The sequence below is a fragment of the Symphalangus syndactylus genome, chromosome 5 (genome assembly GCF_028878055.3).
Source record: "Symphalangus syndactylus isolate Jambi chromosome 5, NHGRI_mSymSyn1-v2.1_pri, whole genome shotgun sequence".
NCBI classification, from domain to species: Eukaryota; Metazoa; Chordata; class Mammalia; order Primates; family Hylobatidae; genus Symphalangus; species Symphalangus syndactylus.
In genome coordinates, this window is record NC_072427.2 from 150,169,895 (window position 1) to 150,391,461 (window position 221,567).

The 221,567-nt window shown below is 41.1% G+C and overlaps 5 protein-coding genes and 1 pseudogene across 30 annotated transcripts; 3 read left to right on the plus strand and 3 right to left on the minus strand.

Annotated features, from left to right (window-relative positions):
• Positions 1-4,466: 4,466 nt before the first annotated feature.
• On the minus strand, positions 4,467-83,179 carry GALNT8 (polypeptide N-acetylgalactosaminyltransferase 8). 6 transcript variants are annotated; one of them, XM_055281023.2, is made up of 12 exons: positions 80,640-80,837; positions 80,310-80,403; positions 78,343-78,640; positions 68,931-69,097; positions 63,676-63,859; positions 62,747-62,944; positions 62,115-62,229; positions 46,876-47,061; positions 44,622-44,759; positions 43,666-43,761; positions 42,185-42,352; positions 4,467-5,029 (listed from the first exon to the last, which is right to left on the minus strand). In XM_055281023.2, exons 3-12 carry the CDS (start codon positions 78,630-78,632, stop codon positions 4,859-4,861), a joined length of 1,713 nt encoding a protein of 570 aa, XP_055136998.2. In that variant the 5' UTR covers positions 78,633-78,640; positions 80,310-80,403; positions 80,640-80,837; the 3' UTR covers positions 4,467-4,858. The 6 variants fall into 6 exon arrangements, 5 of the variants coding, with proteins under 5 accessions (XP_055136998.2, XP_063495879.1, XP_055136999.2 ...); XM_063639809.1 differs by lacking the exons at positions 80,310-80,403; positions 80,640-80,837 and adding exons at positions 78,971-79,031; positions 79,546-79,568; XM_055281024.2 differs by lacking the exons at positions 80,310-80,403; positions 80,640-80,837 and adding an exon at positions 79,541-79,623.
• Positions 83,180-103,910: 20,731 nt separating this feature from the next.
• Positions 103,911-141,854, minus strand: NDUFA9 (NADH:ubiquinone oxidoreductase subunit A9). Of its 2 annotated transcripts, none has more exons than XM_055281044.2 (11): positions 141,738-141,854; positions 136,484-136,654; positions 136,025-136,122; positions 133,112-133,203; positions 131,762-131,903; positions 128,306-128,408; positions 122,432-122,499; positions 121,143-121,219; positions 108,792-108,887; positions 105,815-105,881; positions 103,911-104,206 (listed from the first exon to the last, which is right to left on the minus strand). In XM_055281044.2, exons 1-11 carry the CDS (start codon positions 141,784-141,786, stop codon positions 104,036-104,038), a joined length of 1,134 nt encoding a protein of 377 aa, XP_055137019.2. In that variant the 5' UTR covers positions 141,787-141,854; the 3' UTR covers positions 103,911-104,035. The 2 variants fall into 2 exon arrangements, with proteins under 2 accessions (XP_055137019.2, XP_055137020.2); XM_055281045.2 differs by having other exon boundaries at positions 103,911-104,247.
• Positions 141,855-141,857: 3 nt separating this feature from the next.
• Positions 141,858-177,223, plus strand: AKAP3 (A-kinase anchoring protein 3). 5 transcript variants are annotated; one of them, XR_010120914.1, is made up of 6 exons: positions 141,867-142,169; positions 142,342-142,463; positions 152,673-152,765; positions 162,584-164,908; positions 175,450-176,253; positions 177,047-177,223. XR_010120914.1 is itself a non-coding variant. In XM_055281030.2 (5 exons), exons 3-5 carry the CDS (start codon positions 152,673-152,675, stop codon positions 175,603-175,605), a joined length of 2,574 nt encoding a protein of 857 aa, XP_055137005.1. In that variant the 5' UTR covers positions 141,858-142,463; positions 146,008-146,139; the 3' UTR covers positions 175,606-175,829. The 5 variants fall into 5 exon arrangements, 3 of the variants coding, with proteins under 3 accessions (XP_055137005.1, XP_055137004.1, XP_063495942.1); XR_010120913.1 differs by having other exon boundaries at positions 141,858-142,463; XM_055281030.2 differs by lacking the exon at positions 177,047-177,223 and adding an exon at positions 146,008-146,139 and having other exon boundaries at positions 141,858-142,463; positions 175,450-175,829.
• LOC129483510 (ras-related protein Rab-5A-like) lies at positions 154,649-155,571 on the plus strand (annotated as a pseudogene).
• A 233-nt stretch (positions 177,224-177,456) lies between the features above and the next one.
• Positions 177,457-219,721, minus strand: DYRK4 (dual specificity tyrosine phosphorylation regulated kinase 4). Of its 16 annotated transcripts, none has more exons than XM_055281039.2 (17): positions 219,611-219,721; positions 217,391-217,508; positions 213,879-213,972; positions 209,400-209,426; positions 202,700-202,780; positions 201,386-201,439; positions 200,466-200,604; positions 198,598-198,761; positions 195,464-195,600; positions 195,019-195,159; positions 192,564-192,702; positions 191,947-192,028; positions 186,382-186,554; positions 183,945-184,005; positions 181,043-181,172; positions 178,611-178,786; positions 177,457-177,820 (listed from the first exon to the last, which is right to left on the minus strand). In XM_055281039.2, the coding sequence occupies exons 3-17, from the start codon at positions 213,963-213,965 to the stop codon at positions 177,579-177,581; spliced, it is 1,833 nt and encodes a 610-aa protein (XP_055137014.1). In that variant the 5' UTR covers positions 213,966-213,972; positions 217,391-217,508; positions 219,611-219,721; the 3' UTR covers positions 177,457-177,578. The 16 variants fall into 16 exon arrangements, with proteins under 16 accessions (XP_055137014.1, XP_055137011.1, XP_055137010.1 ...); XM_055281036.2 differs by having other exon boundaries at positions 177,457-177,817; positions 201,329-201,439; XM_055281035.2 differs by having other exon boundaries at positions 201,329-201,439.
• Positions 186,542-192,568, plus strand: LOC129483508 (coiled-coil domain-containing protein 181). The gene is given in 5 exon segments (XM_055281043.2): positions 186,542-188,055; positions 188,057-188,568; positions 188,571-188,725; positions 188,727-188,982; positions 188,985-192,568. Coding segments are annotated over 5 exon segments (1,302 nt in total). The 5' UTR covers positions 186,542-188,014; the 3' UTR covers positions 189,323-192,568.
• Positions 219,722-221,567: the final 1,846 nt, after the last annotated feature.

A 221,567-nucleotide genomic window follows, 5' to 3' on the forward strand; every position in this document is an offset into this window, starting at 1 on the left:
TTAAATCATACATTCTTCTGTCTTTAGGAAGACCCGTTTGCCAACCTCTCCAATATCTACAGGAAAAAAAAAAAAATAGAGAAAGTATTTTTGAGATGCCTTGAGAGCTTCCAATTTGAATTCCAATATAATTCTCCCTCTACCTTTGCAAGCCTGGGAGGGCGAGGCTGCAACTCTCCTAGAATTGCAAAAGGATGGGAGAGAAAGGGTGGCAAGTCCATCAATGCCTTTCCCATCAGAAGACTTCCAGGGGAGTCCTGAGAGCCTGAGGCAACAACCCCAGTGAGGAAGGACCCAGAAGATGCAAGCACCTCAGAGATACCTCAGCCCAGGGCGCACTGCACCCTGGGGATCCTTTGCTCCCAGCCACCCCGGAGGATGCATCTGGAATTTCTGCTTATTGGGTGGCCAAAGAAAAGGGAGAAGAGGGTGAGTGGAAAAGGGGTATGTAAGAGTGTTGATTGAAAAAATAATAGCTACATTTACTGGGCATTGAATATGTGCCAGCCACATTCTAGGTGCTTTCCCAGAAAGATGTCCTCTCCTTGTAGGCCATGTTACAACAAAGACCCCTTTGGCAGTATTTGAGTGGGGCAAAGTTTGTTGTGAGGGACCAGTTGACTCTTCCTAACTCTCCAGCACGAAGGCGATAAGAATTTCCATCCATTTCTGTCTTTCTTCACGAGACCAGACAAGTTGGGGTCTGGTAGAGGAAGACTCAACTGATCTTTTCAGATGGACACTTCCAGGTAGGGTTGACATTTGCTTCTCTGTGCCTCGATTTCCTCTTTTCTGGCTGGCTGTAGCCAAAATGAATTGGCTAACAACTATAAAGTGTTTTTGTGTAGCTTCTGGTGCATATTAGATCATTAGTATGCATTCATTGAGGTTAATGATGAGCATGACACACAAAGTTGCTCTCAACCACACGATGCATCTGAGAGTTCTTTGTATAGCACGGAGTATTTTAAAACCACAGTGGTTCTCAGCAGCATTCACTCTCAGAGAGTTGGAGGAAGGAGAGAACCAAGGCTCCTGGATGTGTCGGGAAGGGGTCAGGTGTTGAGTGGGTAAGAAAGATGCTAGTATTAGAACTCACCGCATGCTCATTCTCCAGTCTTGCTCCTCACCAGTTGAGCCAGGCAACAGCCTCTGCTCCCTTTCTGTGCTTGCACAGCTGATTTCTGGCACCAATACCCTGTGGGCTTTTTTGATCCCCCAGGGTAGAAATCAAAAGAGATCACAGCAGACAGTAGCAAAGAGAAAGACTTTTATGAAAGCTTATGGACATAAGGGACCAAACACCAAGAAAGGAAGTGGGTTGCTCTCCAAAGTCAAGGTGTGGGTTCCCTTTGTGGGGGTCTGCAGTAAGGGGAGTCAGGACACGTAGAGGTGAGGTTTTTCTGGCACATGTACAATGGCTTAAGATGCTGCTTCATACAACATATGTCTCATTAACATCTTAAATCTCCACCTGTGGGCATGATTTTTAGTACTAAAATAAGGAAAAGTTCACGATGAGGTGAAAGTTAAGCCTAGCTAGGCACCTAGGGCCTCGGGAAGGTCCTTAGTTCTCTAAAGCAAGGGGTTAATTAATTTGTGGTTAATAGCTTCTTGGGCCTTTGATGCAGACTGGCTGGGAGTTACAGCTTGAGTAAGGGGCTTTTGTTCTTTTTTCTCCAAACCACATGACAACAGGAAAGCAGCCAGCTTGCCCATCTCATGCTTGCCTGTCCATTTCCACTCCCTTCTCTCACCTTGCATGTCTCAGTGAAAGGAGAGAAAGCAAGTACACGGAGTCATCCAGTGGAGTTTTCTCACTTACAGGCTATGTAATTAAGCCATTTAGACTCCACACAAAAGTTGCTCTGTTTAAAAAACTTTTTGAAAGAAAAGAAAAGGAAACCAACAGCAAATACAGTATAGAAGATACTCTTTACCCTCATCCAGTTATCTGTCACTTTACCCTCATCCAGTTATCTGTCATTATTTTCTGAGTCATAAATTGACTAACCCATGATTCTTTTTGTTTTTGTTTTCCAATTTACAATGAATAATTCATTTGCAGGTTTGTTTTCATCGTTGCCATTTTTATTCACGAGACTATCAATTAGGTCAGTAATTCTTCAAAACCAATCCTGGCAAAGCATGGGAAGGAAGCTTCATTCTGCAGAAGCGTACACACCCTGATAAGGTGTCAAGAACCTCCATTTGAGTACCCCTCGGGTTAAGCCTGGCTGGGCTGCCGGCCACCCTACGGGCGGAGCTGATGTTCCGTGATTACCTTCACATCAAGCATGAGGTTGTGCCCCAAGAGGGGTTTCACTGTGCCCGGGGAGGTTCCCCAAGAAGGAAAAGCCATTGGCAAATTCATGAATCAGAGTTCTGTTTTTAGTTCTTTTGCGAAATAGACAACTCATTTCTTAGCTTAAGAAAAACCCTACGCCTAGATCATTCCCCCAAAGTGTTATGTTAAGGATGAGTACAATCACACCTTCAGAAGTGCCAGTTCCCAGGTGAAGGAAGACACAACTCCATCCACAGACACTGCCAAGTGGCTTCCAGTGGCAGGGGATTGTCTCCCCAGCATTCACCAAGCACCAATTTTACGCCAGCACAGCTTTTGTTGTTATTTTGTGTTGTTGTATCCAGATTCAGATGTTTGCCATGGTCATAGCGATCACTCATTTATTTAAAAAGTATTTATTGAGCACCTACTGGATGCCAGCATCGTGCCAGGTGCTGAGGATTTAGCAGTGATCTATACAAAATATCTGCTTTGATAAGCATATATTTTCATATAATAAATAAATTATATTATAGACAGAAAATTTTAACAGTAGACAATAAGGAAGATATTTCCATACTGCAGTAAATGCCTTGAGGAGGATAAATGGGATGCTACGTCAGAAATGAACTTGGGGACTCGACTTTGCAAGGGTAGCTGGAAAAGTTCCCTGTGAAGAGGTAGTATTTCAACTGACAATCCAAAGAGGAGAATGGAGCCTGGCATGGTGGCTCACGCCTGTAATCCCAGCACTTTGGGAGGCTGAGGCAGGTGGATCACCTGAGGTTAGGAATTCAAGACCAGCCTGACCAACATGATGAAACTCTGTCTCTACTAAAAATACAAAAATTATCTGGGCGTGGTGGAGGGTGCCTGTAGTCCCAGCTACTCGGGAGGTTGAGGCAGGAGAATCACTTTAACCTGGGAGTGGAGGTTGCAGTGAACCGAGATGGCACCACTGCACTCCAGCCTGGATGACAGAGGGAGACTCTGTCTCAAAAATAAATAAATAAGAGAATGGGGCCACAGTGCCAAAAGCAGGGAAGAGCATTCTGGACCGACAAGTGCAAAAGCCCTGAGCTAGAAAGGTCACGAGTGTTCAAGGTCAAAAAGAAGGCCGTGTGTTGGGAGGAGAATGGGCAAGGGAAAGGGAGGTGCAAGATAAGATTGAAGAATTAGCAAGGGTACCATCTTATAGGGTGAGGTATTCAGGTTTTATCTTAAGGGCGGTATGAAGCCAATGATGGTTTTCAAGCAGAGGAGAGACGTGATGTGATTTACTTAGAGGCTGTGAGGGGAATGAATTATGAAGAGGTAGAAGAAGAAATAGAAAGACCAGGAAATTGCAGTCATCTGGGGAAAAGATGATGGTGACTTGGGCCACAGAAAGGTAGAGTCGGTAGAGATAGAGTGGGGAGGAGGTAAGGGGAACTGAGGAGGTATGTTTAGATGATAGAATCAGCAGGAATTGGTCATCAATAAAACATGAGAAATAAGCAGCCAATGCCAAGCTCAAGCAACTAGGCAGGTAGGTGCCACCCTTTACTGAGAAAGAGAAGACAAGGGGTTAAACAAGTTGGGATGCGTCAAGACCTCACCTTTAGATGTATTAAATTGGAGAGGGAAATTATACATGCAAATGAAGACACCAAGGAGGCGGTTATTTATTTAGGTCTGGAATATGAAAAAGAAACTTACGATTTATGAATTTAAAACATCTAGAAATATATAAATTCATGGCACTAAGGTCTTCTGCAGAAACAGAATATGGACAATGAAGAGAAATGACCAGGACCAAGTCCTTCACAGCAGTCTTCAATCTACCGGTCAAGGTCAGGAGGAAGGGCAGCCAGCAAAGGAGGCTGAGGGGTTGTCAGTGAGGTCAAAGGAAAGCCAAGAGATGGAGAGGTCCCAGAAACCAACAACCGGGACTAGACCCCAGGGGCCCCGTCCTCCTGGGCCCACACTGGCCTTCCAGTGGAACACATGATCTGCAACAGGTCAGGAGTACGTGGGGGGCATCCATGGGAAGAACCACCTAAGAATGGATGTATGTGCCCACAAGACGAGCACAGATAATGTGAAGCATCGTGTGATAACCATTTATATTCTGACCTCTGCCCTAGGTTCTAAAATGTACCTATTCCAGGTATATAAATGACATAAATGATCTGTCTTCCAGGCTTCCTTACATTTTTATTTTGCTGTGTGTGTGTGTGTGTGTGTGTGTGTGCACTTGTCATCACTCTGGTAATAGGATCCCTGAAGTTTTCCTCTTTCTCTGTGTAACCTCTGAGAATGGTTCTCCTCATGGTCCTGTCACCCACAGGCCCCTGCTGTGAGGACAGGGTGGCGAGTCATCAGCTCCCTTACCTCTTACTGAGAGAACACAACACTTGTGCACAAGCACAGACACATCCTCCCTAGAATGACCCACCCCACTCTTGAGCTTTCCACTGTGGAATCCAAACCACTCAGAGCCAGCAAGAAGCAGGGGTGATGAGTCTGAGCCCGTGTCCCTCGTCTCACCATCTCACTCTGGGCAAGGCTCTGCCCTCAAGCTTCGGTTCTTCAGGGTGTTCTAAGTGGAAGCTCCTCTGTCCAAACACAGCATTCTGCCTGGCCTAACCCCCTTCTTCTGGTTCCCTCATTCACCCCTTTCCCCAGGGCCTGGGTCATGTTTACTCCTTCTCTTAACCTTCTCCTACTTTTTCTGCTGGAAAGAGAAGACAGCATTGAATCCTGGGGAAGAAAGGGAGAAAAATGGATGACTGGGTAATTCTATACTTTGCAGTCAATTTTTGCTATTTTCCTTTTATTCCCCTGTTTCTACACACACACACACACACACACACACACACACACACACACACGCACCAAAAATCTGGTCATCTGAGAGTTACATTAAAAAGAAGTCAGAGATCTTGAACTTCGAGGGTTAATTTCCTGCAGTAGCACCCACTGGTTCCACAAACTAATTGATGTGCCCTGCCAACACTTGATAGCACAATGCTTTGACCTGAAGTTCCCTTCTATTCGTTCAGTCTCTGGATGCACTGTGGCCATTTCCCTCCTCCTGGGCTTCCCCTGTGGCCAAGTGGATGGAGTCAGGGGGACAAATGAAAACACATGTGCTATACAAAAGCACTATTTATAATTAGCTGCTTAGTCCAATTTTTAATGAGGATGATGATGTCAATTACAAAGTAGTGATGGTGATGATGATGTTCCATAATTCAGTAGAGAAAAATCTAACAGCTTTCACTTGAGTGAAACTGTATATTAGAAAAGAAATGCATTAGACATCTGTGCCACACCAATCAACAGCCTCAGGAAATTACTGTCCATGCAAGAAATAAATCTATAATGAACTCCTTATCCTTCAGGGAGGATCCCAAGAGAGCTTGTTAGTATCCTAAGTTTGCAGCCTGCATCTTCATCCAATTCTCCTCCTGTGATAGTCATTAATGCTCTTTTCCAAATGTCTCCAGCTCTCCACTTTTCAGGAACATGGAGAATTTTACTGTCTCATTCACTTGTGGCTGTGTGGTACCAGGCAAGTAGTTTTGGACAGTGAGTTATAAGCAGAAGTGATGTGTGTCACTTCTGAACCAAAATATTTAATTCCTCATGGGAAAGCCCCCAGAGCTTTCTTCATGCCAGCCACAATGACCAGCTTTGTTCAAGATGGTGGCTGCTCTGTCAGAGTGAGCTGCATTACAGGGTGAGGTGGCAGGAAGCTTGGCCCCCAGCTGAAGCAATAGTAGCATGAGTGAGAAACAAAGCCTTATTGCTCTAATCCTCTGGTATTCAGGGATTGATTTGTTCCCATAACAGAATCAAGTCTATCCAAACTGAAGTAAGAAGCTGCCAAAAGTAAAAAGTTAAAACCTGTGACATGGCCAGGCGTGGTGGCTCACACCTGTAATCCCAGCACTTTGGGAGGCTGTGGTGGGCGGATCACAAGGTCAAGAGATCAAGACCATCCCAGCCAACATGGTGAAACCCCATTTCTAAAAATACAAAAATGAGCTGGGTGTGGTGGTACACACTTGTAGTCCCAGCTACTCGGGAGGCTGAGGCAGGAGAATCGCTTGAACCTGGGAGGCGGAGGTTGCAGTGAGCCGAGATTGTACCACTGCACTCCAGCCTAGCAACAGAGTGAGACTCCGTCTCAAAAAAATAAATAAATAAAATTTTAAAAATTAAAAAAAAAAATTTGTGACATTGGTTCTGTGGCCGGATGACAGGTATTGAAGAAACTTTATAGGAGGCCATTGCAGGCAATCCATGTTACAAATGGAAAAATATTCTGAAAACTGTCACCTGTGATAACTTAGAAAGCAGATTATATCCCTAAAAACCCGTGTATCTAGGAAGATGGTTGAAAAACAGCTTGTTATATTGTATGGTGGCCACTGTTGGCTGCGTCTGACAATGTAGTGCAAGATATTGATGAGTTCAGAAAAGATTTGGCTAGTTAGTGAGCAGAGATGAAATGGACAGGAGAGAGTCCAGAAATGTGGGGATTTTCAGTGTAGACAGAGACAGCTGCTTCTCATTCCCCAAAGAAGTAAACAAAACTTAAAAGACCTTTATACAAGAAAGACTGATGAGTACTTCAGCTCGTGCCATGGAACAAATCAAGCACAGGGCAGTCATGTCCATTGTCAGTTCCTCTGAATGGAATAAGTCATTTTAGGGCAAAAGTTTAATTGAAGTTATGGCTTCAAAAAATCATTCAAATTGGGCAAACTGGCTCAGGTAAGAGCGAGAGGAAAAACAAGACTAAAGCTGTGACATCCCACAAATAATATATATACCCAAATTATTGCTGTTAGGTTCACGTTGAGAAGAACCATGGCTCCCGCAGGCAAAATACACTTACCTATTCCCTAAGGAAGATAACCCCAAAGTCCTATCCAGTCCTGGTATCAAGCTGAAAGGCTAGGTTCTCTAGCAGTGCGTAGTAGTTTGTACATTAAGGAGTGACATGTGCTAGTCTCTACATCAGTTTTGAATATGGATTTCTGCAATTCGGAGACTTAGAAACCCAAAAGACAAATTATCTGCCTCTATCCCATAGCACGACATACAATGTCTCATTTAGAATAGGATAACAACTGTAACCATAGGTGTGGTTAGTGGCTCTCGGTACCTAGATCTGCCTGAAACACATAGGAAAAAGCCTAAGAAGATTTTCAGACAGTCATCCTGCCAAAGGAACCATGACCTGAACAAAACCATTCATGACTCTTCAAAATGTAAAGTACCGTTGGGCTCCTAAATTATCATGGACAAGAAGCCGGCCAAGAAAGCTGCTCAATATCATCTGCAATTCCCATCTCTGATAGGAGCAAGGAGGGCAACAGAAAGAAGACCCTCCAGAGGGAGAATCCATAGGCAGAGAACAGTGGGCTGGGATCTCCTCCCAGGCAGCTAAGTGAGGGTCGAATTCTGTTTCACAGGATTTCAGAGTTGTTATGGACCAGTGACTGCTGTGCTTCCCCAGCCTTCCCCCTTTCTGAATGGGAATATCGACTGCAGTTATCCTACTTCAAATGAATCATTGCTTGTCTTGTGGGAAAGAAACGATTACTTATCTTTTTGGAGCCTAAGTCTCAGAAAGGAAAGGATCCACATTCACAACTGATGTGGAGACTAGAACATGCCACTCCCTGATGTGAAAACTGCCCTGTTACACACCACAAGAGACCCTAGCATCTCAGGTTGATACCAGGACTGGGTAGGACTTTTAGGCTGTCTTCCTTAGGTAGTAAGTAAGTGTATTTTGCCTGGGGGAGACAAACATTTTGTGACCCTAATGGCAGGCAATGGTAGTCATTGCTGCTATTTGACAAACATTTCCAGCTTGTTCACCTCCTGGGTACATGGTAAGATTGTGTCTTTCTTGGTTTTCATGTGGTTGGGTGAGAGTCACATGACTAGTTCTAGCTGATGAGTTGTGCCATGTGTCACATCTGGCCTGCAGCACTTAATTGCCAATGCTCTCTTCCTCTGCCATAATGATCCATAGCACTTGAGAAGGTAGCAACCCTATCAGCCTACAACCCAGACTGAAAGACAGAGCAGAACCCTAGGAATGCCAGGGATGGCTATGTAGTCTGAGCAATAAATAGTCCTTTGCTGTAACCCACTAAGCTTTGTGGGCTGTTTGTTACTGCAGCATAACCCTGTCTCTCCTGACCAATATGCCTACTTGGCATTCCTGCTTGGAAGATAAATACAATACAGAGATCATTAATATTCTATTTTCTATGCCCATAAGAGGAGAATTGAACATGGATCATGAAATTAATTTCAAAAGCCTAACTTTGACCAACTTTTTCATTCTTACTACTGCTTACTTCTCCTCCTACCACAGCTTTCTATAGAGATCATCACTTTGTTTATATTAAACTGGTCTGAATTTTTGCTCTTCCTTGTCCATTTTCTGACCTAACTCTACCACTGAAATGATAGCAACCTGTTGTCTAACTCTGGTGTCCTATCTGCATCTCCAATGGGGTCATGGACAGTAGCTAAGTCTTTATGATAAAATGTTGTAACTTTCTTCTGTTTACTAACTTTCCAATAAATATTGACTAAAGATAGTAATAGCTAATGATAAGCATTTTGTGAATGCATACTGCATTCCAAGCACTTTACTAAGAGGTATGAGGTAGAAGCTTTTCCTAGCCTCCTTTTAAAAATGAAAAAACAGAAGGACAGGAAGTTTAATTTACCAGCTCACAGAGCCAGGGGGTACCTGAGGAGGCTTCAAATGCAGCCATTCTACAAAAAAAAAAAATTGTTTTAAGTTATCCAGGCATGGTGGCACATGCCTGTAGTCCCACCCTGGGAAACTGAGGCAGGAGGATGACTTGAACAGAGAAGTTGGAAGCTGCAGTGGGGCTATGATCATGCCACTATACTCTAGCCTGGGTGATACAGTAAGACCCTTCAAAAAATGCGCTCAGTCTTGAGTCCAGAGCCCATGTGGGGAGCTCTCTTTCTTCATGTTCCCAAACTGTGTTCTACATAATTCTAGTTCTCACCATGTTAATAGATATTTACACAGACAAGGCACTCCACCCTGTAGCCTTGTGGTTAGGATACCAAACTGCCACGATCTGGGTTCCACTCCCGATCAAAGAACCAGCCACCTAGAGATGTAAATTCTTTAACTCAGAAGAAAAAGAAATTAGTCTGATAAAAAATTGATTTGATATTTATAAACACCCACCCCAATTAAAGGAGTTTAGGAATCTTACACTTTGTCTCAGAGAGCCTCACAATAGACATTAGAATAGTAAAGCCTCTGATACATCCCTTAACATTATTTAACCCGATGTTTCCCAAATGTATTTAACCACAAAACCCTATTTCTCACCAAGCCTCACATTGGGAGGCACTTGTGTATTATAGAACATAAGAACATAAAATCATAGAAATCAAGCACTAGGAGGGATGGTGAACATCATCTCAAACAACTGCATGATTTTGCTGATGCCAGAATCAGAGTATAAAGTGAGCAAATGACTTTTCCATAGTCTTAACGGCTACAATGACTGAAATCTAGACCTCTTAATTCTCTATTCAGCAGGATTACTCTACCCCAAAAGGTTATAAATAGCAAATTCTCCCAGGACAAAGCGGCAGGTCAGAGAGAATCACAAGTTTCTCATAGACTCCAAGGATTCTGAGGACAAAGACCCTGTTATTATACCTTCTCCCCCTGGCCTAGCCCAATGTCCTTCACAAAGCAGGTGCTCCATAAATGTAAGTTAATGAGTAACAATGCGGGACAGAAGGAGGATCAAGCAACCAAGAAGAAGAGGCAAAGGACCAGGTGGCTTATGTGCAGAGAGCACTTGTTAATAAGCAGGTGATATAAGGAATGACACAGGTCCAAAAGGCTCTCTCTTCAGCTGCAACACCGTCCCTCTCAAGGCACTGGTGGAGTAACAGCAAATTCTATGCAGCTGCGCATGTGTGCACGAGAGAGAGAGGGGAAAGAGGGAGGAAGAACGAGAGAGAGAGAATGTGTGTGTGTGTGTGTGTGTGTGTGTGTGTGTGTAGAGGGGAGGAGTGGGGTAACGGAAGGAGAGCTGGACAAGACACACAAAGCCACGTTCAATTGCAGGAATTGCCCCAAATAGCAGGCACAAAGGGAAGGAATACCAAATGCCAGTCCATGGAAGAATTAAAAAGCCATGACTTTCAGGGCATGTTCTGTAAAAATGGGGAAAATATTTTCCTGCCTCTTCTACCACTAGAAGGAAGCATAAGTTCTTTGAATATGATCCCCAAGAGATTGATCTTAAACCTTTGGCACAGTTAACGAAATTATAGTTTTAAAGTTCATATCTATTGCTTATTTTGGTAGATGTGGAATCCATGGGGTAAAAAGGTATTTTTAGTTCTGAAAACAAACTAAAGGACTTTATGGTGAAGAATGGTCAAGACTAGGATATGGTTTGTGATGGAGACCTTAAGGCAAAGGAAGTTAAATTGCTTTGCCTCAAAAAAAAAGATTCTCAGTTTTCTCCCAGAGTCAGAAATTTGGAAAAGCCTATGGTTGAAAAAGAGAAGAAATTAGAGAAGACTAAATATCTGTTGAATAGGACAGGTCCCCAAAAGAAGATGGGAAGGCAAGGTCTCAAAGACATTACTTGTAAGGCACTATTCCTGGTGGGATGCAGAGACTGGAACAGGGATGTCTGATGTCCACTTTTAGGCTGTTCTCTATTCTGGACTCAAATTCCCCTTCCAGTCTGGGAGAAGGAAAGGAAAATGCTTCAGGAAAGGAGGAAAGGGGAGGTTAGGGAAGATCCTAACAGAAAAAGAAGACCCCGCTAGGTCCACTAGCTCACCGTTCCCCCTTTGATGCAATTAGATGGGAGCAGTGTGGTGAGCTGGACAGGCTGGTTGCCTGTTTTCATCCAAAGCATTCGCGTCACCCCTGTGAGCACATTCCAGGCAGGGAGCCGCTGCTCCTTGCCTAGTGAGTCTATGTTGTATGTATTTGGGCCTCTAAGATTCTGTTTCCCTTCCTGAGGAGCAAAGGGTGTGATTTTAATGTTCTGGTTCTCCTGCTTTACAGATGTAATGAAATAGCTGGAGCTAAATAATGCAAAACTCCTGGTCCACTCATGGTAACTTCTCTCTTTTTTTAACTACAGTCTCTAATTCACTCAAAGGAACAAATTATGTTTTATGGCCTTTTATAAAATATTCATCCCCTCCTCTTCCAGCATTCTCAGTGGTTCAGGAAGCCTGGAAATGGCCCTGTGTAAGGAGGATCTCATTTCCTCCCAGACACAATTTACAGAGGCTGCCAGGCTCCTGATAACAGAGAGGGGTGATGCTGCTACAATGGGCTGAGAGCAAGGACTCTGCATAGACCTCCCGGGACGTTTGGGGATCGGGGCCAGGAGCGATGCGAGGCAAGTAAGCAAGTGAAGGGGACCTGTCTTGCCCTTTTTTGGAGCATGTCCATTTCATCCATTTCTTCTTGCAGGTGAAAGCCTGGCCCAAGCTCTTCACAGTCCACCTTCTCCCATGCATCCTCCTCTCTGATATTTGGGTGTTGCTTCCAGCCAAACCCAGGTTTAGGCAACAGCGCAATAGCCAGAGTCCAGGGAAGGGGAGGATCAGTTTGTGGAGGCTGAGGTGGGAGAGGTTTCAGGGAGAAGAGGATGAGGTGATGGCTGTTCTGAAGAGAAGGGAGATTCTCAAGTGTACTCCCACTTCCTGTTCATTTACATTTCCCATCCAAATGACCAAGGGACACATGAATAATGATCTTCCTTTTTGGGTGTTTTACAGTTTACAAGGAATGTCCACATCTGGAGCCTTGAACACTAACGTTGGAGTCAAAAGCCTGACTTGCGGGCCTGGCCAGGCTGCTGATTCACCTGTGTCACCTTGTTTTCCTGGGCCTCAGTTTCCCCTCTTGCACAGAGAGGGGCTTAGACCAGAGGACTGAGGTCCAATGTAAGTTTTAATCCTAGTTCTATAAGCCTCAGAGCCTGGATGTGTGCTGCAAATTCTAGGCTTATACCATTTCTGAAGGTCTCTGGGCATCTGCCTACTGATTGGTAGAAAGAACCACATTTTACGAAGGACAACAGTGGCAGCAACTCCCTGATGACAGCAGTTTTCCCCTAATTCCTGTCTGGCCTGATACTGCAACAGCAGACCTCACAACCAGGCTCTTCCTCCGGGCAGGAGTGGGCTTTATGCACCCCTCCCCGCTGAGCCGGGCCTGATTCTCAGAGGGGACGCGGGGGAGGAAAAGTGCTACCAGCTGCATTCTACACAGCACAGAGGCATAGAGAGGGAGGACGCAAACACACTCATCATTTCGGTGCTATTTCCCCTCATTTCCCTCTATTCTAAAGTATTCCTGTACCATTCTATATTGGGAAGTGCCATTTCTGAGGATAAGATGAAGGATGGCAGAAGCTGAAGGATCTTATACTAACAGCCAAAATATGGAGAGGTAAAAATTACAGTGAGGACATTTCCAACTGATTTGTCATCGAAAAATCTCAAAGTACTCTGTATCTACCATTTATTCCCGGAACCTATTAATCAGAAAAGCCTGTATCAATTCATGCAGGCCTTTTATATTATCCTAGTATGCAGGTAAGAATCTGGGAGCCCTGAGCACCTCAGGCTTTATTAACTGCAAAATACACAGAATTCTCTGCCCATTTCAGAGACGACTTGAGCAATATTTACGCATGTGGAGAGAATAAAAAGAAGGCTCCTTGAGAGGACTGCCTCCCCTACCCTCACTCTTTCTTGTCATAATTGCCTTCTTTCTTTTGACCATACATATGGCAGACTTGAGAACAACCTGTTCATTTATTTGATAAATATGTATTAAGCATCTTCTGTGTACCAGGTACAGCATTAGGCACTGGGTATAGAGTGGGGAACAAAAGAGTCATGGCCTCTGCCCTCAAGGATTGTCTATCTAGTCATATGTACACACACACACACACATTCCTATCACTCCTTCCACGTTGTGATGGTTAATACCAAGTGTCAACTTGATTGGACTGAAGGATGCAAAGTATTGATCCTGGGTGTGTCTGTGAGGATGTTGCCAAAGGGGATTAACATTTGAGTCAGTAAACTGGGAAAGGCAGACCCACCCTCAATCTGGGTGGGCACCATCCAATCAGCTGCCAGCGCAGCTAGAATATAAAGCAGGCAGAAAAAAAATGTGAAAAGACTAGAGTGGCTTAGCCTCCCAGCCTACATCTTTCTTCCATGCTGGATGCTTCCTGCCCTCGAATATTGGACTCCAGGTTCTTTAGCTTTGGGATTCGGACTGGCTTCCTTGTTCCTCAGCTTGCAGACAGCTTATTGTGCGACGTAGTGATCATGTGAGTTAATACTACTTAATAAACTCATATATATATATATATATATATATATATATATATATATATATAAACTATTATTTCTGTCCCTCTAGAGAACTCCAACTGATATACAGGTACATATATATATGGAGAGAGAGAGAGAGAGAGAGTCCCCAAACACCCCCCAGCTGTTTCAGTGTTCAGCCATTCAAGCCATCCCAGCTGAGGCTTCAGACATCATAAAGCGATACAGAACGTTCCCACTATGACTTAATTCCTGAATCACAGATTTGTGAATATAATAATAATAAATTGTTGTTTTAAGCCACTATGTGTTGGGTATCTTGTTACACGGCAATAGATAACTGGTCCCCTCAGAGAAGTCAAGAACTTGCAGAAAGTCATTCAAATAATAAGTTACGGAGTGGAGATTCAAACCCAGCCGAGCAGCTATAACGAGCAGCCTCCCAGGGAGTGAATACAATGTGAGAGCTCAGAGCAGCCCAATGCTCATCCTATCCATCTGCTTTCCTGAATGCAGAACTAACCTTCTGTGGCTTCCTTTTTCTTTAAACACACACACACACACACACAAATGTACACACACATACATGCATACACACATACATGTGCATGCACATACACACACATATTCATGCAGATGTACATGGGCATTGTATTACACTATCTCCTCACCCGATGGGCGTCCTCACAGGAAAAGGATGTGCATGCAGCCTCTCCCTTGGGGGAGAAAGCATGTGCTTGTCAACTCAAAGGGTCAGCAGACCTTCAAGAGGCCAGGTCTGGTGCATGTAGGTCATGCTATAGCCGTGCTCTGAAGCCCAGAGAACCAACATAAGGTTCCAATTCAAATTCCATTTTCATGATAAAAAAACTTCCAGCCTAATCCTCTGGTCCTTCCCAAAGCCAAGAAGGGGCCCTGCTCTAGGGAAGTGCTCACATCCCAGTAAGACGGGTGCTTACTCTCTGGTCAGAAACAGGGAGACCAGGAATGGATGAGTGAGTGCAAGTGGAGGGCTGACCCAGTGCTGTCCAGAAATTCTGCAGTTGGCAGTCCCAAATTTGTCAGCTCAGAGACAGGCAGAAGAAGGAGCAAAGCTACATTTTGGGCACAGGAAAGGGAAGTTGCCATTTTTGATCCCTTCTGTGTGTCCAGATTCCATTTCCCACAGCTGCTTAGGGAAAGGTCAAACCACGTGAGCATCCTGGATTCCCTTCAAGCCATGGATAGACTGGGAGCGAGCAAAGGGGACTTGAGCCCAGATTGTAAAAGGAAACACAAAGAGGAATGTTGAGTAATTTATAAGGTCAGAGACAATGTCATATTCATCACAACAGCCCCATTACCTAACTGGGGTGCCTGGTAGATAATAGATGATCTATGTTTGTTGAATTAATGAAAAAAATTACTCCCATACAACCACCTCGATGTCAAGTTCCTGAAATATTTCAGGAAGTGGCCGGATTGCTCCCAGAATCATGACCACGATCTTCTGAGGAGAGTGGACACTAAAGGAGTGGGGCTCCCTTGCCCATCAGTAGAGCTCAAGCTGCTGGAAGATTATGTGGAAACAGCATAGGCTATTGCCCCAGATGCCACCTATCAGCGCGTTACCCTGAGCATGCTCCTTAACCTCTCTGAGCCTCATTTTAAAATGAAGTTAATTTTTTTCCAAATTAACGTGAAAATATTTGAAATATTTCTCACTAAGCATGTACTTCAAAAGTGTTTTGTTCCTTTCTCTTCATCTTGGCTTGCCGCCTCTCCAGGTATAAAAGTCTTTGACTCTACATCTCTCCGGTCCTTCTCTTCCTTTCCACCCTCTTGCCCTTGCAGTCTGGCATACTTGACGGCTCAGGCTTGCAGATATACTTTGGGACCTGAGCCTCCACTGGAGTGCATCTGAGGTACTGACCAGAAATACCTCAAAGGGGTTGTAAGGAAAACTATCAAAGACTTTGAGATAGAGCAGCTTGGGTTTAAATCATATCTCCTTCACTATAGACAGGTTACTTAACTAATATGGGCTTCCAATTTCTCATCCATTAAAAAAGGGAGTTACAGTAGCATCTTCACCAGCATCATTACAGGGCTGCCAACTTAGGATCTGCCAGGCTGTGCCCTGCAAGGGCAGCTGGTGAGCATGAGGCTGCAATGGGGCCCATGCTGCATACCCTACACCGTTGTGTCCCAGTTCAAGGCTCTTTGCTCCCGGAGGAAGGGGTGCTTTGTTCTGATTTGCATGAAGGTATTCTATAGGCAAAAGGTGGCTCTGGAATAGTATGAGAATGAAGTGGGATAAAGCAAGAACATCACTTACCCTCATGCATAATAGGAAGAAGCTTTAAAAATATACCCCAAATCTGATTACTTTTTCTCACCATGTTACTGCCGCTCTGGAAGTCTCTTCATTAGTCTCCTGCCAGCAGTGTGCTGCAGCTGACTCATGGTGGCTCACAAGAGCTGACTGCTTATATTTTCAGGGCTTTGAAGAGTCCATTGTCGAATTGTTGGTAGTTTGAAATTGGCCATAGTGGGAGCATTTACACCACAGGAACTTGCAGGCGTTACAAACCAAGGCCTTTTTCCCCACCTAGAGAGCTGGTTTACCTGCATACCACTCACTTTGCCCCCAGCAGACAATTCTTCATGCACAGGCAGAGTGATTTAAACAACAACAACAACAAAAAAAAAAACACATAAATCCACGTGTGTCATTTGCCTGCGTCAAAGACACCTCATTGTACTAAGTAAGTATCAAGTCTAAACTCCCAGCCTGGGTCCATACCAGCCCCATGGAATTGGGCTAGTACCTCCCTCTGAGTCCTCATTGGCTGACACTTCTCTCCCCTCCTCAGCTTCAGCCATGCTGACCTTTGGGGAGTTCCTGGACATGAAAAGCTCTCTATGGCTTCAACCCCTTTTATACTTGTGTCTTAGCCTGGAGCACTCTTCCCCCAACATACTTGCATCACTTGCTCCCTCACTTCTTTCTGGTCTCCACTTACATGTCGTGTCTTTGGAGAAACCCTCCCTGATCACTCTATCTAAATAGCATACCCCACCTATCCTCTGCTGCTGTTTTATTCTTCCTCACAGCACTTATCACCATGCTATAATGTATATTTATTTGCTAACAGCTTTACTGAGATGCAATTCACATACCATACAATTTGCCCATTTAAAGTATGAAGTTCAATGTTTTTCAATGTATGTGAAGAGTTGTGCAACCACCACCACAGTCTTAGAACATTTTCATCACCTCCAAAAGAAATCCCTTTAGCCCTCACCCCCAAATGCTCCCCCAAACCACCCTCCCCATTTCCCACCAGCCCTAAGCAATAACTACTTTCTGTCTCTATAGATTTGCCTATTCTGGATGTTTCATATAAATAGAATCACACCATATGTGGTCTTTTGTGACTGGCTTTTTTCACTTACTATGATGTTTTCAAGTGTCGTGCCTACTATAGCATGTATCAATATTTCATTCCTTTTCACTGTCAAATAATACTCCATTGTATGGATATGCCACATTTTATTTACCTTTTCATCACTTGATAGAAAGTTGAATTGTTTCTACCATTTGGCCTTTATGAATAATGTTGCTATGAGCATTCACGTACAAGTTTTTGTGTGGACATGTTCTTATATCACTTGGGTATCTACCTAGGAGTGGAATTTCTCAGTCGTATGGTAACCCTGTCTTTAACTTTCTGAAGAACTGTTTTTACATTCCCACCAGCAATGTATTAGGATTCTAATTTCTCTAAATCCTCACCAATAATTGTTATTTTACTTTTCAAAAAAATTACTACATAGCCATCCTAGTGAGTCTGAAGTGGTATCCTATTGTGGTTTTGACTTGCATTTCCCTGATGATTAATGAATGTTGAGCATTTTTTCATATCTCTGTTGGCCATTTTGATATCTTCTTTTGAAAAATGTCTATTGAGATCCTTTGCTCATTTTTAAAGAGTTATTTATACATTCTAGATATGAGTCCCTAATCAGGTATATGATTTGCTGTATTTTCTCCCATTTGTGGTTTTTTTTTTTTAATTAATAGACCTTATTTTTTAGAGCAATTTTGGGTTTACAGAAAAATTGTGAGTTGTCTTTTTACTTTCTTGATAGTGTCATTTGAAGCACAAAAGTTTTTAATTTGATGAAGTCTAATTTATCTATTTTTTCTGGTGTCATAGATAAGAATCCATTGCCAAGTCCAAGGTCCCAAAGATAATGCCTATGTTTATTTCGTTTGTTTGTTTTTGTTTGTTGTATTGTTTTGTTTTGTTTTGTTTTTGAGATGGAGTCTCACTCTGTTGCCCATGCTGGAGTGTAGTGGCACAATCTCATCTCATGGCAATCTCCACCTCCTAGATTCAAGTGATTCCCCTGCCTCAGCCTCCCAAGTAGCTGGGACTACAGGCATGTGCCACTACACCTGGCTAATTTTTGTATTTATTTTTAGTAGAGATGGGGTTTCATCATGTTGGCCAGGCTGCTCTTGAGCTCCTGACCTCAAGTGATCCCCCTGCCTCGGCCTCCCAAAGTGCTGGGATTACAGGCGTGAGCCACCTTGCCCAGTCATGCCTATGTTTCTTTTAAGAGTTTTATAGTTTCAGCCTTTACACCTAGGTGTTGGTTTAGCTTGAGTTTATTTTTATATATGGTATGATGTATGGGTCTAACTGTGGCTATCCTGTTGCCCCAGCATATGTATTTATTTTTTAATGTACATATTTTCCTGCTTAGGCCGTAAGCTCCATGAGGACAGAAATTCTTTTCCGTTTTATTCACTGACGTATCTATCCTTAGCACCTAAAACATTGGCACATGGGGGCACTCCATATTTGTTGAATAAAGGAGGAATAATTAACTCAATAAATGTTATTTATTACGATTATCATTAGTTTACCCTTGCTTTCTTTTCTTTCTTTCTTTCTTTCTTTATTTTTTTTGAGACAGAGTCTCTATCTGTTGTCCAGGCTGGAGTGCAGTGGTGCAATCTCGGATCACTGCAGCCTCAGCCTCCCAGGCTCAGGCAATCCTCCTGAGTAGCTGGGACTACAGGCGTGCACAACACATGTGGCTAATTTTTGCATTTTTTTGTAGAGACGGAGTTTTGCCGTGTTGCCCACTGGTCTTGCACTCTGGGCTCAAGTGATTCTCCCACCTCGGCCTCTCAAAATGCTGGGATTACTATAGGCATGAGCCACCATGCCCGGCTCATTATTTTACTCTTTCAACCCCTCTGGGCTTCAACCCTGCAGCTTACAATTCCTATGACTAGGCCTGGTGTGGCGGCTCACGCCTATAATCCCAGCACTTTGGGAGGCCGAAGCAGGCAGATCACCTGAGGTCAGGAGTTCAAGAGTAGCCTGGCCAACATGGTGAAACTCCATCTCTACTAAAAATACAAAAAAATTAGCCAACTGTGGTGGCACGTGCCTATAATCCAAGCTACTCGGGAGGCTGAGGCAGGAGAATCGCTTGAACCCAGGAGGCGAAGGTTGCAGTGAGCCAAGATCATGCCACTGCATTGCAGCCTGGGCAACAGAGCGAGACTCCATCTCAAAAAAAAAAAAAAACAAATTCCTAGGACTAACCATTCTCTCCAATGCCTCCTACTGCCACCCTTGGTCCTGGCGTTTGGTTCTTTCTGGTTCTAACTCTGATCCTCCAACCAACCAAAAGGTCCACTCAGTCCTCCCACCTCCTATGTGAGCCTTCCAAGCTCTCTGTTCCCTCCCGGTTTCCTCTTCTCTTTCTGGAGCTTCTCACTCCCTAGCCATTCTAGCCTCTGCCCTCCAGGGACCACCCATCCTGCTCAATGAGCAGTCACTCTTCTTAGTAAGCCCTTAGTGTTTGCCTAGAGTCTCACTTCCACAAGGTGTTCTGAGGTTTGCCTCAGAGAGCCCCGTGAGACCCCTATGAGGCAATCAAGCAGTCAGTGTTCTCCCTATCTTACAAATGAGAGCCTGAGTCCCGAAGGGCTTGCTCAGGCTTCTTGCAGGTCCCACAGTTTGTTAGAGGTAGCATTATGCCTAGGACCCAGGTCTTCTGACTCCAGGACGGGACAACTCCTATGAGCAAAGGGATTTTTGCTTGCATGAGGACAACTCTACCAGACTCTCTGAAATGCCTTCCCAAATTTCTAGTCATCTCCTTGGTCAAAATAAGCATTTTTTTTTTTACAACACCAGTTAACTTTTAACAAATGATTGCTGTGTGTGGATCCTGTGCTGTTTTACATACATTATTCTTCTAATCCTCACTGATCTCCGAAGTTCAGAGAAGCTAATGAACTTCTAAAAAGTCATGCAGCTAGCAAATGGCAAAGTTGGAATTCAAGCCCAGGTTTTTAACAACCAAACATTACAACTCCCTCCCATAAGGAGATTCACCTTAATAGGTTCCATTTTACACAAGGAAAAGCAAAACTAGGTAAAAGAAAAAAACATCTACAGAGTTCTTCTTTGCCCCTAATGGTGAAGATGGCTCTGCACTGGTCCTTATCCTCCTCTTTCTGAAACAGGGACCCTAAGCAGCTCCAGGTACTGAGTCTTGAGTCCTGAGTCTTCTGCACTCACCTGCATGCCTCCCTTCTTCAACCTATTCCTCCTCCCGCTTTCCTCTAGCTCCTGCACCAGGCCCCAATCTCCAACCTCCCCTTCCCCTCCCACCCACCCCAAGACCAGGCCCCTTTTTGTTTTTATGTTCTCTTTCTGAATCAGAGAAAATCTGCAGCCTTCCCTTCCCCAAGTAGAGCCAGACTAGCCTGTGGCTGGATAAAAGCTCTGAGTCGTGAGCCGCAGTCATTATTTTACTTAAACTTGTCATGTCCCTTCTTCCAAATGATCCCTATTCATCACTCTCTGCAGCCTGCCCCTCAGCCTGCACACATGTGGGAGCGGCTCTCCTCTGAACCATTCTTGGACATCTTCAGAGAAGGACCTGCCTCCTAGGCCACCATTAGAGCCCCCTCCCCGCCAGCCCCCAGCCTTCTAATCGCAGAGTTCATTACAAAGCCTATTGCAGCTCTCAACAACTGGGCACTTAATGGAGATGGATCTGTCCCCCGGGATGACTCTAAAAGCAGCACACATCAGTTAATAGTTTCTTCCTGCTGTTTTTTCCAAGGCAGGGATTGAACTGGTGAAAGGGAAAAGAAATCATATCCTTAATATGTCTTTGGAAAGTAAATACTTGTTCAAATAAAATAAAATCATCAACCCTGGAACATGCAGGAAGGGAGGCGGAATTTCCTCCATTCCTATTTATGATCTCATCACCTGGGGTATGGGTGGGGACAGGGAAGGCCAAGTAGATTGAGAAGCCTGAGGACCCAAACATTTGGGGTAGGCAAAAACTTACTTGATTATAAAACATTGGCATTAGCAGTCCCCCTACTCTCTGTTCTATTGATTTGCATACTCAGTTGCACAAGCATGTGAATTAGTCTGGGCCTTTCTCTAAGGCCAAATTCTACTTAATGCTCTTTTAGGGGACCTATCTTGCCCTACTTATTTCTCTAAATTATCTTGTCTGATTTAATTCACCCCTCTTCTCCTTTTATCAGTCTTGATTCCACTCCCATTATAATCCTCAATGCAAGGGGGAATTAGTGTGCACAAGTTGGGGATGGCAGAGGGAGGAGGGAAGCAATTAGGAAAAGCAGCAGCAGAGGAGGATAAGCAAGGCAGAGGACCTGCCGGCAGGGCTAGGAGGCCGCGATGCATCTGTCAGACAGAGCTTTTTCCAAGGGTGCCAAGGGCTGATGGACTATATTTTCTTTTGAAGTATTTTTTACTGATACTAATGGGCTATTTCTTACTGAGTACTTTTTCCTGATACACTCTAAAAGAAAACATTGAAGAGAACTGCTCTCACAACCCACAATTTCCGTTTCCTCCCTGAAGCATTTGTTGTTCTCTGAGGCACTCTTTGCAAAGCGCACACACACAACACATGGAATACTTACGGCATACTAGGTGCTGCTCTAAGTTAGCACCAACTTATCTAATTTAATTCTAAAAACAATTTTATTTTTATAGTTGGAGAGTTGGCCAGACTGACCAGTTTTTCTGTAAACCATTTCCTTTTCTTCCTGGACACATAGCTGGACTACATTTCCCAGCTGCCCTTGCAATTAATTAGGTGCAGTCATGTGAGTGAGTTCTGCACAGTGGATTGAGAGCAAAAGGGATGTGGGTCATTCTTGAGCTGGCCCATAAAACTACACAAACTTTAATATTTTCTCTCCATTCCTCATCATTTGGCCAAACGAGGAGGGCTCTGGGGACTGCGTCGGGTGAGGGGTTGAGAGAGCCACAGGTGGAGGGATCCCGAGTCTCTGAGCCATAGTTGGAGAAGAGCTATGCAGAAGAGCCACCTGACCAGGGACACCCACCTTGGATTGTCACATCAGCAAGACATACATTTTTATTTTGTTAAACTCCTAAAATTTTGGTTACAGTAGTCAGCCTACCTTGACTTTTACAACCCCCATTCTATAGACTATGAAATTGAGACTCAAAGAATTTCTATGACTGCCCCTAAGGTCAAATAGCTATTAAATGGCAGAGCTGGGATTCACAGCCAGATTTTCTGGACAAAACCATTGCTTTTGCCACCATACCACAGCTGCTTCATAATCGCTTCTGCTATTGCTTTCAAGGAAGCAAAAAATCTGCAGAGACGTGCAGTCATTTTATACAAATGCATTTACAGTTCATTGAGGCTGTCCTAATTAGTACCTTAATGAAGATGGCCCTGGGGGAAAAGAGACCTAAAGCAGGGAGGTAATCAGGGCCAGATCCTGGACATAATATGGGAAGAGATGCTGCAAAGTCACCTTGAAGGACCTGAAAGCAGCCTTAGCCAACAGGCGCAATACAGGCTTAGGGAGATTGGCAGCAAGGGTAAAAAATGGGTACACTGTGTTCACATTAGAAAAAGGAGACTGAGTATCTCTTCTGGCAGGAAGAAAGTCATGAAAATGCAATAAAGAATCTTTGGAAAGCCATTACGCACAGCCAGCACGCTAGCCCACCATCACTCCTCTGTTAGAAATCCTTGTCATTTCCCAGTGGCTACAGCATAAAATCCACCTCCTTAACTTGCAAACAAGGTTAATCATGATCTTCTACTCTTACCTATCGAGTTTCAACTCCTTGTTAAGGAGGGCAGAGGTAGAGTGTGAAAAGAGTACATTATGCTCCAGCAATTTGAACTATCTTAAGTCCCAGAGCACACCATGCTGTCCAGGTCTTTGCAAATGCTGTTCCCTCTGCATAGCCCTCCATCCCCAGTCCCAGCCTCCATCAAGATGAGGTCAGGTGCCATCCCATTCTCTGGTCTGGGTTTGATGCCCCTCCTCAGTACCCCCATGGTCTCCTCTGCACATCTACATTATATTGCTGGGCAAACACATTGCAATTGTTCATTCTCGCCTCCTACCAGACTACGTACTGTGCATCCTTCATATCCCAGCACTTCACAAGCACATGGAACACAGTAGGAGCTCAATAAATGCTATATGGGTGTGTGGCTAGATGGTTGAATAAACAGAATCCTGAAGAAAAATTCCTTAGCACTGTGATAGGTAACGGGCTCCCGCAAAAACGTCCATATATTACTCCCTGGAACTAGATCGTATTAAATGTAAAAAAGGAATTAAGGTTGCTGACCAGCTGATCTTAAGACAGGGAGATGACCCTGGATTATCCAGATGGCCACAATGTACTCACAGTAATTCATAAAAGACGGAAAAGGGAGGCCAAACAGTCAGTGTCAGAATGATACATGTAAGAAAGATTTGACAAGCCACTGCTGACTTTCAAGATGGAAGAAGGCCGCAAGCACAGGAAGGCAGGCAGCCTGTATAGGCGGGAAAAGGCAAGAACAAACAAAATGAAACAATGCAAATTCTCTCCTAGGCCTTCCAGAAAGGTGTCAGCCCTGCATGCCAAGAAGTTTCAAAAGAGAAAACCACTAGTCATTCATCCACATTAATTGGACATCTATGTGCAGAGAGCTGTGCTAGGGCCTGGAGGGATACAGAGCTGTATCAGAACAAATCCTGACCTTGAGGTCTATCCTTCCAGGAAATCTGGGGTCTGGAGGGGTGCAGCAGGTAATGACCTGAAACTAAAAGATATTAGAAAGCACTGAAAGAGAGAGGGAGGGAAATGTAGGAAAGAGCTGTAACTTGAACATGTGGCTGAGCAGGTGTGTCTCTTGACAAACACAAGCACAGGGAAATGCTGAAGTAGGCCACTTGCCACGTGACAGCAACAGGGGCCTCTGAAGGCAACTGTCCTGTGTGGGCTCCAGATCAGGCTGTCCCAGGAAACCAGAACTCACTACATATGGAAAAGAGCTTCCCAGTGACAAATCTACAGAAGACAAGGGAATGAGACTTAGAGCATGCTAAATCCAGAAGTCACTCTTGTCATTACACAGATGAAAGAATCAACACACGGAGAGAGGAAACTACCTTTGTTTTGAAGCCATAGTCTTCACACAACCGCAAATCCTCAGCCCCTGATGCAATCTCTATGGGAGTAGTCATTACAGGTGTCATAGCTAGTGTGTGTGGCCGCCTAATTCCCATTGTACTGTCTATTTCTTGAGGCAGGGGATAATCTCACCTATTTTTTAAAATTCTCCTGAACAATGATTAATACATGGTAATTAAAAAATAAATATTTGTTGAATAAATCAATGTAAGATCCAGGGAGGGAAAATCAAATAACAAGAGAGTTTTCAAATCGTGGTACCAGGTGAGGCTGGAGAATAGGGAATTAGGGTAACCAAGAGTTAAGGCAGAAGCAAAAGAACAGCAGGTGCAGCCAGTTCTAAGCAAGATTAGGCAACACACAGGCCACATCCTCACTCCTGTGATATCAAGGCAGATGTCTCCATTTCAGCCTCTGATTGGTCGGGGGCCAATCCTTCATAGGGTGTAACCGATTTGGAAGCCTCTAAAGGGCACCTGGGGTGTTACCCAAATCCTTTAGCTTAATAAAAACCCTACACAACATTGTAATCAGCGCTCTTGAGCCACTTTCTTGAGCCTGCTCCCACTCTGTGGAGTGTACTTTCACTTCAATAAATCTGTGCTTTTGTTGCTTCTTTCATTGCTTTGTTCTTTTGATGCTTTGTTCGTGCATTTTATTCAATTCTTTGCTCAATGTACCAAGAACCTAGAAAACTCACAATCAAGACTTTCCATCCAGTAACATAGGAAAAAGGGATTAGTAGTGATTTTTCTTGAATAAATATTACTTTATCATCTAAGATAAAGTTATGGGTTTTTTTTTTTTATGTTTTTAAAGACAGGGTCTTGTCATGTTGCCCAGGCTGGTCTTGAACTGCTGGGCTCAAGCAATCCACTGGCTTCAGCCTCCCAAAGTGCTGGGATTACAGGTGTAAGCCACCATGCCCAGCGAAGAAAGGTATGTTTTAATGAAAGTGATTGAAAGGCATGTTTTTCTGTTTCTTTCAAAGCACATGTTTTTCTATTCTGCAACACTCCTGGAAAACCTACATTGTAGTCCTCATTTAGGTGCTTACCAGTTGTGTGACCTTGGACTGGTAAATTAATCACTGAGAGCCTTAGTTTCCTCATCAGGTAAGTGCAAACAATGAGGCTTATTTTGTTAGATTGTCTGAGGGATGAAAAATAACATTTGCGGGCCGGGCGCGGTGGCTCACGCTTGTAATCCCAGCACTTTGGGAGGCCGAGGCGGGCGGATCATGAGGTCAGGAGATCGAGACCATAGCGAAACCCCGTCTCTACTAAAAATACAAAAAAAATTAGTCGGGCGTGGTGGCGGGCGCCTGTAGTCCCAGCTACTCGGAGAGGCTGAGGCAGGAGAATGGCGTGAACCCAGGAGGCGGAGCTTGCAGTGAGCCGAGATTGTGCCACTGCACTCCAGCCTGGGCGACAGAGCGAGACTCCGTCTCAAAAAAAAAAAAAAAAAAAAAAAAAGAAAAAGAAAAATAACATTTGCATAGCCCCCCAATGCCCAGCAGATAGTAGATGTTCAATAAATGATAACTCTTATGAGCCTCCCCCTAGGCCAGGATACTTCCCTTTGTACTCAGCTGGGAAACTTTGATTCCATAATAACAGAGCACCTCCAGCCTTTCAGGTTCCCTCCCATTCTACCCTACATGAGCAGAACTCTTTTCTTCTAATATGCTTCCATCTACCTTCTTTCTTATCAGATCAGCTGATCCTCTGCCATGCTGAGAAGCTGAGGGCAAGCTCTGCTCCACACAGAACCCGGCCTAAAAGATATTCACCCACACCATTGCTCTGCAGAGTTATCCTCTAAATTCTGTACTAGAAACTTTTATCTTTCAGCAGGTGACTTGTCTATATCCATAAATACGGACTAGTGAATAATGTCGGATTTCTAAAAAAAATACTAAATTGAAAAATCAGACTGGGCATGAGTCATGCCTATAATCCCAGCACTTTGGAAGGCCAGTGTGGGAAAATTGCTTGAGGCCGGAAGTTTGAGATCAGCCTGGGCAACACAGCAAGACCCTGCCTCAACGAAAATTAAAAAAAATTTAAAAATTAGCTGAATGTGGTGGCACATGTCTGTAGTCCCAGCTACTCAGGAGGCTGAGGCAGGAGTTTGAGGTTACAGTGAGCCAGTGAGCTATGATTGTGTCACTGCACTCCACGCTGGGTGGCAGACTGAGACCCTGTCTCTAAGAAAAAAAAAAAAAATCCGCCAAGGCAGGCGGATCACGAGGTCAGGAGATTGAGACCATCCTGGCTAACACGGTGAAACCCCGTCTCTACCAAAAACAATACAAAAAATTAACCAGGCATAGTGGCAGGCACCTGTGGTCCCAGCTATTCGGGAGGCTGAGGCAGGAGAATGGCGTGAACCAGGGAGGCGGAGCTTGCAGTGAGCTGAGATGACGCCACTGCACTCCAGCCTGGGCCACAGAGCGAGACTCCGTCTCAAAAAAAAAAATTAGCTATAACTGCATATATAAAGGATGGTCCTAATTTCATGAAATATGTAAATATGTTCAGACACATAGGTTCAAATAAAAAATATGAAAGTGAACAGAATTTAGTATTATTACGTCCAAGCAGTAAGATTATGCATGGTTTTACTTATTTATTTTGTGTTTATGTGTTTTGGAAATTTCTACAATACGATATGGGGTTACTTTTACAGTGAGAAATAAAACAAGTATTATTCATTCATTTGTTTCTCTACGCACTCCTTAGGGAGAAGGCAGAATGCAAAACACTTCCGCTGGCTGCGGTGTTTACCCGTATGCCCCACAGGGTCTCTGCCCCAGGATTCACCCTCTGTCTTCTTTGCTCTTTCATTCCATCCGGGCAAATTCATTTTGGGCTCCCTATGCTCCCAGTTCGACATCTCTATTTGCTCATCTCTATTTCCACATCCCTGGAACAGCTCAGACCTCTCGAACAGGCAGTGTCCACCTTTCACTCACCTCCTTAAACCCCCTCAATGGGAGCCTTCTCCACACCTCCTGCCACCCCTTCCAGCCCCATCCTTGATTCCCAGGGGTCCTGCTTTCTTTTATGTATCATTCAACTTGATTCTGCCAAGTGTGAGATGAGAAAGAATGAAAATTAGGACTGTAGGTGGGAAGAAGGGAAAAAAAGAAAGAAACCCATAAAATTCAAAGGAAGCACGACTAAATTGGCGGAACTTCGGTATATTTAGGCCAGGCATCCAGCAGCTATAAAGTCTCGAAAGACAACAGAAAGGCGTTCACAGCGTCTTTTTTTTTTTTTCTCTTTTCTTTGACCCTAGTAGTAGGAGGCAGGTGACTGTGTGTCTGAAAGAGAGTAAACAGGATGCTCCTTGTGTGAGGACACCTACTTTCCAAGGACAAACATCATCACAAAGTCCCCTCCAGACAGGAGGGAGGAGACCTAGCCTCCCGGCAAGCAAAAATGCCTCTTTCCTGTCTCCAAAGCCACACCTGCGGAGAGCGTATTTACCTTGGTCTTTCATATTATCTGACTCATGGGTTTAATTAAACTTTCTATCTGGCTATGTGTCTTTTACTACACTTGAAAAAATAAAAATCCCAGCTGTGGCTTTAAAACTGACTTGCACACCCAGTCTAGAGGCTCATTTATAATCACAAATATCAGGGGTCTGATGACAGAGTTAAAGGTATTATTGATTAGAATAATGTTATAAGAGAATCTCTGTTTCTCTATAAAGTTTTCTTTTTTTAAACGTGGGATGTTTGTCTCTCTTCTTGTTGCTATTTCAGGGAAAAGAACTGCCAAATGGAGTTTTTCCATCTTTGACTTAAAAAGGGGTGTGGGGGGGTAGAAGCTCGTCCTTGTTATAACACGAGTGCCAACAGTTGGCCTGGAATCAGTGTTCACAGCCAGATTTTCAAATTCCAGTAACCAGGAGTCCGTAATGAAAAGACACCCACAAATTCTCTCTGAGGCCTCTGGCCAGGAGGCGTGGGGACCTTTGATCTCGTCTGGAGCCAAGAGACCCTAAGGATGGAATGGAGACAGGCAGAATGCTGCCAAGAACTCGGCTGGGTGTGCTTTCCCAAAGCGCGTCTGAGGTAAAGTCTGTCTGTCCCTGGATTTGCCAGACCACTCCACACCAGGGCCAAAGGCGAGCTGGATTGCAGAACAGGGACCTGTTTGTTGTACCACATTGCTTTCAGGGAGCAACTGGCCAGCAGGTCTATTTGCCCAACCTCAGCCACCCTGCCACAGGCATCTTGGCTGCTCTCTGAAGAACCTCCCTTCCTTGCCTTTTGGGTCGAAGTGGCCCTGAATTGCTGTTACTTTTCCAAACTCCTCTGTGCATAAACAAGATGTTTGGAAAAGCTCAGGTGGCCACAGATCTGCTGTGTTGGCCACCGACTGTCACTTGCAGGGCAGCACTGGAGAGCATCAGCAGATGTGCTTCTGCCTGGCTCTAGACCTTGCCTCAATCACCAAATCCCACCCCTACCTCCACCCCACCACCTCTCCCTCTCTTTTTAAGAGAACTTGGCTACAGGGACTTCAGATTGGTAGGGGTGAGGTAGATGAGATGCCTTCAGTAATTTTAAGGGTGTTTCTTATCAGAGTTGTAAGGAATCCTCCCTGTTCCCAAAGGGTTCAAGGAAGAAAGGGGGAATCCCATAGGTGGGAATCTGACTCTCCTGACAGAGCTTTTCTCAAGATCCTAAGAGCTGGGGTAGGGCTCCAAAGAAGAACCCTATGTAGACAATTGTCTGTCCATGATTAAAGGTCCCCTGGGCAAAGTATTTCTGAGTAAAGACCCCCTGTTGCTTCCCTCTGGCTGAACAGAAAGATGAACACAAGCAGATTAGCGCACAAATCAGTGGGCAGCCAGGGCCGGCTCTGCAGGAGCTAGGTGCATCCTGCACACAAAAGCCCTCCCATCTGAGGGTGAGCAGAGGCGAGGAGAGCCTCCAGAACCCTGCTGCAGGGAGGAGAATGAGAGTAGCAGCAGCCACAGGCTCTTTTCCTGCCTCACTCTGCCACCGCTGCCCTGCCAATCCCCAAGTTTAGCTACAGACATGTTTACACTGATCCACTGCCTGCCATCGCCAGAGGTTCCCACGGCTGTCCAGGGCTCCTGAGCCCACTGCAGCGGCTACTGGAGGTAAGTGTGGCTCCTGCCTGCACTATCCCTTTCCTCACTCGTAAGCCCTGCTGTCCACTGACGCTGTGGCAGCTGCACTCCAGCCACATCCATCCCATAGTGTCCTTCATCCCCCGAACTGTCTTTGCAGTTGCCACCCCTGTGGCCCCAAGCCAGTGCTTTCCTGCCCCCTCAGTCCACCTCCACTGTTCCCTATGCCATGCTGGGGAACTCATGAGCGAGCATTCTAGGCCAGGAAGGCAAACAAGGCCAGGTAGGTAGCCAGTCCCCAAGACAGCAGCCTGCCCAGGACCAGAGTTCCAGCCCTCTCTTTTGTGTGTGACCTAGTGTCTGGCTCCAGCTGGACAAGAGCAGCCCCTATGAAACTGACAGAGCCCCAGGTTTTAAAAAGCAGAGCACAACAGAGCATTTGTGCCTAGAGCATCTGCACCACAGGATCCATGGCACCTATCCCGTATCTGGGACCAAACTCTAGGGAAAGAGTTCCAGTAGACAGGGAAGGGACCCCACGTAAAGGTTGGGGTTGGGGGCTCCAGGAAGAAAGGGGTTCCACAGGTTATGATGCTAGAGTTGGAGCTACTCTTGGATTCCTTTTGTTGTCATTGTTACTGCAATCTGCCTTCTTAGATTTTCCCCTTTCCCCAGGGATCAGAGGAAGCTGGGAGGTACATGTTGCTCAACTCCATCTTTAACAGAACTCTCCTGCCCTGGGGAGAAGCTCTTGAAGATTATAAACTCACTGGACTAATTGTTGGAGATTGTCACTGTGATGACTCTGACCCAGTGAGGGCCCACTAGACACTGCGCCTGGGCTGCTGTCTACCCAGCCCTGCCTCTCACAGCCAAGCACCGCACATACACAGGCATGAGAAGGTCACAAAGGCTGTGGGGAAACTAATTGTTTCAAAAGCATTTTGAAACACTTGGTTTATTAAGAAATGTTTTCCATTTTTTATTAAAATATCTAAAAGCACCACATACCACATTTTTATTAAAAAATACCTGAAAGATTCATGTTTGATTGTTTAATGGTGAACCCAGAGCAGTAAATTGAAGGAGACCACCTGGTAGGTTTAAGCAATGTTAGGGTAGGATTTTCAACAATTCCCAACAGATATTATCTTTGGGGCTCAGGAGTAAAAAAATCAAAACTCTCAGGAATTCTCCAAATCACATGTTACTCTTTCAGTATTTCTAAAATTAATTATACTCTTTACTCATTGTTTTGGATATCTAAAAGTTATTTCATAAATAAGAAATATTAAGTTCAATAACACTTATAAAAACTATGGTCTGTAGCATTTATTCAAACTCTGGGACATTCCAGCAAACATTATTCTGTATATTCAGATAATGTAACATTCAGGTACCCTAGTAAGGCTAGCAGCCCTAGATAGAATCACAGGTTGAAACTGCCAGTTTAAGAACATATTTTGCTTCCAAAACCTGATATTTCTTACAATATCCTTCGTAAGATTTGTATGAATATTTGCATAAAATATACCATGCATAAAAAATACTAATATGTATTTTATTTGCAACAATTACTCAACATTACAAGCAGACAAATCACAAACACACATTTATAACATGGCTATTGCTACATATAAGGATGCTAAACTGATTAGATCATGACTGCTTTTTTGTTTTCTTTGCACTCCTGCCCTGGTTTTCGAAAATATCAACCTTAATCTTGGACTGTGTCTGTGTTTTCTGCTCTTGCATTCCATTGGACATCAATGGTTTCATCAAACCAGTAACAGCTCTATGTCACTTGCAAAACTTTAATTCTCACAGGAGAATTATAAAGCTCTTTTCTGTTTTCCCCATTTTTCAACTGATTTTTCTTTGAATTTGGGATTTGGAAAAACCAGAATTTCCTGAGCAATGCTAGGAAGGGATTCCCATATGGAAAACCTGGTCAAGATCCGCTGCAGACCCATCAGGAAGGCCCACAAGCAGGCTTTCTGGAAAGCAGAGTAGAGAGCTTGATGAGGGGGGAATAGCTGGGACTCAGGGGCTCCAGGACAAAGTCCTTGTGACAACAGTAAAGCACAAGCCCATTTTCATCAATTTAGTCTCAGCTAGAAAATGCCCTGGAAGCAGAACCACCAGCCTCACTCAGCAGTTGATGAAGAACCTTCAAAGAGTGAAAGAAGATTGACAACTTACTTTGAAAGGACAAGTCCTGACTTAGCCTTTGTGACTTGTAAGACAGAGAAGGAAAATACTAATATTAGGGAATGTTGACATATCTGGTTTTATTAGTTAAAGTTAAAACTATACCTACTTCTTATTTTGTTATATAAAGTTGAGTTTCTTCCTAGTTTTTGTTGTTGTTGTTTTGTTGTTGTTGTTTTTTTTTTTTTTTTTTTTGCTACAGAAGCCAAAGAACTTTCTGGTGATATTCACAGATTTGGTTTTTATAGTTCCAAGGAGATGGTAGATTTGGAATCTTGAGACATAAAATGTTTGAGGGAAAAAATTGTGTTTGTTAAAATTATAACTTAAAGTCATGAGCAGTTGATTTTACCCTTTAATCCTAGTGATAATTAACTCAACCTGACATTACAGACCTCACTCTATTTCATTTAATCTTTATAAAAGGACTTCACAAATTTCTTTAAATTTAGAAAATTAGCTAAAAGGACATTTCCTATTGTTAAAATGTATCACATGTAAAATGAGGGAACTCTGTAAGAGATTAAAATTCTAGAATGTCAATGCATTATGGCATGGCTTACAGCTCTGTACCCTTTAGGTCTTACACAGATGAGGAAGTTGCTCCCTCTGAAGAGAGAATCGGGATGCTCAAGCCTCATGTAGGTGACGCTTAGGGCCTGGAGAAGAGAAACAACCAGGCACATGATGGCAGTGATCCCTGAGTCTCCAGGCCCTGCTTCTTTGGAAAAGTGCCAGAATCCTAGGGAAGTAGAGGCTGCAATAAAGAGCAGGACAGATCCAAGTTGCATCCCTGGGATTTCTGTTTGAAGTTTGGCGTTGTAGGGAGAAAAGCAAAGCTGCCTTGTAATTTTAGTTCTGGATAGGTGGAATGACAAAAGGAACAAGCCTGTTACTTTAGGGCCAACAAGAGAGGAGCATTTTGTAACAGTCAACTGTGGTTCTTTAAGGCTGGCATAGCATGGCTTATTCCCATAAGGGGATAAATTGGGTACGGCCATCTGGAAATTGAGAGGTAATGTGGGATGGGGAGAAAATGGCCATTTGCAAGATGCCCCAGGGATTTTCACTTTCTGAGCCAAAGAAAGGGAATGAATGACGGGTCCACAGTTTCCGATATCCAACTGCTGGAATCAAACACACAAACTTCTCTGTTGGAGTTTTGGTGACCTTTCATACTCCAGGGTCATTGACTAGTTTACTTGTCGAATTTACTGTTGTTTACAAGGTAATACTGACTTACAGTAGAGCTCCAATGTTCCCAAAAATCAGAGAGAGAGGGGTCAATAAATAATTAACTTGGTTGCCAAGGGAACAGTTTCCTTTGAGTGGACTGAAGACAGTCATTGAGACAACCTTCACATGTCCTGGCCAATGAAGGTTAGAAGTAGACAGTGAGCAGATAAGCATAATTCCATGTAGATCTTGGGACAAGGAATGAATAGGTGGTTTTAGAGCCGAGGAAGCAAATCAATACCTTCTTTGTCATAACTAACAGGCGACCCTCAAGAACAGAGCTGCTGGCGGAAGCTCAGGACCTCTGGGAAGCTGGGGAGCCTAAGCAACTTTCTGTATCTTCACTGTAAGTGTGAGAGAATCACAGATTTCCCTCAAAGAATAAAGTACACCAAACTTGAATTAAGCTGCTATTGCTTATCATTGCAGTTAAAAGGGAAGAGATTTGTAGTGTCTATCTAGACAGGCGTTCTTTGAGTTTAATTTTTCTTTTATTTTTAAACAATTCCAGATGTACAGAAAAGTTACAAACATAGTACAAAGAATTCTTGTAAACAAACCCTTTACCATTCATCCAGATTCAATTTTCCACATTTGCTTGATCATTCCCAGTTCCATCTGTCTATCTATCTATCTATCTGCATCCATCCACTCCTCCATCGAATCTGTCTACTGCTCCATCCATCCATCCATCCATCATCTATCTATATAAAATCTCAGAGATAATGTCCCTTCCCCTCAACTCCATTCAGTGACTATTTTGTAAAATAAAGAGCATTCTCTTATATAGCCAGAGTACAATGATCAAAATCAGGATACAATACTATTATCTAATCAATAAACCTTCTTCAACTTTCACCTGTTGTCTACTGCTGTCCTTTGCAATCAAAGGGGGAAAAAGCCCTCAGGTCCAGGATCTAATCCAGGATCACACATGACATTTAGTTATCTCATTAGTCTCCTTGAATCTGGAATACTTCCTCAGTCTTTGTCTTCCCTGAGTTGACGTTTTTGAAGCATACAGACCATTTCTTTTGAAGAACGTCCCTCAGTTTGGGTTTGATTGATGTTTCCTCAAGACTATAGGTTCAGGTTCTATATTTTGGCAGGAAAACCATACAAGTGATATTGTGCTCTTCTTGCATTATATCAGGAGGCCCATGATATCCGTTTGTCCAACAACTGATGATGTTAATGCCACTCAGTTAAAATTACCGTTATTTATCTTAATACTCAAATTGTCCCAGATTTGGCCAGTGGAAGCCGCTTCTACCTGACCATTGTGGTTTGTGACAGGTCCCTATAATTTTCTGAGCAGTTTATAACTTTCTAAAATAGAAAGATATCCCAGCCCCAGCCCTAAAATTAGCTATTTCTCCAAAGGCTTGTAATTCCTTTCACTGGAAAATATTTAGAAACAAGATCTGCATGCTGCATGCTGCGTGTGATCAATGTGTGTGTGCATGAGTGAGTGTGTATGTGTTCATCTACAATATGGAAATATAGTTAGGTTCACTTACTTTTGTTTATACTCCATTTTGGGTTTCTATTTTATCGATTTTATATATTTATATTTTAAGCATTTGAAACATAACACGGTTCTAGAAGTCAAAACTATAGAAAATATATAGTTAGAGAAATGTCACTCTCCCCACATCCCTTCTATCCCGTTCCTATTCCCAATTTTTTCTGCCCTATTTCCAACCACCACCACCCATTGTAACCAATCTCAGTATTTTCTTATTTATTCTTCTTATGTTTTACTTTGCAGAAATGAACAGATACAGGTATATTTTTCCCTTATTTCTTACCTAAAAGGTACATAGTATGGATACTTTTTTTCTTTTTCCACTTAACAAAAGATACTGGAAATCACCCCATATCAGTTCAGAGAAAGAGTCTTTGTCCTTTATCATAGCTGCACAGTACTCCATTATATGGAGGTATTCAACTATTCTCTGATGTTCAGCCACATCGTTTTTTTTTTTTCAACATTTCTCAGTTACAATGAATACTGCAAAGAGTCACTTTGTGTGTAAGTATTTTCTTATTTTTAAGGTAAATCTCTAGAGGTGGAATTACTGGCATGAATAGAAAATGTATATACAGTTTCTTTAGATATTGCTAAATATCCCAGTTTGCCTTATGTATAAGATTGCCTGTTTCCCACAGCCCTTCCAAAAGAATGTGCTGTCCTACTTCTTAATTTTTACCAATTTAAGTGAAAAGTATCTCAATACAGTTTTAATTTGCATTTCTCTAACTACGAATGAGGTGAAACATCTTTTCATATGTTTAAGGGTATTGTGTCTTTTATCCAACTTTCTATTGGGTACATGCTTTTTCAAAACTTTGCTGTGAACTGCATTTTCCCTTCAATTTGCCAGGCAGAAGCTGGAAGTTATACATTTGCTTAACATTCATCTTGTCCCTTGATTTTTTCATAATAAAATCGTATCTGCAGTAGTTTTAGTTCTTGATATGGCAGTGTTCATAGTGAAATTTTAATCAAGCTATTTATAACCTGTACACTTTTAAAAGTTCATTTTTATAAGTTTTAATTGATTAAATTCTGTACCTTCACTGTCCTGCTTGCCTAATGCCTAAAGAAAACCTAATGATTCCCCAAATCATTTCCAGGCAGCCCTGACATGGGACTAAGAGAGAAAAGTGGCCCTCTGAAGAAGGGGTTCTGGGAGCACATGCTTGGAGGGTAATCCCACAACACACCACACACACAGGACCATCCTACCTCCTCTCCCACCATGGTGCCCAGTCCCACCAGCCTCCAAGACCTTGCCAAAAATTGGCAGGCTGAGATATATCTTCCCAACTCACTAACTAGTAGAAAATAGTTATCCAGTGGGCAGCCATAGAATCCCTAGTTTTAAGATTTTGCCGCAATCTCTTCTTTGCCCCCAACAAGCGATGTCCCTCTGATTCAAGCCTCATCTTCTCCATAATTTGCAAGACTAGGAGGAGGGAATAGGTAATTAAGTCATTAAATGTTATGACCTACTAAGAGAAAGGCTCCGATGGCCCTGGGTTTTCTTACCCTTCTCAACACACGGTCCCCTGGACAGCTGTGATGAGTCAAAGTGCCTTCTCTCCTCCCCTCAGCCTCCAGAATCTCTTTGGTGTGGGAGAGATTGATAATCCAAATAAAACTGCCATGGGAGGATGAATGGAGGAATGTTTAAAAGTCACTTATCTATTTTCTGCATCTCAGGACAGTCCAGGCAGGAGGGAGAATTAGTGCCACCTGAAGAGCTGTCATGCTGCCGGCCTGAGGAGGGCCCAGCCTCTCACGTGGAATGGCCCCCGGCAGCCTGGGGAGTCCCCAAGCAGATGAGCTGGGGAGGAGGTGTGGGGCAGATGGCGACAGTAGCTGTCGGGAAGGAAGGCTAAACATCGTGGGCAGAAGTCAAAGATAAACTTCCATCGTCCTCCTTCTCTCCCCACGTAACAGCCAAAAGATGCTGGTTATTTCAAGGAGTTTCCAAGAATGGCATTTGATATATATCACGACCTTCCCAGGGAAGCTGGGGACGAGGCATCAGAGTTTCCTCTCCTCTCTCCAACAGAGACACCCCGGCACACGCATAGGTCCCACCTGAAGTCGCCATAAACAGACATACACATGCTTTCTTTCTCATTGAGAAACAAGCTGGGAGTGTTAGGAGTAGAAGCCATTCCACTTGCAAGAGTTGATGACCCAGATCCAGCGCCGTCTGAGGATCACTGGCTGTTGGTCTGACCCCAGTCTCTGATGGTGTGCTGGATTTCCCACACTTGCGTGGTACAGGTCTGGAGCACAAGCATGTGGCTACCCCAAAGATCCTTCTCCATCTCCAGACACCGCTTGGTGTCCCTGTTTATGACAGCTCCTCCCTGGAGGGGAAGAGAGACAGAGCCAAGGTGCTGCAATGCCTCAGTAATTCATCAACTCTTCTAGCCCTGCTCTCCCTGCTGCGCTCAGCCACATTCTTGAGGGACCCCTCAGTGCTCCACAAGTCATTCAGGGGAGAAAGGGAAGCAGAGTGTAGGATGAGATCACCCCGTGATTCCTCTACCAGCCCCATGGCAAACTGACCAACCAGGCGAAGTTGCGCTGGCTTCGTGTGATGCCCTCAGCCCCTCCTGAGATGGAAGCGTTGGGTCAGTACTGACTACCATGGAACGAAGGCATCTGTGAGAACCGCGGGCCTTCTCAACTTGGCCCTCCTCTCCACGTCCTCACCCCTGATCCCATGAGACCCATCAGGGTCACCTCCACCTTGTGCTTCTCTCCCTCTTCAGGGAAACTGTGTTGTGGGCCTGGAGCAGAAGCTACATTCAGGAATCTCAGCTTCTGAGGCAGCTTCCTGCCTCTCCCGTTGAGGGGACTTCGCCAAAGTTTATAACTGGGAACATGATCGGCTTCAGTGCTACAGAGTCAGGCTTGAATCCTTGCTCTACCACATATGAACCATGTGGACTTGGGCAAATTACCTAATCCCTCCAAGTCTCAATGTCAATCTCATCTATAAAATGGGTTTAGAGTTAATATTAAGGTTAAAATTAGGGTTAATATTGATGGACAATCTTGGGCCTGACACATGAAACACGTAACAAATCTTAGTTCATCTCTGCCATTTGCATGGCGCAAATATATATTCAATAACTCTTGGTTATTATAATTTATTGTGACCTTTTAGACAAAGTCAGCGGTCTATTTTCTATTTCCACTCAAATTCCACGTGACATGAGCTTTGACAGTGTTCCATACATCCTCCAGTTTCTTTCAAATTGTGTTCATCTGGATCTTACACATTTTGGTTTTGGGTTTGTTTCTTTTGTTGTTTGTTTTGTTTTGCTTTCTTTTTCTTTTGAGACAGAGTCTCACTCTGCTGCCCAGGATAGAGTGCAGTGGCATGATCTTGGCTCATTGCAACCTCCGCCTCCCAGGTTCAAGTAATTTTCCTGCCTCAGCCTCCCAGGTGGCTGGGATTACAGGCACCCACCACCATGCCCAGCTAATTTTTGTATTTTTAGTAGAGACGGGATTTCACCATGTTGGCCAGGCTGGTCTCAAACTCCTGACCTCAGCCTGTGATCTGCCCGCCTCGGCTTCCCAAAGTGCTGGGATTATAGGCATGAGCCACCGCACCTGGCTGTTTTGGTTTTTATTTTGGGGTGCTGCCTGTCAGAGTTTTTAAAGGATTTTTGTTTTTGTTTCTTTTTCACTTTTACAAAAGTAATAGATGCTTCTTTTTTAACTTGGAAAATATATTTTACAAATACATAAAATACTTTAAAATAAATGGCCAGGGCTCAGGGCACATGGGCTGCTGGCAGGTGAGGTGGGCATGGAGCAGCTCCTTTGAGATCAGCCATGAGGTCATGTCCTCAGGATCGCTGATGGCTTTAGGGGAGGGGATGATGGACTAGAACTGTATTTATAAAAAACATATTTTAAAATATTTTATATATAAAGTATATAAAAGCACTCATCAAGACAACATTGTATATGTGGTCTTTACATCGTGCTTCTTTTTATAAATTTAACATTCTATATATATCTTTTCCAATTTTATTAATTTTTTGAAATAGATTTCTTCAGAACATCATTTGAATGGCTATATAATATTCAGTTCAAGAGATGAGCAAAACCCCCCCTACTGTTGGACATTTAATTTTTTCTTGTGTTTCACTGTGATAAGTATTAAGATATTTTCTAAATTAATCCTGGCCTATGTTCTGTACTATTCTTTAAGTAAAGATATTGTCCTAAAAGAGAATCAGTGCCTTAAAAAAGGTTGTAGTTGGTTTGGGTTCTGAGGAGTGTCTGGTTTTCCTACACGTGGGCAAGTTGCTTCTGGAGCTGTGCCAGTCTCCATGCTCACCAGCGGTGTGTGGGAGCACTCCTTCCCCACTTCCTCTTTCACCACATTTCCAACCCCTCACCATGAGTGCTCTCCTTCTCCTCACTACTCACAGAGACCCTCTTTGTATCGTGAGCTGTTGCTTCACCCCGAAGATGGATGACCTTCTCCAAATGCCCCCTTATTTCAGTGGCATCACTATCTCAATGCTGTGCTCCTCAATTTAAAGTCCATGTGTCTGGCTAGGCTTTCTCTTCCTGAACCGGGTCCCTGCCCTATCACTGGCTCTCTTGTAAGTCACAGGGGTCACAGCCTCCTCTGGTACACCCAAAACACAGAATCATGAAATCAAAGAAAACAAAAGGATGATCTAGTCCCATCTCCCTCTCAATTTTGGAAAATTTCTTTGGTAACTTTTTAGTAAATTAATTTGTAAGTTGTGTCTACAAAGTAAAATGAGAACCAGAAGAGCCCAACATTCAATCAAGTATCATTTTTCATATCTGAAAGAACTGTAGTCCTAAGAGGTAAGATGGATGGAAAAGGATTGGATGGAGTGAACCCACTCAACACTAACTTAATATTAGGTAACACACCAGAAATTACATGATCACCTCCCTTTTCAATTTTTGTGGTTCTTGACATAGTGGCCATAGAAATGGACCCAGCCTGTATGTTAGAATGGTTGGCAATTTCCCTGGATGTCCTGCCTTCCAGATCTCACAGCCAACTCAAATCTCTTTTCTGTCAGTAGCATCAGTCAGCTGAAAAGGCGATCATCCAAAATTTTCTTGGCAAGCCAACCTTCAAAATGTTTGGAATGCATAATTATTTATTTAGTAATGGTAGGCTGTTATCATGAAAAGAAAAAACAGCAAAAAAAGATATGAAAAAATGAGAATAAAATTTTATCTAAAAATATTATTTCTTTAGAATACATTGTATCTTCAATTCATAGGAGGTCTAGGATAAAGTATAGCTATTAAGGGAATCAAATACATAGTACTTGCCAAAGATTCTGTATATATTTACTATTTTTAAGTACTTGTATCTAAGAAAATTGGCATCTTACAGATTAATCTTGTGATAGCAATTTTAAAATGTGTATTTGAGTAATTAAATTGGTGACTCGATGGTGAAATTTTACTGACTTTATAAACACTTCTGAAACATTTAAGAGAACTTAAGAACTGAAAAATTTAAAGTCAGGTAATTGAAGTTCTTAAGAAAGGAAATTTAACGTATTAAATTTGTAAATACAGCTCATCATGTTTAATGGAATTTAATTTATTAAATTAAAAAATCTTCTTTAAAAGGGATTGTCAAAACTTGTTAGGCTTATAGATAAAATAACAAAATGTGTAAGCTGAACTTAAAAGCTTAAAGAAAAATCATGATTCTTTGAACGCTCCTTTGCACCGAGTACCATGCTAAATGCTTTACACACACTCTCATTAAATGTTTTCATTTATAACTTGAATACAGTGAATATTAATTTTTAAACACAAAGTAAACTTGTGGTAGTTTTCTTCACACGAACTAAGGACATCAAAACCTCATTTGGCACCCTAGGCTTGCCAGATGCTCAGACATGCTGTGCTTGGTGACTGCCATTGACGGAGAACTCACCACTACGCTCAGCAGCCTATTCTTCCGTAGCAAACCTGAAGCTGTGAGGCCTTTAGTAAGTCCTCCCCTTGCTCCTACATTAAGTCGAAATCTGCCTCCTTAATCTTTATCTGTTGGTCTCAGTTCTGCCCTCCTGCGACATTAAACAAATCTGCTCCCTTTTCCTCACGAAGACAGCATCACCTTTCTCTATCCATAAGCCTAACAAGCCTTTCAAGCTAATATCTCCAGCCTGCCAATCTTCCGTTTGCTCTGCAACCATTTGTTGAGTGCCTGCCATGTTCTAGGGGTTGTGCCAGATGCTAGAGAACAAACAGCAAACCCCAGGCCCTGCCCTCCAGCTCATAGCCAAATGATGAAAAGAAGCAAGTGAGCAGACAATTGCAAGAGACGGGGAGACCAGGGCTACAAAAGCGCCCCTGAGAGCACTTACAGGAACCACCCGACCGACTCCTCTGGGGTCATAGAAGGCTTCCCAAGGGAGACGACGTCTAAGGCCAGGGGAACACTTTGTAGTTGGCCTGCTGAAGAAGCGGGAGGAGAGGGAATGATACCTGCAGAAAGGCCTAAGGTCAGAGGAAACCTGGATTTTCATTGAATTACATGTAGTTCCATAGAACTGGAGCTTAAAGTGAGACATCAGAGACTGAGAAGACATTACCCTCCTCCTTCTAATCAATATTGTCTAGTTCAGGGAAGCTTAATCCAGGATGCAAAAAACCTCTGAAACTGTAAGCAAATCTTGCACACAGGTTCATATGTATGTTTTCCTGGAGAGAGACTCCATAGCTAGCAATGAATTCTCAGAGGGGTCATTAACTTTGAAAAGTTAGAAACTGTTGAACTAGATTGTCCGTGTGGCACCTGAACCAAGCATAGTACCGCATTCAGAGACACAGTCAGAGACAGAGCAGTAGCTCCCTCCAGGAGGTACTGCCTCTTCCTAACGAACTGGCCCTAAAGTGCAGAAGCTTTTGGAGCAACCCCATCCATTATGCATTCCCCATAGACTGTTGTCAGCCAAGACCCTCGAGTCATCGTCACATGAATTCTGCCAGATTCCCTCCACCCTGTCCTTGGTCATTTGATGTTGAAGTTAAAGGCAGAGCTTCTACATTAGCCTCTGTCAGATTTCAGCCTAGTATTCCACACCCTCTGATAATCATTAATAATAAATGGATCACAATGGCTAATGCGTATTGAACACTCTTCTGCTCCAGGCACCATGTGAAATGCTTTACACACGCTATCTCATTTAATCCTCCCAAAAGTCGCATACAGAAGGTATTATCATCTCCATCATTTGATAATGAGGAAACTGAGCTTCAGAGAGGGCAAGGAAATTGCTATACTGAGCTAGGACTTGCGCCCAAACTCTCAACTGTTCAGCTACAACAGACTCCAATCTTTCTTCTCCTTAACCATCCCTGCCTTAGTCAAGAGACTCAGTGTTTCATACCCAGTTCCCTGTTTCCAATCTTTTCCCTACATGGGGCCGCAAGAAGTAATTCTCCTAAAACACCATCAAATCAAATCTGAACCTTTCACATACCTATCCTTTAAAAAACACGTAACTCGCCGGGCGCGGTGGCTCACGCCTGTAATCCCGGCGCTTTGGGAGGCTGAGTTGGGCAGATCACGAGGTCAGGAATTCAAGACCAGCCTGGCCAACGTGGTGAAACCCCATCTCTACCAAAAACACAAAAATTAACTGGGCATGATGGCATGTGCCTGTAATCCCAGCTACTAGGGAGGCTGAGGCAGGAGAACTGCTTGAACCAGGACCTGGGAGGCAGAGGTTGCAGTGAGCCGAGACTGCACCACTGCACTCTAGCCTGGGCTACAGAGCAAGACTCAGTCTCAAAAAACAAACAAACAAACAACAATAACAAAAAAAAAAACACATCACTCACCGGTTTAAAATCCCAATGTATATGCAGTCCATTCTTAGCTGCCTTGGAGCAGGGTTCTAAGGTGGGCTTCTCCCCCTTGCCAGGGTCCGTCAGGCAGCGATCACTAGCACTGGCCTCTGCAATCAGCTGTCCCACATAGAACTCCCCAGTTAGGTGATAGTAGACATTCTAAAAAAAGAAAAAAAAAGCAGAGGACTCACCATAGGCATCTTCAGCCAGCAGGAGACCCTAGCCAGAGGGAGAGCAGGAAGACTGATCTTGGGGCCCCCAGACACCCAGTCACACCAGGAGCACTGAACCTTCCTGGACAACATGAAGCCACCTCTGCTTCCTTCTCCTTAGTCTCCCCTTGAATCCAGGGAGAAGGCCAGGTCTAGGAGGGTTCCAACAGAATCATAGCTTACGTGGATGAAGAAGCTTGTCTTTGAAGAGAAAACAAAACTGAACTCCAGAATCTGTCACTGTAGGCCTCAGCTATGGGTTTGTTGTCAGAAAACCCTTTAAATTCCCGGTCTGACACTATCTTGTTCAGTGAGCTTGGACAAGTAGGTTATTAATGTGTCTCCATTTTTTCAACTAAGTGGAAATGATATCTATTGTGCATGCCTCAAAAGGTTGCTATGAGGGCAGCATGCAAAGTAAGAAGATAGATGTGAATATTGTCTCTTAAAAAAAAAAAAAAAAAAAAGTCCCGGCCGGGCGCAATGGCTCCCGCTTGTAATCCCAGCACTTCGGAAGGCCAAGGCAGGCAGATCACGAGATCAGGAAATCGAGACCATCCTGGCTAACACGGTGAAACCCTGTCTCTACTAAAAAAAAAAAAAAAACACAAAAAATTAGCCGGGCATGGTGGCAGGTGCCTGTAGTCCCAGCTACTAGGGAGGCTGAGGCGGGAGAATGCCGTGAACCCGGAAGGCGGAGCTTGCAGTGAGCCGAGATCGCGTCACTGCACTCCAGCCTGGGCGACAGATAGAGGCTCCGTCTCAAAAAAACAAAAACGTCCCCTGACTGCACTTTCCACATGGTGCCAGGGCCCTTCCATCCCTTGGAGGAGCATCTGCTCAGCCTCCATCCTCTCTAGCTGTTTCCTTCTCTACGGGAGAAGCACAGGTGGCTTCGCCTGTCCACTTTCCCAGGCTTTCCAGTAGCAGTGAGAAGATGGCGGAAGCAGCGTGAGGAGGGGAAAAGGAAGGGACCAGAGGTGACTGTCAATGCAAATATCACCATGGAGAATGAATGTGACAGAGCATAGCCTTTCTACCTGTTCTCCCTGTAACTGAAATGGAACTACGTCGCCATGGCTTTCTGAAGAAGCTAAGACGTGCTCAGTTACAAGTGCCGGTCAGGGTTTCGCCCTTACCCAGGATGCTCCTCTCCTGCCTCCCCATCACCTATCAGGGAGTTCAGACCCAGCAAATGTTACCAGGGGCTGAGCCACGACAGACTTGCCCCGGCAGGGCCAGGAAGATTGTGGAAGATACCTGTGAACTGAATTCATGGCAGTAGTGCATGATGGGGGTGTTGCCTGCGACGGGTCCCTGATCCAAGCAGACATTTTCATCCAACAGGTTTTTCATCTGAAGGGACAAAACACACGGCAACACTGTTAGAAAGGGCAGAGAATGAGGCCCCATCCCTCCCAGGGCCTACATTTTCCCCAACACACCGAGGACACCAGGAACGACCAGCCACAAGGAGCAGAGGGCTGGAATCCTGGCAGGCATTTTCTAAGCACTGGGAAACAGACCAATGCCGAAGGGAGGCGCTGCTGCGCTGCCCACATCCTGGAAACACCCATCACCTCAGACCATCACCACACACACAGGGAGGGGCGCCTCTGCAGAGTTCAGGTGGGCAAGATCAATGGCTGCAGCTGGTGGAGAAATGGGAGAGGGGGGAGGGGTCCAGGCAAGAGCTACGGTTTTCTTTTCTTTTTTTTTTTTGAGACGGAGTCTCGCTCTGTCGCCCAGGCTGGAGTGCAGTGGCGCGATCTCGGCTCACCGCAAGCTCCGCCTCCCAGGTTCACGCCATTCTCCTGCCTCAGCCTCTCTGAGTAGCTGGGACTACAGGCGCCCGCCACCACGCCTGGCTAATTTTTTTGTATTTTTAGTAGAGACGGGGTTTCACCGTGGTCTCGATCTCCTGACCTCGTGATCCGCCCGCCTCGGCCTCCCAAAGTGCTGGGATTACAAGCGTGAGCCACCGCGCACCGCCAGAGCTACAGTTTTAAAGGGGTGTAGAAGCAGAGAGAAGGAAAAGAGATGGGGATTGGGGAGCAAGGGACAAAAGGAAACTGAGAGGGTTAAGGGCAAAGAGCTGAGGAAAAAGCGGAGGTAGGAAGGGCGTCTTGGGCAGGACAGGCAATCACAGGATTCAGGCTGCACTGTCTTTCACAGTCAAACATTTAAAATCCAAAGTGCAATTTCATAATACATACTCTTCCATAGCCCACGATGGTGTGGATTGGCTTCAAGAGTGGATAAACATTTTTCAGGTACCAGTCAAAAGTTTTACATTTCAGTTTTTCCCGGAGTGCCATTCTGGAAGAAATGTCTCCAAAATCTATTCCAGAGTTCTGTAAATAAAACATCAAGTGTTTCTGTGCTTTGATTCATGAAAGCTCTGTTAAAGCGAACTAAATATGGCCTGAGAAGGACTCCATATTTCTATATGTGAGTCCTTGTGGACGAACTGCAACCCATCTTAATAGATAGACAAGATGGAAACCCTAACTTAGGACTATGCATCTGTAACAACAGCTGGGTCTTGGCCAATCCCAGCAACCATACTTCAGCCATTCATCCATTGTCCACTGTTCAAACTGTGTTCAAATAAGGCAAACACGGAGCTGTAACCAATCCAATCCAGCTGTTTCTGTACCTCACTTCCGATGTCTGTACGTTACTTCCCTTTTTTTGGTCTATAAATCTTCTTCCACCACATGGCTGCACTGGAGTCTCTGAATCTGCTGTGATTCTGGGTGTTGCCCCATTTGCGAATCATTCATTGCTCAGTTAAACTCCTTTAAATTTAATTTGGCTGAAGTTTTTCTTTTAACAGCTCCTTCACTCCACCAGTGGGTATGGACCACGCATGATGGAACTGAGTATTTTTCTGATAGCCTGTGAAGTAACCTTGATATTTTATATTTCCAGAGAAAGTGGAAAAACCTTAAACCCTAGAAAATTCTGCTCTTTCAAATTCTGCTCCTTCAAGGCCTGCATAGTGGGGCCACTCAGGTTTCTCTCTCCTCATAAGCTTACACAGATTGCTCCTGTTTGAGATGATATTTACATCAACACAACCCAACATACTTCTCATGATATGGCCAGAAAAGGCTTTTGGAAGGAATACTCTAATACCAAGATTTGGAGATTAAAAGAGACTTTTTTAGAAGTGATATTTGTGGTGAATCAATGTAAAATAATACTAAAGAGGCAAATTAGAAAAAGCAGAAACCACTTGTGTATCTGCCCTCTTCCCAGAATCTTCCTTTGGGGCTCATTTTGGATCATCCCATGTAAAAATTTAGATCATCCTTTGATGGTTCAGTATTTTACAGACAACTCTTTGTATAGCTTGGGACAGTCACAATATGACTGTGTGGAAATAAAAAAGCTAGGGATGTCCTGGAGGGTACTTGTTTTCCTATCATACCTTCGTATACTGGGACATCAGAATCAACCCTTACCCATCTCTCTTCAAACAATGATCCAACTGTAAGAGGTTATTGGCAGCTTGGATTATGAAAGGAAGCATTTTGGTATCTTTAAATTATAAAGAAGGCTCAGGCATTTCTGCACATTTTTACAATCTCCAGACCTAGTGATCCCAGTGTTAACCTGGCTCCTGACCCTAGGAGTCCTTCCAGAATTTCTCTTCTAGGTCCACCCACAGTTATCCACCATCCTGACTCCCTGGCTTTCTGGGGGCTACATTAGAACCCACTATGATGGAAGGATGAGTTTGTCAATGAGATGACTCCTCCCTGTGGGCCAACACAGCTCCACATGCTCTAGCCCGGAGCCAGAACTCAGGGACATGAGATAGCACAGCATGACCTTAAGCAGCCAGTGTATAAGATGTGGGCTTAGCTAAGAAGGCCATCCTTGGCTGGGTGCAGGGGCTAACACTTTCAAACTCAAGATTTTGGGAGGCTAGGAGTTCCAGACCAGCCTGGGCAATATAGCAAGACGCTATCTCTACCAAAAAAAAAACTTAAAAAAGAGTGCTATCCTCATTCTTGGGCATCCAACAAGATTACAGTGCCTTCTCCCACCACCCCACATCATACTTGTTATGTTTATATCTCCCATTTTAAAAGAGAGATGAAGAACATGGAACTTAGAGGCCAGATTTCCTTGGTTTGAATCTTACTCCCTGCATTATCTTAAACAAGTTTCTTCCAACTCTCTGTGCCTCAGCTTCCTCATCTGTAAAATTTAGAATAATAAAAATAAAACCTATCCCCTACATATGTTGTGATGGCTAATAAGTTAATATATAGAAGGGTCCAGAATACAGTACTATACTGTTACATAAATGTTAAGAGCCATTATTATCACACCATCAGGACCTTACCCTAATTCTTTAGGGCTGCGATGCCACTTTTGCTTTATCCCCCCCCATTACATAACCACCACCTCCTCCTCTTTCATTCTTCCGTGCTGCTGTTCAATTCCATGGCTCACCTGGAGAGGTATGTTCCAGGCCAAGTAGACCATGTGTTTGTGCTCATCCATCCAGATTTCGGCCACTCGCAGAGCATTGCGCTTCAAGGCAGGCGTGAGATCCAAGGCATAGGGCTTGTGGTGTCTCTCTAGGTGAGCAATCCGGGAGCAGGGCAAAATCTCGATCTTCCCTCCACACTGCCACACCTGCAGAAGAGATAAAAAATCACCTGTGCTTCACAGCCAATGAATTGCATAGCTTATTGACACAAGAAGACTACATTTTAGAACTGCTTTTAAAGAATGTAAGCTCAGTTCTCCCACTCCTGCCTTTATATTGCCTCCTAACCTTCTTATCTAAATAATCTTTCCTTAGAAGTCTACTGAACTGCTTCTCTCCTGTCATTCAAACAACTCCTGAAATCATACTTCTTTCAGGAAGTCCTCCTACATGGACCAAAGGAGGGGCTGCCTCTGCTCCTTTATCCCCAAGGAAAATGCCCATGTCCTGAGAGGTGCCATGCCCTGATCCATTCTCACTGCACTAAGTTCCCTCATGCCCCTTCTCTGCCTGCGTGCTAGACAAAGGGCAATGTGGCAGACAGATGCCAAAGTGACCCCATGACCCCTCCTCCTGGTGTCTACAGCCTCGCCTGATCCCTTCCCCTTGAGTGTGGGCCTGTGACCTGCTTCTAACCAACAGAATATGGCAAAGATAGCAGGATGTGCTTGATCACATGGATCATGAATACACTGCATAAGACTGTAGAGTCCATTTTGCCAAGAGATGCTCTCTCTTGTTGGCTTTGAAGAAGGAAGCTGCCATGTTGTCAGCTAACACACGAAAAGGGAAGACATTAAGAGTGCCTTCCAACCGATACCCAGCATAAAGTGAATGCTTCCTCAGCCTGGAAGACTTCAAAGAACTGAATATTGCCAATAATAATGTGAGCTTGAAAGTAGATCTTGCCCCAGTGGAGCCCAGATGAGAATCTAACTCTGGCTGACACCTTGATGGCGGCCTTATAGAAGACCCAGCTAAACTGTGCATGGACCGCTGACCCACAGAAACTGTGAAATAATGAATGCATCTTGCTTTAAAACACTAAGCTGGTGATAACATTGTTATACAGCAATAGATAACTTATTTGTGGAACTTGACCAAATGGCTTATGACCCAATTACAAATATTCATTTTTACCATCCTGATGGGTACAAAACACACTTGTCAAAACACACATTCTAATATTGAGCTTAGAAAATATGATGTTCATCTCAGTAGCTAATAGGACTATTTAATCATGTTGGATCGATGTGATGTCTCCTGCGTCTTCTCTTCACGGTTGCCTAAGTGAGCTGCAGTTTCGGGGAGGTAATTAGCCCATAGCAGTGGCTAGCAACCTACCACACTCATGCCAATGGGAGTGCCTGAGATAACAGTGTGTAGCTTAGGCCCCGCTGGTTCAGTTAACTTACCAAAAGAGTACCCAACTGAGTAGTCAGTCTCATTATCTGACTTCCAAATTGTTTTCATCCTTTTCTCCACTTCTTAAAACCCTAGATTCCCCTTCCTTTGCACCCAATTTCCCAGAACAATGGAGTAAAAAAAAAAAAAAAAAAAAAAAAAAAAGCAAGGCTTTGAAATCAGACTGACCTATGTTCAAATTCTGGTTCCATCATTGCACACCTGGCAGCTAGAGTGTTTTGCCTCTAGCTACCAGGTGTGCAATGATGGAATAAGTTGACCCTTAATTTAATCATCTGCTATAAGGGCACAGCCACTATTTGAGTTTTCACCGGGATTAAATGATGTAACAAGGAATCAGTTATGGCAGCCTCTGAGAAAACTTGAAGGACACATTTTCTTTCATTATCCTTCTCTGGCTCTCCTCATTGGCCCCCAGAATCATGTGGAGGTTATATCCAGGTTGCACTCAGATATTATTATTCTCTCTAGCCAAACATTCAAAAATCCAAATATAACCTTACTCCAATTTTCCTAGCTGATGGAGGTTTTCAACTCACATGAATTCAGGGAGAAAAATTGATTGTTCTCATAAGAAATCTTAAATTCAAGTTAAAAGTCAAGATTGCTGAGGCCAGGTGTGGTGGTTCATGCCTGTAATCCCAGCAATTTGGGAGGCCGAGGCAGGCAGATCACTTGAGGTCAGGAATTTCAGACCAGCCTGGCCAACCTGGTGAAACGCTATCTCTACTAAAAATACAAAAATTAGCTGGGTGTGGTGGTGTGCACCTGTAATTCCAGCTACTCAGGAGGCTGAGGCAGGAGAATCACTTGAACCTGGGAGGTGGAGGTTGCAATGAGCCTAGATTGTGCCACCACACTCCAGCCTGGCAAACAGAGCAAGACTCTGTCTCAAAAGAAAAAAAAAGGTTGCCATTTATGAAGTAATGCCCATAATTAGCTTTGCCCAAAAGTTTTCAAACTCTGCTCTCCAAATTTATTCCCACTTGCCAAATTCCTTCCATCATCTCTCTCTCTCTCTCTCTCTCTCACACACACACACACACACACACACACACAGACACACACAGAGATATTAAGCTTCTGCTGATAATAATATATTACTTTGTGCTATATACTGTCCTAATACTTTCCATAAATTTAATCCTCACCATACAGGTATCTCCCTTTAAGTAACCTGCCCATGTTTACCAGCTAGTAAATGACAAGAGCTGCATTGTGAACCCAGGAAGTTACATGTTCAGTTCTGGCACAGTGCGTGAAATATACGAGGTGTTCAACAAGTGCTGTTTTTTCTTTCCTACCCATCATCTCACTTCTTAACCTTTCCTACGCAATCATCTCCATTTACACACATTGATGAGCACCATCCCTGCCATGGCCACTAGATGTCAGAATAAAGCACTCCATGCAGCTCTGACGTTCAAGGATTTGCTACTGGAGAAAGATCCTAGTAAATGCTTAGAAGTTTTAAAAGGCAAATAGTCACACACAAACCAAGAAGCTGGATATGGGTAGAACTGCTCGATCCATAAAAAAAAGGAAAAGGATGACCCTATATTTTAAGCAAAGTCCATTTTAAAAATCACAAAATATTAAAAGAAATAGAATGGCGTAGAAACTGAAATGGCAGTGTTCTATGTGTGTTTGGGAGAATGAAAACAGAGAGACTCAGCCTAGGTGCAGAAGGAGAGAACAAAGCATAAGGAACTCAGAAATAATGAGGACTTTGGGTCTGAAGTTGAAGAATCGGGGAATTCACCTAAAGCGCTGGTAGGTAGGAAAACCCAGCCACAGTGTAACTAGGGTCATTCTCAAGACTTCGCTAAGTACCATAAATACAGTAATTATTTTTGCATTTATATTTTTTGTGTTAGAGAGCACTTGTACTCCCAGTGTCTATTCTGCTCTACATCTACAGTGATAGAGGAAACATCTGGGTACATAACCCAGTAACTAAAGTCTGTATTTCCCAGACTCCTTCACACACAGCTGTGGCCATGTAACTAGGTAATGGCCAACAGAATGTGAAAAGAAACAATATACACAACTTTCAGGTAGTGCTCTTAAAAAGAAAGAGCTTGCTCTCTCTCTTTCCCCCTTTTCTCTTCCTACTGGCTAGAATACAAATATGGTGTTGAGTGTGGCAGGACCACCAAATAAAAGTCTTGGTCCCTATCACCCTAGAGCTGCCGTATCAATCCTGAACTGCTTATGTTCAAACTGTTATAGGAAAGAGAAATCAATTTCTATCATGTTGAAGCTTCTGTTATTTTAGCCTCTGTCAGAGAAGCTGAATGAGCATTCTAATTAATATCTTTATAAAATTATATAAAATTCATTATTACATCGTGACTATACCATCATTCTTATGAGGTACATTAAACAAAATGCTCTTCATTTCACAAATGGGAAAACTGATCAGACTACTGTATTTGTCTGTTTTCACACTGCCGTAGAGAACTGCCTGAGACTGGGTAATTTATATAGGAAAGAGGTTTCATTGACTCACAATTCAGCATGGCTAGGGAAGCCTCAGGAAAATTACAATCACGGCAGAAGGCAAAGGGGAAGCAAGGCACCTTCTTCACAAGGCGGCAGGAAGGAGAATGAATGCAGGAGGAACTACCAACACTTACAAAACCATCAGATCTTGTGAAAACTCACTCACCATCAGGAGAACAACCTGGGGGAAACCCTCTCAACATGATCCAGTGACCTCCACCTGGTCTCTTCCTTTGACACTTGGGGATTATGGGGATATAATTTGAGATTTGAGTGGGGACACAAAGCCTAACCATATCAACCACCATCCAAAAAAAGTTAGTTTTCTCTGCCAAAGAATGATTATGGCTTAAGGTATAACCCCGACAAGACTCAAAATTCATTTGTTAACATTAAATGTGGAGTCCTGAGTGGGTCCTTACTGGGTACAGTACATGGCTATGGGGTCATTAGTTTCAGTTAGAAAGAAATTAAAGAGAGTGGAATGAAATAAACTCTAGATGGGAAATTACTTTGTTCCTCCAGACACCACAGTGGACCAGAGATCACCTTGTCACAAGCACAGAATTTCAGGGCTTGGGGGGGGAATAAAGGTCATCATATAGAAGCTTAGTCCACAGTGAGTTAGCAGAGGCAGCATTACAACTCAGGGTCAGTGTTTGTTACAATGCCACCCTGACATTCTTATTATTGTCATTTTTACCGTTAAACATTTATTGAGTGTAAACCGTGTGTCACTCACCATACTAGGTGCTTAATGCAGCAGGTATGGCTTAGAGGGCTTGTATGTTACACAAAAACTCTTAAGAGGCAAAGCAGGATTTTGACTTAAGTCTGTCTGTCTCCAACACCTGTGTAATTTCCACTACTTTCCATTGCCTCTTTTAAGAGTTTGGCCTGAGGCTGGAAGACGAAAGAAGATGAGCTACCAAGAACAATCACAAACCCCTGGGCCAGCCCCTTCTAATGAGGCCCTGTAGATTATACCAAAAAGATAAAAGAGATACCGTGGAAATGATATTTTATCCACAAAACCTCTTCTAAATTGATTCTGATGCATGAAATTTATTGGCCCTAATTCTTCACACCATTTTAGGGTTGGCCATGTGACTTACTCTGAAATCGTTTGCTGCTTCTAAACCTAGGCCTTACGAGACTTCACATGGTCGCATTTGCCCTCTTACACACCATAAGAAGAGCTTTCTGTCCTAGGTAGCTGCTATCCCACATTTGCCTCAGTCCCAGAGTGAACACGTGTGGAACACAGCCACTCCATCCAAGCCAGCTGGATCTGCAAATCTGTGAGAATTGATTATTGCTGCTTTAAGGCACTGAGTTTGGGTTGATTTATTGCATGACATTTTTTGGCAAGAGTTAACCAATACACTGACACATTTTGAATCTGCTCTTGTAATTTCTCTATTTTTCTTGGTTTGTATCCTGAATTCCCTTATAGAGCACAAAAATTCAGGTTGGGAGAGGTGATGGAGCAAGATGGTGGAATAGAAGGCTCCACCAATCATCCCCCTGACAAGGATACAAATTTCACAACTATCTACACAAGCAAAGCACCTTCATAAGAACCAAAAATCAGGTGGGCACTCACAGCACTCATATTTTAACTTCATAGTGCTGAAAGAGGCACTGAAGAGGGAGAAAGGAAGGAGTGAATCACTGATGCTACCCGTCCCCCATCCCCAGTAGCTGCAGCATGGTGTAGACAGCATTTCTGTGTGTTGGGGGAGGAAGAGCACAGCCACTGTGAGGCGCTGAACTCAGTGCTGTCCTGTTAGAGCAGAAAGGAAAACTGAACCAAACTCAGCTGATGCCCACCCAAAGAGGGAGCATTTAAACCAGCCCTAGCTAGAGGGAAATCACTAATCCCAGAAGTAGGACCATGAGTTCCCACAAACCTTGCCACCAGGCTAAAGTACTCTGAGTCTCTAAGTAAGCCTGAAACGCAGTCCAGGCAACTATTAGGGGAATCCTAGTGCTGAACTGGGCCCAGAGACAGTGGATTGGGGGTGGGGAGGCAGGTCACACAACCTACTGAAACATCAATTGGGGCCACTAAGGCAGTACCGGCATTACCCGTCCCCTAACCCCAGGATGCACAACTTGCAGCTCCAAAACAGACCCCTTCCTTCCACTTGAGGAGACAGGAGGGAGAAGTGAGAAGGACTTTGACTGCATCTTGGATACCAGCTCAGCTACAGCAGGCTAGGGAATCAGTCAGAGTTGTGTGGTCCCTGGTCCAGGCCCTAGCTCCCAGATGACATTTCTAAACACACCCTGGGCCAGAAGGGAGCTCACTTCCTTGAAGGGAAGGACCCAGTCCTGGCAGCATTTATCACCTGCCAGGTGAAGAGCCCTGGGACCTTGAACAACTAGCAGCAATACCCAATACTACCTTGAGGGCCTTGGGTGAGTCTCTGAGACTTGCTGGCTTTAGGTACCAGCTCGGCCACAGGTGGGTAGTACACCAAGCAGTCTCTTGGGGGTCCCCGATTCCAGGACTTGACTCTTAGATGGCATTTCTGGACCTGCTCTAGGCCAGAAGGGAGCCCACTTCCCTGATGGGTGAGTCCTAAGCCAGGCAGCATACATCATACGCTAACTTGGGAGTCCTTGGGCCCTAAGGGAACATGAGTGGTAGTCTGGCAGTACTCCCTGTGGGCCTGTGGTGGCACTGGCCTCTAACTTTGGAAAGAAGAGGGAAGAGTGGGAAGGAGTGTGTCTTGTGGTTTGAGTGCCAGCTCAGTCTAGCTCAGTCACAATATAATAAAACATGAGGTAGACTTTTAAGGTATTTTACTTTAGTGTCTGACTGCCAGACAGCACCTCTGGACCTACTTGGGACCTGGAGGAACACACGGCCCCAAAAGGAAGGACACAGGCCTTTGTCCTGTGTCCTGTGTCCTGGCTTTGCCACCTACCGATTGTAGAGCACCAGGGTCTCAAGGGAACATAGGAGGTATACAGTGAGTGGTTACAGCAGGACTTGAGTGAGACCCAGTTCTGTGCTAGCTTCAGGTCTGACCCAGAGCAGTCATAGTGGTGGTAGTCACGGGGTTGCTTGTGTCACTCTACCCCCAGCTTTAGGTAGCTCAGAACAGAGAGAGAGAGAGATTCCATTTGTTTGGGAGAAAGTAAGGGAAGAGAACAAGGGTCTCTGCCTGGTAATCCAGAGAATTCTCCCGGATCTCGTCCAAGACCGTCAAGGTGGTACTTCTATGAGTCTGGAAGAACCACAGCATTACTGGGCTTGGGGTGCCCCCTAAAGCAGGTATAGCTTAGATCATAACAACCATGTCTTTTTGAATATCTGGAAAGCCTTCCCAAGAAGGATGGGTACAAACAAGCCTAGACAGTAAAGACTACAATAAGTAGTCTTTACTTAGAATAAGTAGACTAACTCTTCAACGCTCAGACACAGAAGAACATCTACAAGTATCAAGATAATTCAGGAAAACATGATCTCACCAAATGAACTAAGGGACCAATCCTAGAAAAACAGAGACAAGGGACCTTTCAGACAGAAAATTCAAAATAGCTGTTTTGAGGAAACTCAAAGAAATTCAAGATAATTAGAGAAGGAATTCAGAATTCTATCAGATAAATTTAACAATGAGATGGAAATAATAAAAAACAATCAAGCAGAAATTCTGGAGCTGATAAATGCAATTGGCATACTGAAGAATGCGTCAGTGTCTTTTAATAGCAGAATTGGTCAAACAGAAGGGAGAATCAGTAAGCTTGAGGACAGGCTATTTGTAAAATACATAGAGGAGATAAAAGAAAAAAGAATACAAAACGATGAAGCAGCTTACAGGATCTAGAAAATAGCCTCAAAAGGACAAATGTAAGAGTTATAGGCCTTAAAGAGGTAGTAAAGAAAGAGATAGGGGAAGAAACTTTATTCAAAGGGATAACAACACAGAACTTCCCAAACCTAGAGGAAGATATCAATGTCCAAGTACAAGAATGTTACAGAACGCTAAGCAGATTTAACCCAAAGAAAACTACCTCAAGGCATTTAATAATCAAACTCCCAAAGATCAAGGATAAAGAAACGATTCTAAAAGCAGCAAGAGAACAGCATACAATGCAGCTCCTATACTTTCTGGCAGCAGACTTTTCCGTGGAAACCTTACAGGCCAGCAGAGAGTGACATGACATATGTAAAGTGTTGAAGGGAAAACTTTTACCCTAGAACAATATATACAGTGAAAATATCCTTCAGACATGAAGGAGAAATAAAGACTTTCCCACACAAACAAAAGCTGAAGGATTTCAGCAACACCAGACCTATCCTACAAGAAATGCTAAAGGGAGTACTTCAATCAGAAAGAAAAGGATGTTAACGAGCCATAAGTAATCATCTATAAGGATAAAATTCACTGGTAATAGTCAGTACACAGAAAAACACAGAATGTTATAACACTGGCTGGGCGCAGTGGCTCACGCTTGTAATCCCAGCACTTTGGGAGGCCGAGGCGGGCGGATCACGAGGTCAGGAGATTGAGACCACGGTGAAACCCCGTCTCTACTAAAAATACAAAAAAAATTAGCCGGGCGTGGTGGCAGGCACCTGTAGTCCCAGCTACTCGGGAGGCTGAGGCAGGAGAATGGCGTGAACCTGGGAGGCGGAACTTGCAGTGAGCCAAGATCGCGCCACTGCACTCCAGCCTGGGCGACAGAGCGAGACTCCGTCTCAAAAAAAAAAAAAAAAAAAAAAAGAATATTATAACACTGTAACTGTGGTATATAAACTACTCTTATCCTAAATAGAAAGTCTAAATAATGAATCAATCAACAATAATACTACAAAACCTTTTCAAGACATAGTACAGTAAGATATAAATAGAAACAATGAAAAGTTAAAAAGCAGGGGGACAGTCAAGGTGTAGAGTTTTTATTAGTTTTTTTTTTCAATTGTTTGGTTGTCTGTTTATGCAAATAGTGTTAAGCTGTCATCATCTTAAAATAATGGGTGATAAGATAGTATTGCAAGCCTCATGAAAACCCCAAACCAAAAAACATACAACAGATAAACAAAAAAATAAAAAGCAAGAAACTAAATCATATCAACAGAGAAAATCACCTTCACTAGAGGAAGACAGGAAAAAAAAGAAACAAGAAAGAAAAGACCACAAAACAATCAGAAAACAGATAACAAAATAGCAGAAGTAAGTCCTTTCTTATCAGTAATAACATTGAATGTAAATGGACTTAACTCTCCAATCAAGACATAGAGTGGCTGAATGAATGAAAAAACAAGACCCACTGATCTGTTGCCTATAAGAAACATGTTTCACCTATAAAAACACACATAAACTGAAAATAAAGGGATGGAAAAAGATATTCCATGCCAATGGAAACCAAAACAAAGTAGAGTAGCTATATTTATATCAGGCAAAATAGATTTCAAGACAAAAACTATAAAAAGAGACAAAGAAGGACACTATCTAATAACAAAGGGGTCAATTTAGCAAGAGGCTATAAGAATTTTAAATATATATGCACCCAACACTGGAGCATCCAGATATATAAAGCAAATATTATTAGAGCTAAATACAGAGATAGGCCCCAATACAATAATAGCTGAAGACTTTAACATCCTATTTTCAGCACTGGACAGATCTTCCAGACAGAAAAATCAACAAAGAAACATCAGACTTAATCTGTACTATAGACAAAATGTATCTAATAGATATTTCTAGACATTTCATCCAGTGGTTGCAGAATACACATTCTTCTCCTCAGCAAATGGATCATTCTCAAGGACAGACCATATGTTAGGTCACAAAATAAGTCTTAAAACATTCGAAAAATAAAAATAATAGCATGCATCTTCTCTGACCACAGTGGAATAAAACTAGAAATCAATAACAAGAGAAATTTGGGAAACTATACAGACAAATGGAAATTAAATAATATTCTCCTGAATGACCAGTGAGTCAATGAAGAAATTGAGAAGGAAATTGGAAAATTTCTTGAAACAAATGATAATGGAAACACAACATACCAAAACCTATGGAATGTAGCAAAAAACAGTACTAAGAGGGATGTTTATAGCTCTAAGTGCCTATATCAAAAAGAGTAAAAACTTCAAACAATCTAATGATGCATCTTAAAGAACTAGAAAAGCAAGAGGAAACCAAACCCAAAATTGTAATAGAAAATAACTAATAGATCTCATTTGTCAATTTTTCCTTTTGTTGCTATTGCTTTTGGCATCTTTGTCATGAAATCTTTGCCCGTCCCTATGTCCTGAATGGTACTGCCTAGGTTGTCTTCCAGGGTTTTTATAGTTTTGGGTTTTACATTTAAGTTTTTAATCCATCTTGGGTTAATTTTTGTATATGGTATAAGGAAGAGGTCCAGTTTCAATCTTCTGCATATGGCTAGCCAGTTATCCCAGCACCATTTATTGAATAGGGAATCCTTTCCTCATGCTTGTTTTTGTCAGGTTTGTTGAAGATCAGATAGTTATAGGTGTGTGGTCTTTTTTCTGGGTTCTCTGTCCTGTTCCATTGGTCTATTTGTCTGTTTTTGTACCAGTACCACGATGTTTTGGTTGTTGTAGCCCTGTAGTATAGTTTGAAGTCAGGTAGTTATTATTAAAAAGAAAAAAATAACAGATGCTGGCAAGGTTGTGAAGAAAAAGGAATGCTTGTACACTGTTGATGGGAGTGTAAATTAGTTCAGCCATTGTAGAAGGCAGTGTGATGATTCCTCAAAGATCTAAAGACAGAGATACCATTCAACCCAGCAATCCCTTTACTAGGTATATACCCAAGGGATTATAAATCATACACATGTATGTTCATTGTAGAACTATTCACAATAGCAAGGACATGAAATCAACCTAAATGCCCATCAATGATAGACTGGATAAAGAAAATGTGGTACATATACACCAAGGAATACTATGCAGCCATAAAAAATGAAATCATGCCCTTTGCAAGGACGTGGATGGAGCTGGAGGCCATTATCCTTAGCAAACTAACACAGGAACAGAAAACCAAATACCACATGTTCTCACTTTTAAGTGGAAGTTAAATGATGAGAACACATGGACACAAAGAGGGGAACAACTCATGCTGAAGCCTTTCAGAGAGTGGGGGGTGGGAGGAGGGAGAAGACCAGGAAAAATAACTAATGGAGACTAGGCTTAATATCTAAGTGATTAAATAATCTGTACAATAAGCTACCATGACACAAGTTTACTGATATAACAAACCTGCACTAGTACCCCTGAACTTAAAATGAAAGTTAAAAAATAAAAAAGAAATAATAAAGATCAGAGTAGAAATAAATGAAATTGAAATAAAAAATACAAAAAATCAATGAAACAAAAAATTGGTTTTTTGAAAAGTTAAACAAAATTGACAAACCTTTATCCAGACTAAGAAAAAAAGACAGAATATCTAAATAAATATAATCAGAATTGAAAAAGACATTACAACTGATACTGCATAAATTTAAAGGAACATTAACGGCTCCTATAAGCAACTGTATGCCAATAAATTGGAAAATCTAGAAGAAATGGACAAATTCCTAGATATATTGAACCTGGTTCAAGATTGAACCAGGAAAAATATTCCAAACCTGAACAGAACAATAACAAGTAATGAGATCAAAGCTGTAATAAAAAGTCTCCCAGTAAAGGAAAACCTGGGACTCAGTGGTTTCACTGTTGATTTCTACCGAACATTTAAAGAAAAACTAATACCAATCCTACTTAAATTTTTCCAAAAAATAGAGAAGGGAACATTTCCAAACTCATTCTATGAGGCCAGTATTACCCTCATACCAAAACAAGACAAAAACACGTTAAAAAAAAAAAAAAGAAAAGAAAACTACAGGCCAATATCTCTGATGAATATTGGCACAAAATCCTCAGCAAAATGTTAGCAAACTGAACTTGACAATACATTAGAAAGGTCATTCATTATGACTAAGTGGGATTTATCCCTGGGATGCAAGGATTGTTCAACATATGCAGATCAATCAGTGTGAAACATCATATTAACAGGATGAAAGACAAAAACCATGTGATCATTTCAATTGATGCTGAAAAGGCATTTGATAAAATCCAACATCTATTCATGATTTAAAACCCCTCAAAAAACTAGGTATAGAAGAAACATACCTTAACATAATAAAAGCTACATACAGCAGACCCTCAGCTAATATCATACTGAACAGGGAAAAACTGAAAGCCTTTCCTCTAAAATCTGGAACACGACAAAGGTGCCCATTTTCACCACTGTTATTCAGTGTACTACTGGAAGTCCTAGCTAGAGCAATTAGACAAGAGAAATAAATACAGGCATCCAAATTGGAATGGATGAAGCTCAAGTTATCCTTGTTTGCAGATGACATAATCTTATATTGGGAAAACCTAAAGACTCCACCAAAAAACTATTAGAACTGATAAATTCAGTAAAGTTGCAGGATGGAAAATCAACATACAAAAATCAGTAGCATTTCTATGCCAATAGTGAACAATCTGAAAGGAAATTTTTAAAAGTAATTCCATTTACAATCACCACAAATAAAATTAAATACCTAGGAATTAAGTGAAGAAGTAAAAAATATCTCTAAAATGAAAACTATAAAACACTGATGAAAAACATTGAAGAGGACACCAAAAAATGGAAAGATATTTCATGTTCATAGATTGGAAGAATCAATATTATTAAAATGTCCATATTACCCAAAGCAATATACGGATTCAATGCAATCCCTATCAAAATGCCATTCTTCACAGAAATAGAAAAAACAATTCTAAAATTTATGTGGAACTGCAAAAGACCCAGAATAACCAAAGCCATGCCTAGCAAAAAGAACAAAACTGGAGGAATCACATTACCTGACTTCAAATTATAATACAGAGCTATAGTAACTAAAACAGCATGGTACTAGCATAAAAACAGACACATAGACCAATGAACCACAATAAAGGACCCAGAAACAAATCCACACACCTATAGTGAGCTCATTTTCGACAAATGTGCCAAGAACATACAGTGGGGAAAAGACAGTCTCTTCAATAAATGGTTCTGGGAAAACTTGATATTCATATGCAGAAGAATGAAAGTAAGTCTGTATCTCTTACCATATACAAAAATAAAATGAAAATAGATTAAAGACTTAAATCTAAGACCTCAAATTATGAAACTACTACAAGAAAAAAAGTAGGGAAAATCTCTAGGACACTGGTCTGGGCAAAGATTTCTTCAGCAGTACCCCACAAGCACAGGCAACCAATGCACACATTGACAAATGGAATAACATCAAGTTAAAAAGCTTCTGCACAGCAAAAGGTACAATCAACAAAGTGAAGAGACAGCTCACAAAATGGGAGAAAATATTTGCAAACTACCCATCTGACTAGGGATTAATAACCAGAATATGTAAGGAGCTTAAACAACTCTATAGGTAAAAATTTAATAATCCAATCCAAAAATGGGCAAAAGATTTGAATACACAGTTCTCAAAAGAAGACATACAAATGGCAAACAGGCATGTGAAAAGATACCCAACATCACTGATCATCAGAGAAATACAAATCAAAACTACCGTAAGATATCATCTTACTCCAGTTAAAATGGCTTATATCCAAAAGACAGGCAATAAAAATGCTGGAGAGGATGTGGAGAAAAGGGAACCCTCATCCACTGTTGGTGGGAATGTAGATTAGTACAACCACTATGGAGAACAGTTTGTAGGTTCCTCAGAAAACAAATAAAAATAGAGCTACCATATGATCCAGCAATCCCACTGCTGGGTATATACCCAAAAGAAAGGAAATCAGTAAATCAAAGAGATATCTGCACTCTTTTGTTTGTTGCAGCACTGTTCACAACAGCCAAGATATGGAAGCAATCTAAGTGTCCATCAACAGGTGAATGGATAAAGAAAATGTAGTATGCAATAGAGTACTATTTGGCCATAAAAAAAAGAATGAGGTTCTGTCACTTGCAACAACATGGATGGAACTGGAGATCATTATGTTAAGTGAAATAAGCCAGGCACAGAAAGACAAACACTGTATTTCTCACTTACATGTGAAATTTAAAAATCAAAACAATTGAACTCATGGGCATAGAGAGTAGAAGGATGTTACCAGAGGCCAGGAAGGGTAGTTGGGGGAGATGGGGATGGTTAATGGGTACAAAAATAATAGTTACAAAGAATGAATAAGACAAATAAGACCTACTATTTGATGGCACAATAGGATGACTATAGTTAATAATAATTTAATTTTGCATTTTAAAATAACTAAAAGAATATAACTGGATTATTTCTAACACAAACGATAAATGCTTGAGGGGATGGATACCCCATTCTCTGACATGATTATTATTCATTGCATGCCTATATCAAAACATCACATGCACGCCCTAAATATATACACCTACAATGTACCCACAAAAATTTAAAATTTAATTTTTTTTTAATTTAGGTTGTTCATTTAACCTAAACAAGCATGGGAAGCTGTCAGGGGCAGACAAGAGGCATCACTGCTGAAGTGTGAAGCCAGTATTTTTCCAGACACACAGAAGTTGGTCAGAACTAGCACTGGTTTGAGGATTTATTTTTTCTTTTTCTTTCTTTTTTAATAGATACAAGGTTTCACCATGTTGCCCAGGCTGGCCTTGAACTCCTGGGCTCAATCAGTCTCCCTGCCTCAGCCTCCCAAAGTGCTGGGATTGCAGGTGTGAGCCACCGTGACTGGCCGGGTTTGAGGATTTCAATTATATAATGGTAAAAACCTGGCTATTTGTCTTAGATTAGACTATATCTCAGCACAAACTCAGGCTATCACGTCAGCTGCTCTGGCTGTGAGTACAGAAGCAGGCTGGCTGCCCACACGTCTGCATTCCCTGGTCACGCTGCCCACTCCTGTTTTTGCTGTCTTTGGCCTTCTAGAGAACTGTCTGCTCCAAGGTTAAGTTTATCCCAAGAGACGCTTGAAAAATGCCCAGAGTCCTCAAGTGAAATATGGACATCTATTTATTCAATCCCAACTTGACCCCTTCCCACCCCACCTCCCAGATTATATGGGCTATACCAGGAGTGTCCACTCCAGAAGTCCTATTGCCCCCGTCCTTGGCCCAGTTGCCTGGAAACATGAGAATGTATCCACCTTTGAGCCAGTGACATTCAGCCTTGTTCTAGGATTCCAGGGGTCCTACTACCTTTCTGTTATTCCCCTTTCTGCTTTGTCCCATAAAGAGAAGGGAAATGTACCCACCCTCAGGCTAAGCTCCACGTTCTCTCCTCCATAGATGAGCATTCCACCATCCAGAGACCCGATCTCTCCCAGGAAGTGCCTGTTAGCAGCCAGGATGCCCATGATTGAAGGACTCCTACAGAGCACACAGCAAGAGTCACTAATCTCTCCATAAGGAGCGGAGGCGAGGGGTGGGATGCTCAATGATTATTTGGGCTTCAGAACTCTACCTAAGTCTGTTCTTATCATGAAGGCCTTCCCTCAACTCTCAGGCAGGACTAAGTGCATGTAGCTTTCCCTGGCCCACTGTGTTATCATAACCCTTCTGAAAATATATTGAAATTACATCTTTTTCTTCTAGGTATCCTTACTTCATAGCCTGCTAAAGCTTGAAGTGGCCCAAATGTTTTCCAAAATTTTAAATGTTTTGCTTGATTTTTGCCTGAAAGTCTCTAAATATCCCAAAGTGTCTGTGATTTCTTAACCGGGGTAACTTATTGGGGTTTTTTCCCTCTATCCCTTGTCCTTCACCTCATCCCCTCCCCTCCTTCCACATCACCCCAATTACTACTACCAAAGATAAACAAAATCCATTCAGTTCAGTCCTGCCTTCCCACATGCTACTCAAGGTCCCTGAACCTCCTCAGACTTACTTCACTGGGGCAGTGACATCATCCAGATCAATCCAGGCTCGTGGGAGTGCATCGTAGCGGCACCAGAGTTCCCAGTTAAACCCATCAACTGCCAGTTCATACTTATCCAGTTCGAAGGTGTCAAAACGAATGTTGTCAAACACAGGAGACACAATCACGGTGCGGTCTTCCTGAATCCGAGCCAAGATTGGCTCTGCCCTAGAAGAAGAGTGTTTGCAGCAAGCCCAGCTTGGATGTGAGGACAAGCAGTAGGGGAGAGCAGATAAAGCTGTTCCAAGCACCTTCCCCTGACATTGAGTACCTCCTCCATTTAGGCTGTACTGGGTTGTGAGTAGAACTCTCTAGAGTCCAGAGAACCTCTGTACCTTTCGGGATAGCTGAAGCTGCTAGCAGCCAACGCGCATCAAGAACAGGTTTGAAATTATTACCCAAGTAACACCCCCAGGCCGTTGTGAAGCAGCATTATCAGTATGTATATTACTCCTTGAATTTACGTTATCTCTTGGTTCTCCCTGTTTCCAAAATGATCCTTCTTTCCTGTCTGATTCTCCACATTCTCTAAAGAACATAGTTCTCTTTATTTTATTATGTAATTTCAGGGCTGGGGAAAAATCTTTAAAATAACCAAAGGCTAATCTCCTAATCTTTACAGTTAAAGACACAATGTCTAGTTAAGTGAAGTGACTTACTCAAATTCACAAAGCATTTGGCAAAGTCAGCATTATGATGCAACTGTCAATGCTCTTCACCATGCTACTTCTCTTAGCCAAGCAAAATCCCTGCATAAAAGCATACTCTTTTGGAGATTCCCTTTATTTAAGGCCTGATGCTGGCTTTCCCTCTGTCCACAGTATACTGCCTTGTGTTCAGTGCATGCACAATATCTCCTCTCTGCCCTTTCCAGAAGAATTAGCCTCTTTGAGCCTTACCACCCAACATTGACTTCAATGTGAGCATCCAAGATGGCGACCACGTCTGCTGTGGCAGCTTCCCAGCCAGTGTTGCGGGCTTGAGCAAGACCTTTCCTCTCAGGATGCCGTATTATTTTCAGTAGTCCTGGATACTTCTGGTTGTAAAGCTTAATCTTCTCATCCAAGTGTTCCTTTAGTTCTCCTGTCAATCAAGTGCACACCTATAGAAATTCTGAGTGCAACAATCAACGTGATACAAAAGTTTTATACTATCATATATTAGTGGCTGGACTACCTCCAGCATAAAATGGGCAATTCTAAGAGTCAACTAGAAAATAAGTAGTATTTCCCCTGCACCTGCCTCTCTTTTCCCTTTCACCTGAGGTGTACTGTGATCATTCCTAATTTCCTTTCCCTCACAGTTAAACTATCTTAAAATGATAATACTGCTTACTACGTGTCAGGCACTGTTATAAGTGCTTTTTCACGTTGAGAAGTTCTTGAGAGAATGAGTAGGACAGATCTAGCCTGAGGTGCAGAGGTTGATGGAAAACACTGCAGGAAGGCCTGGAACATCTTCATAGCTAAACTCTCAAGACTCTGGAGAATCCATAAATGACGAAAATTGTTTTGTTTTAGATATTCCCAGTTGACCTACTTAAGGACCAACTGGGACAGAATGCACAGATTAATCTCTTTGCCAGCTTCTAGCTAGTAAATTTAGCCCAAAAATTATGCAAACAAGATTCACTATTCCTAGATTGTTTACAGGTAGTTTTCTTCCCTCTCTTCCCTCTCTTTTAATAAAGCTTGTCTATGGCTTTGTTCTTGGGCTCAGCCTACCACTGACTTCCTCACATGTGGTAGGCACTACAATATCCCCACTTTACAGATAAAGAAACTGAGGCACAAAGAGTTTTAAAAACTTTTCCAAGTCACGTATCTAGTAAGTGGCATGCCCTGGATGTGAACCTGTGCTGTTTTTAGCCACCAGAACACAGTGTCTCAAGAACTCTGTGAGTACCGGGTTGGGTTTATCAAGTCCTCCCTCCCTCTCCTCTCTCCCCATATCCAAGGAATGAGATTCTTGCTGATTCCTCTCTCAAAAGAAGAGCATATTTGTGAGGCCTAGAGTGATCAAGACCTGGAACCAACACCTAAGTGACTATGGCAGTAAAATTTACCCCCTTTTAGATCTGCTGCACTCAAGAGTAATTGTCTCAATTATTGAAGGTGCTAAGCAGGGCCAGTATGTCTAAGGCTGTTTGCTTCCTCTGGGAGTAAGCTGGGGTAGCCAAGGTTGCCAGTCTGTACACTTACCCAGGCACTACTTTTAGTCAGTAATCCACAGGAGGTGCCACTGAACCTGAATATCTAGATTCTAATTCAGTCACTACATCATTCTGTGTCACTTCCCATTGGATGTGCCTGTTTCCTCAACTTAAAGAAAAGTACCATAGTGGGCATGGTAGCTCATGCCTGTAATTCCAGCACTTTGGGAGCCCGAGGCAGAGGAGTGCTTAAACCCAGGAGATTGAGACCAGCCTGGGCAACAGAGTGAGACTCTGTCTCTTTTTTAGAAAAAAAAATACATTAAAAATTTTCAAGAAAAGTACCAAATAGTCAGGACCCTTCCAACTCCAAATTTTTATGAGCCATAGATTGAGTCACCTCCTGAAAAATAATGCCTATCATATAGCACAAAAATTAAGGATGCCTCGATGGGTTTTCTGAAGACAACCTATGCTCCCTTCCCAGCTTTGCCCTCCTACTGGTCTCCTCCCCAAAACCTATTATCCCAAGCTGGTCAGCTCAGGGTGCTTCTGGATTCCTCGTTTTTGTTCACACCATTCTTTCGGCACTCCCTAGTTCTCCACCCCAACCCAGTTTCCCAGTCTTCCTTCGTTTTTCTCTGCTGTCTCAAATCCTATGAAGCCTTCAAGTCCCAATCCAAGCCTGCCTCCTCCAGGAACCCTCCTTAGATCATCACACCCCCCACCCCCACACCGTGCTTTCTTTCGCTCACTGACAGTTCACTCGGTTTATCACATTCTTCTTCACACATTGAGGTATCTTTCCACAGATGTGTCTTGCCTCATTAATTAAGATGGAAACTTGAACTCTCTGACATCCTCCTCCCTGCCCAGTGGCTAGTACATGGTAGAAACTCAACACGTAGTTGTTGATTGTGAAATTTTCCTAAAATTAGGGAGAAAATACAGTATTCCACCTACCTTGATATAATTTTTAAAAAGCTTACACCTCATTTAACATTTGAGTGACATTTAACATTTAAGCTCAAAATATTTGAGTGATGTGAATAAAACTTAACATCTAGGGAAAGACAGAAAGGAGGCAAACCTCTGGCACCAGATTGTGGCATTTCAAAAGTACTACAAATAATACTGAGATAAGCGAGGAGCAGAACACTAGCTAGCATGTAATGGCAACAGGCTCTCTCCTGAGGCCTTTACACATACTATTTAATCCCAAAAGTGGTCCTATCAGGTAGGCACCATTATTTCCTGATGTTACAGATGCAGAAACTGAGGTGAGAAGCGGTTGAGTCACTTGCCCCCAAATTCACATGGATAGTGAGTTTCTCTTTCAGTAGGCATGGTAGAGACTTCCATTTATTCTCCTGTTTAACATAAAACAGATATTTGAGTTATGCTCAGCGTAGGCTCAATTTGGCTGGTGTTTTTGTGGTTAACGACAGAGACTCTCTAATTCCTGTCCCTGTAACACCAAAGAATGGCTGACAGTCCCCTTTTCTGTGATCATCCAAACAAATCACCTCTGTGGAAAACAAACATGAGTTTCAGACCTAAATGAGAGGAATGTGTTATAATGGAGTGCAGTTTAGAACAATAAGAAAGCTTTGGGTTTTCTTTATGTGTCTACCCTGTGTTTGTAATCTTGTATTTTTTTATTTTATTGTTCCACAGGAAAAAAATCCTGAATTAAGTCTTATTTACACCCCATGGAACATAGCGTATAGGCCACAGAGTATAGTATTTTGTTTTTTTGTTTTTTGTTTTTTGTTTTTCACAGAAAAAGATATCTTTCACAGTATTCCAGCTCAACTCTTGTGTTTGCCTCATGAAGACCCTGAGTCCTAAAGAGGTGAGGGGACTTGCCTGAGGTTGTCTCAGGCAGGGAGCAGAGCCAGAGTGTTTTCAGAAGTCCAAGGCAGAGGTCTTTCTAATCATGCTCCTATTTTTGGCTCGGAAAACCAGGTGTGCAACTCAGTACCAGTCTCCATGCCCAGAAATGAATGAAACCAGTCTCTTTTATTTGGTTTTCAGTGGAATTTTGCTCTAAAAATTGTACCTTCTTATTTTTTGTTTAGTTACATTGGAAATAAAAAAAGACGAAGGTATGCAAAGGATGAATATAAGTATTTTTAGTGTGGAAGTCTAAAAAAGAAGGTTTAAGCAGTCATTTTGTTTGCTCTCTCTCCTGAGAGACAGGTTGAAGGTACAATAACCTAACTGGTACTTAAAGATCCTCAGAGAAGGAACATATTCTGCCTCCAATGAGCTGCCGCTTCATAGCCCTTATAGTCAAGAAATTCCTCCTTACTGCTAGACCAAACCTCTAAGTTTTTGTAACTTAATTCTACTCTCTTTTATTTGTTGCACAAAATTAATAAAACTAAGAGCCAACAATTGCTGAGAGGCTACCATGTGCAAAATGCTTTACATAATTCATGTATTATAACGGGAACACAGTGGTTAGAACCAGGGCTCTGGACTCTGAAGTTTATGGTCAAATCTCAATTCTGTCACTTACCAGCTGTAGGATGTTGAACAAGTTCCTTGATCAGTCTATGCTTTAGTTTTGCACATCTACGCAATAGGTCAAAAAGTGATTCCTTCCTCATAGGGTTGTTGTAATGATTAAAATAGTTAACATGGCTGGGTGCTGTGGCTCATGCCTGTAATCCCAACACTTTGAGAGGCCAAGGCGGGCAAACCATCTGAGATCAGGAGTTCAAGGCCAGCTTGGCCAACATGGTGAAACCCCATCTCTACTAAAAATACAAAAATTGGCTGGGTGTGGTGGCGCACTCCTATAATCCCAGGTACTCAGGAGGCTGAGGCAGAAGAATCGCTTGAACCCGGGAGGCGGAGGTTGCAGTGGGCTGAGATCCCGCCACTGCACTCCAGCCTGGGTGACAAGAGCAAAACTCCATCTCGAAAAAAAAAGGTGCTTAGAACAAGCAATGTTAGCTGCCATTATGATCTCATTTAATTCTCACTATAGTTCATAAAATGGTTATTATTATCAACATCCATATTTTGTGTATAAGAAAATCAGAACATGAAGACGCTGAGTTACCCAAGGACATAACACTTACAAAGGAGAAGCCGGGATTATGAACTCAGAAAGTGAGGACTCAGGTCTGTTATCTTCCACATCTCTTCCTTGGGTGGGCTAGACTTGGGGCAGGGGCACACTGTGGGCAAGAGCTGTTGCCACTGTGAAGAGTCAGCACCCAAAGCTCTCTTTTCTCCAGGCTTAGTGACCCGGGGAGAGTGGTCTGTTCCTCGTAAGGAGCAACTCTAAGTCCCTTCCTGGTATCTGGAGTCCTTCTCTAGACTCCGCTTCACCCCCTAGGCTTCTTCATGGTGCATAAGAGGGGCACAAGTGGCCAGGCGCGGTGGCTCACACCCGTAATCCCAGCACTTTCGGAGGCCGAGGCGGGCGGATCACAAGGTCAGGAGATCGAGACCATCCTGGCTAACACAGTGAAACCCCGTCTCTACTAAAAAAACACAAAAAAATTAACCAGGCGAGGTGGTGGGTGCCTGTAGTCCCAGGTACTCGGGAGGCTGAGGCAGGAGAATGGCATGAACCCGGTAGGCAGAGCTTGTAGTGAGCCGAGATCCCGCCACTGCACTCCAGCCTGGGCGACAGAGCAAGACCCCATCTCAAAAAAAAAAAAAAAAGAGGGGCACAGGTAGATTTGGAGGTACATGGTCCTGGCCTAACTCCCACCTCTGCCACTGGCTTGTAGTCCAATTTAAGCACACCATATGATCTCTTTGTGTCTTAGTTTCCTCATCCATGTAGAGATGATTATCCTCTGTCTTGTCTTTGTGGAGATTAAATGTGGCTAGCAAAAATAGACCCTCAACAAATGATCTTTTTATTTTCCCTACATGAGAAACCCAAGGTGTCCTAAACTCTAAGCCAAAACCTCTTTCCAGCCAAGCACAGATGATAAGTGGTCATTTTTACAATTATTCTTTGATCATGTTGCTCACCATTTGAACTGAAATCATCCACCAAGATGATTTCCTTCAACAATCGAGAGGGTGTCCGGTTGATGATACTGGTGATGGCCCGTTGTATAATGGACAGAGCTTCATTCACGAATATGAGAATGACACTGAGGGATGGGAGTTGGGACGGATATGTCTTCAGAAGACATCTATAAGAGACCATTTTTATAACACATTATTTTTTTAATTACTTAAACACTGCTATCCAATCTTTTCTTTCACTCTGTATGATGTTGTATCGACCAATTCATCTACCCCTCAAACTCATTGGAAAGCAAAACTCTTAGTGGCTTATCACAGTAGCAAGATTTTATATTCATTTATCCAAAATTCTCCTGTTATGGAGATAAAATCTTTTTTTATTAATCTTTACTAGATGTTTCCATTTGAACATTCGACGTACTTCAAAAGGAATTCCCGTTGCTCTTCTACACCTGGATTAGTTTCCGTGCTGGCAGCCTTCTTCCTGTCATTGCCACAGCCCTTTTCCCATGTTCTCAGACCCCAGTCACCTTTGACACACCCTCTACTTCACCACCAGAGACAGGTGGCCTATATTTACTAAATGCTTACCATATGTTAGGCACTGGTTTACCCTTTTTATGGCTTTATTGGGGTTTAATTGATATACAAAAACTGCACATATGCATGCACCCACAATATCATAATCAAGGTAATAAACGTATCTATCAGCTCCAAAAGTTTTTTTCTATATGTTTGCCCATTTTTAATATCTTTATTATTGAGTTTCGTAAGCATTCTCTATATTTTCTAGACTTCTTATCAGACATATGGTTTGAAAATATTTTCTCCCACTCCATGAGCACTCTTTTCACTTTCTTGATAGTATTATTTCAGGAAAAACAAAGTTAGTTTTGATAAAGTTCAACTTTTCAATCTTGTTTCACCTATGCTTTTGGTGTCATACCTAAGAAACGGTTGCCAACCCCTATCTCCCAAGATTTGCTCTCATTTTTTTCTAAGAGTTTTATAGTTTTATCTCCTATATTTACATCTATGACTATTTTGTATTAATATTTGTGTATGGTGTGATGAGGGATCCAACTTTATTATTTTGCATCTAGATAGCCACTTGTCTCAGCACCCATTTGTTGAAGAGACTATTCTGTCTCCCATTGCATTGTCTTGGCACCCTTGTCAAGAATCAGTTGATCATAAATTTAAGTATATATTTTTCCCCCCATGTAAAAGGATAGAGGAAGCTAAAGTTGGGTATTTTCATTCCACCATGTAGAAAGCTAAAGCAGGCTGGAGTTGAATGTTCCTCTTCTCCCAGGTAGGTTAGTGTCTTAGTCCATTTCGTGCAGCTATAACAGCATATCTGAGACTGGGTAACTTATAATGAACAGAAATTTATTGGCTCCTGGTTCTGGAGGCGAGTAAGTCTAATGTCAAGGTGCTGGCCTCTGGTGAGGGGCTTCATGCTGCATTATAACATGGCAGCAGGCATCACATGGCAGAAGGAGCAAAGAGAGGATGAAAAGAACAAGAGCCCAGTCCCATGATAACAAACTCCCTCTCATGGTAATGACAGGATAAGAGCATTTGCCTATTCACCAGAGCAGAGCCTTCATGACCTAAACACCTTTTCAATGTCCCACCTCCCAATACTGTTGCAATGGCAAATACATTTTAACATGAGTTTCAGAGAAGACAAACATTCAAACCACAGCAGTTAGGCTATCATAAAACTCCAGCAGGTTAGGCTCTGGTAAAATAGTTTCTCTTTCGGGCAGACCTTGTTAAGAAAAACAGAATAATCTGGCATATTTCAAAATGATTCCTTTTCACCTCTTCCCTTCTCCCTCCCAGAGGCAGGAGCAGATATTTCTCTGATATTTACTGTGAGGATCTGGTAGAGGTCCTGGGGGTAAAATGTACACAGGTGTAGACGCCCAATGACTGGGTCTCCCTGGAGTGTTTAATTCTCAGACTTGTCCACAGTTCATCAATTTACAGTTCAGGTTTTCCTATCCTAGCACTGGTTTCCAGGGTTTCTGCTCTGCTAAAGTTGTGATTCTCTGTATCCACCTGTCTGTCTCCCCAATTTTGCAGGGAGCAGTTTGCCCTGCCATGTCACTTCTCTAAAAGAGCTGAGAAGAGTTTATTTTTCCATTTTTTCAGCTTTTTACTTGTTGTTAGGATACAGTGGGGACTTCTAAGCTCCTTAAAAGCCAGACCAGAAAATGAAAGTCAAACTCTTCATTTTTATTATTGTACTTTCCAGTTTTAGAAGGATCATTTGGCATCTTTTTATAATGTGTAAGTCTTTATTGATAGTTTCTATTTGATGAGACATTGTCATTATAATCTTCCTTTAATGCTTTAGACTTTGAATAAAGTCTAACTTTACTTCTTTGGTTAACTTTAGTTCTTTGAATATATTTATAATGATGTCTTTGAAGTCATTATCAGATAAGTCCAATATCTGGGCCCCTTCTACAGTCTGTTGCTTTGTTTTCTCTTGTGCATGAGTTATTACTCTTTCTTGTATCTTTGTATGTCTCATAATTTCTTATTAAAAACTTATCATTTTAGACAAAGTATCTAGTAACTCTGTATATAACCCAGGAGTAGATGTCATTGTAATTTGCTTGGTTGTTTATTTATTCAACTGGTAACTTAAACTAATTTGCAAAGTCTACAAAATCTATTTCTCCTGCAGTGTTCAGCCTTTAATGCTCATGATCTTGGACATTTTTTTCTTCCTTTCTTGTTTTTCTCTTTTAGCCTGGCTACCTAGGGGCTGCTTCTCGGTCATCATAAGCCACTTATTCATCAGAGATTGGATTTAAAGCTCCTTGGTTGATTAGATTCCTGGATACATGTGGCATGGGGGCTGCGATCACAGTTCAAGGAGTTTACATTTTGACCCACATACCGGTAGCTTGGATTTTCTTCTCTGTGATAACTCTTAAGAGAGCACAGCCTTAGGTATGCACATAGTCTTCCAGATTACCAGGGATGTGCATGATTTTATTTTTAATCCTGGCTTCCTAGTAGTTGCCTGTGAGTCAGAGTAGTTTATTGTTCAAGCAGTATTTGTTCAGAGGTTGGGCTTAAGCCCCTAGTGCTGGTGGGGCTTCAGCTGTTTGCTGATGGATCTGTGTTCTGGTTGGCAAATGATTTTCAGTCTTCCCCCCATTCTACTCTTGCTGCTTCTGAGCAGGTTCAGCCTGGGGCTGGCACACAAACTTCTAGATGACCCAGAGATAAGTGTGATCCAAGGAGGGCTCTTCTTCGCAATCTTTTTCCCTGATTCTTCCTGTTAAATTTCTGGTGGTTCTGCCATTTTGCTTGTTGCTAGTGGTATGACGGAGCTATGAGCATACTCTTGAATTTTCTCCACCAAGATCTCTATTGTTTCCGACAACATCATTGAGCTGGAATTCTTTATCCTCTCTTCTAAATAAGGTCAGTCCCTTTAATACAGCTGGGGATGTTTTCATCCTGCCTTTCCTCCTGAACAGAACTTCTGCACCACTGCACAGGATCTGGAGGTGGAGACAGAAGCCCACTTCTAGAGCGACACCCTGCTCTACTGGGGGAAGGAGGTGGCAGCCCCTGGAGCTCCTGGTCTTCCTAGCTTGTGCATTCTGGTATGGAACTTCCATTCTGACAGCAAGTTGGAGAACGGGCAACTGGAGCCCCATGTTCTTGGATTCATGAACCTGGAGTTGAAATTTCACCCTATGAGTAGAGGCAAAGTAGAAGAAGGGAGTCACAATTGTCTCTCTCAATCACCTCCACTAGGAATAGAACTTTTGCATTCCTAGCGGAGGAAGGAGAAGGCGTGAAATGTGGGTTGCCTGCCCTTCCTGGGGTGATACCAAGGACCTATGTATGCTAGGACCTGCAGGGACAGGGAGCCCCCTTCTTGACCACAGCCACCAGAGCAGATAACCTTGAGAAGTTTCCATAAGACAGTGCTGACAGTGGGTTAGGGGAACAAGTCATGGCTCCTATGCCACAGACTCCTGCTGTTCTGAAGGATATTTAGTAGATTTTCTTGAAAGAATGTTTTACCATTTGCATATTTCCTTAGGACAGTTTGTAAAAAAATTTAAATAATTATAGTTTTCTCCAGTCAAATAGTTGTTTTGCTAGGGAAAGAAAATGTTGCACTCAACACTATGACATTCTGGAAGGAAGCCTCAATCCCCACATTTTTTAAAAACTTCAAGTAGTTGCCAACATACAAATCCAGATTTCTTGTCTCTCTGACAAAGTAAATATTTATCTCACTGCAACCACTTTTCCAGGAGATAGCCCCTGCTCTGTCCAGAGCCAGGGTTACTGCAATTACTCACAGTGTAGCTCTCTGTTCACCCATTCATCATCGCCCTCACCCAAAATGCTCACAACATGTATACTGGCAGGCATTTGAAATGCAGCCTCTGAAATTGCAAGGAGATTTTAGGCAAAAGCCAAAATGCAGGTGAATGCCAGGGACACAAAAAAGCACACACTCCTTGGAGATCTGCCCTGCTTAGTAGTAGTGCCAAGAGATATGAGGATGGACAGACCAGAGGGACTGGACATTGGAAGCTGGGAAGATTGGACTTTATCCTAGAGGGACTAAAGGATTTTAAGCAATGGATTGGTATGATCAAATTAACATTTTAAAGAAACCATTCTGGCTACCATGAGGACAACAGAAGGTAATCAGCCACATGTGGATGCCATAATACAGGTGGGAAGGTATGAAGACCTCACCTAAGGCCTACCCTGGAGAAAGAAAGGAGCGAAAGGAAGATAGGAAGATACTTTCCATGTGATTTCGTCGTCTCACTCATTACTCAAATGTGGTGGGAAGGTGGAAGTTGAAGGGGCAATACTAGATCACAAAAAAATTCTCAGATTCTAACAATACCTGCACAAAAATCACTTGGGGATCTTGTTAAAGTGCAGCCTCTCATCAGTAGGTCTGAGTGAGGTCTGAGATCCCGAATTTCTTCCAGGCTCCCAAGTGATACCAATGCTGTAGGAGGGTGGTGCAGTAAGAGTAGGAGCACCGGGCGCGGTGGCTCACGCTTGTAATCCCAGCACTTTGGGAGGCCGAGGCGGGCGGATCACGAGGTCAGGAGATCGAGACCGCGGTGAAACCCCGTCTCTACTAAAAATACAAAAAATTAGCCGGGCATGGTGGCGGGCGCCTGTAGTCCCAGCTACTCGGAGAGGCTGAGGCAGGAGAATGGCGTGAACCCGGGAGGCGGAGCTTGCAGTGAGCCGAGATTGCACCACTGCACTCCAGCCTGGGCGACAGAGCGAGACTCCGTCTCAAAAAGAAAAAAAAAGAGTAGGAGCAGAGTCTCCAGAAAGACCTGTGTTCACTCAAGTCACAGCTGTCACTTTCTATCTTCATTATCTTTTTGTGCTCCTCTTCCTTTCCTTATTTATAAGATGGTGAGGGTGGTGGTGGTTAGTAGCAGTAGTATTAGCAGTAATGGTAGTAGGAGAAGGAGTAATCCTCACTCCTATAGTATTATTATGAGGTTCAAATGTGGTAATGTGCATAAGTGATCAGAATAAAAGAAGCTCCATAAAGGTTATCTGCTATTCTTAACACTTTGCTTGTTATTTTTGTTCTTGTTGTCATTATTACTTGGACAATGGCAACATTCACTGAGCTAGGAGCAATAAGAGGAGAAAAAGAAGTGGATCAACTTAGGTTTGGCCATGTGGAGTCTAAGATGCCTCCACACATTTATAAGCAACTGATTTTCAACAAAGATGTCAAGAAAACACAATGGAAAAAGGACTGCCTGCCTCTTCAATAAATGGTGTTGGGAAAACTGGATACCCACGTTTAAAAAGAATAATACTGAACCCTATCTCATCACACCATACACAAAAATCAACTGAAACTAGATTAAAGACTTAAACATAAAACTCAAAACTGTAAAACTCCTAGAAAGAAAATAGGGAAAATTTTCCAAGACATTGGTTTGGGCAATGACTTTTTAGATAAGACCCCAAAGCCACAGGCAACAAAAACAAAAATAGACAAATAGCATTACATCAAACTAAAAAGCTTCTACACAGCAAAGAAAAAAATCAAAAGAATGAAGAGACAACCTACAGAATGAGAGAAAATATTTGCAAACCATGTATTTAATAAGAAGTTAATATCCAAAATATGTAAGGAACAGAAACAACTCAATAACAAGAAAAATAAAAATCAGCAAATGACCTAAGCAAACATTTCTCAAAAGAAGACTATAAATGGCCAAGAACTTTATGAAAAAATGTTCCATATCATTAACCATCAGGGAAAATGCAAATTAAACTCACATTGCACTATCATCTCACCCTTGTTAGATGGCGACTATCAAAAAATAAACGATAACAAGTTTTGGCAATAATGTGGAAAAAACAGAACCATTGCACAGTTAGTGGGAATGTAAATTAGTATACCCAATAAACAGTATAGAGATTCCTCAAATACTAAAAATGGAATTACTGTATGATCTAGCAATCCTATACTGGGTATATCTCCACAGGAAATGAATTAGTATATTGAAGAGAGACTGCACTCCCATTTTCGTTGGAGCATTATTCATAATAGTGGAATACTATTCAGCCACAAAAAAATGAAAATTCTGTCTTTTGTGACAACATGGATAAATGTGGAGGACATTATGTTAAGTAAAATAAACAAGGAACAGAAATACAAATACTACATGATCTCATTTATAGGTGGAATCTAAAAAAGTTGAACTCATAGAAAGAGAGTAGAATGAAAGGTGGCTACCAGGAGCCAGGGTGGGGGCTGGGTGAAGAGGGGTTAGAGAGATGTTGGTTAAAGGATACGAATTTCAGTTAGATAGGAGGAATAAGTTCAAGAGATGTATTGCACAACATGGTGACTATTGTCAATAGTAATATGTGGTATTCTTGAAAATTGCTAAGAGACTAGATGTCAAGTATTCTCACTGAAAATAATTGTGAGGTAATGCATATGTTAATTTAGATATATATTAGCCATTCCACAATGTGTATATGTTTCAAAACATCATATTGTACATGATAAGATATACAATTTTGCCAATTTAAATGAAATAAAATAGTTTTAAAAACAGTCACATTTCCGATAGCATCAAAAAGACAAATACCTAGGAATAAATTTAACAAAAGATGTGAAAAAACTTATACTGTGAAAACTCAAAACATTGTTGAAAGAAATTAAAGACCTAAATAAATGGAAAGATTTCTCACATTCATGGATTGGAAGATCTAATTTTTAAATGAAATCCTCCACAAATCTACAGATCTGCAGATCTACAGAGTTAATGAAATCCCTGTCAAAATCCTGCTGGTTTCTTTGCAGAAACTGACAAACTAATCCTAAAACTCATATGGAAATTCAAGGTCCCAGAACAGACAAAATAGTCTTGAGAAAGAAGAAGAAAGCTGGAAGATTCACATTTTCAATTTCAAAATGTACTACAAAATTACAATTGTTAAGACAATGTGTTCCTGGCATAACGATAGGCCTATACAGCAATGAAATAGGATTGATATCCAGAAATAAACCCTTACGTTTATCACCAATTGATTTCAAGAAGGGTGGCAGGACAATCTGACGTGGAAAGAGTAGTCTATTCAACCAAGGTAGTAGGATAACTGAATAGCCACACATAAAATAATGAAGTTGGACCCTCCTTGTCACATTATGTACAAAAACTAATGTAAAATGGACCAAACACCTAAATTTAAGACTGAAACTATAAAATTCTTAGAAGAAAACATGGGTGTAAACCTTTGCGACCTTGTACCAAGCAGTGGTCTCTTAGATATAACACCAAAAGTACAAGCAACCAAGGAGAAAATAGATAAATTGGACATCATTAAGATTTAAAACTCTTGTGTTTCAAAGACGACCATCAAGAAAGTGAACAGACAATCTACACAATGAAAGAAAACATTAACAAGTCATATTTCTGATAGGAATTTTTATCTAGAATATATAAAGTACTTGCAACTCAATAATAAAAAGATAAATAAGCCTATTTTTTTAAAAAAGAATGTCTCCAAATAGACATTTCTCCAAAGAAGACATACATGTGGCCAATAGTACATGAAAAGATGTCCCACATTATTAGGCCTCAGGGAAATTTAAAACAAAATCACAATGAGATACCACTTCAGACCCACTAGGATGGCTATAGTTAAAAAGAAAAATAATAATAAATGTTCGTGAGTATGTGGAAAAATCAGAATTCTCATATACTGCTTGAGGGAATGTTAAATAATGGAGTCACTTTGGAAAACCACCTGGCAGTTCTTTGAAAAGCTAAATGCAGAATTATCATATGGCCCAGCAATTCTACCCATAGGGTACACCTACAAGAAAAGAAGACATTTGTTCACACAAAAACTTATACATGGACATTCATAGCAGTATTATTCATAAAGGTCAAAAAGTGGGAACAATCCAAATGTTCATCACCTGATGAATGGATAAAGGAAATGCGGTATAATCCAGACAATGAAACATTATTTAACAATAAAAAGGAATGAAGTATTGATATGTGTTATAATGTGAATGATACTTGAAAACATTGTGATAAGTGCAAAATGTTAGTCACAAAAGACCCCATATTACATGATTCCATTAATACATAAGGTCCGGAACAGACAAATCCATAGGGATAAAAAGTAGATTAGTGGTGGTTGCCTAGGGATGAGGAAGTTGTAGGAAAATGCAGAAGGCCTGCTAATGCCGTTTCTTTTAAAGTGATGAAAATGTTTTAAAATTGATTGTGGGAATAGTAAATAACTCTGTGAATATACCGAAAAACATTAAATTGTACACTTTAAATGGATAAATTGCACAGTATGTGAATTATATCTCAACAAAGCTATTTCTAAAAAAGTATTATAAAGGAGCGTGGGAGACACAGAATGAGAAAAAAAAAACAATAGGAAAGGGAAACAGAGGGAGAGGGAGAGGGATTGCTCTTCAAATTAGATTTGCCAGCAAAGAGGAAGCCAAGTAGAGAATTTGAGCAAAGTCCTAGGGAAGGAGGTAGAGCTGCTGGCTTCGGTGTGACTTGCGCAAGTCCCTTCTCAGCTTCAGTTTCCTCATCTGTAAAATTATCAGTTAGACCCACCATATCTGTTTCTCTGGATCAGAATTGCAAAGGACCTCTGCTCATCTGACATTTCTGTTCTTTCCCAAGGGTCTGTAAATATTTGGATCACTTGGTTATCTTCTCTGAGCTGTCATTATAAAATAAAAACAACTTTGCTCAGCCTGAACCCCTTCCCCACCAATCCCCCCTCCCCCAACCTTCAATTTTCACTGCTCCCAAAGCTCATCCTCAAATCAAACTGAGGACCCTAGAAGCCCAAGCCTGGTTCATCCCACCTGTAGTCTCGCGTGTCGGGGATGGTGCGATTGAGAGGCAGCTGGTTGCTGAGGTACGTGTTGTAACCAAACTTCTGGAAGAGGTCCTGGGCCGCCTTCTGCTGGGCCTCAGAAAGATCCTCGCCCCATTGTCTGAAAAGCTGTGAGTGTGGGAAGAGTTTCATCTGGGTTTTGTGCTTCTTTGTCTCATTCACCTTGGTTTCCATTGCCTTTAGAACAGGGCGTACTTCATCTTTCGCCCTCTTCAGTGTGTTGTTCACATTTTCTTGTTGCCTCAGAGCCAATTTCATACTTTCTTCTGCAAATGAAGAGGACAGGGGTGGGAGAGAAAACATTTCAGCCCCTCCTTAGTTACCTGGGTATTTCTTTCCATCCTACTTTCCTCTAATGGTTTACCCAATACATCTTAAAACTTACAAGCTCTTGTCTCAGAGGATGTAATATGTCAGGGAACTTGTCCAGCCGTGCAAGGCTGTCCCAGCAAAGTATGTACTAGATACGTCTCTCCCTTTAGCCCCATCAAAACTCGTCCATCCCACATCTTCAAAGCGCCTCAAAGAACTATGATCTGAGAAATATATGGAAAATAAGCTAATGTTTTTCAGAATCAGGCCTGAGAACCACTTACATCAGAATCATCAGTTGTGATTTTTTTTTAATGTAGATACCCAGGCTAATCTCCAAATCTGCTAAATCAGGATCCGAGAGTTGGGTGGAAATACAGACAGGAGAAATTACAAGAATCTGCTTTTTAATAAAACCAAGGAGTAATTCTTTTTACAGTAAAACTTAAGAAACACTTACTACACCATTAGTGCCTAACAAAGGCAAATCTGCTCTAACCACTATCACCATCATCCACCCATGCCCTTGCTTCTCAGGTGCTTGATTTACGAGGAACTTTAAAATTGGAGATGTCCTAGTCTTGCAATTTCCAACTTGCGTGATCATAAGAATATCTTCAAAAGCTTGTCAAAAATACAGAATCTCAGGCCTCCCCTGGAGATTCTGATTCAGTTCTGGGGTAGAGCCTGAGAATCTATATTTTAAACAATTGGTCTAGATAAATCTAATTGTCACATTAATTCGGGAAACACTGCCTTAACTCAAAAGAACGAACAGATAGTGATAAACCCAGGCAGAGGATGTTTTATGCAGAAGACACCCTCCAGGATCCATGACATCATCTATTATTTACCTCACCTTTCTACCCAGTAAGATCTGTGCTGGAGTATCTTAGCATATGCACCTTGAACTCCCTCAAGCTCAATCTGTGAACTCAGCAAAAAGAGAGAAAAAGTAACCATTTTAGTGTTTAGTGATTATGACATTCTTCAGCACTAAATCCCACCATGGTGATCAAGGCACTCTGACATAGGATCCACTTTGTTCCTACTAATCCTCCCTTAAGCCCACACTAAACTTCAACCAGACTGACAGGATCACCTGTAGCCTGTCCAGCATCTTTCTATAAGTTAGAAGAAGGCATCCTTTTTTTCTGGATAATTGCAACTCAGGGTCACCAGCTTGGTGAGGGGACAGCCCCATTGTGTGAATTTTCTCTGGGTAGATGCATCTCGTGCCACAGCACATGGCTTGGCAAGCAGAACGTGCACTGGATTTCAGATCCATATACAGCCCCCAAGAGGGAAGCAGGGGAGTCCTATGACTGGGAGGAGAACATGTTTGTAAAGTGACTAAGACTGGCCCGAAAAGAAGGAAAAGGAGAAAGAGAATCAACTCTTGAAGTGGTTAAGACAAAAAGAGGATAGTCGAAAAAACTTGGGCAAAAAGTAAATGGTAGGTCTCTCAAAGGAGGCTCATGTGAACACCATGTATATTTGTTCAGGTAGAAAAAGGAAGTGAGAGCATACTGTTTACAGTGTCCCGGATGGAACAGTATGGTTATTCATACTTTTCTGTCCTAAGCATACAGGGGCCACAGGGTGGTACTGGGTTCTTCCTACCTCTGAGCTCCTCTGCGTTCTTCCTTCGGGGGGGATATCTGATTTTCTCTTTCACTCATGGCTGTCAGTGGGAGCTGGTTTGGACCTGGCCATCCTAAAGTGAATTTGAGGAAATGCATAATCTGGTAGTATGAATACAGTGTCACTAGGTTATCTCCATAACTTATACTGAAACCTTCCAAGCCCCAAAACGGACACATCCATTGACATCCCCCTGGTGTGGCTTTTATGAACCCTGAGGGAGGTTCCAGAAAACTGGCTTAGAGTCATTGATTCCTCCCTCAATAGGGATATAATTATTATTGTTTGCTTTTGCTCTTAGTAGCTTACATGATTCAACTAAGTATCCTTATTGACTTCTGATTTTGTTAACTCTTCCTGGAATCCTGGAGGCAATGAGCAAACAGGATGAAGGCTAATTAAACAGGATTTTAGTTACAGGAAGCCCTGTGGAAAAAAAAAAGCATTGGTGATCTAGAAACAGGGCCCAGAAGACTTTTTGAGGTTCAACTCAAGTGGTAGTGAGTCTCTGACATCACAACATTTCAGAGGGAATAAAATGTGGGAGCACCAAGAATAACAAGAAAGATCTTTGCAAAGAAGGAAAGAGGAGTAAACCAGATGGCTCTGGCTGGCTCCTCATGGCACATTGTGTCCTAGCTGAAAGAAAGAATAGTGGGGCTTTGGGTAGAACTCCTGCCATTTTATGGCTTGAGGAGCCTGAGCCAGTCTGATGAGTCTTGGGGATGGGTGAGACAGTCCTGGTGTGGTCTGGGTGCTCTGCCAAATAGTGAGGGTGGTGCTGGGGTCACCACCCTGGCTACACAGGCATCCTCCTGGTGAAGCTGCACCAAACATATTTGCATGGGCAATGTCGGACCCACCCAGGTAAGCCAGGGCTTGTGGGGCTGATGATCTTCCCTCTGTTTCATCCACTCTCTTGCCCTGTATCACTCTTCCCTTCATCCCTGTCTGCCTGTCTTTTTCTCTCTCTTTCCTAGACGCACCCACTCATTTATTCATCTATGGAATTTCGATGTATGAATAGAAAGGAGTAGTGAATGAGACGTTCATGGAAACAGCACTTATGAAACTTGCTTTCCATAAAACTGTACCACAATAAAATATGATGAGTCTTATGAAGGAGGACGTAGAAGGTGCTATGGGTGCCTTAGGCCACCTCCTCTCTCCTTTTATTCTCTCCTTCTCTCCCATCACACTTTCCCTTCTTTTCTTCTTATCTCCATACAAACTCTTTCACTCTCTCTCCCTGGACTCCCTCACTTCTCTGCTCCTTTCCTGTCCCAGCTCTTTTCTCCTCTCTCATCTCCCTTCTCACTCTCCTCGCTCTTTCCCTGATTTCTTCTCTCCCTTCCTTTTTCTCTTCCTGCCTTTCCTTCCACCCATCTCCCAGCCTCACCCTGAACCCTAACAATGCTCAGTTCTCATTTTAAAAGACACTTTCCCCTACTCCAGCTCCATGTGCACACACCTGGGCAGTCACATCCCTGCCCACACATAAAACACCTCCCTATGGGGTTCCAGCATTTGATCTCTGTTACCTGCGGAGCAGGGGGAAATTGCTGCTTCCCTTGCTGAAGCTGGATGCACAGGCACATAAAATTCAGAGGCATTAGAGTTCCATGGTGAGCCGGAATCACAAACAAACCCCAGAATTTGAAATCTTACCCTTAAGTTTAAATGAGGAGGTTAAAATTTGGCACAGAGCAGTTTATAGATCACCTTCTACATCTACTTCACAACCCTATTAGGTCAGGTTGATAACTATCATTATTGTTATCATCATCTCCATTTACAGACCAGGAACCTGAGGCTGAGAGAGAGAAGCACTTGCTCAAAGTCACACAACCACAATGGCACATCAGGATTCGATCTTAGGTCCTCTAAGAAAGCCCTCTTTAGTTCATGATAGGAGCACACAGCAAAATGGAAGCGAGGCCTTTGCCCCAGAGATTGCCACCTCTCTTGAAGAGCCCCTACCACACATAGGCCTAAGGACAGGGCTGTGTTAGACATTCCTAAGACCCTTGGGATTCTTATTCTTCTCGTTGCCTGCATATATGTGGATATAATGATAATGCATGTGCACAAGCCCACACACGCACATACACACACACTCACCTCCCCCATACTGCCTGCTCTAATTTCCACTTCTACTCACTTCATTCTCAATACCCATCTCCCATTTGAAGGCACAGAATTCCGTGTCAGATGCTTCAGTGAGCGACTGAGATGAAAATGTGACCTCTCACCCATTTTTCCCTCCACATCCCTTTTTCCTAAGTGCCCCAAACACACACACCCACACACACACCTTCCAGGTTAGCATTGTAAACTTACTCAGATTCTGCAATTCCACTTCCAAGTGGGAGAGTCTCTTTATCACTGCCCCGTCGCGCTCATTCACATGTACAGGAAGCTCCCTGTGGAGACCACCCGTAAACAGGTTTTGTAAAGTCCCCTTGCTACAAAATACCAGAAGGAGATTGACAGCGATGGCCAGAGTCAGCCCAATGCAGAGGGCTTTGGGGAGTTTTCTTGAAAACATCGTCTTCTTCCTGGAGCTCCTCCACCCCCTGTGGGGCTGAGTGCGTCACTGCCGCAGCAGGTGAAGAATCAGAACCAGCCCAGCTTTTGTGGGAAAGAGAGCTGTAGGGTGCCAGTTGAGTTGGTGTCCCCTGTGTGAGACACCCATGGGAAGCCACGGGCGGCCTCTGAGGAGCAAAGTCTCCTTATTGCCTTCTTTGTCTTTATGCCCCGAGAGGACAGCCGCTCAGCGACATTCCACAGGTTGCTCAGGGAGATAACACTCCCTTGAAGCAGAGGACATAAATGCAGTTGCATGTAAAGTATAAAGAGGAAGAACCAATGGTGTAGTCAACACTGTTGCTAAATATTTAACTTTGAGCAATGGCAGAGTGACAGGATTCTTTGTAATTAATTAGTCATCCCACAGTACCTATTTTTGCAAAAGAGAATTGACTCAAGGAAAAAGATCATCCTGGAAAATAGGCCAGTATAGATCGCAGAACAAGGCAACAGAAGAGAACTGGGACCAGAACTAAAATACGGGGTCCGGATTATTTGTCTTGCTGTTGCTGTTGCTGCTGTTGTTGCGTTGTTGTTTACCATGCCTGGTTGTGAGTTTCATTAATGACCTAGCAAGGAAGACTTGGCCACTAGCATCAGAACTACTTTAGAGTAGATACAATTTTTATACAGCCCATACGTGTCCATGTAATTCACTTTCATAAGGCTCAGTTCTTCGCATGTTATCTGCTGGATAATGATTTGAAGCACTGCCTTATCTACCAGCTGCCACCTGCCAGCCAACAGCCCAGTTTCCACTTCATTTAGGCATTCTAGTGAGACTTTAAATAATTCAAGGTAGAACTAATCAGTTTATACAAAAATTGGAAGAAGCACTTAGGGAAAGATACTTTGGAATTTCAGGCAAGTAAAGGAAAAGTATTTCTATTCTGATCCATTTACCTATTTGTCTCTTCTTTTGTCAATACCACACTGCCTTGATCATTGTAGCTTTATAAGAAGTCTGAAGGCCGGGCATGGTGGCTCACACCTATGATCCCAGCACTTTGGGAGGCTGAGGCGGGCGGATCGCTTAAGGTCAGGAGTTCAAGCCCAGCCTGGCCAACATGGCGAACCCTGTCTCTACTTAAAAAAATACAAAAAAATCAGCTGGGCGTGGTGGCACACGCTTGAAATCCCAGTTCCTGGGGAGGCTGATGCAGGAGAATTGCTTGAACTTGTGGGGCAGAGGATGCAGTGAGCCAAGATTGCACCATTGCACTCCAGCCTGGGTGACAGGGCAAGACTCTGTCTCAAAAAAAAAAAAGAAGTCTGGAATTCAGGTAGTCTGAGTCCTTTCATTTTTTTTTCTCCTGAAGTATTGTGTTAGCTAGTCTGGATCTTTTGCTTCTCCATATAAACTTTAGAATTAATTTCTCGATATCCACAAAATAAATTACTGGGATTTTTATTGGGATTGCATTAAATCTACATATCAAGTTGGAAAGAATGCAAATCTTGACAGTACTGAATCTTCTTATCAATTAACGTAAAATACCTCTCCATTTATTTAGTTGTTCTTTGATTTGTTTCATCAGAGGTTGTAGTTTTATAGATCTTGTATGTATTTCGTTGGATTTATACCTAAGTATTTCCTTCTTGGGGTGTGATAACATAAATGGTGTTATGATTTCAAATTCCAATTGTTCATTGCTGATATATAGGAAAGTGGTTGAGTTTTGTATATTAATCTTGTATCCTACAAACTTGCTATAATCACTTCTTAGTTCCAAAAGGTTTCTGTTGGTTCTTTGGGACTTTTCTACAAAGACAGCTATATCATCTGTGAGCAAAGACAATTTTATTTCTCCTTCCGTGTGCTCCTTTTATTTCTTGCTCTTTTTTTATTGCTTTACTTCCAGTACAATGTTAAAAAGAAGTGGTGAGAGGAGACATTCTTTTCTTGTTTCTGATCTCAATTGAAAACTTCTAGTTTCTCACCAGTAGGTATAATGTTAGCTATAGTTGTTTGGAGATGTTCTTTATTAAGTTGAGGAAGTTCCCCTCTAATCACAGTTTGGTAAGTGTTTTTATCATGAATGAGTGTTGGAATTTTGTCAAATGCTCTTTCTGTATCTATCAATATGATCATGTGATTTTTCTGCTTTAACCAGTTGATGTGATGGATTATATTACTGATTTCCAAATGTTGAGCCAGCCTTGCATACCTGGAATAAATCCCATTTGGTTGTAGTATTTAATTCTCTTCTTACATTGTTGGCTTCAATATCCTAATATTTTGCTGAGAATTTTTGCATATATGTTCATGAGAGATATTGGTCTGTACTTTTCTTATAAAGTCTTTGTCTGGTTTTGGTATTAAGGTAATGCTAGCTGCAACTAATGAGTTAGGAAGTATTTCGTCTGCTTCTGTCTTCTGAAAGAGACTATGGAGAATTAGCATAATTTCTTCCTTTAATTTTTGGTAGAATTCACCAGCAAATTGATCTGAGCCTTGGGCTTTCTATTTTGGAAGAGTACTGATTATGGATTCCATTTCTTAAGTAGATATAGGCTTATGCAGATTGCCTATTTCTTCTTGTAGGTTTTAGCAGATTGTGTTTCTCAAAAACTTGGTCATTGAAAGCTCATTGTTGTTTGTATTAAAACAAAACAAAACAAATAATCAAAAACGTTGGTCCATTTTATCCAGGTTGTCAAATTTGTGGGCTAGTTATTTCTAGAAATAAAGTATTTATTTCTTTTTTTTAATGTCCTTGGATTTGTAAAGGATGTCCCTTCTTTCATTTCTGATTTTAGTAATTTGTATCCTGTCTCTCTCTGTTTGTTTGTTTGTTTCTCACTAGAAGCTTATTGACTTAATCGATCTTTTCAAAGAATCAGCTTTGGGTTCACTGTTTTTTCTCTTGATATCCTGTTTTCAATTTCATTGATTTCTCTTCTAATTTTTATCATTTCGTTTCTTCTGCTTGCTTTGGATTTAATTTGCTCTTCTTTTTCTAGTTAAGCTCAGATTACTGATTTTAGATCTTTCTTCTTTTCTAATATACACATTCTATGCTATAAATTTTCCTCTAAACATTGCTTTCACTGCATTTCATAAATGTTGACATGTTGTATTTTCATTTTCATTTAGTTCAAAGCATTTTAAAATTTATCTTGAGATCTCTTTTTGACCTGTGCATTATTTGGAAGTGTTTTGTTTAATCTTCACGTGTTTTTAGATTTTGCAGATACCCTTCTAGCTTAATTTTATTGTGGTCTGAAAGCATATATTGTATGATTTCTATTCTTTCAAACTTGTTAAGGTGCGTTTTATTGACCAGAACGTGTTCTATCTTGGTGAACGTTCCATGTGAGCTTGAAAAGAACCTGTATCTTCTGTTCTTGGATGAAGTATTCTATACATGTCAATTACATTCAGTTGATTGATGGTATTATTGAGTTCAACTTATGTCCTGACTGATTGCCTGCTGAATCTATTACTGATAGAGTCATGCAGAAGTCTCCAACTATAACAGTGAATTCATCTATGTCCTCTTTCAGTTCTTTCAGTTTTTGTCTCACGTATTTGATGCTGTGTTATTAGGTGCATCATAGTAAGCACTGTTGCATCTTCTTAAAGTATCGACCTCTTTATCATGCCCCCTGTTATCAAAATATTCCCTCAATTTTTGTTTGTCTGAGAAAGTATTTATTTCTCCTTTACTTTTGAAGGATAGTTTCACAAGATACAGAATTCTAGGAAGATGGGTGTTTGTTTGTTTTTTTTCTCTCCACACATTAAGTATTTCACTTCACTCTCTTCTTGCCTCCATGGCCTCTGAGATGAAGTCAAATGTAATTCTTATGTTTGCTCCTCTATATATAAGGTCTTTTTTAATCCTCCTGGCTTGTTTCAATATTTTTTCTTTATCTTTGATTTTCTGGAGTTTAAGTATGAAATACCTAGGTGTAGGTTTTGGCATTTATCCTGCTTTGTACACTGAGTATCCTGAATCTGTGGTTTGGTGTCTGACATTAATTTGGGGATATTCCAAGTCATTATTGCTTCAGGCATTTCTTCTATTCCATTATCTCTTGATTCTCATCCTGGTATGCTCATTACACATACATTACACCTTTTATAATTGTCCCACAGTTTTTGAATATCCTGTTCCTTTTTTAAATCTTTTTCTCTTTGTCTTTTAGTTTTTAGAAGTTTCTACTGATATATCCTGAAGCTCAGGTTTTTTTCTCATCCAAGTCCAATCTACTAATAACCCCCTTAAAGGCATTATTCATTTCAGTAACAGTGTTTTTGATCTATAGCATATCTTTTTATTCTTTCTTAGAATTTTGATCTCTCTGCTTATATATTAGTCATTTATTTTTGCATGCTGTCTACTTTGATCATTAGTGAAATTACCACATTAATCATAGTTATTTTAAATTCCTAGTCTGAAAATTTCAACATCCTTGCCATACCTCAGTCTGGTGCTAATGTTTGCCTTCTCACCTCAGACTGTGTTTTTTGCCTTTTTAAATTTAATTTTATTTTACCCCATAGGTGGGACAGGATGACTAGAGGTGGCTGGAGTTGGATATCTCTCTCCCCCCAGGTCTGACCAAACTCCCAGGTCAGGTTAGGCTCAGGCTTGTTAAGAAGAATAGAGTGGTCTAGCTTACTTCACAATGTCTACTTTTCTCCCACTCTGGCCAGAGCATAAGGGGATGTTTGAGATTCACTGTGAGAACCTGCTTCAGCTCCTGGAGGTAAAACTCATAAAAGTGTAAGTGGTCCCCTAATACCTGACAGCCCTGGAGATTTTAACTCTCAGACTTGTCCACACTGAGTCACTAGCAATTTATCCACTGCAGTTTAGGTTTTCCTATCCCAGCACAGGCACCCTCATAGGTTTCTGCTTGTGGGTTTCTATTCTGATGAGTTGTGATCCTCTGTACCTGCCTGTCTCTCTCTCCCATTTTAGTGGCAGTGTTTTGCCCTATGGCCTCAAATTTCTGAGAGATCTAAGAAGAGCTGTTGATTTTCTGTCAGTTTTCAGTTTGTTTAGCTTTTTTTTTTCTCTTTTTTTTTTTTTTTTTTTTTTTTTTTTGAGATGGAGTCTTGCTCTTGTTGCCCATGCTGGAGTGCAGTGGCACAATCTTGCCTCACTGCAACCTCTGCCGCCCAGGTTCAAGCCATTCTCCTGCCTCAGCCTCCCGAGTAGCTGGGATTACAGGTGCCCGCCACCACGCCCAGCTAATTTTTGTTTTAGTAGAGATGGGGTTTTGCCATGTTGCCCAGGCTGGTCTCGAACTCCTGAAACTTGTGATCTGCCCACCTCTGCCTCCCAAAGTGCTGGGATTACAGGTGTGAGCTACTGTGCCCGGCCTGTTCAGCTTTTTACTGATTGTTAGGATAGGGTGATGACCCTTAAGCTTCGTACATGTTGAACCAGAAATTACACATCCAATCTATTTTGGAAAATAAAATTTTGTTGGAATACATAAATGAATGAGTAGTTGTGACAGAGTCCTTCTGACCCACAAAGCCGAAAATATTTACTATCTGGTCCGCCACAGAAAACATTTGCTCACCCCTGGGCTACATTACATAAAAAGGCAAGGCTCAACTATATTCTGCTTACAACAGACTTTTTTTAATTTTATCTTTTCTTTCCAACTTTCATTTTAGGTTCAAGGGTGCATGTGCAGGTTTGTAATATGGGTAAATTGCATGTCACAGGGGTTTGGTGTGCAGATTATTTTGTCACCCAGATAATAAGCATGCTACCCAATAGGTAGTTCTTTGATCCTCACCAACAGACTCATCTTAAATATAAGACACAAGTGTGTCAAAAGTAAAAGATTTGAAAAAGAAATACAAAAAAAAAACCCACTAAGGATAAGAAAATTGGTATTATATTAATATCAGACAAGAAAGACTTCAAACAAGGAGTATTATCAGAGATAAAGAAGTAATTTTTATAATAATAAAAGGACCAATTAGTCAATAGGACATAAAAATCTTAAATGTATACATACCTTGATAACCTTCAGGCCCCATTTGACAATTTACTTAGAAGAGTCTCGCTTTTTTTTTTTTTTTTTTTTTTTCAGATGGAATCTCCCTCTGTCACCCAGGCTGGAGTGCAATGGCACAATCAGCTCACTGCAACCTCCGCCTCCCGGGTTCAAGTGATTCTTCTGCCTCAGCCTCCCTAGTAGCTGGGACTGCAGGTGCGCACCACCACGTCCAGCTAATTTTTGTATTCTCAGTAGAGACGAGGTTTCACCAAGTTGGCCAGGCTGGTCTCGAACTCCTGACCTCATGATCTGCCCTCCTCGGCCCCCCAAAGTGCTGGGATTACAGGCGTGAGCCACCATGCTCGGCCAACAGTCTTTCAAAGTAACCTACCTTGGGAAGGTCTTATGGTGACATTCTGCCCTTGAATAAAGAATCTTACCATGAGTTCCTCAAATTATTGATGCAATGATTGACACATAACCTACTGGCATTGAAAAGGATGCTGATTTATTGCTGAATCATGAAGTTTTACTGATGGTCTTGCATGTAGACATTTTAACCTGTATGTTGTAATGTGTATTCAATGATTGTAACCTTTGTATTGAACCCACCAATGAAAAAGGACCAGTTTGGTATAAGGAGTCCCCCTCTCTGCTCCTGAACTTTCCTATAAAAGCCTTCCAATTTGTAACAGACTCCAGAACATGAGCAACTTTGTTGGTGCGTTTTCCCAAGTCAATCCTTACATTTGGCTTCCAATAAACCTTTATCAAATTATTTCTGCTGACTAGGCACAGTGGCCCATGCCTGTAATCCCAGCACTTTGGGAGGCTGGGGCAGGAAGATTGCTTGAGCCCATGGGTTTGAGATCAGCCTGGATGACATAGTGAGACCCCATCTCTATTAAAAATTAAAATTAAAATAAATAATTTCTGTCTCAACAGCCCTCATTTCAGTCAACAACCACATCACAGAGCATCAAAATATGAAGCAAAAACTGACAGAACTAAAGTTAAATATACATATCTACAATTGTGGAGAGAATAACAAACAAAAAAATAGAACAAAAAGTAAGTATATTTATTAGTTTCCTATTGCTGAGTAACAAATCATCACACAGTTGGTGGCTTAAAACAACACAGTTTTGAATGTCAGAAGTCTGGGCAGTCTCAGCTGGGTTCTCTGCTGAATGTTTATGGAGGCCAAAATCAAGGTGTCAGCTGGCCTGGGGTTTTATCTGTAGTCCCAGGGAAGAATTTGCCTACATCATTCAGGTCGTTGGCAGAATGCAGTTCCTTGCAGTTATAGAACTGAGGTCCCCAGTTCCTTGCTGGTTGTCAGCCAGGGCTGCTCTCAGCTCCTAAAAGCTACCTGCATTCCTTGCCACCTGGCCCCCTCCCTCATCAAAGTCTGCAACTGTACATTATTACATCCTCCTCATGCTCAGGGCCCCTCTGACTTCCTCTTCAGCTACTAGTCAGACAAAACTATTTGCTTTTAAAAGGCTCATACGAATGTAGCAAGTCTACTCAGACAATCTACTTATCTTAAGGTCAACTTAGTAATCTTAATTGTATCTGCAAAATCCTATTTTGCCATATAACATAATATAATCATGAGAGTAACATCAGGCAGTGGGGATCATAAGGCCCATCTTAGAATTCTGTCTACCACAGTGATGATATAGAAGATCTGAACAACATAAAATCAACAGGCTTAACTGGTGTTTCCAGAACAGTCATTCATAAAGTTAAGCATAGACCTACACTATGATCCAGCTATTCCTCTCCTAAATAATACTTTTATATGAATATTAATAAGATTGCATAATTAACAAAACAGAAGATTCTAATGATACAATTAAAGCATGTGTCTTTTCAGAATGAGAAAAATAAAGGCAATGAGAAACTCCAGAAAAAAAAATAATTCCTTTTCTGAAATCACTGAAGAAATGTGAGAGAGCCAGAGAGGCTGCTAAATAAATGAAACAATTTCCTGATGTTTGCCTTCTCCTTCTCCTTCCTTGGAACCCTGAGCTCTTAGCTATAGACTTTGGACCAGGGCTAGCCCAGACAGGACTCCAGTTTCATCCAATGCTGGGATGGTATACATCATCAGGGCAGGAAGAGGAACTGTGAGAGCAGCATCCACAGATGACAAGGGGTTCCGTGCATGTGCGGTGGTGGTGGTAGTGGCGGTGGTGGTGGTGATGGAGTGAGTGAAGATTGCTATTTCTGTGAAGGGCTGGAGGCAGCCTGGGCTGTGGATGCTTCTGCAGCAGCTGTTGCTATTGCTGTGACTTCTGTTAGACATTCCTAATGTTGCCACAATGAGCTTATTTGGGAGGCAGGGAGAGAAATGTGTTCAAAAACTTATTCTGAGGTTTTGTCATACTTCCATCTCTCTGGGAATAGACTCCCATCCATCCCTCTGAGGCTTTAACATATACATTTTCTCACACCTTCTCAGGATGATAGCCAAAGTAAGAAACAGCCCATCATGCCTATTTGTTAGGCCTGTGTATATATGTACATAGTTGGTATCTTGGCTTGATTGTGAATGGAGCTGATTTATTCAGACAAGTGATGGCATGACCCTCCAAACTGGTGGAGGGGCTCTACTATAGGTTCTGTGCTTCAGGGCTGAGGTGGATCCTGGAAAAGAGCCTGACCCTCCTTCCCAGTGTTCCTTTTCCCACCCCAACACAGCTGCAGATGAAGCCTTTCTGGCCATCCTTCCCTTTCCTGGGCAGTTTGCCATTAGGAAACTCTGCTGTCAGTAACTAAGACTAGTTCTACCTTTCCAAGGAGCTTGGCTTTTTATCCCTAGTGCTCTAAGCCAGTGGTTTTTCCCACCATGCTCTGAGAAGCTCTAAGGACCCCATACAGATGCAGTGGGAATGATGTAAGGGTCAGAAGAAGAACAAGGAGTCAGCAGAGCGCTAAGGCTTCTATGCTCTGCACCGCTTCCTGCATCTACCAGAGTATCCTGCTCTTATCTGTTTCATACATGAGCTACCAGAAAGGAAGATTTCAGCTGAAGAAAGTGTTAGACTACTAAAATAAAATAAAATAAAATAAAAAGGAAGGAAGGAAGGAGGGAGGGAGAGAGGGAGGGAGGGAGAGAGGGAGGGAGGGAGGGAGGGAGGAGGAGGAGGAGGAGGAGAGGAAGAAGAAGAGAAGAAGAAGAAGAAGAAGAAGAAGAAGAAGAAGAAGAAGAAGAAGAAGAAGAAGAAGAAGAAGAAGAAGAAGAGGAGGAGGAGGAGGAAGAGGAAGAAGAAAGAAGAAGAAGAGAAAGAAAGAGAAAGAAAGAAAGAGAGAGAGAAAGAAAGAAAGATTAAATCAATACTTTCTAACGTTTGAAATGTTTATTAACTAATATGCTACATGGGAAAAAATCCCTTATTTAAATAAGGGAAAAAAAATCCCTTATTTAAATAAGGGAAAAAAAATCCCTTATTTAAATTTGCATTTGTTTGGTCACTAATTAGGTTTGCCTTTTTCAAAGGCTTATTAGTCAAATACCTTTTTGCTTTTTGAATATTTCCATGTTCCATAGGCACCCTCAAGTTTTTATTTTATTTTCTTCCCCTTGTAAATCTGCTTCTTTTCCAATGTTCCACGCCTTGGTCAATGGTACCACCAGCCAGCAAGGTTCCCAAGCCAAGAACTTTGGAAGCATCCGTGATTCTTCATCTTCCACGTCCACTTTATCACCAGAAGCATGCATTCAACTTTCTAAATATCCCTCAAACTGATCCACGTCTTTCTATCCACTTTTCACGTCTTGCTTGAATGACTTCCCCAGACCCAGCCAGTCTCCCGCCTCCAGATCTGCCCACTTCTGACTCCCTTTACATGGTACAATCAGAGAGATCTTTCCAAAACACACATCTGCTATCACTGTTTTGCTTCAAGCCCTTTAGTGGCTCCTATTTCCAGCTGGATGAGGTCCACGCCTCTTAACACGCTGTACGTGTACATGCCTGACCCCTGCTACTTGACCAGCCAAGCTTCTTCATAGCGCAATGTCTTTGCTCCCCCTGCCTAGAATGTCCTTCCCCTTTTCTCTCGCTTCATGGTGTGCCAAACTCCTATCCTGTGAGATCCAGCTTACACGTCAGCTTCCCTGTGATGCTTTTCCTAACTCCCTATTCAGCCAGTGAAGTGCTCCCTGCATTCCCATGTGGCTTGTATCTCTGTAAAAGCTCCACAGAGCTGTTTTAACTTATCTGTTAATGGACATGTCCTCCCCATTAGACTTTTTCTCCTTAAAGTATCTCCTTCATCTCTGCTTTGCATAACCTAACATAGAGTTCAACACATGGCAGTGTCTTAATAAATGCTAAATAAAAGAATTAACAAATAAATGAAACAATACAGTGAACTGTTGATTCTCCAAAATGTTTTCTTGAAGAAAATGTGTTCTTCCTTTCTGAGCCAAATTCTATGACTTCTCATTTCATCCAAGATCATGATCCATCAAATACCAAGGTAGATTTTAGATGTACAACACTGGACATTAAAAATACTATAAAGCTACAATAATTAAAATAGAATTCAACTTGACACAGAGTAATCAGTGAAACAGTAGAGCTCCAAACCAGACCCAAATAGTGACAAACTTAGGTACATAATAGCCAACACATATGTGGCATTTAATCATGTTTTAGGCATGCTTCAAAGTGCTCTAGATACATTAATTCATTCAATTCTCACAACCATCATGTGAGTAGACACTATTAAAACCATTTTACAGATGAGCAAACTGAGGCACAGAGGGGTTAAAAAAAACTTGCCTAAGATCACCAAGCCAGCAGTTGTCGAAGTTAGGATTTAAAACCAGGCAGGCTGGTTCCAGAATTCATGCATTTAACCTTTATCCTATGACATAGATGGTATCACACATTATTGACTAAAGAAAAGGTTACTTGGTAAGCAACAGAAAACAGACAGAAAGTCACAGATTCACTATATACTCTATCCTGAAATAAAATTCAGATGTTTTAGAGTTAAACATTAAAAAATAAGAGAATATGAGTAAGTATTAACTTGATATTGGAAAAGAGAAGAATACTAGAAGAATACACAAATGAAAATCTTTAACAGATAGCTCTTTAAGACATTTCAATAGATAAAAATGTAAATTTCTATATATTAAAAATCAAGTCATCACCTAGAAAAAAGGGTAACAAAAGTGTGATATTGTAAAATATATATTAATATTTGGTCTTTGGATTTATTTCCTGGCCTATAACTCCTAAAATCCTCAGAATCTTCAAAGCGATGTTTTTTTGTTGTTGTTGTTTTGTGTTTGTTTTTGAGACAAGGTCTGGCTCTGTTACCCAGGTTGGAGTGCAGTGGCATGATCTCAGCTCACTGCAGCCTCCTCCCATCTCAGCCTCCCAAGTAGCTGGGACTACAGGCGCACACCAGCATGCCCGGGTAATTTTTAGTACAGAGTTTTGCTATGTTGCCCAGGCTGGTCTTGAACTCCTGAGCTCAAGCAATCTGCCTACCTCGGCCTCCTAAAGTGCTGGGATTGCAGGCATGAGCCACTGCACCTGGCCCAAAGTGATGTCTTTTTGTGTGCTCATGAGTTGACTGAGGGTTGGCAGCCCCTGGGTGGCTTCAGGCTGGGGGCTGGTCACTGAGAACACCAAGTAGGATTAGAGGGTTAGAGTTTTGGCCCCATCCCCTGATCGCCGAAGAAGGAAAAGGGGTTTAAGGTTAAATTGATAACTAACGGCCAATGACTTAATCAATCATGCCTATGTAATGAAGTCTCTATAAAAATGTGAAAAGACATGGTTCAGAGAGTTTTCTGGTGTAAACCAAAATGTATCTGAGACAGGTCTCAATCCATTTAGAAGTTTATTTTGCCAAAGGTAAGGACACGCCCAGAAAAAAGGAACACAAATCCACAGGAACAATCTGTGGTCCATGCCTTTTTCCAAAGACGATTTTGAAGCCTTCAATATTTAAAGGGAAAAAGCAGGCTGAAGAGGAAAGAGGGAAGGTATGGTCACATTACTGAATCCACATGTTATAAGAGAAACGGAACAGGTAGCGGACTAGTCAATTACGTATTTGTCTCACATTCAGTAAATCAGCACTTAAGGTGAACACGGAGTAGCTACCTGTGGAGATATTTAACATTTTATCTGTAGCTATCTGCTTAGGAACAAAAGGAAAGACAGTTTTTTGCACAATCAGGTTTTAGCTTATTTTTTTCCTTTTTGCATAGTGAATTGGGGTCCTGAGATTTTCTTTTTTTTTTTTTTCTTTTGAGATGGAGTCTCGCTCTGTTGCCCAGGCTGGAGTGCAGTGGCGCAACCTTGGCTCAATGCAAGCTCCGCCTCCCAAATTCACACCATTCTCCTGTCTCAGCCTCCCGAGTAGCTGGGACTACAGGCGCCCACCACCACGCCCGGCTAATTTTTTGTATTTTTAGTAGGGACGGGGTTTCACTGTGTTAGCCAGGATGATCTCGATCTCATGACCTCGTGATCCGCCCGCCTCGGCCTCCCAAAGTGCTGGGATTACAGGCGTGAGTCACCACGCCCGGCCAGAGATTTTATTTTCTTTTCATATTGGATTGCTGAACATGTGGAGGTTCCTGGAGGGCGGCACATCCAGAGAGAGGATGGACACTGCACATCTCTTCCCCCATACCTTACCCTAGGCTTCTCCATCTGTATCCTTTGTAGTGTCTTTTATAATAAACTGGTAAAAGTGTTTCCCTGAGTTCTTTGAGCTGCTCTAGCAAATTAAACAAACTCATGGAGAAGGTCGTGGGATCCCCAATTTGTAGCCAATCGGTCAGAAGCACAGATAGAAAAACTTAGGGCTTGGGATGGACATTGGAAGTGGGGGGCAGTCTTATGGGACTGAGTCCTCAATCTGTGGGATCTTACGCTATCTCAGGTGGATAGTGTCAGAATTAAATTGAAGGACACCCAGCTGGTGTCCACTGCAGAATGTCCCCAACCCCTATACACACAACACACACACATACACACACACACACACAAATTTCATCACAGAGGTCTTATGTGTTGATTGTTGTGGTGTGAAAGCAGTCTAAATTTTTCCACATTCAATATGTCATAAGATTAATAGTTTTGCTATGTAAAATGTCACATGCCAGTTAAAGAAAGATGATCATCTCAATAAGAAAATCTGCAAATAATCTTTATAAGAAGTATAATGACCAATAAACATAAGAAAGTTAATCATTCATGATCAAAGTAAGGCATATTGAATAAAACGTAAAATGTCCTTTACACCCTATTAAATAGAAAAAAATTTAAAGGAATATATTTAGCAGTAGCAATGATGGGCTGCAATTGACAGGTATATACATTATCCAATCTTTCTTGAGGCCAATTTCTCAGTGGTTAACTAGAACCTTAAAGATGTTAACTCCCTTTAGCCCAGTAATTCCATTTCTTGAGGAAATAATCACAAATCTGGGCAAAGCGTACAGCATGTCCTTTGCAGAATTACTTATGGTGTTGATGAGAAAACACTGTTTGTCACACATGCTGGAACATCATCTCCAAACTGGGCAAATGTAATTTGAAGATTTATATCATGCTAATTTACCTGCTTTCCTGGAACAAATTTTTATCCAGGAGTGGGAATAATTTATACCACTTGTGTTCAGGTCCTGGGGACCTTGATGCAGTACAGATGGTCCTGAACTTACTATGTGGTTCGACTCATAATTGTTCACACTTTACAATGGTGCAAAAGCAATATGCATTCAGTAGAAGCTGTACTTTGAGCACCCATACAACCGTTCTGGTGTTCACTTTCAGTACAGTATTCAATGAATTACACGAGATGTTTAACACTTTATGACAAAACAGGCTTTGTGCTAGACAATTTTGTCCAACAGTAGGCTAATCTAAGTGTTCTGAGCATGTTTAAGGTAGACTAGGCCAAGCAATTATGTTCCGTAGGCTAAGTATATTAAGTGCATTCTCAACTTCCAATATTTTCAATTTCTGATGGATTTACTGGGACATAACCCCATTGTAAGTCAGGGGAGCATTTGTATTAATTTTGCCATTTTCTTCAAAAGCAAAGGAACCAAGTGGCCTCATGCAGAAAGGATTTGAGGTGGCCATGCCAAGACCCTGGAGCCCTGAAAGTTTCTAGATTATTCTCCAACATCCTCAACATATCTCTACTTGTATCCTGTTTCAAGGGCTCTTCTTTCCCCTTGGACTCAGCATTGATGGTCTCCAAATCTGTACCTTCAGAACTAACTTTAGCCACAATGCCAGCTGTGAACTTTGAAACCCCTCCTGTCTGATTCCCCAGAATCAGAAGTCCACATGTCTAAAATGAACATCATTATCCCTGTTGAACTAAATTCCCTTTCTGACCCTCATTCCAACTCTGGCCCTGCTCAGGAGTTTTTACTTTGAGAGAATCATTTAGCATTTTTAAATAAGGAAATAAAAATTCAAGCTTTTATGTTAAGGAGAAAATTCAGACAATGATGAGATTCAGAATGAGCAGAGATCAAGGTAAAGAGACCAATTAGGAGGTCTTCTTTGGAGTAGTGTCAATTTCTTAATTAGCTTGGAATCCTCAACACCTAACACAACATCTAAAATGTCATGAGAGTTCACCAAAGTGAATCAAATAGAAAATTCTGCAATAATCAATGAAGGCAATTGAACCGGCATTGCAGAAAGATTTGTTTTATCAGTGATTAGCATGTAATATAGTCTTCTTTTTTGTTTTATTTCAGAGCATATAGTTATGAGCACCACAAGACATACCGGTTTAGAGCTCTGGACTTTGATGTTTTGCCACATATCAGCTATGCAACTGTAGGTAAATCTACCGACTTCTCCTTAACTGTAAGGATATATTTGGCAGGAGGTCGACAGTTTTTTAGATAAAGGAAGGAATGCTTCATGTCAAGAAACATATTAAGGAAGCTCAAGAGTGTGGAAGATCTGTTTTTTGTCCACCCTCTGATTCCACCAGCTTTCCTAATAATTTATTCGTGGTGTTTTTTTTTTGTTGTTGTTGTTTTTTTTGAGACAGAGTTTTGATCTTGTTGCCGAGGCTGGAGTGCAATGGCGCAATCTTGGCTCACCCCAACCTCCACCTCCCAGGTTCAAGTGATTCTCCTGCCTCAGCCTTCCCAAGTAGCTGGGATTATAGGCATGTGCCACCAAGCCCAGCTAATTTTGTATTTTTAGTAGAGATAGGGTTTCTCCGTGTGGGTCAGGCTGGTCTCAAACTCCTGACCTCAGGTAATCCACCCACCTTGGCCTCCCAAAGTGCTGGGATTACAGACATGAGCCACCATGCCCGGCCTCATGGTTTTGTTTTTATTTTGGTTTACAACCATTAGATTCAGACTCTCCTAGAGAAAGAATCTAAGTATTAGGCTTCAAAACCTAGTAATCACTGATAAAAGTCATTGAAACTTTTATCTGAGGAATGTGAGCCTCCTCTAAATTACCTGGCTCAGAGAGCCCTTGAAATGAGACAGCAGTCATGTCCCACTCATCCACCTTGAGCTAAGTAATCACCTCTTGAAGCTGCCTGCTGTACGGACTCTAGACTGACTAACACAAGTAGCTATCAATTAACAGTGCCACACGCTGAACACCATAGCTCATGCCCTGCAATTCAACAATGCATAGCCAATCACTAACCAATGTCATTTCTATAAACCAATGAGAATTCCTGACAAACAACTTTGTATCAGCTCACTCCTTGTTCCCCTTTTTGCCTTTAAAAACCTGCTTCGAAAAAAAAAAAGCAAAATGGAGCTCACATCCAAGGTTACTTGGAGAAGGTGGAAGGTTATGGAAGCTTCTTTGTAAATCCACCCAACCCACTCTGTTAAAGGATCTCCCAACTCACATTTCTTGTGACCTCACATGGCTCGGATGTGGACTGGCTCTAGGCAAAATTGTAAAGCAAGCCCTTTAGATGCCTCCTCCACCTCTCACTGCTCCCAGCAAAACTGCACTGGACAGTAAATCTGCGTCTGGTCCTGCTGTTGCCATTTACTCTCTGACACTTGGCATATGTGTGGCTGTCCGGTAAAATGGCATGACAATATCTACCTCACAAGGCTGTGGTGAGAATGAGAAAATACATGAGGAGTACTTGGTCCACTTCAGGTCAGCGTACAGCACTTCTTGGATCCAGATGTGCCCTGTTCCCCTGACCCAACAAGGTGGCCAATGGAACAGATCCCACCACAGGTGAGTTTTCTTAGGCATACTTTTTTTTTTTTTTTTCAATTAGTTGCCAATATTGAAACATAAAGAAGTTTCACATATTGACGAAAATGAGATTTTTCAGCTTCCCTTGAAAAACTGGAGATCTGGCAACACTGGCCAGCGCCCTCCCCTGGTAACAACCACCTGGAGTGGGCAGCTCCGGCTGCCTAGTTCACCACCGTCCCTTTGGTTAAAGGATAATTTTGAAACGAAGGTAAAAATTGCAGCTCTCCAACAGATGCAAAAGAAGAGAACATGCCAAAAATTTTATTTAATTTTTTAGTGAGGAATGTCCAAGGAGAATCCAAAGATCAAAATTACTGAAATAAATGTGCTAATAGAAGCAAAACTGGGGAAGGAGGTGGGCTGAATCTACACTAAGACACAATGTACACATCTATAGACAAGAATTATTTTGCTCTGCTATCAGTTACCTACAGAATTGTAAGACAGCTCCCACAGAATCAAAATCAAATAGCCAGGAAGGAAGTGTCTTCATCCAGAGTCTAGATTCCAGACAATGCATAGTTTTCCACTGAAGTACAATGGGATCTCCCCCTACATTTCCATTTCCAAGTCCTATTTATGGACTGTCTAGCCCCAGAAAAGATGTGTTTTTCCCCAATCAGATGCTATAAAGCTGTCACTTCTCGTTTTTTATTCAGTTTATTCAATTATAAAATGTCGAGGTGAGACTGGATAACCTCAATTCCCTTATGACTCCTTAATTTGAATTTCTTACTACTGCTTCCACCCAATTCCCCCCTACATCCATAAATCATTCATCATTGTTTGGCCATTCAGGTCCTTATCAGTGAGGTATAGCTAGTTTCAATTTGTGCTAAGGTGTTAATGGGCAATGTTTTATTAATATGATACTTTATCCTCAACATCTACTTCTACAACTTCAGTTACCATCTCAAACCATCACTTTCCTGAAAGTAGAACCAGATTCAGCTTTAAACACCTGCTGTCAAGAAGGCCCAGACATCTGTCAGCAAAGACCCTTGCCTGGTAAGACTGCCCTTCTCATCCCTGGCCCAGTCTTGGAGAGAGGATAACCACTGCTGGTAAACTGGGGGTGGAGATAAATGAAAATACAGAAAAGTAGCCAGCCACATGGTCTTCTTGGACGCCAGCTGTGGGGCAGAGAGGAAATTTAAGGCTTTAATTATTACACAACATTGGGCATCCTAATTATCAAATTGAGCCTATTATAACTTGAGATTTTATTATAGAATTAATATTATTACCTGAACAAGACCAGAACAATTTGGGGTCCGATGGAGTTTTCATCTAAGTGTAAAGAAAGACTTCCCACCTCATTCATTCATTTATTCAACAGATGCCTGGCACTGTTTTAGGTGCTCTGGACATAGCAGTGATTATGACAGATAAAAAGTCCTGCTTCAAGCGCTTTTTTTTTTTTAAAGAGATGGGGTTTCACTATGTTGCCCAGGCTGGTCTCAAACTCCTGGGTTCAAGTGATCCTCCCACCTCAGCCTCCCAAAGTGCTGGGATTACAGGCACGAGCCACTGCACCTGGCCTAGTACAGAGATTTTAAAGGAAAGCCTAGTGACTAAAAATAAAGTTCTGGCCGGGCGTGGTGGCTCACGCCAAGCAGACGTTAGTGCCGTGCTTGTACAGCCTGCAGAATAGTGAGCTAAATAAACCCCTTTTCTTTATTAATTACCCAGCTTCAGGTATTCCTTTATGGCAATGCAAATGGACTCACACACATGCTATCGTATACTATGCTATCATACACTATGCTATCATATACTATTACTTGTCAGCCCACACAATCCCACCTCTGCTCTGGATTCTGGCCCTTCCATTCCCTCTAGGGCCAGGCACCACAAGTTATACCCTCCGTCTCTGCCAACAACATCATCTGCTCACATTAGGGTACTAAAAGACCTCTCCCATCAAGATGGCCTTCATGCTCCCCTCAGCCTGACTGCACTTCAGACAGGCTTCTTCCTAACTTGATTAGACCATTCTTGTATTGCTATAAAGAAATATCTGAGTCTAGGTAATCTATAACGAGAAGAAGTTTAATTGGCTCATGGTTCTGCAGGCTGTACAGGAAGCGTAACATAGGCATCTGCTTCTGGGGAGGCTTCAGGAAACTTCCAGGCATGGCAGTAGGTGAAAGGGGAGCAAGCACCTCACATGGCAGAGTAGGAGCAAGGGGTGGGGAGAGTTGCCTCACACTTTTAAATGACCAGATCTTGCAAGAACTCACTATCTTGAGGATTGTACCAAGAGAATAGTACTAAACCATTCATGAGAAATCTACTCCATGATCCAATCGCCTCCCACTAGGCCCAACTCTAACACTGGAGATTACATTTCAACATGAGATTTGGGTGGGGACATCTAAACCACATCACTAACATTAAGCCCCTGACTTCCCTTAGAGCATTAGAAAACTTAAAATTATAGATTATTTCTGTTCCCCTTTGAGACATCTTCCCTCAGCCTCTTGCCAGTTTTACAACCCAGGAATGTCTTTCTCGAGGACCCAGGGGAACCATTCTCTGAAATGTAATCACAAAAGGAGATAGCACCCCTTTCTCCCACTTTCTGTGGGATGTGCCCAACTTTGGTGGGCACCTTGCTCCAAGCTGCAGGACTACTTCCTGTCAAAAGGATGAGATGTTTACTCTTCCTTTGGATAAAGCCAATCAGCAAACACAGATGACCCATGACCCTCCCTCACCCTGGCCCTTACGGGATCCACATGGCTTCTTGTTCTCAGTACTTTTACACTCTCACCCAGCTCTCGAAAACCCCACCACCCTCTGCTTCCATGGAGTTGAATTCAGACTGTTCTAGTCTCTTCTCTATTGTAAATAGCCCCTTTCCTTCTCTCACAAGAATCTTTTCAAGTTGAAGTCTCTCCTTACTTCATTCTCTCTTGGATTTTCCTTCACAGGAAGGGTTTCTTCAAATATGCCCTCCATTCCACTACACCTCCCATTCACTCCATGACCTTCTAGAGTGTAACTCTGGGAATGTTTTCCTCCTGAGCATCCTTAAATCTTTCCTGGAACAAGGCATCAGTTTTGTAGCCAGATAGATCCAGGTTGGAAAACCAACTCAGCTACTTACTAATGGGGCAATTTACCTTCTATAAGTCCCTGTTTCCATCATTTAGGAAGTAGGAGTCTCTCCCTCTCAGGAATGGCAGCTATTGTATTAAGTCAGGAAACAAATGTATGGACTCAAATGGGCATGATATTCCCTACTTAAATGATAATGGCTCACATTTACTTAGTTCTTGTTACTTTCAGGGCTCAGCATTTTACATGCATGATCTCATTTAATTCCTCATTACTATCACCCCCATTTTATAAACAAGAAAACAAAAAGCGGTCAAGTGACTTGTCCAATCTCACAACTAAGAAGTAGTGGAACTCACATTCGAAGCCAAATCTGTATAGAACTCACCTGCTCTGCATTGCCTCCAAGGTAAAGGTTAAACTCGCTTGTGCCCCTCCCATCTCACTGACTGCCTCTCACTCATAACCACCCATTCACTCATGCCCCACTGCAATTGCTCATGCTGTTCTCAGCATGAATAACTGCTTCCTCCTCACCCCGGTCCAACACACACATTTCAGCAGGTTAACATCAAGACGCAGCTTTAAAAATCCATTTTCTATGGAGTTTTTCCTGATCCTTCCAGAGACCTTTCTTTATCTTCTCAGAGATCTTTGCATATAGTCCCATATATGCTTCCATCATACACTATTATTATATTATTATTATTATTATTATTTTAGACAGAGTCTCACTCTGTCTCCCAGGCTGGAGTGCAGTGGTGCGATCTCAGCTCAATGCAAACTCTGCCTCCTGGGTTCCAGTGATTCTCCTGCCTCAGTCTCCCTCCTGGGCTGGGACCACAGGTGGGCCCCACCATGCCCAGCTAATTTTTTGTATTTTTTAGTAAAGACGAGGTTTCACCATATTGGCCAGGCTGGTCTTGAACTCCTAACCTTGTGATCCACCCCCCCTCAGCCTCCCAAAGTGCTGGGATTACAGGCAAGAGCCACCACGCCCAGCCCATAGAACTTATTTTTATCGTTAGGATGAAGAATGTGAGATGATCTTAAGGCCTAGCAAAGCTGCGGGAAACACACAAGAGGGCCAAGGAAAAACATGGAAGGAATTTAAAGTAGAATCAGAAGGTAAATAGATTTGCTGAATCACAAAGGTTTAATGATAAATGTAAGTAAATGAGGAAGAAAACAAGATAATGGGATGGGTTTACAGTCTTGCAGGCTCAGATCAACTGTGAGAATCAGCCTCCTGATCTATGTTTGGGATAGGGATGATCCCAATGCTGGTGATCTATGGACCACACTTGGAGTAGCTCACTGTTGACCGTTTTGGGATAAAAAGATTCTGATGCAGGCAGAAATGGCAGGTGGAGAACTTACCTTCAATACTGATATACCTTTCTCTCTGTAAGGAGATGGGCATTCCCTAATCAAACAGGGTTTTTACTGACATCCCAGTCACGTATCACCTGGGGTCTTTACAATACTTTGACATTAAAAAGGGTCCTTATCTTCTAGAACGTATGCTAGAAGTGGTTTGTCATAGGAAAATTCAAACTTTCTGGCATTTCAGAGAATAAATAGTATATATTTCATTATTAAATATGTATGTTTAACAAAAATTATGCTCAAGTTCTAAATAACTACATTTCTCACTTTGTAAATCAAGGAAGAAAATACTGCAGAATTCAACCTCAAATGTTTTAATAGTGGAACTGTGTACAGGATCCTCTAAAGAGACCGCCTGGCTGGGTGCTCAAACCACATGGGCTGACCCCAAAGACGCCAAAACCAAGAGCTGCTCAGGAGGCACTAAATGTCGACGGTCTTGGCCGGCTTCACATCCTCAATCTCAGCAGACAGCCAGCGGTAAGTGCGATGACGCCGCAGCACCTCAATGGCCTTGAGTTCCAGTGGTGTTGCCTGAATACCAAGGTCTTCTAAGCCGGGCAGGTGAGGCAATTTCATGTCTGTGATGTGCATCTTTGGATAAACAAGGGACCGCAGACGATGCTGAAAACTGGCTGAGAACAAAGTGCTATCCTAGCAAGCATTTAAACATTCAAGCTGGCATGAGTCCTATTATTGAGACTTAATTGCTTTCAAAGAACATGTGGCAATTTTCAATTCATGCAAATCACCATAAAAGTAGAACACAGAAAGAGGGCTTAAGACAAAAAAAGGGCGAGATCATCAAGTATCAGATCGAGGTCCCCGGTGGTAGCCGCGAGCACAGGATGTTGGCACTACATGAGCCATTCTATATACAGATTTCAACAGAAATAAATCTAGGGCAGGGAAGCACAAGTCATCACACTTGCCAGGGGAAGCTGACAGGAGGATTTAGGAATAAAATCAGGGCTTAAGCAGAGCTGGTCCATTCCTCAGTCCTCTCACGCCTCTGTTTTCTGAGCACGGGCGTTCTGACTCAGTTTTAACTTTGAATTTAGGAGATAACACAGCATTTGTTCCTTGCCCATTAAAAAAAAAAAAAAAAAAAAAACTAACTTTTTTTGCTCCAGCTATACTCAACCTGGTTGACTGATGCTCACTGTGGAGCTAGAAAACCAAACCCACCTTGTTTATAGGGAAAGATAATGAACTGTAAAGTTTGCAAAGATCCCAGATTATTATTTAAAAGCGCATAAATACAATCCATTTGCACCTAGAGCAGCAGCAATCCCTCATCCTCCCCACCTGGAAGTCTGCAATTCTTTTACCAGAGGGCTGTAAGCCAGTCTGCAAACCAAATCCAAAACCCACTCAGGCCACTGTATCAACACTTTCTCAAGTATAAATGTAAGGACACTTTGGTATAAGATAAACTGAAGTGTCTGACAACCATCTCTCCTGCCTGATCTTTCATAAACAATGTCTGAAGAAAGTATGTGAGTTGCCCACTTCCACATGTTTCCTAAGCACTACTTTCTCATCTTCTCTACACTTTAGCTTTTAGGTAGCATTCAGGGGACAATGTGGCTGCTTCTTGTCAATATATGGTCCATAGGTCTTCCAAGGTAGATGTGGTATTGGTACAGTATTTTTATTTTATTTTGCATCCTCCCTAGAAGCAAATGCACAGGCGCATGACATGAGGTCTGAGAACTGACTATTGGATGTGGCAGTAAGGAGATTGTGCATAACCTTGAAAAGAGCAATTTTAGGGGAGAAATGGGAATAAAAGCCTGACTGGAGTAGGTTAAAGAAAGAATGAAGAAACTGTTGACAGTTTCTTCAGGATGTTAGGAGGAAGTTAGGAGGAGTTAGGATGTGAAGGGACACAACAGGAAAGTAGCTAGAAGAGTGATGGGAGGAAGAGAGGCTTTGGCAGGGGAGCTATCAGGCAATTTTGTGTGTTGACAGGAATGATCAAGCAGAGAAAGAAACACTGATAATGACGGACAGAAAGTATGGAGGAGCCGCCCCCTGGAGGAGGGCAGGTGGATGAGTTTCAGTGCTAGTAGAGGGGCTGACTGCAGACAGCAAGAACAGCAAACAGATGAGAGCTGGGAACCAGGCAAGCAAGCAAACCAAAATAAGTCTAACTGATCATCATCTGCCCAGGCAGACGCTTTCCACACATATACTCACCCGCTCCACTTTATCCCTTGTTATCCAGGGCTCAAATGGGCTTATTTCAAAGACTCTTGCTACCCATCTGGAAAAGGAAATATATATAGCACATGTGATAAGCATCTCTCTGCCCAAGATGTAAGCTAGCCTGTAAGAACTACGGGAAGACACACTGCTGTAGAGCAGTCTGAACTGATTTTTTTTTAAGAAAATAACCACCTCGACCTGTGAGGCTACCTCTGCTTATTGGTCCATCTCCTCTCAAGCCAACCCAGTTGGCTGCTGTAACTGCTGGTACACCTTGTTCTCCTCCAAAGAAACAACAGATCTTAAACTTAAAATGAAATAAAACCAACAAATAACAAAGCAAACAGAAAAACTCCAATATTCAATCAAGTCTGTGAAATTCAATCTAATCTAAGCCTCAGATATTCAAATATGCTGCCTTTACAGAAGCAGGGCAAGCTGAATGGTGTGTAAAACATACAACATAACCCCTAAAAGCTGGGGTCCTTGAGGAAAAAAAAAATCCAAAAGCAAAGAGAAGACTAAAATCTATGGTTCCAATCAGGACGACAATATAAAACCCAAAACGAGAAAGGCCACCTATCTTCATTACTGCCATCTCTTCACTGCTAACGAAAATTGAAGGGCTCCTTACATGCCACTTGAGCTCCCATCATCGGTTACCTCAGGGCAGTGACTTTTTCTTTTCTTTCCTTGTTTTTGTTCCAGAGACAGGGTCTCACTATGTTGTCCAGGGTGGACTCACACTCCCGGGCTCAAGTGATCCTCCCACCTCAGCCTCCCAAGTAGCTGGGACTACAGGTGTACACCACTGTGCCCAGTAGCAGTGGGTTTTCAACTAGCATCTGAGGAACACTAGGAATTTGCTGGGGCCCCACGGAGTCCTGGGGGGCCAAGGGTTTGGGAGTACATGCTTTGAGTATCATCCTTCACTGCAACCAGACCAGCTCTTGTATTGGATTTACCCAGCAGGACTTGATGTAAAACTTCAGTGAGCACAGGGTTCCATAGCTGTTTAAAGGCTTGAAAAACAACATTCTAATGCATAGTATAAATAAATGAAAAAGGAAGCTGGCTAGAATTTCTCCAGCAACATATAAAGCCTCAGATTCCTCAATGGCAGAAAAAAATAATTTATCGGGCTAACATAGCTTAATAAAAACACTCATTACAAACCTCTAACTCTCTGTGCCCTCATTCTGTGCTAACAGATCACCTCAGGTCTCTATTCTGGTGTCCTCAGTGGGCCATGTCATGGGCATACATAAGCCAACTCTAACTCAATTTTACATACAACCATGAAAGTGCCTCACTGCAGTCTGGCTTATATCCCTCTCACAGCACTGAAGCCACGGTCATAAATGGTCATTTGTAGACATTTTTTGGTCCTTTATCTTATTTGACTTTTCTGTAAGACTTCATTCTACCAATATTAACAGAGTGCCTAATGTGTACCAGGCATTGTTCTAGGGGCTTGAGATACATGTGAATGAACAGCAATGTTCCCCTTCTTAAAACATCGATTCCCTCCTTAAAACACTCCATTCCCTTTGGTAACTAGAATTCCAAACTCTCATTTCCCACGTAGATGTCTGATCACTTTTTGGCCTTCTTGTAAGTTTCTCTTACTCTGTGGCCTCCTCTTCCAGTCACCCCATATACTCTCCTTACTTACTTTATAGACAACTGAGTATTAAAGGAGACAAAGTAAATAGTCTGAAAGGTATAACACTCAATAAATATTGTTATCACCCTGCATTCTAGTGGTCTATTTTTCTGGTACCCCTGTTAGACCATAAGATTTTTGAGTTTTTATTGTAACATTCTGACCATAAGATTTTTGAGTGTTTGTTGTAACATTCTGAGTACCTCGTACATTATCTAAGACACAGTAGGCATTCAATAAACATTTGTTGAATGAATGGATGAAAACCCAAATGAAGATCAGTTTGTGGCACAATGGATGTGACAGTCTCCTTAACCAGACCACTAGGGTGTGACATGGTAAGCTCAAGATTTTATTTTATTTGGGTCAAATCAGGACAACAATATAAAACCTAGGACAAGAAAGGAGCTCCCATCAACAGTTACCTCAGGGCAGTGGGTTTTTCTTTCCTTTCTTTTTTTTTTTTGGTTCCAGAGACTGGGTCTCACTATGTTGTCCAGGCTGGATTCAAACTCCTGGGCTCAAGTGATCCTCCCACCTCAGCCTCCCAAGTAGCTGGGACTATAGGTGTGCACCACTGTGCACAGTAGCAGTCACCTAGGCTGGTGTGCAGTGGCACAATCTCAGCTCACTGGAAGCCTTGAACTCCCGAGCTCGAGCAATTCTCTTGCATCACCCCATCTCCACCCCAGTAGGTGGGACTACAGGCAGATACCACCACATCCAGCTAATTTGGTATGTTTTGTAGAGAAGGGGCTTCGCTATATTGCCCAGGCTGGTCTCGAACTCCTGGGCTCAAGCAATCTGCCCACCTTGGCCTCCCAAAGTGCTAGAATTATAGGCATGAGCCACCACTCCCAGCCAAGTCAAAGATATTTAACCCACAAAGAGAAGAAGTGAACTAAGAAGCAGGGAAAGAAGAGAAGGCAACCACAAATCCAAGTCTGAATTAGCCTGACTCCTTTCCCCAATAGCATGATCAGGTTGATTTAATAATGAGCGACATGAAACACCAGGGAACCTGACTGCCCCTTATGTATGTGCCCAGCAAGATATTTCTCCAAAATTAAACTCAATGGTTTTAAATTGGAGAAAGTGAAGAACTGCAGATTTAATCTCCCAACACATTTTTTTTTTTACTGACACTGATCTATTTCTGCTTCTTCCCTATGCTAATGTCATAATACTAGGAGATCTGGAGACCAGCTCTTCACACACCCTATAACCCTAAGGGAGAACATTAGGAACAAGTGTGTGGAGCTAGCTTTTTCAGAAGTCACACAAAAGGAGCACTCTACTTACCGATAGGCAAAAAGTGGCAAGGGGAATGGGAGGAACAATCTGTGAGCCACAGCAAAGATGTACTTCACCAGGTGAAAGAGGAGGTACCGATTGGGACTATAAAAAGACAATACACAGTTCTTTCAATTACACACTTCTCACAAATTTTCCTTTATAACAAAATAATATTTTTCTTATACAAAAGGAAACATATATGCACTGTAGTAGATACAGAATAGCACAAAGAAAAATCACCCATAATTCCATTATGAGAGATAGTTAATATATTTGATCTATATCCTTCTCATCCCCTTACATATACACATTATTTTGGTTTTCATAAATACACAATCCATTCTATTCTGTAATGTCTTTTTCATTTAACATTACATCATAATCATCTTTCCACATCATTAAATATTTTATTGCATGTTTCATGACTGAACATATTACACTGCATGTAATCACAATTACTTTATCAATTGCCAGTTTTGAGATATTTATGCTATTACAAATCTCTTTTATAAAATAATGTTTTAATGAATATTCTTGTAATAAATATTTGTACTTATCCATGATTATGCATTTAGAATATATTTGTAGAAGTGGAACTGGGTCAATGCAGACTTTGAAATGTTAAGGCTTTTATTGAATACTTCTAAACTGCTTTTCAAAATGGTTCTATCAATTTATATAAAATGTTGATAAGAATGCCCCCTCCACCCAAAATGAGTTGTCATAAAAAAACAAAATTTTCGCCAATCTACTAGGTTAAAAAAAAAAGGTATCTCATGTTTTAATTATTATGTCTTTAATAAGAGAGATTATTTCTTCACGAATTTTTGGTCATTTATACATTTATCTTTTCTTTCCTCCTGGAGTCCCTGTCTATAAAAATAATTTGTAAGAATTCTCTATATTTTAGTGATATTGTTGGAAATACCTTTTATTGTTTGTATTTTACCTTTTAGTGTTATTTACAGTGTTTTGTGCACATAAAATTTTAACTGTTTAATTTAACCAAAACTACTGATTTTCTTTATGGCTTGGATTCATAGTTAGAAAATTCCTCTGCAGTGACATAAATTTCCACGTATTTTGTCTAAAGCTTATAAAAAAGATTTTTTTTTTTTTAACTATAAAGTAAGTTCCTTCTGTGACATATTTTTGTAAATCACATAAGGTAAACATGTAATTATATTTTTCCCAAGATGTAAGCCAATTGCTTCAATGATATTTACAGAATCATTTACTGTACTGCCTCTTTCCCTATACTGAAATGTCACCCTTATCACATACTATATCCTTACATATAATGGGACTGTTTCTGAACTTTCTGCTCTATTCCATTAATTTGAATAGTTCTGTACGATTTTAACCTAGCATTAATATCAGTGCTTATAATGCATTTTAATATTTCTTTACCCATTTCCTAATTCATTTGCATGTTTCATGACAGTAAATCTGTGACAACCAAGAGCTGAGTGAAGGTAATTCAGTGAGAACCTCATTATCCTGACATACTTTACTAAAAACCATGAAACTATCAGCCAGGAGAAATATCAGACAAAGGCCTTAGTAGGGTTCTTCAAATTCCAGAAGGATTTGTAAGGATCATTACAGGACATATAATACATGCTACGCCAAGAACAATTTGAATTTTTATGATGACAAAACTGGTATCATGGGTAAACTAATTCTACATAATAGGTTTCCTCTTCAGCTGTTCTGAAGCACTTTGTGTTCCATTAAGTGCAACTGGAACACTAGTTTAAGTGCCCTTGCTCACAACCGAAGGTACATTGAAGCCCGCACCCTCCCAGCTTAGATTTCAAGGCTCAGCATCACAGTTATTCCTCTGCAAATATCCTCAGCAAAATCTTGTCTCCCAGGCCCGTACCCACTATACTTGCTAAGCAAAACTCTTTACTCTGGTTGACCCAAATATGTGCCTTCTCTGAGCCTGAAACCCCAGAAGGACAAAACTGTAGACAAAATACAGTTGAGCTGATTGACTTCACTTATTTTTTTATCAGTAATTTCAAATGGAACACACAGTTCTGCTTGGCAATCCCACACTTCTCCTAGGAAATGCTCTTTCCTGTTCTCCCAGGGCATACTGTCTATCTTCTCTGTCCTCAAATTTTCCACACACTTTTCTGACCCACTCCATCCTGCCTTTTAGCTAACCTCACATTCCAACAAGAAAAGATACTCCTTAAATTCCCACAGCCAAACCTACCTGCATCTGCATATATCCTTGAATTCTTTTCCTCGTTAAAGCTGAAGAAATGTTTGCCTTTTACAAAGGTCAAACCCTCATTTGCACTCCGTATCCAACGCCTCTCAATTCCTGAAGGACTTTGCTCCTTTTCTGTCGGCCCCATCTCCTGAGTCATCAAGTGGTATCTCTCTCCTGGACCATTCTTACCAATTTATAAACGAGATGTTCAATCTTCCAAATCCAGAGTGGTACCTCCCTTGACAAGACATTCATGTTTCATAGCCTTCTCTTTAACCCCTTTCCTTTGCTCCATTTTACAGGGAAACGTCTCCAAATAGTTACCTAACTGGTGCCTCCACTTCCTATCCTGCCATTCAAATCTCACTGCAATCCAATCTGCCCTTTGCCCAATGTTCAAATGATGTCATTAAGGTGGCCATGAATCTCTATGCTGTCACTCACTCAACCTCCTGGCAGCACCCAATATAGTTGCCAACTCCCTCCTTCTGGTTTTCTTTCCAATTCACTGGACTTTCCTTTTCGGTCATTTATTTTAATTATTTTGCTTAATTATTACTTATGCATCTCATCACTAATCTGTAAGCTCCACAAAGGCAGAAATCTTACCCATGCTATTCACTATTGTGGTATAATTTACATACATTAAAATTCATCCATTTTAAGCATATAATTCAATGATTGTTCATACATTTACCAAGTTGTACAATCATTACCATAATCCAGTTTTATAATATTTTCCCTTATTCTAGTAAGATCCTCCACTGCCATTTAATCCTGGATTTTACTCCCAGGCTCAGGCGATCACTAATCTACTTACATTTGCCTTTTATAGATACTTCATATAAATGGAATCATACAACATGTGATCTTCTGTATCTAGCTTCCTTCATTTACCATGTTTTTGAGGTTCATACATGTAACATGTCAATATTTCATTCCTTTTATTGAACTTCTATGATATGAGAATGCTACTATATTTTATTTCTCCTTTCATCAGTTAATGAATATGTGGGATGTTTCCAATTTTTAGTGGGATGTTTCCAATTTCACGCTGCTATGAAAATTCAAGTGCAAATCTTTGTGTAGACACATTTTCATTTCTTTTGGGTAAATACCTAGGAGTAAAATCGATAGGCCATATGGTAAATTTATGCTAACTTTTTAAGAAGATGCCAAACTGTTTGCTAAAGTGGCTATACAATTTTACACTCCTACCAGCAATGTATGAAGGTTCCCATTACTCCATGTCTTCATCAACATTTGTTATTTTCTGTGAACTGGTATCTCGTAATGGTTTTGATTTGCATTTTCTGTAATGACTAATGATATGGAGCATCTTTTCATATGTTTTTTAGTGATTAAGTACATCTGCTGGGCTGATATGCCTATTCATGTCTTTTGCTCATATTAAAAAATGGATTGTCTTCTCATTGAGTTCTAAGATTTCTTTGTATATTCTGGATAGTAGTCCTTTATCAGATATGTAATTAACAAATATTTTCCCCCAATCTGTGACTTGTTTTTTCATTTTCTTAATGGTGTCTTTTGAAACACAAGAGCTTTAATTTTGGTGAAGTCTAATGTATCCATTTATTTTTTATTTTATGTAATAGGCTTTTGACGCCACAGCTAAAAATCTTCTAGAATCCAAGGTCTAGAAGATTTTCTATTTTCCTTCCAAAATTATTATAGTTTTATAACCCTTTTATTTATTTTTTTACATTTTTACCAATTGAAAAAAATTTTTTTATTATACTTTAACTTCTGGGGTACATGTGCAGAACGTACAGGTTTGTTACATAGGTATACATGTGCCATGGTGGTTTGCTGCACCCATCAACCTGTCATCTACATTAGGTATTTCTCCTAATGCTATCCCTCCTCTAGCCTCCCACCCCTGACAGGCCCCGGTGTGTGATGTTCACCTCCCTGTTTCCATGTGTTCTTATTGTTCAACTCCCACTTATGAGTGAGAACATACGGTGTTTGGTTTTCTGTTCTCGTGTTAGTTTGCTGAGAATGATATAGTTTCCAGCTTCATCCATGTCCCTGCAAAGGACATGAACTCATCCTTTTCTGTATGCTGGCTGCATAGTATTCCACGGTGTATATGTGCCACATTTTCTTTATCCAGTCTATCATTGATGGGCATTTGGGTTGGTTCCAAGTCTTTGCTATTGTGAACAGTGCCACAATAAACATACGTGTGCATGTGGCTTTATACTAGAATGATTTATAATCCTTTGGGTATATATACTCACTAATGGGATTACTGGGTCAAATGGCATTTCTACTTCGAGATCCTTGAGGAATTGCCACACTGTCTTCCACAATGGTTTACACTTCCACCAACAGTGTAAAAGCGTCACTATTTCTCCACATACTCTCCAGCATCTGTTGTTTCCTGACTTGATGATCGCCATCCTAACTGGCGTGAGATGGTATCTCACTGTGGTTTTGATTTGCATTTCTCTAATGACCAGTGACGATGAGCTTTTTTCATATGTTTGTTGAGCTGCATAAATGTCTTCTTTTGAGAAGTGTGTGTTCATATCCTTCGCTCACTTTTTGATGCAGTTTTTCCTTGTAAATCTATTTAAGTTCTTTGTAGATTCTGGATATTAGCCCTTTTTCAGGATAGATTGCAAAAATTTTCTCCCATTCTGTAGGTTGCCTGTTCACTCTGATGATAGTTTCTTTTGCTGTGCAGAAGCTCTTTAGTTTAATTAGATCCCATTTGTCTATTTTGGCTTTTGTTGCCATTGCTTTTGGTGTTTTAGTCATGAAGTCCTTGCCCATGCCTATGTCCTGAATGGTATTGCCTAGCTTCTCTTCTAAGGTTTTTATGGTTTTAGGTCTTACGTTTAAGTCTTTAATCCATCTTGAGTTAATTTTTGTATCAGGTGTAAGGAAAGGATCCAGTTTCAGCTTTCTGCATATGGCTAGCCAGTTTTCCCAACACCATTTGTTAAATGGAGAATCATTTCCTCATTGCTTGTTTTTGTCAGATTTGTCAAAGATCAGATGGTTGTAGATGTGTGGCATTAGTTCTGAGCCCTCTGTTCTGTCCTGTTGGTCTATATACCTGTTTTGGTACCAGTACCGTGCTGTTTTGGTTACTGTAGCCTTGCAGTATAGTTTGAAGTCAGGTAGCATGATGCCTCCAGCTTTGTTCTTTTTGCTTAGGATTGTCTTGGCTATGTGGGCTCTTTTTTGGTTCCATATGAAATTTAAAGTAGTATTTTTCCAATTATGTGAAGAAAGTCAATGGAAGTTTGATGGGGATAGCACTGAATCTATAAATTACTTCGGGCAGTATGGCCATTTTCATTGTATTGATTCTTCCTATCCATGATCATGGAATGTTTTTCCATTTGTTTGTGTCCTCTCTTATTTCCTTGAGCAGTGGTTGGTAGTTCTCCTTGAACAGGTCCTTCACATCCCTTGTAAGTTGGATTCCTAGGTATTTTATTCTCTTTGTAGCAATTGTGAATGGGAGTTCACTCATGATTTGGTTCACTCATGGTTTGTCTGTTATTGGTGTATGGGAATGCCTGTGATTTTTGCACATTGATTTTGTATCCTGAGACTTTGCTGAAGTTGCTTACCAGCTTAAGGAGATTTTGGGCTGAGATGATGGAGTTTTCTAAATATACAATCATGTCATCTGCAAACAGAGACTATTTGACTTCCTCTTTTCCTAACTGAATACCCTTTATTTCTTTCTCTTGCCTAACTGTCCCAGCCAGAACTTCCAATGCTACATTGAACGCGAGTGATGAGAGAGGGCATCCTTGTCTTGTGCTGATTTTCAAAGGGAATGCTTCCAGTTTTTGCCCATTCAGTATGATATTGGCTGTGGGTTTGTCATAATATCTCTTATTATTTTGAGATATATTCCATCAATACCTAGTTTATTGAGGGTTTTTTAGCATGAAGGGCTGCTGAATTTTGTCAAAGGCCTTTTCTGCATCTATTGAAATATTCATGTAGTTTTTGTCATTGGTTCTGTTTATGTGATGGATTACATTTATTGATTTGCATATGTTGAACCAGTCTTTTATCCCTGGATGAAGCCAATTTTATTGTGCTGGATAAGCTTTTTTATGTGCTGCTGGATTTTATTGAGGATTTTTGATTCAATGTTCATCAGGGATATTGGCCTGAAATTTTCTTTTTTTGTTGTCTCTGCCAGGTTTTGGTATTAGGATGATGCTGGCCTCATAAAATGAATTAGGGAGGATTCCCTCTTTTTCTATTGATTGGAATAGTTTCAGAAGGAATGGTACCAGCTCCTCTTTGTACCTCTGGGATAATTCAGCTGTGAGTCCATCTGGTCCTGGACTTTTTTTTGGTTGATAAGCTATTAATTGCTGCCTCAATTTCAGAACTTGTTATAGGTCCATTAAGGGATTCAATTTTTCCTGGTTTAGTCTTGGGAGGGGGTATGTGTCCAGGAACCTATCCATTTCTTGTAGATTTTCTAGTTTACTGGCATAGAGGTGTTTATAGTATTCTCTGATGGTACTTAGTATTTCTGTGGGATCGGTGGTGATATCCCCTTTATCATTTTTTATTGCATCTATCTGATTCTTCTCTCTTTTCTTCTTTACTAGTCTGGCTAGCAGTCTATCCATGTTGTTGAAAAAACCAGCTCATGGATTCATTGATTTTTTGAAGGGTTTTTCCTGTCTCTATCTCCTTCGGTTCTGCTCTGATCTTAGCTATTTCTTGCCTTCTGCTAGCTTTTAAATTTGTTTGTTCCTGCTTATCTTGTTTTTTCAAATGTGATGTTAGAGTGTTGATTTTAGATCTTTCCTACTTTCTCTTGTGGGCATTTAGTGCTATAAATTTCCCTCTACACACTGTTTTAAATGTGTCCCAGAGATTCTGGAATGTTGTGTCTTTGTTCTCATCGGTTTCAAAGAACATCTTTATTTCTGCCTTTTCGTTATTTACCCAGTAGTCATTCAGGAGCAGGTTGTTCAGTTTCCATGTAGTTGTGCAGTTTTGAGTGAGTTTCTTAATCCTGAGTTCTTATTTGATTGCCCTGTGGTCTGAGAGACTGCTATGATTTCTGTTCTTTTGCATTTGCTGAGGAGTGTTTTACTTTGAATTATGTGGTCAATTTTAGAATAAGTGCAATGTGGTGCTGAGAAGAAATTATATTCTGTTGATTTGGGGTGGAGAGTTCTGTAGATGTCTATTAGATCTGCTTGGTCCAGAGCTGAGTTCAAGTCCTGGATATCCTTGTTAATTCTGTCTCGTTGATCTTTCTAATATTGACAGTGGGGTGTTAAAGTCTCCCACTATTACTGTGTGGGAGTCTAAGTCTCTTTGTAGGTCTCCAAGAACTTGCTTTTTGAATCTGGGTGCTCCTGTATTGGGTGCATATATATTCAGGATAGTTAGCTCTTCTTGTTGCATTGATCCCTTTACCATTATGTAATTCCCTTGTCTCTTTTGATCTTTGTTTTATCAGACTAGGATTGCAACTCCTGCTTTTTTTTGCTTTCCATTTGCTTGGTAAATATTCCTCCATCCCTTTATTTTGAGCCTATGTGTGTCTTTGCATGTGAAATTCAGTCTCCTGAATACAGCAAACTGATGAGTCTTGACCCTTTCTCCAACTTGCCAGTCTGTGTCTTTTAATTGGGGCATTTAGCCAATGCAAGGAAGCCATTTAAGGTTAATACTGTTATGTGTGAATTTGATCCTGCCATTATGATGCTAGCTGGTTATTTTGCCCGTTAGTTGATGCGGTTTCTTCATAGCGTCAATGGTCTTAATAATTTGGTATCTTTTTGCAGTGGCTGGTATCAGTTAATCTTTTCTATGTTTAGTACTTCCTTCAGGAGCTCTTGTAAGGCAGGCCTGGTGGTGACAAAATCTCTCAGCATTTGCTTGTCTGTAAAGGATTTTATTTCTCCTTCGCTTATGAAGCTTAGTTTGGCTGGATGTGAAATTCTGGGTTGAAAATTCTTTTCTTTAAGAATGTTGAATATTGGCCCCCATTCTCTTCTGGCTTGTAGGATTTCTGCTGAGAGATTCACTGTTAGTCTGATGGGCTTCCCTTTGTGAGTAACCTGACCTTTTTCTCTGGCTGCCCTTAATATTTTTTCCTTCATTTCAGCCTTGGTGAATCTGACCATTATGTGTCTTGTGGTTGCTCTTCTCGAGGAGTATCTTTGTGGTGTTCTCTGTATTTCCTGAATTTGAATGTTGGCCTGCCTTGCTAGTTGGGAAGTTCTCCTGGAGTTTTCCAACTTGGCTCCTGGTTCCATTCTCCCCATCACTTTCAGGTACACCAACCAAATGTAGATTTGGTCTTTTCACATAGGCCCATATTTCTTGGAGGTTTTGTTCATTTCTTTTCACTCTTTTATCTCGTCTTTTCACTTTATTTCATTGAGTTGATCTTCGATCTCTGATATCCTTTCTTCCACTTGATCGATTCGGCTATTGATACTTGTGTATGCTTCAAAAAGTTCTCGTGCTGTGTTTTTCAGCTCCATCAGGTCATTTATGTTGTTCTCTAAACTGGTATTCTAGTTAGCAATTCATCTAACCTTTTCTCAAGGTTCTTAGCTTCCTTGTATTGGGTTAGAACATGCCTACTTCTGTCAAATCATCAAACTCATTCTCCATCCAGTTTTGTTTCCTTGCTGGCAAGGAGTTGTAATCCTTTGGAGGAGAAGAGGCTTTCTGGTTTTTGGAATTTTCAGCCTTTCTGCACTGGTTTCCCTCCATCTTCATGGATTTATCTACCTTTGGTCTTCGAAGTCAGTGACCTTCGGCTGGGGTCTCTGAGTGGACGTCCTTTTTGTTGATGTTCATACTATTCTTTTCTGTTTGTTAGTTTTCCTCCTAACAGGCCCCTCTGCTGCAGGTCTGCTGGAGGTCCACTCCAGACCCTGTTTGCCCGGGTATCACTGGCAGAGGCTGCAGAACAGCAAAGATTGTTGTTGCCTGTTCCTTCCTCTGGAAGCTTCGTCCCAGAGGGGCACCTGCCAGATGCCAACCAGATCTCCCCTGTATGAGGTGTCTGTTGGCCCCCTACAGGGATGTATCTCCCAGTCAGGATACTTGAGGAGGCAGTCTGTCCCTTATCAGAGCTCAAATGCTGTGCTGGGAGATCCGCTGCTTTCTTCAGAGCTGCCAGGCAGGGATGTTAAAAGTCTGCTGAAGCTGCATCCTCAACTGCCCCTTCCCTCAGGTGCTCTGCCCCAGGATGGTGGGGGTTTTATCTATAAGTCCCTGACTGGGGCTGCTGCCTTTTTTTCAGAGATGCCTGGCCCAAAGAGGAGGGAATCTGGAGAGGCAGTCTGGCCACAGTGGTTTTGCTGAGCTGCAGTGGGCTCTGCCCAGTTTGAACTTCCTGGTGGCTTTGTTTACTGTGAGGGTAAAACCACCTACTCAAGCCTCAGCAATGGCGGACGCCCCTCCCTCCCAAGCTCATACGTCCCAGGTTGAGCTCAGACTGCTGTGCTAGCATCGAGAATTTCAAGCCAGTGGATCTTAGCTTGCTGGGCTCCGTAGGGGTGGGACCTGCCAAGCCAGATCACTTGGCTCCCTGGCTTCAGCCCACTTTCCAGGGGAGTAAAAGGTTCTGTCTCGCTGGCCTTCCAGGTGCCACTGGGGTATGGAAAAAAAACTCCTGTGGCTAGCCCAGTGTCTGCCCAAACGGCTGCCCAGTTTTGTGCTGGAAACCCAGGGCTCTGGTGGCATGGGCACCTTAGTGAATCTCCTGGTCTGCAGGTTGCAAAGACCATGGGAAAAGTGCAGTATCTGGGCCAGAGTGTATGGTACAGTCCCTAATGGCTTCCCTTGGCTAGAAAAGGGAGTTCTCCGACCCCTTATGCTTCCCGGGTGAGGCGATACCCCACCCCGTTTTGGCTCACCCTCCTTGGGCTGCACCCACTGTCCAACCAGTCCCAGTGGGATGAACCAGGTACCTCAGTTGGAAATGCAGAAATCACTCGCCTTCTGTGTCAATCTCGCTGGGAGCTGCAGACTGGAGCTGTTCCTATTCAGCCATCTTGCCAGCAATCCTTGTTTTATAACTCTTACACTGAAGTCTCTGAATTATTTTAATTTGTTCATGTACAGTGCGAGGTAGGAGTCGAAGTTCATCTTTTTTTTAATGTGGATATCCCAAAACCATTTGTTGAAAAGACTATCCTTTCCCCTTTGAAATGCCATAGCACCTTTTTCAAAAATCAGTTGTCCATAAAGATTTATTCCTCAACTATCAATTCTGGTTAATTCATCTATATGTCAATTCTTATGTCAGTACCACACTGTCTTGATAATTATAGCTATTAACTTTTGAAATTATGAAACTTAATGGTTTTGTCTATTGTGGAAGGTCTTTGTATTATCATATAAATTTAGAATCAACTTCTGCAAAAAAGTCTGTTGGAATTTTGATAGAATTAAGTTGAATTTGTCAATCAATTTGAAGGAAATTATCATTTTAATCATACTGACTCATCCAATCCATGAACATGGTATGTCTTATTACTTATTAGGTATAATATAATAAATTTAATTGTTAAATTTATACTTAAATATTCTATTATTTTTTATGCTGCTGTGAATAAAATTCTTTTGTTAATTTTATTTTCACATTGTTCATTTACTAGTGTATATTGATTTTTCTATGCTGATCTTATACATCGTGATTTTGCTGAATGTGTTTATTCATCATCACAGTTGTGTGTAATGTTGTGTGAGTGTGTATCAATAGGTATTTTATGAATGAATGGCAAATAGAATGGACCAACATAATATAATTCATAACTACAAAAAACCTAGGAGCAAAATTATAGTCTTATGCCACTGCCTTAGCCTCAAAATATCAGAGAAAGAAGCAAAGTTTATTCCTGGGGCTGAAGAGACAAGAAATGTGTAGATATGTATCTACAATTTCAAGAGGAAAAATATCTACACTGCAATGTCTAGTATTATTTTTCCCAGCATTACGCCAAACAAGAATGACTTACTGGAGCCCAGACAAAAGGATAATGGCTGGGCAAAGGTAAAAAGGAAAATGTGCAACTCATCCAGAGGTAGAGCAAGTAAAGTTCACAAAGCCATTTCTGCTCATTTATTCCCTGAAATCCTAGTCCATGTACCTCTTCACTGGAACTAATGTCTTTTGTGTTTAGTATTTTATGAAACCTGTATTGAATATATTGAATTATATTTCTTACCTAGACTATATAACTGATTGCATGCTAATGTACCAAACTGGGAACTGAAAAGGAGAAATATATTTTGCAGCTGCTAGTTAACATGGAAAACCAAGACTTTTCACACTGAAAAAAATTATTTATTAAATAATAATAGTGGAACATAACAAGGTATAGATTCAGAATTCTGCGAATATATTCTATGCCTCTTGGCTTAAAGAGAAGAGTGTCATTTTCCTCTAGAGGCAAACATTTCTTAGGAATTAGGCTATCCCTTAATTACTGAGCCAGATCACAGGGTTCTGAACCACTTACCAGGTGAATTCGATACCTCTCAACTTGGCAAATGAAGTCTTAGTTTTTGACTTTTAGTTAATTCAGCAAAAAAATTCCTAAGCTTAGCTCTGACATGATTTAGTAATTTCAGGTAAGTCACATAGCTTAACTGTACCCCTTTTTTTCTGAGAGCAAATTTTAGCAAAGAGCATAAAAGAAATAATCAATCTTGCACAGCACTAGTAATTGTGCTATAAACCACCCATTTTTCAGCCTCTGGGGTCATTGTGATACTCCATCAAAATTAATGTGGTTTTATAACCATACTCACTCCCTAAAAGTGTTTTGTTTGTGTTTTAGAATTCACAGCAATATCCTTTTATATATTAAAAACATCACTAGAGTAGTACAAAACCGTCCGTAAGGGTCACTGGACTAAGTATATGTAATAGTCTAGGGCAGTGGTTCTCAGACTTTGGTAACAGAAGAATCATTCATTAAAGTAGATTCCAGGTTCCCTCAAATTCTGATTTAATGCAAGCAATGAGGAGATTTAATATTGTAAAAGTGCAACAAATAAATCTGTTAGTAACTAATTTAGATATTGATTCCTTCATTATAATAGCACAATTTTAAATTCAAACTCTAAGCACTTACCCAACAAAAGCAAAGGATTTCCCGTTGGCATCAGGATCCTTAACTGCATTAACAATTCCTTTGGATACATCTACGACCTGTAAGAAATTATAATATATGTTTAAGTAATTGTTGAAAAAGAGACAAAATGGGAGATGGGGAGATAGAAAGAAAGGAAAGAAGGGAAAAAGGAAGGAAGGAAAGAGAAAGGAAGAAGGCCACGCTGATCTCAACAAAGAAAATGTGTAGTTAAAATAATGGCATTATCTATTCCCAGAAAGCTTCTTAAAAGAATGAGCCATATCAAGAGCTCAACTAATCCCTGTTATCCAAGTATTTTCCAAGTACGCATAATCCAAGGCTCATCCAAGTATTTTCTGTAGTAGGAATGTACTTACCTTCAGATAGCTTGAGGCCTTTCTGATTTGCTTTTGCCCACAACTTGCCAAGCTCATCTCTTACCACTCCCAACTCTCTTATTAACCATCACAAGCTATTAGGCTGAACCATATGGAATTGCTAATATTCTACCATTTTGATTTTCAAAAACAGTAATAATATAGTGATTTTGGCCCCCCAGGGGACATTTGACACCTGTCTGGAGTCATTTTCAGTTGTCACAACTGAAGGGTGGTGTGACTGGCATCTAGTGGCTAGAGGCCAGGAATGCTGCCAAACATCCTTTAACAACCCCCATAACGAAGAATTATCTGGCTCAAAATGTCAATAGTGCCACTACTGAGAAAACTTGGTTCAATCTAACATGGAATCCAACATGCTCTTTCACCTCTGGGCCCCTGTATATACTGTTCCCTCTGCATGCAATACTCTTCCCCAAGTCCCTTCATCAGGCTTACCTTTAGTCATCTTTAAGGTTTTACCCTAAATGCCCTTCCTTTTGAAATGCCCAAGTCTAGATTAGGTGCCCTTCTGATGTAATTACATAAAACCCTCTCCTTATCATAGCACTTATCACGTTGTACAATAACTGCTTTATTTATCTGCCTCAGACTGAAAGCAATTTGAGAACAGCAATTTGTGTCTATCTAGTTAATATCTTTATTTCCCTAGTGACATGTGACATGTATGATGTGTCTAGCGCATTATGAGTTCAATAATTTTTTCTTAAATGAACAAGTGAAGACACAGAGAAGGCATGTACCTCTTAAGTAAACTGAGAGGCAGCTAGCTGATAGAAGTTGACAAAGAAAATGACAGAGTTACTAAATTAGGACAAAACCAGAAACTTGATCACTCAAATCTGAATTCATCAAAAATTCCTCTCTGATCCCCTTCATCTAATTACTTACATATACTGGTTGTTTAACTGTCTTCCAGCCCAAGGAACCAAGGGGTGTAGGACCAAACCGATGCATACCTAGTGGAAGAAAGAATGAGAACTGTACTGAGAAGGCTTAAGTTGCTGTAAGACCCAACAATCTTAAGATTAACATAATTATTGTGCATAATAGAAATAATATAATGAATGTAGCTGACTCTGAGGAAGTGAATGCACTTACAAAAGGCAGTCATTAGTTTTTCAGATAACAACCTCGGAAAATAAAAACGCCAAACGTTTAAAACCATGAAGAACAAAGAAAAGAGGTCAAATGGCTTGACAACTGGTCTACTCTGCAATGCTAAATGCATCGCCATGCCCAAGACTGGACTCTAGCTGCATCCATTCTAAAGAGAAACACAGAACTCTTCCTCCTTATGATACTCATCTGTTGATATGGCAACAGAACAGATGAACTGTCTATCTAGTTAATATCTAGATGGGTTCTGCTGCTGTGTCAACAGATGAGTGATACAGCACAGATAACCCAGAAAAAGGGCCTGATGGAAATATTAATTGATATATGGTGCTGGCACAATTATTCTGCTATTTGAAAAAAACGTGAGATAATGTTTTAGTTCTCACCATAAACTAAAACAAATCCCAAGTAATTTAAATGTTACGTTAAAAAAGTTTTTTTGTTTTTTTTGTTTGTTTGTCTTTTTTTTTTAAAGCATTTAAGAGTAGAAATTAGGCCGGGCACAGTGGCTCATGCCTGTAATCCCAGCACTTTGGGAGGCCAAGATGGGTGGATCACAAGGTCAGGAGTTTGAGACCAGCCTGGCCAATGTGGTGAAACCCCATCTCTACTAAAAATACAAAAATTAGCTGGGCGTGGTGACACACACCTGTAGTCCCAGCTACTTGGGAGGCTGAGGCCGGAGAATCGCTTGAACCCAGGAGGCAGAGGTCACAGTAAGCCAAGATTGCGCCACTGCACTCCAGCCTGGGTGACAGAGCGAGACTCTGTCTGGAAAAAAAAAAAAAAGAGTAGAAATTATTCACAATAGTACAATAAAGAATAAAATACTTAAAAATAAACTTTATCAAAGTGGCAAAAGACACATACACTGAAAACCACAAAACACTGCTGAAAGAAATTAAAGGCACAATTAAATGGAAAGGCATCCCAAGTTCATGGAATGAAAGACTTAATATTGTTAGGATGTTGCTATGGTTTTAATATATTCCCTCCAAAGTTCAGATGTTGCCAATGTGATAAGAACTAAGAGATAATTAGGCCATGAGGGTGCTGGGATTAAGGCCCTCATAAAGAAGGCATCATGCAGCATTCAGCTAGCTTGCTCTTCTCCTCTTCTGCCATGTGGGGACACAGCATTTGTCCCTTTCACCCTTCCACCTTCCACCACATGAGCACACAGCAAGAAGGCCCTCACCAGATGACAGCACCTGGATCGTGAGATTTCCAGCCTCCAGAACTGTTAAAAATAAATTTCTCTTCTTTATAAATTACTCAACGTTTGCTGTACCACAAAATGGACTAAGACATATGTCAGTTCTACCCAAAGCAATCTCAGATTTAATGCAATCCCTATCAAAATCCCAATGGCTTTTTATTTTTGCAGAAATATAGAAAACTCCATCCTAAAATTCATATGGCGTTTAAAGGGATTCCTTTAAATAGCCAAAACGATCTTGAAAAAGAACAAATTTTTGGAAGTCTCACAGTTTCTGATTTGAAAACTTACTACAAAGGCACAGTAATCAAAACAGTGTAGTGATCAAAACAGTGGCATAAAGACAAACATACAGAGCAATGAAATAGAGAAAAATAACTCTTGCATATATGGTCAAATGATTTCCGACAAAAGCACCAAGACCATTCAATGGGGAAAGATAATCTTTTCAACATACTGGATATCCACATGCAAAAGAATAAAATTGGACCCTGACCTCATACCATATATAAAAACTAAGTCAAAATGGATCAAAGACCTAAACCTAAGATCTAAAACTCTAAAACTCTTAGACAAAAACAAAAGGAGAAATCTTCATGGCATTGGACTTGGCAATGACTCCTTAGATACAATACTAAAAGCACAGGCAACAAAAGTAAAAACAGATAAACCTGACTACATCAAAATTTAAAACTTCTGTGCATCAAAGAACACAATTAACAGAGTGAAGAGACAAACTAAAAAATGAGAGAAAATTTTACAAATCACATATCTGATAAGCATTTAACGTTCTGAATAAATAAAAAAACTCCTACAACTCAATAACAAAAAATAAACAACCCAATTTAAAAAATTAGCCAAGGACATGAATAGACATTTCTCCAAATAATAAAGTAGCCAAAAAGCACATGAAAAGATGTTCAACATCACTAATCATTAGGAAAACATAAATCAAAACCACATTGTTGCCAGGCATGGTGGCCCATGCCTATAATCCTAGCACTTTGGGAGGCTGGGGCAAAAAGACTGCTTGAGGCCAGGAGTTTGAGTCCAGCCCGGGCAAGAGAGCAAGACCTGTCTCTACAAAAATATATATATATTTTTAGCCAGGTGTGGTGGTACACACCTGTGGTCCTACCTATGTAGGAAACCGAGGCAAGAGGATCCCCTAAGCCCAGGAGTTCAAGACTGCAGTGAGCTGCGATTGTATCACTGCCTAGGTGACAGAGCAAGACCCAATCTCAAAAACAAAAACAAAATAGCCACACACAATGAAATACCACCTTACAACTATTAGGATGGCTATTATCAAAAAACCAGAAAATAACAAATGTTGACAAAGATCTGGAGAAACTGGAAACCTTGTGCACTGTTGGTGGCAATGTAAAATGGTGCAGCCACTATGGAATACACTATGGTGGCTTGTCGAAAAAATAAAAATAGATATACTATATGCTACAGAATTCCACTTCTCAGTACATACACCAAATAACTGAAATCAGGGATATTTTGTACATCCATGGTCATTGCAGCATTATTCACAACAGCCAAAAGTGGGAAGCAACCCAAGTATCCGTTGATGGATGGCTTATTAAACAAAATGTGGCACACACATACAACACAGTATTATTTAGCCTTCAGTAGGAAGGAAATCACATCACGTGGTACAACAGGGATGAACCTTGAGCGTATTATGCTAGGTCAAATAAGCCAGCTACAAAAAGACAAATACTGTATGATTCCACTTATATGAGGTGGTCAAATTCATAGAAACCAAAAGCAGAATGGTAGTTGCCAGGGGCTGGGGGGAAGGAGGGAACAGGGAGTTGTTTAAGGGGTACAGAATTTCAGTTTTACAAGATGAAAAAGTTCTGGGGATTGGTTGTACAACAATGTAAATATCTTAATACTACTGAACTGTACTCTTATAAATAGTTAAAAGGGTCTTAATCTTGTCTTAGTCTTAAGACTCTAAACTCCAAAGTCGCATCCAAATATTATCTAAATCAGATATAGGTAAGACTCAAGATGTGGGTCATCCTGAGGCAAGATTCCTAACTATGAACATGTGAAACCAAGCAAGTTATGTGCTTCCAAAGCCGTGAGACAGGCATAAGATAAGACATTCCTATTCTAAAAGGAAGACGTAAGAAAGAAGAAAGGGTAACAAGTCCCAAGCAAGTCCAAAACTTAGCAAGGTAAATTCTATTAGATTTTAGAATCTAATAAAAAACACACACAATGAAATACCACCTATTAGGGTGGCTACTAAAATTCAAGAATAATCTTCTTTGCCTAGATGCATTGCCTTCTAGATTCATAGAAGTGGTGGTCTCACCTTCAGGACCCACTGATGCGGTAGTTCTAACTTCCAGGACCTACTGGGTCAGCAGTCTCACCCCAATAGCTCTGCTGGGCTCTGAGAGGGTCATACCTCAAAGGTTCCAGGGGGCTGTATCCCCAAGGATCAGGCAGCTGTACCTCCAAGACTCTGGGTGGTCCCAACTCCAAGGCCTCTGACAAAGACCATGTGGTCTGTTTAAACTGAGGCAATGGCCCCATCCTTTGAAACCAAAGAGATAGTTCTAAACATCTCTGAACCACTTTTGGGGTCATTCTTCCCTTTTCTTGAAGAATAGCTCAAATTCACAGCCAAATAGCTCTGTGGTCTGGTCCTGTAGGATATCAGAAGTCAGACAGGCTTCTTTCATTCTGCCCCCTCTAGTTCAAACTGGTGGTGACTTGGCTGATGTAATCTCATCTCTATTCCTGGCTTCTGCCGAGATAGCTTATTAGTTGGTGAGTCGCATCCACAATCTCTTCATCAAACGGTTGTTCAGCCACACTCTTAGTGTTCTCTTCAAAACAAGCTTTCTCATTTTTTGCAATATGGGTAAGCTAAGAATTTTCCAAATCTTCAGGTTCTGGTTCCTTTTTGCTTGACAAGTCCTTCTTCCTTTCATCTTTCTCTCTTTTTGTAATCTATTATAAGCAGTCAGGAGGAACCAAGGCATTTCTTCAATACTTTGTACTTAGAAACGTTCTCAGCTGAATAAACAATTTCATCACTCACAAGTTCTACCTTCCACTAGAACACACACAGATCAGCCAATTTCTTTGCCATTTTATTATATGGATCATCTTTCCTCCAGTTTCCAATGTCATATTACTCATTTCCATTTGAGACCTTACAAAAATCACCCTTAACGTCCATATTTCTACCAGGTACCTCAAAACTCTTCTAGCCTCTACCTTTACCTAGTTCCAAAGGCACGTTCACATTTTTAGGTATTTGTTACAGCAGCACCCCACTTCTTGGTACCAAAATCTATTTTGGTCTGCTCAGGCTACCATAACAAAATACCATAGACTGGGTGGCTTGTACAATAAAAATATATTGTCTCACAGTTCTAGAGGCTGGCAAACTCAAGATCAAAGTGCCAGCCAGTTTGGTTCCTGGTAAGGGCTCTCTTCCTGGCTTGTAGACAGCAGATTTCTTGCTGTGTCCTCACATATGGCCTTTCCTCAGTATGTGCACACAGGGAGAGAGAGATCTCTCTTTTTGTCTCTTCTTATAAGGCCACCAATCCTACTGAATTACGACCTCACCCTTATGGCCTCATTTAACCTTAATTTCCTCCAAAAGTCCTAACTCCAAATAAATTCACAATGGTGTTAAGACTTCAACATATGAATTATGAGGGGGCACAATTTAGCCCATAGCAGATGGGAAATCTTATACTATGTATATTTTACCACACATTTTTTTAAGTACAATTATTACAGAGTTAGGTGGACACAAGCAACAGGGGGAAAAACAAGATAGAAACATCTAAATTGGATAAACCAATATCCAATACAATGGAATACACACAATGGAATACTATTTAGCTATATAAAGAAATGAGCTATCAAGCTATGAAAAGAAATGAAAGAACCTTAAATGCATATTGCTAAGTGAAAGAAGTCCACCTAAAAAGGCTACATACTGCATGATTCTAACCATATATATAATATCCTGGAAAAGGCAAAACTATAGAGACAATAAAAACATCAGTGGTTGTCTGGGGTTGGGGGTGGATAGGAGGGTAAGAATCAATAGGTATAACACAGGGGATTTTAGGACACAGACACTATTCCATGTGATATTTGAATATTTGCCAAGGTCACAGAGGTAGCTGGGCCAAGACTTAAACTCAAGACTCTGACTCCCAAGTTCATGCTCTTTCCATTAATCTAAGTTGCTTCTTTTGATATGGAATATAACAAAGACTACATTGACTATGAAAATATAAACCTAGGGGAGAAAAAGGCAACTGGGAAAGAAAAAATATATCCTTAGTCTGTCAAAGAAAACTGTTAGCTTGAGCAACTTCAACTTGATTAATCAGTATCCCTCTCTTCTACCATTAAGAAAGAATACGCACTTGCAAAAGAATTAAGGAATCTATCCTCTCTTCCAAAGATGTCCGACGGCTTTATGATAATGGCTTCTGGAAATGCATCTCTCACTACTTTCTCTCCAACAGCCTAAACAATAACCAAACAAAGCTGTTTTGAGTTTAGAGACAAGTGAATAAAGCGTCCATTCTTTCCACTATTAAGTAAGACATGACTTGTATTTCAAAGGCGATACTTTCCTCCAGATAAAGGTAATCATGTAATTCATAAAACTCAGTTACACAGAACTTTTAAAAAATATAATCCACAAAAATGTCCTGCACCTTACAGATTTGGTTGAGTCTCTTCCCATATTTATTTTAAGGGAAGCTTACATTGAAGAAGGAGAAAAATCAAAGTAGAATTTTTTCAGCCTCCATTTTTCCTTCTATTTACAGATTCTCTGGTTTGTGTCAACTATCTAGCAGCCTGTTAGAAAAAGGACAGTATGGTGGCAGCAGGCTACAATAGTGGAAGTGTCACCAGTACCTACATATCCAAAGGAGGTTGGGAATAGTCACTAATCTTCCTAATCTCAACTGCTATACTATCCTTACTTGTTATCATCTGCTAGCCTCCTAGGCAAGTCTTCTTGTTCGATGAAGAGATCAGCACCTAATTCAGTCTTCCTTTCTACTTCCACCACCACTGGGGGTGACATGATGTCCAAGTGGGCTTGGACTTCTCAGGTTCTTGAGCTGCTCAACTCCAATGACCTCCTCTTCCTTCCACCTCTACCACTCTTAACTCAGTTACACCACCTACTATATCAACATCTGGAATTGCTCTTCTTCTGAGGTATTAAATGAAGACATCCTACTCTTGGATGTCCATTTCCTACAATTTCCAGCCTGCTTGTTCTTTGTTCATCTGCTCCTGGGATACCTGTTTCTCAACGTTCTCAAGAACTCTAGTGCACTGATTCTGCTTCCCCTGTATCAACTCTTCCGACTGTTCCTGTCCTCCCCTCTGAATTCCAGATTAGGTTCCACAGACCATCTTCTCATCGCTCTCTTGCCAATATTGTAAACTACCTTGTCCCTTTGTCCTTTACTCTAACTACTAGGCAAAATTCTAATCCTAGAAGAACTCCATTTGCCTCCCTTGGGCCAGGCACTCCCACTGCCTTGAGCAGCTGGCAGGAAAATAAATCAATAAAAATCATGAATTGGTACCACTATAAATTCATGCCTCCAATTTTAACCGGGCCCTCAACATTTCCCAAAAACCGTGTTTTCCTCTAATTAACTTACTTTCCCATGAGAAAATATGAAACACTTTCTATTCTATTCAAATTTCAGACATCCCTTTCTTTTCTCTTCCTTCCAGTAAATAACTTTGCCTTCTAATAAAAGAGAAAATATAAGACAGTAGAGGAAAAACCACCTCTAGTTCTCACCACTAAATCTACAAACTCTGGAATATAAAGCACAATTTTCTCCTCCTCTCTTACCTGATGGGAGGAACAGTGCCACTTTCAATGCTTTAGAGCTCAGGTCCTTTCACTTTTTCAGGAACCTGTCCAATTTACTCTCTCTTCCACATTCTCAGCCTCACTCTTTTTACCAGCATCTCCCTACCAGCATGTAAACAATGTAGATCCTCTACCTTAAAAAAAAATACCAACTCCACATCCCCCTCCAGCTTCTATCCTCTCAGTCTTTCATCTTCTTCTTGCCAGTCAAGCTACCTGAAAATGTACCTACCCTTATCATTCCCACTTCCTCAGCTCCAGCTCACTCTTCACGCACCCGCATTCTGGATTCTGCTCCAACCACTGCACTGAATCTATTCTTGATAAGATCACCAATGACCTCCAGGTCAGTAGATCCAAGGTGACTTTACAGTTCATATTTGCTTGACTTCTCAATAGCATTCATAAGTATCCACTTCCTCCTGTGAGACTGTCTTGCCATGGCTTCCCTAGCACTATACTCTCCTGGTTTCCCTTCTGCCTTATCATGTCCTGCTTAGTCTTTCTGTTTCATTGGTTTGGGTTTCTGCAGGTGCCTCCTTCTCTACCAGATTACTAACCATTGGTATGTTCTGGGCCCAATCTGAAACTACCTTCTCAATCTTCAGCCATCTTATCTCCTCCCATTACTTCAATTAACAACAAATGCTGGTAACTCCCACATTTCTGTCTCCAACCTAGACCTTTCTTCTGACCTCCGGGATCAGAAACCCTACATACCAGTTACCTGGAAGATTGACACACATCTGAAATGCACCTGAAACATGAGTCCAAAACTCAATCATCTTCCATTCTCTCAAGTAAAATAGTGCTCCTCAATCTTTGCTGCACTCACAATTACCTAGAGAGAGTTAAAAAATACTGGTGCTGAAGTCGCAACCCCAGAAATTGTTTTAATTGGTCTGGAGCACAGCCTAGGCATCAGAATTTTTAAAAGCTCCCTCTGTGGTTTTAATGTGCGACTAAGGCTAAGAGTCACTTCCCTACAGCCTAGTCCCTCTCAAGTATTTCCCATCTTATTCAACAGTACTATCATCTACCCAGTGGTTTCAGCTAGAGGGCTGGACATCTTTGACTCTTCTCTCTTCCGCACCATTGACACCTCCCATTCCCTTCCAGTCATGAAATTCTGAAGATTTTATGAATGTTTGGGCAGAGGCAGGCACAAGTATTCTCTCTCTTATTTTCTCTCTATTTACTACTGTAGCCACAGTGCTTAACACAATATGTGATACATAGTAGGTGCTTAATAAATAGTTTATCCAGTAAACTAATGTGGTGAGTCAAAAACTTGGAACCATTATCAAGGAACTCTGTTGTCCTTATCAGTATGACTCAAAACAGGCTTCCATATGGCAGAATCCAAATGTTAAGCACACTGCCAGACACTGATATCCCTTCTGAGTCCCTAACAATGAACACGTTTCACTTAGGTTACAGACTGACTCCAAACTAAAGTGGTCAGTCTCTAGGTATGGCATTTCTGGGAGTAAAAGGAGCGTAAGTACTATATGAATAGGCATCTTCCCTGGCAAATATTAATCCCTGTCATTCTGAGCCTTCACATCGCCCCTTTAAGAATGGAACAAAACCACTACAATGCAAGGGGTAAGAAAGAAAGATGGTCCTTTAACCATGGTAGATGACACAGGTATGATTCCTTTGGCAGAAATCTGTGATAGTTTCTGTATAATTCAATGATGCCCCAAAGAAACTTTAAGTATCTGAATGCCAATAGTAACATGGTCTAGCCAACTCTGAAGCCCCTTAGCACAGTTCCCTGCAAACAGAAGGCAATCAATCAAAATGTCGAAACATCACACACACCCCTAGTTCTGGATGCAGGGAATCAGAAAAACTTTTAATTCTAGATATGTGGATGATAAACCCTTCTCACTGAGATCATGTTTCAAATGGGCCAAGAAACTCTGGCTCTGTGAACTACTTCCCAGATAAATGTGTTACTTACCTTATTTCTCAAATATTTCGAAGAGCTTTTAATATTCGCATTCAGATGTGAAACATGAATGAATTTTTCAACTCCAGCTTCCTTGGACAGTTGAGCAATTGCTTGGGGAATCTTCACAAAAACATCCTCAAAATCAAAGTTTCTGGAAGAAAAAAAATAAAAGGATTGGTTAAGAACTCTACACACAGGATCTCGAAGCTTTATGTGATAAGCTGGTTTTCATAACAGTACTGAAATTCATACTACTTAAACTTTTAAACAGCAATGATTTAACTTAAAGCTAAATTTGGCCAGGTGTGGTGGCTCATGCCTGTAACCCCAGCACTTTGGGAGGCCAAGGCGGGTGAATCACTTGAGCCCAGGAGTTCAAGACCAGCCTGGGCAAAATGGTAAAACCTTGTCTCTATTTCTAAAACAACAACAACAACAACAAAAAATTTTAATTTTTTTAAGCCAAAATTATTTTTTAAAAAAAGTTGACAGCTCTGCGCACTGTCATTACTCTACACAATTTAAGGCCTACTCTAAGTTAGAAATCCAGTATACATCATGTTCTGCATTATCAGGGAATCCTGAGGCTGAGGCCCTTTAAAGAAACCTGGCTGTACTGGTTGCTGAAGTGTTAGGAATCACTTCTTACCCCGGGACTTTGTTTCCTACAAGGGAAAAAAAGGAAACTAAAAACAAGTCAGTCAACAATTTCATTCAGTAATGTTAACTAAATGTTTACTCTGTACAATATACTATGTTAATCATTGGGGTGATAAAAAGTTGAATAAGACCCCCAAGTCATCAAAGAATTTATAAAATATTTGATGAGAAGACATATATTAAAAAACTAAGTCAAACTTTAACGCTAAAAAAAGAGGTGCAAACGAAGTGTTGTGGACTATAGGATTGAAACATTATTTGTTAATAAATAACCCACACAAAGAACTGTTCAAATTAGTCCTCACGCCATCTCCAATTAACAATGCAGAAAAGACATCTAGAACACTGTCTACACAAGAAAAACCAATGTTCAGTTTGCTAAACATCAGAACAGGCAAAATCCTATTTCTTAACCCCATCCCATAGGGACTGATCCAAGTACAGGACCAACACCAGCCATACCAATACCACATACTGGCTTTTTATGGGCAGTATATCACACTGCTGACTTATACCAGACTTAATGTCAGCTACATCTCCTAAGGGGTGTCACTGGGTACGCAAGTGGTTGTTCAACCAACCCTTATTCACTAATTGAAAATGTCACTGTGATAGCTGGCTCATAGAAGGTGCCCAACAAAGGTCTATTAAGCCCTAAGTAAGACTTAAGCAAAGAAGAAATGAGAGTCAAAGACTTACTTGGTTTCCCAGTCTCGTCCAATAAGATTGATGACCACATTGCTGTGTTCCACTACTCGTCGGATAGAATCTTTATCTCTCGCGTCCCATTCCTATAATAGCAGAAAGCAATCAGATGAAAACACAGGGGTATACCTCAGCATTCAACACTTCTGCAGCCTCCTCAACGCAAGTTTCAAAATGGGCCATCTGCTGTCGTCATAGTATGGTGCCATTTCATCCAAGCTCCACTTATTACAACAGAAATGATGTCTCAAACTCCCTGCTGATTCCCTCACTCTTTTGGAGACAAACAGGTAGAAGTACACTTTACTCAGGTAATCAAATGACAGAGCTAAGAAGGAGGCTATTGATTTTTAATGGATCATATTAGTTTTTGTCCACCCAACTACTCCTTACTAAGTTTCAAAAGAAACCCAGGAAACCAAGTCTCCAATCCTGAAACACAGACAAAGAAGCAAGGAGCATTAGGGGGATAGACTTTCCCTTCTTGACAGCAACCACTTACAGACTGAAGATAGGAAGAGTGTCTTTTAAAGACTAGTGTTAGTTGGGGCCATTCATGACTATTTTCTTATCTCTTTTTAATTCTTTCCTCTTTTATAACCCCAGATCTAGTCATTTCTACATTAACAACATAAAAACAAGAGTCAAAGAGAACTACCTAAAACTTCAGGGTGAGCCAAGGGCAGGTTTCTATAAGCATTTCAATGGAAGATAACAAGTAATAAGAATTTCTTAGCACCAAATAATAAGTGCATATGCATGGGTCAGTGCAATAGGAAGGAGACAGAGCAAGAAAGGAAAAGAGAAAGAAAGTGGGGATGAAAGACAGAGAGAGAGAACTAAAATGCCTGTTTAATTTAGAAAAGAGAAAACAAACTATAAAATCAGATTCAAGAACAAAAAGATGAAGCCCCAGCAGGAAGAACCAGTTAGGACTGATGATAGAAAGTGGGTTAAAAGACACAGTCTAAACAGTGGCTTTGCAGTCAAACAGACAGGAATGCAAATCCCAGTTTGGCATGTACTAACTTTGTACAAATTATCTCTTCAAACCCCACATAAAACTAGAAAACACAACTTACCCCATGAGGTTATTATGATGATTAAGTGAAATATACATAAAATCTACGGCAATGAATGATGTAATAAAAGGAAACCAAATTTTCAGGGATAAGGCCCAAGGGCACACAGTCAGGTGGGCAAACCAAATGGACATTCAGACAGCAGTTGCAAACAAAGACTAAAGTGGGGAAATCAGCACCTCACACCCCAAATAGTCCTTCTCGAAAATAAACACATAAACAAACACTAAACATATAAGCCTGAGTTCCCTGTGGTCTTGCTCATCTAAACGTGCTCAGAGCACAGGTCAATGCTAGACACTCAGGAAATAAATCTCTGCAGAAATAATGGAATAGATGTCATTTGGTTTAATTCCAATGGTTCAAAAGTTTTCAACTATCACTTTTTAAATACTTCAATTTTGAGGCTCTGACAAGGTGACCAACAAACTTAAGGCACAAAGAACTATGAATAAGCTAAGCTTCTGTAACTTTAATACCAAAAAGTTACTTAATAGTAAGATTTCGGAGAAGAAAAACATTTTGGAAATAAGAAATTTCTGATATAAGTATTATACTCAGCTTGTGAACACTGAGTCAAGAATAAATGAAAATGTGAAAATGAAATGAAAATAAATCAAAGTTTAAAGGGATTACAAATAATCTGTATGAATATTACCAGAGATAGTAAGGATGTTTAGCACATATTTTTTAAAAGAGAAAATGTATAACTCCATTCCTTACTGGACAATACAAGTAGGAAGTCAGCTATAAGATCAGTAGATTTAAGCATCAAGGCTCAGAGAATATAGCAATCAATAGCTTGGCTGCAGGCATTTGGGGCAGCACAACTCTTTGTGGAAAGAGGCTGTCCTGTGCTCTGTGGGATATTTAGCATCCCTGGCCTGTACCTAATAACCAGGATGGCTCCCCAATCACTGTGACAATCAAAGAGTTCTATTAATCAATCCCTTAATGGCCCTCCTGTACCGTCTTTCCCCTGCCTCACCCCACTGGCAACTACTGCCCTAAAGGAAGAATCTGTAGATTAAAGGACGACAAAGGGGATGCTCAGAAAGGACTGTTCTAAGTTAAATCTATACTAAACAACCAAGTTATAAAACACCCTATTTGTGATTTTTTTATGTTTATAGAGCGCTATCCAATAGAAATATAACATGAGGCACATGAGTAAAAAAGAAACAAGTAAAATTCATTTTAATATTTTATTTAACCTAATATATCCAAAGTATTATTTTAATATGTAACGAATATAAAAAATTATTAATGATGAATTGTATATTCTTTTCTTCATACTGAGTCTTTGAAATCTGGTGTATATTTTATGTGTACAGCATATCTCAATTCAGACCAGCCATATTTCATGTGCTCAGCAGCCACATGTGGCCAGTGGCTACCACACTGGACAGCACAGGTCTAGAGCAGGGGTTGATAAACTATAGTCCATAGGCCAAATTCAGCCTGCAGCCTCATTTCGTAAATAAAATTTTAATGAAATGCAGCCATGCCCATTTGTGTACATATTGTCTATGGCTACTTCCAGTTACAAAGGCAGAGCTGAGTAATTATGACAAAGACTCCACAACCTACAAAGCCAGAAGTATTTACTATCTGTCCCTTCAAAGAAAAAGTTTGCCAACTGCCAATCTAGAGCTTGCATGACAAAGGAGATCGCGGAACCTAGCTGAAAGAATGACCTGGGAATAGAGGATGCCTTTGGTCCATTCTGGGAAGAAATTACTGCTTTATTATACTGCCTCTCACTCCCAAAAATGATCTTAGTAATTTATATTTGTCAACTTCAATCAGTCATAAAGGCCCTTACCAGAAACAGAAGCTGGCCCAGGTCACCCATGGGACGAAGGTGCATGATGTCATATGTATCACACCGATAAGGTATGATTACCTGTGACCCCATGCGTCCTAAAAGAGAATGGATTGAAAAAAGGATCAATATTAACATAATGTGGATATATTATACAATTGTGACTTGGTAAATATTTAGATTCTAGTATGGTATGTGAATTGATATTATGTTTGACAAAAAGAATATTTTGCCATGCTAAAGATGCCGTAGCTTTTCAGAGTCCCTTATTCCTAACCTAATAATTGCTATATAGGAACATGAGTGTGCTCTTAATGTCACAACAAATAAAAATTACATACATCCAAGATAGAGGAATTCATAATACTGTTAAAATGAGGAGAAACATAGCTCATGCTTCTCATCAGGCAATCCTGATCAATGGCAATGGAGCATATGAACTTAAGGAACTTTACTTACCAAGGTGGTTGACAACATATCGCCCCAGGAATCCTGTTGCTCCAAACACAGTAGCCACAATCCCACTGACTGAGGAACGTCCACCTTTCCCATGAGGTATGATGGCATGATGAAGCTGGCGACAGGGTGGGCCGTGACACACAGACGTGGCTATTGCAGTAACGGCAGAACCTTAAACAAAACCCCAAAGTATAAAAGCATGGCAAATATTAATATTTTTAAAACTGTGAACACAAATAGCTCCTTTCCCTAAAATCTTGTAACATTATTTTGCAATCAGTACTTTAGCAATGTAAGTATCAAGGGCAATAATAAACACAAACTACAACACAGAATCCACAGGACATGAGGAAATATACTCCCTACCCTATACAATGTAATTTACCTAAGAAGATAAGTCACATTTTTTAAAAAACACATTAAACAGTCACAAAGTAGGAAAGTAGAAGCCTATATGGTAAAAGGAACTGAGAATAAGTAATAAAGAAGCAATAAATCACATTACCATGAGGAAGTATTCCTGGATAAAATGTTTTGAGAAAGGTCTTAAAGAGGAAAAAAAAAGAAAGGGTAGAATCCCATGAGGAACACATCACAATGCAGAGGTAGAATGAATAAGCCTACAGCACAGGGCATCAGCAAAAGACTCTCCTGGAACAGAATCTGAAACTGGTGACTAATGAAAAATAGTTGATGATATTGGTCGGAAGCAGATGATTATTAGTACAGAACATTAAAAAAAAAGAATGCAGTTCAGTAGTTCAGACTTACTATAAAACCACTGAAGAACATCACAAATAATGATAAAAGGAGTGAAGTGCTTGAGAAAAGATGTTCTGACTTTTAGAAAGCTTAACAGCAAAAGATTTGTCAAACATTCCACCATTTCTTTTTCATCAACTGAGGTTCTTGGTACTAGAATGAACCCTCAAAGTTCATGTACCAATGCTTACATCGTCTCTACAGCATGTGTGCAAAGAAATCATCTGGCTTTTGCCTGAACACCTGTGGAGTTGGGAAACTCACTACTTCCTGTAGTGGCCCATTCTGCTTTGAGCCATTCTAACAGAAAGAAAGTTCTACCACAAGGGGAATCAGTGACTGCTTCCCAGAAGTTTTTATCCCTGTGTTTCTCCAGAATGACAAAGAACAAGTCTAATCCCTCTTCTACAATTAAGTGTAGCAATTATAGCCCCACTAAATATTTTCTTCTCCAGGTTAAACATTCCCTGTCCTGTCAAATATTCTTCATATGGCAGGAATGCAAATCTCTTTTGGATACACTCCAGTTTTCAAGTTACTTCTAACTCCTTAGAATAGAATTTTAGAGCTAGCTACTCAACTTTCATGTTAAGTAGAAACAAAAAGGTTTAAAGTGCTAACGCACTTCTGCTCCAATCAACGAACTTCGGAGCTTAGCATTCGTGCTTTGTACACTTGGGAGAGGTGAAAGACACAAATAGGACTCTCTTTAGAAAATCTGTGTTTGTTTCTAGGGATGACTTTCAGGTGGCATTCTGCCCAAAGGCCATTGTTCTTCCCTATCCAAAAGTATGGAATTGGAGAAATAGCCTAGCTCACTGATAGTGACAGAAATTAAAAGTAAACATCATGGACCACACACATCATAATAACAAAATAATAACATCATATTAACAGCTACCTTTACAGAGCTCTTGGCAGGTGTCCAGCATTATTCTAAGTGCTGCATAGGTATTATCTTTTTTAATGCTATCTTTATCACCACTTTACGGATAAGGTTAGTGACTAGCCCAAAGCACTAGTAAAGGAGATTAAAAAGCGGTCCCATGAGGTAGGAGAAAAACTCAGAAGGAAATAGAATCTAAAAACCCAAAAAAAGAAACTGTTTCAAGGAGAGAATGGTTAACTTTACCAAATGCTGAAAGTGAAGTAGGAAGAGGACAAAGGACCACAGAAGCTGGAGGATGTGGTTGTAGGTGGCATAAATAAGAGTAATTTTATTGGATTAGTGGGACTGAAAGCCAGACTGGAGCAAACAAGAGAGGCTGTGAGGCAAGGAAGCAGATAAGGAGTACTCACAATCCTTCTGAGAAAGGAGAAATGGGACTAGAGAAACACAAGGACAGGGACAGGTTTGTTTGTTTGTTTGAAATATGAGTTAACATTTATGTGCTGATGGAAATGACATGATTTCCATGGTAGAGGTGAAAATTACTGATTCAGGAAAGGGACTGAATAGTTGAGAGAGGATGAGACTGAATGCAAAGTGAAGGAACTGGCCACAGATTGGAACAGAAGGAGCTCACCCACTGTAACAAGAGAAAAGGCAAAGAATTATCACATATCAACTATTAGAGTTTATGGTGGGAAAATGACTGTTCTCATCTGATTCCTTGGATTTCTCTGTAAAGCTGAGAATCAGACAAAAGCACATGTTAGAGGTTTTAGGAAACTCGCTAAGTTAAGTAATGATTATGGAGACAAGGAAACCAAATTTCCTAGAAAAATGTAGCACTGAAAATCTACTTGAGATTTGTATTCATGAATTTAAAATAAGGCCAGTTAGTTTGAAGTTTTCCCTAGCCCCGTTCTCCATTGCTCAGTAGCAGGCAGCAAATTACGTGGAAAGTTTTGTTTAATCAGGGTCAATGTTTTTTACGACAATGGGAGTTGGGCTGGGGAGTTGAGAATGCATAAAAGGGAATGATAAGAGTGATGAGTAAGGAAGTGAGGACATAGGATAAGACAGGGAAAAGACAGCAGAGTCAATGAACTGGGAAGAATTACTTAAGTTAAGGAATTAATACCTCAAAGGACTGTTAAGAGGATTAAACATACATAAACCATGTAGCACATTACCTAGAGCACATTAAGCATTCTATGAATAATAGTTGCTTTTATTACTTTGAAATTTCTCAGAAGGTAATGTCACACTAACCTCACATGGCTATTTGTTTTTTTAATAATTATGGGCCAAGAATTATTCTAGAAACTGTGACTATCACAGTAAAATAAAAACCCTGGCTTCATGAAGCTCACAGTTTAAAGTGTTGATGACAATAACATATGGGCAAGCATCTGTCACAGTGCCTTGCAAATAGTAGGTGCTCAATAAATATAAATTATTACTCTCTTTGGTTCCAGCCTCTCCACTTTCTTCCATTTATTATGAGTACTATTAGAAGAACAATATTCTATATTAATTATATATTCATTATATTTCTCTGCTTAAAAACCTACATTAGTTTCCTACTGCAATACCCAAACCGATAGTCCAGACATATTTGCTTGCACACTGCATTAATTTTTTTATTTATTTAAAAAATTATATGCATGTTCTATGTAGTACCAATATGATATATACATTATAAATCATACATTACTTAGTGTATGGCGTACAGTTTAAACTACATAAGTGTTAGCTATTATTACTATAGAAAACAATTTTTAGGAGTTCTAATATTATATTTCCATAACTTATTAGGTCCTCTTGCACAACTCCCTTTGGAAACTACCAGTCTAAACTCTGCTTGGCTTTCAAAGGTCTCCATTGTCTGATCCCATCTAACACATTCAACCTCCTTTTCCACTATCCCAGATATACAGGTAGTCATTTCACTGCCTCTTGAATACCTCATGACTCCATTCTCATCCACTTGTCTTTGCCAGAGGACTTTCCAGATCGTAACAGCCCTAAAGAGATCAGTGGGAGCACTACAATTCTCCACTGGTCTTCCAATCATCCCTCAGTACCTCAAATGATACTAATCTTTCCCTTTTATGATTTCCTGTGATACTTAACAGTCTTGCCACACTTAACTATATATAGTTGTCTTACACAGTTCTGTCCTATAGTGTGTGGATTATGTTACATACTAGACTTGCCTCTACAGAATTTACTCAAAAACTTACTTTACCAGACAATAACGCAGAGTGGTTAAGAACACAAGCTATGGTGTCAGTCAGAGGAAAGTAAGTTAAAAGAGAAAATTAATAAAAATACCCAGAACTGGAGATTGCAGATAGCAGGTACTCAATAAATAGTGATTACCATTCACAATCTACATTATGTCATACAATTGTAATAGTTTAACAAGAACCAGCAAAATGTTTTTGCAAAGACATTGTGACTACAAAACCATCCACTATAAGTGATGTGCAGCACCACCTTCCCAGTGGTATGCAGTTCTACCCAAGATGGAAAACAAAAAAAAAGGATCCTCTAAACACTCCTAATTCTTGCCTCAGGCTGAACATCAAACCTATCTGTGGTGCTTTTAAAAATTTAAGGTGCAAGGAGCTAATCTCACAAATTCTGACTCAACAGCTCTACACTCAGTCCTCATTTCTAATTTTTACAAAGCTTTACGAGTGATTCTGACATGAGCCAACTTTGAAAGCAAATGATATTCTGTAACGACTAAAATACACTAAGAAAAAAATACAATTTTGGGGGTTTGATTGGAATATGTTTGTGGAAGAGTAGAGAGTGAAAGAATAATGATGAAGTGTAACCGTATTTCTAATCCCCTTGCTTTTTAGTGAGTGGAAGGACAAATGTATGTTTTCAATTTGAGGAGTGGGAGCAGATCCAATCAGAACAGAAGGGAAACTAAATAATGCTAACAAATTCTAACATAGCCTTTATTCTTCACTTTCCTTTCCACCAAGCTCCTGACTCTTCTCTCCTCAAACATCACTCTCTCCCCCAGACCCCAACGCACTTTGCCCAACGTTCTACATCCGTAGAGACGCTTTTGGGTAAAAGCATGCTTTTATAAATATTAGCTCATTTAATCTTATCAGAGACTCCCTGGTATTGTAATATTATCATTTCCATTGTGCTCATGTGAATTGAGACCCATTAAGGGTTTGCACAAGGTTATAAAGTCAATCCAAGGAAACCTCTCGCCATTAGCCTTTTTTCCGCTCCCTTACACATTTCTCCCCCCGCCCCATATAAATATTTCTCATAAACCTAAACCCTTACAACCATATCAGAATTCTGATTCTCTCGATCCCTAACGTGTCCCCCGCTTTCTCCTCTTCGCTTACAGCTGCTTAAGGTCTTTTGTCCCCTCCCAAGGTGGTGCACAATTGAATATGTGAGCCGGGAAGCGGAAAGCAAAAGGAGAAAGCAGACTGAAGCAGCTCCAAACCTAGAGAAACCAGAGTGCCTAGGAAGTTGGCGTGACCGCTGCAGCATGGTGCCACTCCCAAAACCTTAGGTCCCCGTCTCGGAATCCCGATCAGGGGCCGCCGTTACACTTACGTGACATTGAGAGGACCCGGACAACCCGGGACTGTGCTGCAGCCGCCATCTTTTCCCACAATCCCCCACGACAGCGTTCCCGGCTGACTACGGCTGCTAAGCTGGGTCAAAACTTACCTTCCTCGCCTGTCTGCGCAGGCGCTAACCAGGAAAGGAAGGTTTCGGGTAGATGTTGGTTAAGAAGAAAGCTGGGAAAGTGAAGGAGAGGGGGAAGAAAAGAAGTGAAAAGACTTTGGCTGTTAGAATCTCAGATCTGGAATAGGCTGTATATAGGCTGTTTATAATCTCTAGTTGCCGAGGAACCTGAAGTTCAGAGTTAACCAGTGACTGACTCAGGACATGCAAAATGGCAAGACCCGAGGTAGAAGAGCTTACCTTTCCTGACTCTCAGTTTCCTGTTCCCTGAAAATGTCAGCTAAGCTGGCAGCCCTGGTGAGTCCGGGGAAAGAAGGAGGCGTAGCCCTTCGCGCTCAGGAGGTCCAGGGCCCAGGAGAGAGAAAAAGGGGGACAAGGACGAGGGGAAAAGTGGAGAAGAGAAACCAAAATAGGGGGTGTCCCAAGTAAATAAACGTACGTCGAGCCCGCCAAGCACATTCTCTCATAGGGACCCTTGCGCCTGCTGTTCGCATTTCCCGGAATGCACACTCAGGTGTCTGCACCAGCTCAAGTCTCTGCTCAAAAGTGACCTCTTCGGATAAAACTTCTCTGACCATCCTATCCAACATGGTAATTATTCCACCAATTTTTGTTTTAGGTTTATATACCAAAGCACTTATCACCAACTGGCATATGAATCTAGGCGTTCTTAACCAGAAGTGTGATTCATGAGTGGGCTTCGAGAAATCTGTGAACTTCCCGAAATATTATGTAAAATTTAGCGGCCATGTGTGCCATCTGAACATCTGTCTTAAGGGGAAACTGCAGATGGCTCTCTCTAGCGCAATGGCTTGTAATTTTTTCTTTAACTGTGGACACCTTTGAGAATCTGCATTGTTCTACAAAGAGCCATCCAGAAACTGAGGAAATTCCAGGTTAGACTAAGCGCTTGGATTTTAAAATACTTTATTCTGGTCAACCTCTCCAGATTCCTGGCTAGGAGACAGCAACCAGTGATCCTGTGAAACATACCGTAGGCTTATCAGAAAACCACCTAGTTTGGGGAGGGTGGGTTCTTTCTAGACTTGGTAATCCTTCCAGTGCTTTGTTTTTTCAGGAAAAGTATGTGTTTCTGGGATAGACAAAGAGGCCTGTGATGAGTAGGGATGTAGAAGTTGCTTATTACTAGGCTTGAAATCTTGGCTGTTTCCACTCTATCTTACCCCTACCGTTTACTGAAGTGTCGCCTACCAAATTGAATTGGAAGAGAGAAAAAAACCTTGAATTTCATCGGAGAAGCTTAGTAGTGATGCTACGCTGTCATATTTCTTGGCCTCATCCTATGTTCACTTAACACAATTTGCTAATACTTGATTTTGGGACCAATATGGATACTAACATACTTCCCTTGTTTGGATCAACAGATCGTGACTGTCATCAGCAACCTGCTAACCCCTGTATAACACTGCCAATTATATAATTTAACATCTCTAAGTTAAACACTGCCCCATGTTCTCCGTTCTAGTTTCAAGGTTGCATGGTGTAATTAAAAGAACACTGACTTTTTTTTCAGAGATGGGGTCTTACTGGATTGCCCAGGCTTGTCTCAAATTCCTGGGCTCAAGACCTCCTCTCACCTTGGCCTCCAAAAGTGCTGGGATTACAGGCATGAGTCACTGTGCCCGGCTGAAAGAACACCGATTTTTAACACCCAGAATACTAGATCCCATTCCCAGTTTTATCAGTCATTAGTTGTGACCTGGACAAGTTTCTACACCTGTCTAACAGGGTAAATAAAACCTACTCTGGTACCTCAAAAGGTTGTTATGAGAATCAGGTGATGTAATGGATGCAAAGATGCTTTGTCACCCGCAAAGTGCTATATGTACGTCCATGCAGTACTATTAAAATACCACTGAAGTATCAAAATCATAGAATGTTAGAGCTGGAAGAGATTTTAGGAGCTCAGCAAGCCCCATTATTTCAAAGACGAAGAGGCCAGGTGCGGTGGCTCATGCCTGTAATCCCAGCACTTTGGGAGGTCGAGGCAGGCAGATCACTTGAGGTCAGGAGTTCGAGACCAGCTTGGCCAACATAGTGAAACCCAGCCTCTACTAAAAATACAAAAATTAGCTGTGTGTGGTGGTGTGCACTTGTAATCCCAGTTACTTGGGAGGCTGAGGCACGAGAATCACTTGAACCTGGGAAGCGGAGGTTGCAGTGAGCCGAGATCGTGCCACTGTACTCCAGCCTGGGCGAGAGTTGAGACTCTGTCTCGAAAAAAAGAAACTGAGATATATTGACAAATATAATTTGACTAGTAGGTGAACTTTCTGTGAAAAGAATACAAAAGCTCTTGAGACCATATAAAAGATCATCAATGGATAAATAACTTTTTTTTTTTTTGAGTCTCACTCTGTCACCCAGGCTGGAGTGCAATGGTGCTATCTCTGCTCACTGCAACTTCTGCCTCCCAGGTTCAAGCGATTCTCCTGGCTCAGTCTCTGGAGTAGCAGGGATTACAAGCATGTACCACCATGCCTGGCTAATTTTTTGTATTTTTAGTAGAGACGGTTCTGCCATGTTGGCCAGGCTAGTCCTGAACAACTGACCTCTAGTGATCCGCCTGCCTCAGCCTCCCAAAGTGCTGGGATTACAGACGTGAGCCACTGCGCCCAGCGATAAATAACTTTTTTTGAAGGAACCCTGTGATAAACCAGTCGCTTTTGAATCTGTTGCAATTTTCATCATTATCTCGTGGCCATGCTTGGAAGTTCTTTTTGCTCCATGGAAACTATATACTAGTCCTATATTTAATCATTAATTACAGAGTAGCTGAGGTAACGTTTTCAGAGAATGTAGTAATAAAGCATAGAAAGAGTAGCTAACCAAATGCCTCTTGGTCTGATTTTTCCCACTACAGTTTCTCAGGTCAGGCATTGCAAACGATAAATTAGGGTCGTTGTATCTCTGAGCATCTAAGACAAATTATAACCCAGAGATGGTCAGTTTAGGCAAAATATCCTAAAAATAATTTTTTTTTTTTTAGACGGAGTCTCACTCTGTCACCCAGGCTGGAGTGCAGTGGCGCAATCTCGGCTCACTGCAAGCTCCGCCTCCCGGGTTCACGCCATTCTCCTGCCTCAGCCTCTCCGAGTAGCTGGGACTACAGGCGCCCGCCACCAAGCCCGGCTAATTTTTTGTATTTTTAGTAGAGACGGGGTTTCACCGTGGTCTCGATCTCCTGACCTCGTGATTCGCCCGCCGCGGCCTCCCAAAGTGCTGGGATTACAAGCGTGAGCCACCGCGCCCTGCCAAAAATAATTTTTTTACAAAAGGCAAGATGCTTATAAATAAGAAGAGTCCTGGCTGGATCTGACAAAATGAAGTGATTCCATGGGATTTGCAGAAAATTTAGACCCTCCATTCTTTTATTTCTCATTCTCCTCTGCAGCCCTCTAGATTTGTTAATACATAATACTTACTCTGCTGCTTTAAGTGGAATCCACTGGCAAAATGTCCCCCTCCCGTATTCCCCTGCCTATATTAAACACTCTAAAGCAGGGGTCTCCAACCCCCAGGCCATGGACCAGTGCCAGTCCATGGTCTGTTAGAACCTGGCCACACAGCAGGTAAATGGTGGGCAAGTGAGCAAAGCTGAGCTCCAACTCCTGTCAGATCAGTGGTGGCATTAGATTCTCATAGGAACTTGAACCCTATTGTGAAAAGTGTAGGTTATACACTCCTTATGAGAATCTAGTGCCTGATGATCTGTCGCTGTCTCCCACCAACCCCAGATGAGACCATCTAGTTGCAGGAAGACAGGACTCCCACTGATTCTATATTACGGCATAATAGTAGAAATAAAGTGCACAACAAAAGGAATGTGCTTGAATCATCCAGAAACCATACTCCCACCCCACTCCCATCCGTGGAAAAATTGTCTTTCACAAAACTGGTCCCTGGTGTGGAAAAGTTTGGGGACCACTTCTCTAAAGAGAGAATTAATCAGAATAAAGCCTAGTCCTTCCAAACTAAACATCAGCCCCTTGGAGTATATCTTCACCCCTCCTCTTTGTCCTTTTGACCATTCATTTTCTGGTAGCCTCACTACTGTTGCTATAGAGACAGTGATATCACCAATTGTGATTCTGATGTCACTCTCCGGTCCCAGCAAGGGGGAGGTACATGGAAGGCCACAGGAAGAAACAAGATCTTGAGCTGAGCAAGAACATCCCAGCATCTTCATTGACTTTAAAAGTGTATTCTGGAGTCTTCTGTGGTTCACTATTCCAGTGCTACAGAGGTAGGTAATCTTACTGGACTGATAAAATAGCGCATTTTCTGATCCTGTGTGGTTGGAAGGGAGAATTCAGTGACAAGTGGTAGGAAACTTTTTATGTTCAACCTAGCGTTGTTCTTCTGTCCAGCCAGTTTTTTTTTTTTTTTTTTGAGATGGAGTCTCACTCTGTTGCCCAGCTGGAGTGCAGTGCTGCAATCTCGACTTACTGCAACCTCCACCTCCTGGGTTCAAGTGATTCCTCTGCCTCAGACTCCTGAGTAGCTGAGATTACAGGCATCCACCACCTCACCTGGCTAATTTTTTGTATTTTTAGTAGAGACAGTTTCGCCATGTTGGCCAGGCTGCTCTCAAACTCCTGACCTCAAGTGATCCCCTCCACTTCGGCCTCCCAAAGTACTGGGATTACAGGTGTGAGTCACCATGCCCGGCCTGCTCAGCCAATTTTAATCTTACCTGTGAGTCCTCTGGAAATAAGTGAACCTCTCTTTCAGCAGCTTTAAAGTCAAACCTCCCATCTTTGCTGCTGACATTGTGATTTTGTTACAGATTTGACAAGATCTCCTCAGCCATCCTTTTGCAGACATGAAGTGTCTTACTTCCTGCTTCCCCATTTGATAGAGTAGAAGCTTGACTACCTACTGACTTTCCCTATTCATTGTGTGGCCATTCCTAAATTTATTTTCTTTCCAGTGCCCCAAGAGCAAAATAGAACTGGTATAACCCTGAGTCCAATTCTCATACACTTTTATCCTCTCACTGTTATTTCTGAAGTCTTGGTTAGACAACAGAACTGGGAAAGGGCAGGATATCTATAGCTATGTAGTGAAAGTATCTATACTAACAGGGACTAGAAGAAGAAGCTGTTACTTAGGGAAGGTAAAAATAAAGACATTCCACCGGAAAGCTTAACAATGAATGTGGTGTAATTGAGACACACACACACACAAATCTTTATTTAAACAAAATTGATTGAAACTCTGATTTAATCAGCAACCAAGTTTACTGAGCTTCTACGATGTAGCAGGCACTTACAGAAAGGAAGGCAGTAAAAGAAAAAGGATATAAGAAACATACTCTTCCCTCTCAAAACTAGTAATAAAACCTGGTTGAATGAACCTCAAAACTTGATCAAGTACTTAGCAACCCTGAAAGAGCTTTACTTACGCTTTCGCTTCTGCAATCTGAGTTTTTACATGAGTTTAGGAACCTTGGGTAAACAGGAGCCTCTCACTTAAAATGGATACAGGAGAAAACTGCCTTGAGATAGAGCTGTGGTCTAGGATTTAACGACCATAACCAAGCCCCTATATTGCTTATGCCCTTCATGACTGGCATTCAGATTTGCACTCCTCAGTAAGCACTCCTCCTCAGTAATCATCACATTGACGTTTTTGAGGAACATTTTAGTCCAAGCTATTGGCCATGGGAAAATTTCACAGCTGCCGGAATGTTAGCAGGGCTGGAATATCTAAAGGAATATATCCGCTGATTCTAGTATTTCCTTTCTGAGCCTCAATATCCTAATCTATAAGCTGAGAGTATTAGAAACCATGGTTTCTAAGGTCCATTTATCTTAAATAGATAACACAAAGTATCATTTTCTCTTTTTTTTCTACCCTAACTCCAGGATATTATTTACCAGCTTTTAAACTTATAGCAATTTATGAATCTATTCACTGACTTCATTAAACTCTTTAGATCTTCCTTCTTTTCCACTTTATTATGAGAAACATCGATTTAGAAATCTGAATGTCGTTATCATTAATAAGTATTAAAGTACCTCTTTATAGATGCTATCATCTAGGACAGACAATTAGGAAGTTTTAAAAGTCCAAAACAAGCTTCATGATGCAGATAAACCCACACATAGGACCTAGAAAATAGAATTAAAACATTAGAATATATTTAAGTGAAGTGTTTGCTGAATATATTTGACTAGTAGTTACGCTTTCTGTGAAAAAAAAATACAAAAGCACTTTTAAGATGTTAATTTACTTGTACTAGTGGAATAGGAAGGTCTGTTAGTAAATCATTGACTAAGTCTGTGTGGTGAACATATCTCCCAAAGGAGTCAAGCTTCAAGAAGTCTTGAATATATGGATTACCACCATAGTAAATTTGAGCAAGCCATCTCTCTTTTGTCCTTGGATTCTCCAATCCAAAAGAAAAAAAGCTATCTGAAAATGGGCAGACTGTGCATATTCATTCTTTCAGCAGATAATTATTGAGCTCCAATTTTAAGATACTAGCTACTACAAGGGATACCAAGATGAATAGGAAAATGCCTCTCCCCTTATGAAGTCATCCAACAAAGAAGATGAAATATATGGGAGCAATTAAAATACTAGATAGAATGTACATGTTGAAACAAAATATGATGGAAACCTCAGTGAGGGAGCAATCACGTTCATTAGGTTATCTAGAAAATATTTCATGGATGGGGTAGCCCTTGACCTAGGCTAAAAAGTAAGGGTAGAATTTAGAGAGCCATTACTGGGGGGCTGGGTGAATATTCAAGAACAGAGTACAGTGCCCTAATGTCTTCCACTGAAATGTCTTAGTAGAACTAAAACAAGGAAGTTAATTAATCTGGAAGATATCTATGAACTCCCTTTATAACTTGAGAGTGTGTATTTCTCTCAAGTCCTCAAAGATGCTTGCAAAGTATTTTGAGTTCCATAAATTCAGGGTGTTTATTCTTCATTCCAGCTATTTTTCTTCCAACTTCCTATTCAAGTAAATTTAAAATTAAGCTAAAAATTTTTAGGGTCTTCGTTGTTTAAAAAGACTGTATACCAATGATTTGAAAGTGAAGAATAACAATAGTCATTTAAGAAATCATTGGCCCAAAAGTGCAACCTTTTTTGTCATCTTGGAACTGCTAGACTGCATCAAGAATAAGATGTGCGCTCATGAAATTTGAATGTCATTCTGAGCTCATTACTTAAATGCACACGTGAAAAATAATAAATAAGTCAAAATCATTATTTGGTAATAAGAGCAATAAGTTCCATCTGTAAAATTAGTCATTTTTATCTGTGTCTTTCCATTGCAGATTCCTTATATTACATGGCAGGAGGGGGGTAAACTGAGGGATAGTGAAGACAACAATAAATTAATCAAGAGCTTTCCTCATATCTCAGAACCTATCCTCAGTAAGAGAAAGTGATCATATAATTTCTGTACTTTTTGTACATACTTGTCAGCATTTTAATTATATATAGCTTAAATAAGGCAACAGATCCTATTGATTTTGTCACAATTTTCTATGAGAAGTAACTCATTTAGGTGAAATATACACTGAAGATTAAGAGACTGTGTTTCTGGCTCTCACTTGTACTATCAATAATCTAGGACAACCTGCTTCTGAGTCTTCCAATTCTTTGGCCAAATAATAGTAGCATTCATTATTTTCTTTATAGTAATGGTGCAAGCATAAGAACATTTCTATGTGTGTATGTTTATGCAGAGGACATTACAGAGTTTAACTTCAAGGCATTAACAACTTCCTTCTTAAGATAACAAAACATTAACATAAGATACCAAAGAAAATTAGGAAATCTGGCCGGGTGCAGCGGCCCACACCTGCAATCCCAGCACTTTGAGAGGCCAAGGCTGGCGGATCACTTGAGGTCAGGAGTTTGAGACCAGCCTGGCCAACATGGTGAAACCCTGTCCCTACTAAAAATATAAAAATTAGCCAGATGTGGAGCGCCTGGTGTAGTCCCAACTACTTGGGAGGCTGAGGCAGGTAATCATCACATTAACATTTTTGAGGAACATTTTAATCCAATCCTTCTATTGGCCATAGGAAAATCTCACAGCTTCCAGGATGTTAGCAAGGCTGGAATATCTAAAGGAATTAGATACTCCCTTGGGAGGCGGAGGTTGCGGTGAGCATCCTGGGAGGCACATGTTGCAGTGAGCCAAGATCGCACCTGTACACTCCAACCTGGCCAACAGAGTGAGACTTTGTCACCAAAAAAAAAAAAAAAAAAAAAGGAAGTTAGAAAATCTGTCTCAGAGAAAATTTTTAAAGAAATGGGTAGATAATTATCTTTCTGGACCTACCCAGTCTTTTTCACAGAGTCTCTCCAGATAAGCCCTGGTCTAGGAATTCTCAATTCTTGATGTGTTTTAGAATCACTCAGAGAGCATTTAAGAATGTTAAGAATGCCTAAGTTTCCCCAACCCAAAACCATTGAAATAAGATTTTCGGGGGCTGGTAACTTGGATTCAGTATCTTTACACAGTTCTCTTGGTGATGCTTATGTCTAATTAGGATGGAGAACCCATTGTTTACCTAAGGAATCCATTGTATTTGAGTGCCTGGAAGATTAAAATAAACTGCTTCCTTAGCTCAGTAATCTGAGTTAGTGATTCCTGTGTGAAAATGAGTACAAATCCTTGTAGGAGCAAAGAATAAGTAACTCTTAAAAGATCTTGTATTTTCTTTGTAATGATTATCTAAAACACCCTGTATAACAAAAATGACATATCCACTTATATAAGTTTCAGTGATGTATTTAATCTTTCTTTAATCTGTGTTGGTTTTATTTTGAGGGAGGACGTCTACCCTTACCACAGTCCAGAGTCCTTTAAAACAAATATTTCCAGTTAACCAGATGTTCATGCCTTGATACTGCTTCACTTATTTCAAGCAATTCTTCATAAGACACAATTTCACTATAAAAAATTAGGATAAGCTGTTGGGCTTGATTATAACAGTATTTTAAACCAGTATTTTGTTGGAATCAAATCACAGAGATATTCTATTTCATAAAGATGTTTGAGGCATTGGGGAGGAGAAATAGGCTATCTTATTCCACCTTGATAATTGAGAAGTATAGATCTGAGCAGAGTTTTTTTGTTTTGTTTTTAAATTTTTTAATGCCACCAATCCAGATGTCCATCAATGATAGACTGGATTAAGAAAATGTGGCACATATACACCATGGAATACTATGCAGCCATAAAAAAGGGTGAGCTCATGTCCTTTGTAGCGACAGGGATGAAGGTGGAAACCATCATTCTGGGCAAACTATCGCAAGGACAGAAAACCAAACACCACATGTTCTCACTCATAGGTGGGAATTGAACAATAAGAACACTTGGACACAGGGCGGGGAACATCACACACCGGGGCCTGTCATGAGGTGGGGGGATGGGGGAGGGACAGCATTAGGAGAAATACCTAATGTAAATGATGAGCTAATGGGTGCAGCAAACCAACACAGCACATGTATACATATGTAACAACCCTGCATGTTGTACACATGTGCCCTAGAACTTAAAGTATAATTTAAAAAAAGAAAAAATAAAATAAAATATTACTGCACCCTCTAAAAGAAAAATTTTTTTAATGCCAACCGAGCCTAAGGGATGAAGACAGAAGGAGGGGTGAGCTGAGCAAAGAATGTAAGAAGGGAAACTTCAGTGTGAAAGCCTGGGAATGGAAGTCTGGCATAGAAAAAGAGGGCAAAGAGAAGGTTCTCGTACTTTTAGATGATCGGTGGATAACTCTCAGTCATCATGAGAGTTGGCCATGTTTTCAAAGACTACCAAGTAAGATTCGATGGTGTGGAAAGTGTGTGAGACTAAAGCCAAAGCCCAGAGGAGTACATATAATAGATATGTACATATAATACTCAGTTGTGAGGAGAATCAATGAAAGCAGCAGGTATAAGCACTTTGTTTAAGAAAAATGACTACAAATGGAAAAAGAGAAATAGTAGCTAGAGGGAAGCTTGGGGTGGAATAAGACAATTAAAATGAATCTCAGTTTTCTGGCTTAGAAGACCAGGTAAATGGTGGTGCCATTACTGAGATTAGGGAATAGAGCAAAGTGTTGGGAAGGTTGTGAACGAATTCACATCAGGAAGGAAATCACTGCATCCATGGACAAAGGCCCTTTGAATGGCGCATATGATATCTCTTTTGTCCTGACTGATATTCAGAAATTTAGCTGAACCATAGAGGCTGAGAATTCCCCCAGGATCCTTGGCTGATGAGGAGGGATTGGTCTTAAGAAAGAGCTACCAGACTTACTGCTAGTATGAGTAAGTTACAGCTTTAGAAATTAATTAAAAATAAAACAATTACTTAAAAGCTAAGTTGGTGGGGCAAGAACAGACAAAGGAGCAGTAAATTAATTCTATTTTGGTCACCTTGAGTTTTGAGTGTCTACTGAAAATCCTGTGGGTGCAGGGGGAGGGTGGTCAAGCAAGGACATAAAGGGGTGGGACATGGCTGCCTAGGTTCATTCATTTAACAAAGATCTATTAAGCACCTGTAGCAGATGCCAGGCACCAGCTTCTTCCTTAGAGGTACAAATATGTTTAAGAAATATTCCTTCCCTTGAGAGCTGAGGATGAAGATGTTCAGAGTGGAGTGGGTCTGAAGTGGCTGTTAGAGAAAGTCTCTACTGAAGGCATTGTTCATCTTTCCCACGCCTTAGCCCTTTACCACATTTCTTCTTACTTTCACAACATCTGCCCTTGTGATGACTCTTTCTCATTTTTTTCTCCTACTTCCAGATGTCAGATAAGGTTGACTGGTTACAAAGCCAAAATGGAGTATGCAAAGTTGATGTCTATTCTGGAGACAACCGAGCCCAGGACTGGAAAATGGTAAGGGTCAACCTCTTGATAAACACTAGGTTAAGAATATGGGGGCTGTCATTAAGAGTAGCCTTATTCTCTCCACCATACCACCAACCTCTTATTTTTCAAGGTGGGATTCTTGAGGCAGGTGGGAAATCAGCCCTTATAGAACAAAACATTCCCATTTATAGCTTTCTGGAAAAAATTCCCATCCTATGGTATTTAATATGCTGTAACTAATGAAATATGTATGTGCTTATAAGCTGTATAACATATATCATGTATGTATATATAAATATATATGTATATGTCAGCTGTATATTACAGCTATAAAATTTTAATTTTCAAACAGAGAGGAATTGGAGATAAATGTCTCCAAGGCTTATAGAAAATATTTTCTAAAATGTAAGATGCCTTAAAATTCTCAGAACTATAAACTCTCATCTAAGTAACATTATTATCCTGCCTTCATCATTCAACAAACATGTATTAAATGCTTACTTAATATCAGGCAATGTATCAGTCAGGGTCTAGTCAGAAGACAGAAACCATACCAGTAACTTAACATTTAAAAATTATTTACTAATAAAACATAGTTAACTACTAAAAGGCATAAGAGAGGACTCTAGGAATCCCAGAAATAACAAATGCAGAAAGCAGCTACTACCCTCAGGCTGAGAATTACATAAACAAGGAAGAAATTAAGTAAATACTCACAAGAGCTCGCTCTCCCTCAATGAAAGCTGCTTCCCATCTCTTTGGAGAGAATGTGGCTGCCACAGGAAACTTGCCAGAGGGAAGCCCTTTCCTCCTGCTCTGACCATGCAGTGTCCCCCAGTACCCTCTGTTGACAATGCCAACCGCAAAGGAGAAATGTTTAGGGTTCAGCTCTGGTATCACAAAGCAAGGAAAAGAAGGGTGGATTTGGAGTGAGAGACAGTAAATCAATAACTGGCACAGACACTGTCCTGACTATCAGGGTCAGAGATATAAAAATAAATTAGAATTCTCTCCTTTTAAGGATCTCATAATCTAATGGAATCACTATTATTAATAGACTCTATCCTATTACAACATTTATCAGGCTGGGCACAGTGGCTCACGCCTGTAATCCTAACACTTTGGGAGGCCAAGGCGGGAGGATTGCTTGAGCCCAGGAGTTGGAGACCAGCATGGGCAACACGGCAAAACTCTGTCTTTACTAAAAAAAGAATTAGCCAGAGTGGTTGCACGCGCCTGCAGTCCCAGCAACTTGAGAGGCTGAGGCAGGAGAATCACTTGAGCCCAGAAGTTTGAGGTCGCAGTGAGCTATGACCATGCCACTGCACTCCAGCCTGGACAACAGTGAGACCCTGTCTCAAAATAAAAAAAGTTAACATTTATCAAACATTTATTTGCATGTAATCAAATGCAAATGATCTGTCTTCTTCAAATGCAAATGACCTGTCTTCTTCTATTTGTCCAAATCTGGTCGATCTATATAAAGTTTTAAAGAGAAAATGCTAACAAATCTACATAAGACATTAAGACATAAAGATAATAAATATTCAATTACTATAGAGTAAGGGCCAACCAAAACTGCTTCTACTAAATCTTTGATTTACTTCTGCCCTTTCGTTTGGAGAAACAAAAGGCAGCTCATTTTCAATGTTAAATCAAATGAACTTAGTGATTTTTCATTAAGTGAGAAACAAAAAAGAAGATAACAATTACTGCCCCTCTGAACCTTATCATTCATTTTGGAAAATAAAAAGTACACATATCAAAATAGAAATGTTGGTGAGGGTAGCGGCCCAAAGAGCAGGTGCCATGGCCGCCACCACCACCGCCATAGACACACTCTTGTCCTATGGACCACTCCTGGGGCTTCAGCCCGCAGCTCCGCTTGCCACGTCTCGGGTTTCTTTACCTCCAGAAAGAAGAAAATTGACCCACTGAATTCTGTAAGTTCATTGAAGAGTCTGAAATTAAGGACTTATTTCAAATGTGAACATGGTTAATCGAGGCGCAACAAGAACTTACAACCCAAATACTGGAAATAAAATATGCCAGTTCAAACTAGTACTTCTGGAAGAGTCTGCTGTTGGCAAATCAAGCCTAGTGCTTCGTTTTGTGAAAGGCCAATTTCATGAATTTCAAGAGAGTACCATTGGGGTAACTCTCAAAGTGATAAAAGCTGTTTCTTCGTGAAATATGGGCCCAAAAAGAAAACCAACTGCTAGTGCTGGTGATGGAAGTGAAGAGAAAATGAAGAGATCTAAGAGTGGCGGTTCTTAGCCAGAAAATAGACGTTTTGGATAAGTTAAAGTGGTTTTACAGATTCAGCTGATTTTCTAACCCAGAATGTGTGTCTTGATGACACTACAGTATAGTTTGAAATATGGGATACAGCTGTTCAAGAATGATACCGTAGCCTAGCACCAATGCACTACAGAGGAGCACAAGCAGCCATAGTTGTATATGATATCACAAATGAGGAGTCCTTTGCAAGAGCAAAAAATTGGGTTAAAGAACTTCAGAGGCAAGCATGTCCTGACATTGTAATAGCTTTATCAGGAAACAAGGCTGACCTAGCAAATAAAAGAGCAGCAGATTTCCAGGAAACACAGTCCTATGCAGATGACAATAGTTTATTATTCATGAAGACATCAGCTAAAACATCAGTGAATGTAAATGAAATGTTCATGGCAATAGCTAAAAAATTGCCAAAGAATGAACCACAAAATCCAGAAGCAAATTCTGCCAGAAGAAGAGGAGTAGCCCTTACTGAACCCGCACAACCAAACAGGAGTCAGTGTTGTAGTAACTAAATGTCCAGTTTGAACTAGCTGGAATAGTCTTCTGCTTCTTAAATGTTAATAACAATGGAATTGGACCATTTAACCAGCCCAGTATGACTTCCGAAAGAGACTTATGATAGAGTCAAGTTTCTAATGCAGAATTATTTTAAGTGTTTTGAACTTAATTTTTAATAACATGCATGGGTCCCTCTTACTAATGTTTCAGCAATAGGGAAAAATGAAAACTATGTGTATACTTGTTTCATTGGAAGGTTGGGGGAATAATTTCTCATCGCTAGGAATATAGACAAATTACTATCTGGACCCACACAGTTAAACAGCCCATTTCTCCACACTGGTACAGCGGTCACCTGTGAAAAAAAAAATTAGAATTTACTAATTTGGGCTTTTCAAAAACATTCTTTTTGTAGAAGGAGATTCTAAAGTTATTTATGCTAAGCCATAGCATTCAGGCAAATGTTCATTTCTCCTGCTATCAGTATTTAAAATGAACATTCCATATTTTAATAAATTAACCACAAGAAAATAATCCCACATATACAAGGTGGGGGGTGGAAAGAGCGTTAATGGCATCTAAATTATAGCCAGTCCTGTTTGTTTGTTTGTTTTTTAATGGGGTAAAAAAAATCAAATGCAATCCCATCTTGTTTTAGGAATTTGAGAACTAATAAATACATCTTAATGGATAGTGTTCCTTTCAAACATGTGAGTTCTTTAACAAAAATGAAATAAACCAGGTGTCTGTGATTTCTAATTAATCACTGCTGGCCATTACATAGGTTTTGTTGTTTGGTGCAGGGAGGGGACTTTTGTTCGCTTGTGACACAATGTAGTCAATGCACTAACAATTATGTATATTTAAACTTGATTATTTTAAATTTGATCTTCAGCTGTACTATCAATAGGGTACTGCATTATAGTCTCCATATACATATTACTTTTCTGTAATATTTAAGAGTTGCTTAAAAGTATACAAAATGTCCAGTTACTAAAACAGCCAATGATTCCTCTCTCCCCCTTTGACAGGAAGGGGCTTCAGTTGTTCCTCCATGGCTAGAACCATAACGAACAATGTACCCGTAATTTGTAACATAAAGTATTGCAATATGTTAGTAACAATCTTGCAGTCTTGTTTTCCAACCTTCATTTTATTTTGATCAATTCAGTATATTGCACTAATTATTTTAGGTATTTTCCTTATATGAGAACTACCATATGTGTGTCAGAGATGATTTAATCTGTTTAAGTGTTGGACTGTTAGGAGAACTTGTACATCTACAATAATTCAGAATTAGGAAAATGGGTCACCAGTGTTTAGTTTTATACTGAGGTGCTCAGGTTTGAATAAAGTGGTATAAAAAGCAAAAAAAAAAAATGCAGAAATATCACTTGAAAGCTCGGAATAACTGTTGGACTAATGAAAAGCAGTTCATGATTATTTGTCAAATGTATTTTCTAGACAATAATTGCTATAGGTGTTTAAAGAATTGATCATTTCAAAATGGGAGGTGGTCAGAGAAAATTTTATAAGGTATGTTTAATTGAGACAAAGGTGGAGAAGAGAAATAGAACAGGGAGGTAGATAGCTGACTTAAAACTACTGAAGCAAAAGATGCTGGGCAGAGAAAATAAAACCCGTTAACTCTTCTTATATTCTCCTTCATGGACATGAAAACTTTCCCCGGATTCAGAAATACTGAAATAATTTGGCATCTTCCTTTCCTAATTGCTCAGAATACTATTGTGTAAGAAGAGGAAGGTTGCAAGAGGGCAAGGGGGTTTGAAGAGATGGATGTTTGGTTACAGACTGCATTGATAAGAAAGGAAATGTGGGTACTTAGTCTTTCAGTCACTACAGTTGGATTAACCCCTTCTGCAAAATCCTTGTGGATAAAGGGGAGTAATAGACATAGGGTACACACATTTTAGGTTTAAAAATATGTAGACATTAAAAACCCATAAACACAGCAACTTAACACAATTCTGTGGACTCCATTGTAAAGGTCTATGCTATGCTGTAGGTTTGGTTTTTTATTTTTATTTTTTTAAATTTTATTTATCTTTTAAAATATATTTTTTGTAGAGATGGGTTTTCACCATGTTGCCCAGGCTGGTCTCACACTCCTGAGCTCAAGTGAGATCTGCCTTCCTCGGCCTCCCAAAGTGATGGGACTGCAGGCAACTGCGCCCAACAGGTTTGGGTTTTTTTTTTTTTTTTTTGATTGAAAAGGATAAAAGAATAAACTCCACAGCTGCACTATAGTAAGGCTTTCCTGTACTGTTACAGCCCAATGATGGAAACACACCTATTTGCAAGTTAATGTGCTTATTCGTAAATAACTAGGTAGTAATACATTATCATTTTCAAAAACCCCATTAAAAAGTGGGCAAAGGGGGCCAGGCACAGTGGCTCACGCCTGTAATCCCAGCACTTTGGGAGGCTGAGGCAGGCGGATCATGAGGTCAGGAGATCAAGACCATCCTGGCTAACACGGTGAAACCCCGTCTCTACTAAAAATACAAAAAATTAGCCGGGCGTGGTGGCGGGCGCCTGTAGTCCCAGCTACTCAGGAGGCTGAGGCTGGAGAATGTCATGAACCCGGGAGGCGGAGCTTGCAGTGAGCTGAGATCGCTCGACTGCACTCCAGCCTGGGTGACAGAGCAAGACTCCGTATCAAAAAAAAAAAAAAGCCCTCTGTTATTTACTGTCCTGAGATTAGGAAGTCAAGCCTAAGAAACACTCTCCACCAAGTTTCACCTGCAGTCCCTAGGAAAACAAGCAGGTATACGTTTAGACTTCTCTGAAACTCTTGTTCCTAATTATAGTCTCAACCACTAATATTAATCATAACTGCTAACCCAAAGTTAACAGTTACGATTATGAAAGAATGTACACTCTTTCTTTTTTTTTTTTTTTTTTTTCCTGTTGGCTCCCATTTAATCTTTTATTGTTTTTTTTTTTTTTTTATTATACTTTAGGGTTTTAGGGTACATGTGCACAATGTGCAGGTTTGTTACATATGTATCCATGTGCCATGTTGATTTCCTGCACCCATTAATTCGTCATTGAGCATTAGGTGTATCTCCTAATGCTGTCCCTCCCCCCTCCCCCCACCCCACAACAGTCCCTGGAGCGTGATGTTCCCCTTCCTGTGTCCATGAGTTCTCATTGTTCAATTCCCACCTATGAGTGAGAACATGCGGTGTTTGGTTTTTTGTCCTTGCGATAGTTTACTGAGAATGATGTTTTCCAGTTTCATCCATGTCCCTACAAAGGACACGAACTCATCATTTTTTATGGCTGCATAGTATTCCATGGTGTATATGTGCCACATTTTCTTAATCCAGTCTATCATTGTTGGACATTTGGGTTGGTTCCAACTCTTTGCTATTGTGAATAGTGCCGCAATAAACATGTACACTCTTTCTATATCACAAAAAAAACTAGGGTGAGGGGTATATAATTGGGAACATCACACACCAGCTGAAATGCAGATGAGTAGAACTCGTGACTACATATGAAGACGACTTCCTACAGTCACATACACCCCTTATACCACTCTCTAAGTGGAGAAGATGAACAGACTCATTAACAGATTTAAAGATATAGCCTCTCTGTAAGTGATAAAACTAATAAGTAAAGCATATAAACTTTACGTTTAGCCATCAATGGCTCAGTGTTCCATCTTACTTAGAAATGATTTACATGTCCAGTGAATATGCATTAACTCAGTGTAATACCACTCCAGTGTTTTAAGTTATATAAAGATGTTGGAAACTTATCATTAGGCTGACATACTATAAAACATAATAACTGTTGAAATAAAGTTTGTCAGAATGATTATTCAACTTGGTCAAATGCAAATTTACATTTTTCATAATCTTAAACATTAAATAGAAGTAATGCTGGCTTTTTTGGATCTGTAAACCTGTATGAGTTTATGAAAAGTATATCAAAGCAAAATAAAAGCATACAACTGTATAATATCTAACATTGATAAATAAGATATAGCTGTTTTCATTAAACCAAAATTATTAAACTAGTATTATTTGCCAAAGATTTACCTAATTTATGTGAATTTGGGTTTCTAAAATGTTTCTGAGTTAGGTTCCATAAAAATACTTTGTTTTCTTAGCATTCCCTTTGAATATTTTAAGTATTAGGAGCTTGATTTCCTTATTTTCTGGGGATACAAGAATATGTAATTTTTATAAGTGTGTGTTTGTGTGCGTGTGTGTGTGTGAGCACGCACCAATCAGAATAAACTTCCTTTAAGAGACTTCATAGTATAACACATTAATACTCTCTGGAGGAAGACATTGCTGCTTACACCGAACATTTTCTGAATTACACACACATAGTGATACAGACACTGATAGAGACAGTTTATAGCTTCAATTCTAAACTTTCAGCCACACTTTATGGCAAAAATAAACCAGAAACATAAAACTCACCTGTCCGGATATCAAAGAGCACTTCTCCTCCCAAGTGAGCACAAACATCTTAATTGATGAGCTTAAGATGGACAAAAAATGCTGTCAAAACAGATTTTCTGTTGCCTCACACCCAACAGAGAATATAATTCTATAAATCATTAATCCATAAAAGAGATTACCAAATGGTCAGACATAAAATCGAATTTCCAATCATTGCTGCCACCAATTGGCCATAAACAAACCGAAGTGAGAACCAAAAACAAAATTAGTAGAGAGGAAAATTAAAACTAGAAAAACCAAATGTCTGCAAACTTCTATTGCTACTCTGGGGGCTGAGAAAAGACACACCTAGTGCACCTGTCTCATGAGGACATTTATCTCCATTATGTGGATCTATTGGGCATCTTGGTGGAAGACTTCCAAAATCATTAAAAGATAATTTTCAAAGAAGGGCAAAATAATGACTTCCATACATATATAAAAATGAATGTGTTAAAGATTTTATTTAACTCATTAACAAGGAACTGGTGAGGTTCAAAAGACACGTATAGCTTGGAAATATTGAAGTGAACGTGCCATTGGAGGCAAACTGACCTTCTCTACAGTGGGAGAGGCAGTCATTCGGCCCTCCCCTATAGGTGTCTAGACAAGAATTATATTGCATTGATGTCAGTTGTCACAGTTAACAGAGTTGTAAAATAGCTCCAAGAGAATGAGAATAAGATAATGTGGAAGGGTATGCTATAGATGATGTGTAGTTTTCCACTAAAGCACAAAATACCCCATATAGTAGCTATTATTCTAATTAGGAGAACCATTTGGGAGAATTTTGAACCAAGCGCAATGGATCTTAACTCCAACATGGTAACAAGCCACTTAAACCAGGCCTGCAGACAACCAGCACAACTGCTTTTCTTTTCTTTTCTTTCCAAGTAATCAAAGCACAGCAGGATATTGTAGAGGTGGAGAGCCCAGATTTTAGAATCAGAATTGCATCTGAATACGAAACCCCACCATGGACTACCTGTGAGATGCCTGGCAAACTATTTAACTTCTCTAAGTCTCTGTTTTCTTACCTGTGAAACTGGAAGAGTAAAACCTATCTTACTAGGCGAATATGAGGATTAAACAAAATAATGCCTATAAAGCATTTAGCACAGTGCCTGGCAAACATTACGAGTACTTCACAAATAGTAACTAGTAACTATATTACACTTGGTAATAAAAACACCGAATTGTTCTTTAAAGGTGGGTAATATCTGTGGTCATTCCCAGATAGACATATGAACTCCAATAATTACAGTGATTCTTTACATTTGATAACAAATAGGAGACTTTCATATATATTATGTTATTCTATCCTATGTTTCAGAGTTTTTCCCACATGCAGATTGTACAATTTATAAACGTATAGACACGTTCATATGCTTATCACAGCTAGTGTCCATCAAAGAATCTGTATTCACACAAAACTAATAAATTGCCCTTACATATTAACTCCTGAATTATAAATCAGATTGTTAAATTAAATGATGTCAGTCCATTGGAAGCCCTTTAACATATCCAGATAGTGTTTGTGCAGCCTGGTAAAGTGATTAATTATCCAATTTTCCCTGAATTTTCTAATTTTTTTGGAAACTATACTTGTAATAAGATCTAAATAAAAACAGGTAAACCATAGAAAATAGCAATTAATATTAAAACAAGAAAAAATCTGATTCAGTTCAAATGCTAACTCATCTATCTAGCTGATGACTGTCAGATCTGTTTTTTAACTTTTATTTTAAGTTCAGGGGTACATGTGCAGGTTTGTTACATAGGTAAACTTGTGTCATGGGGGTAGTTGTACAGATTATTTAATCACCCAGGTGTTAAGCCTAGTACCCATTAGTTATTTTTCCTTGTCCTCTCCCTCCTCCCTACCTCCACTCTCCAAAAGGCCCCAGTGTGTGTTGTTCCCCTCTGTGTGTCCATGTGTTCTCATCATTTAGCTCCCACTTATAAGTATGAACATGTGGTATTTGGTTTTCTGTTCATGAATCAACCTAAATGCCCATCAGTGATCGATTGGATAAAGAAAATGTGGTATGTATACACCATGGAATACTATGCAGCCATAAAGAAAGAATGATATCACATCCTTTACAGGGACATGGATGGAGCTGGAGGCCATTATCCTTAGCAGACTATCCGATCTTAAAGATATATGTCATTAGAAGCAATATAATATACTAGCCGAGAGCATGGGCTGTGGAGTCAGACTGCCAGGGCTGGAGGAATTTCTGCTCCATCAATGGTTAGCTGTATTATTTCAAGTAAGTTACAAACTTAACCTCTCAGTTCTTCAATTTCCTCCTCTGTAAAAAGAGGATAACAAGAGAGCTAAATCTCAGGTTTATTATGAGAATAATTAAATGAGATAATAGACTTGAAATACTTGGAACAATGTCTGATACACAGTGAGTACTCAATAAATGGTTACTTTTATTGCCAAGATGGAGCAAGCTTGAGAGGGCTGATGACATTTGTAACTGAACTTTGAGGTTGTCTTGAATATCCCATATCTTTGCTTTGTTATAGTCAGATGAATCCTTGTCTATTTTTAAGGACACCTCCACGGATCCTGTCAGAGTGCTCAGCTGGCTCCGCAGAGACCTGGAGAAAAGTACAGCAGAGTTCCAAGATGTTAGGTTCAAACCTGGAGAATCATTTGCTGGGGAAACGTCCAACTCAGGAGACCCACACAAAGGTTTCTCTGTAGACTATTACAACACCACCACCAAGGGCACTCTAGAAAGATTGCATTTTGAGATGACTCACAAAGAGAATCCTTGCCAGGGCCCCAGGGCCCAACTTGGCAATGGGAGTTCAGTAGATGAAGTTTCCTTCTATGCTCACCGCCTCACGAATCTAGTCATAGCCATGGCCCGCAAAGAGATCAATGAGAAGATTGATGGTTCTGAAAACAAATGTGTCTATCAGTCATTGTACATGGGGAATGAACCCACACCCACCAAAAGCCTCAGTAAGATAGCATCAGAGCTTGTGAATGAGACCGTCTCTGCATGTTCCAGGAATGCTGCCCCGGACAAGGCTCCTGGCTCTGGAGACAGAGTCTCAGGATCATCACAAAGTCCCCCAAATTTGAAGCACAAGTCCACTTTGAAGATCAAGAAGAGCACCAAAGAAAGACAGAGTCCAGATGACAAGCCTGCTTCTAAGAAGTCTTTCTTCTATAAGGAAGTGTTTGAATCTCGTAATGGAGATTATGCCAGAGAGGGTGGAAGGTTCTTTCCTCAGGACAGAAAGAGGTTTCAAGGGCAGGAAAGGCCTGATGACTTTACGGCTTCTATTAGTGAAGGGATCATGACCTATGCTAACAGTGTGGTGTCTGATATGATGGTCTCCATCATGAAGACACTGAAGATCCAAGTGAAAGACACAACTATTGCCACCATCCTACTGAAGAAAGTTCTGCTCAAGCATGCAAAAGAGGTGGTCTCGGATCTCATCGACTCCTTCATGAGGAACCTCCACAGCGTCACAGGGACCCTCATGACTGACACACAGTTTGTCTCGGCTGTGAAAAGAACTGTCTTCTCTCATGGAAGCCAAAAGGCCACAGATATCATGGATGCCATGCTAAGGAAGCTGTACAATGTAATGTTTGCCAAGAAAGTACCTGAGCATGTCGGGAAAGCTCAAGACAAGGCTGAGAGTTATTCCCTCATCTCCATGAAAGGAATGAGTGATCCTAAAAATCGAAATGTGAACTTTGCCATGAAATCTGAAACTAAATTGAGAGAAAAAATGTATTCTGAACCCAAGTCAGAGGAGGAGACTTGTGCCAAAACTCTGGGTGAGCACATTATCAAAGAGGGGCTTACCTTGTGGCACAAAAGTCAGCAGAAAGAATGTAAATCTCTAGGTTTCCAGCATGCAGCATTTGAAGCTCCCAACACACAGTGTAAGCCTGCATCAGACATTTCCTTTGAGTACCCTGAAGATATTGGCAACCTCGGCCCTCCTCCATATCCCCCAGAGAAACCTGAGAATTTTATGTATGATTCAGACTCCTGGGCCAAGGACCTGATCGTGTCTGCCCTACTTCTGATTCAATATCACCTGGCCCAGGGAGGAAGAAGGGATGCACAGAGCTTCGTTGAAGCTGCTGGTACCACCAACTTTCCTGCCAATGAGCCTCCTGTAGTTCCTGATGAATCCTGCCTTAAGTCTGCTCCCATTGTAGGTGACCAAGAACAAGCAGAAAAGAAGGACCTCAGGAGTGTTTTCTTCAATTTCATCCGGAACTTACTTAGTGAGACCATTTTCAAGCATGACCAGAGCCCTGAACCCAAGGTGCCAGAACAGCCAGTTAAGGAAGATAGGAAGTTGTGTGAAAGACCATTAGCCTCTTCTCCCCCCAGACTATATGAAGATGATGAGACCCCTGGTGCCCTTTCTGGGCTGACCAAGATGGTTGTCAACCAGATAGATGGCCACATGAGTGGGCAGATGGTAGAACATCTGATGAACTCAGTGATGAAGCTGTGTGTCATCATTGCTAAGTCCTGTGATTCTTCGTTGGCAGAGCTGGGAGATGACAAGTTGGGAGATGACAAGTCTGGAGATGCCAGTAGGCTAACTTTGGCCTTCCCAGATAGTTTATATGAGTGTTTGCCAGTCAAGGGCACAGGGTCAGCAGAAGCTCTCCTGCAGAATGCCTATCAAGCTATCCATAATGAAATGAGAGGTATATCAGGACAGCCCCCTGAAGGGTGTGCAGCACCCAAGGTGATTGTCAGCAATCACAACCTAACGGATACAGTTCAGAACAAGCAGCTCCAAGCCGTCCTTCAATGGGTAGCTGCCTCTGAGCTCAATGTCCCTATTTTGTACTTTGCTGGTGATGATGAAGGGATCCAGGAGAAGGTAAGAAACAAAGGCAGAGGAATTTGGAAGCTTTATTAAGATTTAACTAGGGCTTTAAGTTCTGGTTTCTTTCTAAATGGGAAGATAGCCACAGAGAAGGTAAAATGGGAACAGTGGGATTTGAAGATCATGCCTCTTGGCAGAGATAATGGATAAAGTAACATTAGATTTTGCCCAATACAAGGCATATCAAAGGGGAAAAGGGGGATAAATGATATGTTGCTGTTTTCTGCATTTAGGAGTAGGAGTGTACAGATGAGGAACCTCCAAGAGACCTAGTGAAAGAATCAGATTAAGGTCTGGGCTCTAGGCTGAGTTTTGGATAGGACAGCATTGCTCAAAGGATGAGATGAAGCTGGAAAGTAGCCCTGGGATGTGTTAGGGAAGAGGCAGAGTCTGAATTTATGACCTTTTCAAACATGCCATTACTGTCTTAGCTGGTTGTCTAGGTGGCGCTGGGGATTTGAAAGGATTCAGTGGATAACACCCCTCTTTCCCCTACCCTAAGCTCTGAACAGTTGACAAGTAAGACTAAAGCATAAGGCAGATGGGAAATCAACTTATCACTGTTATTACTGATAAAGGTAAACATGCCTGGTAAGTTCTTGTCCTCCACCCAAGGTGCCAGTAAGCATCAGAACTGGGTTTGAGTCTGGAGAATACGCACACTTAACCCAAGATGCTGCTGCTTCATACTGAAGTGCGAGAATTAAAAAGACCATCCCTACAACCTTCTCTTCTCTCTCTTCTCTGCCTTCTCGCTCTCTCTCTCTCTCTCTCTCATTTTCTCTTCCTCAGTGCTTTTGATTATCTCCTCTTGATTGAGAAAAGTGGACCAACTGCTGTTAATCATTAAGTAGCAAAGGGTGGCACAAGAGGCTAGGATTATTTAGAAAATTTCATCATCATAGAAATCAGAAGATAAGGAACAAGAGGCTTTCTCTGCTTAATTAAGTGGTATTTACATGGTATTAGCAACGCTTGCAACTGGGTCGCTACGTTTATCTGATGACTGGGAAGACACACGACTACAGAGCATCCAGATTAGGCTATATCAAGCCTAAACAAGAAACTGTCTGGTCTTTGACTTTGGTCTTAGCAAGACTACACTTGCTACTTAAAGTGTAGTCTGTGGACCTACAACAGTGGCATCACCTGGGAGCTTTTTAGAAGTGCAGAATCTCACATTTCCCTCCAGACCTACTGAATCAGAATCTTCATTTTAGCAAAATACCCAGGGGAGCTGTGTGCACATTCAAGTTAGGCTAGAAGAAAATGTGAACTTCCAGTATTAGATCTATCCCTAAGAGTCGTTGGCAAGCTCTGTCTCCATGCAGGGTTTCCAATCCGTAAAACAGACAACTATTTTATAGTGTAGAGCAATTAGCAGAGGTGGGGAGTGGGAGGCTATATTCTGAAGAAAATTTAAGCTGATGAAAAAAGATCTGAAAATAAGCATAGCCTTCAGGTGTATAATGTGTGAGAAAGCCTTTTGTAGCCATCTTTGAAATCAAACCCGTCATATATAACATACATAATACATTCTGGCTTTAGACTTTTTTGTATTGGAATGTGTTGTTTTAGATTATTTTAAATTGAAACATGTATCTAAAATAGGACAATAGACTTGCAGTCCCCCACTTTTATACACACACACACACACACACACACACCTCTGTCTACTCTAAAGATAAAGATAGTCATCTATTTTATTGAATCCCTCTAAGAGTAGAAGGAATGAGAAGCAGCATGTTCAAACTTCAACTAATAAATACACACACTGAATATTAGTATATTTTTAAGAACAGGGATGACATAGACACCAAAGAAACTACCTAAAAATGACTTTTTGAAAAGAGATTAATGTATGCAAATATTCTCATACTGATTCAGGTGATTGAACCTGCTGTCACTGGGATGTCTGTGAGCCCGATGTCTTTAAATACATTTGTATTTATTTTTGAATAAATGATATGTGTGCATAGTTCAAAATTCAAAAGTACAAAAGGATGCACGGTGAAAATTAAGGGTTGTTTTCTCATTTGTGTGCTCTATCCCATTGCCTTCCCTGGAGAAAAAAACCGTTTGGATCAATTTCTTATTTATCCTTCCAGAAATACACACACACACACACACACGTCACAAATTATTATTTTTTATATATATATATATATATATTCTCTTCTGCAACATATACAGCTGCCACATTCTTTTTAATGGCTTCATATATTTTATAATATATGAAGCCATTTCGTATATCATATATGTTTTATATGTTTTATATATTTAACCACTCCCCTATGTATGGATATTTCAGTTGCCACTATTTTGCACTGTAAGCAATGCTACACTGAATATCCTTGAATATGCATAATTTTGCACAGATTCAAATGTATTCACACGTGCTATACCCCTAGGAAAGGAATTTCAAGGTCAATGAGAATATTATTTGTGTAATTCGATACGTTTCCAAATTGCCTTCCATAGAGCTTGTACCAATTAACACACCTATTAAAACAGTGTAAGAGGACTATTTCCTCACACTTTAACCAACAGTGCATGCTAAAATTTTTAATTTGCTAAGTTGCTTTACTTTTTGTCTTACTAGGAATGAGGGTGAGTATCTTTGCATATATTTAAGACCATTTGAATTTCCTCTTCTGTGGATAAATTGGTCATAATTTCTGCCCATTTTTCTTTTTTTAACTTTTATTTTAGGTTCAGGGGTATATGTGCTTGTTTGTTATGTAGGTAAACTCATGTCACACAGGTTTGTTGTACAGATTATTTTGTCACCCAGGTACTAAGCCTAGTACTGACCCAATAGTTATTTTTTTCTGAGTGTCTTCTTCCTCCCACCCTTCACCCTCAAGTGTCTGTTGTTCCCTCTTTGTGTCCATGTGTTCTCATCATTTAACTTCCACTTCTGATAACATGCTGTATTTCATTTTCTGTTCCTGAGTTAATTTGCCAATGGCAATGGCCTCCAACTGCATCCATGTTCCTGCAAAGTAAATGGCTGTGTTCTTTTTTATGGCTGCATAATATTCCATGGTGTATATGTACCACGTTTTCTTTATCCCATCTGCCATTAATAGGCATTTAGGTTATCTCCATGTCTTCGTTATTGTGAATAGTGTTGCAGTGAACATCCATGTGCACATGTCTTTATGGTAAAACAATTTATATTCCTTTGGGTATACACCCAGTAATGGGACTGCTGGGTTGAATAGTAGTTCTGTTTTTAGCTCTTTGAGGAATTGCCTCACTGCTTTTGACAATGGTCGGACTAATTTACACTCCCACCAACAGTGTATAAGTGTTGCCTTTTCTCCACATGCTTGCCATTACTTTTAATAATAGCCTTTCTAACTGGTGTGGGATGGTATCTCATTATGGTTTTGATTTGCATTTATCTAGTGACCAGTGATATTAAGCTTGTTTTTATGTGCTTGTTGGCCACACATATGTCTTCTTTTGCAAAGAGTCTGTTTGTGTCCTTTGCCCACTTTTTAATGGGGTTGTTTTTTTCTTGCAAATTTGTTTCAGTTCCTTATAGATGCTGAACATTAGACCTTTGTCAGATGCATAGTTTGCAAATATTTCCTTCCATTATGTAGGTTGTCTGTTTATTAATAGTTACTATTGCTGTGCAGAAGCTCTTAAATTTAATTAGATCCCATTTGTCAATTTTTGCTCTTGTTGCAGTTGCTTTTGGTGTATTCATCATGAAATCTTTGCCAGTTCCTATGTGCAGAATGGTATTGTCTAGGTTGTCTTCCAGGGTTTTTACAGTTTTTAATCTTACATTTAACTCTTTAATCCATCTTGAGTCGATTTTTGTATATGGTGTAAGGAAGGGGTCCAGTTTCAATCTTCTGTATATGGCTAGCCAGTTATCCCAGCACCTATTGAATAGGGAGTCCTTCCCCATTGCTTGTTTTTGTCAGCTTTGTCAAAGATCAGATGGTTGTAGCTGTGTGGCCTTATTTTTGGGCTCTCTATTCTGTTCCATTGGTCTATATGTCTGTTTTTGTACCAGTACCGTGCTGTTTTGGTTACTGTGGTCCTGTAGTATAGTTTGAAGTTGAGTAATGTGATGACTCTAGCTTTGTTCTTTTCACCTAGGATTGCCTTGGCTGTTGGCAGGCTCTTTTTTGGTTCCATATGAATTTTAAAATAGTTTTTTCTAGTTCTATGAAGAATTTCATTGGTAGTTTAATAGGAATAGCATTGAACATTTAAGTTGCTTTGGGCAATATGATCATTTTAACAATATTGACTCTTTCTATCCATGAGAATGGAATATTTTTCCATTTGTTTGTGTCATTTATGATTTCTTTGAGCAGTGTTTTGTAATTCTCATTGTAGAGATTTTCACCTCCCTGGATAGCTGTATTCCTAGGTATTCTTCTTATGTTCTGCCCATTTTTTTATTGCATTGTAGGCCTTTTTCTTGTTGATCTATAAGAGTTTTATATATTACAAGGAATCAACTTTTATGATATTAAATACAAATGTTTCCTTTGCTATTGGTCTTTTGATTGGTGTTTTGTTGTTGTTGTTGTTGTAGTTTGTTTCTGCCATACAAATGTCATCAAATATGAGACATTTTTATTTTTGCTGGGTTTTATGTTATATTTTGGAAAACATTCTCCACTTTACGATATTAGCAAAAGTTTCCCTTTTTTTTTTCTATTACAGTCATGCATCGCTGAGTCATGGGGATATGTTCTGAGAAGTGGGTCATTAAGCGATTTCCTCATTGTGTGAACGTAATAGACGGTACTTACACAAACCTAGCTGGTATAGCCTACTGCATATCTAGCTTATATTGTATGGCCTATTGCTCCTAGGCTACACACTTATATACAGCATGTTACTGTACTGAATACTGTAAGCAGTTGTGACACCACAGTATATGTGGATCTAAACATATCTGAATATAGAAAAGGTACAGTAAAAATATGATTTGAAAGATAAAAAATGGTACATCTGTATAGGTCACTTACCATGAATGGAGCTCACAGGACTAGAAGTTGCTCTGGATGAGTGAGTGACTGAGTGGTGAGTGAATGTGAAGGCCTAGGACATTACTGTTCACTGCTGTAGACTTCATGAACACTGTATATTTAGGCTACGTTAAATATTTTAAAATATTTTTCTTTCTTCAATAATAAATTAGCAGCTTACTGTAACATTTTTATGTTACAAACTTTTAATTTTTTTAACTTTTTGACTCTTTTGTAATAACACTTAGCTTAAAACACACATTGTACAGTTATACAAAAACATTTTCTTTATATTCTTTTTTATAAGCTTTTTTCTATTTAATTTTTTTACTTTTTATTAAAAATGAAGATATAAACACACACATTGACCTAGGCCCACACAGGGTCAGGATCATCAACATCGTTGCCTTCCACCTCTGCATGTTCTCCCACTAGACGGTCTTCAGGGTAAGTAACACTCATGGAGCTATTACGTCCTATGATGACGATGCCTTTGTCCTGAAGGACCTGCCTGAGGCTGTTTTACAATTAATTTTTTTAATAAGTAGAAGTAGTAGACTAAAATAACACTAAAAGTATAGTACAGTGATACAGAAATCAGTAATGTAGTCATTTATTATCATTAGAAAGTACTATCCACTATATGTAATAGTGTGTGCTAGACTTTTACATAACTGGCAGCACGGTAGGTTTGTTTACAGCAGCATCACCCCCAAACAAGTGAGTAATGTGTTGTGCTCTGTTACGATAACTATGATATCACTAGAAAATAGGAGTTTTTCAGGTCCAGTATAAGCATATGGAACCACCATCATATGTGTAGTCTGTGGTTCACTGAAACATCATTACGCAGTGTATGACTGTACTTTTATGATTTTTAAAATATATTTAAGACTTCAATACATTTTGAATTCATTTTTATTAAGGTATGAAGTAGGGTTACAATCTCTTTTTTTTTTTTTTTTTTGAGACAGTCTCTCTGTCACCCAGGCTGGAGTGTAGTGGCGCGATCTCGGCTCACTGCAACCTCCGCCCCCCAGGTTCAAGAGATTCTCCTGTCTCAGCCTCCCAAGTAGCTGAGATTACAGGCGCATTGTAATTTTTGTACTTTTAGTAGAGACGGGGTTTCACCATCTTGGCCAGGCTGGTCTTGAACTCCTGACCTCATGATTCACCTGCCTCGGCTTCCCAAAGTGCTGGGATTACAGGCGTGAGTCACCGCGTCTGGCCACAGTCTCTTATTTTTTTCCTATTCTTTTTCTAAACTTTCTATTCTGTGCCATTGAATTGTCCATCTACTCTTATACCAATAGCATCTTATTTTAATTACTGTAATTCTGTAATATTTTTGAATATCCAATAGGACTGGAGACTTTATTTCTCTGCCTCAGAATTTTCTAGGCTATTCGTGTTTACATTTCCCAGTTTTCATCCCCCGTCCATGGGCAACCATTAACCTTTCCATCATTATAAATTTGCCTTTCCTTGACAGTTTTGTAATGGAGCCATAAAGTACGTGGTCTTTTACGTCAGGCTCCTTACACTTAGTGTAAGGTTTTTGTGGTTCATCTGTGTTGTAGCATGTATCAGTAGTGTATTTCTTTTTATTGCTGAATAGTACTTCATTATGTAGATATACTACATTTTGTTTGTCCATCTATCAGTTAATAGATATTTAGATGGTTTCCATTTTTCCTATTATGAGTAATGCGACTATGAGCATTCACATACAAGTCTGTGTGGTTATATGTTTTCATTTCTCTTGGGCAGATAATGAGGAATGGAATTGCAGCATGTTACAATAAGTGTAATTCAATAAATGTAATTTATTTTCTTTCTTTTTTTTTTTTTTTTTTTTGAGACAGGGTCTCTCTCTCTCTTGCCCAGGCTGGAGTGCAGTGGCATAATCATAGTCACTGCAGCCTCAAACTCCCTAGGCTTAAGTGATCCTCCCACCTCAGCCTCCCAAGTAGCTGGGACTACAGGCACCCCCCACCACACCCAGTTAATTGTTGTATTTTTCTGTAGAGATGGGGTCTTGTCATGTTGCCCAGGCTGGTCTCAAACTCCAGGGTTCAAGTGATCCGAACACCTCGGCCTCCCAAAGTGCCAGGAAAACAGGCATGAGCCACCACGCCTGACCGGTTTAGTGTAATTTCTTAAGAAATTGCCAAACTATTTCCTGAAGTGGCTGTAGCATTTTACATTTTTACCAGTAATTTACACAGGTTTCAGTTTCTCCACATCCTGGTCAATATTATTCTTTCATTTATTGTAATAATTATAGTGGTACCTCATTGTGGGTTTCATTTGGCATACATACATTAAAATGATGAAAAATATTGAGCATGTTATTCTATTACATGCTCATTAGCCATTCATATATATTCTTTAGTGAGATACCTGTGCAATTCTTTCACCCATAATTTGGTTGGATTGTTTTCTTCTTGATTAGAATTATAAGAGGTCTTTTATATATTCTGGATACAAGTCCTTTATCTGATATATTTTTGCAAATATTTTCTCTCAGTTTGCGGCTTATCTTTTTATTTAATGGAATCTTTTGAAGAGCAAAATGAAGTCTAACTAGATGACAACCAGTTTATCATTTTTTACTTTTACGTCTTGTGATTTTGGTGTCAAAACACATTTTTGCCTACCCAGTGGTTCTCAGCCAGGAGCAATATTGCCCCCCAGGGGACATTTGGCAATGTCTGGAGACGTAGTTGGCTGTCACAACAGAGAAAGGGGTTAGCACTGGAGTCAAACAGGTAGAGGCCAAGGATACTGGTAAACAACATGCAATGAGCAAAATAGCCCCACAACAAACCCAGAAGGCCAGGAGGGCTGAGAGCTAGAAACCTTGACCTATGCAAGGCCATGAAGATTTTCTCCTTGTTCTTGTCTACATGCTTGATAATTTTAGCTCTTATATTTAGGTCTATGATCTACTTTGAGTTAATTTTTGTGAGGTAGGAGTCCAAATTCAATATTTTGCATATAGATATGAAGCTTATCTTGGCACCATTTGTTGAAAAGAGCACTGAGAATCTGGCCCCTCTGAATTGTCCATCTCCTTTATTAAAAAATCCTATTGACCATAAATGTTAGATTCAAGTCTTCTTTTGATTGGCATTTCCATGGTACATCTTTTCCTATAATTTTAACTTATTATATTTGAAGTGAGGTTTTTTGTAGGCAGCATACACTTGGGTTATATTTTTTGTCCATTCCGAAATTCAATATGTTTAGATCATTTACGCTTAGCCCAATTTATGGATATGTTCGGATTTAAGTTTACCATTTTATTTTTTGTTGCTTCTCTCTTTTTTCTTCCTGTTTTCCCTTTGTTGCCTTCTCTTGGACTATTTGAACATGTTTTAGTATTCCATTTTAATTTATCTGTTGCATTTTTGACTATATCTTTTTGTGTAGTTTTTTTAGTGGTTAATCTAGGGATTACGATATACATACCAACTTCTCAGAATCCATGTAGCGTTAATAGTTTACCACTTAAGCTGGAATGTAGAAATATTACTACCATATAAGGTTCCTTTATCCTTCTCCCTTTATAGTTGAGTTGCTTTATGTATTTAATCTACATACTTTGAAAAAACCCTCAATGTTACTTTTGCTTCCAACCTTAAAACATTTTTTTTTTTTTGAGACAGAATCTCACTCTGTTGTCCAGGTTGGAGTGCAGTGGCGTGATCTTGGCTCATTGCAACCTCCGCCTCCTGGGTTCAAGCGATTCTCTTGCCTCAGCCTCTCGAGTAGCTGGGATTACAGGCACGTGCTACAATGCCCAGTTATTTCTGTATTTTTAGTAGAGACGGGGTTTTGCCATGTTGGCCAGGCTGGTATCAAACTCCTGACCTCAGGTGATCCTCCTACCTCAGCCTCCCAAAGTACTGGGATTACAGGCGTGAGCCACTGTCTCGGCCCTTAAAACATATTTTAAAGAACAGAAAAGGATAGCCTGCTCTTTATACTGAGAGTTTTACTGTTTGTGTTGCTCTTCATTCATTCTTAATGTTCCCAGTTTCCTTCTGATATCATCGTCCTTCTCTCTGAAGAACTTTCTTTAGCGATTCTTTTAGAACACATTTTCTGGCAATGAATTCTCTCAGTTTTATTTAATCTGACAATGTCTTTATTTGACTTTCATTCTTGAGTTATAATTTCTGCTGGATATAGAATTCTAATTTGGCAAGTTTTTTTCTCTTAGCAGGTAAAAGATGTGCCACTTTCTTCTGTCCTCTATGGTTTCTGATGAGAAATTGGCTGTCATTTGACTTGCAGTTCCCCTATAAATGGTTTTCTCTGGATGCTTTTAAGATTTTCTTCTTTTTCTTTAATTTTCAGCAATTTAGTTACGGTAGGTCTTTGAGTTAATTTGTTTGGGTTTGGGTTTGGGTTTGGGTTTGTTTTATTTTAGGTACCCTGAGATTTTTGAATGTGTAGGTTTAAAACTTTTTGGCAAATTGGGAGTACTTTCCTCCATTGTTTCTTCAAATGTGTTTTGCATCATCGCTTTTCTCTGCTCCTTTGATATTCTAATAACATAAATGTTAAAGTTTTGGTATTGACAAGTCCTTGGGCTCTGTTTATTTTTAAATATTTTTTGAAATAAGTTTAATCAATCTTGTATGTTGTTCAGCATGGATAATTTCTATTGATCTACCTTCAAGTTTACTGACTTTCCTCTCTCATTTACATTCTGCTATTTAGCCCATCTGATACGTTTTTATTTTATATTTTGTCGGTAAGTTTTAGTTCTAAAATTTCTATTTGGTTCTCCTATTTCAGTTTCTCACATGGATATTTCTCTTTCTGAAGAGGATCTCAATATTTGGTCTGTTTATCTGCCTGCCCTTTGTCGTAAAAAGTCAAGAGCAAAATGAACAAAATAAAAATCTGATTACTTGAGAGAGTTTGTTGCCCTTAGGATTCCAGATAAATGACAGCGTTGTATTTATATTAGAATGGTTGCTTAACTAACTTTTCTCATTTTGCACTTGGAAAAAGAGCTAAAGATAGGATCCAATACCTGCAGTGAATTTTGGTTCTGCTAATTACTAGCAGTTAATTCTGACAAATCTCTGTACTTCTCTGGGAAACATTTTCATGAGGGTTGAATTGATCTCTGAGGTGCCTTTTTGCTCTAACATGTTAGGACTCTGTGGTCTATGGGGCATGGAAAGCAGCATCCACATTTGTCCACTGGATATTTTCCATCTTGCCTTATTGATCTTAGGACAGTGATGGAGACTTTTATGATATTAGGGTGAGCTTAGAACCTTAGAATTCTTAGAGAGCAAGATCATGGGCAGGTGGGTGTTAACATCTCTTCTTTAAACTAAGAATGATGTCACCAACCTCCTTCTGTTAAACAGGCCAGCAAACTTTAAAGTCTGTGTTGCAGTTTCCCAAGGTCTGCCTGGCCTCTCTGCTCTAGCTTTGGCAGGCTCCATCTGGCCTGCCATGAGATGCTGGGCCTCACCACTGGTGTTTTCTTTCCTTTCACAGCTACTTCAGCTCTCAGCTGCTGCTGTGGACAAAGGATGCAGCGTGGGCGAGGTTCTGCAGTCAGTGCTGCGCTATGAGAAGGAGCGCCAGCTGAACGAGGCGGTGGGGAATGTCACACCGCTGCAGCTGCTGGACTGGCTGATGGTGAACCTGTGATTGGCAACCCCACTGCTTTCCCCTCTTCTGGCAGTGGGGCTGGCCCTTATCCCCGCCCTTCTTTCTCACTTCCACATCTCCCCCTCTATATCCTCACAGAGCCCTAACATTATCTTCATACCACTCTCATCAAAGACATGTCACCTTATGCTAGTCACTGGATTTTGCAATTTTCCTGTCCATGCGAGCAAGGACGTAAAATTAAAAAATTACAATTAAAGGGCTCCACATGTTTTGTTTCCTTGGGACAATCAGGTAAAGAAATCCCAGGAGTGAAAAAAATAACCAGATGAATGGCAGAGGTAAAACAGAGCTGTACTGAGAGGCCCTGCTGAAGGTCACTCAGCCTGTCCGCTGTCTGTGTCACAATTTGCAGCTTCCTTATTTAAACTATGCTCTTAAAGTAAGCCACAGTTTATCAAGAATTCATTTTAACCTTTTATAACCATGAAAATCAGAAGATACTTTCGAATATTCAATCAAAATCATCCTGATTACAATGTTGAAGACTTGGCTTCTTAGTCTCTGTAGAGCTGCAGAACAGTGTCCACCTCCAACTTCATCCATGGTTGAAGATCGTGTCAAGAATGTTCCCAAGGATCTGAGTTCTATTGCTGGTTTTGTGGCTTTCTGGCTATAGAAACTGCGGTAAGTTCCCTGTTCTAACACTGCTCTGACTTAATGTCCATATCACCCCACTTAAGAAATATTTTCTATTCTTAGCCTGGATTTTCTGTGGAATTTTCTATTCTTGACTCCCCTTTCCTTTTAGAAACTTCTCCATTGGCTTCTAATTTTCTTTCTGTATCTCTGGGTCTCTTGGGGGACCTCCTCAACTCTGGCAACTCCTTATATATTTGTCTTTCCTGGGACTTTCTCTCAACCCTCTGCTATTCTAACTCAAGATTTTTCCTGGGAGATTACGTCCAAATCCATTGCTTCAATGACCTGGTGTCCCCCTTCATAAAATATTATGCAACAATTAAAATGAAAACTGTATTGGGGGGAGGTTATTCCAAATGGCAAGTAAAAAAGAAAACTATTTTTATATATTCTATGTTGTTTCTGATGTTATGATCTTAAGTTTCATGTAAAATTCTATCTGTCCTATGACAACCACATAAAAATTATGTATTTGTGTAGATGAGGATTAGAAAGGGAAGTAAAAAGACATACTTAGATTTGGCGTATGGTAGATGAGTGAACATGTCCTGCTTGTTTACCTAGCTTCCCTTCCTTTGGGAAACCTTCCATCCCTTGCTCTAGTCTATAGAAGCATCAGTCACAGTGCCTTCACCACCACTGTGGGCTTGGGGCCCAGACTGGCCAAGCATCCCAGTCTCCCAGTCACAATTTCTGTGTCACAATCATTTTGGAGACTCCCTGTTAGCAAGGAAGCCTGTATCTTTTGACTGGATGTTGGTGGTTAACTTCTGAGCAGGGCCTGTCATCAGGATGAAGTTAACCATAGCGAGAAGCAAGGCTAATAGATGAAGAGGGAGTCTGAGCCCTACAACCTCATTTGAATTCCTGGATCCTGCTGTGCCTGAAACTACATCTACCCTTTCTGATTCCCCACTTACGTAAGTCAATAAATGTCTTCCGTTGTTTAAACTGCTTTTGAATTCAGCTTCTATCATTTTCAAACAAAAATCCTGACATAGGTTGGCAGTCATGGGCAAGAAGAAAAAAAATTTTCTTTTGTTTGGAGTTCCATTAATGATGCTATAACACTGAGAGTTAAAAACTACCCGCCCCCTCTACACACACGACACATATGGAATGAATTTAAATGTAAGGACATCCTCCCCCATCCTGCATAAGAGGAATCATGCCAATTGGCCATGATAATAGAATTTTTTTAAATAAACTTTTATGTATTTAAAAAAAACAGTCTGAAGTATTGTACAATATAAGTGCTGTCTTAATACAAATCACTGGTGGAAAGGAACAGGACATACTCTCAGCAAAGGTCATACAATAGGGGGTAAAATATTTGTGTTCTTGAGGGAGAAGTTTTTGCTCTGTCCTGGGGAGGTCCTGGACACCTCCGCCCCAACAGCTGCCCCTGACTTCTTGGGGGCTTCTACCAGTTGAGGCAGCTGAACGGTGTCAGCTCCGTGCTGGAGAGAGTCGTGCTGATCACCTGAATGCTGAACATGCTTCATGGGGCCATCTTTTGTTTTCTCTGTAGTCTCTTTGGTGATCTCCTCTGCTAAAGGAGAGAGAAGACAGAAGGGAACAAGATTCAAATATGGATTATATGTTAATTGTCCTTTAGGTTGTACACGACTTACTGCAAACCATGACTGTGATGATATAAAAACAGTTCATTTGTAAAGCACCTTCAATGTGTCGGACGTTATTCTAAGCACTGTATGTTTACTAATTCATCTGATCATTGCAGCGACCCTGGAGAATAGGCAGTATTCTCATTCTCATAAATGGAGATACTGAGCTACGGAGAGGTTAAGTCCACACCTGATAAGTAGTAGAACCGGAATTTAATCCCCAGGTAACCTGACTCTTGTGACCATGTACCTAACCACTAGGCTATATTGCATATAAAAACTCGCATAATGCCATAATCTGGCACTGACAGAAATTCTAAAGGTAATTATAGGGCATAAAGGGGTGGATGCATTTAATGAAAAGGGGAGGAGGAGAAAGGAAATTGATTATAGGAGAAAAATGGAAAATCCTAATAAAGGGCAAAAAAGATCCAGGCTAATGCCAAATTTCCCTGAAAAGGAAAATCCCAAAGGTAAGAAATGGCTAGTCATGATGTAGCCACAAGAATTATCCCAGGTTGAGGTTAGAGAAATTGACATGCAAATCCTTCAGAAATGCTTAAACAGCATATTAAACAGAATGTTAAAAACAAAGATTTTAATTTCCAGACTACAGAATTGGGGCTTCAAAAATATTGCAAGGAGGTTTACAGAATTACTAGAATATTAATTCCTGGACTGTGGGAATAGGACTGGTTATTTGACAGGCTGTACCTTTTTTGCTCGAGTGATGACAGCCTTGAACCTTGTCCTTCCTTGTCTCAGAGGGGAAAAAGGAATTGAATTTCCTCAGGGTCTGGGGCCTGGGCTGTGGCTTGAGGTTCCGAGACTGATGAATCCAAGCATGCTTGAGGGCCTGGTCCGGGGTCATGCGAAGAGAAGGTTCCCATCTGCACCCCAACAAAGCCCCACATGGGTTATTGTTTTACTTCCTTTTAATATATTAAAACATTTTTAAAACCCAATAAAGATTTTTATTTAAGCTATGTTGATATCTCAAAGATATATCATCATAGAACAGAGATTATGGCATATAACTTAAAAGTACCTGGAAACAACTAATGGAAATAATCTTTTTAGAAGATGTGTCTAACAAGCCAGGGAATATATATTACAGTCCAAGTCTTCTAGCATTCTAGAAATTTCCTTAAAAGAAATATTATTTTACAAAAGCTTAATCAATAGGATTTAGGGTTTGGTAAGCTAAGAATATTAAAAACAAAGATTTCAATTTCCAGACTACAGAATTGGGGCTTCAAAAATATTGCAAGGAGATTTACAGAATTCTAGAATATTAAGAGTTGCAAGGGGACTTGGATATAATCCAATCAAACTTGTAATTCAGTAGCAGAATACATTGACCGAACTACCATCATGGAATTACCCTGCAATTCTTGAGTAATTTCAGTGACAAGATACTAACTCACAGAACCATCTATTCCAATTTTGAAAAAACTCTGATTCTTTAAAAGTTATTGACTTTTATTGTGCCAAAACTGCTTTGCTTCCCAGTAACTTTTACCCAGGTCCTAATTCATCAACGCATCACCATCACACAAAATAACTAATCCTAATTTTATGGTCAAGTCCTTCAACCATCTGAAAATATTTACATCGCTACTAACTAATGATCATATGATATGGTTTTCACCATCTGACCATCTTCTGAAATAAGGATATTTTAGCAGTTGTCTAACTGGTGTCCATCATGGTGGGAATAGCTTCTATAACTGCAGGGAGACAGTATTAACATTCTAGACTCATCAAGGTCCTAAAACAGCTCAAACTCTCATTTCTGTGTCAAATGAATTGCTGTTAAACAACGTCTCTCCTTTCCTGGACTTTTGGAGTTCGCCTACAAAGTCTAGACACAGGGCTTTACATTTATGCCTATTGAACTTGGCTCAAAACTTTTAGTCTCAAAGATTTGCTAATTAGCATATATAAATAAGGTAACAGTCCCCATCAGCCCGACTGCCTCTTGCAAGTTATGAGTAATCAGTCCTTTGCACTAAAGAATAAAATAATGCCTTCCTTGGTGCTGGGCTGTGTTCTGGATGGTCCAGGTTTCTGGATAACCCACCTGTCTCAGCAGTTGGTTTCTGTCATTTGTTAAGGTAGGGGTAAAGATGGGGTACAGTATCCTTCCCTACCTTGTTTATTCTGATGAGTGAATAGCATGACTCCCTATGATGGGAATACTTTCATCACTACCTCATGGTTCACCCTCTGAGCTAGTACTAAAATTCCAGAGAGCACAGATGCCAGAAGAGTATTTTGATAACACTACTCCATCCAACTGCAAGAATAAGAGACTGTAATGATATGGTCTTCTAAAAATACTAAATTATAGGACTGATAGAACTGGAAGGGAGCTTAGGAATATCCTATTTTATAGGAAAGAACACTGAGGCCCAGATAAAAGTGATGACTTCCCAAGTATCACATGGATAATCTACTTGCCACTCTGTGGAGACAGATTTACCTCTTTAATAGTCGTAAAATAATAAGAATAGCTAACGTTTGCTAAACACCTTTTAAACTGGGCACTGTGCTGGGTATTATGATGTAAGTACAGACCTAATTTCTAAGATTCAAAATATGCATATAGATTGTAAAAAGTTATACATCATAAATGGTTTACAGCGCACCCGTCCCCTAATTCCCTAATATAAGAGGATTTGGGTACTAAATCCTAGGGGGATGGGGACAGGCCCTGAAACCAGTTTATACTAGATGTGTATACAAATCATTACAACAAGCACTCAGGGGGTTGGCTTCAGCTCACAGAGCAGAAGACATTTAGGACTGGCCTGCAGTCTCACTGCCAGGCAGTTTGAGGCCAGGAAGATGACAAACTCTACCATACACTGTGTATTCCAGGGCAGGTCACTTAATCTCTTTGAACCCCAACCTCCATACGTGCAAAACAGAGCAAATCATCTGCCCTGACAACCACACAGTAGGGAGAGATGTCTGATGAGACAACAGATGTGGAAGCAATTTGTAGACTTTGAGGCTCTATTGTTAGCATTTCTGGTTACTTTTATAACTATCTCCCAGCCTTAGACTTTCACCAGCAAACGTGTGTCAAAGTACAGCATTTAAGAGGAAACTCAGAAGCAGAGATATCCCAACAAACTCACATCAAACACCTTCTGAGAAAGTCCAGGAAGCTGGTGTCATAGGTTTTCAGCACCATCATGAGGTCCTTGGAATCTGGGTATCTTTTTTTCCCCTTGTTGTTGGTTATATTTTTAGGAAAACCTTTGGAATCTGTAGAGATACAACATTCTGTATTTACTTTCAGGTGTAAATATTTAGTGGTCACATCATGCTGCTGCTTAGAGTGGCCTCTGTAGCTCTTTTGCTGTCTTACACACTCGCCTCATGCCACACCCCAATAAACACACACACACACACACACACACAGTCTCAGTTTGAAATAACCATGTGTAGATTACCCAAGGAATACAATTTGCTTTAAAAATTGATTTTTTCCTACTATTCAGTATGTTCTGAACTTCCTTTCCAAATCAAAGAAATAACTTAAATGGTTTAACACCAACCAAGTAGAATAATAATGCTAATGATAATAATAACAATGGTAAAGTAAATCTTAAGTGACAAGTTCCTGTGAAATTGTACAAATACCCATTTCCTTTTGGATCATGGCCTTAGCCCTCCCACTTCATCCTACATTGCCCTTTTTTACCAATGACCAAAGAAGAATCAAGCTCACAGTCTTATAAATAACAAAGCTCCTAAAGTCATGATCATGTAATTGTTTTCTAGTATAAGCTTTTCTCACTCTGGCCCTCATCAATCATTCCCTCTGACCCCTTCTTACTACCTGAGCCACCTGGGCCACCTAAGTATAATATCTTACCAGCCTTGAGACAACACCATTTTGCTGCTAATTAGGGGTATTAACTAGGAGTCGCCAGGGGCAGAGGAGCAGTTGGCAGCCCAAACCTGGGAAAGGAACAGTCAAGAACTCAAGTGGACAACAGTGTTTCCCAAACTTATTTTGTCATAAGAATCACAAGGAGCTGTCATTAAAAACATCAAATCCTGGGTCCTGTCTCAATCTTCCCATAGCATAGCTTATAGAAGAGAATCATAGGAATTAGCTTTTTTGCCAAGTCCCCAAATGATTCTTACATTTGGATAGAGTTTGGAAAACACTGACGAAGATGCAGTTCTCAGCAACATTCCTTCTTTTGCAGGAAGTGAAGACATGGATGTTGCTGCCAAAATCCCGTCACCATCCTACAGCCTAGTGCTGATGGTAGAAATAAGGAACTCTATGAAGTGGATGTGCCTATGTCTTTAGAACGTTCCTACAAAGGTGATCTGTGTTCCCTTCCTGCTACTCCCCACCTAGATGCTATCTCATGAATTCAGTGTTACAGGCTCAAGATGTGTCTTCCCACAATGACTCTGCCTAATTCAAAAGGCTGAATTATTAAGTTGTGGGTAGAAAAAGTCTATCTGGGATCCAAAGACCAGTCCCCGTGCTCCATGTGTAAATTAGACTGAGGAGCCAGCCAGATCCTCTGCCTACCGCCAGATTGCTCGGTTAATGTGTGGGCACCATTCTATGGCAACCAGGACACTGCCTTGCTGAGAGGCAAGGTCTCCAAAGCTCCAGCCATGATTACAAAGTGATATTTAAAAGAATTAACCATTGTAATGAATGGCATGGGACTGGCTAATCAGAATGAAAGACAGCCCTGGCACTGGAGTAGGCTCATAGAGCACCTCTGCTTGCTTCGCCTTCAGCTTTTAGGTTTTTGGATCATGGAGAGTTTAAGGAGTCCTGGGAGAGGGCCAGGGAGTCTGCAGCTGTAGCAGGGCTCAGGGCTGTGGCTTTTTACCAAATGGTACAGAAATAGACAAATCATAACCCCCACATGGCTGAATCAGTTCATACTGACCAGCATGACACAAACCCTTTTATCCTAAAGGATCTTCCCACAAGAGTGTTCTGGACCTTCCTACTGATGGGGCAAGTTGTGAACAGAAATTGTGTGATTTGCATACATATTCAGAGGCTGCTCTTAGTTGAAAATCAGAGATGGGAGGGCCAGGAATGTCTGGGATTTTATAGCCAGAGGGAGTCCATGAACCGACCTGACAACAATGGCTGGTCAGAAATGTCACTCCAGGTAGCATGGAGTCCCTGTCTGTGGAGTTCCCTTTTCCTCCTATTTGGCTTTGCTCCACTTTGCTGACCTTCAGGCCACTCTGGCTGTTTCTATCTGCGACTCTTAGCTTCCTGTGGTTCTTTAAAGGGATTTTAAGTCTGGGACTTGCTGCATCTTTTTGGTGCATGTGTGTTGAAAGCCTTGCCTCAGTTGATACCTTGTCGACCCATCCTTCCATCTTGTATAGGACCACTTAAATAGAAAGGCAGAGGATCATAAAAATCCAGAATTCTGGGAATTATGAGGAAAGGGGCAGCCTGGGCTGTGGACGAAGTTTACTCCCAGCAATCAGACAGATGACACATACATAACTACCAGCCACAACACATCAAAGCAAAACGAAGTCCTTGCTTAACCGTTGCCATGAACCTGACATGGTAAGGTCTGGAGGGTAAGAAGAATTTTAGCAGGAGAAACAATAATGCAGCAATGGAATTTCCACTATTCTTGAAATGGAGCTTCTGCTCTTTGATTTCCCTGCATAGTGCATAGTGTGAGAGGGCAAGCTGCTTGGGACAGTGGGGAGAACTTCCAGGAGAGGATGCAGTTACAATATTTTGAGGTTGCAATATTTGCTGATAGCTCTTCTGAGCAGGGACCTGGCTATTCTCCTCCCCCTGAGTGTTTTTACTGTCAAGACCCTGTTCCCATTGTGACTCCCCCATCCCGTCTCCTTCGTGCTATCTGATTCCCCTGCTCATTATCTTTTACTTCTCTGAAAGATGCTCTTAATCACAGCCCTTTGATATGTGACCAGGGGAAAAGAAAGAAATGAGCCTTAAGGTATGGCAGGTGTCTTCAAAGCCTGTGACACCTCATTAGACACACTAGGACTTACCAAAGAATGTCTGTCTCCTGGAGGCCGTCTGAATGAAGCCGGCTGGCGGCAGACCCAGCACCTTAATAAGGATAATTCAATGGGTTCATTCTTTGTGGGATCACAGTTTCAAAGGCTGAGGGGTGGAGCGTACTTTGGTCAAGCTTTGCCTTCTACAGATAAGGATCCAAAGCATGAAGTAATAGCATCAGGTCAGTAGCAGAGCAAACCCAGAGCCTGGGCCTTTTAACTCCTAATCCAGGGCTGGTTTCATATCCTAAGAATCAACACTGGCCATGTTATTCTACACAAACATAAGCACCAACTAGGGGTGGACCACCACCCTTGATAGCAGCCAGATGTCATTGTCAAAGCAAATAAACTTGTATACATGCTGCCATGTCGGAATTAAAGAATGATATATCCCACCGTGGAGCACTGGAAAGGGAGATGATGAAAATCACTGGATGAGCATCAGAAAATTGTAAGACAAAATACCTTCTTGAAAAGAAAAGTGTAGCACCTACTTGTTCATCTTTTCCTGCTGCACCTTAGAGGGGCACACAGAAATAAGGAAATTACAGTGTGGGTCACCTACACTTGCTGCTCGGTTCCCACCCATAATCCATCCATTACCCTGCTCTTCTGTTCCTCAGACCCTTTGACACTGAGGTCAAGAGGAAGCTGAGTCAGTTCTGGGGCTGTAGGAAAGTTGAAACATAGGACCCGTTCTCTTTGGTATTGGAAGCAGGAGTGGTCTGGGGATGCTTTATAAAATCATTCATTATCAGCCTCAGAAGCCATCTTCTCTGCTCCCCTCATTTTATAGTCTAGAGCCGGGAAATGACTAGTCAAAAAGACAGAGCCAGGACTAAGACCCCAGGTTTAATGACTCGCAGGCCAGTGTTCATTCCACCACAGCTATTTTTACCTAAGTTATTTTAATACTTTATTATTAGTTTCAATCATGAAATGAAATTATCTATGTTTAGTCATTCTCAAGGCTATGTGTGTTTCTCTAACTTTGAGACAATCCGGAAAATAGAAATTTGGCAAAGATGATAGATAGATAGATAGATAGATAGATAGATAGATAGATAGATAGAGATAGATAGATATAGATAGATAGATAGATAGATAGATAGATAGATAGATAGATAGAGATAGATAGATATAGATAGATAGATAGATAGATAGATAGATAGATAGAGATAGATAGATATAGATAGATAGATAGATAGATAGATAGATAGATAGCCAGCCAGCCAGCTAGCTTGGTGTTTGCACACAAAATATCTTTGTTCACTGGGAAAATCCTAAAATGTAAAATTTAAAATTTTTAAGGTTATTTTTCTATTTTGTCTAATTTATTTCCATAACAAGATGGCTTTCAAGTGAAAGCATAATAGATAAAAATTAATAATCATATAATGAGTCTTGGTAAAGCCTTGCTATTAGGAGATAGTTTTCCCAGAAAACTGTCATTTCCCATAATGAATGACTAATGCCTGAACAATACACATATTTTGAAGTCAAATAATTTCCAATTCTTTGTTTTCAACATTTTAATCAGGTTGTCAGCTGACAGGTTGGTAAACATAATTTTAGATGACAGATCACCATTTGATTCTTACATAGAACTCAAAAGGAGTCACCGAATTATACGACATTAATTAGAACAGGCTTCCTCACTGGGTTCACATCTACACCACCAAGCAATTGGAATAACATTGATCCCGAGCCCAGGCATTCTAGCAAGAAGCATTATTCACCTATGGGTATAGGCATTAATTTGAAAAAAAAAAAAAAAAACCCAGCTCTGTTCATTTTTCTAAGAGCTGTATGCCCAATAGGATTTCACATTTTATTTTCAATAATTATCAAAATTTGCACACCAGATATACTTTAATGGTAATTTACCAGAAAGAAATTTTTACACATGAAGCTTACGGTATCAGGAAATTTTTAAAGCTATAATGATTGATAGAAGTTTCTAAACATAAACGTATATTAAATTAGAATAAAATTCCGTGGAGGAAGTAGAAAAAAGAGTAGAAACAGGAAAAAAGAACAAAGTAAAATAATTGCACAACTCTTAAGAACTCGTTCACATACTTTCAGATAGATTTTAACGGGTGTCATGTCAGTCTGGTTTTGCATTCTTTCGGATATTTTTGAAAGAGCAGTGTAATAGTTTCATTTTAAAATGTCACTATTTACAATATGATGGAAATGACATCCTCTGCAACTATTTAAATTTATGATAAAAATGTCAGATGTCGACTTGAAAAGTACAAGAGAGTACACAATTTCAAAACTACTTTTAGGAAATACCCAACAACAACAACAACCACAACAAAGTATGCAGGCCATGGTCCTGGGCGAGTCTGATGCAGCCCAGTGTCTGAGGGCCAAGCCCGTGGTCTCCGTGGGAGCCGACCGCCAGCCCTCCCCGTACCTCCATGATGCAGGCCAGCTGCTCCACCTCATTCTCCCCAGGGAACAGGGGGTAGCCCGTGTACAACTCTGCCATGATGCAGCCCAGGCTCCACATGTCAATGGCCATGTCGTAGGGGTGGCCCAGGATCACTTCTGGGGATCGGTAGAACCGGCTTTGGATGTACGTGTATACTGCGGAGGCAAAGTAAGAGAAAACTCACGGGAAAAACTCCTTACTCTCCAGAGCACTGTCCCCCAGGACACCTTCTCAGTTAGACTGCGTCCCCGCTGGCAGGGAAAGGGAAGTCCAGCAGGCCAGCACTTAGAACTCTCATTACACATAACAGTATCAAATCCGCACAGCAATCTGATTATAAAGGAGGTGTTATTGTCCCTGCTTTATTGATAACGAACTCCAACGTAAGCATTGTTGTAGGAAAGTGAATTTAAGTCAGCCAACTTTATAACAAACAAACAAAACACAAGACAAATATAAGACAGTTTTTAAACTGTCAGATTAATTTGAGGTAGACAGCTTCTGAGTCTTGTGACTTTTGGCAAGGGAAGAGGCATATCAAGTTAGAAAGGGAGCATGCAAAGTTTATATTCAATATAGCATGTGCACTTATTGTATAGAAAGAAAAATCTCAACAGATGAGGATGAATAGACTGAAGTCGAAGAAATGGAACACAGTCGTTATTTCCACATAACTGGGGTTTCTGGTTACCTGGGGAGAGGCAGGGATTCTGTAACCACTTTTCTGTTGTTTAAATTGCTTATTGTCAGAACATAATTCTGTGATTTAAAACAAAATAGAGATTTTAAAAAAATAATGTTTATACCCTGCCTGCTTCCCAAATGTATTTGTGGTACTTTGCAAAGTACATATGCACAGAGCATTTTAGGACATGGATTTAATGGTATTTACATTATGTTTAGTATGTGCCAGGCACGATTCCAAGTACTTTTATAGATAAGCCCTTTCAACCTTTATATTCTGTGAAGCAAGTAGTATTATTGCCTCCAATTTAAAGAAGAGAAAACTGAGGCATACAGAGGTTAAAATGTCAAGGTTACTCAGTTATAAGCGACAGAGCTGGGATTTGAGAGTAGGCAGTCCAATTCTAGTATCAATATTAGATACTGCCTCACAGTTAAAATAAAGATAAAAAAGAAGTCAGAAAATATGCAAAGGGGGAAATGACTGCTAGAAACCAAGGATAAAATAATTACAAATTCAGTTCCGAGCATCTTGGCAGCCAAGATAAATGAAAACTGAAAAGTTACACAGCTTTCAACATCTGAGAAGGGAAAACATACAAGTTCTTAGTGGGAAGCATTACTTTTTAGCTGGAATTTCTTATAGGATTCATACACAAAAGACATAAAGGTCTTATGTCCTCAAAAATTGATCTGCCAGAGAGAGGTCCAGATGGAGGACACAGAGGCCTGCTGTTGCCATGGCATGTGGTCCTGGCTGCTGTGGAGGCCGTTGCCAGGGTTTCCCCTGCCTCAATGTGAAGAGCTTAGAAAGAGGAGGAGAGGAGAACTCCCCTGGCCATCTCTGTGACCCCAGCCACCGCATTTTACACAGACAGGAGGGAAACAGAGGGAGAGAAGGGAAGGACCATGCGGAGTGGAAATATTAAAGATGGGAGAGAGGAAAATGAATGAAAATAAAGATACTGATTCAAAAGAGTGAAGAATACAAAGATGAGTCTGAAAAGGACCTGGAGGGGTTAACTAATGAAAATGAAAAAAGTGATGCCAGCATAACAGAGATGGCTTGTGAGGAGAAAGAGAATATTAACCAAGACTTAAAAGAGAATGAAACAGTAATAGAACACACCAAACAGCTTTCTGATCCTGACAAATCTTTGCGGGATGAGGTCTCACCAAGAAGAAACGACTTCATTTCGGTACCGAGTATTCAACCTTTGGATCCCATATCAGATTCAGATAGTGAAAACTCTTTCCAGGAGTCCAAACTAGAAAGCCAGAAAGGCTTGGAGGAGGAAGAGGATGAGGAAGTAAGGAGATATATTATGGAGAAAATTGTGCAAGCTAACAAGCTTCTACAGAATCAAGAACCCATGAATGATAAAAGGGAGTGAAAACTTAAGCTCAAGGACAAATTAGTTGATCTGGAAGTTCCTCCACCAAAAGACACTAATACTTACAAAAGTTATCTTGAAAATGAAAGAAATACATCGGGAAACTGTCACAGTGATGTATTTCCAATGATTTGGGACAAGAAAATTTGCTGCTGTCACTTACTAATGGAAGCTGTGAAATAAACAAGGATAGGATGATACTGGTAGAGAGAGAGGGAAAATTTGAACTTCTGAATTTGCAAGACATTGAAGAGTCAGGGGTATTTGCCTCCCATTAATAATGCAAATAGTACAGAAAATGACCCTCAGCAGTTGTTACGCAGATCTTCCAACTCCTCTGTCAGTGGCATCAAGAAAGAAGATTCTGCAGCAAAGATTGATGCTGTCACTCACTCATCAACAGGAGAGCCGTTGGCTTATATCCCTCAGCCACCACTCAACCGCAAGACTTGTCCAAGCTCTGCTGCCAACTCAGATCGAAGTAAAGGGAATGGGAAATCTAATCAGGACAGTCTGCACATATCTCATCAGTGATCTCAACATACTGCCTTTCCCCTCAACAGAAAGAACTACAAAAACGAGAACAAAAGAGAGAAAAGCTGAAAAGAGAGGAACAGCAACAGAAAATAGAAGAAGAGAAAGAAGAAAAGAGGGAGAATGACATAGTATTTAAAGCATGGTTGCAAAAGAAAAGAGAGCAGGTCTTAGAAATGAGGAGAATTCAGCAAGCAAAGCAGATTGAAGACATGAACACTAGAGTAAGTAAAACTTTCCTGAAAAATAAGTTCATACAGATAGGAAAGCTGAACTTAATTACAAAAGGGAGTCTGGATATCAGCCTATGAAAGAAGCAGAAAAGTGGTTCAAGAACAACCCTTGCAAAAGATGAAACATGCAGATGACTTTCCAATGAGGTTCTAAGAGGCCTTGTGAAAATAAAATGATTCCTATTTTGTTCAGACTTTGAAGGAACAGAAAATAGAAAACGATCAATTCGGGCCGGGCGCGGTGGCTCACGCTTGTAATCCCAGCACTTTGGGAGGCCGAGGCGGGCGGATCACGAGGTCAGGAGATCGAGACCACGGTGAAACCCCGTCTCTACTAAAAATACAAAAAAATTAGCCGGGCGTGGTGGCGGGCACCTGTAGTCCCAGCTACTCGGAGAGGCTGAGGCAGGAGAATGGCGTGAACCCGGGAGGCGGAGCTTGCAGTGAGCCGAGATTGCGCCACTGCACTCCAGCCTGGGCGACAGAGCGAGACTCCGTCTCAAAAAAAAAAAAAAAAAAAAAAGAAAACGATCAATTCATTTTTTCAAGATGTAACTTTGGTATTCAAACAGGACAAAGATACATACACACACACACAAACCCTACAGACTGGTCTCACTTAAGACTAGACATATAGAAACCTTATGTAAATCTTTAGCAAATTAAAGACACCAAATTATTTAATTTAAAAAAATTTTAAAAATTGAAAATCCAAGAGAAAATTTTGAAAATCATCCATATCCTTACTAAAAAAAAAGATCTATATGTAAAGTACAAGTCGAAAATTCAACCCTAAGCTCTTCCAGGCTCATCTCCAGTGATAACCACTTTTAACAGTGTGGTGCAAATCCTTTTATATCTTCCTTATATTTATATATTTACATGTCAAAAGTTTCATTATTCAGTTTTTTTCACTTACTTCATCATGGATATCTGTCTAGGCCATTACATTTAAATCTCTCTTTTCAAATAGCTGCGTGGTATTACAGCGTTAATTTATTAAACCCTTCTTCATTTGTAAATGTTTAGGTTGGTTCCAATGTTGTGCTAGTTAACAGTGCAGTAGTGAAGATGTACATTCTATGGGAACATCTGTAATCTGTAGGAGAGGTTCTTCAGAGGGGAGTTTATAATTTTTGAAGGTTTAGAGTGAAATATTTGTTAAAGATGCAAAAGTATCCTCCCAAAAGATAATATGAATTTATAGTTCCTCCAACAATATGTGAGAGTGAGTGGCTAACACTGTATGTGATGCATCGACTTATTTCTTTCTTCAAACTAATAATATACATGCTTGTATATGAGCATGTGTGAGACATAATAAGAAATAGATATAGGACTCTACCCTTAGTTTTTGGCACAGAGCTCCTAAAACCTTTTTAATTTCTTGAGTGGTAGGGGTTCTACATGTAGCTCTTGTTCTAATAATTGACCTTTTATCCTGGCTTCTGACACAGAGCTCCTAATCCTTTGGAACTTCTTAGGTGATAGGACTGTCTTTGTTCTAATGAGATGACTCTTGGTGGGCTCCTGAATAGGGGCTGGTTGCCAGAAAGACTAAGCCATGATTAGAAGCTTGGAACTTTCAGTTCTAACTCCTTTCTTCTAGGAAGGGGGAAGGGGCTAGAGATTGAGTTAATAACTTCAATGACTATGTGATGACACCTTCATAAAAATCCCCAAGCTGCAGGATTCAGAGAGCTTCCAGGGTATGGGAAATGTGCTGTTGGGAGGTTGGCGCGCCCCCAAGAGGGCATGGAAGCTTCACACCCCTTCCCAATACTTTGCCTTGTGTATCTCTTCATCTGTGTCTCTTATTATATTCTTTGTTAATAAACTTGTAAATGTGTTTCCCTGAAAAAAAAATTGATCCACCTAATATTTGGAAACATCCATCTAGTAGTCCTTTCTTCAGCCTCAGGAAGCTTCCTCTGACAGCCCTTGCCACCTTAAAAGCTGGTCCCAAAGTCCTTGTGTTGTGTATCTTTAACACAGCCTGTGTATATCTCTAATCATTGTATTCACCATATTATTTTTATCTTTCTGTCTCTTACATTAGACAGTAAGCAACCTGAGGACAGGGAATGTTCACAATTGTTCCTGGTACCCAGGACAGTGACTGACACAAAACAGATCATAAATGTCTGTTGAATGGTACATGTTCTCTATAGCAAACCTGATAGAAGCCAAAAGAACACAATATTAGGTAAAGTTCAGTAAACGCTGTGAAAATGTACTCCAAGCTACTTTTTTGGATCCTAGCTTGAAAAAGTATAAAACCTAGAGGATCTGGGGCAGTGAATTCCAAACTTCAGAATGACTGTGGTTTCTAAAGTGCAAACTCCTAGCTACTTCCCAGAAATTTGGATTAGGAACATGCGGGGTGAGGCCCTGGAAACTACAATTTTTCAGAGCCCCAAAGCAATTCAGATACACATTTAGTCAGTTTTGGGACTCACTATTCTTGGATAATTCCATATTTATAGAATATGAGAGCTTGAAAGCACCCTTATAGTATTTGGATACAACTTTCTTAAATTATAGATGAGGAAACTTGGGCTCAGAGAAGTGAAGCAACTTGTTCAAAATCATACTGGTAGTGGTGCTAGCTGAGCGCAGGCTAGAAGCCAGGCGACCTTGTATGTGAAGGGAGAGAAATTGCAATAGGAAAACTCAGATGATAGGACTGGCATGGGGCCCACCTTTCTGGTGTCCATAACAGCTTGATCCAAAGTCAATGACTTTAACAGAGACTTGGCCCTTTTGGTATAGCACTATATTTTCCTAGAGAGAAGAAAAGAATATGTCAAGCTATGGTAATGCTGCCCTAGGCCCTCTGCTTACCTAAATGATCCTCATCCTTCAGGGCCCAGTTCAAATATGACCACCTCCTTGGGCCTCCTCCCACATCCTCTCCAAAATCCCATCATCCTCCGCTCTGACTTTCCATTTGACTTGTGGTAGGCGTTTCTTATTTGGACCTCATAGTCACTGATTTGCAGAGTTTCTTTTGCATATATTTTGTCACTTTCCCCCTATTGATTCTGCAACACCTGAAAATTGTGACTTTATCTTCTTTGGCGCCTGGTTCTAGGCCTTGCTTGCATGGCCTTAGAAATGCCATTGATTGAATTTGTTCGACATTCCCATTAAATGCCCTCCATTGATATACTGCTATGACAGTAGAGCACCAAAAAAAAAAAAAAAAAAAAAATGTCAAAGGCAATGATTTGATTGGCGTTTGTGATTCCTACACAGTCTAGGGAATAGAATGGGTATTTCCAGAGTGTTTCCGTGGGAGGACGGAGGTGGTACTCACGGGCTTGAGATCGCAGTGAATGATTTTCTCTACAGAAAGCATCTGCAAGCACTTCAAAACAGAGAGAGTGAAGCGCCGAACTATCGACAGACTGAAGCCTTGAAAGTTGTTATTCTTCATCAACTCATACAAGTTGATTCTGGAAAAGAGGGGAAAAGTGATGCATATGGGTGTAAAAAAATATATAAGGCTGAGTTTGAACCTGCAAACAATCTTGTATCACCTGGTTTCTGTCTAGTAGCGGGCAAGCCTCAGAGCAGGAGGCAGGGCTTTCATGCCCTTATAGACTCAGCTTTCCCACTGAATCACGGTGGGCCCAGGGTGAAACTGTGTCAGACTCTCAGATGTCCCCTCATTCCTTATGTGACAAGGCCACTGAAGCACTTTGTTATGCAGGTGGGTTAAGAGGTTGACCCAAACTTCTGAAATAGTCATAGTTCCTCAGGCCCTTGCGAGGGACCCAGGAAGCCCACCAGTCACTCCAACAAGCAGCCACTCCTGCCCAGGCCTAATAAGGGCTGTCTAAGGACATCAGGTTCCTGACAAGTAAGGAACAAGAGAGTGGGCAGATGGGGGCTGAGGCCAAAGGGAGCCCCTGCACCACCCAAAGTGTGGCTGTTTGGTCCCACCTAGCTGTTCTTTTGAGAAATGAAAGCTAGCTTTTGCCAGAGAATCTTAAATTCTCTAGGGTGGCAGAAGCCTACTATATTATATGAAGTTTACAGACTTACGAATGTTAGAAACTAATATTAATACAATGCATTTGAAAAAGAAACATTTATTTATGAGCTGTCAGTTGCAACCTCTGTTTAAGCTGTGAGATGGGGAGAGAAGGGAAAGAGCATGACCCCAAAATGGCTCTGCAGCAAACTTCTGCTGGTTCCTCCTCATCTTCCATTTCTAAGATCGTCTAGCTTTGGTAGTATTTAGCAAGCCACTCATTCTTAATGTTTTTTTAGAGATAGGGTCTTGCTGTGTTGTCCAGGCTGGTCTCAAACTTTTGGATTCAAGTGACCTCCCAACTTGGCCTCCCAAAATGCTGAGATTACAGGTGTGAGTCACCATACCCAGTCAGAGCCGTTCATTCTTTTTTGTTTGTTTGTTTGTTTGAGACAGAGTCTTGCTCTGTTGCCCAAACTGGAGTGCAGTGGCACAGTCTCAGTTCACTGCAACCTCTGCCTCCCTCATTTAAGCGATTCTCCTGCCTTAGCCTCTCGAGTAGCTGGGATTACAGGCACGCACCACCACGCCCAGCTATTTTTAGTAGAGATAAGGTTTTTAGTGAAATGGGGTTTTTAGTACAGATGTGTCTTTAGCAGAGATGGGGTTTCACCATGTTGGCCAGGCTGGTCTCGAACTCCTGACTTCAAGTGATCCACTCGCCTCGGCCTCCCAAAGTGCTGGGATTACAGGCGCGAGCCACCAGGCCCAGCCACCATTCATTCTTGAGGGCTGCAATGGAGATGTGAGTCTTGGCTCTGGCCCCATCCTGACTAGCCACCTGGGCAACTCCCTCATCTCTCTGAGCTTTGGATTCCCCCTGCACACCCCTGGCCCTCTGACCGCCCAGAGCTCTTTCAAGCACAATGACATCCTAACTGTGCATTGTGATTCACAGCCAAGAAAGGCAGACTGGGCTGTCCGTTTGGCCACAGAGAAGATAATTTACCTCTGCATATCAGAGACTCGACCACGCTTTGTAATAACCAGAAATGGTGAGGAGAGTGTCACCTTACCTGCTAATTCAAATGTAGCTGGTTCCTAGAATTTCACCATCAGCGATGGTGTCATGGGGGCACTGAGCTACCAGCTTGCTGAATCCAGTAACACTCTGAGAGCTCACCCCTCATTATTCTCCTTTGCTAAATGCATTCTGGGTTTCTAGTTTTATACAAATTGCATCAGATGGTCTTCCCAGAGAGAAAAATAATCAAATTAGCATGTCCTTGCAATTAGCATGCCTTGTCAGCTCCAATATTCAGCCAGGCCATGCCAATCTATTTAAGTCAGGCTCTGCTCTCTTACCAAAAATATGTGCTCTTGTCCTTATTTACTCTGAGCAGCCAGCTGCCTGTTCCTTTGGGTTTCAGCCTCTGCACGATCAGGCCAGAAAGCCAATGAGTGTGGAAAATGATCGCAAACAAAGAAATGTCCTTGTTGACTACTTCAGTTTAGCTCTTGAGGAAAGAGGCCTTGTTTTGGTCATGTCACCTGGCTCAGTACCCAGCACCAGGGAAGTATATCACAGGTATGCTGGCAGGTGACAGGCATAACAAGATGGCCTGCTTTCATCCCAGCCTCCTTGCTCTTGGGCATTCTGGATAACTGAGTGACTGTCATGTCCATTCTAGTTATTAAATATTCACATCCACAAAAATCTAGTGTTCTGACCTCAAACACTATCACTTAGGTAACTTTTCCAGAGAAAATGAGTTAAGAAGAAAAGGCAGCTGACCCCAGGAGCTCAAAGGTGATGCAGAAGTGATTGCGAAAGTAGAAAAAGTCCTTCATATGCACCACATTGTAGGTGTTGTCTTTGTCCTTCTTTCTGAGAGCTTCCAGGATCTTCACCTCCGTCAGGGCCTGCTCGTGAAATCTGAGGTGATGGGGAGTGGCAGGCAGGGTGGGAAATGGGGACAGAAACATCAGTGTCAGGTCCCACTGCAGCAGTCAGCCCCTCCCCATGACCCCAACAAGACTGTCTAGTGGCAGGAAGCACTAAAAACGCCACACTCTCACCTCCTCTTTGCCCCCTCATGGAATCAGACGGGTAGAAAGAGAAAAGGGAGAACAAAAGGGAAGATCGGAGGGAGAGGCACAGTCAGGAAGGGCTGGCATTCTGCAGGGGCCAGAGTCAGGCAGTCCCTCCTCTGTGGCCTACGTCGTCCCCCAAGCCACACCTCTTCTTGTTCCTGATGATTTTCAGGGCCACCAGCTCATTGTTTTTGTGATCCAAGCACTTGGCCACCTGTCCAAAGGACCCCTTCCCGATCATCTCCAGAACTTCATAGCGGTAGGCAATGTGATCATGCAGGACCTGTGGAAGCCAGGCCGGAGGTGAAGAGCAAAGCCGTGGGCTCCCAGGCCTTCCTGGCACATGGCCCTGGCATTCCTATCCCCAGATTATGGCTGACTCCTGGAGGAATTTTCTAACTACACTGGGCACTTGTGCAACTCTCGCCTTCATCTCATTGTGACTGCAATGGGGAGCTTGTTGCCTGGATTCTGGGCCACCCATGTGGTGCCAGGGAAAGTCCCACAGGCTTGATCCATGTCAAGCAGCACAAAGAACATTGGATGGTTTTAGGAAACTTGGGATCTAGTCCCAGTATTGTAGTTCTAGTTCTAATCCTCTAGTTTTCTGCATGTTTTAGGACCTATAAAGTAAGAGGGTTGGACAAAGTGGCCCTGAAAGTCCCTTTCAGTTTGGACATTTTATGAGTCTTGAAGTTAAGCAGCATCTCTGGTTTGGGGAAAGTTTTATTTCTGACCCCTGATGTGTCTCTATCAATTAGAGAAGGCGTTAGTTCTCCTCTGCCTCTTCCTGGCCAAATTTGGTTCTCCTTTGGGCTTACTGGGATTTAATCCTATCCTGGAGTTAGCAATACAGAACTTGGACTTTTCTTGGTGAAGAGAAATATTTCAAGAGCCAGAATCACCCACGTCTCTCCCTATGCTGGAAACTAGGGAGCAGGGGGTTAATCAAAACCACAGAAAATGTTCTATTAAAAAGACTTCAGCTTTAGCCAAGCAATTTATCCGTTCTGAGCTGCAGTGCTGTTGTCTGTAAAGTGAAGATGCTGGATAAGATTATCTCTAAGGTCCTCAAGCTCTGTGGGTCTCTAATTTCTAGTGTTACACTCATGAGTTTGGGAGAGGTGAAGGATTAAGTGTTTGTGTACAAGTCCTCAGGATGTGTTTGAGAATGTGCGCTGGGGGGTCTGTTCATACAGGAGGAATCAAGACTGAATTGAACACGTACAACTTTCCTGATCTATGGATGTAGGTTAGTCTACTTGTAAGGTCTGTCATGAGAATGTATGGGAAAAGGACAGGGACAGGATCCACACACATGTTGCTATAAAATTACATATGTGTTTTCTTAGCATTTGTGCTTGCCTTCTGCATACTACCACTTTGTGTCATAATTGTTCGTCCGCATGTCAACTTTGACATTGATTATGGTTACTTGAAAGCAAGAACCATTTTGTATTCATTTGTGATGGCTTCCTTTATATTTCCAGAGTCTAGTAGATGCCCAAGTTTGTGATAGATTATCAATACATAGGCATTCAATTAACATTTGTTGACAAAATAAAGTGAGAATGCAGCTATGCTGCTTGCTTGGGAATTTGGCTGTGTGCAGTATGTATTTGTGTGTGTACTGGAATGCAATAAGGATGGTGATTCTGAACTTACAGAGAACACACATGGTCCCTTTCTTCCCCACAATGCCCCACAAAAAAAAAAAAAAAAAAAAAAAAAAAAGGCTTTTCTAAGATTTGAGACTGAAGAACTGAGTTCCAATGAATTAACTTAAAAGTAGTACTGACACCCTTAGGGAATTCCCCAGAGACCCTAGGCTCAAGTAGGGTGGAGCAGAGGAGGGAGCAGGGAGGGAGGGGTTGAGGAGGTCTAGCTGAATGAGAGTTAGGATTTATACTGGCGATTCCCAGCTGGGCACAGTGGCTCACACCTGTAATCCCAGCCCTTTGGGAGGCCAAGACAGATGGATCGCCTGAGGTCAGGAGTTTGAGGCCAGCCTGGCCAACACGGTGAAACCCTGCCTCTACTAAAAATACAAAAATCAGCCAGGCATGGTGGCGGGCGCCTGTAATCCCTACTACTCTGGAGGCTGAAGCAAGAGAATCGCCTGAACCCAGGAGGTGGAGTTTGCAGTGAGCCGTGATCACACCACTGCACTCCAGCCTGGGCAACTCCATCTCAAAAAATATATATACATATTTATACTGGAGATTCCTAAACTAGGATCCACTAACCCCCTATAATTTTACGTATGCGCAGGTTGTCTTTTCTGAGATGAGGACCTATAGCTTTTATCAGGCTCCCAAAGGGATGCTTGACCGAAAATACTGAAAACCCGGGCTCTAGAAGGCAGCTGTGTGACAGAAACGAAATCCTTGCTTCTCAAAGTGTGGTCCAAGGATCAGCAGCACAGGCATCACCTGGAAGCTCAGGCCCCAGCCCCAGACCTGCTGGATAAGAACTTGCGTTTTAACAAGATCCTCCAAGTGATTTGTGTTCACAGTAATGCTAGGCAAACACGGCCCTAAATGCTATTAGTAAAACCTGCCTCTTCTATGAGCCATCAGACTCATCTTGTATCTTAAATCCAAGCTGCAATGAAATGTTCCGAAGAGGAGCTTCCTAACAGCCCACAGCCTAGTGGACTAAGCAGCACACATCCCAACATGCTCAGCCCCGGGACTCACTGCTCAGCTTTCACCTTAAGGCTGGGAAGAGGCACTGTCCTGGGGAAGCCAAGGGCTACAGTCAGAAGAGGAGGAGGAAGAGGAGCTGTTGGGATCAACTTCTTAAAAACAGAATGAAATTAAGCTCTATGCACCAGGGTCTACAGTGACAAAAGCTTTTTTGTCTGTGGGGGAAGTGACATCTACTATAAAATAGAAAAGAGTCCATGTATGGGGCTCGTATTGAAGAGACAAAAAAGGGAATGTTGGGGAAACTGCTCCTTATTTCAGTCTGGCCTTTTGCAGTGGGCTATTCAGGGAAGGAACCTGTGGGGAGCTCACTCAGGTTGCAAACCGGCCACCCCAGCTACGCCTGGGGGAAAATCAGTCTTCCATTCGTAGAGTATGTTGCATACTAAATTGCATGTTTCCCCATTGTCAAACATGGTATTTCTTTGGTTTGGCACTGCGAGAATACTTCAGGACATCTAGCCTCCAACATATCAGCACCAAATACTACAAAATACCCCTGCTTTTTTCCTTTCTAGACTACCTCTTGTCCCCAGGCCCCTGCAGGTTCCCATGGCCCCCACCCCCATCACCTTCAGATAGGAGCCATGCTCATCATCAAAACTCGTCTTGCTAAATTTCTCAGGAGCCCTGTCGAGCTTCTTGGCTTCAAGCCCCAGGAACCACAGCTCCGCGTAGCCCAGGATTTCACTTTGCTCATATGGAGACAGCTGGTTCTTAAAAAGCTTTAGGGCCTCTGTGTGAAAGACACTACAGTTGTGAGTTAAGCTGAGGCAGCGTGGGATTCGCCCCGGATGCAAACGATGGCATCCCTTCCAGGTCACGAGCCATCAGCCTGTTCCCCAGCTGGGTGGCTCACTGAGGACCCTGCATCTGGCATCTCACGAGATGGAAGTATGACAAGGATAAATGTCAAGGTCTTGTATTTATTTCAACAAATCAAGAAAAGCACACAAGGACAGGGAAAGGGAGAGCTCAGTCCCCAAAAACCTGGGGGTGGAGCAGCGCGCGGGTAAAAATCCCAGGAGTAAAATTAGTGTCAACAATAGTATACAGTTTAGGTGGCAAGTCGCCCAAGTTAATGTGGAATTAAGCTATAATTAGTCTGTCTTGAGAGGCTTTGAGAACTGTAATGTCTGCAGGGCCAGACAGGTAACATAAAGGCAACATTAAAGGCCCAGGAGGCTTCACGCTCAAATCTGCAGCTGAATCAGGAAGGACCTCAGATTGCGAGGAGAGATTATGAGTTAGGACTTCTCTACACCGGCCAGATCGCATCGGCGCTCTGGTGCATGGTCAGGGGTAAAATTCACAGTAACTGATGAACTAGAGCATTCTCAGAGAAAAGGAACTAGGATTAGGACAGGGGGCACCATATTATTTGACAAACTGCTGAAGCGTTAGAGAGGGAACTGCAAGGAAAAAGAAAAAGACTTATAGGGGACAAGACTTCTGTTTTCATATATGTGAAGGGCAGTCAGGTAGAAGCTGAATAAGGCATGTTCTTTGCCCAGAGGACAGAGCCAAAGCATCAGATAGCAGGGGGCCAGATAGCAGCTCTGTAAAGGCAGAACTAGCTCAGGACTGAAATTATCTCTTCATGCATAGTTCCTGGAGTTGTTTAAGAACAACAAGCACCAATTTCCGTTTCTAAGCTGTGGTGGAACAGCTGTAAAGCATCTGATGATGGCACACATAGTGGATGCTCGGTGGATTTGGGTTCCCTTCCTTTGCATCCTAGTAGGTTATGAGTCTCTGAACCCCGTTAGAAGTCTAGCTACTGGCCAAAAACCCATGTGTAATCTTTCAGGCCTGACCACAAGGCAATCCACAAAGGCTTCACCTGGCAAGCCTCATGGGCAAAGCTGCCCTCCCTGCACCAGAGCTGGTGCACAGCCAATGCATTGCAGTCTCTGGAGGAAGCTACAGCCAAGGACTGAAACCCCTGGCTGGCCGTGCTCTTCCACATGTCTACATTTCTAATTAAGATCCCCCTACAGAGGCTCCTCTCCAACACCTCCTTATCAAGAGGAAGGAGCAAGCTTCAGCACCCTTTGCTCTGCTCTCAGTATTCAGTACCTTTCCACTTCCAGCCCTTCCACTCTCTCAATGCCTTCCCCCTGGCCCCTGGGTCCATAAAATGACAGGAGCCTTTTGTCTGGGCTCCTTAGGCAAATGAGACACTTCCTTCTGTCTGCATTGGTACATCCCGCCCTTGCCCAGAGCCACTCCATGGGGGAAATTCAGCCTCCTATTCAGCCTCTTGCTTATACTACCACAGTCAGAGGTTCAACGCTTAACTTTTACTTTCCTCTTGGCTCCCTGCCTTCATTGACTACTCTGACATCTGGCAGCTTAGCTCACTCCAGCGCAGCTTAGCTCTTAACACCCTGACCTTCCATAACCACCCCGCCACCCTGCTACTGCCCCAAAGGCATACCTGCCGCTGTCAGAGGCAGCTTGTGCTTCTTTGGTGACTTCTCCTCTGCCTTGGGATCGTGGGTTTTAATGCTAGGGTGGAAAGGTATTTCTGAAGCCTTGAGCTCTGAGGCCGGCATCTGATTGTGAGCTTGATTCTCCTGTCCAGGAAAAGAGGTTTGCAATAAATAACTACTTAGGACTCTCCTGGGGGCCACAAACCATTTATTTAACCAAAGACACCCACCCTCAGCCAGGCTCTTTACCTACCTCTCCAGGGAGAAAACAGTGATTAAGAGACAGTAGGTTCTCCCCACCTCTCTCCCAAAGGAGGCGTCTGTCTGACTCACAGTAATCCTGGGGAGACCCCTGTACCCTACAGTATGCCGCTGACAACCCCAGCAACATCTCACTATAGGAAGAGATGGGAACAGTTTTTCACTGCTGCTCTTAAGAAGGTGAGTTCCCAACTAGACAGAGTGACTTGCCCAGGAGCACGTGGACTTCTGTGTGTGTGACACCTCTTTCAATTGGCACTTTCCCACATATGATCTCATTTGGTCCCTACACAAAAGAAGTAGGAGGACATGGGAGGAAACTAATATTTTGTATGGTTCCACCTTTTATGCACCAGCACTTCATTTTTCCTTTTCTCAGTGAATCCTCCTGACAGCTCTAGAGAGGGCCCGTTTTGTAGCTAAGAAAAGGTCAAGGACTTATTTGCTCGAGCTTATAGTCATTGTAAAGAACGAGAACAGGACTAGAACCCGCCTCTTCAGCGGATACTGTGCTTTTCCCCACCATCCTCGGCCTTTCTAAAACTGGCTTTGGACTAAAACCAGGTCTTTCAACTGCCTTCTCAGGGTCCAGTCCGTCTGCGCTCACCTGATACAGCAGGGATGACTGCAGCAGGACCTTCTTGCTAATGTGTGGGAAGCTTACCATATTCTTCTTCCCCTTGGTGTCCACAAAGGGGAGTGAAGTAACACTGGTGTTCTGTAGAAGGAGAAATTGCATACGTTACAAAAGTCTTGGGCAAGAAAACATCTCCCTTCCCAATCCCCCAACGAGAATGAGCCTAACCCCAATCTGGACATAAACCTGTTCTTAAAGTTCTTGGCAAGAAATGCAGATTCCAGAGCAGCAGAGTCAACAGCCACACGGGCTCTGGGTTTGAGTCCCTGCTCTACTACTTACTAGCTGCAGGCTTTCAACAGCTCACATTGACTCTTTCTCGAAACCTCAATTATTTCATCACTACCATGGAAACAACAATGGGGCCTACCTCATAATGCTTTTGTGAGGTAAATGACTCAATATATAGAGAGCATTCTGTAAGTGCTGGCCAGTATTATTATTACTCCAATATCTTACCACCCTAACGCAGGGAAGTTCTTCCTGTTATATCACACAATCTTCCTCAGTGCAACATAAGTTTCCATCTCCTCTATGACTACATTATTGACTTGACCTACTCACTTGGATCCCTGCCCTCCTGCACGGATTGATTGACTGATTAATCAGGAGAGCGGTCACAATAGCTAAAATTTGGAAACGACCGAAGTATCCATCAACAGATGAATGAATAAAGAAAATGTGATACTTAAACACAATGGAATACTATTCAGTCATAAAAAAGAATGAGAACCTGTCGTCTGCAACAATATGGATAGAACTAGAGATCATTATGCCAAGTGAGATAAGCCAGGCACAGGAAGAGAAATATCACATGTTCTCACTTATTTGTGGGATCTAAAAATCCAAACAATTGGATCAAGGGAGACAGAGATTAAAAGGATGGTTGTCAGAGGCTGGGAAGGGTAGTGGTCGGGGGAGAGATGGGGATGGTTAATGGGTACAAAAACATAGACTGAATAAGACCTCGTGTTTGATAGCACAACAGGGTGACTGTAATCAATAGTAATTTAATTGTATTTTATTGTATGTAACACAAAGGATAAATGTTTGAGGGGACGAATACCCCATTATCCATGATGTGATTATTACACATTGCATATCTATATCAAAACATCTCATGTATCCCATAAATATATGCACCTACTATATACCCACAAAAATTAAAAACATTTTAAAAAATCATGTGGAGATGGGGCGTGGTGATGTGGATAGAGTGCTGTCATCATGTTATGATACATGCTATGATAAACTGGCCAAAACTGCCTGTTCAAAGCTACCCTGGCCACTCACCTCTCCTCATTCTCTCCTAGAGAAAAGGAGCTGACCATCACTCCCTACCTTATGAAAGACTTGGGTCATTCTGGAGTTCTTGATATTGGAAGTTGGCTTCTGGACTTGAACCGAAGGTTTGCTTCCAACCTGGATCAAGTGGAAGAAAATAGGAACAGTGCTTGGCATGGCTTCATCCCACACTGCATATTTTTGTTACATTACAATAAACAAACTATGCTTGAGGCCAGCTCTCCTGACCCCTAAGCTGGGAAGAGCCAAGAGAGGCTCCGGTAAGTACTCAATGAATGTATGAATGGATGATTATCCAAACAAATGATCTTTCCCAAAGTGTTCATCCTGGATGTGCTTGGCCTATGGTGTTCGTGCTTTAAAAAAATCCATATGGCCTTTTCTTCCAACAAAATCTTAACTAGAGACCCTGGACATGGTAAGGAGTAACAGCCGAGCTACTCTTGCTCTTTAGAAAGGAAAATGGCCATTGCCTTGCCTGGAAGTCTTTTCACCCTGAGTGTGGCTCTGAAGGTGCCATAGTGGAACCCACCCAGTGGAACACAGGCACCCAGCCTGGACACCAGTGCCCTGATCAGAAGAGACTTCACACCTAGAAAGGGTGAGGAGGAGAAGACCAAAATACTAGAGCAGTGTGTCCCAGAGGGTGGCAAGCACCCTGCAGAGGAAGGGGACGTAATGTGTACAGTACACAGATAAAGAGTTATCTAATGGGTATGGATTTACTGTAATATCCATTTGAAAAACTGTAATGAGCACAGTGAACTTGTAACATTGTGGTTGTTATTATTTAGGATGAGATTATGATTATCGTTTTGAGACGGAATCTCGCTCTGTCGCCAGGCTGGAGTGCAGTGGTACAATCTCAGCTCACTGCAACCTCTGCCTCCCAGATTCAAACGATTCTCCTGCCTCAGCCTCTCGAGTAGCTGGGACTACAGGGCACGCCACCACGCTCAGCTAATTTTTGTATTTTTAGTAGAGACAGGGTTTCACTATGTTGGCCAGGATGGTCTCAATCTCTTGACCTCGTGATCCACCCACCTCGGCTTCCCAAAGTGCTGGCATGAGCCACTGTGCCCTGCCCATTTGTGGTTTGTGCTCCCACTAGACTGTGCATACTGTGAAAGAAGGAGATGTGCATGTTTATTTTTGTATCCCAGCACCAAAAACAACACTTGGCTCTCAATAATCACGTATGGGATGATTTATAAAAGAGTTCATCAGTCAAGGGTCATTAGGCCTCACAGGATAGAGAAAGGTACACAGACCTCAGAGTCAGACAGGTTTTGACTGGCATGACTACTCTGCCACTTGCTGGCTGTGTGGCCTTGGCAAACCATTCATACTCTCTCAGGCTCAGCTGCCTTTTCCACAAAACAAGACTAGTAAAAAGTTAAAAGATACAAGACAACAAGGTGCCGTGGGTGAGAATTAGCAAAAACTATAAACACCAGAATCAGATCACCCCCAATATTTCCAAATACTTATATTTCCAAACATAATATCCAACTATTGGAATTATAATTATAATTAACTTATAAATTAACTATGCATAACTTGCTTAAAGAAATTAAAGAGCCTAAAAATGTGAGTAAAGTGTAAGACTCCACGCAAATAACAGAACAGATTTAAAAACAAACAAATTAGAACTTTCAAAACTAAAAAATGTAACAGTTGAAATTAAAAACTAAATGAATGGGCTTAATAACATATTATACACAGCCAAAGAGAGCATGAATAAACTGGAAAAGACAGGTTTGGAGAAATTAATCAGCAAACAGCACAGAGAGACAAAGAGATAAAAAATCTGGTCAGAGATTACAGACGTAGAGGATAAAACAAGGTTTAACATACGTTTAATTTGAGTTTCAGAAGAAGAGAAAAAGTATGAAAGAGATCATGACAAAATGGCTAGAAGAATTTTTCAGAACTGATGAAAGGCAAAATCATAAAACTTTTAGAAGGCAATACCTGTATAACTTCAGAGTAGGGAATGATTTATTAAGACAAAAAGTGCATGCCATAAATTTACCTGCTTTTAATTAATTACTTCTGTTTATCTAAAAACAACATAAAGTAAAAAGAAAACCCAAGATTATATAAAAGCTGCAGGATAAAAGACATTAATATACAAAAGTCAATTGCTCTCTTATATACAGAAATGAACCATTGGAATTTGAAATTAGAAGTGCAATACCATTTACATTAACACTCCCAAGAAACTGAAATACTTAACTATAAATATGACAAAATATGTATGAGATCTATCTGAGAAAAACTACAAAACTCTGATTGAAGAAATCAAAGAGGATTTAAATAAATTGAGATATTTTCCATGTTCATGATAGGAAGATTAAATATCATTAAGATATTAGTTCTTCCCAACGTAGTCTGTAGATTCAACACAATCCCAATCAGAATCCCAGCAAGTTGTTTTATGGACTTCAACAAACTGATTCTAAAATTCATATGGGAAATGAAAAGACCTAGAGTAGCCAACACAAAACTAAAGAACTGCAAAGTTAGAGGACTGATGACCCAACCTCAAGACTTACTATAAAGCTACAGCAATCGAGACAGTGTGGCACTGAAGAAAGAATAGACAAATAGTTCAATGGAACAAACAGAGGCCCCATAAATAGACCCAAGTTGACAAACATAGTCAACTGATCATTGACAAAGGAGCAAAATCAATTCCATGGAGAAAGGCATCTCTTCAACAAATAGCACTAAGCCCAGCATGGTGGTGCACACCTGTAGTCCCAATTACTCAAGGAGGCTGAGGCCAGAGGATCACTTGAGGTCGTGAGTTTGAGACCAGCCTGGGAAATGTAGCAAGACCTATCACAAACAAACAAACAAAAACAGTGCTGGCACAATTGGACATCCACATAAAAAAATTAATCTAGACACAGAACTTATACCTTCCACAAAGATTAACTCAAAATGGCTCATAGACCTAAATGGAAATCACGAAACTATAAACTTCTAGAAGGTGACATAGAAGAAAATCTAGGTGACCTCCAGTTCAGTAATGACTTTTTAGCTACAATAAAAAAGCATGATCATGCTGGGCTTCATTAAAATTAAAACTTCTTTGCAAAAGACTTTGTTAAGAAAACGAAAAGAGAAACCACAGACTGGTAGAAAATATGTGCAAAACACATATCTGAGAAGGGATTGTGTCTAAGTATACAAAGAACTCTTAAAATTCAACAATAAGAAAGCAATCCAATTAAAAATTAGCAAAATATCTGAATAAACACCAGCTCTCCAAATAAGATATATAGATGTCAAATATGCATATGAAAAGATGCTCAATATTATGTTATTATGCAATTGCAAGTTAAAACAATGAGATGCCACTACACACCTACTAGAACGTCCAAAACCACATTTTGACAACACCAAATGCTGGCAAGGAGGTGGCATAACAAGAAGTCTTATTCATTGTTGATGGGAAGGCAGAATGGTACAGCTTGTTTGGAAAACAGTGTGGCAGTTTCTTATGAAGCTAAATATAGCCTTAACGTATAATCCAGCAATCATGCTCCTTGGTTCACCCAAATGAACTAAAAAAAGTATGTCCACATAAAAACCTGCACATGAATGCTTATAGCAGATTTATTTATAACTGCTAAAAAATTGGAAGCAACCAAATTGTCCTTCAGTCAGTGAATGGATAAACAAACTGGTACATCCATACAGTGCAGTATTATTCACTGATAAAGGGAAATAAGCTATCAAGCCATGAAAAGACATGGAGGACATTACTGCTAAATGAAAAAAGCCATCTGAAAAGGCAACATACTGTGTGATTCCAACTATACAGTATTCTAGAAAAGGCAAAACTAAGGAGACAGTATAAAGAGTGGTTGCCAGGGATTTTGTTGTGGGGGGAAAGGATGAATAGATGGACAATGGGGTATTTTTAGGTCAGTGAAACTATCCGGTATCATCCTATAATAGTAGACAAATGACATTATGCCTTTGTCAAACTCCTAGAATGTACAACACAAAGGAGGAACTCTAATGTAAACTATGAACATCAGCTAATAATAATGTATCAATCTTCGTTCATCAATTGTGCCAACTATACATGAATGTAAAATGTTAATAACAGGAGAAACTGTAAGGAGGAATGGGGTATATGGAAAGTGTACTTCTCTGCTGAATTTTTCTGGGAACCTAAAAGTGCTCTTTAAAAATTAAATAAATAAAAAACAGACAAGCCAACAACTAGGAGAAGGTGTTTGCAGCACATACAACTGACAAAGGATGAGTAGACAGAATATGTAAAATATTCTGTAAATCAGTAAAAAAGGACAAACAGCACAACAGAAAAATACTTAAACAATAAAGCATGACCAAGTATTTCAAAGAAGAGGAAACACAAACGGCCAATAAATATATTTAAAAAGTTTCAATCTCATTAACAATCATCATCAAAATGCACATTAAAATACAATAAATTTGCTGGGCACGGTGGCTCATGCCTGTAATCCCAGCACTTTGGGAGGTCAGGGCGGGTGGATCACAAGGTGAGGAGATCAAGACCATCCTGGCCAACATAGTGAAACCCCGTCTCTACTAAAAGTACAAAAAAATTAGCCGGGCGTGGCGGCATGCATCTGTAGTCCCAACTACTCAAGAGGCCGAGGCAGGAAAATTGCTTGAACCTGAGAGGTGGAAGTTGCAGTGAGCCAAGATCGTGCCACTGCACTCCAGCCTGGGCAATAGAGCGAGACTCCATTTTGAAAAAAAAAAAAAACAACACAGTAAGTTATTGTTAGTAAATTGGCAAACTAAAAAGTCACACAATATCAGGTAATAAAAAGGATGTGGAATGACTGAAGTGTGTGCACACTGCTGGTGACAAGGTACATTTGCACCAATGTTTGGGAAAACAGTTTGTCATTATCTGGTAACGTTAAGCATTCACATATCCTGTTACCCAGCGGTTCCCCTCCTGGGAAGACACTTTAGAAATGCCTATACAGACGCACTAAGGAACATGCACAAGAATGCTCATAGCAGCATCATTTTCAATAGCAAACATGGCCAGGCACCTTGGCTCACGCCTATAATCCCAGCACTTTGGGATGCCGAGGCTGGTGGATCACTCGAGGTCAGGAGTTTGAGAGACCAGGCTGGCCAACATGGTGAAACCCTGTTTCTACTAAAAATACAAAAATTAGTTGGGCATGGTGGCGAGCACCTGTAATCCCAGCTACTGCAGAGGCTGAGGAACGAGAATCACTTGAACCCTGGAGGCGGAGGCTGCAGTGAGCCAAGATCGCACCACTGCACTCCAGCCTGGGTGACAAAGCAAGACTGTGTCTAAAAAAAAAAAAAAAAAACTTTTCAATAAAAAATAAATAAATAGCAAACACACAAGAAAAAACAAAATGTCCATTAACTGTAAAACTGATAAAAAATGTAGTGTTCCTGTATAATGAAACATGGCAGTTAAATTAATTGATAACCAGTGTTCCTAGAACAGAGGTGATATTCGTAGTATTTAAAGACTCGGGGCACAGGTAATGATCAAACAGAAGAGGCCTAATCAATCCCAGTGAAACCCAGCCAAATGTTATACCAGTGTACACTGGCTTTGCACTGAGCATAAAAAGCAAGTTGCAGAAGAACACTCAACAGTATGATTCCATATATATTTAAAAAAACATGCAAAATGAGCCAATACATAGCTTAGAAGGTTTAGAAACAGATAAAGAAAACTAGTGGAATAATAGATGTAAAACTCAAGAGAGTATTTATCTCAGAGGCGACAATGAACAGGATGAGATACCATGGGGAGGGACACACATGGGACTGCTTTCTTTCTTTTTTTTTTTTTTTAAGATGGAGTCTCGCTCTGTCGCCCAGGCCGGAGTGCAGTGGCGCGATCTCGGCTCACTGCAACCTCCACCTCCCAGGTTCAAGCAGTTCTCCTGCCTCAGCCTCACGAGCAGCTGGGATTACAGGCACCCACCACCAAGCACGGCTAATTTACTGTATTTTTAGTAGAGATGGGGTTTCGCTGTGTTAGCCAGGAGGGTCTCCATCTCCTGACCTCATGATCCACCCGCCTTGGCCTCCCAAAGTGCTGGGATTACAGGCGTGGGCCACCACTCTGGGCCTGGGACTGCTTTCTTAAAACCTTGTGTTGGGTACACACAAGGGTGATCATTGTATTGCAGTATCATTCTTTATACCTTACACATATTTCTTTAATATTATTTTATATATACTCAACACTTAATAAAAATTATTTCTTGAAAAGCATTCATGAATTACAGAATAAAATCTGAATCCTGATTTCAGCTTTTATTCCCAGAATGACTTCAGGTGCCTTGCTGTATAAATCTCTTTGGATCTCAGTTTCCTCCTCTGTAAAATGGAGGTGATGACCCCCTCAACATTGTTGAAAGAAGCGAACAAACACTGCTGTAACACACACCGGGAGGGCAGGGATTGCATTCCGAACATCTCCTGATCCCCACCTCCAACGTCGAACTGATACTCTGTTTGTCATGGTCTGAAGCTTTCAATAGAAGGAACTATTGCTCTGATTAATTCTTGTACTCAGAAACATGCCCCCCCATCCGCCAATTCCTGCTCACTTCACATTCCTTTGACAGAAACCAAAGGTAATTTCAAATCTTTGTTCTCCTTTCTTTGATTGGAAATTAAAGCACCAATGAACACGCAGAACAAAGGAACTGGTACTTACCATGTAGATCTCAGAAAGAGTGGGGCCCTAGGAAAGAATGGGGAAAACTATGTAAAACTCTCCTTCAGGGCCCCAAATCCATTCCAAATGTAGATATTATATAGAAGTAAATGCCTTTAGGAGATACACCTAATGCTAAATGACGAGTTAATGGGTGCAGCACACCAACATGGCACATGTATACATATGTAACAAACCTGCACATTGTGCATATGTACCCTAAAACTTAAAGTATAATAATAATAAAATAAAAAGAAAAGAAGTAAATGCCTATCTTCACTGAGCCACTGATTCTAGATTGGCTGCTTATGGTTTTATTTTAAACGTTTTAATGTTAACTTGCAATGATCATTACTTACAAGTTCTTCTAGTTCGAGTCTTCCATTTGCATTTAACAGGTGAATGCATTACCATAAATAATAGTGTGCCAACCTAAAAACCTAGACAGAACTAGCAATTAACATCTCTGCTGTTGGCTGTCTTTTCAGCTTGAACTGATTTCCATTCCTTTGCCCAACACCAAACGGTCGGATCAGGATTTTGTTTTGTTCCTGCTTTTTGTATAGGAAGTGCTGATGAGACACGGAAATGAGACAATGAATGACCCTCGGATATCCTCTTCCACTGTGTGACACTCACTGATAAGCCTGTCTCTTACAGGAAACCCCTTTCTGTTAAAGGGAGAGATAGAGCAAAGATAAAAGCAGCCAATACTTATCGGGCTTCCAACATGTGCCAGCCAGAGAGCTCACATTCTCTTACCTCCTTTAATTGCAGTGGTAACTGCAATCAGGGGATGTAGGAATAATTATTCCAGTTTCACAAACAGCAAAATATCAGAGACTTAATGACCTGAGGTCTCACACCTGGTGATGGAATGGACACCTATCCCCATATGATAGAAAATAACTTTTTAAAAAATATCCATAGGCCAGGCACGGTGGTTCACACCTGTAATCCCAGCACTTAGGGAGGTCAAGGCGGATGGACCACGAGGTCAGGAGATCGAGATCATCCTGGCTAACACGGTGAAACCCCGTCTCTACTAAAAATACAAAAAAAAAAAAAAAAAATTAGCCAGGCATGGTGGTGGGCGCCTGTAGTCCCAGCTACTCCGGAAGCTGAGGCAGGAGAATGGCATGAACCCGGGAGGTGGAGCTTGCAGTGAGCCAAGATCGCGCCATTGCACTCCAGCCTGGGCGACAGAGCGAGACTCTGTCTCAAAAAAAAAAAAAAAAAAAAGTCTATGACCCCTAAAGATTCTGATTTCAGTAGTCTTTAAAACTTCCCTGGGTGTTCCCAATTCTGGATGTGCTTTGATTCCGGATGTGCTTTGTAGCATCTTGTAGTTGTCGGGGAGATTGTAGTGTAATATCCTAAATTAACAGCTTCCCTCCCTAGGACTCTCTCCCAGGTTCTCTTCCTGGCATAGCCTAACCTGTGATCCTGGAGCTCAGCTAGCTCCTCGAGTCCCCAGAAACCAGCTGAGGCAACACTGAGATGTAGAAAAGCCAGACGTCCTCCCGCCTACTGGTTGAGATGACTGAGGACCAAAGGGCCTCTGTTCCCCCTGCCGGCAGTTGCGATAAATACAACACGGAGCGTTTTCCTGAGAGTTCTTTGATCCTTGCCAGCTAAGCAGAAAGGATAGGGACCCTCCACTGGCATCAAGGTTTTACCCCGTGTTAGCCAAATGAATAGGGCATTCTGAAAAGAACTCCAGATTACTAGAGAGAGCGCCACACTATTGTCTTAAAGTCCGGTGAAATCACATTTTAAAATTTCTCTTGGCTGGAATGTTACCAAGATCCAAATTAAAATATGTGAATACTTGATTGTTATAAATATTACAATCTATAATTTTAAATATTGTGAAAAACATAAATAATGATTAATTTATTTAAATAAGTTGTCCTCTCAACACCTGCTTGGGGCAGTAGACGTGGTGAGATCCACAGCTCTCTCTTCTTCAGTGTTTTTTTAGATGAAGGGATTATAAGTCGCATAATTCATTTTCTTTCTCCAGTTACTATCACAACTGTCCACTGAAACCCAAGACTTCACGTGCAGAAGCCGGTTACTGACTTGTTTGCATTTCCTTACTTAAACCTATTAAATTCAACTGGATGAGAAGTCCATTGAGGAAAGCCAATAGACGTTGAAAAGACATTTATTTAAGACCCATCAGAATGACTAGCAATACAAACACAGTAGTTTTAAGTTTCAGAGTATTTTTAAATGATACTGTGAATTTGCCAGTAATTACTGTAAAATACAAAATCATCAAATCAATTTTGAATGTGACATTTTTTTTTTTTTTTTTTTTTTTTGAGACAGGGTTTTCTTCTGTTGCCCAGGCTGGATGCAGTGGCGCAAGCACGGCTCACTGCAGCCTCAACCTCCTGGGCTCAAGCGATCCTGCTACCTCAGGCTCCCACGTAGCTGGGACTACAGGCGTGCACCACCACACCCAGCTAATTTGCTGTTATTATTATTATTATTTGTAGCGACGGGGTCTTGCTATGTTACCCAGGCTGGTCTCAAACTCCCAGGCTCAAGTGATCCTCCTACCTCAACCTCCCAAAGTGCCAAGGTTACAGGTGTGAATCCTCATGCCCGAGACTTATTTTATTTTTGACAATTCCTGTCATCGTAACTGCAACAGAGTTTGCTTTCTTTAAAATTAATTGAAATGTATAAGGAACATTTAACAGAGCTATCATTATGCAACAGAGAGGCGTGGAAGAGAGTGGTTAAGAATAGGGATTTGGTCGGGTGTGGCAGCTCACACCTGTAATCCCAGCAGTTTGGGAGGCTGAAGTGGGAGGATTGCTTGAGCCCAGGAATTCGAGACCAGCCTGGGCAACATAGCGAGACCCTGTCTCTACTTTCAAAAATTTTTAAAATAACAATTTAAAAAGAATATGGGTTTGAATTCCGTCCTCCACTCACTGGCATTATGACCATGGGCTAATTGGCCTTGCTTGTGTATCAATTTCCCCCTCTGTAAAATTGGGGATAATAATAGCGCTTGCTGCTAAGGCGCGTGTGTGAGTCACCTCAGCACTCAATAAATGTGCGCTCAAGCAGTTTAAAAAAGTGCAAGTTACAAACCTCATGACGATTTTGCTAAAATAAAATCATAACCAAGACTGTTGTGTTTGCATCACATTTTAACATTTGAAAAGAATGCCATCTTTATTATATTAGCATGTTTTGCTGGAGATTTATTATTTCAATTATTTTACAGTAATTTTTGTTTTATCAAAATAAGTTTGTTTTACGTATTAAAAATTGCACCTATAAATTGCAAAATAAACGTGTTTTGTTTTACACGGCAGTGGCACGGGTAGCGGGGTGGAGCAAAGGACTTTGCATTAGGGTCCATTTGTATGAGTTATACTCCCAAGGGGGACAACACTAGAGTTAAATCAGGAACAGCGCTTGGAAGAGGAAACCTAAAGTCATAATTTTAAGGAAGTGTATGTGATTTATAGGAGGACAATTTTTGCTAGGCCTTGGGTTAAGGCTGCTGAACTCCAGTTCTCCCAAACAGTGATGCAGGCAGGATTCAGAAGTCAAACCTGAATGCTTTGGGCTGAAGTTTGCTGCGAAACTTTCAGGACAAAGACCTCAAACAATACGATCTTTTGAACAAACTAAGAAATTCAAACTGAGTGGTGTTAGATTTTTAAAATATACCTGATTTGGAAGTTGATCCCATAGATGGTTATCACAAAGTCATCCCATCACAATTTTAACTTCAGTGCAGTGGCATTTTACTAGTTTTTCAGGCAGAGTGAAAGGAAAGACACCATGTCTGTATTAGAAAAAAAGCAGGTCTTGGCCAGGCGTGGTGGCTCACGCCTGTAATCCCAGCACTTTGGGAGGCCAAGGCGGGCAGATCACCTGAGGTCGGGAGTTCGAGACCAGCCTGACCAACATGAAGAAACTACATCTCTACTAAAAATACAAAAATTAGCCAGGCGTGGTGGTGCACGCTTGTAATCCCAGCTACTTGGGAGGCTGAGGCAGGAGAATCGCTTGAACCCGGGAGGCGGAGGTTGCGGTGAGCTGAGATCGCACCATTGCACCCCAGCCTGGTCAACAAGAGTGAAACTCCATCTCAAAGAAAAAAATAAGAAAAAAAGCAGATCTTTTCTGGAAATGTTCTTCAACTATTCCAGGACACTTCCAGTAGGACCTCACATATATAGAGCAAAATAAAAGATACCATGGATGCGCTCACCTAGGGTCTTCTCGAATACAGCTCACCTGTTAGATTAAGGCCTTCCCTTCTGCTGATTTTCCCTCCACACGCACCCAGATTTGGCCCTGCCAATCAGCGTGATCCTCCACACCTCTCCCTTTGCACTGTCCCCAGAGGTGCTTGGGGCACAACCATCAGCACTGGCTCCTGAGTCCCTAGGTCCTCGCAATGATACCTTTCTTCCCCAGTGAAAGTTCAAGGATCTTTACCTTCGCAGAGGTGAACTTTTGTTTCTTTCTTGCTTTCAAAACCAGGAAGGGAGTGAAATCGCATTTCCTTGGCTTTTTAGCATCCATTTGAGTCCTGCAAGAGGGAAAGTAAAAAATAAATTGGCAAGAGGAGTCAAATCTAAGTAATGGCCCACACACTCAGGGACAGAAGAAAGCAGGCAGGTTTGAAGAAAAGAAGGCCTAAAAGCAGGAGCAGGGTCCCTGCTTCTCCCTTGCTTCCCTTCTGATGGTCACATGAGGTCAGGAGGTCAGACAGAAGCCAGGGAAGGAGGAAGAGATAATCAGGTGATTAGCAGTTTAGACAACCAAAGGGGAAAAAAGCCATTTCCCCTAGTTAACTGGAAAGTAAACCTCATGCTTTTGCCACAAACATAATATCCCTCTACAGGATGGGCGTATTCGTGGGCTACTTAGATAGTTCAATGCCTACAGAAAAAGAAAAGGGGGACAATTGGTAGAAACACTTCCTCTAACTCTCATGTGGCCATGTTTGCATCTTCTTCATTCAGAGCACAGTTCTATTAATAATTAACTTACTGCGAGACAAAAAAAAAACCTTGCACACATTTATGGAATCGAGTGTAAGCAGTAATTTCTGTAGTGGAAGGTGAGTCTTAGAGGGGTCTCAGGACACTTACATTCCCTGTTACATTAGCAGAGCACAGCTGAAACTGCTTGCTCTGTGTCCTTTGCAAGTCCCTTTTCCGCTTCTAACTTTAGCCAAGAGCCAAGGGAATCAAGAATACAAGAAACAGCGGCAGAACAGGAACCAATGCAAATGTTATGACAGCTTCTGCAAATCACCCACTGGCAGGCTCTTGCAGACACCATATAAACGATGATGGCACCACAAGTTTGAGAGTAGTCAGAGGATTAAAGAAAAGTCATGCTGACATTTCTTGCAGCATAACTATTGAAAAATCAGAACTTGTCCATAATGGGAAGTTAAAAAATCATGGCACACATATGTTTTATGAAATATAATGCAGCCATTTAAAAAATAAGATAGATCTTTACATGTGCCCATAATGTACTGAGCAAAAACAGTAGAACATGTGTGTAATATAATTCTATATTTATTTAACAGAAAACAAAATGCTTGCATGTCTTTATACAGGCATATTGAAAGATCTAGAAGAAGTGAACTGTAGGGCTGGGGGAGGTAAGTAGGAACATTAACTTTAACATACACACACACATACATACAATATGAAAAAATCCTGCACAAAAGCAAACAAAAATTACCAGTAACTTCTTTGCTTATGATCATAGTTTCACTTCTTCCTTCTCTCCCTTTCTTTCTATAACATTTGCTGAGACAATTTGACTGATAAACCAGACATGGTCTCTGCCCTCAAAGAGAACTCCTTATCCAGGAAAGGAGGTACATAGAAGAAAGTAGATCATGACAATGCATGTGATTGATGTATTAATACAGGCTTGTGCAACCAGCTCCCAGAGAATGCTTCCAGGTGTTGACTAAGTCAGCTGGGGGAGCTGAGGAAGCCTTCACGCTTGAGCAGGGTAGAACCATCTCTGAAGAATGAGCAGGGCAGGCAGGAGTGTCAAGGGCAGATGGAGGAGGACACACAAAGAACATAAATATGAAAGAACATTGTCTTTTCCAGAAATTCTGAGCACTGTCCTTGGACGTTGCTGGTGGAGGGTCAGGCAGGTAGATGAGGTTGTAAAGGGGCACGTAGTCCAAGTTAGAGTCTTGGAGCCTACGTGGCTATGCTAAACCTGGGCTGAAGATCAGATTTGTATTCTGGTACCATTTCTCTGGCAATATCATGAAGCACAATTTGGAGGAACTAGGAAGGCATTTTGGGTGTCTAGGTAAGAGTGAATGAGAGCCTCAACCAAGGCAGTGACAGTGAGGATAGAAGTATGAACTTGGGAAAGATTTGGGAGACAGAACAGGTAGAATTTTGGCCATCAACTGGACATGGGATTTGTAAAATCTCAACACTGGGCAAAATGAATACAAAAATTTTTCCTGCCAAGACTCTGTATCGAGTGTTGCCTTCCTTTACTTCACAGAGATGTAGGAGACTATGAAAGTACACGTGGGATGGGCATGGTGGCTCACGCCTGTAATCCCAGCACTTTGGGAGGCCGTGGCGTGTGGATCATCTGAGGTCAGGAATTCGAGACCAGCCTGGCCAACATGGTGAAACTCCATCTCTACTAAAAATACAAAAGAAGTTAGCTGTGCGCAGTGCCTCACGCCTGTAATCCCAGCTACTCGGGAGGCTGAGGCAGGAGAATCTCTTGAACCCGGAAGGCAGAGGTTGCAGTGAGCAGAGATCGCACCACTGCACTCCAGCCTGGGCAACAAAGCGAGACTCCATCTTAAAAAAAGTAAATGTGAAATCTGCCAAACAACTGGAGCCCTTTCCTCTGTTCAGCTCTGACAGCTCTGGAGGCAGAGAAGGAGCAAACACTGAAGGAAATGCTGAGGAATCATGGAGTCTCGTCTCAATGCCACCTAACACACAGTGCCATGATTTTGAATGAGCCATTTGTCCTCTCTGTGCTCAGTTTCCTCATCTGCAAAATGATGAGACCGGAGCAGGTGACTTCTAAAATCCCTTTGGGGTCTAAATTTCTTTAATTCTACAAAAACACTGACAGACTGAAAAAAAAAATCTGTTGTGACTTATTCCAACTTTGCCGTCCCTTGGATAATTCTGTGATTATTAAAGACTATTTTGTGCCTTTCTTTTTTTATGCATGAACTCTGACTTCCAACAGTACAACTTAACCCTTGCTCAAAGCTTTGCAAATGCTACCTTTTTGTCCTCAAAATATGTGGTGAGCTATGTGGAAAAGAATTAAAATGCTTCTTATATTTCGTTTGTATCTTGTTACACGAAGGATTGAAGATAACTAATAAACTCAGCTCCGAACTAGAGTGAATGTTCCTTTGAGGACTGAAACCAAAAGTTTGGCCATTCTCATTTTCATCTTACATGCAGATCGGAGTTCTCCTTCCCCTTCCTCTCTTTCCTCGAGCGTTCAATGGTGCATTTGCCTAAGAAGCTCATTTTTTCACTTGGTCAAGAGTTTTAGTGTCACTTAATTATCTTAGGTGTATATATTTTTTGTTTCATATTGATTGTTAGTCTTTTGGGGACATAGATGGTGAGCCTGCATTTTTTAAAAATTCCTTTTGTGGTAAGGACAGTGACTTGTCTGTTGAAAACTTGGTACAAATTTGCTGAAGGAAGAGAAATCTAAAATAGATTAATTCATCAAAAAATTCCAGAGCATCAACTGTGTGCCAGCTACTGTGCTAAGCATGGAGGATTCAAAGATAAATAAAACAGAATCCTCGTTTTCAAGGAGTTCGAAGTCTCAAGGGCAAGAGAGATCCACAGAGGTGCCAGCCTTACTGCATTGCATAGTATTTTATATTAAAACATACACATTATCTATGTATAGAATACTTCAATATCCAGAAAGGAAACAAGTCTTTTGAGCTTTACCTGTTATGATTTTAGGATTTCTACTGCAATTTCCAGTAGCTTGATCTTTATGCCCTGGGGGCTGTCTTTGGGGCAGACAGTGTGGCAGTGCAGGGTTTGCAGGGATTCCGTTTGCATTCTGTGAACAGGTGATAATGTTTTTAATGAACTTAAGTTACATTCATTTTTTAATTGCTATATAATAGATGTATATATTTATATTTATATAATATATAATCAAGTCAGGGCTTCAAATTATTCTCTACTAGCTATTTTGAAATATACAATAGATTATTGTTTACTATTGTCATTCTACTCATTTATTAAACACTAGGTCTTAATTCTTCTATCTAACCATATTTTAAGTCACACTCATTTCTGCCAGAGAATTCCTTGGACCCTCTGCATATATCCCTGAAACTCTTGAGGGTTCACTGACTCCCAGACTCTAAAGAGCTAGAAGAGGTTTTGGAGACCATCTCATCCATTTTCCCACCCTGGGGAAGAATCCTCTTTCTATGGTATTCCTGGCAATCACTCTGTCTATGCTGGAATATTTCTGTCACAGAGTGCACTGTTTTTCTAGGCAACCCATTTCACACTCAACTGTTAATTTACATAGGGTTGGTGCTTGATATTTCTTGGAAGAATAAAGTATATTGAGCAAAATTTCCTCCACTGATCCTTGCTATCCTCTGCAGAGTACCGAGGAGCAAATCTACCTCTTGTTTACTCAAGAGTTCTTGAATGTTCAAAAGTTGAGTAGAAAAAAGCTTGTTTCTCTCCCCTGCACCTCTTCATCTCCAGGCATTCTGTGAAGTTTTTTCAAACCTGTCTTCATATGATGGCACATCCAGGCCTGACCGAAAGAGCCTGGCTTGTGGTTGTTCCTATTTTCCAGTGTTTATGATCTCAAAGTAGCTACAGTTTCTAGAGTCTGGATTATGTTCTACTCATTGCTTAGTCAGGCAGCACGACCATATCCTTTGATGTGGTCATTGCATTTCTATTAATGCAGCCTCCACCACCATTTGCTCTTTGGGGAGCCATCACAACACACTCACGATGGTCTTAGAGTCAGCTAAAACCACTAACTCCCAGCACTGGGTCCTCCACACGCTTGAGAACTATGCATTCTAGCCAAGTTGTAGGCAACAATATGTGGAGTTGGAGACAGCAAAGTCAGGGAAGAGTGGCTGGCATATTGCTAGAGTCCCTTCCTGTTTACCTCTGCTTTCTCCATAAGGACCAAAACAAACAAGAGAAACAACAGTTTTAAGTAACAGAACCAATCAGGTAGAGTCCATGTTTGAAGAATTTCTTCGAACTCCCAGGTTTTACATACCGACCACATGTAGGTGATCAAATCGCTCAAGCAAGACAAAGGACATTGCCATTTGTTGTTTCCACCGTTTGAACTTTTCCACTAAATGGCCTCCTGCTTTTGCCAAGTCTCCACTTAAGCCTGGACAGTGAAGCTTGAATTAATATTGGTGATGCTGTCAGTTGCTTAAGACATGTCAGAGGGGTCACAATTTTCCTAAGCTCTGAGGGGCTACTGGACATTTCAAATGCAGCAAATGTCACAAAATAGCCTTTAAAAACCCTCAAACTGTGCATTGTTCATCTCTTTTTTTTAAGGAAAAATTTGCTAATATTGGGAATTTCCTCAGAGTGGCAGCTCTGGGTGTGTGATCTACACACACCTTCGCGTGCTTTTGTGTCAGGGGCTGGGACCTGGTTGAGTACAGAGGCGGGAACATGGGTAATGCCTGTCAGAGCCTCATCAACGTGAGGCGTGCGGTCGTGGACCCACTTATGACTACCAAGAGGACATGCAGTAAAGAAGAGAAAGAAAGGGAGGAAGAAAGTCTCGCGTCCCAGTGATGGCTGGAAGCACAGTTCCAGGATAGCTCTGATGAGTTCCTCAGAACCCCTCGCTCTCTGTCTTGCACACAGCTGGAGTCGGCGATGCAGCAGCATCTTAACATAAAAGTATACTGATGTTGGATTCCGGGGATGCAGCTGTTGCAAAAACTACGACTGTATTTTCTTGTCTGCGCACCACACCCCGCCTCTCTCTCTCTGACCCACATTCCCCGGTCTACTCTTGCATTCTGCACACTTTTCATTCTCCCCCACGACCCTGTCGACCAGAAGCTTCGTCGCCCGGCTCGTACTCGCGCCTGGCTCGTACTCGCGCCTGGCTGCTCGTGAAGTACGAGCCTCCGCGGCCCTTACCTTGTTCCGGTGCGGATAGGAGGCGGGAGGAGCTGCAGGAGGCTGGCGCTGACCGCCCGCCGCTGCGGGAGGCTGGGAGAGCCCGGCAGAGTGCGAGGCACGGCCACGCCCTCCTCCCGTCGCTATAGAAACGGCTTCCGCTCTGTTTGTGACTCCAGAGCTGAAAGGGCTTACTCAGGCTATGGTCCCAAACCACCTTGCAGAGTAGCAGCCTGAAGAACATACTTCTCTTCCTTCTACTCGCATTCTCTTGCCCCAGTTCTTTAAAGTATAGGGCAAGAATTGAACAAAATCCCAGCATAAAGAGCTTAAAGTTGGTTGCCCAGACCAGACACATGAAATTATCCCTACTCTCTCCCCTTCTTCAAGCGAAGCATGTGGTTATCAGAATTACATCACAAAAGTTATGGCCGGGCGCGGTGGTTTTACGCCTGCGATCCCAGCACTTTGGGAGGCCTAGGCAGACCACCTGAGGTGTGGCGTTCGAGACCAAACTGCTCAAAGTAGTGAGACTCCCCCTCCCCCGTCTCTATTTAGACATTTTTTTCTGTAATCCCAGCACTTTGAGAGGCCGAGGCGGGTGGATCACAAGGTCAAGAGATAAAGACCATCCTGGACAACGTGAAACCCCGTCTCTACTAAAAATACAAAAACAAGCGGGGCGTGGTGGTGCGTGCCTGTAGTCCCAGCTACTTGGGAGGCTGAGGCAGGAGAATCGCTTGAACCCGGGAGGTGGAGGTTGCAGTGAGCCGAGATCGCGCCACTGCACTCCAGCCTGGCGACAGAACGAGACTCTATCTCAAAAAAAAAAAAAAAAAAAGAAAAGAAAAAAAGTAAGTACATAGCAAAAGTTCTGGGTAAAATCCATTTATCAGCTGAACACTTTTTGAGTGCTTACTCTGCACCAGATTGTAAGAAAGCATGAAAAGGGAAATTTGTAATTGAGTGACAGTAGGTTGACCTGGAGGTGCACAGTCTGGTCCAGGCAGAAAAGACATTCAAATGAAGCTTTCTGAAAGAGCCGAGTTGAATCTGAGTCTTCAAGGACAGGTAGTAGTTGTCTACGTGAAGGAAGCAAGTCCTATTCTGAAGGCCAGAGCCATGGAAAAGCTTGGTACCATTGTGCCAGCACCCAGTTCAGTGGGGCAGGGATCAAAGGTGCACGTGGGCAGAGACAAGGTTGAGGCAGCAGGAAGGGGCGAGTCAGACACCAAGTAGCCTATGAACTCGACCAGGGTAAGGTGTATGTGTGCGGACTGCAGAGGGGTGTTCATGCTGACTTTATTTTATAAAACCCTCTGTGGCAGTAACAGTGGAGGTGGGCCTGAGTAGGTTAAGAATCAAGGCAAAGATGCCTGTTAGAAATAGTGAGTGATGATGTTTCAGAGTAAGAGAGAGCACATCGAAGAGTAGTTTTGAGAAATTTAGGAAATGGAGTAAGGCTTGGTGACTGGATGTGAAAGTCGAGAGAAGGCTCAATCCCAGGATTACACCTTTGGCACCTGCAGTGATGGTGGTGCCATTCACTTACCAACAGAAAACACAGGAGAGATGTCAGGGGTAGGAGGAGACGTTGAATTTAACAACTGATCTGCTACATCACGTTGTCAGTGGACCATCCACAGGTTTTGTTGTCAAGAGCAAGGTGCAGGGTAAAGATCCTGACTTGGCAGTCACTGTCACATAAGTGACCACTGGAGTTTGCATAGAACATGAAACTGGTAAGACAAGTAGGTAAAGGTGACACAACAGATTAGAAAGCTGCAAAATAATGAAGAGTAGGCATGGAGATGGGAAGAAAATGACAAGGAAATGTGTCACATGAGCCAAGGAAATCACATGTTTTCATGAATATAATGAACAGGGTGCAAAAGATTAGGTAAGAAAATTGTACACTGGGTTTGGCAACATAAAGGTATCAGTGCTTTCAGCCAGGCTGGTTTTAACATACTTTGAG

Bases quoted from the DNA above. Each gene is read 5' to 3' on its own strand.
- GALNT8 (XM_055281020.2), bottom strand. From the start codon at position 82,878: ATGTTTTCAAGAAAACTCCCCAAAGCCCTCTGCATTGGGCTGACTCTG. The intron at 69,098-78,342 runs GTGGGATGAACC...GGTCTCTTATAG, and splicing joins CCCGACACGCGAGACTACAG to ATGTCTTCTGAAGACATATC. The intron at 62,230-62,746 runs GTAAGTCTGAGG...TGTGCTCTGTAG, and splicing joins GATGTCACTGCCCCAGTGAA to GAGTCCTTCAATCATGGGCA.
- NDUFA9 (XM_055281044.2), bottom strand. From the start codon at position 141,786: ATGGCGGCTGCAGCACAGTCCCGGGTTGTCCGGGTCCTCTCAATGTCA. The intron at 136,655-141,737 runs GTAAGTGTAACG...GTTTTGTTTAAG, and splicing joins CCGGGTCCTCTCAATGTCAC to GTTCTGCCGTTACTGCAATA. The intron at 136,123-136,483 runs GTAAGTAAAGTT...ATTCTCTTTTAG, and splicing joins ATATGTTGTCAACCACCTTG to GACGCATGGGGTCACAGGTA.
- AKAP3 (XM_055281029.2), top strand. The intron at 152,766-162,583 runs GTAAGGGTCAAC...TCTATTTTTAAG, and splicing joins GAGCCCAGGACTGGAAAATG to GACACCTCCACGGATCCTGT. The intron at 164,909-175,449 runs GTAAGAAACAAA...TTCCTTTCACAG, and splicing joins ATGAAGGGATCCAGGAGAAG to CTACTTCAGCTCTCAGCTGC.
- DYRK4 (XM_055281032.2), bottom strand. From the start codon at position 213,965: ATGGATGCTAAAAAGCCAAGGAAATGCGATTTCACTCCCTTCCTGGTT. The intron at 192,029-192,563 runs GTGAGTACCACC...TCTTCTCTCTAG, and splicing joins TTCACTGCGATCTCAAGCCC to GAAAATATAGTGCTATACCA. The intron at 178,787-181,042 runs GTGAGTTTGTTG...GTTGGGGTGCAG, and splicing joins TTTCTCAGAAGGTGTTTGAT to ATGGGAACCTTCTCTTCGCA.